At 38.6% G+C, this 262081-nt stretch overlaps 4 protein-coding genes across 12 annotated transcripts; 1 reads left to right on the top strand and 3 right to left on the bottom strand.

The window, feature by feature from the left end:
• Positions 1-26099: 26099 nt before the first annotated feature.
• On the bottom strand, positions 26100-81415 carry tbc1d1 (TBC1 domain family member 1). 6 transcript variants are annotated; one of them, XM_023333158.1, is made up of 23 exons: positions 81342-81415; positions 79280-79878; positions 60983-61570; positions 57703-57792; positions 57515-57619; positions 57001-57133; positions 56773-56864; positions 54209-54325; positions 53926-54051; positions 53348-53496; positions 52867-53130; positions 51229-51345; positions 50962-51075; positions 50660-50793; positions 45138-45338; positions 41520-41681; positions 39993-40151; positions 37470-37570; positions 37210-37353; positions 36056-36215; positions 33430-33599; positions 28523-28699; positions 26100-27505 (listed from the first exon to the last, which is right to left on the bottom strand). In XM_023333158.1, the coding sequence occupies exons 1-23, from the start codon at positions 81385-81387 to the stop codon at positions 27314-27316; spliced, it is 4140 nt and encodes a 1379-aa protein (XP_023188926.1). In that variant the 5' UTR covers positions 81388-81415; the 3' UTR covers positions 26100-27313. The 6 variants fall into 6 exon arrangements, with proteins under 6 accessions (XP_023188926.1, XP_023188927.1, XP_023188928.1 ...); XM_023333159.1 differs by lacking the exon at positions 81342-81415 and adding an exon at positions 80962-81122; XM_023333160.1 differs by lacking the exon at positions 81342-81415 and adding an exon at positions 80699-80925.
• A 1693-nt stretch (positions 81416-83108) lies between these two features.
• On the bottom strand, positions 83109-93337 carry pgm2 (phosphoglucomutase 2). The gene is made up of 13 exons (XM_005805030.2): positions 93150-93337; positions 91175-91342; positions 89943-90134; positions 89216-89299; positions 88840-89033; positions 88542-88731; positions 88347-88444; positions 87248-87428; positions 86501-86594; positions 85104-85233; positions 84816-85008; positions 83841-83974; positions 83109-83604 (listed from the first exon to the last, which is right to left on the bottom strand). Exons 1-13 carry the CDS (start codon positions 93222-93224, stop codon positions 83502-83504), a joined length of 1836 nt encoding a protein of 611 aa, XP_005805087.1. The 5' UTR covers positions 93225-93337; the 3' UTR covers positions 83109-83501.
• Positions 93338-93667: 330 nt separating this feature from the next.
• On the bottom strand, positions 93668-149210 carry zcchc7 (zinc finger CCHC-type containing 7). Of its 2 annotated transcripts, none has more exons than XM_023333069.1 (10): positions 149094-149169; positions 143996-144587; positions 142366-142576; positions 114285-114346; positions 113670-113807; positions 113396-113566; positions 110588-110623; positions 97062-97154; positions 96800-96917; positions 93668-95863 (listed from the first exon to the last, which is right to left on the bottom strand). In XM_023333069.1, the coding sequence occupies exons 2-10, from the start codon at positions 144497-144499 to the stop codon at positions 95259-95261; spliced, it is 1938 nt and encodes a 645-aa protein (XP_023188837.1). In that variant the 5' UTR covers positions 144500-144587; positions 149094-149169; the 3' UTR covers positions 93668-95258. The 2 variants fall into 2 exon arrangements, with proteins under 2 accessions (XP_023188837.1, XP_023188836.1); XM_023333068.1 differs by having other exon boundaries at positions 93669-95863; positions 143996-144590; positions 149094-149210.
• Positions 149211-158980: 9770 nt separating this feature from the next.
• Positions 158981-218545, top strand: pax5 (paired box 5). 3 transcript variants are annotated; one of them, XM_023334413.1, is made up of 11 exons: positions 158981-159286; positions 177226-177391; positions 181080-181277; positions 181870-181934; positions 184964-185089; positions 191859-191959; positions 201806-201938; positions 206117-206218; positions 209838-209924; positions 210516-210602; positions 213012-218545. In XM_023334413.1, exons 1-11 carry the CDS (start codon positions 159241-159243, stop codon positions 213092-213094), a joined length of 1194 nt encoding a protein of 397 aa, XP_023190181.1. In that variant the 5' UTR covers positions 158981-159240; the 3' UTR covers positions 213095-218545. The 3 variants fall into 3 exon arrangements, with proteins under 3 accessions (XP_023190181.1, XP_023190179.1, XP_023190180.1); XM_023334411.1 differs by having other exon boundaries at positions 191859-192043; XM_023334412.1 differs by lacking the exon at positions 158981-159286 and adding an exon at positions 164965-165471 and having other exon boundaries at positions 191859-192043.
• The last annotated feature ends 43536 nt before the right edge of the window (positions 218546-262081 follow it).

The following is a 262081-nucleotide window of genomic DNA, read 5'->3' as shown; positions in this document are numbered from 1 at the left end:
AACTACAGAGCTAAATTTGTTACGAAAAGTTTATAAAGGATCAATTACACCCTAATAGCTAACTGGTAATTAATTGGGTGATGTAGCTAATTGGGTGAGAGGCGTGATACCATCAGGCTACATGTACGCTTAAATAAAATACTTTTAACAGCACAGCAAAAATTGATGATCTGTAAAGTGAAAGTATTTCTGCGTCTCGTAAACTAGCTGAACCCAGAGTGTTGGCACGGACTTGTGCTGGAGGTGCTGTGTCACATCTCTGACAAGTTAGCACTTATTCAAGATATTTTTACCTGAAAAGCACAAGCAACCTTAACATATAAATCCTTCAGGGGGTACAAGGCGAAGAGGAAAGAAAATATCAAGAAGTACAGTATGACAAAACATTTAAAGCAAGATGATTTGATAAGATGCATGAGACTACCGAGAGCGTCTTGGTGTGTGATTGTTTTCCGAGTTAAGAGTTACAAGTTAAGTGAAGTAAAGAGACGATCATCAAATTCAAAAGGAACGGATATTAATTGTGTAATTCTTGTGCTTTTATTTGGTGAGTTGCAAAGATGGGAACCTGAGGGATATTACTGTCTTGATTTTAAAAAATACTTCAGAAATTTGAATTCAAAGAAGCAATAAAAATTTATACTTAGTATATTTTTTATGGGGTTCACCAAAGTTCAGTCCTGTGATCCTTGATGTTTTTACTGTTATTTACACATATTTGGAAACAAATTTCTACACTAAACAAAGAAATATTTTTTTGTGGAAAGCTAAATTTATTACAAACAGTGGAAGAAGAAGTAAATAACTTAAAGAGTATGCTTCATGTCAATTTAACTACATATCGAACTAAAACAAAATGCATATTTTGTTCATTTTTAAAATAACTCAACAGCTAAACTTTTACAAATTGATGCTGAAGCTGAGAGAATGTCTAAAATAAATTTTAAAAAACATCTCAGAATAAAATTAGACAGTAAATTAAGTTATATATGAACTAAATCTCACCTCAACTCAGGCTCCTTTAAACAGCTGAACCCAAAATCATTCAGAGCCCTTACAGATTTAAAATTATTTTATTTTATAATAAGGAGTTTGTAAAAAAAAATAAAAAAAAATAAAAAAGTATTAGTCTCAAGAAGGGAAAAAACAATTTTTTGATTAAACTAATTTGATTTAATTTAATGAAATCATTCTTTTGTAATTGGTAATTTATTTTTGATGCTGAACTCCAGGTTTCTGAGGTTGGAAAGCCTCTTTGCCATCACCTTAATCTTTAACTCCCCCCACAGTTTCTCCATCAGAATCAAGCCAGGCCTCAAAAATATTAACATTGAGGTGAAACTATGTAATTTGCATTGTTTAATTCATTTTCTGCAGAGTCTTTCTCTGAATATAATTGTTTAATAAGTTTGTTGATTTGTGAGACTGTCGGGCATTTAAAGGCTGATGAGCACACTTTTTGGATCTGTGTTTACAATGTATTTATCTTGTACTAATTAAATCGGTTTTTAATGGTTATTTTAAACTGTTAAAGCTTATTTTGTGTTTTGTTCTTTCCTATTTATTTCCATTTTGAAATAAGTAGAGAAAAGTAGCTGCAAAATTCCTGAAAAGGCCGAGTAAGAACTTAAAAAGATAGAGCCAGCATGAATAAATGAAATCTCTTTTTCATCACAAAACCTGAAAAATGTTTCCAATGAATTCCCTTTGTTGTTTGTTGTTTTTTTTGTTGGACAGCAGGCAAAAGAAAAGCTTATTCATACCGTTTATTCATTTGATTCAACTGTTTTAAGCTTTAAAGTCTCAGAAAATGGATCATTCCAGTTTCATTTATTTATCACAAACATAAATGTAAATGTTTCCCTTGTTTTCAGAAATGGCCAGACAGAATTTTGGGCAAAGAATTAGATCAGCATTTCTCGTTCGGTGACTTAAAGGCCTTTTACTATAAGCCCTGTGACATCATTACGTGCTCTCCCTTCATGCTCACCTGTTCTGTGCGATGAAGCATGTCAGTAAAGGTGGCAGCTGCTGTACACGCCAAGCTCATTGTTGAAACAGGCTGCTGTTATTTCTGGATGACTTCTTCAGAAGCAGACACATGTCTTTCAAAAAGACACTTACGCATCACCTCGGCCAACCTTTGTGTGGGTGAGGTACGGAGGACTGGGTGTGGTGATGTTTTCAGTGAGTTTGGCTTCACTGTCGTCCTGCAGTCTGCACAATGGACAAGCTTCCTTTCTTCCTTTACGTTTTCTTCTATTGTCTTTTATTATATGCTTTGAGAATGCGCTAAGATACAATCAAAATTCTTATTTGGTTTCTTAAATTTTCTCTTTGATCATAAAAATGTTGCAGTGCACTTCCTTGTTTGAGGAAGGAGGACAAGCAAAGCAAAATTTTAGCCCAATTATCTTTTCAGTCAGACACAAAAGGCGATGCTAAAAGCTCAATTTCTAATCAAAACTTTCTTCTAAACATAGTTTTCTTTGTCTGTGATCAAATATCAGATAAACAAACGTAGGAATTGGACTTCAGTTCTTACCATTTTACATTTTGTCACACTTTAACAACATGCATCAATATATTTAATTGCAATTTTATGTAATAAAATGTATATTTTTGGAGTGGGAGAAAAATTATATATTTATTATTATTATTTTACAAATAAAAAAGTGTACCTTTCTATTCACCTGCCTTACTCGGATGCCCCTAAATAAAATAAAGACCAGCCTCTTGCCTTTAGAAGCCACTTGATCAGTAAATAGATTGTATCTGTGTATAATTAAACCTCAGCTGTACAAAAGTCTAAAGCAGGATAAGGATATAAAACAATATTCTAAGCTTTGAAAATCTCAGCGCTCTGACCAGTCCAACATCAGAATGTGGAAAGATTGCAGCACAATTATTTTGGCTGTTATAACAGATTTTAAGGTACTAATCAGACATGCAGCCAAAGGTGTCAAAGGTAATCCTGAAAGAGCTGAAGCAATCCACAGCTCAGGGGGAAGAATCTGTTGACAAGAAAGAAACTAGATTTGCATTTCACAAATCTGCCTCATTGAAAGGCAGATTTCACCAAGAAGAAAGATGTAAGAAAACCAAAAGAGGTTGGGAACGTTGTTGGGACCAAAATTTAACTTTTGCTAAAAGTCTTTCTGGTCTGCACATGAAATGTCATGTGTGATAGCCACAGCTATCCCAGCTGTGTGTGGTGGCAATATTACTGAATACTCAGCAATATCATGCTGTCTGGACAGAGAAGAAGGTTCGAGTTGATGAAGACAAATCAAGCTAAATACAGGACAATCCTGGAAGAAACCCTGTTTAAAGACTTGAGACTTTGATGAGCTCCAGCTTTCAGCAGGACAACAACCCCGCACATGGAAGGGCTTGGATCAGAACCTATCCATATATTAGAATGGACCAGTCAGAGCCCAGACCCAAGTCTATTTAAGAATCTGTGTTAGATGACCAGTTATTATATTATGGCACAAAATAACTTCAAGAGACTGAAATTTGTTTGTTAAAAAAACGTTTTCTTCTTCTTCATGATCTATACTTTAAAAGTGCATAAGATCCATGTAATATCCTCTGAAAGTTGAAGTTTAAAAAAAAATAATAGAAAAAATGTTTTTCTTTTATGTCATCTATACTTAAAAGTGCATAAAATCTGAGTAATGTACTCTGAAAGTTGTAGTTCTAGCACGACAAAATTAATAGTTTTGCAGGGCTGCCTTTGTTTGGAAAAACTAGGTACCCAAACTGGTAACACTTTCTTTGATGGGGCTCACCTCAGACTGGTATGACACTGTCATAAACATGAAGGAGTGTTTGTGAATGGTTATGATAGTTGTCATTATGTCTCATTTGGTAAATACTTTTAATGCAAAGTTAATGTTTCTAAAGCAAAGCTGAATGAAAAGGTTCATTATTTACCAAATTACACTTGGCGACAACAGTCATAAAAATTCCTGAAGACTCAGGAATGTCAGCCTTATGCACACCCCTCCATTTAGTGTTACCCAACAACTTATCAATGACAAGAACTGCGTTTTCAGGTTTTTCGTGCCAGCAGTGATGCGGATATGAAAGTATAAAGAGTAACGTCCAGAGAGATGAGTGCGCACACAAAGCTTCCTGTAATTCAGGTTAATTGTTTTGCATGACTATCTCCAGATTGTTTTTAGCTGATCCGCAGAAACATCTATATTAGAAGTATTACTATAAAAACAGTACATAAAAATACAATGTGGCAGTTGGGAGATCAAAGTGTTTTCCTGTGAACTTTCCTTTTCAAGCTTTTACCTCACCTCTGTGGATACGCCCAGAAAACTTGACCTCAGTGACCAAAATGACGAACAAAATCTGCAGTCGTCCCCTTGGCAGCAGCGATCTGCAGCAGTGACAATCAGGATTACTATTGTGACAACTACAACCACATTACCTCTAAATAATACCTTACGGTGAAATAAATGCGACAAAAATGAAACAACCCCAGGTCCTGTAACTCTAGATTAAGCATTAAGTGATACTTCACATAATCCTCTCAGTTTATCTGCTCACTAAAGCTGATAATCTCTGTTAAAAACACATCCATGACTGGAAACCCATGTCATGTCTCTCAGCTTAATTTGCTCAAGCAAAACATGATTTCCTTCCAAGAGAAGTCATCTGATACAAAGAGATTTTTACAGTAAGGCAGTCCAGAAAACACTAATATGTTGTTGTACACCGCAAGTGTAATGTAATACCACTGCAGAGGTTTGGTGATACGGTTTAAGATTAGGCACAAAGACTTTGTCTCGTCAGTCCAGTGCTGCACATTAATAACTGCATTCATTAAACCAGAAGTTAAGGTAGAAATCAGCTCAACACGACACACCAGCCTGAATTCTCTCTCAAACAAACCTTAGCTGCACAGGTTCACAAAGTTTGACTGCAACAAACACATTTTTGGGGATTTGTCTGGTGCTCAAGGAATTATGATCCATCTCCTGCAGAGATCAGCTCATGTCAGTCTTACATAAGGAAGAAAAAACCCCAGATGAGTTCCACAGAATGTGATCCATCCATCATCAGCTTGTTTGTTGGTGTCAAATACCTTGCTGGAAATGAGGAGGATTCATTCCTCAGATTTTTTTTTAACTATACTTTATGCATGACAGTGAGGGATCTTATAACTATGCTGGGTGTGGTTGACTTTGCACTTACTTGCCGATACACCTTAGAAGGATAGTCAGACTTAACTGATTATCTTAGTAACTCTTCGTAACTATAATACATCAAAGAAATTAAATTAAGAACACGAACAGGTCCAAGTCTAAATAGTAAAATAATTAAAAATAAAATGTCTTAGTGGTTATTTTAAACACTTTATTTTCTTTTTAATAAGTAAAAAAAAATACTCCAAATGAAGATGATCAATATTTAAAGATAATTGATTGCAGCTGTCATAGTTTTTATTATTAACCTATTAATACAGACAAAAAAATAAGAAAAAATAAATGTTGTTAATGAAATGATCATATACAAACCTGCATGATAATATATTATTTCATAGCAATTTCTGAATTAATACATTTGTTACAAATTAAGTAATAACTACTACTAATAACAGTTAAGTACAGAGGTAAGGTATAAAACTTTACAAATGAAATCTAAAAGTTGAGTTACCAAGTGCTCAAAGCTAAATTGATAAGTCATTATAAATTTACACCTTATCTGCACCTGCCTGCATTTACCATCAAATCTGAAATATGAATTAATTTAAATGTACAAAATAAAACAAACAGCTAGGTATTTCCTGATTACCGAATATCCCTCATGTCTTTATTAAATTGTGTGTGACAGACACTTTTTAAGAACTTGGCCTTTGAAGTGGACTCTGTCCACAGATACTTTAGGCCTTTTAACTGATGATGCCATGACAGCATTTCTGAAATTCTGTTACCTACAGCATCCATGTTATTTGCCACTCCACCTTGTTCCAGAGAATCCGAAAAAGAAAGCGAAAGACGAACAGTTTCAGCCTTTGTGATATCATGTTACATTTACTAGTTAAACAGAGGCAGAAATTCGACTGAAAACAGCTCCGCTGTGAGGGTCTGTCTCTGTTGCGCTTAACTGTGGTGTAAATAAGGACAGAATGGATCATGGAGAAAGAAAATGTATGGCATCAAAGATTAAAGCACAAGATGTTTGCTTGCAGACCTGGTTTAGCACAGACTTAGGAATTTAGTCTCCAGTAATCTGCATCAATATTTTAAAAAGAAAAGCAAAGATGTTTCTATTTTCTTTAACCATCTTTGTCATGCACGAATTGTTATATGTCTCAATTCATAAAATCTACAGTCTGCAGTTTATTATTCAAATATTAGGCAAAAAAGAAAAAAAAACCACATTTTCTCCTTCTTTTACACAACACCAGATTTGTCCTACATGGGTTGTGTCCAACAAAGAGAGCAGTCTGTAACTAAATCCAGCTACAAACAGAAATGTGTTGCAAACACTGAAACAAGCTGCATCTGTGTCCTACATGCAGTCAGAGCTGGAGTGAGGCATAAGCAAACTTTGCATTTCTTTGCCCCTCAGGTTGAACTGCAGCAGCAGAGAGCTTCTGAGTTTAAACATAGGAGATTTTGTGTACATTGTTATCAGATCAATTAGGAGTAACCTTTTTTTTTCTCCACTGTTTAATTGTGAATAAACTTTAAATTACCAAAATCTCTCCAATCTTTCTCAGGGTCCCATGAAACCTGGGACCAGCCATTCAGAAAGAAAACAGGCCTCACAACCAAGCTATTATCGCATTTATGGTTAATACAAACTGTCATATCAAATTAAAAAAGCAAAAAGGAAAAAGAAAATGTACAATTTTAGTCTTACAACAACGTAGTGTCATGCAACACTGTGCAATTTCTGTTCTTCAAAAGCCCGGCCTGCAGCCAATAAAGGCTGGAACTCGAATTTCCAGGAAACGTCAAGGTAGATCACCCACACTAAAAGGAAGATAGATACAGTATGTCACAGGAATTTTTACAATAGATACAATAGCACTTCTTCCTCATACTGCTGTGTTTTGTTGGAAACAAATGCAATTGTATTGATATTTTAGCTGAAAGAAGCTGGCAGTTACATAGAGTTCAATGTGTAGAGTTTCTAAGCAGGTCATGCATGAAGATACACTTGTTATTACAGGTACCATGTCACTTGTTCTCAGAGTCTCTGGTCTCTGCTTTCAGTCATTGTTGCCTTATGATATATTAAGATGATGTTAATATTGAACTATTTCATTGAAATGTTGCAAGAACGGTTCCTTACTCTACTATATTTTTACCATGCAAGAAGGATCAGCTTCAGTCATAAATTTGATCATGTGTTTTGGATCTGTGTCCTGCTGAAAGACCCAATAATGACCCAGTTTCTCTGGTAGATTCCACCAGATTACTTTAAATCCCCTGACATTATGAGAGTTTGTGACGGCATGCAGTACAAGCGAGGTCTCCAAGTTATTCGGAAGAAAAATAGATAAACAGCATTCAAACAATCCAGGGAAAACCCAGGTTATGATGTCAGGGCTTTGCAAGCTTCTGATTGGAGCCACACTCAAGGATGCAACACCTAGATTACAGATTACTGCCTGGCGTGACATGTCACTCATGTCACATTTAAACCCCAGTGAACCCAGCTGGTCCTTTACTACCGGATAAACGTTTCTAGACAGAGTGATCAACGTTAAAAAGTAAACATGAAAATTAAGGCACTTTAGTTGTATTTCCAGATGTGGACATAATTTTTATTACCGGCCAGTTCATGACCAAATAACTTGAAACTAATAAACACAAATTAATTTGTCACCCATTAAGCAGGCAGATTGACTGATTACAAGCTTGAAGACACCTATGATGCTAATTTGAGAAGAGAACACACCTCAGTTTGACATTTCCCATTTTGTTTCATTAGCTTATTATTATTATTTATTTTTTATCTTTCTGTTGAACCACATTTCAAAAGCAATTCTGATTTTCACTGGTTAATTTTCAGTACATTTTTTTTATTGTTACTTTTGTCCGTTTCAAGTTCCATTGTGGGCGATTTGGCCATTAATTGTGCCAATAATTTTGTGTACGTGTGTATTTGGCAGGAGTGTGAAGCGGTAGTAGAGTCAAAATGTACCGACAGGGCAGTTCAGTTCAGTGCTGCACACAGTGTTAGTGAAATGAGTTCTTTTGGCAAGAGCTAATAATTGTTAGGTGGAGCCTGATTGTAGTTTATAGGTTGAGCTTGACTCCACATTGGCTCACATGTGAAGCGCTAGGTTCATGAAAGTGCAACTCTCATACAGGCATACCAACATTGGGCTGGGTCAAAGTCAAAGAAAGCTGCAGTCCCCAAGGTAAATCACACCCTATGTTGAAAGAAAAGTGTGCAATCTTCGAATCGGCTCTAAAGGTGTATCCTGTTGCACAGGGATTGTTTTCCTGAAAGAAACGCATCTCTACATATTGCTCCTAAATTTAATTAATTGACTCCCATGTCTTGTTTGTTTGTTTTTTTTTTTTTTGGGTTTTTTTGCATCTGGCAGTGAATTTACATTTTAATGTTGACTGCAGAGACAATCAGACAAAGGAATCACATCAGACCCGGTTATCTTCTGTCTGAGACGTCTGGATGATCCACACCACTGACAACAAGTTGGACCAGCAGAAAAACTCCTGGAGAAACCACGAAATTGAGATGAAAACTTGAACTCATTTATCCTATTAGAAAATGCAAATTTTCGAGTGAAATTCTTCGTCAGGTAGAGTTAGTCAGCAAAAACAGCCCAGGTATGAGGATGGCGCAGGCAGAGGAGAAAAAAAAAACAAAAAACAGGGAGGGGAGGAAAATCAGTTCTCTGGAAACCACTAAGGTGCGATGAGACATCGTGATAACCTCATTCCAAAACAGCACCAAGCACGACTTCCAGGTGCAGCTGCAAAAACAAATACGCAAATTATGCTTTTAAACACGACGATTGTTTATGCTTTTCATTAGTGTTTTGTTTTGTTTTTTTAACCCTTCATATTCTAATCTTAATGAAAAGTTTTGCAGATTTTCTCTAAAATAGACTCATTTTTAACATTTTTCCTCCGTTATCTTAACCAAACAGTAACTGGATGCTGATGCTTTGTTTTCTTTGGACGTGTATCTTTATAGATCAGCTCCTTCCTGATGATCATTGCACTCTGCATGCCGGTAATGATTGTCTGACTTGCTTTGACGTTGCCATAACATTGCCTTCTCTACTACCGCTTTTAAATAAAGAGACACAGAAAAGTTATCTCCTTATCTCCCTGTTGGCTGCACTGACACTGGCAGGTGCAGCAAACACACATATTAGTTTGTTTTCAGGAGTACAGTGCAAATGTTTATCACTTTTGTAAGGAGTGAAGTTCAGATCCAGCAAATAATAAAGCAAAAACTTTCAGAAGGTCTTCAAAGTGTTTGCTGGAGTAATCATGTGTGATGGTCCCTTATTTCAAAAACAGTTTTTTATGTTGGAAGGGTTTAACTGAACCCAGCAGGCGACTGTCACTCTGGATTTGAGACTGATGGGGTGTCAGGCTATTATTGTAACTTAAAGAAAAACATCATACCTACCGGTGTCTTGTTCAGAGATGAGATAGGAACTCAAGATTTTGCTTTGAGTGTTGAAAATTCAATAATTCAGAGTTTTAACATGACACACACGGAGCTGAACATTTCAAACATTTATGCTTGTCCTTTCCTTTGCAACCTTTTGCATGCAGAGTCAAAGTAGAAGAACCACACATTTGTGAGTATTTGGGGTGATTTTATAACAACACAAACCAGAACTGAAGTAGAACTGAATTCATTTCAGTTTACTTTTAGCCCAAATCACAATAAAGTCTCAAGGCAATTACATGCGTTCCTATTTGATCCTACTTGTCAAACAATGCAGTCAAGTTCAGTTTGTTATTGAAATGGGTAGAACTGTTTTCTGTATAAGGAAACTCAGGAGAATTCATCCAGTCACAGACTTGCAGCAGATGGACTCAATATAACATAGAAGCAGCTTTCACTGCCAGAGCTTTGGGGAATGTTCTTAAACATGAAGAAACTAAAACTTTCCATTCTTCTTTGCACAATGGTTCAAACTCAGTCAGATTGGATAGGAAATAGTTGTTCCAATGGACTCTCAATAAGGTAAACATTTGTACTTTGACTAGGCCATTCTAATGATAAATTTGCTACATGCAAATTACTTGGGAATATTACTGATTTTCTTTCAACTTTGACTTTTTCTCTCTCTGTACTTTGCACTGAAGGCCAGAATTGTGATCCTCTGGACCTCCAGATTCTTCCACCTGAGCTGTGAACCTCTGCAGTTCATCCAGAGCTATCAGGTGCTGCTTGACAGCTTCTCTGATCACTACTTTCTTTGCTTGATCCCTCAGATAGAGTGGATGCTCCTGTCTTGGTAGTCACGCAGCTTCCACTCTCCATGCGGGACTGAGCATTGCTCCTTGAGACGTTCAAAACTTGGTATTGTTTTATAATCCAACCTGGATTAAAACGTCTCCACGTTTATGCCTGACCTGCCCGCTGTGGTCTTTTGTCTTCATGATGTTCTCTAACAAACTTCTCAGATCTTTAAAATGCCTTGATTCAAACTTAAACATTTGTGTGTAAATTACACACATTTGACTGTATTTACTAATTAGGTGACTTTTAAAAAGAAGCTCTAGATTTAATTTAGAGGTGACAGAGTGACGCTGTAAAAGTATGTAAAATTAGGTTCTTTTACACACTTTTAGAATTCAATTTTGAAATGAATGTTTAAAATCCATGTGTCATTTTCATTTCCCTTTGCCACTACATGCAACTTCATGCTGCTCTTTCAAATAATATGCAAATAAAAGGAACTGATGTTTGTGATTGTAATCTGGAAAAATGCGACAAAGTTCAGGTGATATGAACACTTGTGCGACTTATAAATAAAATCGTTTGTTTTAGAGAAAGAACATAGGATTCCAGAAACTATTCCAGCCGTGTGTTTCACCTGAACATGCCATGCCATTATTAATCATACTGATGGGACCCATCCATCATTTAGAACGAGTTGAAAGATTTATGTTAATTGGCCTCATGCTTTTTGTTGCCATAAGATAGGTGGATCCCTGCTCTATGAGTAGGAAGAGATTTATGAGCTGTCAGGCAGTTTAATTAAAGGACAACATAAGGCGTTGCCTGTGGAGAGGACAGTTGTGTTCAGGCAGAAGCTGGACAGCAAAGATAAACCCCAGTTATCCCTTCATTGTGACCTGCAGTCACAGGTTGGGATGCTTTTACATGACCGTGTTTCACACTCTGCCTGCAGACTGTCACGTATGACAGAACTCCTTTTGTAGGAAGCAAAAATTATGCACCAAGACCAAGTAATGGCTGCCTTATTTTAAAAAATCTCTGTTGGAAATTAATCCACCCTTAAAGCAACAAATGAATGTCTCATTGAGGCCAGTCATGTTAAATCTTCCTTCTCAGAATAACATCATAAATTGTAACACTCAGACTATAGACACACCTTTCTCAGCCCTCCTTTTTTTAACTTATATTTGATCTCAGACTGATAACAATGATTGAAATTAATTCTGAACACTGGTTTGTGTTGATGCAACCTGTTTCCCAGCGACAGATGCATCAGGATGAAAGGCCTGGAGCACAGGTGAAGAAGCGCTGATGACATACCTATAAATGCTTGTATAAGCGTCACTGAACAGGCTGCAGGAACGAGAGAACACAAAGCCTTTTCTTCTCCGACAGCTGAGGTGCAGATGTGAGAAACATCAACGGCTGCTGAGGCGCATGTGAAGCCGTGATCGGTGACTGTTAAAATCTCCATCCTCCGAGATCATGTTACATAAACGTCGGGCACACGTTTGTTGCCGTGGCAGCACCTGATTGTTTCTGTACCCAGTAGTGTACGGAGCTTGCCTTGAGGTGATAATCAAACTAATGCAGCCATGAAGGCAGCCTGAAGGAAAGTCATTCAGTCCAGATTGAGCAAAGCAGCTCTGTGTCTGTGAATAAGAATGACTCACGCAGGTGTCTGTTCATACACGATCTGTTTACCTGTGGTTGTCAAACGACAGAAAAAGCGTGATCGATGTTTCTGTGCGATCTACTGTTTCTGGAAAACTTGTTTCTGAAAGTTGCATGGTGGTGGCAGCATCATGTCTTCAGCATGCATTGTCTGAGAGTGAAGGAAAATTGTTATAGCTAAAAACAAATGCAAACAAATAAAAACAATATAACCCTTTGAAAAAAACGACTATGAGCTACTCTTTGTTGGTCTATAGCACAAAATCTCATAAAATGTAAATTTGAGATTGCAACATGAACATGAACTTGGTGTTGCAACAGAGTGAAGTTTTACAAGGAATATTTCCTGCTAATCCAGAAATGGCCTATTTTCATATAATTGTGACAAAACTGTAGTACATTAGGAGTAGCCTTTGTAAATGTCCTTGTTCTTGACATGCAGTGCATATTTTGATTGTATTCCTGTATGTTATTTATCTGATGCTGAAACAGTTTTGGTCTGTTCACTGCGTGATATTAGGGGTGATTTTACACAATTCATGTATTCAAAAACTTCCTGAGACACAGGAGCAAATAGGAACATGATTTGTGTTTAGATTAAAGGGTTTCTCTACATGGTTAAGCATCACAATGCTTCAAAACTCAGAACTTCTTAATGCTGCTGCTAATTCTGAAAAGTCAGAAATGAAGAAGCCACCTAATAGTGACCAAAGCATATAGCATGATCTGATCTAATCTATTCCTAACAGAAACAAAACAATTTTTCCTGAAAATAATATATATTATCTGTGGTTCTTGACACAGATGGGGCCCTGGGCAATGCCTTCCTCCTGCCCCCATGAGTAAAATAATCTGCATAAAAGAATAAAGATTTCATCAATCTTTAATTTAAGGTATTTTCATTTAACAAGAAATGATCTAGTTCAAATATATTAGATTAGTAGTGTAGAGAATGTAATAGCAAGGAGATAGCTCTCGATTCACAAACTCCTAAAGAGATGCAGACATTGGCCTTCACAGCCAAGTTGCACCATAATGTGTACAATGTGCACAACATTATGGATCTTGCTTACTATTGACTGGATATGCAAATAAGCTCAGAATGAAAATTTGTTTTGAAAGCAACAAGTGCTGAGCTGGTCCCCTATGAGGCGTCACACTTGGCAGTGAGCCAAAAAATAAAACAACTAACAAAACAAAACATCATAGATTGTGAAAGTTAGAATCAAACGATCTGTAATTTTTATTTGATATCATTTTTATTTTCAAATATAGACTTTAGTAGAAACATCAAACAGCAAACTTAGCAGTATGATTGTGCAGCTGATATCAGCTGGACAAACAGTCAGGCTTCCTGCTTAACAGACAGGCTGATTATTGTCAACTTTAGCTTCAAAAACAGGCTTATCTTGCAAAACCGTGTTGTTTAAAACCTTAAGTATGGCTTCAAGTCTAATTTCTGACTCTAGACAGCATCAATTTGAGACAAGGCACTTTTGCCAAAGAGGTAAAGATTGTCAAAAGAATGTTAACATTTTATTATTCCAGTAAATAATATGTTGATACATAAACTTTATGTAATTATGTGTCTTTTTAAAATGAAATGGTCTTGAAAAGGCCTGTAAAGTGTTTTTTATTGCCTTAAGGAATTTTTGTTTCAGACCATATGTGTGGCAGACTGCTGCAATTTGGACTTGAATGATTTTGGATCAACGAGATGCTAAAATTAAAATCAGAGAGGCAAGGTCTGCACAGCTGGTCTGCATTCCCATTTCTTTTCTTTGTTGTTTTTCCCATTCAGTGACCAAAGAGATTATCTGGGCTTTATTTTGAACCCCAGCCCGATCCAGATCCGTAATAAAAGCGTAAATAAACTTGACTTCTGTGCTGCGCTGCAATATTACACCTGACTAAATGCGGATAAAGTGACTCAAGCACATAAACAAACAACAAAGATTTCAACAGCTAAACAGAACACTGAGAAAATAATCTATTTTTACTGGGCTCTTAAATATTCCTTGGCAAAGTAACAGAGCAGGAATCCAGCCAAGTGGCGTGTGCCCTGAAACCACTCCCAGCTCTCCAGTTTCTATTGTTCAAACAGCTTGCTTGTTTGATTGTATAACCTCCGATCGAGCTGTTGTTTCCACAAAATAAAACTCGTTTTCCTCTCGCTCTTTTCCATTCCTCCATCCCTCACACACACACACACACACGCACACACGCAAACGCACACCTGCTATTATTTCAACACAAGCTCCACCTCTTCTGCTTTGCATATAAGAAACGGTATTCTTTTCACTGTGCGTGCTCTGGGCGTCAGCCACAAATATGTCTGAATAGACTATATAAGCTGAAGCAATGCAAAAGAGCAAGTTGCAAACTGAACAACGCCGGTTCAGACAAGCCCAGTGATTGGGGCGACTTTAAGCATTCTATAAATTCACTTTTTCAACTTTAAAATGACAGACAAAGGTTCTAAACTTTTTGTTTATGCCTTGAAACTCTGCATTATTTGCATTAAAATCACCTGTATTGGTCTATAAACACGTAGCAGTAAAACTGATTTTTCCCAAGATTCCTCACAAATATTATTAACAACACACAAAGCATAACATCACCTCTACTTATTAATTTCTTGGCTCTAGTTGCCTTTATTCACATAATCAGACAGAAAAAGGCATAGAGGGGAAAAATGTAAAAGTTCTACATATAAATATAAGATATGTACACCTCTCTTGTATATCTCAAGAAATCAAGTAAAATTTTACATTTATTTTCATGTTTATACTAAAATATGAACAGAATCATAAAGATAGATGTTTAATAATTTTGGCTCTGTTTGTAAGTGTTTTCTAATGAACCACATTGTGCTTAACACCTGGAACCACCGGCCTTAGTACTTGACTTTCTGTGTGCTGAAAAAAATAACCCACATTTTCAAATGTGACTATAATTTTCTTTGGCTATGTACCAAAACCTACTCGCGACTCCTCCATTCGTTCTTGTTTTGGTTGTACTTGGTGGTTCTTGAATGTTTTAATTCCTACAAATTCCTGCCACGAGTTTTGTGGTGTTTGTTGTGCGAGTTTAGAAAACGGAATAAGTCGTGACTCTGAAATGTTTCAGGTAATGTTTGTGTGAAGATTCATCCTGAATAGTGTTCATATCTTCCATGCATGCATACGCTGCACTTCCTGCAGGTTTAGTTTTACAAAGCCCTTCAAAGGTTGAGTGAAGCACACACATCATCCATTTGGCAGCTTTCCAAACTGACTGATACAGTTCGTTGCAAACTTGCAGTAGAGTTTCATGTTTTCGGTAACATATCAGCTTACCATGTTTTTTAAAGATAGTGAACTCTGGAGAGGCCTGTTTGTTCACGCACAACTTCAGGAAGTGACGCTTAATTTGATCTTTCACACATGAAATGCAGGTTTGCCAGGTTTATAGATGTTTTACGCATGCAGCACTCTCCACGTTTACTGACATCCCTAAAAAAGGTTTGAAAAAATCTGTAAGATGAATTATTCTTTAATGTGAAAAACATAGAAAAAGTTAATTTGATTACCTGTAATTGCTGGTAATATTTTTTTAAATCTTCTCCTTCTCCTCTTCTCTTGATTCCTACTTAAGAAATGTGACTGAAGGTTTATATTGTATAAATGTTTTAAGTTAGAGTAGAAATAGGAAGCTATTTGTTTATATGATCCAGGTATATATCCTAGTACATATCTAAATATGCCAGAATATATACCCGGTTTATTCCAGTGTTTATCCTGGATATATACCAGGAATTCTTTGTTATGTGAACAGATAATTCATGTAATGTTGGACACTTTGGTGTCTTTAATGTATTGAGCAGCTGCTGGATTTTCTTGCAGACACGACTGTTGACAAGAACAATATCTGCAGTCTCCATCATGCTGGTATGGTGGTTGAAACCGCAGGAAACGTCATTATGTTATTTAGATTTAATATCTATGATATGTATATAATATATCATAGATATTATATCTATATAATATATCACTTATGATATATTATATATTTTGTAAATGATATATAGATACTTTATATGATATACCTTGATCACCTGGCTCAAAGTGCTCACCTTGAACCAACCTGAATCACCTCCCCAACCTGTAATTGCTCCCTGGTCCAGTCAGTAGCTTGACAGATCTTCCTGTTTAACACATGTTTCACATTTTCTGGCTGGTTAATAGGTCTCTTGCTCCTCTTCTGTTCCTCACTGATTTTTATAAATCCATTGTGTTTTTCCTTTCTCCATTTTATTTATAAATCACCATAAAGAGGAGGTTTTCTGAAAACCTCCACTGTCAAAAATGTCTTTCTTGCCTCCTCTGTAAAAAAAAAAAAGGCTTTTTTGAGCTTTATATCATGTTATAATGTTATTCCCTCATCAGAAGTACACCTGAAGTGTTGCTTTGATTCTTTCATTGATGTTTGGGAAATCCTTGAATCTCCCATGGCAACCATTTGGCGGTGCCTAAAAGCACCTATTTACACAAAGATCCTCCTGGAAGCTGCAGCCTCCAGCCCAGTTTCCACCTCACAGAGCGCCCCTTGCCTGCGCCTCGTCCACTCAGCTCCACCAGACTAGCGGCAGCAGCAATTAGAAAACACCTGGTGGAACCGCATGTCTGCCGAGTTTATCACTGCTTCACAGTCCAGCGCTCCTAAAAACGTCTGAAAACGGCATAACGGAGAAATGCTGTGATGAAGTGTTGAAAGTGGAGAGTCAGAAAGAGCAGGAGCATCTTAAAGAGATAAAGGTCTATTTTAAGGTGTCAAATTACAAAGTTACATTTTTTAAGACATTTGACATTCAGCTCTTGAAGAAATTAAGACAGCACTGCACTGAACCATATTGAAAACCTCATGGTTATTCCACCAAGTATTAATTTCTGAACTCTTCCTGAGTTATTTGAGGTCTGAAAGCGCCGCATCTTTTTCATTATTTTGTCCATTTGTCCTTTTCTGCAAATAAATACTAAATTTCTTGCTTGGGATTTCAGAGACATTTTGTCTCTGTAAAATGAATAAAAAAACATTCTTCATTTTACTCAGACATTTACCTATAAAAAGTAAAATCGGAGAAACTGATCATTTTAAGTGGTCTCTTAATTTTTTCCAGAGATGTATAAATAACTGAAGGTAACATAGTTTTGTTTGTATTGTGCTATAAAATGATTCTATGTGCCTGGAAAATACAAAATAACCACTTTGAAACCAGACTCTGTGTTTTCTATGAGTCCATCTACACAGTGGCTCAAAACTTGACCGTGTGATGATGTTTTTAACAACCTTAGTGACTCATAAGACCATCTGCTACTTAGAAGGGTTTTTTTTTAGAACATCTCATCTTTGATCAGGGAAAATTAACTAGTTCTTGTTTTTAAGGAGGTGAAATATAAACGATTCAGTTGGGATCCACTGAATTAGGTGTTGCTCTTTTTATGGGGTGAATTTGCAGACTTCAGGCAAGAACTCTGTCGCTTCTTTGCAAAGCAATACATGAAATTTGGAGCCGAAATCCATTCCGGAGGCTCAACCATGGATCAGTCTCTATGTGTGCACATTATTGAGCTTGTATCTTTGTGTGTGTGTTGAGTGTTGTGTGTTTTTGGGTGGGGGCCACATGAATCGTCTCCCCACCCTGAAGGGAGTAGTGCTTCCTCTCCACAGTTCAAAAATAACCAACAGCTTTATTGTTCAAGAAAACCTGCCTGCTGCTTGGCCTCACTTTCTCTCTCTCTCTCTCCTCTCTCACTTGCGCACACACAAACACTCTGCCCCCGTCTCCTTTAACAGATCTGAGAAACTGACAAATAGTCTTGGTTACGCCCTGGCTCTGAGGAAAGGAGAAAGAGAGAGAGAGAGAGAGAGAGAGAGAGAGTAGGGGGTAAAGGGAGGGGTTATGTGGACACTTGATGTGCTGACAGGACAGTGGTGGTCACACCCAAATTTTGGCGCCTGACCTTCTACAACAAACAGAAACACCCTTTCACACACGCATGCACACCCCCACAAATAGTGTAACATCATCCTTCCCAAGTTTTCCAGTGCGGATCTGTTTTCTTTGCTCATCCTGCTGGTCCATGGAAGCAATTAGTGACTCAGCAGGATGACTAGAATTGGCCTCATTCAAACTCCGGCCGGCCTTCTGCTCTGAGCTCAGACTCTGCAGGACTGTTTATACAACTCCAGCTATTGTTTGCCTTACTATTTCCATTTTTGAGCTTCATTCTCAACGGCGCCAGCGGGGATGGGGAGACGGCGGTGGATATCATAAACTCTACAGTGTGTTGAAAATTTCTCACATCCCCCGATCTTCTTCACTTTTGATCGAATTCGCTCCCAGCTTACGTTTCCGCCAGCTTTGCATTTCAAGAGACCAAAATGATCTCACTCTTAGTCCGACTGGATGGAGAGTGTAGTTAATTTTCAAGGTTTTCTATAGATTCTCAATTGGTTTGGACTTTCACTAGGCCACTCCAAAAATATCCCCACAGCATGATGCCTTCACCATCATGTTTCTTGATAGGGATGGTGTTTTTTAGTACCCAGTTTCAGTTCCCCACCATAGAGTGTTTTGCTCACTTTTCTTCTTCTATGATTTTTCTTTCCTGAACTGTGGATCTCTGCTCCTCCATCAGAATTACCACGGATGGCTGCTTCTCTGATTAATGCTCATATGAACCGCACAGCCATGTGTTGATAGGTATGCATACTATTTGGATGGCTTGAACAGAGCCCTGTGAGACGTTCAAAGTTCAGGAAATTGTTTTATGTGTTAAATTTTTCCACAACTCTCTCTCTCTGACCAGTCTCCTCGGTTTTCATGATTCTCTTTGTTCATTAATGTTCTCTAACAAACCTCTGAGACCTTCGCAGAAAAGATGCTTACTAACGTCTTCTACTTCCGAAGCCAAATTATTGCACTGGATTTTATCCACAGGTATCACAGTAAAGAGGTTTTAATACAAACACACACTGCAGCTTTTAGATTGATAGTCTAAAAGAAAAGAAAACAATTTTTATGCACTTCAAGGTTATGTTTTACTTTTTTGTTCACATAAAACCCCAACAAAAATGTGGTTGTAGTGTGAGAAAATGTACATTTAATGAGTTGCAACATGAGTTTCTTTCTTCATTAATGCTTGAGTAATTTATTTGTACTGTTTGGCATTCCTGAGCCAACCATCCATTACAGCTTCATAAAAACAACCACCTGAAATGTTTTGTTTATTGTTTGTTTGTTTTTTGGCTTCTGGTTTTACTGAACTCCTCAGAGACGATCAGCGTCCCTCACCTCTTACGTCTCTCTGGATGCAATCGTGTTCGTTTCTTAACAATGCTGTGCTTCACGCGAGAATGTTAGAATTTTGGCAAAATACAATTTATTCTGCAGCTATTTTATCAAATGTTGCAAATGCTGTTTTTAACATGGCTTTTATTTAAATCAAACTTCCCCATTGAGTAAAACAAGACTTCTATAAACAACACTGAGGCAGAAGTTTTGATCATACAGAGTTCTTTGTGTAGGTAATTGATATTATCCATTAGGTAAATACAGGAAAAGCTGACCTGTGGACTGAACTGTTAACTCATGTTTGTCACATGCAGTAAATGTTTTTGAGGCTGACTCTAAGCTATAAATCTTCCAATAAAAACAATCATTGTTTTCAATCAAGCTTGAAAACAATAAAGAAATTAAATCTCAAGCTTAAAACACAGGGGGGAAAAAACAACAAAAAGACAAAACATAATAACAGATCAATCAGTTGTGAAATGCAAAATAAACAAGACAGAAGCCTGAAAATTATTGTGCGTTTATTCTGTGGCTGCAGAATATTGGACTTTAAGGACCAGAATCAAATCAAACTGAGGTTTGGATTTGGAAACCCAAACTGTCAGATCATGCTACCACATAATTTAAATGTGGCAACATTTAAATATCACACAAAACTGAGGCAAATATTAATTTGGATAAAAGGAGAATTGCGTAAGAGGGCAATGGCCAAACTAGAAAACAATGTAATTGTGTAAAACAATAAGTGTGTAAACTGTGTGCTGTTTAATTAAGCAACATCCTTGCTGGAAAGTGTGCACAGCTGACACACTCTGCTTTTACTAAAACAAGAACCTAAATCACTCAATCTGCTTGCTGGTTATCTTTTACCCTGTATGTAGAGGGAACACAGGGACAAATGCAACAAATTGCACTTAATATCACAGGGAAAGTTTCTGCTAATAATTAAGAGAGTATTTTGTTTACTATTAGTATAATATTTTTTATTTTAAATGTATTCATTAGCAAAAGATCTTTGACACACAAAGCAGCTAGCAGTAGACAAATGCTTCAGATTATGAAGTATGAAGGCAAAAATACATAAACAGAGATGTGAAAAAATATTCAGATTTCATTAGCTTTGACTGTGTTTGTCACTTACATTTTTCAGATCATCAAACAAATATTAAAATTAAGAAAGATAAAGGAACAAATACAGAATGATGGTTAAGTAGGATAATTTTATTAAAAGAAAAAACTTATCCAAAACAACCAGGCCCAGTTTGTAAAAGGAATCACCTCCATTCTTATAAATGAACCTCATCAAGGTCTGATAACTGCGAGACCTGTACTAAAGTCTAGCAGCTAAAACCAATAACATGGTGGTGGTAGCATGATGATGTGGGGCTCTGCTTTGCAACCTGACATTTTATAATAATAATCAGAGACACACCAGCAAATCTAGCTCTAAATGACTTAAACAATTATGTAAAAAAAGATTCACTGACTTGATGTCAGTTGTTTCTGCCAAGAGTGGCACCTTGTGACAGTTAGCATGCAAATTGTTCATTTTCACATTTATTTTCTTATCGGGTCTCACAGCCAAAGTGTTAAAATGTGTTAGAGAGGTTACTTCTGAATTAACTGAGCACAGCATTGCACTGCGGCGACACGTTCACCAGTATCTTAGAGAGCGGAAGAGAGTGTGTGTGGTGTCATGCAACAAGCACACACACAGTGATGTTGAAAGACATGGGGATGGATTATTTATGCAACATCCTCACCCACACTTTGTAGAAACAACATGCTCTTTTTCTTTCTCAACAGGTTTTTGTTTGTGACTCGTTGAAATAAAGTTATTCGTCAAACAGCAACACAGGTTACAACTAGAAAATGAAAATGAAACTGCTTTACTCATTTGTGTCAAACCATTGGAAGAGATTTCAATACTGACGATGAAAAGTGATTCAAAGGAAAGAGTTTTCAAGTTGGGTAGTGTGGAGTCGTCACTAGAAGTCAGTATTTTTTGTGCAGCAGAGAAAGTGATCTCTGCTACAGAGATAGAGATTTTTTTTTTTTGCAAAAAATTTATACACTTACAAATTTATACATAAGAGATAAGGCAACAGCTAAAACTAGGCAAGTTTCATGGGAAAAGGCTAAAAGCTTAATCAGCTCTCGACACATAAGTGCTGATTCAGAGCAGGTTCCAGCTGCTCTGCATCAGCTGTAACCTGCAGCTCTAAATTCAAATCAAGACAGCTTCCTGTGGAGAAACAGAACATGAACAGAGAAGCTGTCAGAGATCTGAGCTCTTCTGGTCAACATCATATCAGCCAGACCTGCTCAGGAGCTGAAGGTGAGTTATCAGGATTTAGTGCTGCGTCAGCGCCTTAGGGTTTTTCAGTGAATCTGCCTTCTGTTGCTCTCCACCGATGACTGCAACTCAGAATAATCTTTCATTAATTAGCTGCAGGTAACTAGAGAAACTGATCTGAGGATACTTCTTAAGCTACAGTTTCAGATTAGTTACTTCGAGAATGTGTGAAGACATTGATCATCCCAAGAGAACTGATCCGACTTTTTCTGAGTTTTATCTTTATTGTTTTAATTCTCTGTCTGGTTTAACGAGACCCAAATAATAGCAGTGAAAAGAAACACCTTATCACAGATATGTTTCATTTATTTTAAGTTTGTACGCATGGAAGCCACATTAAATATTTATGTGTAATGTTTAATTTTTTGGGGAAAAAAATGTTGCATCTGGTTTGTAATCAGAGATTGAAATTTCTGAGTTAGGGAGAAATAAACTAAACCTGAAGTCGGGATCTTAAATTCAAAAGTTGGAGGATTTTTACCAACCCAAGCCTTGAACTTCAACACGGCTGCTTACACATGCAAAACATAGCAAAGACATCCAGTGGAAATAAAAACTCAACACATCCCCTTTAAATGATTATTTTTAACTTCTCCAGCGCTTTCAACACCAGTTCTGCAGGTCAAAGGTCACAGTAAAAATTTATTATCATCGCAAAAAACAAAGAGTTTTAGCAGAGGTGTGCAGATGGCTGCACACTTTTCAAGTATCCCCCTTTCAAGTATTGGATGTATGTCTGTGCTTTGACTAGACCATTATAGCACATGACTATGTCTGACTCTAAACTAGTCTATCATAGCTCTGACTGAGTTATAATTGACTAGTTATCTTGCAGAAAGGTCAAAATTAGTCTCAGTATTCAGTCTTTTGCTGCCTCTAACAGGGTTTTCTCCATGAATTGTTATCTATTTAGCTCCATCAACTCTAACTGGCTTCTGTGTCCCTTCTGAATAAGAGCTTACCCTCAGTATGATGCTGCCTGCACCATGTTTTGTTGTGATGACATCGTTATGATGTGAAGTTGTAGCTCTGAACCACACATTTGCATGTTTTACATGTTGGCCTACAGTGGCCAGAGCCTCATGGTTACTGCATAGTATCTGTTATCTGCTGAGCTGGAAACTGGACCGCTCAAATTGAAGAATCCACTTGTTTGCAGGTGAAACACGATGAAGGTGGACGTGACAGCACTGCCCTGTCTGGGTTCAGACATCCCTGGGCTTCAGCTGATATGCCAGACTGGGAACTGGGAAATTCCCACTACTGAGTGCATATGGAAAACAACCTTAAAGCCACACTAAACCAAAAGCAGGATATTAAACACAAACAATGTAAAAGACTTAATTACACTGTAATAGATAGGAAATAGTGCAATCCCTTCTCCTCAGAGTATTGGTTTCTGGATGGAGTCGTTCGGTGGAGCCGAGTGCAGCGGAGGGATGGGCTGAGCGACTGTGGATGGGTAAACTGAAGCCAAATCAAATACAGCTAAACTTGGAGCACCGGCTCAGGTCCTGGCAGTGTGCAGACACTCGCCCATACGCACACACACCGTTCAGAGTCAGCGCAGTGTTTACGCATAGCTGAGGCAGCACTCCGGACAGCAGGCGGTCCTGATCACTCAGCCAGAGAACAAAGAGCATCTGCCCACAGATGCTGAGACTCAAACACACCACCACCCTCCTGTGGCCTTTTCAACTTTTAACAGCACCGGCCGTGATACAGCGAGTGTTCAGAAACACACGCACACACACCCCCTGTTTGCTGTTACAACAGTGAGCAAATTGAAGATAAACCAAGGGATCCCTGCAGATTAGCTGCTTTGTGCATGATGGAGGCTGCCTCTGGTGGGCTGAAGGGAGGGACCCCAAACAGAGCAGCCATGCTATTCAGTCACACCCTCAGTGGAAGGTGTGCTCGGCTTCTGGATGTTGTGTCAAGAACTCGACTCTTCTTGTTGCAGCTTCATGGAAAACGCCGCTTGGCTCCAGTGTTTGGTTTGGATTAGGACATGAGGTGCCTGAAAAATACCTTCTTGGGTTCACTGGCAGTGTCAATTACAGCTTCATCTCAATTGTATGAGGCTTCTATCAGGTTTGACATAAAAGGTCAAAGGTCAGGAGCAACGAGGTCTACCCGGGTCCCAATCCTCATTCTCACGTTGAGCTGCAAATGTTGAACATGTCAGTGGAGAATTAAGAAATGTCAGGCAGCAGCAGAAGAAGAAAGTCGGAACTGTAAACCATAGAGCTATAAAAAAGTTTGTATCATGAAAAAGTTCAGCATTTTTTGTCACACCAAACCATCACTGACTGTGGAAATTTCACACTGAACTTAAAAAAACACAAACTGTTCCTCCAGACTCTGGGATGTTGATTTCCAAATGAAATTCAAGCCTCACTTTTAAATGAAAACCAGTTCAGTTCTTTTTCTCCTTATTCCAGGTAAGACACCTGGCTTGACACGGGGAACGCTACATGTGGAGCCCATGGTTAGTGTTGGAGTGTGCTGACTCTGGCTTCAGCCTGATGGGATTTTGTTTAACAATTTTCTCAAGGCTGAGGTTGTAACTTTTCCTTCCACTCAACTTTCTATGAATATGCTTGGCTGCAGCACTCTGAGCACAACCAGCTTCTTTAGCAATTACCTTTCATAATTCACCCTTTTTAAAAAAAATATGGTGAAGCAACATTCTTATTTTTGAGACACTGAATTTTGAGTTTTCATTTATAGGACTTAATAAAAATAAAGACAGACTTGAAATATTACATAGTAAATAAATCTACACTAGTTTATATCATATCAGCAAAGAAATGATTAAAGTTAAAAAATCTTATCAAATGCTGTCAAGAAACAAAAACAGTCACTTTTTTATCAACAAAATGTTTTGAGATTTATTTTGTTGCTAATTTTGGGGAGTGAAACAAATTCATTCATCTGCCTTTGTGTGGGCCGTATTGTTTTTGCTCATTTGCTCCACTAGATACGTAGTGTGTGTGTGGATGTGTGGGTGCGTGTATGTGAGCGTACAGTCAACTTTTATAGCATTTTCACAGGCAGCAGCTAATTACGACTAAATAGCAGAACTCAGTTTTACAGGAGCAGGACTATAAAACATTTACTCTTTTAGAATCAGAGATTTATAAGCACTGAATCATAATGACACCACTAATAAAAAATTTTTTTCTGGCAGTAGCCTAATGCCACGTTGAAAAATGTTGACAAAAAAAAAAAAAAAAGTCAACCTCTACATTGATTCATTTTGGAAAAGATGAACAAAATCACTGATGGGCCTTTTTATGCTGCTGGTGCTCATAGTTCCAGAAAAGGATCTTTACCAAAGTCTCAACCCACAAACTGTCTACAGAACAGTTTGTTCTGTAGACAGTTTTTTTGTCTGTCTGGTAAATAATTTCTGCGTTTTGCTACCTGATGATCTTTTGTCAGGTTTCTGGCAGACTCAAACCGTAACTTACCATAAAACCATGAGTTCTTCTTGTTTTTTAGAGGTCATAGAGTTCAACAGGTTCCCAGGAGCTGTGCAGGAGGAATGGCCCGGAGCCTCATAGATCCTCCGCCGTACTTGGCAGTGGTCATGAGATACCCTCCACCTACACATCTGGTATTTTCCACTACAGACACCTGGAGTGTTTACTAGTTGAACCTCCTTGGATCAAAACGCAGTGAACTTCCTTCACCATCAAGTGTGCATGGCGGCAAGATGAACACGGGATAACAGGAAGTTGTTCCTGAAAACCTAAAAAATTTTTGTTAGGTTTTCTCTAAAGAGAAAGTGTGGAGCATAATTGGATCGCTGCTGATTTCATTTTAAAAAACAGATCTGTTAATATATGATTATGTCCCACATAAAGTACTTAAAGGTCAGATTGTTCATCCAGACCAGATGGAAGATGTTGAATTTTAGTGGCATCCAGAGAAAATATTTTGTTGGAAACATCTGAGTTGACTTTGAGGAACGCTCATCCCACCCACAGACGCAGCGTTCCGGCTCACACGAGAACAGATTCTCATACGACATGACAAACTCAGAGGCTTGTTTTAACTGATCCAAGGTTACGCAGATGAAATTTACAGCAGATGCAAGCTAACAAGAGAGCCAACCTGCCTGAGCATGCTCTCTAACGCCTCTGCAGGAGCTCCTGAACTCCAGTGATGTATAAAGTGTGTGTGTGTGTGTGTGTGTGTTTCCATATGCAAAAAGCTTCAATCAGAGCCACGGCACTGAAAGTGACTGACGTGTTTAGACAGGAGGCAACCTACGACAATTGACATGTTACATCTGATCCATGATTCTTTATTGTAAGCAGACAACCTCAGGCACAAAAAGAAGGCAGACTCCATGTGTGCTGAAATAATAATGAGTTGTATTTTAAAGTACAGACTGACAATAGATCAATAAAACAGAAAATATGTGCAAAAGAGTAAAAGCAAAAAATATCTTCAAAGTGATAAACAGCTTTTCTTTTTGGATCAGTGAAGTGCACAAGAAACATTAACATTCAGACGTTCGCGTACAGACGCACCAAGCTGCAGCTCGGCTCCGAGGAGTTCAGTGTATCGGGAGAATACAGTAAAACATTTACACCCTACAGATTGTCTCAGCGGCGCGGGCGTCACACCCGAGTGTGGTTTTGGAAATAACTTAGAGGAGCCTGTTAGGGCTTCCCCCGTCCTGGACGGGGAGCGCTGCCGTTTCAAAATCCCCTCCATCCTCGCACACGATTCGAAGTGTATTCAGAGGTGAAAAACAGGATGCGAAATGGACTGGATATATTGTATCACTCTTCCTGTGAGCTGCTGTCGCTAAATGAAGTTAAAATGCACACGGTCAGGAAGCTAGGAACTACAAGTGCCGAGGAAGAATCAAAAATAGCTGAACCTAGCTCACCTCCCAACCTAAACATTTCAGCAGCACCCGGCGTCGTTTAGATAACGTCACATTCAGCCTTTGTAATAGATGAACTGAAAACAGCGCAATAGGAGGCTAATCACCAGCAGCACACTCTGTTCTGGTGTTTTCTTTGAGACCAACTTTGTGTAACAGTGATCATGTCTCGGAATACTGTGTAGTGGAGTCTTTGTTCTTCCAAATAAAGCATCAAGATGTTCTTTGGCCAGTTTACCCTGATCAGATCCAACACGGACAAATAAAGCCACGTGTGAAACGTGTTCTTTGTGAACAAACAGACAGGTGAGAATCTATCTGATGGTTTTCTGTTTGAACAGCAGAGGCTCAGTGCTAACTGGGAGTTTGTTAACATCTGTAAGAGGAAAGGAAAGCCCTCTCATCTTGCATCCTTTTCTCATTTAATGGAGGTGTGAAAGACCAAGTTGGGAGTCACTTTAACAAATTCTTCCTTTAGGGCTTTAACTCTAGCTCTTCCTGCATTCTGCCTGTGGATACATGCAGCTATTAACATTTAAACCAGACAGAGTCCACTGTGCTGCCGTTTGGCTGTGAAACTGTGGTCAAAGTCTCATCTTTCAGGAGCTTAGGGGAGCGTCTGCCCATCAAGGTCTGGGTTGATGCCCAGCTCGGTGAGGAGCCTGTGGAGGTGTGCGATGGTGTTGGCCAGCTGCTTCTTTTCCTCCTCGAGAGCAGAAACCTGCTCCTTCAGCTGTCCCTCCGACTGCGCCAGGGCCTCCACCCGACTCTCCAGATTGCAGACCCGTGCGTGGGACACCTGCGTTAAACGGGATCAGAGAACAGTAGCTTGAATGATCAGCGCACAGGAGAGCAAACTCTCTAGCAGAACCGTGCACGCCTCTTGGACATTTCACATTAGGTCATGTTACAAACCCAAACTTCACGGTTTTGTTGGGATTTTATATGAGATTAGCACAAAGTAGTGAACAGGTATGGAGAGGAAGGAAAAGCGTGGCCTCGTCTCTGACAGATGCTTTCCTTAGCCAGAGGTTGCATTAACAGAATATTCTCGGTATTTAACCCTTTGGAGTCTTGGGTCTAAATGGCCGTTTTGGTCTAATTTTGAATTTACCCTTATATTTTCACCATAAAAAGTATTTACCTTACCTTGTTTGGTATCATTATTTTCAGAACATCCTAAACTTTGTGATTTTACAGTGTTTGTTTCATTTTGACAAAATTTATTATCACATTGGAGCAAAAAACACACACAGAAACATGACGTCATGCCCGCCACAGGGCGGGCGTCGACCTTAAAAGGTTAACCATTATTTCAAATGGTGATGAAAAAATATGAAGGCTATTCGTCATTTTAATGTATTACAATTAACACACCACTTTTCAACTTACAATTTGAGTGTGACAAATTCAATCTATAGAAAGAAAATTGGAGTATCATCTCTGGACACTAAACTAAACGCATCACTGACGGAGTGTTGAAGCGTTATGAATGATTTGAAGTGCGTCTGGTGCAGAAAAGAGCTCATTCCTCCTGCTGCTCCTCGTTCAATTATTTTTTATGACGGGATTTTGTTGACACCGTCTGTTAAAATGAAGTACAACTAACTAACTCTTATGTGACCTCTGTCCCTTCCTGACCTGTCAGCTCAGGTCAGGGGTCTGCAACCTGTGATTCTGACAAAACCAAATAATTAGGTGACTTCTGAAAGCAATTTACCTGCACTAGGTTTCATTTAGACATATCAGAGTGAAGGGGTTTGAATACACATAGCTTTCGACCGTGGATCTTCACATATTCTGCATGTCCGCATACCTGCAGCTCCTCCAACAGGTCCAGGTTCTGCTGCCGGAGGCTCTGATTAGTCCTCTCCAGCTGCGCAGCTCTTTGCTGCTGGTTGAGGGTTGGGGGCGTGTCCAGCAGCTCATCCTGCAGCACATGGTACTCAACCTCATAGGCCTGTAGCTGCTTGGACACATCCATCTCACAAACCTGATTAAACGAAAACCACGACATAAAAAAATCTATTTACCAAAGACTCAAACCTTCTAAAACGTTAGACTTGAACGTTTTACTAAAAGCGGGCAATCGATTTTCTACCTAAATACATGGAATTGCTAAAGATTATTAACACAGGATACATTTATTTACACAAACTGTCTATGATATGCTACACTATGCGTTTCTTTTAGTTTATAACAGTAAAAATGGGTCAAATTGAAATATGGCATTGCTCAAACTCAAGGCGTCAGACTGAAATTAGGTCAACACTTCTTTCTGAAGAGAAAAGCAAATTGTTATTGGGAGAAAGCTTTCAGGAGGGAGGTAGCCGTCATCCCATGTTGCTCACAGGCTTTACTCTTCATTATGCTCAGGATTTAGGAACTGTTTGGATTATTAAAGTTGAAACGTAGATTTATTCCCATTCTGCTTTGCTTTGTTAGTCAATAGGGTTACGTAGAAGGCACAGTTTGAGTGAGAGGTGGGGCATGAGCAGCTCTGGATTACTGTCCTCAGAATAACGCTAAACACTTTGGCACTTTAGCACCAACATTATAATTTACCATTTATACAAAGTCCAGGTACTTTATTCAACATTTGAAAAAGAGCATCTAAAATAGCAATAAAAACTGCTGAACATTAAAGTTAACTGCATATCAAAATATAAAGGAAGCACATCTATGGACCTGATCAAACCTGCTATGAAAACCAGACCTTTAATGTGTTCATGCTGGTTTGGACAGAGCAATACAGGTTTTAAGGGCAACAAACAGAATAATTTCATTTTTTTTTAAACAAAATCTATACATATTCTATTGATAAAAGCAGCACCTTCAATAAACCTGGCCTGAAAAGCTTCCTGCTAAAAATGTGTTTTATTCTCACTCTAATAAGTCTTTGAACCTTTGCATTACTTTATTTCTCCTGTCCTGATTTTATGTGATTTCCATCACCCCAATTCAAATGCAAATTATGTGGATGCAAATAGAGACAAACTGTAAAAGTCATAAATAACTATATTTTCTCTTTGTAAAATTTATGAACAAGGACTTTACACTAACTTTTTGCACTGGTGTGTCTAATTATTTTTCATGACTTTTTAAATCACTGTCAAATGAAGGTAATATTGACCTGTTGATGACTAATAATGAAAATAGTTTCTTATTTGGAGCAGAATTACATCTCAAGATACATTAAATAAAAGAACATATTAGGAGATGCTCATTTCCTACCTGGCTTGAATGAGTTTAAATCTAGATCTGACAGAGGTACAAATAATCCCAAGTGTAACTTTATTCAGATTTTACTTTATCATATTGTTTATTATGATTCATTCATCTCGTCTATCTGGCTATGAAAATATTGTATAGAAATAGTCGACAGCCGTTCTCTAATGAACTCAACAACGTGTTTTTTTTTATTTTGTTTTGGTTCTTGTTTCCAGCAGATACAACTTCTCGCTCACAAAACGAACACAGCGCCGTTTATTTCTTATGTAAATATCTATAAACCGAGTTCACATTCACTATTAAGTCTCGTTTGTAGGAACTGAAATGCAAATGGACCCTCAATTCCTGCCCTGTGCGCGCAGGAGAAACTAATAATTACCTTGGAACAACACAGTAAATGAAGTGCTCTATATTTTCAGCTTTAGTGCATCTTGGCCAGTGAAACTGGCGAAGCTGCTGGCTTTAAAACACTCCACCCCCCTTTTAATCTCAGTGGCACTGGCTCGGAGTGGATTATTTGTGGCTCGTTATCTGAGACCGCTTCCGAACCAAACTTCACATAACATAGAGGCGTTGGTAGCTCCAAGTCAGAGTAATGGTAAAGACTTTTCGGATGGTTCAGACCTTAACTTTTCTACTTTTTCCCCCCTCAACCACACAAAATCCTCTCTTACTTGACTTTCCTAGCCTTTCAGCCTAGCCCACTCACCGCTGACTGCAGACGTAGTTACGTAGCTGGTCCACGGCCAATCAGAGAGGAGTTCCCGCCTTTCACTGTCTCTGATTGGTTTGGACTACAAAATCCCAAAGTGTGTCTGTTTTCAACGCGGATTTTTTATTTATCCTACCCCCCACCCCATCACTGGTAGCACCATTTTATTTCATGTGCAACATTTAGAAATCTGGTCGCATATACGACCAAACTGATCTCACTCCAGAGCCCTGTACAATGATCTGTTTATTACAACAGATCTGGATCATTAAAATGTACCTCTAGTTTCACAGATCATCACAACTTTAACCAACGTCCCAAACTAAAAGTTGCAAACATCATAGTTCTTGTAGCCGGGTGCTTTTTGTGCTGAAGTTGAAACTTGGTTACTTACAAACTTGGCTGCAATGTGAAATGAAGAACCAAGTCTAGAGGGAAATAACCAGTGAGAAACCAGTTTGTTACATTATGCAAATTTCAAAGGTAACCCTGAAGCTAGGTTAAGTTTGTAATACCCAACAGCTTTAAAGTAAAGCATCAACTCTGCTGCTTGACGAGTTGTAGATTAATATTCTAAAGCACAGAATGAGGGCTGTTAGTTATTGGAAACATTCAGCAGGTTCACCTGATCTTATGTATTTTCTAAAAACGGTGGAATGACATCGACTTAAAATGACTTGACACACACCCAACAACTGCACTACGTGCGGCTGGAAAAGCAGGGCGTGGCTCACACCGAGATGAGCCTCTGTCACTCAGAGCTGAGGTGGAACTGAGGCAAGTTTAAAAGGTTAACTGTATTAAATGACAAAAACAAACACAATAAGACGCTGCAGGAATTTTCACAGTGAAAATGACGTAAGCCAAGATACTAGAACTCACAGATCCATCTAATCCCTTCAGAACTGATGGAGGAGGCAATCAAGAGTGATTCAGAGTCAACACTGAAAGTCAGGTGATATTTACTGTCCTATTGTTCACAAATACTTGCTTTAAGACTTAAGCAAACTCCACAAAAAGTCTAAGACTGGCAATGTTTTTTGCAAAGTCTAACAAATAGCGTGTCTCTAACTTTTTAAAAAAGGTCGTAACTGTAAATCTGCTCTGATCTTAAGCGTAAACAAATTTGTGGTGAAGGATAATTGTACAAATTCAACCAATTCAAAACAATTGCTGAAAGTCATCATAAAATCAATGTGAGAGAGGTGAATATTTGGTGGATTTTGAGCAATGTAAGGAGTCATCAAAGTAAAGAATAAATGCTTTTCACTATGTGCTCCGCTGCAATTTCATGTTGCTGAGGTGATTTAGTTTATTTTCTAAATCACTCTTAAATCTTTACAATATTTTACCTTGCACTTCTAACTCCTAAATGCCGTTTCTTCTAAAGTTCTTTTTTTTTTCATTAAATTTGTATGTAATAATAAAAAAGACAAACCTGAACAGAAACCAGACAAATAGTTACACGTATAGATTCGGACAAACTGGTTGCCACCCCCATTAAAGTGGTGAATTTAAAAAACGAGAGTTTTATGAGCATTTTAAATAGAAGACTATAAGATTAATTAATTGTTGAAACTGTTTTGGCCATGGATGAATGTTGAAGGCAAATATTTATATTTCCAATCTATCTTTTTCAATATCGATATTTCTAGACCATGTAGAGCCCCATTTACTGCAGTTTTGTAATTTTACACTGAAAACAACAAAACCTAAACTTTATTCAGAGGAGAAAATAAAGTTAAGAATAATTGTTTTAAACAAACACACCAATGTCATGCTTACTGTACTTGAGCTCCTGCTATTAATACTTTGTACAACAAGAAAGTATTTAGTCTCATCCTATAAAATTTCACAACATTGGAGCGTACAGAGAAAGGAATCCTACCTCTAGGTATACTCTCAATTCCTAGAGGAAGGATTTCGATTGATATATATATCTATCTCTATATATAGATATATCTATCTCTATATATAGATATATCTATCTCTATATATAGATATTATATACATCACAGAGGGACTGTGATATATACTACTATATAATAATCTCATTTATTCTTTAGATCCATCACACAAGGAGAGAAATATTCCAGCCTTTATTTCTTGTAATTTTGATTATTATGGATTAGAGATAATGAACGCAAAAATTACGTGTCAGAAAATTAGAATATTGTGAAAAGTTCAACATTGGCATCTTATTGTGTCAAACTCTAATCAGCTAATTAACTTAAAACACAGAAAAGTTTCTTGAACCTCTAAATTTCACTTTATGTTTCTGTAGTTGTCTTTAAGTCGCTTTAAATCACTTGGTCCAACTGCAGTAGTTTCATACAGGTTCTGTAAAAACATCTGAATTTGACAATCTGTTCCAGTCTCATCCCAATCTAACTCAACTGTGATTGTTTCTATCCAGTCACAGCAAACATTCAACATTTTTCCGCTGAAATTTTATGTTGTGGAGGTGTGATGAGTGGTTGCATTTCTGCAGGACTGTGTGGGCAACAAGCTGCACACATGGATATGAACATGCAGATATTAACCTGCCCTGACTTGTTGCTGGTCTGATCTTTTCATGGGAGCTGTAAAAATTACTAAAGTAAAATGTTGTATTCTTCCGAACTAGTCTAGGCTACTAAGGTGTGTCCGTATCAGCTTTTATGGGAAGAATGAAAACAATATGAAGTGAAAATGTAAACTTTTAAAGTTGAAAGTAATTCAAGGATGAATGAGATGCAATTGCGTTTCAAACTGAGCCAGGTTAGTGTCTTTATTCCCACCTGGTTTATGGTTTTCTCCATCTGCACCAGGCCGAGGTTGGGTAGTGTAGTCTTTATGAACTCCACTATGGACTCCAGGCTGTCGTGCTGCAGGATCAGAGGCTTGTGGCTACCCAGCAGGCTCAAGGCTACTTTGAAGATAACCTCTGAACCCTGGAGGAACAACATATCTGGTAAAGAGAGGAAAAAAAAGCTGGTCAAATGTTGCTAAATAAAAGGAAAAGAAAGACATACAACTCAATAAATATGGTGAAAAAGCAAAGCTCTGACGTCAAAACTTTTTAGGATGCATTTGAATAAATACAAATCATGACAGGTGGTGACAGTGAAGCTTACCGTATTTATGCGTGACTTAAAGGCTTGTTTTTAAAAACAGAATAATGATCTGACGTCAATAGAATAAATACAAAAGCAAACATAAATATATGCTAGAGTGAATTTGCAGAGCTAAGCGAGGGTGTGCTTTTGTTTTTTTTTGTCTTTCTTTGAATACATCAGGGTGTGGTTCTGGGTTAGGCAGAAGTGCATGAGATCATAGATGAGAATAAGAAATGGGAGCAGAGGTGTGGAGCCCAGCATGCGATATTTAACACGTGATGGCCCTCATTCTCAGACACGCACGAACACACACTGATCGTTCTGCTCAGATGAGCTCAAGGAGACAGCAAGTCTGGTTCAGTTGCAGAGCCCGATATAAGAAATTAGGCAAGACAACAATACTAAGGATGGAATGAAGGAGAGAAAAGATACGGCTTGAAAAAGAGATAGAAACTAAGTGGGTGTTAAAATATTTAAAGATAAAAAGACTCAAAGAGAAACAAAAGGCAAAAAATGACGCTGAAAATCATCACTCTGCGTCACCGCTGTGACTCACTTTGAGGCTAAAATCTAAAGAGAGTAGATTCTTGAAGAGACAATTACTGAAAATATACTCTAATAATTTAGTGTATTATTTCATCAAGCATTCTTAACATTTTAGACCCATTTTCTGAGGGTGTAACAAGAGTCGAGTGTCAAGGTGACTCCTACTATCTGGGATGGACTGAGAGTAGAGCCGCTGCTCCTCCACGTCAAGAGGAGTCAGGTTGGGATGCCTGCTGGATGCAGGTGAGGTGTTCCGAACATGTCCCACCAGGAAAAGACCCAGAGGAAGACCCAGGACATGCTGGAGGGACTGTGATCTTGGAACGCCTTGGGATTCCTCCAGAGCAGCTGGGGAAAGTGGCTGGGTGCGGAAAGTCTTTGACTCTCTGCTTAGGCTGCTGCCCCGCGACCCAATCCCGGATACATGGAAGGAAATGGATGGATGGATCTAACAAGATCTTCTTGTAATATTAATCCCATAAATCAACTGTCAATGTAACATCAGTCTGGAAAAGAATGATCAAGTTCTTGTTAGGATGACACTATGTCTGATGATGTACAATCTGTTACCATCACCAGCCCCAGCTTCAGACGAGTTTAACAGGGGGGGGGGGGCATCAACTTATTTGGGGGGGCAAAAATCTACGTAGCTGTCTACAGGCTACTTGCTAACAAGCTTCAGGTGCTATATTATTAGCTAGTCATCTTGCAGGCAATTACCTGCATCCAACCGCATTACTCAACTCAAGTCGGTTACTGTGGGGGGAAAACTGTGCCAAGTTCTTTACGTTTTGCTGGTATGCTGCATGATCCTAACACACCCCTGACTAGCTCTGCACAGCAGCAGCAGGTCTCCGTCGCTGCCGCAGAGGTGTAAACCCAGCGCGAGTGTCGTAGTGCTCATGTTGCGTTTAAAGGCGCCTTGGAAAAACAGGTAACGACGCGTTAACAACGAATTAAACAGTTTTAACTGCTGAAAACAGTGACAGAGGACACAGATAAGGGAAGTGCGGAAGCCCCTACTGTATCAAATTGATATAGGAATAACAGAAAGTTGACCACTCTGAGGTAAAAACAACAAACAGCTTCCAGTCCAGGGGGGGCACGGCTGACTCTGTGGACAGGCAATGCCCCCAAATGCCTGCCCATGTCGCCAGGCCTGACCATCACAGAGGAACACAGAGAGACGGGACAAACAACCACACTGCTAGGTCAGATGTCGCATGTTGGGCTCCGTACCTCTGCTCCCATCCCATTCCACTCCTACATATTTATCGTGATAAAATGTATTTATTTTTATTGCATTTTCACAAATTCCCCAAAACTGCTAATTTTGATATTTTCCCCATTTTTGGATCAATGAGAGCATCAATAAATATGAATACATTTAAAAATATGATTAAATGGGTAGTCACACCTAGAATAAATATAATATTTTCTTTTATCTGTAGATAAAAAAAAAGCAAAAAAAAAAAGCTGATGGCTACTTTTCCCAAAAGTAAAATCACTTTTTTATGAACCCAATGTGATCTGGATCTATCATTACATCTCTATTATTTACACATTAGGCTCATCTCTGCCATCAAAAACTCTTATCCTGACAGGTAACAGAGGAGAGAAGTTAAATCCAAGTTCTCTGTTCCCTGACATGGTTTCTACTCTTCAGTAAATGTGGTTATCTTAGTCACAGCAAGAGGATTACCAGCAGTTAGAGTGCAGGCTGAATCTCTAAGTGCATAAGCATGAAGCTCTCAGATCTTACCGAAGACACGGGCCACAAAGCCGAGGGGGAAGTGTGATGCGAACAGCGTGAGGAACCAGGGGGTGGCGTATAAGCTGGGGCCGATCTCCTGCTGCTCCAGGTGGCCGTGCAGATCCCTGTGGTAGTCATGAAGCAGCCGAGACAGCTGGTACATCTGAATCTGATGGAGGAAAACCGATAGGCCCACAACAAGTTATACTTTTACCTTACATTTAATTAAAGGTGAATCAATTACAAGCCAAACATTGAGTTTTTAAACCTTCACCTAGGTCTAATATTTAATATAAATTGCAGGAAGAAGACAGTCTGAGAAAACAAGACTGTATAGAATTTGTTTAATGTAATTACTGTATATTAAATTGTTCCACAGGTGTTTTGTTGTATTATAATGCTAGTAGTTTGGTAGCTTTTTACTTGACTTTCCTTCCTTGACTATTATTAGTTAATAAATACATACAGTCACTCTTGTTAATGATTATTAACTGAAGATATTGCAAAAAGATGCACGTAATCACAAATATATAACATCACATGACCAATGTAGAAAATATCTAACAGATGCTGTCACAACTTCACCCGGGGAGGTAACACTTTAAGTACTGAGAAGCCAACTTTCTTAATAGATCTGGTGCTTTAATACAGGCCGGTTAATGACGGTGCTTATTCAGTGCTGCAGATGTCATTGGAATTTTGTCCTTCACAAAAACAAAATCTTACAACACATATTTTATTAATATACATGTGCAAATTGCCACCAGGTTGCAGTTAGTTTTCAGGTTTCATGTCTAAAACTCTGAGCTGCATCAGTTTGAAGTTCATCCCTGGTGGTTAACCTCATTCTTACACCACAATAAAATCAGCTGTAATATGAGAGTTGATATCTGCATTTAGCTTTGTCCAAGTGAAAGATCAAATAAAATGCTAATCTAACAATCTTACCAGTGCAGTCAGAGCGTCATTAATGGATAGACGCTCAAGGACAAGAAAAACCCAGCACACCAACAGTGTATTTAAAAGCTTAACTCTGGTCTTCACAGATGAGGAAATTCAAGTGCCAAAGATTCAATTCTAATAAATTTCTACCAAAGCCAACCATCATAAATAATAGTGATGTTTTTTACTATATTAAAGATGGGAAACAATCTGCATCTTACCTGCAGGATAATCATATCAGGCCTGTACTGCTTACGAAGCCCGACATCAAACATCAGAAATTTGAGCATGTTGAATGCATCCTCCTCCCCCATGTGTAAAAGCAGAACTCCAGCAATGAAGGACAGGCCCTGACAGTAGCCCACCTACAGCAATAAGATAAATTGTAAGCAAGAGATTTTATGCCTCTAAGAAAAATGAAACCTGACATTCACTTTTATTCCACCGAGGAATATGAAAGAAAAAAAAACAAAAAACTTACCTCGGGGTCAAGCAGAGAGTAAGCTTTCAGTATGTTGAACAGCGAGAGCTGCCCTGCTCCCAGCTGCGCTTGGAAGTATGGGTGAGTGGGAAAAGTACGACCTGGAGGAGAAAAAAAGACATTACCATCTTATTTATCATTAAAGGAACCTTTAAGAGCGCCCTAACTAGAGCTAAAATTAATGACAAAATATTAATAAGAGTAAATTAATAAGAGAAATCAATTTTGTACAACTGCACTGTGGCACACTTGCTGTACATATATTTACATATACATACTGTATCTGCATTTTTTGAATCTTTGCAAGGACTGCTCTAAGTTGCTTTTATATTAACAGCATGTTATATTTTATTTTATTTTTTATTTTGTCTACAACTGCTACTCAGTGGTGGTTGTGGTTGTGTCTTGTCTCTATGCTGTAACTGCGAAGTAATTTCCCTGCTGGGATGAATAAAGTAATTCTATTCTATTCTATAAATGGCTTAAAAAGCTACCACTTTAAAACCACCAACCTTTTCTTTCAAATTGTTATTAAAAAGATACCAGAGAAAGTTCTGGAGAGACCAGAACTGTTTCCTGCTGTATTGACTAAAGGGCAGTGACTGCCTGTCGCTGAGCACTGAAGGCCAGCAGACTGAAATGATTAATCCGATTATTTGTGATTAATTGATTATTGAAATAATCATCAACTAATTTAATAATCAATTAATCATTAACTGAATTATACAGACTCAAACAAAGGCCCCTTGCTGAAAAAGAAAACATATTCGGAAAAGTAAACAGACCAAACTGTAAACAAATTAATATTTTGCATTTAAGATGAAGACGTTCTTTGTCTGCAAATATGTTCTAACCGGTACTCCTTAAGTGGCATAAATTTAGCTTCACCTTGTTCAAATTCTGTAAAAAATAAAATCTCCTAATCACATCTCACTATCTGATTGTTAATCAATTAATCCAAATAATCAACAGATCAGCTCTACACTGTATTAATAAGTCCAGCAGAAAGGGCTGAACTTTTCACATGTTGATGTCAGAAGTATTTTTTAGATGCAGATGCATCATTTGCAACAAACGACCAAGCGTTCACTAAATGAATGCTGTTATTGCCAACTAAACAAGCGGCATCTCTCACTATGATTAACTCACCACTGTTTAAAAACTTTAACTGGGAAACTATGAGAGGGACGACAAGCTCAGTAACTGAGCAGATACATGAAAAAGTATTTGCTCCTTCACAGATTTCCTCTAATTTTCCTGACACATTTAAATGTTTCAGACAATCGTTCAAGTTTTAATAAAAAACAAAGAGAACCTGAGGAACTCCCAAAAGCATCTTTCAAATAATGATTTCATTAATTAGGGAAAGAAAGCTATTTAAACATGGACTTATGTAAAAAGAGACTATGAAATCAGAAGGCATGTCTACTTTAAGACTGAAGATCTAAACTTGTGATGTGAGAAGAAGAAAATTAGGAACCTGTGAGTTCGTATGTGAGGAATGCGCTCGGAGGGCTTTACGTTTCTGAACATACCGAACACGACTCTGCAGCCAGCTCAAACAAAAGCGTGTCTGCATCAGATGTCGAAGCACTCGAATTCACACACTTGCATTGTTTCCAAGAAAAATTAGCATTTTAGGTCAAGTGCTTTGACTGATATATCGCTCTGCTTCCTCAATATCGCAAACAATGAGCTTCACAACACATCACACCTCCTCAACAGGCCGCGTCAGTAAAGCGTCTCGCTCGTTATCACGGTCCTATCTGGTGCTCAGCCAGATGATTGACACAGGGTCAATAACAAAAACGCTGGAGGTTAAGTGCAGCAGGGATAGATGTGTGGGTGTTACCCATATATGTGGGTGTTATATGGGTGGGGTGTAGGTACTACATACACATGTGTGGGTTTTTGGGTGGTAGGTGTTAAATGTAGTTTTGCTGTTAGATTGAAGTTAAAGAAAAATACTGCCAACACTGTTTATATTGTACACATCAAATCTTTTGAAAAAGCACCAAACAGAAGAAAACACATACAATGCCTTGCAAAGGTTTTTATACACCTTCAAATTTTCCTCGTCTTCTGTTTATCGCTACAACTACAAACTTTAATGCAGCAGAAATCCTTCATGCAGAGGGTAATGAAATATGGAGGACGTGTTTAAACACGAGAATGTCATGTTTTAGACCTCATATGATCGTAAGATGAAAACAAAGGTGTCGGTTTATCGTGAAAGTTTTATTATAAATGGTGCTTCATGATGACAAATATCCTTTGTCATTTACGCCCCTAAAATTTATGAAGCAAAACTCTGAAAAACTATTAAAAGACATCAGTTTAAAAAGACAATTTTCAGGAGAGTAAAAAAAAAAAGGGACTTCTTGCCTCCAGCAGTAAAACTCCTCTTTTAAAAAAGGTAAAAGCAGGATTTAAGGCGCATTTTAAGACCTGTAAAAGTAAATAAATATAGTATTGAATATACGTGTGATTGTAAAAATGTTCTTTTTGGTGTGGTTATGTTACCGAGGTCTATGAGGATGGCGTGCTGCTGCGAGGTGAGTTGCTTCAGAAGCTCTTTGTATGGAGTGTGGTTGGAGGGGGGCCGCGAGGGAACCGTCTGCTGGAGTAAATACTGCTCAGAGAGGAACTTCCAGATCTCACCTCGATGCTGCCTTGGCACACCTGTCAGGAACAGGCAGAAAAGTGATGCTTGGATTTGGGACAAATATGCCTAAAAATTCTAATGAGACCAAGATTTGACATCAGACTGTAAAATATGGTTTATGGCCTGTACTTGCATAGCATGTATATAACACGACTGATAAGAGCAGAGCAAGATACAGTTTCCTATTTTGAACGTGCTGGATTTTTTCCCCCCCTGCCTTTCAGAAAGTATTTTGAAAAACTTGCCTTTATTTTAGTCATTCCTTTTGGGAGTTGACCTGAATTCAAAGTCCAACTAAATACAAGCTATAAAATATGCTTGTAAAACAAGACAGTGGGCCCTTGGTGCACTGACATCACTCTGAACTATGGAAACCCTTGGAGTTGATTAGTGAAAAAAAAAAAAATCCAGGTTTTCGAAAAAAGTAATCTTCATAAACAGAAGATTTGATTAATAAAATTGATTTATCACCCAGCACCACTAATATCAGATGTTATTGCATCTAAAGGCTTTTAGGGAATGATTGTCACATTTGCTGAAGTTTTGTGACTTCTTTAAAATCAAATTACTTGTTTGATTTTTATATTAACATTTATTGTATTTCTTCCTAAGGTTTTCACTCTGCAGCTGTCATGCATGAGTTTAACTCCACCACTGTTCAGATTAGTTTTAATATCAAGAGATAATCTTCCTAATGTTGATAGAAAATAAATAAATAAGTAAAAGAGATGATGGTTTTGCACAATGGACAAAACAGAGCACTGACCCCCAAGCAGCTAAAGGTGGTAAAAAAAAAAAAAGGAAAGAAAAGGAAATGGGTAAAATGAATGAAAGGCAATTGTCACATAAGTGACAACATGCAGCCAATCAAGGCTTTCAAGCAAAACAGAAACAAAGTTCCAAACAAAAAGAGTCAGAGGAGATCAGTACTTTAACCAAGTCTCTGACTCCGACTGCACACCTCACCACTGTCTCCCCGTCTTCATTCATATACTGTACAATCCCACATCATCTAGCGAAATATGCTATACAAAACATAAATCAATAATATTTAGAATTCAATTTACATAAATACTGTGGGGTTTTTCTTTTGCTAATGAAGAAAAAAATGTTTACCATGTGGACAGTTTTAAAAAAAGGTGCTGAAAGTATGAAGAATACAGATGACTAAATATCTAGAACTCTGCTGCGTCCTGGTATGTAGAAAACAGAAACTCTAAATCTAAAGTGACTCAGATGAGTTTCGAGGAGAAAAGAAACTTAATCAGCACAGCCCTTACATCACGTCTAGGTCAATATTTGCGAATGTTTGCTGATTTTAGGGCTGAACAAATAGTTCCATGCAGCACTGCTGTATGCATCTATCCGAGAAGTCAAATGAGTACCTTGTGCAACTGCAGCATGTATGGTCTCTGTGTCAAATTTGACTTTTGTTCTGCCAGGTGTACTCAGGAGTTTCTCCCACACCACAGTGACCTCCTTCAGACATGGAGTGATTTCTTCATAATCCAGCTTCAGGCGCTTGTTCTGCAGATCGCTCTCTGAGGCTGTTGAGCAGACACAAAAACAACACAGGTAAATCTCTGAATACACCAAACCAGTCACAGACCAATGCTTTAATTCAGTCATAGTTGTCTTTGTTGTCACATGATCACCTGATAGGAAATATTTGCTACCTTTATGTCATTGGAAGAGTTTATAATTGCCAGCTGGATAAGTGGTGCAAATATATTTTCTCTCCAGGTTTTTATTGTGAACGGGATTCTTATTTGCTATTATTAATGATTCAACGATCAGTATGAAAAAAAACAACAAATAAAAAACATCCAAGATGAAAACCACTGCTGATCAAGACTCAAGGGTCCAAAACCCATTTTGATGATCTCCAGCAAAATGTTTGATAAACTGACATGTAAAAAAGCATAAATATTTTGCATCTGGAATAAATTTATACAGTTTATCAGAATCATCATTTAAAACTGCATTTATATTACGGCAGTCTGATATATCAGTATATCTTGTTTTTCTTTCCAGCCTTCTCACACATTTCTTAATTTCTTTTTCTGACCTCATCCCTCTTTGGTTTCACACTCAGCATGACAATAACACAATGTTGTTTATTAGGAAGCTCTGGGCGGTGGCTGCAAAGCTGATACATGCCACATCACATCTTCATAATTAGAAGGTTAATTTCATGCATTCCTATGCAGAAACATTATTAAACAGCCATACAAATATTTTTTTTCTGCAAAAGTTAGATTCAGTAATATTATGCTTCGGATATCTGTAATTTCCAACAAGCAAAAAAAAAAAACCCTGAAAACTTAATTGCTGTATGTTATTGAACATTAGAGTCATTATAGGTAGATGGCTACAACCTCTTCCTGCTGAGGGAAATTCATTTGCATGGTGTAACCAAGCCCAGAAGTGTCAGATTGATGCAACAAAAAACACAAAACTGTGATTTCTGTTACCGTTTTCACAACCCTGATCAAAGAAGGTGAGGAAACACCCAACACCCCTCTGCTGTTCCTCTCTTTTTTGACCGCACCCTTCCTCTCTGCCTCCCCAGGCTCTTCACAATTCATCTTTGCTTCTATTTCTTTCTGCTTCGCTCTCCTGACTCAGATAGTTCCACATTTGTGTCAATCATGACCTGTGCTCTCCCTCTTTCCTCCTTTCCAGTCATGTGCGGCGTACACCCAGTGACCGCCTGTGACTTGGCCGGGAATCTGGAGGAGTGATATGAGCACTTTGGGACAGGATGGAGACAGAGTAGCGTGTTTCATTACAAACTGTTCCTTTATATCTTCCAGGAAATGGAAGGTATTATGGCATCATCATTGCATCACAAAATTGTAGCCAAAAACATCCAGAGACAACTGAAGTTACACCACAACCACTTTGGTAGGCTGCTTTTAACACAAGTAACCAAAAATATGTAATAAGTATATTAAATGCCAGATTCAGAGCATTAGAAAGTTAAAATTGTTTTTCTGAAATGCTTTCAAAAGTTCCTTCAAATTTTTCACATTCAAAGACCATAATTTCACAGACTGAAGTAAAAGGTATTTGGCCTTATAGATTCATGACACTAATGACCTTCATTGACAATCATCAGAAAGGATTATGTTCAGGAATCAAATCTCAAACACCTGCAACACAAACTAGGAGCCTCAGTATTTTTTCTCCCACTGATTTGTGATGTACAAAAACTAAAAATCAATAAAATACACATTAAAAATGCCATGCAGATCTATCTATTGAGTGAGTACAAGCTTAAAATATCTTGAACAAGCCTACAAAAGCATGTGAGAAAGCTTAAGAAAGTAAGAGGGACAGTAGATGGGAAAGAAGAGAGATATGTGACAGACAGATGGATATAACTTTTAAAACAGAAAATAGAAATATAGTATGAATATATAGGCATTTTCCCTGCTCTATTTTCTTTTCCTAAACTTATCAAGACTTGTAAAATATCTAAATCAAATTCCATATTTTTCAAAGCTGCAAAGGAATGCTGATTATAAAGTGAAAAATCAGCAGTCAAAGAGAGATACATAATGGAGACGACCTGGAAAGCAAAGAGGACAATAAAAAATAAAATAAAAAACTGGAAGGAGCTGGTGGTTGACACACCCAGAGCAAGAATAGAGGCTGTCTGTCTTATCTGCCTGGAGCAAGCAGAATCAAGTCCATCAAGACTCGCTCTTTGGCAGCAGCCCAGCTGGCATGCAGTGACTCCACCTTCCAGTCTCTCCTAGCCTCCTACTCTCTGGTTCGTTCCCTTTCTCTGCTGCCGGAACACTCCGCCTTTGATAACACAAAACAAGACAGGATACCCCACCCAGGAGCTGACAAAGATCCACACATAATGAAGGAGAAACGCACACATGCGCTTTCATAGCTGACCCATAAACAGGGCAGAGAGACAAACTGAGCTACACACAGACTAACGGGCAGAAATAGGACACAAAGGTGGAGCTCCAAAGTAAGAAAAGACAAACAAGCACTCTGCCGGGAAGATTCAACGTGGTAAAAATACAAACATGGGCGTACGACTGTAGAAAATTTGTTATCTTAGAGAGATTCAGCAGGGGTTTTTTTTTTGTTTTTTTTTAATAACACGCCAATATCTCCGACTCCACCCGACTGCGGAGGTGATCATTTCTATTTGCGTGATGGGTGTGTATCATTTAGGGGTTTACAAGTAATACAGATAGTTATGGCAATGACAAACAGCTACTTGAAGTGTAGCTCCATGCCAACTCGGTCATCAAAGAGGTGGAGCTCCTGGCACACCCTGAAGTTTTACTTCCCGGTAAACACATGCAAGGTCACAAACAAACCATAATATGCTCTATTAATTTGTGGTTGTGGTAGGTTTTATATGAGAAAAGGTGTGTCCTTAATTACAGAATCATATTTAATGCACATCTTAACAGGCAGTGTGTCACAAAGAATAACTTGTTTTGACTGAGAGTGATAGCTGTTTATAAATGAAGCACTGACAACTTTAAGACGCTGATAATGTAAAAAGATTTTGTTTAAATAGATTTTGGTATTTAAGATGAAATAATATTTTGGCACGTTTTGAGCTGCTGACTGGAGTTATGCATGATGTATTCACTGATTACAGTTTTGTCATTTCCAGCCAAGTCAGGGAGAACTGAGTAGAAAATCTGCTGATCCTGATCACCAGTCCATTTCTCTGTGTATCTTATTACATTTATGATGATTAATTCATAATTTCAAATCCATTAACGTTTGCAATGAGTTTATATTGTTAAATTTGGATATTAAGCTGGTGTTATTTCCAATAAAAAGGCCAGAATTGTCTCTACATATAGAGTCCCTCCTCCTCACCGTGTGCTGCTGTATTCATGCCACAGCCGTCTAGAATGTTTTGCAAATCTATGAGCAAATATCACGTAAGTTTGGTTTGTTAAGACACGTCCAGAATAAGCAGGTAACATTTACACTTGCCCATGCTTCCATCTCACCTTGCAGTTTCTGGTTCTCACTCTCCATTCGCTGCAGCAGGATCTGCTGTAGGATGGCCTTCCTCCACAGCTCCCTCAGCTCCACTTTGCTCCTCTTCGTCCCCTCCTCTGGCACGGCTCTCATGGCTGAGTCTCCATTTCCTACCCCTGACACCTGGCCCACACATATCAGGCCCCCATCTAGGCAGGGATCCACCCGCTCTGAAATGGAAAACAAAATATAGGTTTAAAAATTATAGCTTTAATTCTAGAATCAAAAATAATGTGTGATCTTAGTTTGTGATTTGAGCTGCAATCGTTATGCAGCTCATTATGCAAAAATCCCAGAAGTCTGGTAACTTTCATAGGGAAACTGTTTGGATTGTGCAAAGAAGTTGTTGTGCTGTCTTTAGATGCCGTGGCGGTATTCAGCAGGATGCACGACTTAACAGTTTTCACACTAGTGATGTTGGGAGAAATCAATCTTCTTTCTATCGTTCATTTAAAAAACATCTCTAATTTGTGAAACTTTGTGCTCTCGCATCGGACCTCTGCACTGCTACAGAAATAAAATCTTATACATTTCATAGCTGGAAAAATGGAGCAAACCAGAATGTTTATGTTGCACAATAAATGTAAGTGACTGCAACTTAAAGAAGTAGAAAACTGCACTGTTAACCATTTAATAGCTGATTGGCATCTATTTACTATAACCACCTGTGTGTGCTTTAGATCTGTCCTCTGGAGATTGGTGGGGTTGATTTACCTGTACATTTATTATTTAAAAAATCTATGTATTTTGAGGAAAGAAAAACTGATTCTGGGGTGAAATGTTTAAAATCAAAGAATCAAAAAACGAAAAAAATAAATAGAGTGATTTACAACTGATAGCACAAGTGAGTAAAATTTGAAGCACAGCGGAAGGACACTTAAAAAAAAAAAAGTCGACTCAAAGTACTGGCTGGACCCCAACTTTCAAAATAGCCTGTGTTGTTTAGAGGAAGGACATGCCAGTTATCTAGATGGTGCTGCTTCTGTTTTAGTTCTTAGGAAAATCATGATCAGTTTGATTACCTTGGCATCCACATGCACAAACAAGCATCCGCACACACACATATTTCCGTGCTAGACAGGTATGCATACTTGATCCTGATCTTTTTAAAAAGTTCTTCTGAGGAAATTTAAAAAAAATGCAAGACAGCTTTTTGAGAAAAAAAACAACTTATAAAACAGAGAAACCTTGATGCCAATACATAAATAGACAAACAGGATTACAACTGTGTACTCTGTGCCAATTTATGCACAGTTATCTCTTTATGTCCGAGTCAGAGAATTTCTCAGACATGCTGAAACCAGCCATCACTATAAAGAATTATAGCTCTGCAGGTAGAAGTAAACGCGCAGACTGATTCAGGGGTGATGCAGACGAACACACGAATTTAGATAAAAGCTATTTAGATCTTTTGAGAGATATAGAGGTATGCATTTGTTAGACAAACTCAGACAGTGACACTGTTGCAACAGAACCTCTGTGAGGCGTGGGGTGTGAAAAAAACCTTCATAGCTGGAGTCTCGCCTGCATAAAAAAAATAGATAAATCGCATAGTTTTTCTCATCCTAATTTACCCTTTATTGCTAAGGCTCTGTGTATGTCTGAATAAAACACAAAAACCCCTCACAACCATTCACTTCTGCAAAGCGGCACACAGGCCATTTCCTGGGCAAACAGCATTGCCAGAACTTTGTTGAACACACACAAAACATACAAAGTGGGTCAACAAGACTGGTGCTTTCCTCTGGCGCTGTCTGTGTGTGGACTGTCAACATGACCTTGAAGTACCACCATCCCATGCCAACACACACTCTCTAGACACACCCATGAGCTCACAAAAACACACCCAACTCAACCAAAACATAGCGCTGCGTTCAGCCAGGACAAAGTCCTTTGTAATGACCCGCTAAAAGCTCTGTTTTTCCTACTGCTGACTCAAAACTAAATGTTTGGTTCAGATCTTTTTATTTCTGCAGACAGATGTCTTCCCTGCTCCTTACTGGTTTCATTAGAGGAGGGAAGCGTAATGAACAGAAAACAGGCCCGCCCTCCCTACTCCCTAATGAACAGCAGTGGGATGGCAGATGAAAAGGACACAATAGTCCCACATTCCCCAACGTACTCACTAGATAAAGTTACCACCCCAGAAAAAATCCTGCGTGGGTGTGAATGGTGGTGAAGACATGGGGAGGACATTTAAAGTCACGACTAGCCCTGCAGAAAACAACCTTCATATTGGTATAAATGTTTTTATGGCTGCATTAGAGGAGGTGATCATTTCATAAACCACAACATTTATAGTTGTGATTAATGTTAAAGTCATCATGTGTAGAAATGAAAATTGCTGATGTATCCCAGTAGTAACATAAAGGCACTGCAGGAAGTGGTGGGATTTTTACACAGTGACTCATGCAATAAATAATGTTTTTTCCATCATGTAAGAATTAGAAGTGAACATTTTAATTATGCTTCATGGATATTTTAGGTAAATATCTGGTTGGGAAAAGGGAAAGCTGTCTAAAAAGTGTGAGGTAGCCATGTTAGCAGGGTTAGCTATAGGGAACAGCAGAGATTTACAAATATTTTGCTGGCTGTAAAGATATACTAATTCAAACAGGGGATATGAATTGTTTTTCTGTGTTCCCAGTACAAGGTGGAAGAATTGCACAAAATAATACATTCTGCTGGAGAATCAATGTGATAAATGAATGTCAATATTCTTACTATCCACTCTGTTCAAGTTTTCAGTCTCTCCATTGTAATGGCCTAATTCAAGCCAATGCATTTTTTTTCTATAACTACTATACCACCTGATGAGTTAGCGCACAGTACATAACTGCTACCAGATCGCCATGACAACAGTTTTGGAGCAGAAGTTGTTAGCACTGGAGGAAGGCTAAAATTTTATTATTTTCAGTCTCTGTGGTGATAGAAAACTGTGATTTCTACACCTCCGACATGATGAGACACATCGAAGCTTCATCAGAGCTGTGAGAAAGTGAAAGAGAGCAAGACTTGAAGCAGACAACAGGAAGGTTGTATATTTTACACCAAAGTTTCTGTTTTAGTCTTTTGATATTTTTTTGTAAGGGGACATGCTGTGTTTGGACAGTGGGATTGGACAATATCAGGAGCGCATGAAAATGTTACACTAATACATTGGAATCACAATATCAATTACAAAACCTTCTTTGGATTATCACAAAGCTCCCAAGACTCTCTCTGAGCATACGATACAATACTACCAAAAACATCTAGCGAGGAGATTCTCTAATAAATAACTCTTAAGCAAAACTGAAAAACAAAAATCTGGATTATTTAACCTCGGACAGTCATGGCTCCACCAGAATGTGCATGAAGCAGCAGAATCCCATCCCTTCTTGTTGTCATAATTACATGGTTGTGACTTACTTGTAGTTACCGTGTTTGTTTGGTAAACACACAACTAACGTGAAAAGATCAACACCACGGTCTTTGGCATCTCTAGCGGGCATAAAAAAGTGCTTAAATGGGCTATTTTTGTTGTAAAAACAATATTTTTGGCCATGTGCAAATTCAAGCAGTTAGAGATGACAAAACCTGTCACTGTCCAGCTACTTAAAAGGTGAAGGTAATTTTATTTATATAGCACATTTTCAGCAACAAGATAATACAAAGTGCTTATACCAAACTCAGCTTAACAACATCAACTCAACGGCTTGAGCTGCCAAAATCTATTTTTTTTAATAAAAACATAGGATTTAATATTATGCAAGCCAAAGAGTAATAAGTTTAGTGTTTATAAGGATGATCTGCATACATTTCATTGTGAACAAATTCTGCGACAGGTGATTGATATTGCATGATATTAAACAAATTACTTGCTTAAAATTAAGAGAAATACTTTAACAGAACAGTGCCGAAGTAGCCTGGGATTTGACAGTGCTGTCAAATGTTCTGCCTGACTGAAAAATACAAGACAGAATTGTTGACTTAACCGATCACAGCTTAGAAACACAAATCACCTGTCAGCATATTTGTTTACAAAAAAACGTATGCAAGTCATCCTTGGAGACACTAAACTTGTGTCATTTGTTGGGTTGCATGTTTGCAACTCTTTATTTTGATTATTTTAAGCATAAATTGTGCATAGAAAAATACATTTTCACAGCTCAAGTAGTCAAAAGATTAATGTTCTTGTAAGGAATACATACAGGGTTCTTTTGCAGTTTGGAAAAGTGGAGTTTGAGAATAAGGAAGGGATAAAAGAAATATGTATGGAAAACTGGAAATTTTTATACTTGATTCTTTATTTTATTTTCTGAAAGATAATTTCTTTCATCAAATTGAGATTTTTAATACTTTCAACATATGCTTTCAATTTTAACCCTCGTTAAAAAGAGAGAAAAGAGCAGAAGCTGATGAATAAATTTGATTATCTGGGATTTGAGATTTGAACATGTGTGCCCTGCAGGGTATCACGATAATCCTATAATTCATATAAACCTTTCAGATATTAAGTGTAAGCTGCTGGTTAGTCTCAGCTTTATCCACTCTAAGAAGAGCTTTGTTATTAAATGCGCTGGGTTTATTCAAGAGTACGAGTCTGATTAATGTTTCCTGTAATTTTCCAAATGGAAATTTTAACTGGTCAAAGAGTATGCAGTCCTTTACACCAGTAATGCAGGACAAAGTACCAAAATAGTAGAAACTGTGCTGCTTTATGAATTATATACTAGGAATGGGTATTAGAATATAATTTATTTTGATTGAGTAGGTAAAAATAATTAATACTGTTAAGAATTTTGATTTATTGTGCAAACTATCAAATATAATTGATGATGTTTGCTAACGTCAAAGTGACCAAAAACTGGGTCGGATTGTTATTTTTAACTTGCGAATTAATTTGTCCACTTTTGTTTTTTATTAAAAATTTATTTTTGCTTTAACAAACATAAAAAAATGGTACAATAAACTCTCAGAAGTGAAAAAGTTCCAGAAAACGTTGTGGAGGTACGATTCGTGCCTGTTTCTATAAGTGATGATTTAAATATATTTTCTATCATTTGCTTCTAGTCTACAGGGAACTTTGGTTCTGATACTTCAGCAGGTTAGGTCTATGTACGAGCAGAAAATTGCTCTGAGTTCTTTTGGTTCCATAAAGTCTCTTAACGTGTTACCTTACCTTACAATAGTGTAAAAAATATCATCTGTGCATTTAATATCTCATGAAGGATTTTGTGTAGTACGGAACAGTCTCCAGTAAAGATGGAAAAAAAAACCTTCATTAATTTGAACAAAAGGGTGACACAGAGTGGAAAAGTTTTGTCACTGCAGCCTGCATGTGCTGCTTCTTTCTCCTACCATTTTGGCTAACATTTTTAGACTGAAAACGAGTTGATTTTACAACTTGTACAATAAGAGAAATAAAAATACTGTCTACATCATGAAAATAAACAAATTACATTGGGGGAAAAAAAGAGGACATTTATTAAATATTATGAGTTCCTACCCGTGGGGTCTGCGCCTTTCTGAGGAGTAGCAACCCGCAGGAAGATCTGCTGCCTCCACGAGTGTCTGTGGTTTCGCAGTGGACTTTCACCGGCCACACAAGCTGCTCTTGATGTAGAGAGAGCAGCAACATCCCTGAAAGAACAAACACACAAGTGTGGTTACAGATGGAAACATAAGCTGTCATTATGTAAGACAGGACAAAACATTACGGTTTACACATGTATGAGTTATACAAGAGAAGGGATTCATGGAGCACTTGGCACACCCATATAGATATGATGACTCTGTGTATATGTGTACCTGCTTTTTGGCTCGGGACAATCGTTCTCTTGGACAGGAGCCAGAAATTGAAATTTCAGAAAGTTAGGGACAGAGGAGGAGGAGTGCAGACGGGCACGGAGACCACCCAGAGGACTGAGATGGAGGTGATGGAACAGGAGGCAAAACACAGATGAGAAAAGGAAAACATGGACCCACTTCACACAAAGATATGTTGCATGAAATCATTTAAAGAAACAGTTAATGAAATGATACTGCAGAGAGGTAAACTGAAAACCACACTCTCACCTTCTTTTATTGAAACGGGCTCCAGCATAAGGTGAGGAAGGATGATGGAGGAGAAGAGGAGAATGGCATGAAGGAAAGGGAGGAAGAGGAGGAAGGGTGGAGTCGGTTGGGAGATTTCTGAAAATTGGTGCAAATAAAGAAGGAATAAAACAGAAGAGAGTCATAGACTTTGGCCCTTTTAACTTTAGAAAAAAATTTAGAATTTGGAAAAAGGAAGATGATATGAAGAGTTTCAAACCTACTTTTGATAAACAGTTTGTTTTAATATTTATGTAAGTGAGAATAAGTAATCAAACATTTAGGGTAATCCCATTTCATAGAATACATAAAGATGATTTCCAATTTGTAAATGTGCTGTAATGCAAACAGACTGGACATCAAGTTCAAAGTTTATTAGGAAATAAAAATGTGATGCAAGATACTTAAAAAATGTAGATACTACAATTTATTTAAAATATATTTATACTCTACTGCCAATATAAACCTCAAACATATGATAGTTGAAGTATAATGATGATTAACTTTTACAGCAAATATATTTCAGTTTTAGAAATTAGCTTGTAATTCATAAAACATCAGAATACAATGAAGTGGACATGAAACAGTTTCTTCTGTTATTTTGGTAATTTATATTAAAAATTTGATTTTATTTTTTTTTTGTCAGAACTGAAAACATCTAAATATACCAAATATGCAATCTAATGACATTCTGATAGTAAAATATTATAAATTGAAAATTTCAGTTCTGCAATTTAGTATACTACATGTTACTAAATTGTAGTATACTAACTTCAAGCCAGGTTTTACACTAATTACTGTCCCAGTAAAGATATGTTAACTGAGAAAATTTGAACAGTTTTGAGATTGAGCCTAGAAACTTCCTGCTCTGAAGGACTAGAAAGTCGTGGCCCATTGACTCTACACCACAGAAAAAAAAGGAAGAGGTGAAATGTTGTGCAGTTGCTTTGTTAGTGTGATATATCTTCAAGCAGGTTTTACAAGTAAAAAAGAAAAGAGGAAATGGGTTAGCAGCAGTTTCAGGGGGAAAAAAGGTGCAGCTGATGACTAAAGTCAAGAGGTCGTGTTATGCCTGCCCTATACTCAGATACAGTGGAGAAAAGAAATATTTGATGCACCCTTTACAAATCATTCAATTTGATTTTCTGAAATTTTTTAGCTTTGTATCTCATAGTTGAGGAGTACCTTCAAAGAAAATTGCAGACGTCTTCATTCTTAGAAAGAGGAAACTTGGAGATGTATTAAACACTTAATTATCCCACTTAATAATAATATCAAAATGTAATTGTTGCTGTTAAACCTAAGGTCGTTAGGTTTAGTTTGACACAGTGTATAGATAAACCAAAACAATGCTGAAGAACAAGTCTAGTTGGCTGAACAAATTCCAAACAAATTCTAATCTCTGCTTATCGTGCTTCCAAAGAGCAGTAAAAGAAACCAAAACAAAACAAAATGGACAGATTGATGCATACTTAGCCAGCTGGTTTTGCAATGCTTACCTTAGTTGTTCAGGTTTTTCCTGGCTAATACCAATTTATGGTCATCTTTAAAGCTGGGCATGTTCTTTAAGTTTCTTTTACACATATTTATGGTTTCTATATAAAAATATGAACTTCTTACTTGCTTTGGTGAGGATTGTCTGTGCTCACAGAGTAGTGTCGCACGAGCTTGGGCTTCGTAGCTGCACTCAGTTCCTGTGGTGAATGAGTCTGCATGTATAGGGGGGAGTCCTCGAGCACTGACGACGGGGTGGGGGAATGACTGAAGGTGCTGGCCCGTCGGCGGAAGCCCTGCGGCTCGGGATCACCAGGTAGAGAGGAGGACGACGAAGTCAGAGGAATAGACGAGTCAAGAAGCTTCAAGTCTCCAGTGGAGTTATGGCCTCTGAGAAGATGACAAGGAAAGGCGGCAGAGATAAATAGATGGCATGGAGACTAAAGTTAGCTTTCATATGTTTTAGTAAGCATATGAAGCTAAAAAATTGTTTAAGATAATCACCAAGTAGCAAATAGAAGTTAGTTCACACATATGAGCAAAATGCATCAAACTACATGTAATAAACATTACAAATGACCAAACTTTAGCCTTCATGTGGGTTTACCTGAGTGGGCTGGTGGGTCGTAGATGAGGTGAGGGAGTTATGGGGTCCTCGAAGCACGGCTGACCTCTGCTACTGTTGACAGCACCAGAAGAAGAGCTGCTCTCACTTCCCTGACTGTTCTCCCTCTGAGGTTTGGCTTTGTTGCTCCCCTACAAAAACCATAAATGAGACGTTCTAGACATTACTTTAACTACGTTCATCAGTTCACACCTGCTATGAATCTCTAAAGGCATATGCACTCATTTATAAGAATAACACATATAAGACAGATCACAAGATCAAACATCACCTAAGCATTATTTCAAAACTCTGGCTTATATTCAGAAGACTAGAAGAAAAATTGTAGATGCACCAATCAGGCGTTTCCTGGTCAATGAAGATTTCCACGCTTCTCTGAGGTTGTTTCTAGTTTTGATTAATTTTATTTTAAAGTTTATTAAAATGGTAAAAGAGCATTTATATAGAAAAAAAGGGTCATGTTTATAGCTTAAAGTGTATTATCTGTTAGGAAAGAAAACATTATAAGTGCATACTTGTCCAAAACAGCTTTCTAAATGAGGCCGAATATAATTTAGTACCTTCCAGATGCCTTCTAAGGACTCGGTAAGAGAGCGCTTCGCTCTGGACTTGAACTGCTCCAGCCGCTGCCGACTGCTGCTCTGCTGTTGTGTCTCCTGAGGTGCAGGAGCTGCATCTTCAGAGACCTGCACACACAGCATGGATCAAACAAACATGGACCACGAAAAAACACAAACTCTCATCATGGTCAGTTAAAATAGGAAGGTCCAAATTAGGACTGTACCAATCCAAAATGCTGCTCATAACATCAGGAAAATGAATTTGGAGGTGTGCAGGTCATACCTGTTTGCTGTTGTCAAGAGAAGAGTGCTGATGAGCTTTCTGTTTTTCCTCATACATATTCCTTAGGGAAGCCATCACTAGTTCATTTTCTTCCTGATCGCTCTTAGGACGAGCCCGCTGAACACACAAGAGCAAAATACAGATTTAAAGTTACATAGAGTAATGTTTTATAAACCATAGGAAGTATTTAGTTTAGACATTTAAACAGAGTTTTTTGATCTGAGTAAAACAGCAGGAATAAAAAACACTGAACATTCAATGACATTGTTATGGGGAAAATATAAATCAAAACAGGATTCATTTCCTTTTTTCCTTCAGCTTGGTTTGCAAAAGATGATTAAAGCAATAGTCTGTTTTTTGTTACATATTTACATGATCACCATGTAATTGATACTAAGATAGAAGCACCATGCTAACCAAGAACATGTGGTTTATTTGGCAATTCTGACTGAAACCATTTCTGCTTGACAAGTAGAAATGAAAGATGGATGAGTGCTTTCTCTATTTTTGGTCCCCAGCACAACAACAATGTTTACAGATATTTAAACCTCACATTATCACATTACAAACACAAATTTCTGTATCTTATTGGAGACTTCATATGGCATACAGCACAAAATAATGCATAACTGAAAAGCACACAGAAAATGACACACAGTTCCAAAAGGTTAAAGCAGTGGTCCCCAACCCCCGGGCCGCGGACCGGTACCAGTCCGTGGACCAATTGGTACCGGGCCGCGCAAGAAATAATTAAATATTTCCATGTTATGTATTGAGTCTGGAGGATCTTTTATTTTGAAAATCCTTTAACCGGATTCGTCTTGCGCGGCAACATTGAGCCCACAAACCGCATCGGTTTCGGTCTCCTCCCTATGCGCGCGCACCCCCCGCCCCCTTCTGCAGCAAATTTGCGAAGTCGTAACCGGTCCGCGGTACTAAAAAGGTTAGAGACCACTGGGTTAAAGCATTCAGGAAGCCTTCAGGAAGCATTAGAACCATTTTCTCTCATATCTCAACAAAAAATCCAGGATAAAGACTTGACTTATTAACATCAGAATAAATCCAGCTTAGATGGTTGCTAGAGAACATTAGTGAACAAGCAGCATCACGAAGAGCAAGAAACACAGCAGACAGGTTAGGGATCCGTTTAAATTGGAGGAGTCTAAAACAGGATTATGTTATAAAATAATATCCCAAGCTTTACATCTCTTAAAAAGCATTGTTCAATCTACCAATGAAAAATGGAAAACACAACCACAAAAATACTAAGGCATGAGTTGCTGGGCAAGGCTATTGTCCTGAAGTTTTGGACTTTTGCTTTGGAGGCTGAACCAACACTCGGCTGCCAGACCGGAGACTGGAAATACAAGCGCCACTTCAGGCAAAGTTTTGAAATCAGGGAATATTTCTCTAAGTGAAATAATCAGAAGACGGCCAGATTCTTTGAACGAGGGGCTTGATCCCACAAGCACTCGCTTCAGAGGGAAGAAAATCCTGCTGCATGTTCTGCTTGTGCGTTCGTGGTCCAGCTGCACCAAACTGTGACCCTTAACTCTTCAACACGCCGTCAGCTCCTGGATATTGAGATGATTGAGTAAGGTATCCAGTTCGGAAATAATGGCCAAATGGGATTTTTCTTTTTTCCTGATTGATTTAGTTACCTACGTAGTGTACAATGTACAAAGTTGAAAATGTCCAAGTGGTCTGGCTTGTGAATTGCAATTTGTCAAAATGACAAATGACCTTCAGATTTTTTGGTCACCATTTTAAAAATACAATCAAAGACAGAAAATATTCGGTTAACCTCTAAGAGGTTACAAAAGGCTAGAGATGGAGGGCGGTGCTTCACCTTCCAGCAGCACACTGACACTAAGCAAACAGCCAGAGCTACAATGTTGCGTTGTACATCAAAGCATATTCACATTTTAAAATGATCAAGTCAATGTCTAGACCTAAATTAGAATCTAAAACGTCTTGATTCATTGTGGCTGATAACAAATCAGTGAAATATTTCACACATTTTTTTTTTAAAAACTTCTCTTCCATTTCACAATTATGCACCACTTTGTGTTGGTCCATAAACCTACATTGTGTGGTTTTATTGTGTAAACAGTCAAATTGGTATGAATACTTCTGCTCCCCTATAATGTATCAATCCCATTGAGCAGTTCTTGATGTAGTTCATCCAGATCACCAGCAGATGTCAGCTGTGCCACAGAGAAATGAGGATCCACATTCCTCTACAGTTGAACTCTTATAACCTGTCTTGCTGCTACTGTTAAACATGTGACATAATCACAGGAAAGACTAAAAATTGTGTTGAAACGGATGTTATCAAACAATTTCAATGATTTTTTAACCAAAAACAGTTCAAAGTTAAAAGCATAAATCAATTGAAGCTAGTAAGCATGCAGCACTGGTTGGCTGAAATATTCTAATAATGTATGATGTGTGTGTGTAACCCCACAGGAGGAAACACTTGATTGAGTCATGATAAACAACCTGCCGACTGACTGGTTTGTGTTCTCGCTACAACATGTCCTTCAGATTCACAGACACCTTACCATAGTGTTTTCAAAGACTGAAGCCTGCTCATCATTGTCTAAAGTGGCCAAGTGCTTCTGAAGCTCTAGCTTTGTTTTGGAAGGGTGCAAACCTGCAAAAGAATAAACAGACGGTATGAGAAAGCGTCTTTTTATTTCAGATTTGTTGTGCATTTAAAATGTTTGATTCTTCATGGTTTGTATCCATCAAATATAATTGAATACATTGCTTAAATACATATTTGCTACCTTCTATTCTCTCACACAGCCTATGGAGTTGCTGAACGGGGCAGCTGTCACACTGCTGGCTCTGGGTCTTTGCGTTCTGCTGTAGGGCAGCCACAGAGAACGCCTGCTTCAAAGTCAACATGATCTCATCCACCTACAACATCAACAAAGACAACCGTTATAACACTCTTCCATACGTTTGACAAATGATTAATTAAAATATAATTGTGTTCAATCAATTCATTTCTGAAAACAGAAGATCTGAGTTTTGTTGATATGAACAGAAAAACCCCCACCAGAAATTAGCCTAAAAAAGTGAAATTAAAATAAATACTGTACAGATAGCACAGTATTTACTACTGTACTATCAATATATTGATAGTACAATATATTGTAACAATATATTTTACAACTATATTTGAAACCCTGAATGATGTGTCACTGCATAACTAACTAAAAAAGATATATTATCAAAGGTGATTGATTATTTGTGTTAGAAAGCAGAAATGAAGGATCTAAATAAAGACTTCCTTACCAATGATTCATCAGTGCACTGGAAGACATAGCACACAAAATGGCAGCTTCCGCCTTCTGCCATTTCTCTGCAAATGAAGCCAAAGTGATCGACATGATGAATTCCCTGGAAAGAGATGGAAGCAAAAGTTATTTCAAATGAAACACAGACCCAATGTGGCACATTTGGGTAAAAACTCTGCTTCTTACCTGAGAGCAAAATGAGATTTCTCGGAAACTCTTTTCTATGGCAACTTTCTTAGTGTCTGGACTGACCAAGAAGATCTGGGACTTGCCCACCTAATAAGAAAAAACACAGAAAAATATTTTAGTGTGCATAAGTAGGGTATTGTGTAAATGCTAAAGAGTTAAAACCAGACATATACATATGTACACTGTACAGTGAACCCTCGCTATATCGCGGTTCACCTTTCACGGTCTCGCTGCTTCGCGGATTTGCATCGTGCATTGTGTTCTGCATTCTGATTGGCTAAACAGTCTCTCCGCTTCTTCTCTACCTGTGTGTCAACAACATTGCGGTTTAATATGTACACGTACGTAAAACAGCTTGCCATATTTAACATAATCGATGGTGGCATGTCAGTCTATAAGAATCTTTTTGCCCAGAAGAAAAAAGAGCGACAACAACTACCGATAACTATGTTCTTCTCTCGAAAAAAACACACCTGCGCCGCGGGCTTTAGAAGAAAAAAACGCTACAGAGCGGAGTCAGGATGCAGCGGCTCAGTCAGAAGAGCAGTGAAATACACGTGAGTCACTATTTGTCCTACTTACTTTGTCCTACAGTACTTTGTTTTGTTTTTTTTCATAATCATTTTTTATTTTCTCCCGTTCTAATCCAATGACTCAGGTCGCGGTGGGGTGGCGCTGATCTCCGCAATTCGGGCACGGGAATCCGCCTTCAGTTCATATTAAAATGATTATTTTACAGTACAGTAGTTATTTGTAATAAAAAAAAAGTTTATACAGTACTTTTTATTTGTTAAACAAATGTCTGGGCCTGTAAAAAGGTTTTGTTCTTTGGTTTCAATGTATTATGGAGTATTTTATTGTATAATAATTGCAAAAAAAAATAAAGGTTACTACTTCATGGATTTCGCCTATCACGGGTTCTTTTTGGAACGTAACCCCCGCGAAAAACGAGGGTTCACTGTATACACATTAAATTTGTCTCTTTTTCTGGTTTTTAGGAAAAGCCCTAAACTTTTCTATTAGCTAAATGCAAGAATAATGAGAGAAGAAGTGTAAATATATTTGTTAGGATAACCTTTAGACTTCAACACCTGGGCCAAATGTTTTTTAGTATCCTTCCATAAACATTTCACAACACCTAGCTGGAATTTTGGTCTATTCCTCTTCACAGTTCTGTCAAGTAAACTCCCTCACACACCCACACCTTTCTGTGCTCACACATTTCCAACTGTGCTGAAATCATGGCCTCTCCAAAACACTGACTTTTTTTTTTTTACTTTAAGCCACTTTGAGCACAAGCTTTATCTTTGTGACTCATTTCTGAAACTGTTGCTTCTATATTTCATACAACGTTCTTTCATCTAGGGTGGGAATTTATCGTATCACTTATCATGAGAAAAAAAAACCTTATCACCACAATGAGAATTTTGATTTATCAGGTCAACAACAAAGTTCTTTTCACTTTTGTCGGAAACCCATAAATTTGCCATTTTTAACATTTTTCCATTGAGCATCAAAAAATGTACAAATAAATCCTAAAATATGATTAAATGCACTTACTGTGCTGAGGTTATTTTTGTCTGATGCTAAAATGTATTTGATAATTTGAAACATGCAAATGTGAAAAAAAGTGAAAATATAAGAAATCTGTAACAAGCAAATAATTTTTCACAGTACTATAAAATGATCTTAACAGATATGGAAATTGAGCCTGCAGACTTGTGGAGCTCTGCAGTTCTCGCTCTGACATCTTGGCTGACATTTAATTTTCCATGATGTCACATAAGAAGGCAATTTGTCACACAATTCACATGAATCTAAAGAGCAGAAACCTCCCAACAGATCGTTCTATATGGACTCTAGAGCCTGACCTAAGTCAGTGACTTTGGGGCAAAAAATAAAAGCAAAAAATACATTTTTTGCTAAATTTTCTAATGACATTGTTTGTCCTCCTTCTCCAGTTTCCTTCTCTATTAAACTTTATTCCCATACTGAGACTGTTCCTAACTTAATAATTTGATCAGCTTGTTCAAACCTGGGCCAAAAAAGTGACGTCACACAATGAGATCAGGCTGTGGCAGCAGAAGGGTGAATCATGAATGTCAATAAGAAGAAGTCTGATATGTGCTGAACTGGGCAGTACTACGATGATTCCTCTGCCAGTGATGACCATTTCCTGTCTGGAATACAGTCTGGAAAATCCATGCTAGCATAATACCGGAGGAAGCAAGTAAAGGTCAGGCAGAGGAGTGTTACTTTGGCAGATTTGAGCACCAGTCAGCATTTGTTCCTGCTGAGTCGGTATTATTTTCTATCATGTTTTTGTTCTTTGCCACTTGTTTTCTATCAAGTTCACGTAAACTGAGTTCACAGAATCCAAACTCTTAAATGTTACAAAAATCCTCTCAGAAACGTGTTACAAGCATAAGACTTGTATGGAGTCAACTTGGAAAACTAGAAATATGTTGGGGGGTTTATCCATCAGCAACATTAAAACTGTGAGATATTTAAAGTCTTAAAATTTCACAATCAACAGTTTTGAACTACAACAGTAGCTTTTGTGTTATCTGTCCATAATCTGACACATTCAAAACAAATAATCCAAATTCAAACATTGATATAATCTATAGGAAAAATATGTTTCTTTTCCCTCTTTAATATTAAGTTGGCTCAATGAAAATTACCTTATTTAGTCAGTGAAGGGAATATGCTGCACTTCTTTTTAGTTTGGTTGTTTTTTATTACAGGCCATTTAAAATATATATTCGCATATTTATTCTACAAAAGACATTTTGTAATGACAACTACATTTTTAATTAACCTAGAAAATAGGCAGAAAACATATTTATATATTGTTAATGTTGGCAATTATAGTACCTAAAGACATGAATCAGCTGAATCTAACGGTGAAACAGATTCTCTGTTCCCATTTTTATAAAATTAAAACAGCCAATACAAGTGGCTGTTAGGATTACAGATCAACAAGAGGGGAGTGCATTATTTCCTCAGCTATATTATCCACTATTTATACCGAGGAACACATGAAATTCATTTTAGTCAGAATTTCTGACTTTTGTGGAGCATACAATAAAAAGCTTCTTCTTAATAATTGCAAGCTTTAAAAATAATTTTAAAATATTAGAAATAATCATTTTTCCTAATTTTATTTTACAGGTGGAAAAACAATAATTGATCTGTCGCAGTCACAAAGCATCCACCATGATCAACAATATTCAATGAGTGTGATTTTATGGGATTATTCATAGAATAAAATTACCGTAAACAGCATGGTCCGGTTCTCCTGCAGGCTGGTTGGCTGCACCGTCGTCGAGCAGGTGATCGAATCTGTAGTGTTGTTGTTAGAAATTTCTGGACAAAGGCCGTTTTCATCGAGGTGCAGGCTTGGGAAGCTGGAGTCTCTCTTAAACAGAGCAGAGCTCGTCCCAGTGGTGGCGCTTCCTGCTGTACCGTTCCGAACAGAACCATTTCCCAGTCCAGAGGATGGGAAGGTAAACGCCCTCCTGAGCCCATCCACCAAACCTCCACCTCCCTTATCTGTTGTCCCTGAGCCATGCAGCTGACTGAACTTCTCAATACACTCATCTATTAAAGCAGGTGGGGCTTTCTTGTGAGCAACACTCACTCTGCCGCAGAAAAGTACCTCAAACTTTTTAGCAAACGTTGTTGGAGACACAGCAGAGGTGGGAGCGGTGGAGTTTGATGTAGTAGAGGCTGAGGAGAGGCATGTTTCTGAAGAATCACTGCCTTCTGAACTTGTGGACGTCTTTATGGAGTCAGGGCAGATGTCATTGTTGCGTGCTGAGCTTTTGCCAGCCTGCCTCAACGTACTGATGATCTCAGGGACCTAAAACAGAGACACAAACAAAGAAAGCTAAAGTACCTTAATGACACACTCACCGAATACAATTCAGGTATATTGCATTTGAATGTAGGGACTATGGAAGAGCAGAACACATATTCATTCAGTTGAGGATAAGCAAAAGTTTCCTGAAATATCCGCAATAAACTTTCAACTTTAGACTGAATTATTAAACCTACACAAATTGTGAGTGGAGGTTTTACAAATGCAGCTGACTTTATGATGTGGCTGCTAAAAACAACAGACAAGTCAAAGTGGGGGGCTTTGCAATTTGAGCACAAAACTGACCTGCAGGGGGCAGTAATGTTGTTGCCTCACCTCACTGTGCACTAACCTGCCTACCACTGTAAAGGGTTATGATTTCCTGGAATCAATGGGCTTTTGCAAGATTGTCTTGTATTAAGAGAAGCCAAATTAGACGTTTCATCACAAAGCTGGCTTTGTTCTTTCTTGGGAGTGTGTTTGGTCCTCATCTGACAAAAGTTTCCCATGCTCATGTTAGTTTCCCCATGTTCTACATGTGATTTATACAGAATAAGAAATTGTAGAGCAGAATATTTAACACATCACCATCCAGACATTTTTGTATTTTAACCTTTAATAAGTTAATAGCAGTACTGTTTTTGCATGTGAAGAGAGCAGCAGACTTTGCTCAAAATAGAACCTGCTCTGTCTTTAAGATCTATAAACTTTATCTCACTCTACTACTGACTAACTGCATCACAAAGGAAATTTGAGGATGTAAAACACACACACAGAAAGTGGAACCAACAAGTCGCTGATAAGTGTGAACTTCCAGCTCACACTTATCTGCCCACATATAAACATTAGTTTGACGTGCTGAAACTTTTGGGTTTTATGAACAGCTGATGATTGAACTCTGTCTCCATGATCAGGAGTTCCTTCAGACAGCAATGCTGAATGGATTTCTTTGTTGTGGACCGAGACTGAACAATGAAGATAAATCTAGGTCGGATTGTGCAAGATGTGTTATGGCTATGTTGTTATTCAGAGAACATCAACATTGGCATGTTGTGTAGTATACTATGTGCAAATATCTTGCAGGCTGATAACTGTCTGGACAGGCTGATAACCGTCTATTTAGAAACAGATTGTTTTTGGTTTCAATATACTGTTTCTACTAAACACTCTCCATAGATATTTTTCTGTTCACAACAACAAAAATGTAGCTTATATCTCCCTACTTAAAACAAAGCTCATAAAGAAAAATATAAAACAATATTTCAGTAAATGGTTTGTTGGAGCTGTAAAGAGTGACACACATTGATGCAAAAGTAAACAATACTCATTGTAACACAAAGTTAAGGATTATTGGCCTGCTGGCATTTGAATTGGCATAACAAACAATGGAGTAACTGTTGAAAAGAAAAAGTCTGCAACAAAGATACACCAGCAAAAACATAAAAAACAGCATGTAAATTAGTTAGAACAGATGACTGACAGTGCCATCAGAAAATAACATCTGGCTGCCATTTCTGCTTTTCCTATTTTGGTCCAATTTAACACCACCACAGTGGCAGTGTACCAAACCGAGGAACAAAAGGGAGGAAGTAGATGAGCTAAGCAGAAGCAGTGGTTGAGTCACACCAGGAATGTCAGTCGGATGAAATGCCTGAGCAACAAATAAGTTTTACAGACTGAGAGCCAGGTCTTGCTGCATCTTGTCTCGGTATGAGGTGTGCTCAAGCCAGTTAATTTTTTTATGTAATCAAACCAACACCTCTCTAACTATGAGACGACAACATCTGAGAATGCTTAAGGTTTCTGTAATTGGAAATCCAACACATCAACTGAAGTTATATTAATACTTTCAAAATCAAGATGTCAAGGACAATTACAAATGGTTTTCAATTGTTTTTACAAATATAATCCTGAAGTCTGTGGCATTTATTTGTATGCACCTTTGTTGAATCAATACTATTTAAAACCACGACTGCAATTTTTAGAGATATGTCTCTACTAATCACGACTAGCCACTCTGGTCATGAAGGGATTTTTGGCAAGCGGTGTCTACACACACTCAAGAAAATCCAGATTCTTTGCATGTATTATTTATTGCGTGATGGTGAAAAGACTGAGCACTACAAGAAAAGTCTGTCAAGCTTCAAGAAACTCTTGAAAAGCCAGCTCTTAAGAGGACATCTCCTGTCCTAGTACCCATCTCTTTCTGCCTGTCACCTCCGACAGAGCCCAACTACTGGTCTTCCTTCTTTATGGATGTCTCAAAATAACTTTTTCACTACTTTTTTTCATGAGCTGTTGAAATTGCTGGACTATATTAGAGGCTGCACATACACATCAGACAGAGAAATGCATTTTTTATTTGAAGGGATTTTGTTCTGGGTGCTGGGGGCCTAACCATGTGGTACACACTAGGCATCACTGCCGGAAGGAATGACAAATTATCAAGCCTGTATGTTTTTATCCTTGTGACAGCCATGTCATTAGTCTAAATGTTTGCTTCATTAACAAAACTGTAGAGAAAACAACATGAGCTAAAATAAGGACCTTTCTGACAACCAGTCAGCCATTGTTATGAAGATAATAAAACTATCTGTTCTATGTTATTAAAAGGTTAAGAAACTACTGTATCTCAGTTACACACACAGAGACCTGAATTAGCAGACACGTACTCAACAAACAATCTTAGCATTGGACAAGTTTGACTGAACGTCTCTTCTAATGCTACGTTCTATAAACCAAAGCTTCATCTGCTCAATCTCAAAGATGGCTGGGCTCAACATGAACATCCAGACACCCTGTTTGTCAGCTCTTTGCCACAAGTGTCTACTTGAGAGTAGAGTGGTCTGTTTGTCCACTTACAGACTTTCTGTTTTGCCTTCCCCTCAACCGGCCTATTCCTCTTCCCTTAATTTTCACATTTATTTTCAACAACACCTTGACTCATTTCTCTCTCCTCTTTAAAAGAAACATGGAATATCAGTTAAAGTATGCACTGAGAAGCAGCTGTGGTTAGCATTTCGTATGTTCTCACAGTTTTATCAACAGTCAACAATGAAAATATTCATTTGTTGCAGCCTTGAGGCAATTCATGTCCTTTCCATTTGAGTATGTAATCAATTCCAGTGAGCAGGAGCTCTCAGAATATTCCTTGTATTGGAATTTGCTCTATTAAAGTTTTTTTTGTTCTTGTTGTTATTCTCACTTAAATGTTTCAGACCATTAACCTAACTCAGTACAAGACAAATACAGTCTAGGTTAATATAAAATATATAAATGATTTTCTAAAAGAGAAGCAGTCTAAACAAACATGGTCCTGTTGGACATTTGGCTGAAATGAAGGCCATCAATGATCAATTGTGACAAGACATACAGGCCCTGAAGCAATCCCAGATAATTATGTTATTCTGATTCTGAAATGTTAGTTTTAGAACAGATTTAACAGGGTGTACTTTTGTCTCACCAGTCCAGCAGATTTTATTCCATAAAATCTTGAAGGATAACCAAGACGTTTTTTTTTTTTTTTTTGCCAAATGTGTCATTTGTGTGTTATTTTTAGTCAGCAGTGGTTTTGGTCTTGAAACGCTTCCATGATGCATTTTTTGCCCTGTATCCCTGTCTTATTGTTGAATAGTGAGCACTGACTTGACTGAGGAAAGTGAGACGATGCTTATTATTAAAAGTTTTGTCATTTTCAATAAATTTAGAACTTGCTTTCCAAAGAGATTTGTTTATAATACTTAAAATATAGTTTAAAAACAAGAACCTTTAAGCAGGAATCAAACACCATTTTCATTAAGTTCACATTTCTGCATTAAAAATGTGTCATGTAATTCTAATTTTCAATTACATTTTCTGTAGGTGGAAAATCATCATAATTGACAGAAATAAAGGCTTGAAAAGATCCACGTTTCATTTAGTGAAATGAGTTGATTAAACGTTTTGATAATAATCTAATTTATTGAATGCATCTGTAGTTAATCAGTTAATCTATGATTTAACAAGGGGGACATTTGTTTTTCACAAAAAGCAGAAACTGAAATCTGTAAAAGGCAGATGCATTTTTTACAGCCCTGCGTATGGCCGGTCATCTGTGTCATTCCATGCTCCTTCTTACAGTTTTAAGGTCATACATTTGAGGAGTGAAGTGAAATGGATGGAAAAAGGGTTTGTCAGATGGCAGCTTCGGCTACAGTCAACTGTTTTTCTCACAGTGGAACATTTATAACAGGCTGATCTCACACAGGAAGGCATCTGGACTCAACCTCATGCAAAGACCCACAGATCGGTCCACTCACAGTGCAGTTATACTGAAAAAAGCTCAAACTCCCTTAGAGAGAATTAAGTACAACTAGCGTAGTGTTAATTTCAAGAGGAAGGAAGTTACACAAGCGCTGCCAAAAATAGAGAAGTTTCAGCTTAGTGCAATAAACAAAGTGAACTCTTTTGGGTTTACCAAAACAGGCGAGTCAGAGGTGACTGTGATATACGAGAAGATAGTAATGAGAACAAATGTAGAATAATTTTCCAAGTACAACAAAACTAACCCACACAATCACCTTTTGGCAGGAGGTCAATTATTCAACAAAATTTGGACAAGAAGCAGTACAGGTACCAGCCTTTGATTAGCCATGCCTGATAACTACTGACTTCTTAACTTTAATAGATGTTTATTTACCTGATTTTATTTTCACTGTTGCTTTTTTCCCCCAGAATGTTTTAGTTGTAACTTTGCCTCTGAATGGCTGCTCAAAAAGAAAGCTAAAATTATAGCAGTGGTGAATAGCATATTGACTCAGTTCTCCAGCCACTGTTGCTAATTTTACTAGCTTCAAGGGATTTTCAAATGTAGCCGTTCAGCTTTAACCAATTACTATCCAGGAAGCAGAAACGTAGACACAAAGCAGCTGTGCTGTAACAGCTTCATGTAATAGTCATGCTGCTCACTGTGCTGCTTACATGCAGCGTGACTGGCTAAGGTCCTGTACTTTTTACACCTGTCTTTTGAATCAGATTGTGAATACTTAACAAAAATGAAGTTGACATTTATTGTAAAACTCAAAAGGGAAGTAAATTTACTATTTGGGCATAGGTCAGTATGAGATGTTCACAGTATGATAACCTTTACTTAAACTACTGCAGTTTCATTGTTTTTAGTAAAATAATAATAACTGTAGATGCCAAGAGCTAATTGCTTTAAATTAAAATGGAAAAGCAGTACTTAAATGTCATACTGCCAAATCAAAAACACATATGGATTATTATAGTGAAAATAATCTTTTGCACAACTTTCTAGGTGTTTGATATTAACTTGATTAAAAAACTAAATTAAAATGGATACAACACACTGTAGGAGTTCCCAAGCAACCATATTACAGAGAATATTAAGCAACATTTAAACAGAGGATCTTGATATTCGATTCTGATTTTTTTGCTGAAATCTGATTTTTTTTTTTTTTTTTTGTTGTTGTTTTTTGCCATGGTCATTTATACTACTAGTTAAATGCAATCAGACTTCTGTGTGAACAATTTATGACTCCAACATAACCAGCCAAGGAAGAATATTGACATTACACAGCAGATTACTACTGTTTACAGAAGTAATAATATGACACCGTTTATGGATCACTTTTACAGTTTACTCAGAAATGGAAGTGGACAGTTTTTTCACAAAAAAACAAGACCAAGGAAGTTAATATAAATAAAGAACAGGTAATAAAAACTGCTTTTGTGGAGCATTGACTGCAATTTCTGGAGAGAAGTATGTTTGGATGTGTAGTCAGAGCCAAGAGAGGTGGGATTATGTGATGTGCTTCACTGACTCAGATTTCTTTCATAACTTTCATAATCTTAATTTTCAGCCATTGTTCCAGATTTACCGTGTTTAGCTTCTTCTGGTGCAGAATTATGATGCCTCTCTCACATCAATGACTGCAGACACATTGAAAACAATCAAATATGTACCTGATTCAGTACCGCACATGGAAGTGGAACAAATCAGATTTTAGGGGGGATGAAAAAATCAGAACTGGGTTGTTCAGACAGTCATGAAAAAGTCGGGGGGAAAAAAGGTGGATTGAGTCGCATTTTCCAGCTGTTAGAACATAGCCATAGTCATTCTGCTCTTCATAGAGTAACATATGTCCAACAAGGTGATGTAAACCGGTTGTAATCTGGCTTTCTAGTGGTTACCAGGTATGTTCTTCATAGTTTACCGGTTGTAGTCCTAAAACAATGTTAAATAGTTTTAATAGGTCTTTAATTAAAGTAATGAGTGTGCTTCTTTACCTTCACCACCACAAATGTATTTTCACATGGTAAAGATAAAGTGTAGTAGAGTTTGTTAAGCCAGTTGACCTGCAATGCAGCAACAGGTGGGGGAGGGTGGTATATTAATACCCCATTTTCCAAGCAGTCTAAGAAAATCATGGTCGCTCTGGCACATTCTCTAATAGTCGAGTCTTTAACAACTATGAAAGAACGTGCTAGAAAAGTTTGCACCAATGTTGAAACAATAGCTTTAAAAAAATGTAACCTCTGCATCCCCATAAACATCTATTGATATAGCACAATCTGTGTAATGGGTGTTACACACTGCATTTCTGAGAAATTGCATATTTTTTCCTAGATTTACACAAGAAGTGGGAATTCCAATGCAATAATTACATTTGAGGAACAGCATTTTTATGACAAGCAGGGGAATCCCACTAGTGGGAAAACAGAAGAGACAACCGTTTTAAACCTAAATGCATATTAATTATGATGTTTCACTTATGCCAACTAATGCTGAGGAGAACTTTAAGAACTGATTTTGTAAAAATGGACAAATGAAAAAGATAAAGAGAAGGGAAGCATTACTGATGATTTTATAGCTGGTGTGACTGAGCCTAATGGATAGACATCTGACTGGTGAGGTCAAGAGAAAGAAAAAACATAAAAATTACAGAAAAAAAAATCCCAACAACAAATCAGGTGGCCTAGAAAATCAGAATAAAAACAATGACGAAATGAAAAAAGTCCCGTTCTCTTCTTTCCACGATCATGTGGCTGAGTCTTGTGCCTTCTAGAACGAACCCAAGTTCAAAGTTCAATATATATTTAACAGAAGAGATGGATCACTAACAGAGAGTGAAAGGCAAAGAAGAAAAGGAAAACATTTAAAATGGTGCAGGGTAGGCAAATGACCCCATCATAAAACACAAAAAAATGATGTCGCTACATGAACATCAGAATAAAGGAAAGCCCCTTCCCCCCCAACTGGGGTGAAAGTACAGAGTATCAGATAGCAGGCAGAAATGACAAGACGATGGGAAACATAAATGGTTTGTCAAATAAGAAACAAGACATATGTTGGTCTTGTACAGTCATATGTCGGTCACAAGAGGTGACAAAGCAGGAGTGGGGAAAGGAAAGGAAAAAAGGCAGACTAAAACTTAACCCATCATTTTCTGGACAGTACTTGGTAAACACCATCTTCAATAAGCTTTCACAGTATTTCTGCCTCAATGACCAAAGTGTTGTCCATACTGGACTTTGCTCGACTTTTTTTTTTTTATGAAATCAGTTGTTCCAACTGGAAAGGTTTATAGGTGAATCCCTGAGAGAAGTCATTCTGATGAGCAATGAAGTCATAAAAGCCAACCTATTATTCATTCAGTGGCCTACAACAGTAAAACATGCATCACAGCTCCATACATTACAGCCTGTACTGCAGAAGGATTCCTGGAGCTGCTGGAGAGTTAAGATCCAAAAGTATGTCTTATCAGCACCAACAGACGGCTGAACTAAGAGCTTTACATAGACTGATTCACACGCTGAAGAAAGACACCTGTCTTCTGCTGCAGGATTAAAGTCCTGGCAGGAATACAGCTACCATGACTCACACACACACACACACACACACACACACACACACACACACACACACACACACACACACCTACAGTTGGCAGGAGAACCCAGGCATACTGGATCTTCATGCTCACAATAAGACAAGGAATCTGGGAACAAGTGAGCAACCAGCAGCTATAACACCTCAATAATCTGAAGAAAAATCTTGCGTAATTACTGTGTTTAAGGACTACACCACAAACCACATGGAGCAACACAATGAAGAAACAAGGAAACAAGCCACCCATCGCTACCCACCATTATAGCCCTTGAAGCATTAATTTCTTACAAGTCACTCTATATTAGTGATGCACTGATCAGGTTTTTGTCCTGCCTATTCCAATTTTGACCAATTTAGCTTTTTGTTTTTCTTAAGCCTGTAAGTGCCAAACTAGAAAAATGATGAGGGATTTCGTTTGAGCTAGTAGCTACCAAAAACTGAAAGAAATAGGCAACTATCCTCATTTACGCATGAAAACTTAGGTCACTTCTGGTTTTTGTTAAAAGTTTAGAAAAGTACGGGCTGTTTAATGATCCACTTACTGAGGCAAAGTTGTGGTAGTTTTTAGTTTTAATGTACTTAGTTGATAGAAGTGAAAAATAAGATCGACCCATCAAGAACTGTTCAGAGCCGATCAAAGCTAAACTGGCAGATTTTGATATATGACTATTTCATTGATGCCTTGCAATAATCAAGCCTGGTTTGGGTAATTTTCTCAAAAATGTGGTATGAGGCTGTTTTTTTTTATTAAACAAGTAGGACAAGTACTTTTTTTTTTACACAGGCTGAGGTTGATTTGCAAAGCTTCTCTGATTCAAAATCAAATCAGAATTTGTAACGAGCTTGTAGTATTTATTAAGGAATAGCTGACTGACGATCTCAAAAACTAAAGATGTAACAACCAAAAAAAAAAAACTAAATAAAAAGCTAAAACATAAGAAATTATGAGTGACAAAATTTTCAGAACTGTACTGACAGTTTTCATTGTTAACTTCTCTGTAACTAGTTACCTTTTCTCAGTCACATTGAGTAACATTTTGGGGGAAAAAAAACTTTCCGAGTAGCTGACTTGAATAACCTTTCTGGAGACGACCCACTGTGAGTTACTTCACTGAATGAAGAACAACGTTTTAGCCAGAAATGCATGAGACACAGATACACACACCTACAGTTTATGCTGAAGCGAATCTTCTTGTTTGTACACAAGTTTCATTGTTTTAATGCTGTTTTCTGTTTACTCAGCCTCCTGTGCCATTTGAAGGTTGAGAAGATACAGTAAACACTACCTATTGTAACTACTGTAGAAGAAGTTTAACCAGTTCTACATATACCACTTACTGTAAATATTGGTTTAATGTTGAAAAGGTTTAGCTTGAAAATATATTTTTTTTTCTGACTGAATTAGTTTTGCATCTATGCTGTGCAGTATTTGTTTTTCATCTTTAATCTTTAAAATAACAGAACGCATATATAATTGAATATATATTAAAATATTAAATCAGATCTTTTGATCAGCCATTCAGTAATCAAGCAGCTGTTTGTCAAATACCCTTTCCTCTTTAGTTAAGTAATATCCTGGAGGGCTACTTTGTACTTGCGTAAAAATATGTTGAAGTATTGCTACTCTTAATTTAATACATGTTTTGATATTCTACCCACCTGTTTATTTTGGAGAAGCAACAAAAGTTTAGAGAAAAGGTTCAGCGAATCATACACTGACAATCAGTAGTTTAGCCTTCTGGTACACACTGAAATGACAAAGTAAAGAATAATATGCTCTTGTAAATTTCCCCCACTGCTGCAGCAGATATCTCTGACAGGCCCTGTGGTCTCTCAAACATATCTGTAGATATTAAGCAGAGAAGGAAAATACCAAAGTTCAAACAAAACCTTCTAAGTTAAGATAAGTTTTGAGAAGCAGGCCAGTTTACAGTGTGACCTTTTCAAAACTGCTCCTGATTGTCCCGTCCTCAGTGGTCCAACAAATAACAACAATAAGCAACAAGTGAAAAGTGAACCACCCAAAAGTGTCAGCAGCGTGACTTGACCCACTTCATCATCCACAGACAGGAACAAAGACATTTCTGTCCTGAAAACTGCTCTGTATGCCAGGTTAGAGGCTAAATAAATATAGAAATATTTCTACTGTCTGTGGACTAAAGTTGGTTTGTGCCAGCAGACAATATCAGCGGGCTAATGTAACTGACACCTCATTGTATCCTTTTCCAAGTGGACCGTGGAGAGACTTTCTGGCTCAGGAAAGCTGACTAAGGCTGGCTAACAGGAGGACGAGCTCATTAAGCTGAGGTCCGCTCCTGTTAATGTTAGCTAACTGTCCACTTAGCATGCAGACAAACTTAACAGCGGCAATAACTTGACTCACATCTTTCTGCTCTTGTTTGTTGTTGAACAAGTTGAATCGCTGGAGTCGCGCTTTCATCCCATCCGCCATAAAAGTCCCAAAAACTGGACCTCGGCGCTAATATTGTGTCCGTTGCTCGTTTCTTGCCGTGTGTGGGACTTCAACACAAATTCTATGGAAAGTTCATTTTGCTCTCTAAAAACCAAGGAAGATCATGCGGTTAGTTCTCCAAGCGGCGAATCCAATCCAGCGTTCATATCCGGTTTCAATCCCTCAGAGTAATGAATACAATAATGAATGTGGCGTGCAAGCTTTTATTTTGATGTTTTACGAATTAACTTCCGGCTTTCTTCTAGCACAGCCTTGGATTCTTGACCTGGTTATGCCCTCCAATGTGTTTTGGGGATGGGCTGGACAGTTCCTGTCCGCAGTACTCAAAACTTTAGGCGGTAGATGTTTTTCCCTGGGTGGTTAACGCTGTTAACGTCACCTCAGGAAGATTATATCAGTTTTCCTCGCTGGTATGCGGGTATATAAACAGTGTTTCCTGCAGGCAGGCAGACCAATCCCAATCTGGCAAGAATGAATGAACTCCTTTCGGGGGTAATTACTGTGAAAGATCTTGCAAAAGAATTAATGTCAAAGTTGAGCGTCGTAGAATTATGGAGGTCCAAGAGTACCACGATTTAATGAATGGATAAGTGATTACTTGAAGTTCTGAATTAAAAATAGAAGTTAAATATACTTGTACATTCATATAGTTATTCCACCATTTATTTTTAAATTATTTGGTCTCATGCTGAATCATTCAGTGAATTTGTCTTATCTGTCAGCCTTCCATCTTAAAATAGGTGGACTGAGACTGCTGTATTCAAATATTGGTCTGGAGATTTGATGTGCAAGTTTACTACTTTGACAGGTATTGCTGCTAATTTTAATTATGTTATAATGCACAGCATAATTTTTTTCCTATGAGTCAAACAATTTCTCTTTAAAGCATTTAGTGATATGTTTCATACATTACTGAATTAAAATATTATCAATTTGTGTTTATTATATTTAATTATTTCAGTAGTTAATCATAACAAGATGTATGCAATAAGCATTGTTTTAATGCTTAACTTATTTCTGAGAGTATCTGTCAATTACATCTAGACACGTCTGGCACACAATACACACAGTTCAGGTATTATTAAACCATGCACATAAACTACATAAAACAGTATAATTTTGCATTCCCTGATTGCCTTTTGATTCAACAGAACGATAGAACCTGGGGATGTTTACTCATCTTGCAAATTTTCAAACCTTCACAAATGTCACCACCACTTTTAATTTTAAATAACTTGCGATATTTAATTATTCATTGCAGACTGCAAATAAATTTTGCAAAATAGAGAAAAAAAAATCTATAATTTCTCAAGGCATTTACTCTGAGAGACTTTGCACACTTCAGTGGTGACACCCAGTGGTTTAGTTTTAACTGTGCAGCAGCAGGGAAAACCCGTCTCTCCCCTGAGAGGTTTGCCATCTCTGGAGGCAGAGGAGGAAGTTGAAATTTACAGCTGTACTGCTTAAATTAGTACCTGATCGTTCATTTTCCCACAAATAAAAGCTGCTTATTCACAAGACACGCACAAGAAATGTCATGAATGAACAGCAGGACAGGTCTTTAATTTTGAAAAGAAAAAAAACAGTTCCAGGAACTGGTTAAGGTTTTATGTAGCTTTTATTGCTGTTTTGGATCAAAACGAGTGTGTCATGGCCATCATTGGAAAACCCACGCTAAGCAAATTCCAAAGCTTTATAAATACTCCTTAAATGTTGCCCTTATATGTAGCTGCCCTCTCTAAGCAGTCATGCTGCTCATGGAAAATTAAAGCGGTTAATAGCCGCAAGAGTGGGGCAGGCTATAAACAGAAAGCTAAACTTTCTGGTAGCATCTTGCTCAGTTTGTAATGTAATACAAACTTTCTGGTCATACTTTGTAGTGGTTCTCATGTTCAGTAAACAAAACATGTCCTCGTCATGGAGAACATTTTCTGCATGTTTGCTAAATACAAAGATAACCTCCAGAGCTTGAAACACTACATTTCAACTAATGTAGTTTAGACAACAAAATCTATATGCTGATAAAAATGAAAAACACAAGAATAGAACAAATAGTATGAAAAGAACATAACTCCATCTTTTAAACACAAAGACAGAGTGTTGATGATTTGGGCTTCTGTTGCAGTCAATAACCCAAGGAGTTTTTATCATTTCAAGTGGAAATGGATTAGATTTATACTGACGTGATCTTTGAGCCAGAATTACACCATGTCATTGCAAGTAAATAGAAACTAAAAGAGGATAATGTAGAGAATTGCCTCTTTTCAATTCTTGCAGTAAATTATATAATTCATACTCCTGGTTGCCTGACTAGAAGTGCCAAATAGGTTTTAGTGGCCTACCCTCAATCCTGATTAGAATATGACAGAATATCTGAAGATGGAGCTAATGATTAGGGTGATGACAACGAGGCCTTCCATTCTCAAAGACATGTGAAAGTCTTCATGTCTCTCTCAATAGAATTAAATAAGAATAAATAAAGAAAATGCTTTCTAAAATGTGATTTAGTGTATAATGTGTTTCTAGTTAAACATTCTACCAACAGCCTTGACACCAGTATAACCACTGAACAGGATTTTTGGGCAGCTTTGAGATTTATCTTTGTTGATGCAGAGATGCTAATTTAAGACACTTTCATCCAGACTTGATTATGTTCATCTAACCATGTGCTCATTAAAATGTTGCACAAATTCATAATCCTGAGACTAAAAGCAGAAAATGTATTCATCCTTTGTTTTTTGTTCCTTAAGTCTGCAACACCTCCCCATATCTCTCAGACTACTTAAACCCACTAATCCCTCATGTGGTTCTTTCTCCAAAGATCCTAAAATCGGTAGGTGCTATGCTACATTCCAAAGGGATTTCTGGGATGCAGTATTTGGTGGGATATTTTACTTCTGTGCTTTAGAACTCTGTTTTAGAACTATGGTATTATTTACCATAGGTGTCATTTTCTCTTTGACACCTATGGTAAATAAAATATATTTACCATAGGTGGGGCTTTGACTGGGATTCATACCTACACCAAATTCCGGTCTTACTTATTTACTTATTTATTTAAGTTTTCTCTGTATTTATTTTTAAGTATATGTCTCAAACTCAAAGTAGCACAGAAATGATCTAAAACATTTTTATATGGAATGGTTATTTATATGGTATACAGTTTCAGCAGCATCATAATTACTTTGACATTTTTCTGTTTTAATAATAGTAATTGACTCTTGTTATTTATTTTTGATTACATTATTGCATCAATGCCATTAAACTGCGGTATTTTTACCCAAGGACATCATATTGTGAGAATCTAACATTATCTACATTATATCTTCACTTGTTAAGTGAAAGCTATACTGACAATTTATCAACTGTGTTTGTGTTCTCTAGATGTGGCGCAAACCCACAGTAAATGTTTTAGTCTTATGGTGTGCAAATAGCCAGACTAGTTTCAAATTTAGGTCATTTGTGGGTTAGAAAACCTTTAAAATATGGTTTAATAATGCTGTTTTATAAAGTAAAAAACAAAGCTGTATGACGATCTCACATTGCCTCGTAATTACTGCCTTCATTAAAAGCAGATCTACGTGTGCGTGTGTGTGTATGTGTGTGTTAAAGCTCAGCTTGACAGAACCGGATCACAACAGGTGGTCAGTCTGACATCATCGCCACCATCGTCCTCACATTTCTAACAGGACTTGGAGCATAGCTAGAACAACAAGCACTCACGCGCTCATAAACTCCACAACAAACACACTATGACAGGAAGTGGTCTCCATGGTAACATGGTTTCATATCCTGGCTGGGCGACATGATGCACTCTCCTTTTCTCTCAGACAAGAAACCCCAGAAACACACTAAGACTTTTAAAGTCTGTGTTTATTTCTGCTACGGCGTGCACTCAGTAATATTTACAGTACACTCCACAGCACATGGAGGCTGTGCACACAGCCGAAGCATGCAAGTATTTGTTACATGACCCCCAGTCTCAGAACATGTGCGCATGTACGTATCATGTGAGCAGCAAGGGGGACGTAGGGGTTAAGGTCATGCTGACATTTTGCTTTGCATCTTCCTTTAGCTTCGCATCTAATATCCCTCATTGTCTTTGGTATGTTGAACTGTGGGATGCTATCTGATGTCTCTGACCCGACGCCCGCAGCAGCTGCAGCTCTGCTGCTCCTACAGAGGCTTTTGGAAACTCGCGCCATGTGGAGGAAAGTTGAAAGGATTAGAGGTCAGCAGAGTGTGTTAGTATACACACACAGTGTTATGTGTGGTGACGAATGGGATAAAAGCCCAGCGTAGGTGGGCTGCAGAAGGATGTCCGATTAAATACCAGTGCAGTCACACTGAACCTCCAGCCAGCTTTTTGTCATATAAATAAACACAAAGAACAAATATAGTCCCTGCCACACTGACCCTTGCTCTTAATTCCTATCTCCATCTGACATGCCATATATCTTTTAAACCGAATCAATATTTACAGCTTGAGCTTGTGTTGATGTGTTTATTACCTATTCTAGGAGTGCTCCCTTTGATTTATGGAAATGCATATGTACTCATTTGAGTCTGGCGAGTAGCTGGAACATCCTCTTAGATTTGGTTTAAAGGTCATAATCCATGTCTCCTTTAGAGTTATGCCTTATCGTGTCGCATGAGTTCTGTAAGTAGACTTCAACATGGTGCTCTGTGGAAACATAACTGGGACTCCAGTCAACCAGTATAAACCATTATCCATAAAAGGAGAAGAGTGTGGAACAGTGGTGAACCTTTCTAGCAGTGGCTGGCCTAACCAAAATGAGTCAACTGGGAGGTCACAGAAAATCCAGGAACAAACTCTAGAGCACTACAGGCCTCACTTGCTTCGCTTAAGGCTTATCAGAGGTTCATGTTGAGAAAAAAAAAAGAGATTGGAAAAAAAAAAGACATCCGGGGGAGAGTAACATCACTGCAAAGCAAAATCAAAACAATAAGGCCACTCTCATGTTTTTCAACACATATCTCCATGGGCTCATCATTATGATGCAAAATTGAAAACTGGCACTTCTGCCAGCCACCTCATTGTCAGCTCCCTCAACTACCAATACGGAAAAAATATTTTTTATGGACAGAGGGAACATAACAGTGTCTTATGTAAATGTGCACCAGGTTTTTTTTCCTTTCTCATTTTGTTGTTAATAAGCTTACCGAAAGAGTTTAGAGCTAGATTTACTTCAGAAACGGTCCCTGGGATGTTCATTTTAAGTGGAAACTGCTCTTTGCTGACATGGAAAGAGTTTGTTCATCAGATCACATACGCCAACAAATAGCAAAATACAAATCTGAGAAAGGATAGTTACAGTTTTACTCAATATGTTCATCTGTCTCCAAGCAGTTACAGGGTTGAAGTCCGCTGGATGAGCCGAAACTGGTCTGATCTCAACTTACGGCTCCTCCACCACCATGTGTACAATCCAGAGCTGTTATAATCTCTTTGGTATTACGGTGGTCTAGATTTACCTCGATTTGATTGGTCTGTGCTGTTATTCTCATGTTTATAATTTTTCTCAGTATTTCTTACACCAGTTGCCCATGTTTATCTACCATCCGGCCTCAGTCACTGATTGCAGTCATTCAGCTGCTGTTAGTTTGCCATTATCTCCCATCTGTATACATTCTGCCTGTTTGATGATTGCCATTGTCTCCACCTTGGGACATGTTCCTTAATCCACTCTGCTATTTCAGGTCTCTGTCATTTATGGTTTAGTCTGGTTTACTTTCTCCATCGAGACTTTGTGCTTTTAGTTTCAACAAGACAACAAAGCTGTGTTTGTCTTCCACCTGCTGCTTCCTGCGCCTGGGTCCTCGACTTTTCCATCACCTGTTTAACTTCAGTTCAGTCTCACCAAAACTTGCAGCAAACCTAAACCTAATTTCTGTCTTTATCATGTTGATTTAAGGAAACCTGAGAGAAATTAACACTTTGAGGACATTTATTCAAGGGAATAACAGAAAATGATCATCTAGTCATAAGGGCCAGTCGTAATGCATACATCTAAAGAACCTGGCAGAAATATTCAAACCTCTTTAACTTTTCCACATTTTGTCATGTAACAACCAAAGCTTCAGCATATTTTATTGGATTGGTGACAGACCAACACAAAGTGCAGTGTTTTTATAAATTGAAAGGAAAACAATAGTTTTATAGTTGTGTACAGTTGCAGCTTCAAGTCTTTATGTCTGCACCAGCATCGCACACTTTGACACTGAAATCTTTGCTCTTTCTTCTTTTGCAAATTAGCTGAAGATTGGAATTAGAGCACCTGTTAATGTCTATTTTTAAGTCTTGCCACAGATTTTTATCTGGATGTAGGGCTAGACGTTAACAGGACTTATCTAATATAGAACCATACTTTGATCTATTGTATCCCATTGTAGCTGTGATGGTATGTTTAGGGTCATGGTCCTGTGAACCTTCACCACAGTCTGACAGATTTTCTTCCAGGATTGCCCTGCATTTAGCTACAGCTCTCCATCAATAAAGAAAAAAAAAACTCATAGCAAGGATTCTGCTGCCAACATGTTTCACAATGAAGATGCTGCGTTCAGAGCGATGTGCAGTGATGGTTTTCCACTATAAACTGCAGTTATTATGCAGGACAAAAAGCCATAAGACCACAGCACCTTCTTCTACATATTTGTCGCATTCCAACATTGGCTGCATTTTGCCAAAGTCCCATAAAGGCCAAATCTGTGGAGTACAGCACTATACTGTAGTTGGCAGTTTCTTGGAATCATATCCTCTATTTCCACAGGTGAGGTGAGCAGCTGTACCAAAATCAGCTTGCAGTTGTACAATATTTTTTTCTGTTTCCAGATGATGAATTGAAAAGTGCTGAGTGACAAGTTTAATCTTGCTATATTTCATAACCTAACATTGATTTAAAGTACTCTTTGATCTGTCTGCTATGTGGCTTTGATCTTCATGCACTTGTACATCAATGTTCTCCAAGAAACCTCTGATGCCGTCACAGAACATATTTAGATACACTAAGATTAAATTGCATGCAGGTGAACTCTAACTTCTGAAGCAACTGGGTGCACTAGATTTTATTTAGGAGTGTCGAAGTAAAAGGTGACTCAGTCCAAGTGTCACACATTTAAGATTTTTATTTGTGACGATTCTGAATGTGAGTTACTCTGTGTTGATCAAATAAAGTTCAAATAAAGCAAACGAAAGTTTGTAGCTCAGGTGAATAAATAAGAAAAAGTTAAAGAAATGCTCTACATGCACTTACAATATGTATGTGTTCATGTTTCCCTGCACACATTTGCACATGTCAAGACACTCTTTATTCCCACAGGTGCCTACCTTGGTGCTGTCCAGGCCCTGGAAGACGTAGCAGGCACACTTCAGCGAGTCTTTCACCAGGCAGGCAAAGATACTGGGCTCCTGGCTGTTGTGAATTAACTTGGTCACTTGATGAGGACGACATTCAAACAGCACTGTGTGTGTCAGAGGGTCCCAGAGACGGCGCTCAGCCAGGACGGACACACACCGCACCCAGGATGCAGACACACATAGAAACACAGTCTTATTACTGCATGAAGGAGAACCTCCTGCAGCGTGACGTGGCCCAGCACCCGGATCCTTCTTGGAGGACCTGCAGATCTCTGCCACCACCCAGGGCAGCATGGCCATGGTGGTCAGGTAGTGAACTACCCTGAAACCAATCATTGTCAGTTGGTATCTTATCTCTTCCTCGTCCATCTGCCCCCTCCATGGTGCTACCCTCTCCCAAGCCCCGGCACATTTCTGGGGACTCTGAGCTGCAGAGTTGAGGCGTGAAAGGGAGGGACACGAGTGATGGTTCGGGGTTAGATTATGTCGAGTTTTCTCAGAGCTTTGTGGTCTCTGGTCTTTTGGTTTCACATCAAAGTAAAGTCCATCCATGGTTTTCTCCACTCTACCTGTAAAACATCAGTGAAAAGTCACAGAACATCAAATTTAGAGTTAATTTTAGTTATTTTTCCAGATCCTTATTCAGTTAAGTTCAATTTATTTTCATTGCTTTGCAAAACCTTTCCTAGACTTTGAGCTTTCGCACATTTTGTCATGGTACAGCTACCAAACTTCAGTGTATCAAGATCCTATGTGAGAAACCAACACAAAACAGTTCCTAATTGTGAAGTGAAATTAAAAAATGAAACTTAGATTTAGTCCCTCACCCCCAAAGAAATATTTCCATAAAGGGGGACAAATTTGAATATTTAAAGAGAATATCTTTGCAGGGCACTGCATATAGCAAAGATTTACAGCAAATGTCATCTAAACATGTACCTCCCAGTGCAAAACAAATTCAATTCGCATCCAGTTATGTAAAATCCACAATGGTGCAGATGCAATTTATGTCAGGCAAATTAATTTCAGCATAAACCAGTCTTCTAAATTCAGGTCCAGGTCTATCATAATTATAACACAATGCACAGTCAGCTCATCCTTTAAGCCCGACTGATAAAGTTTTAATTAGAAAAGCTAGCAGAGAACAAGTTGAGTGACTTTTACAGCTACAAGGACAAATAACATGTATACAGAGAAATTTATATAGGACCCTTTGTGCGTCAAAAGCAGGTATCCCAAGGTTTGCTTCAGAGAGAAACGGTATGATGAGTTGTCTAATTTTAAATGCAAAGACCGCTCGGAGATCATCAAATTACACCATCCATGTAAACAAAATGATCATGTGAATAAGAGTGGAAGAACACACACAAAGCGGCTCCTCATTCCCACCTCATCATGGTTGACCTTGTTTTATTTTAAATCCTTAACTTGAGTCAGCTCATTCTGAAGATCTCTCCGCTACACTGAGACACCAAGCGGAAGTAAAAACCTACACATTTCACATGTCATCTGCCACAAAAGAAAAACAAAATCTCCGTCTAAGCAAGAAGCGGTCCTCAACACAACCGGCACAATGATTTATATAAATCTCGTCCACAAAGAGCCCAATCTCATCATCTGAAGCCGTCTTCCTCTTGCTGGACCAACCTTACCTGTTATACTCCCTCCTTCACTGGCAGAAACGCGTTAAAAGGAGGGCTGTCGGACAGCGAGCAGCCCGCTCATACCCACGCCACAGAAGAAGGAGAGAGAGACCTTTCCACGTACGGCTCTCGCTGTTTGTAGCTCGAGTTAAATATAGAAGACAGGGCCGATCCGACCTCCCTCCTCTGCACAAGTGCACGGCGCCTGATGATGGTGTAAATTAATAAACATTCACGGCATGTCCGACCCAACATTTCATCGCTCAAGATTTTTGTGTTGTTAGAAACTGTTTTTATTGGTGGTGAAAGTAAAGCCAATGTGAGCAGCGTTTAGGAAACAATGAACATCTCACAAAAGTAGAGTACATTTCGACAGAGGTTTCACTTACTGGAAAGTAACAGGAAGGTGTGAAAAGTCCCCGTCAGTCGCAACATAGATTCATTTAACGGAATGAGCAGAGTGTAGAAGAAGGAATGCAAAATGTCTCCCCCTAGTGGCCGTCTAGGCACTCATAAAGTTGATTAAGGCAAGCCAACAGAGTATGGAAAGCCGTGTAGGATATAAATCTTCCAGCTCCACTTTAATGAATACAGTAAGTAGCGCCACCTATCAGTGAAATGCTAGCAGACATTCAATAAGTACCATTTCGTTTTGAAAGATAGAGCGCCCCCGGCTGGCGGCACACAGAATTTCTCCGACATACCTTTATATCGGAGAAAATCCTCACAGGGGGGAGTTACTAATTTATCTGCTCCAAGGTTTTAATTTACATACATCTGGTAGTGTCTAACGAAGGCACTAATGCGTTTATTAGATACTGTAATGGAAATAAATAAATTCAAGGTGGTGCTAGAATGCTCAAGTTTTAAGTACAAAATTGTTTTCTGTAGATTAACACCAAATTATGCAACCATCAGATTCCAGAGTGCCATAATGAACCTGGACTGAAATACAGAAAGGCTGTTTGACAGCTTTCATCACCCATATTACAATTTATAGCAAATTATTTAGAGAAAAGATTTCATAATTCTGGCAGTCTATCAAAAGATTTACAAAAATAAAAAATTACTGACAAAGGGAAGAGAGACTAAAATACAGGCAGTCACATATTTTGATAGCTGTTATGAGAAAATGTGTCCATACTTTAAAACTCAAACTGATATACTTCGCCAAAGTATATCAGTTTGAGTTTTCTGGTTTTTCTATTGTCTGCAAATCATTTTTCGCCACAGACTTAACAAGATGGACTGAACTTTTACTAGTGGGCTATCCACCGAGTTCCACTAGGGTCGCATTTTCTAAAAAAAAGCTGTCAGAATATGAAGCCACCTGAATTCTCATTCCCCCCTGCGAACACCGCCCTCTGGAGTCACAATATCTCATAGTGACAGTTTGTTGTAACGCCAGTAGATCTGCAAACTCTGCAACTAGTTTCCACATGTGCAGTGATTATAAAGGTCTGAACATTCAGTGGTAGATTTATCATCAACAACATGACATAATTTCAAAGCCTAAAACAGTCCCCAACATTTAGTTGTGTTGGAGGGCACCTTTTCACATCAGCAGCAGTGCACTGATACAAAGCACAGTGTTTTCAGAAGATATTATGTCAAATACAGGCAATGCACAGCATAATACAGTCTGGAAAAAAGGAATGATTGTGGCATTAAAAGGGAGCACAAGTTTCCCGTTATGATCAAAAGGAATGAGGTATACTTAAAGTTACAGAAGTATCTCTGTTCTGCTGACAAATATACACTCAGAATAAAAACACAGATGGATAAAACATAGGGAATAAGGTTTTTTAGAAAGAGCACCAAAGAAAAAAATCCCTGCTTTATTCTGCTAGGGTTGATGGCATCACAAAACATGAGCGGATCTGTTGACAATAAAAACCTATTGTGGAAAACCTCCTGACAATTTCAAAAATAAATTCATTAACAATCGAGTTGCAAGGGATTCAACTTTACGTATCTGAGCCAGAATTTGACTCCAGCTGTCCAGCTGTGATTGGCAAAGCAGAATGTTAAAGTGTGCACATCTGTTTATATTCCAGTTTGAATGTTTCCAAGTTACTGGTTTCTGTGGACAATCAACACACAGGGCAAGTAAATGCCACAAAATACAGATAGACATAATCGAAACATCTGATCAGTTCCATTGTGCCTTCTGTGACGTAACTAGAGGAATGTGTGCAATTTATTTAAAACAAAAGTAGCAAAACAAATAGAAAAACTGGCTACAACATGTTATCTCCACGGTGATTGATTGATTTTATAGAAAAGTTTGGCTAGTAGCTTTAGGCATAAACATCCAGAGGGACTCATTCTAATTCTACTAAAGTGGGGTGAGATTTTTGCTTTCCTGATGCAAATTATTTCAAAATGAACCAAACAATTTGTCATTATTACTAGTATAACATTAGGACAAACTTTAAAAATAGTTAATTTATCTGGAAAAAAATACCCAATCACATCAGGGACAATTAAGATGTGAAACGACGGTCAGAGAGACGTTTCCCAGCTTGGCCAGGAAGTTTCCATCAGAACTACTCTGGCTTGGGCTGCAGCTTATTCTTCACAGGCTCAAAGAAGTTCTCAACAATGGCATCAACCAAATCATCCAGTTCCTTCTTCAGATGTGTCACATCACTGAAAAACATCATCACATGATAATTAACTGAAGTCAGGTGTTGCACTCTACATATTGTTTTATTTAACAAAATGTTCGATTAATTGAAAGATATATATTTTTGCATATTTTTAAAATTTGCTTATTGTTTTGAAAAATGTTTTGCACACCATCACAAAAATCAATGACCACTAAATTATTTTAGTTGCCATATTCAGACAATATGCACTTGAGAGTGTGGTCTGAATTGCCTTACCTGTTGCCAGGTGCAGCACAGAGCTCAGTGTAGTATTTGATCTTGGGCTCGGTGCCGCTGGTCCTCATGGTGGCGACGCCACCGTTGGAGAAGGTAAAGGTGATCATCTGACTGGAGCTGGAGGTAGGAAGAATCTGGAAGGAAGGACAGGAAGGAGTGTGAGGGAGATCAAAAATGCAACATCATGTTAACACATTTAAAATATATTTTAATGTATTTAGACCAAGATTTGTGTCACTGTTTGCTCTTTGGACATTTAGAGAACCTAGAAAAATATACAAAATAGGTACATCCACTGTTATATGGCTAAGCCATTATCTACTTGCAAAATTCTTGCAAGAAAACGTTCCTTTCTTTCTATAGCATTCTCCATTAAAAAAAGTTGTAAAGGAACTTTAAAATAAATCGTTTTTACTGCAGGATAATCATCTTGCTAAATAAAATAAAAAAATCAAAGAAAGGGAAAAAACTGTTTCAGATAAATCACTCATTAAACAAGTGAAGAAACTTTATATTTGACATTGTAAATTGAAAAGGTCGTGGCATTTTTCATGAGCATTGCAAGATTTCCTGTTTCCGTGGGGTATAAAATGTGAAACAGAATCTCATTTCTTATAACCCATCTTCAAAACAGGAAACACAGAAGAGCATACTATTCAAGCAAGATTGAAGTACAGTATGCTCGTCATTTGTGGCTGCAACAACACTGTTACGCGTGTAAAAAAAAAAGTATTAAAAAAACTAAAGAAGTATAAGAACAGGAATTATCTCTGAAGAAAATTTGTGAAGAACTGCAGCACAAAGTGGCACCTTGGGGTCATCAAGCCTCCTTAACAATTGAGGCTTTTGTGCACATCTTTGTCAGAGGTGCCAATAATTGATTGTTGATGGTGTAGTATTTTCTACCTTCACAGTATGATGTCAGGATATATTCTGCTCTGAGTGGTGCTCTAATGTTGTGTTCAGGTTTCTTACAGCCTTCTTGTCGGGCTGATTGCTGTCGTAGCCGGTGGTCAGGTCTCTAACAGCAGAGATGGAGAAGCGGCCACATTCTGATGGGTATGAGTCCTTCTTGCCACCAAAGTTGCGCAGACGTTCAAACAGATTGCGGATTACTTCCTGGTCATGGCAGATGAAGTAGGAGTTCTTGCTGATGTGATAGCCATACCTGACAATTTCGCAGGGAGAAAGTGAGAGTTAGTCGGCAGTGACACCAAGTGGCACCAAGTTTAATGTTAGATCAGCATAACGTAAACATCTTACTCTTCAAAGATGGTAGTAAGTTGTTGGGAGAGGCTTTTGCTTTTGGTGGCCAGGTATGAAATCATCTCCCCTGCGATAGCTGCAGCGCTGACGCCATCCTTGTCCAACACGGAGTTACAACACATATAACCTGAAACACACGCAAACAGGCAGTCAATTTCCCATGTGTGCACGACAACCCGTCTGTGGTGGTCAGCTGTTGTTTCCTTTAATAACAGTGTGTGTACAATGGCATGCAATTCCAATTCCAACATCATAATAATGTTAGATGGAAATGCTCCTAACCATGCTGTGTTTGACAAACCATTTGTCAAACACAGCATGGATCTAAACTTGAGAAAAGTATTAAGGAGGATAAATGCCTTCAAGTAAACACAGCTACACTGAAGCTATAGATTTTTAGTTGTGGCTCTAGATACATCTATGTTTTGGTGTAGGTGAGATTTAAAGATAATTTTGGTTAACAGTGTAACTTTATAACATCTGATTCTCTATATATGCTTGGGGTGGTTCCAACATCAGGGTAGTTTGACCTACTTTCTGAATAATTTTGCTACTAACTGACCACTTGGGGGCTCTCAGACCGTTTATAGAGCACTGAACTTTAAGCCCAAGATGGTAAGTGAATTATTAAGGAAGTAAAATTAACCAAAAGATGATGGAATCAAGGTGAAAAGTAACTTACTTTATCTTGACAACAGCACACTGTTGTCAAGATGCAAATGCAGCACTCTGTATTTGCATCCCTCATGCAAATACAGATAAAAAAAAACATGAGCCCAGTTAAAAGAATAATACAAAACTCTGACCAGGTCTGTTGGTCTCCAATAAAAAAATAAAAGATATGGCTAATTAATTAAACAAACTGTGAGTGGTAAATGTCCACATCCACAACATTTTCCATTCTCAGATGATAGAAAGCACAGAAGACTCATAAATATAAATCCTGCCTGTGTCTGCGGATTTTCCCCAACAACTCTTCAGTCTTTTCGTTTTCTTTCACAAATCACACTATTTTTTTCTAAGACTAATTGAAAAAAATGTCAGATAAGAGTAAGCTAATTAATTTGGGCATACTATAGGATAATTTGCTTGAAAATTAACACATATGAATTATTCTGAAAGCTGTTTTCAATTTTCAATACATCTTTACAACAGGCTTTGACCAAAATGTCACTTTCAGGCACTAGTTTTCTTATTTCCCAACTCAGATAACGTAGTTTAATATAACTGCTGTGATGAAGCAGCCAACAAAACACTCAAAAGATATCTTCATGAATAGGAAAGAATCCTAACACTTCCTGCCAGGGCAAATAAAACACAAGCCTTCAGACATTTTAATCTAAGTCACTCTTTGATTTAACAGAGAGATAACATCAGTTTGTGTTTGTGCCTACCTATGGCCTCCTCAAAAGCAAACAAAACACTCTTTCCCTGGTCCAAGAGGTCTTTGGCTCTGTTCCCCATCCATTTAAAACCCGTTAGGGTTTCCTGTCCAAACATCATAAGAAAAATGTCTTTAGAAACAACAAAAATGTGGGCTAACACATATCACAGCATAGAATGCCTATAAAAAGTCACTTAACTAAAACCATGTTTAAATACATTATATGAAAACAAAAAAAATTTTTCACTGAAATTAAATCAGACTAAACTGTTAATGAAAATTATTTATTTTTGCTAAATGTCAAAATAACAGAGAACTCTGTAGTTTTCATTTTGTTTTGTAAACTACCATGTCATGGCTTTAATCACTCTGATAGATTACTTATAACCATCTGTGGTAAATCAAAGCACTACAGCAAAATGCTTGACCAAAGTAAAACAAATTTAAAGACTAAGAAAACGTATGTAAACTTCTGACTGTGAAGAAAGTTCCCTCTTTATCCTGACATTTAGCAAACAGAAATCGTCTTAGAGGATCTTTTGCAGTTTTAGTTAAATTAGAATTACTATGATACAATAATACAGGATAAAAAGTGAATACAGATTTCTTGCTTTAACTGTATATAAAATTAAAGTTAAAAAATTTACAAGAAAGTATTTTCATGCAATAGGCTCTGATATGCTTGGAGTCTACAAAGTTTTTCTAGAGATGCTTTACAAATGAGGAAAGAAACGTTTTGCAAGCTGTAATGTATTACCTCAAAGTGGAAGCCCTCCTTCAGAGCGATGGCTCTGAGTATTTTGGATGACACGGTGCTTGCCAGCATGTAGAGGTTTTTCACCGCGGCAGCGTCAGAGTTCTGCTCACTCCAGCAGTGGAACATCCACCAGCCGAGCAACGTTCCGAGCTCGTTGCCACTGAACACACGCCACTGTCCACTGAGCCACACGAGACAGGAAGGTTAAAGGTAAAGAACCATTTCAGTCTCCAACGCAGAATTACATCATTAAATTAAAATGGATCTTATTGCAGTAGCATAACCTTACATAGAAAACTCAGCAAAAATGAAAAATGCAAAAAAATATATATATAATTATATAGTGCATTTATTCAGTGACGAGAGATATCCGACATGGAGAAATACTCAAACAAACAAATTCAGACAAATCCAGCTACCCAAGAATTCCTCTGAGATATAAGTAAAAGCAAAATTTTTATTATTTATTCTTCACTTTTTACGTTAATCTGAGTTTCTGAGAACTCCTAATTAGGTCTGGCAACCTAACATGCAAGAAGGTTGATTTTAAGTCCAGTGAGCCAATTCAGTCTTGATTTTATTTTATTTTTTTACCTCCTTTACCATCCTGGTCAATGTGCAAAATGTTAAGATGTGTACTGGTACTCATCCAGGTTAGTGGCTAAAAAAAACAGCTCTCTATGGCATGTCCTCCAAAAAAACAAGAAGTTATCCATTAGTAATTGGAAGATCTTACAAATGCTGATCAACTCTAGAAATTTAGGTCTACATTTTAAAATGCTTCAGTTGTGTTTATCTAAAACAGGACGGTAAGAGCAATAATTGTCCAACTGGAGATTTTATTAAAAACAATTTCTTACTTTTTTCCTTCCACTAAATAAGTGCACTCAAGGTAAAAAGTGGATTTTTCCTAAAGTTTCCAGAGAGATTGTGCTATTTAAAAAAAATTAATGGAAACTATTTTAAGCCGTCCTATTTATCTTTACTAATGATAACACAAACGCGTCTGCATTCATAAAAATGTCATTGCAGAAATGTGTGATTTTTTCTTTTTCTTTTTTGGAGTGGTTTTCTAAAGTCATAAATATGAAACACAAACCTTTCCTGCTTCTCTGCTATAGCTAATCGATCAGCATCAGGGTCATTGGCCAAAACCACAGAGGCTCCTTCTCTTTCTGCAAGAGCAAACGACAACGTCTGCGAACCAAACCGAAAAATTACCAAATGAACACAAACACAGCAGTGGCTGAATGATTTACATGTGGAGAGCATTGGGTTAGTGTTCAGTGCGTACCAGAACTCCCTTCCCCTCCTCAGGATTTGGGTATTTGACGGTGGGAAATTCAGGGTCTGGATCTTTCTGTTCCTCTACGGGATACGGGGGGTGAAGATCAAAAGCCTTGAAAGCCGACTGGACAAATGTGTGACCAACGCCGTGCACAGAAGTGTGCACTATTTTCACCTCTGATTTCTTGTTTATCTCTCTGCAAAGAAACAAGTTAAATCATCTATACACTGTACCACATGAAACAGTACACAAAAGTGTTTTAAATGCCACATGCTGCTGAAAATGTGGGAAAATTATGGAGTACCTGTGATGACAGTGTTTCTGGATGGCTTGAAAGTATTGTGTCTTAATATCCTGGAAGGGGTCTTTCAGCAAGGTGGCCTTCAGGGCCTCCTCTGTGTTCCAGGATGCTGGCCAGGGCTCCAAGTTCTCCTCAATGGCTTTGGAGATTCCAGAATCATGAGGAGAGACAATCTGGGCGCCGTTTTCCCAGTAAACCTGGTAGGAAAAAGATTTTCCTTTAGATTATTTTTCCATCTGTTTCCCTGTGACAGATCTGTGAGAAAGATCAGAGAATGAACTACGATGGTCTATGACAGCGTTATGGCTGTGGATAAAAACTTACTAATGCGTACGTTCTGACGAAAACCAAAACGTAAAGTTGACAAAGTCAGTTGTACCTTGTAGCCGTTGTCCTGCTTGGGGTTATGAGAGGCGGTCACCATGATGCCAGCACACAGACCCAGGTGGGAAACTGTGAAAGGCTGCAAAAAGAGCAACATGAGAAAGATGGCAGTATGACATTTCAAAAACAGAAAAGTTGAGATATAGAAATAGTTTATTATAAAACTTAAGCACCTGCCTTATGACAGGCTTGCATTCTTTTTTTGCACTTTTTTAGATATCTATTTTATAGATCTTCATGTCCATGTTCATTTCTAAACATTTGACACTGAAATGTGAAAATGTTAGATTTGTTACATACAAGAACAGAAAAATGCTAAAAAATAAAGTCCAACACAGAGCTTAAAGTTTATAGATAAATCTTTTGATTGAAAGGTTGAGGTTTTGACTTTGGGTAAAGAATAATGTGTGCACTATACACTGCAGACGTGTTTGGACAGAAAATACAGAGAACATGACAATATCCTAAACACAACCTGTGAAATCTGTGTGTTATGTAACATGCTGTGCACCAGAACTGAGTGACTTTTTAAATGGAATTTGCCCTGGAGCTTATGTCCTCACAACCTCCGTCCCACTAAAATCCTGACAGCAGACAAATTTGACTTGACTTAAAAATGTGCTTTTAATGTGGCAAATCTCTTTTTAACCAGCTAGTGTGTTATTGTATTAAGACACAATTAATGCCCCCAAAGTAGAGAATACAGATGTTTAAGAGCGTACCACAAACGGTGTTGGGGTGATCTCAGAGAAGAGGTGGACCGGAACTCCTCGGCTGATGAAAACTGCTGCGGCCAGGCTGGCGAAGCGCTTGCTGCTGCCCCCGCTGGTAGGGTGGGCGCGTGCGTCGTACCCAATGACCACGCCTCGCTCCTTAAGGTTACCGAAACTCTGCTCTAGGTAGCGACAGAAACCCTGAAACATCAGAACAATTGACTGCATGATTGAGAGAAAGTAAGCTGGTTAGTTTATAGGTAGTCTGATATTCTAACACTGATAGAAACTCGTCTTCTGGCCTGTCAAAGAGTTCATATTCAAATAGTTTGAGCCTCCAAATGAAAGTTATTATTTCCAAACTGCTGATATATATGGCATCACATTCCTGCCAATAATAAGCAATCACAATAGAGCATATTAACTGAGAGAGCGTATAACTCCAATCATCATTTCTTTGCGGGTCCATGAATGCAGCATGGGGAGAAGTACTGTTGGTTAAGTATTTGTCAGTCAGAAGAAGATCTCTTTTAAATTATTTGACTGGCCAGACTTTCAGCTGAAATCAGGTGACAGGCAGCATAACACTTAGTCTAACAGGAGAAGAGAAGGAGAAGAAAAAAGTAAGAAAAAGGAAAAAATTTTACTTTCCATTTCCTCACCTCTTTATTCCTCTACTACACTATTAATCAATACAAGATTTGTGCTGAAAGTCCAACCGATCAAAAATAATCACAGGAATTATTGCCAAACTCACATAAACAGTCACTAACCGGAGAGCTAACGCAATTTTCTGGAGAGAGTGTACTGATGTGTGGAGTAAGGGTGTTTTATTGCTCACTATAAATGGAAATCAAGCTGTGATCAGAGCCACACACTCTCTCGATTATACACTCCTCAAGGTTTTGGGAGCAATGTAACACCATGAAGATCTAAAAAAAAAGTGAGGTGGGGGGTTATTTAACAAAGACTAATCCATAACTTTACTCTGGTCATCACCATTCTCTTCCTATTTGTATGTTTTTAAAAAATGTATATTTTACTACGAGAGGACTATTATCAACATTTCTTGCCTGCTGATAGTGTAATGCGAATCAAATGATAAAGGCCTGACTGTTTCTGGTAAACATACAGGAAGAACCTACTGGTGACATGCAGAAGCTTGTGAGCTTTAGGCTTTAACATGACACTCATGTGACTTGAATGCTTAACGTCTGGCAGTAGCTTATCAATTAACCAACCTGCGTGGTCTGGATAATTGTGAGGTCATTCATACAGGATATGCCGGGGCCCATGGCGGCTCTCAGTCCAGCCGTACCAAACTCCATCCTGGAGGAGAAACACTTCTTCAGAGCCTCCATCGATCCGTCCTTCACCATGTCCTGCACCAGGGATATCGTCTTGGGGTTCTAGGAAATATAAACCCAAAATATTTTTACTATAGTCAGAAATACAAATAGACTCATTTAATGAAAAACTTTAGGTTTTTATCTGGTAATGATGAGGTTTGCGTTACAAAATTTGCTCGTGGCATCTTGTATCAAATTTTAGCAATGCCATGTGACTTCCAAAATCTGACAAAAAGAAGTTGTACAATTTTTCTTTGCTTAATACTGACTAACCCCAAAAATTTGATAGCTTATAACAGACGAAAATAGTATGTAAGTCTAAAGGTGAAAGTCATAAACACGTTTCACCTAGCCGAATGCACTTAGTGTAATTTGACCTCAGACGTTCTAAAACAAAATAATAACAAAATACAATAGTATAAAAATATTCATTTTTCTCAGTTTTATACAAACAACTTAAAAAAAATAGAAAGGTGACAACATTTCAATCATTTGTGGCACACCAAAAAGGTGATGAAAATGTCTTTTCAGTAAGACTTGTCTTGTTCAGTGAGACCCTCTTAACACAATTATCCTAAGACTAATGAATCTGAGTCCCCTGAATGCTCTAATTGGTGGCATTGCATGTCTCTTTAGGACCAAGAAGGGCTCTTCCTGTGCTGGTCAGTGTGTGGTCATCCTTCTATAATTACTAACATGACTATGATAATTATATAAACAAATAATAAAAAATGAGCTACTTTCCTGCAAATGTTTTGATAGTTAACAGGATGAATACATTTTTGATGAAATGAATGAAAATAAGTTGGCTGTCTGTATTAACAGCAGACAATTTTGGTTTCCTCTGTTCAACATGTTGGCAGTAAATTAACTTCATAATCAACTTTTCAAAAGCTTACTTTATAAGTAAGTTTGTGGCTTACTAATATGGGAATACAAACAGCATTAACTACTACTATATTAGTTGGTTAAAGGTCTACTATAAGTACTTTTATTTAGTTGTTGGTAACTCTAAATTTAGTGTACAAAACACTGATGAACTTTGTGGTCAAAGTCATTAAATAAATATTGTTGAAGGAATCCCATCCTTTAAGTAGTTCCCAAAGTTGGGGTCGGACCCACTTGGATTTTGAGGTGCTCTTCAGAAATGAACCTTAATAAAAATATATTTGATAAAAACATAAAAAGGGTCTTGGAAATAACTAACCAACATACAGCACAACATATATATTTTGCTAATGCCACTTTTTAATCTGACTCAGTGAAAATGAGTCTTCACTGACTCACATTTTTTATTTTCTGGGTCAGAAGCTGAAAGTTTGAAAATCGCTGCTTTAGACAACCCATTTCCCACTTTAAAAGTAAACTCACATAATTGTTTAATCAATATCAGACCTTATCTGAACTGATCTGTCTGCTCTGCTCAGAGATTTTAAATTGAGATTTTGAGTTCGGTTTCTCTAATAAACATAGTTGGGCTCATGCTATTTTTCAGCTGTTCATTGTGACCGCTTTCTTTCTTAGTTTATTCAGTAATAACATCACACATAAATGTGTTTACCTACTCGGAAAATACTGAAAAACAGTATGCATAAAATAAAAATACTTGACAAGCTAATTTCTCACATTTTGATTCAGTTTAGCCAGCATCACAACGAAAATACCCGATTTTCTAAACAGTGGAAATCACAAATAGTTTTTGGTGGGTGAAAGCATAATCACTGAAATTAATTGCTCAACATTTACGTTTGAGCTGTCTAGTTTTTTAGGCTGTTCCCCTAAATGCAGTGGTTGGAAACAGCCATGCTACCAGTCAGGTAAACCCCAGAATCCTGAGTCAGCTAAGCGGCTAGCCCCGTGAGCTCACCCGGTCATACCGCAGCCACTGCCGGATAGCCTGGTCCAGCTTGGTGTCGCCGGTTGGTTTCAAGCCGTCCTCCATCTTTTCTTCCCGCCTGTATACGTCGTCCTGTCAGGTTCTTAGAGGATAAAGTACCGAGCCCGCAGCTCTCTCTGACAAATACAGATGCGGATGTCGGCACCTGACTGCGAACAAGGGGCGGAAACGACGTAACGCGTCACCAGCAACGTCTGTACTGAGACGTTCAGGCGCCGTTGGGAAAAGCTGTTAACATTTTGAGCGCTTCGAAACACTCCAGATTGGACCCAATTCAGTTCTTTTGAATTCTTTGCAAAATGGCTCAAGCTATGCAGAGATTAAAAACACAACGTTTCTTTATCAATTCGTTCACTTCTGATAAGAATCACGTCTACAAATTTTATTTGGGGGGTATCAGAAAAGGGAGTCTTACATGAATATGCATAAGAAATGTTTTACTTGTATTTGTAAAACATGACAGGTAATCTTTGTGCACAGATTTCTTTAATAATTTGACAAGGTTATAAGCTTAAAACACATACCTAGAGTAGAGGATCAACTAATGGATCAGGCATCTCAGTTTCTGTTGCGTTTTTTGTTTAGGAGACAGACACTGCTCATCTGTTAAAATATTATCTTTTCAAAAAACATCAGTTAAATCAATCAGAAGAAAGGGGGCACTGCATAAAATATCAAATTTTATTTTAGATTTTAATTTTTACACATTTTCTGCTAAAAATGTGTAAGACACTGTGCTGAAACTAAAAATTAGCAGCAAATTAGCTATACTACACAACATTCACTTGACCCCAGGAGTTTATTCCCAGTGTTAGAAAAAGCATCAATCATTGTGGCAAGCTCCTCTGTAAAGGACAATGGGCTCTGGTTTAGTCCACTCCTGCAATGTTTACCATCACAGTTAGCAGCTGTGATGCTAACTAGTATATTAAAAACATTAAAAGTTGGCTAAGCCTTTTTGTCCTAAAAAGCTAGAAACTGAGTAAAATATGTCATCTTCATAGACTAGTCACTTTTAGTGTCTTAATAGTGAAAATGTTTCATTTTTCTCATATTCAAAGATGCATGAACACTTTCAAGTGAGATTTTAACAAATGCACATGAACAACACCACCACCACCACAAAAAAAAAACTTTCCACAGCATAGTTTAAAGGGATGTTAGCGATTCATTTAATCCAAACCCCGTTTTGGGACTGTTTGCAGATCAGCATCAGAGCCAGAGAATTGTTCAGACCTAGATGTTATTATTTTCTGATCATTCATTTTGAATAAACTATTAAACTGACAGTAAAAGGTATGTTTAGAGTTCACAATGAAAGAACTCATTTCCAAGTTTAAAAAAAAACAACAAATTTTCCTTTCGTTTAAAGAGAAAAAACAAGGTAAAATGTTACAGCTGTGTTTAGAACAGAGGATCGTACTGTACTTCAGTTACAGAGTGTACCAGGGAATTAACTTTACAGTGTAGAAACAAGCAGGAAACATGAAAATGCTTCACTGTAACCCAAACCTTATCAACAAAACTAATTATCACTAACAAGTGATCATGTTTGACAAAGAAACTGAAAAACTGTCAAACTGGACTGATCATACAAAGCAACCATTTTATTAACAGTTTGAATATTTAGCAATATCTGCTGTTTGAGCACTTTGACTTAAATCACAGTGAAAACGAACACTTGAAGACGTTGTTAAAAACACAAAATAAGTAATTAGATTTGGATTGTAGAATTTATATTAGTGTGAGTTCTAAATGTATACAGTTACATAATATGAACTGTCACTACATTTTTTATGTGAACATTATTACTGTTGCAATGGCCATCCTGGATGCAACATTTGGTTATGTAAAATACTTGTGGCTCCCTGTGTTTACACACTGTTAAGTAGAATTAGTATTCAGTAATCTGACTTCTTGCAACTTTTGTTACTGGGATGAAAAATGGTTTTTGTAAAAACATCCAATAAAGGGTTTTAGAGAAATAATTCTGGCTTCAGTTCCAATGATTTAAAACTCAATAACAAAATATTCCTAAATAAATTGATACAACCTTTCACAACCTAACACACACTGCTACTATTTGCTGCGTTTCCGCTGTTTAATGAGAAACAGGTTATCTTCTTCTGAATACGTGGCTCCACGCAGTTGTTTTTTAGCAGTCTTATTGGAACGTCCCTTCTGTCTTTTCTTCTGTCCCGTCTGATTCTTTTTTGACGATTGTGAGTCCTGACTCCTCTCTCCTCCAGTCCTAAAAACATGGTCTGCTATAGATGAACTCACTTGTTTTGTTCTAAAGCCCTTCTTTTTCTTTCTCATCTTCTCCTCCTTGTTTCCTTGAGGCCCTCCTCCTCTGGGAAAGTCATCTGCTTCATCAACAACTAGCTTACTCAATGGCACTGGGTCTCTTGTGGTGGGAACAGCTCTTTTAGGCTTCCATGGTTTTGCACTGCCACCACTTTTGGGAAGCTTAGCCATCTTTGTTTTGGGTGTAGCATCATTAAAGTTGTCATCATTGAAGATGATGTGACTTGGACTTGGTCTGTAGCTGTTTGGGATTCGGTGAGGCGTATTTTTAAGGTGGGGGCTGGCGTTGTGATGGTTGATTTTTTGTTTCTTCCTTAGTGGTCCAGGGGCTGGAGGGGCTGGGGATGCAGAAGACAAATTGCCATTTCTTCCCAAATCTAAGAACAACAACAAAAAAAGGATTTAAACATTCAAATAATTTTTATCTTTGTTTGATATGGTACAGAGAAAATACTCATAGCATCCTCCACACTTACCGGCATAGCAGGTAAAGATGTGTAGAAAGTCTTAAAATAAATTCTGAATCTCACACTGAACATTTTTGAAGAATTCATCCTTTAACAATTTTATATTATATTTTAATAAAATTACTGCTCACATTTAGTGGTACTTCTAGCAATCCCTTTAACATAATGCAACTGAGGCATTACTAATCAGTCCACCATGACTTCCTGTTTATCTGGTGTATAAATATGCCGTGATAGAGAAACCCATTCTTCTTAGCCACTCTTCAAAACGGGAAAGACAACAGAGCATGTCATTATGTTCTGAAATGTGTGAATTGATCTTCCTAAGTTAGGACAGTGACTTTAAGCAGTAGTTAACTGTTAAGTTAGGTGGAGGATCTGTGATGCTGTGGGCCTGTTACATTCCAAAGACCAAGGGAATCTGGCTGGAATGAGAGAGCAGGAGATTTTAAACAAAAGTCTTTTGTCATGAAATGAAGATGCTTCCCCTTTAAGTGCTGCAGGAGTATAATAATCCAAAACATTTGGCCAAATCACAGAAATAAATGCCTAATCGACTTTATTTCAAGGCCATCTCAGCCTCCACACCCAAATCCTACATGAAACCTGTGGGGTCAGCTAAAAAGTAGAGAGAATTTGAAAAAACTCAAGATAGACATATTGTGCAAAGACGAACAGTCAAGGATTTCTCTTGTACGCTCCATCCTGGTGAAACATGAAAAGGTAAAATTGGGGAGTTTTTTAGGAAAAAATTGATTGGAGGGGAAATTTGACTTTAACCTTAACCTTAATTGTTTCTATTACTTTTTCCTTTTAAAAAAAGGAAACTGTCTCTGTGTGACTTACCTCTAGCCTTTATCTCCATCCTGTGTTGTCTGCGGTTTATGTCCTTCACAGTGTCATAGTGACTGATGAAAGGGTAGCTGGGAAAAACCCCACTGAACATCCTCTGTTTTGTACATTCCTGAGGAAAATGTGCACAAATGTACGTCGACAGAAATTATAGTTGTGTACCAGTTTTAGGTTGTTACATAAAAAAGGGTGTAAATACGTTTACAAGACAATGGAAATCCAAACTTGAAGGACAAAGACAGATTAAGATACTCACATAACCAAAGTGTCCCTTCTTGGAACAGTTGTAGCAGTAGGCAGCAGACGGAGCACCGTCGTCTCCCTGCTTCACAGGAGGACCTTTCTTAGTCTGAGGGAAAAAAGACAGAAATCAAACCTGCTTGTAATTATAAAATCAACATCTTTTACTAAATTCTCCATCTGTCTGTGTTTCGTCTACAAACGGGACAATAAAATGGAGGTTCAGCCCTCCGTTTGTCTGCCAGTCCCCCTCGCCTCTGCCATCATTCCCATGCTCTCCATTATTGAGGACGGCTGAATATGGTCGGTGATATGAGCCGCTGATTACCAAGGTATAGTTAGAGGCCTGTAATGACCCTGTACGATAAGTAACTGTGTGTGAAGGCGTGTGTGTGTGTGTGTGTGCGTGTGTGTGCGTTGGACACAGGGTCCCGTCCCCTATGGGCCAGTGTTCTCAAAGCCTTCCATGCTCCAGCGCCCACAGCAAATATACACTGATAAAGAGAGAGAAAGGAGACACAGGCAGAGTGCATTTACTGCTAATGTCTCACACACGCACACTCACACACCAACACACATCTAATGCTATTCTCTGAAACACACAAGCCCAGAGCTGCACACACCATCACGCTATCACCTATGGTCCCCCTCCTCTTTCCCTCACCCTGATTCTGAGATTACAAATGATTTGTGGCCCCCATCATTTCTTAAACATAGCTTAGCTCACCTCCCCTCCCACCTGCACCACTAACCCTCCCCACCCCCTGATCTGTACACACCCCTGCAAACCAACATCTACCCCTCACATTTGTTTTTTTTATTCTTGTCCTCCCCTCTCTCCCTCTCTTTTCCGCTTGAGTAGTTTTGCGGTAGAAGGGATGAATGCTATTAGAGCGTCGCGTCATTATCGGGTCGGGCCTGCCGGGTCCATCTCCATCACAAAGGCCAGGAGATCACAGACCTCTCGCAACCACACACACACACATATTAACACAGGCGTGTGCACCCTAAGGAGATCACAGTCCCGGTCTCGAGCCCCCCTCCCCGACCTCCACCCTTCCTGCCCTCTTCCCATTCATCTCTCATGTAAATTGGCTGCAGGTCTCTTCCTCCCTGACCTTGGGCTCGCGTTATCTCCACGTAGTCTGATCCAGCACACGGACTGAATGAAGCAAAGCACAGCAGAGGGAGAAAGAAGAAATTAAATCCCCTCCTATTCTCCCACCAACCTGTTATAGTTCTGAGAAATGCTGGTAAAAAGCTTTCTTCGAATGTGTGTGTGGGTCGCTGTCTGTCTCAACCAATATTAAATCAAGGACAGAACCATTTATCCCTGAAATATTTCCACATTTCTAGAGCCCATCATAAGTATTTAACTAAGGGGAAACCTAAGGAAATCACACCAGTTTGGTCTCTTTAGCACTGGAAACATTACAGCTCATGCATGATATTTGAACCAGACATTTATACACACTCAATAACTGTATGAACACAGTTCTGTCATCATATTGTTTAGGAATCAGGTGAATTTCATATTCCAAAGAGGAACACATTTTGGTCAGAATTTGGGCTGAACTGATTAATTAGCTTAATCGTGATGAATCGATTATTGAAATAATCATCAACTGATTATAGGTCCCTGGAGTATAAGGACTCTAAAAAAAACACCAGAAAAATCATGAAGAAACAATATTGAAGCAACATCTTGAGAAATCACCCAGGAAGTTCAAGCTTGGGCACAAATAGATCTTGTGTATAAAGCCAAATCTGCTAAACACTACAGGGCATTTGTGGACAGAACTAGAGGCGTGAGAGCGAGGCTGTCTACAAACTCAGGTACAACAGTTCTGTTGGGGAAATTTACCAAAATTACAGCAAACTGCTTAAAGAAGTTTGTAGAAACATATCTAAAGCACTTGACATAAACCATAAGGTTTAGATAATGCCACCTACACTAAGAAAACTTATATAATCCTCTGAGTTTGAAGGAGCTTTAAAAAAAATCTCCCTGTACTTTGGCATTTGGAAAATAAAAATATATCTGGTTAATTTTAGCAGACCTAAACCAGGAAAAGTTAAGTCTCATTTATTCCTTAGACAACAAGACAAAAAAGTAGCTACTATTCAAAAAGCCACATTAATCTCCCACCCAATTTCTACATCCTCAGAAATGAGAAGTACAAAAAAATATTTAAACCCAAACAAGAGTTTGTGCGTTTGAAACTCATGGATCTTCTTGAACTCTGTTGAAACCGAGATGCTGGTTGCCCTCAAAGTAGAGGGAATCCCAGAAAGACACTCATGGCTGGTTTTAGGACCTGTGTATGTGGGTGAGTGGTCCAAAGGCCACAGACAGCCAATCATCCCCATGTGAACACGCACAAACACACACCAGCGCACCCCTACTGACACACACACACAAATGTATTTTCCCACAGTTGTCCCTCCACATATGTCGCGTCTGACTAAGCCCTGCTCTACTCCTGCTCCTTGCCTTGGCTGCTGGTGGCAAAGCTGTGATAATCCTTCGGCCAACACAAAGCTCAGACTGTTACAAACTACAATCTGAAGGAACACACACACACACACACACACATTTATCAAACAAAATCCGAGGAGCAAACACGCTTGTGTGTATGAGGAGAGGGGGTGGGATCTGGTGGGAGCATGAGGGCCGGGGCCAGCAGCAGTATTTTGCATATGTTATTGCAGCAATGGGGAGAGGTTTGCATATGTGACTGGACCCACAGGGGACCAAATCTGCCTGTTTTATCATAGACAGCAGCTCCGCTCCCCAACATCGGACTACTGGGCTCATACCAAAGCAAACACGCCCCTGTGCTGTGTGGGAGAGAAGGATGCCAGTATATATATATTAGGTAAACAGGAGGATTAAACTCTGGGTGAGAAGAAATGCCTGGAAGGTAAGACACAACATAATAAATGCACTGGAAGCATCCATTTTAAACCCCTTTATTCTCATTGGCAAATTGGCAAAGTAACGTAAAGATTTTTTACTCAGGAAGAGAATAAAATGCAGTTAAGGTGGAGAAGAGGTGGAACATCTACAGCAGAATTTAACTTCCATGCACCACAAATCTGGAACAAACTTCCAGAAAACTACAAAACAGCTGAAACATTGAGTTCCTTTAAATCAATCTGTTTATAGTTGCCTTTGATTTGTAGTAAATGGAACATTGATCAACATGTTTGATGTGTATTAATGACTTTGATGATGACATTTGATAAAATCTAATGTTTAATGTTTGTTTCACAAATGGTGACTGTTTTTAATGATGTCAAGTACTTTGGACTGCCTTGTTGTTAAAATGTGCTACACAAATAAACTTGACTAAATATCAGGATCTGATTCTTGCTGCCTTTCAGAACCAAAATAAGATCCTCCTTAAATCCGACTCAAAGATACCACCAATCCTCTAAAAACGAATCTCCTCCAAAATCAGCAACTCTGAAGAAAATCAGATTTTCTGCTCACTGGTATAAAAAAAATAAAAGAGCGCTTCTGAACTGTGGTGATAATATGATGCAGGGGTGAAGCAGGGTGGGGTGCCACCTCTGGAGAAAAACCTTCTTTTAGGGCAGGAGCTGGCGATAATCTGGTCACACCGTGGAAAGTCGAACAGAGGAAACAAGCTAACCCATTCAAATGTAAGTTGTATGCTTTCTATTCTTAGCGCTCAAAGCTGAACCCACAAGCCTGACTCTGCTGTCGCCAGCGTGAGTCCATGCTTATATGGAGGTGCCCACTTATTCCCCACCAATTAGACAGAGACGGCATCTGTGGGCACCGGAGACAGGGATTTAGATGTGCTATGTACAGATGGACAGAGTCGCGTAGGCACCAGGCGGGACGTTAAACCCTAAATTCATATCTGAGCCAAGCAAACATACATCAAATCAACACCATCCTGCTAAGCACAAAGCCACAATGACCTGCAAAGCCTGCAAGACCTCTGATAACACTGCACCTGTGTGTGCGTGAGTGTGTGAGTGGGCATTGTGGGTGCATTCCTATGGTTCTCTATGTGCATGCAACAGCTTATTTAAGAAAATCTGAAAAAAAAAGACAAGTGGGATGCTGTCTTCCTCCAAAGTGATAGCAATCTGTTCATGTTTATTTATGTTTGTCCTTTTTATTTGAATTTAACTATTTCTATATTACTAAATTCATAGTTTTAGCTCAATCAAAGCCAGATCAAGAAATGAGGGAAATATGCAGCTTTTGCAGGTTAATACCGATTTCAGGTTCAGGTTTTCTTTTTTTAGAATAACACAAAATAGAAACATGAGCTTCAGGCTCTTTGATAAGACGTAGGCCTTTTTGTGTTGAATCAAACAGAAAAAATTAATTTCAAGATTAATCAAAAAACATGTACCTAATCGTGATAATATTCTTATTCCCCCCGCACAAAGTGCATTTAAATTCACACTAGTAGATTTTTTTTCTTGTTCAGGAGTTTTTCACTGCTATACTAAAATGGAAACTTGATGTTTCACTACTTGACTTGTCAAATACAGAAGATTCAGTGACATTGAAAATGTCTTATAGAAGACCATGAAGTTAGTCTGTAAACATAATTCTGAGTAAATATTTTGTCGTTCGATATGATAGTTCCTTAGTCATAGTTAAACTACTTAAAACTACATCAATATGCGGAAAAATTATTAATTCTGCGGGAAATTATCTGGACTACAATAGTTAATTATTCATTTATAGCGATATAACATATTGTGCTAATATTTTCCAGTTGTAAACTATAACAGTTATATTAACAGTATAATGCAAAAACCTTTATATATGAACACTAGTTTTACAAAATTACTTTTAATAACAACTTAGGGTCTCATGAACCTTAAACCAGATGTGGTTAAATCCATCATGGAAATTATTGATCACATTGCTTTGCTTCACTAATTAGATGAACATGCACAACTTCACCAAAATGCTCCTCCATGTCTGCAGCGTGTGAGGAAAACTCAGCAGAAGTTCTCTCTTTCAAGGCTGTTATCTGCTCTGCATGCACTGCTGTTAGTGCCTCAGTCTGAGGCGAATAAAGAGCTGAGAGGCTTTTGACAGGGCAGAGAGGAGCAGACAGGACAGTCTGTACTCTACAATGATGAGGCAGCAAAAACAGCTTTCTGCACAGAAACGGATTTAAGGGATTTCTACAGGAAATCCATTTGAATTGTGCACATTCTTAAGAGAAGAACGAATGAAAGCGGTCAGCCAGAGAGAGAAAGGAGGACCGGGGAAAAGTACAACGAAGGTCAAACCGTTGTACCTAGAAGAACAGGGGACCTGATGCCAGAATGGTTCAGGTCGAGGAAATGTGATTAAGCCATTTGAACACAGAGCCATGATTAGCGTTTTCTTTCATTTGTTTTCACATGGTGTTTGTTTTTTCTCTTCGATAATTTATTTTTGCATATATCCAAATAAAAAAAGATTACGGTAATATATGAACTAAAAAACAAATATTTAGAATTTCACAAAAAATAAAATGTTTGGATGCAGTGAGAAGTCCAACAATAATAAGAAAACGGATTTCCTTAAGACTGTGGAAACAGAGTTATTTCCCTGGCTGACCACCGAGTGGCGCTCCATCCCCAGAAAGCAAAATGAACTTCACAAGCCCCCGTTGGGTACAGACAGATGAATTCAGTGATTCAGTCTTACTTAGATAGAAGTAGGAGACGAGCACTTCTGCTGTTTACATCTGGACACTCCCAACAGTCTGGTTTGATGAAAACAAAATACAACTAAAGAATTACTGAATAATTTTACATAATCTAAAACTACAGATTACATGTTACATAAAGCATTATATTTTCTCTTAACTAAAAATAAATCAACTCAGTCTAATGTGAGGAAATATATTTATATGACTTATAAATAACATTTGCAATCAGGAAGTTAATAGGTATTATTTTGGTTTGATCAAGGGTTATAATCTGTCATGTTTTGTAGGAGTCCATCAGAATCGTAATAATGGAAACATGGTGCAGTGAAAATCTTCTGATAATTATATTCAATCAATTCAAATTAAACATGGGATTTTATTAACTTTATAAAAGTGTGTCACAACTTCCTCAGAAATACTTAAAAACATGATATTAAACCGCTTACTGGTTCATGGATATGAAATGGTTTATGCGTAAAAAGTGAATGAAGCTACACTTGAGAACAAGTTAATGAAGGTTGACTCTGGGTCAACCTGCCCTTTGTCAATTTACATTGAAAAAAATAAGTGTGTAACTTTGTGACTTTTTGAAAGTCCTACTGACCCCAATTTATTCTGTTCCACCAAAACCCCACAAAGACGAAGAAATGATCAACCTACCTTTGAATCAAGTGCTTTAATTTAACACTGACAACCTGAAGAGCCTTCTGTGTTACCATGAATTTCACCCTTATTAGAAATTTAACAGCACTTTCTTTGAGAGAATATAAGAGGATTTAAGGGACAAAATGTCCTAACCTTGGCCTAACAATGGGCATGTGTGAGTTGAGCATGTCTACTGAGACAGAAATGCATTAAAAAGGTAAAACGCTGTGAATGATGGGGTGAAGAAGGGCAGTCAGGTGGGACACAGGAGAGTTCAAACAGCTTTATTTCAAAGTCAGGCAGGAGAGTTTTTTTCCACAGGAGAAGGGCAATATTACACACATCCACACCTGTCCCTCAGGAAAAGATCAATGCACACCCATCCAGATAGGAGCATGATGAGAAAATCCGCTCAACAAACACACAGCACTGTCGGCAAAGCTGCTGATCGATAAACACCAGCGTACAGGTGTCACCACTGCTATCTCAAGAGTGGCCAATCAATGTTCACAAGCAGACATACCTGTACCTATCAGCAGCTGTGTGCTCACAGGCAGTCTCCATGTCTCTGTCCAACAGTTTAATAAACTCCGTCCACCAGCCCCTCCCTCGGCGTCCCACCTTCTCTCCTCTCTATACCTTACTCACATTCATGCAGCTCGTAAAACACACCAAACAGACGCATCTAATATCTGACGAATATTTGATGAAGCCACAATCAGATTTCAAGAAGTAGGGTCGAAAGAGGTTTCAATTCCCACTTCCTCCAGCTACCAGAAGGGGGCGCTTCAGTCTAAACTCTGCACAGGTTTATGGAAGCAGAGGACAGACCTGCTGAAACAGTTGATGTGTTTTGCATGTATGCATGCAGGCAGCGAATGTACAATCATGAGAGGCTTTCATGCAGTCAGTCCACAAACAGTCGGCCACTAAAATCCACACTCTGGGCTTTTTGTCCATCATCGACATTCATCGTCTTTCTGTTGGAAGCAATTAACTCGATTGATGCTTTGATTTGTCAGAAATGTGATTTCAAAAAACCTAGTTGATCATTTTTGATACTTATCTTCTGTTCAAATGGTCATTTAACGGTTTCTGGTGCTAATGATTATGAGAAACTTTTTTTAACAGTCTTGGAAATGTTTTACCGTGCCAACACAGAACTGCAGATTTTAAAGAGGTTGAAACAGTCGCACACACACATTGCTCCAACAGAATTTTCTTCTGAAAACACAATTCGGTTCCAGACTCTCCCTTCTGTTATTTATTTAATATTACGGACCTACAAAGTATTTAGCTGGAAACTGTACAGTAATCCGATTTTAAGATCTGCATGTTCCATTCGCAGAATAAAAGTTGGCTTTCAATTCGGCAGCTTGGTAAACGGCCAATTTTACAGCTTTTTTTTGCCTCTGGAGCAGCTGAAATCAACTCCGTTTTAAAATCTTCAACACTTGGACTTGCCAATTCTGGGCTGTATTATCCTACAATAAATTCTGACTCTCCAAAGCAAAGTTTATGAAGTCTGATGCCTTTATCTTGTTTATAAAAATGCAAAAAAAAATAGTTGAAATACAGTTTATCTGGGATTTTAATATAGAGAAATTTTCTTAGTTTTGAAATTCTGACAAAATCTACACAGTCATCTTCTCAATCAGTGTCTCAAACACAACATTACTTAAGATTAAAATGTTTAAATCAAGGTGTGATGTGGCAAATTGAAAACAAAAGGTGTCATTTGAATATCAAACTATTTTTAAAAACACAACATTTTATACATGTTTATTCATTTCTTTTAGAAAATGGGAGAAGGAATCAAGTTTGGAAAGGTGAACATTTTTCTATATGTAGTTTCCTTTTTCCAATATTATCCAGCCTTTGAAAGATCAATGTAAACATTTCAACAACGCATAGGAACCAAATGGATATCAAACTTTTAAAACATTACAGTTTCAAAAGCACTAAAATGTTGCCATCCAATTGCTATGTTTTACAATTCTTTTAATAAAATGCCAGAGAAGATTCTGGAGCGAGCAGAGTTGCTTCTGCTTTCTGGAGTTCAGTCACTCCTTGCTGGGGCTCTGCTGCTCACTCCCACACATTCTTTCTAATTTACAGGGAAGAAAGGTGGATGTTTGGAAAGCGATAGCATGGAAGCTAAAGGAGTGTTACCCATTAAGGTAACAAAAGTAAAAATTTTAGGATAAAGTACAAATGTCCTGCTAAAAGGCTTTATCTGGGTGTGCTAAGTGGCTGATTGCAGGTTCACCACATGAGCAGATAGCTTGAGTAATTAACCAGAAAACTCAGCAATAATCCGAAATTATAACATTTTTCACAATAAACAAGTTTACTTAAAAACTGCTAATAGAGTTGCTGTATCTGCATTTTTTATTATTGTGTATATTTGTAATAAACAAAGCTAAATCTCTGCGCGCAAATGACAACTTAAATTTGTCTCACTACTTGTTACCTAAGCAGAATTAAAGCTTGGGTTTTTAAACAAATAAGAACAGAAATCTATAAATATGTGCAAGACAATATGGCTATAATTGGGATTCACATTACCTTTGTAGTGGTAATATATAATTGATGCTTTTCAGTTTTGAATTAAAGCAAACAGACCATCCATTTTTGTTAAATATTTTTGCTAGTAGCATGAAACTTGAGGAACCACACACCCAATTGAAAGCAAACGTATTAATAAAAGTTGTTTCTTGGTACCATGTTTTTGGGTTTACTTAGGTCAAACTAATCATTGCATTATGTTTACATTTTAGCTATACTATCCATTCTCTGTGAAGTCATGTTTAAATATCCTTCAAAAAGCAATTCAATGTGCAGTTGAACTTCATTTTTGCTCGTTCTGCACATAACCTGCAAGCCCACTGCAAATGCAGAGGAAGCATAAACCGATTCAGCAACAGGAAATGACAGGCATTGTAGATGCAATCATACAGAAGGACCTGGACAGGTTAACATTTAGCCACTGTTGGCCCAAATGCATCAACTTCAAATCTTTTTGAATTTTGGAACATGAAGGCAAACCCAAAAGACGACTAGCTCAGCCTGAATAAAGCAGCAGAGTATTCTGGTGGCTTTTCTATCTGCAGTTAGTGTTTGCAGTATTCAGTGGGAATGAAAAGAGCAAGAGAGAAGGAGGCTGCAGCCGTCACAATGTAGAAGGTGCATGAAAAAGACAGAAGTAAAACCAGGCCATCTGCAGCCGTGTTTCTGTGTGTGGGTTCGTGAAAAAGAGGGACAGCCGAAAAGAGATATTGAAATCAACCTGTTCTTTAATAAGAAAACATCTTTTTGAATAAGTACAAGTAAAAAAACAGAGAAAAAAAGTGTTCAGATCCCTTTGACAGAGACATGATGAAAATGTTGCGGGTTTTCTTTTTACTCCATTTCCCGCTCTTTATATTTGGACGTGCGCGCACGCTTGTGTGTGTCCATGTGTGTCAGTATCGTAGTTTCTCAGTAAATGCCCCTGGGCTTTGTGGTCTATACTGAGGGGTTTGGAGGAGTTTGTTAGTTGAGAGCCAGGTGCAGGCAGACAACACATACACTCACAGAAGATAAATGGACCAAGCACACATGCACGCACACACATACACACATATACATGAACGAAGGACGGATAAATGGACCCGGTAGCAGGGAGGTCTGACAGAATGCCTTTTCACACCTGGCTGAGCCCAGCGGAAGGTGACAGAGCCACATCTCCCAAAGCGAACACACACACACACATTCAGACACACACCTTCTCACATTGGGGAGTTCAGGGTCATAAGCAGCATCATGAATAAAATGAGGCTGTCTTAAACAGAAGGAGCCCTTTGTATGCATGTGTGGAAGTGTGGTTGTGTCTGCGCGGGGCCCCTAACCCCCATGCCAGTTTGGATCTGTAACGACCTTCTGTTCCCAGTGCTTAAATGGCTTAAATACTTCAATTAGACCTGGGTCACAATCCTCCACCCGTTAAAGCATGGCATCTCTCACACACACACACACAGAAACACACACAGGAGAGGCTCCATCGTCAAGGAAGATGCAGGAGACCTTCGTGGGGCCTGTCCCCTCTGCTCTGTGGCTCTCGGTGAAACTAAAATCGGCTTTTTTCGGCAAAACACGAGCAACAATTAAAGTCGTCCTATCTGCCAGCATCTCCCCTGGAACGTCTCCGTCCCGCTCCCTCCGCCTTCCTCTTTTTCACTCCGTCTCTCCCGCCGAGCCGCCCCGGCGCTAACGATGCTGCCTTTTCATTAGACAGCCCCTGCTAATTAATCTCCATAGAGGAGAGTGACAGACCTCCCCAAACACACACACTGACACAAGTGCACAGCAAGATGTATGCAAACACACACTCTTCTTCCGTCTTCCCCGCTCCCCTCGTCCCGCGTGGTGTTGGCAGCCCATTTCATGCTTTATCACGTCTTTTAATTGACAAACAAGCTGCTCTTTTCTCTTAGGCTGAGGTCTATATCACCCCCTCGCTCAGATGCACACACACTGACAACAAGCCAGGAAAATTAGTTATCTTTTTAAATTTGGGAAACACACACACCGACACACAGAAAAGGGCTAATAACTTTCTGCTGACTTATGGCCCGTGTGTTTGTCGCACAGTTTTCAACTCTCTCACACACCCCTTCACGACAAACACACACACATGGTGCACCTGACGTCACATGTTAGTGCTTGTTTGGTCTTTGCCTTTTTTCCTCAATACTCTGGCCATCCAGGTCAACCTCTATAATCAGGATTTCTCCAGGTTTCACCAACTCAAACTTAATAAGTTTTTAAGACCTTTTTAAAACCATGATGAATGAGATTTAAGACCTGTATCACCACCGAAATGTACAAAAGAAAAGCAGATGTTTCAAATAGTAGTGCCAAGCTTTATTGTACCAAATGCACATAGCTTTGTATGAGTCAGCAACAGAGGTGAGCCAGCGGCAAAGATGAACGTCGTCCAGCCAGCTGGTGATAATTTACATTTACCAATGATAGATGCAAAAAGGCTAGCTAGTTCGCAAGGGTTTATTAGCAGGTAGTTAGTGTCTGTATGCGACTCAAACTTTTGCCTGACAGAAGAGGCCTGGGAGAAAAATAAACTACGTAGAATACACAAGATTAAATACAAGACCCGTGATTATCTTATTTAATGCCAACTTACACATTTTCTAATGAGTTTAAGACGTTTTAAAGACTTCATTTTTGACAGATCAATTTAAGACTTTTTAAAGATGTGCAGACACTTTGATAATGTATTGATTTGAATTGATCTTGAGAGATATTTTTGTGCCAACAGAGAATGGAAATTACACATTTTATGAAATCTTAAATCACCAACACTGCTTGGTTTCAAGCACTATATTGAGGAAAAGCAAAAAGATTTAAAAGAACTGGTTTGAACATCACCTTTGTTGTTTCCAGCAGGTTGAGGTGTTTAGATGCGACATGTTTCCGGTCTGATTAGACCCGGCGTCGAAGGCTCTATAAAGCTCTGGGTTCAGAAAGCTGCTGGCTTAGTCTGCCCATTCACCATCACCACCCTGTCCTCTGCTTTAATTGGAACCGTTGCAGTAACAACTACCGGGCCTCACAAAAGCATTCATACACCTAGACCTAGTATATCTCGTCACCTTACAGCCACAAGTCTCATCGTACTTTATTGGGATTTAATGTGACAGACCAAACCCAAAGCAATAAGTAATTGCCAAATAGAAGGAAAATGGAACATTGTTTCTAAATTTCTGACAAAATGTCTAACAAACATGGTGTGCATTTGTGTTGAGGTATCTCAAGAACCACGTTTTTTGAGATTGTGTGTTTACCAGATTTTCAAATCACTGATTTCTATTTGCATTCTTCGTGGCAAAATGGCTCAATCTCAGAAAGATGAAATGGAAATCATCTGTGTACAGTAATTTTCAAGATTATAGAATCCCTACAGGCTTTAGCCATGCTAATAAACAATTAACATTTCCATTACAGATCTGGCTGTATGTTTAGGCTTTGTGTCCTCCTGAAGGGTGAAACATTGCTTCATTAGCATCGTCCATCCTCACTTCAACCATGACCAGCTCCCCATGCTACCTTATGATCTTACAACCACCACGTTTCTCTATGGGGATTGTATATTGAGGGTGATCCAAAGTGAGTTTTCTACCAAGTGTATCATGTTGCAGGCATGCAAAATTTTTATATTTTAAAATTTTAAGCTTTATTCACACACGTTTGCTGTGTCAACAAAGTGGCTTGAAGCAAACTGGAAAATAGAAAATGGCTTTCTATTTTCAACTTTACTTACAAATCCACCAAACATAGTTCTATGAGATGTTCAAAGTTTGGATTACTGTTTTTAACCAAACCATGCATTATGCTTTTACAAAACTTTATCTCTGACTCCTCTGCTGTGTTCCTTGGCCTTCATGATTCTGCTTGTTCTCCAACATTTTCTTTAAAAACCTGACAGGTCTTCAGAAAACAGCTGGATTATCGGGTGACTTCTAAAGGCAATTTGACATCAGAATGAAGGAAGGTAAATTCATACCTGTTACATTTTCTTAGTAAAACCTTTAAATGTTGAACCTTTTTTATTCCACTGAATAATTAAGACCCAAATTTTGTTCATTTTGTTACTGGGTTCAGTAGTTTCTGAGAAAGGATGTTTGGCCACAGTGAATCACACCAGCACTGTTGCACAATCGCAATTAATCTAACTGAATGGATATTGCATTGTTTAATATTTGGTGGAGACATTTTTGTTTCCCCCAAGACTTATTTTACTGGTTTTAATTAAGTTTTTTTTTTGTTTGTTTGTTTTGTTTTCTTTTTGGAGACCTTATGTGAAAGTGTTTCTACAAAATAGCCAATAATTATTGGACTTATGAACAGAACAGTTGCTTTTATAAAATACATGCAGTGCTGTCTTATGCCTTGTTTCTAATTCTAAATAATAAACATTTGCTGCAAAGAAGGCCCCTTTTAAATTTGCTATATATTCCAGTGCTGGGAAGTGTAGAAATTGCTGCCAGAAAACACCTGTGCTTTGCAGCATATGGACAAAACCTGGCAGGTATACTGGGCTCAAAATGAAACAAGCAAAAGTGGATAAACATTTGACTTCAGTGTACTGTTCAATGTTTGCGTAGACAGAGCTGAATTATTTTAGAAAGTGACTCACTGTGATGTGGTACTGCCTCCAGATCTCTGGACAATCCTGGAAGGAGATAAAGAAACTTTTTAAAGACTTTCTACACAAAAACTGTTTGTTGAAGACAATCCTGTTTTTACACTTCATGTAAAAACAGAAGGCATACAGAAAGAGAAAACAAAAATCTGTTATTTTAACGGGTTAAAGGTGTGAGAGAGAACTGAAAGATCCTGACTAACAGACAGGAAAGTAATACCAGGGTTTGTTTTTCAGTTTCCACTCTGAATCTCTCAGTCCCTTCCCACATCTTTCCCTAAACCTACTCAGAAGTGCTCTCTGTATCGGTGTTGGTGTGCCGTCAGTCACTCAGAAACAGTCAGTCAGTGAGTCAGTTGGTTGTTTTGTTGCTGGTGTGGATAAAGCATTATCTCTGGGGCTTCTCCACGCTGTTCCCCAAGCACTCCGACATCCTGTACCCGCCACTGCCGCTTCCCACGGGGAAATTGAAAATGCCGCATTCGCCGCAGGCAATGGGATTTATCTACTTGCATACCTACTGAGTGAGGACATAATTCAGATTGAAGGCGAAACAGCCCAATTTTAACTTGCTCTTTGCACACTAGAGGTCCTCGATCAATTTTATATGAAATAAAATGCAATTAATAAGGATTTAAATTTATCCTGAAGCCTCTTTTGTTGGGGAATTGGATCTGTTTGGACTCAAACACAGAAGAGAACTTCGATGAGTTTTTACGGCTGCATCTTTCTCCACCTTTAATCCAGCTTTTTCCTTCAACAAACCCCTCTTGTCCCCGCCGCTTGTATCCCCCCCTCCTATTTGTTCCATCCCTCCAAACCGCCGGGGTAGTGTGCTGTTGTCGAGGGCGACAGGCGAGGCGAGCGACACACTCGCGCTCCATCAACCGTCTGTCTTTAATGAGAGACACAGAAAGGCCCAGGGGACTGAGACTTGACTCTTTTTCTCTCACAAACAGACACACTAATATGTTCAGCGTAATTTATGAGTGTAAGGGGAGATAAAGAAGAAAAAAGAAAAGTTGTGCATTGCAAGTGAGAAGTAATTATATCAGAGCACATCTTCGGACTTGTGCTGTTTGTGGTACGATGTGTAGAAGAGGTGAGAAGAGGTGAGAAGAGGGAGACACACAGAAGGATCTGATTCAGAAGATGAGCGAGATTGGAGAAGAGTTTGAGAGACAGAAAGAGAGGGGAAAAAAGAGAAATTGGCTTGTGTGTGTCCTGGTGTACCCTCTCCCTCTGGTGTTCACCTGGTTACTCATCCATCACTCAGAGCACAGTACATGACTGACTGACGAAGAGGGAGAGAGAGCGAGACAGAAAAAAGAAAAAGAGGGCAGCGGCAGACTGTTTCTTCCATTCAGTTACTCCTCCTCCAAGGCTGGTATTTGTGTACAAATACACAAATACTACAGCTAGTTCAGCTAGTGACGGAGCACTGTGATAATTGTCAATAATGGTCTTTAAATGCATCTTTCAGACACACAAACAGCTGGAATACCTAAGTTGTAATTCCTTAAGTACCTATTAATGTGAACAGCAATGTGAGTTGACCTCTGGTCACTGAGAAGTGGGGTGATTACAGAGACTGAGGTGTTAAATGTGATTGGTAATGAGCTCATCTAGTTGACAACACCTGCACGTGAATCATAATGTCTATTTTAACACAGCATTTTGCATGTGCAGTTAGGCTGGTAGATTTAGATGTAAAGTATTATTTTAGCTCTGGCCAATCTTTTTTTTCTGACTGCAAGCAATATTAATGATTTCAAGTGGACCAGCCAGAGTCCTGTGGAGGGAGATAACGATTACGGCGAAGGCAAAGAGGCCTTTCATCCTCAAAGATTCAGAAAATACCAGTGGAAACAGGAAACTACAGCAACTTTAATAAAGGCTCGACTGCTGCAATACCAAGGAAAGGCCTTTCCATTGATTATTAAGGAGAGTATAAATAATTTCTGCCTTCATTTGTATTAAATATCTTCAGGAACATACATGTGTTACTTCCAATTAGAAATCTTGGATTAATGAAAATAACTTTACATCTAAATTTGTAGAGATGACTCTGAGCCTAACTGTATGAATATGGAAGTCAAACAACAAAAAACTGCATAGACACAGCAGACGGTTTGAAATCAACAAAGGTAATTAGTTCAGTATTTAATTCAGCTTATTGACTAATGTATTAGTGTAATCCATATAAATATGCTGCATTAAGATGACATGCAAAAACTGGAAGAAGTATTTCAGAGAGATGCCTTTGAACATCACTAAATGGAGTGTCAATAATTTAGCTTGACAGCTGGATCATTTGTCTTATCAGCACAATGACACAGGAACCCTTTCTTGTAACTCAGGACATATTGTTTTTTTAACGGTTCCCGCGCCTGTGAATGTTGTGCGAACCATGAGATTTGTCCTAAATGCACCAGTTTCTGTATTTGGAATGGTCCATAAGACATCCATGTTACACATGGATCCATGTGCAATCCATGTGCAACATCAAAAAGCTGCATTTTTGTCCTCCAGCCTCACAACAATAACTTTGAAACATGCTTAGGGACACCAGACATGCTTATGGATCACTATCTGTATGACAGATAAATTCAACATATCAAAGCAGCTCAGTCAAAAACATAGCAATACCAGCAGGAACGGTCACTTTCCACTGGTTCTGATATTCTGGCCCACTCAGTGTCTTTAAATAAGGATATGTTGGTTTGGATAACAACATTTTGAAAATAAGTGTAACATCTCGAGAGAAAAGTAAAAAGACAATAATCATGGCCCTCTACTCACATCGAAGAAGTGTCCCCTCATGCTGCAGCGATGGCATTGTTTGTGCCAATAAGATTTCTCATTGCAGGACCTGATGAGGTGTCCAGGCTGCCCACAGTTGTTGCAGTGCTTATTGGGACAGTTAATGGCCTGGTGACCCATAGTGCCGCAAAGAAAGCAAGGCATCATTTTCTGCAGAAACACAATTAGCATAGTGCTGTTAGCAAGTTTGCTTGCATTTTTACATTCATCATTTACAAGATGGCCATGCTACAGCACATTAGCACAAACCTACTTTGGGGTGAGGACAGTTCTTTGACAGATGTCCTGTCTTGTTGCAGTTTCTGCAGTGAACGTTCTTCCCAGTGTAGTATCGGTTAGACATACGCTGCACTGCGATCCTGACACCCTGGCCTTTGTTAAAGATCTGAGCCTGAAATGACAGGAAAAGATTGATTATGAGTTGGACGTTTCATTTTTTACATTAAGACGTAAATGTTTAATTCACACAAAGAAAGGGAAGACATACACATCGGAAAAATTCAAATACGAATCTTCTCACGGCAAACTATTTTTATTTGTCAAAGGAAACTAAAAAATAATCTCAGGGGCGTGCCGTGGTGGCGTAGTGGTTAGCGCGACCCGTATTTGGAGGCCTTGAGTCCTCGACGCGGCCGTTGCGGGTTCGACTCCCGGACCCGACGACATTTGCCGCATGTCTTCCCCCCTCTCCTTCCCCGTTTCCTGTCAGCCCATTATCATATAAGGGACACTAGAGCCCACAAAAGACCCCCTGGAGGGGTAAAAAAAATAAATAAATAAAAAATAATCTCAGAAAACAAAAGGAGATTAATGTGACAGTAAACTATGAAAGTGAGCTAATTAATTCAATTTGGTAATCAGCACCAACCTCCTTATCTTTCTCTGAAACAATCCAACTTCCTTCTTCTTTTTCTTCTTCTTCGTCAGCATCTGATAAAAGGAAAAAATGTTAAATTAATTGTAGCACAAACATTTATGCAAAAAAAAAAAAACATTTTAAAGTGACAGAGGGTTGGATGTTTTTTCAACAAGTTTGGACTGTATTTAATTATTTTTGATATATACCACTGTTTGTCTGTATGGGCTCCAGATGAGCAGTGAGGAGTGTCACACTGGATGTCAAATACAGACAGGTTTTAGTGAACAGACCAACACAAAGTAATGCCTGGCTGGGAAGCAGAAAGAAAAGAATAAATGGTTTGCAAATATGTTTTTCACATGAGTCTGTACTTTAAAGAACAACCTTTCACTTCAAGAGAAAGTTGAACTATTTTTCCACCAGACCTTTCTTACATATGAATATGTTGTGACTTAAATCATTCCATTGTAGCTCTTTGTCTATATTTAGAGTCACTGGTGTGCAGGAGGGTGAATCTTTTTTCCAGTCTTAATCAGTCTATCTGTACCTAAATAAACAAGGCATGAAACAAAAGTTTCCTTCCTTTTTCTAGTCTTAGTCCAATGTAGGACTAAGACTCTCCAGGCTGAGCTGTGGAGCTCTGCAGCTCCTCCAGAGTTAGCACACTGTTGTCTAATGCTCTGATAGCTGGTTTGGAGAGTTTGCTGTTGTGTCACATACGTTTCAATATTCATTCTCCAACAGTCCTCTGAGGCCTTCGCAGAACAGCTGTAAAGTGACATTAGATTATTTATACTCTTAACTAATTAGGTGGCACTTGGTTATGCAGGATTTTATTGAGAGGCATTAGAGTAAAGAGGAGATGCACAAAAGAACCACAAACTTTTCAGGTTTTAGATGACTGGTGTATCTGAACGTGTGTCCTTTTCAGTTGTGCTTTATTTTTGTCCATTTTGTTCTTGGTACCAGTAAATAAATCTTTAAAAAATATGTTACTGCACATTTGAATCAGGATTCAATTCAAGCCACAACTTATAAACTCCACAAAACCAAACAACCCTGTTAGGAACTCTAAATCCTTTGGGATGACTTTTGCTTCCTGTGACAGAGGGGACACACACACACACACACACACACACACACACACACACACACACACACACACACACACACACACACACACACACACACACACACACACACACACACACACACACACACACACACACACACACACACACACACACACACACATAAACCCACAGTGAAACTGACACAATGGCAGCCCGGCACATCTGTATGAGAGTGGCACTAACAGCACCCTGAGGGAGAGCGTCGTATTCTCCTCAGGCCCACAGAACTGTAACCGACATCCAGAAATCCTAACGTTCACACAAGCACAAACACACAGACACGTGTAGCCGGCATAAAATTATGTGCTGATAGCGATGACCCACACATGCTTTCAGGAACACAGACACACCCACACACATCGACCTCTCGCGATTAGCTGGTTGGCAGTCTTTAGCCTTTGTATAAACACACAGCCTTGAGCCATAATCAAATATTACACTCTCCTTTCCACCCTTCTCTCCTCCAGTCCTCTTTCAGATTCTCTCTAACCAGCCCTCTTATCGCTATGCAGCTCAACCCTCCTTCCTTTTGCTTTTGCCTCCTCTCCTTGTTTTCTAACCCCTCCACCCCTTCCCCGGGTGAGCGGCTGCAGAGTGAGGTTATCACCTCTCTTCCCTGTCAAACAAATTAAAATGGCTGCTGTTTGGATGGGGTTTCTTTCTGCCTCGACCTTCACCTCTAAATACACACACAGACACCATCACAAAAACCAGCAACCCCATGCTGTCACCAACACTCAGTGAGTGCTTCAAATCCTGAAGTACAATTTTGCTTGATGAATTTGAGATAATGAAGAGTTTCTTAAAAATGAGTGTAAATCTGTGGAGTAGTGATGAACTCAGATCTGAGCCTTCAGTCACATAAAGACAATTAAAAAGTCAGCCTTTTATCACCTGAAGAACATTTCTAGAATTAAAGGAATAATGTCCCCAATGACATCTAGGGAAACTCATGCATGTGTTTGGCTTTAATCGCATTGATTACTGCAAGAGTGCCTTCGCAAATCCCCCTAAAAAACCAACCAATCAGCTGCAGGTGATCCAGAACGTTGCTGCTCATGTTCTCACTAAAAACAGTTGATAAATTACTGAATGACTTCGAACCAAAATAAATTAAAGACCTGTTGTTGTTGTTGTATCAATCTTTCAGACCACTCAGGCCTCCTGGATGAATTCTACACTGCATCCCCAGGACCAAACTTGGAGAAGCATCATTCAGTTTTCATCCTCCACTAATCTGAAACAAACTTCCAGAAAACTGCCAAAACACTGATTTCCTTTAAATTTAGGCTAAAATTAAATACATAAGAGTTATCTTTGATTAATTATAACTAGATTATCAACTACAGTTTGTTTTTTTATCATGTTATTGCTTTGCTTTATTTGTGTTTTGGTTGCTGTTTTATTTTGCTTTTAATCATGTGAAGAACTTTGCCTTGTTTCTGAAAATATGCAAACACCAATAAAAGTGCCTTACCTTTCCTAAATGGCTCAATTTAGGAAAGGCTCTAAGGGCTGTGAATGACGTACTATATCTTACATGCTCTTATGTGGACCTATTCTTATTCTTAGTCTTTAAAAATAAGCAAGCTGCAAAAGATGCATATCATAAATCAAGCCAAGATTTACGATTCAACAATATTCAATAAGCCAGACTGTAGTTTGCCAACGCACACAGCAACAAAAATCTTAATTTTTGGAGACTTTTCTGCGGTCTGATGAAAGTGAAGTGAAACTGTTTGACTATAACTACCATTGTTAAATATGGAGGAAAAACAGGGATGCTTGTACCATCCTAACTGTAAAGTATGGGGGTGGCAGTATTATGCTATGGGGGTGCTTTGTAGCAGAAGGACCTGGTCATTAATTAAATATATGGTGTCAAAAGGAAAGAACATTATGTAGAAATATTGAAGGAACAAATAAAAACAGCACGCAGGAAGTTGAAGCTTGGGCACAAATGGAACTTCCATGTGGATAATAATCCTAAGCATACAGCCAAAGTGGTTACAAAGTGGCTTCATGACGACAAAGTCAATGTTCTGGTGTGACCATCACAAAGCCCTGATGTCCTGAGGAATGAGCCAGATCTCAAGTAAACTATTATGATTAGCTTGAGGAAGAAAACTCAAAAGCGAAGTCATGCAGTTTACCAAATACTGAGGAAAGTAGTTTTATATAATTTCGACTCTGTATTAGCTGTAGGTCAACATCTTCAAATTGAACAGACGTAAAGGCTTAAAACACATTACTTTATAATAAAGCTTTCTGATATAGGAATTTCACTTTTTCAATTTAATTAGTCACAAATAAAGTACTGGATGAGGTTCCAATTTATTGAGATGCTCCTGTGGCTTAAGCTCTATTTTATATAGTAGAAATGTTCAGAACTCTATTGTTTAACCATTTCAGTTTCAAAAACTGACTTGACAGTTTTACGTCTTTATAGTTCCCCAATAAAATCCATAAATTTTCAACCAAGTGGGTTTGACGCAAAGTGTACCTCCCAGCATTTGCCCGCTCAATAAAGCTGCTTATGTGTAATTTCAGCAGAAGTTCACTTTAGTTTTTTAAATATCTACAAAAGTACATCTGTTTTTACTTTTATTGTCACAGCAAAGTAAGATATTTCCTTCCAGTTAGTGATTGTGAGTTTACATCGAGGAGAGAGCAAAGAGGTCTCCCAATGCTGGGTTACTATGAGCAGACTAGGGGGCCTCTGTGGGACATGTGTATGTCTCTTTGCACGCTTAGCTGGTGTTACACAACAACCAGTACCCGGTCAATGGGCAGCTGAAAAAAAAAGAGGGGTGAAAGGTGTGTGGGTGTGTGTGTGTGTGCTGAAGTGCAGGCGTGTATGTGTGAATGTAAGTAGGCGTTAGTGACTCAACGAAAGTTGTTCCCAAGGCGTCTCCCAGGGGGACTCCCCAAATAAAGAGCAGGAAGCTTTCCCTTAATCTAAAGGCCACCCCCATCTCACCGAGCCAACACACACACACGTAGATAAAGGGTGAAGCTCTTTGTCACGGCCGAGGAATCAAACACATGGGTGGAGGGGTGAAGGAGAGGAAAGGAAAGGAGAGGGTGGGTGGGTTGGTCTGTTGTCTGTACACAGGGTGAAAATATGCTAATCACCCCGGAGGCCCTGTTCAAAACCCAACCATCACAGCCTCGTTCCATCGTGGCCCGGCGGATATGAAGGAGTCTGGAGCTGAAAAAGCAGATGGCAGCAGCTTCTTCGAGCAGCTGAACAGACTCACGAGAGGCCTCCGCCGTGTCGACCGCAACTGCTCAATTTCAACAGATCTTATGGGGAGGCACTCCTTGCACCCAACTAAGAGGTGTACGCCCAACGATCTTTGATGTTAAGGTGGCTGCCATCACCATCTGACATCAGTGTGCCAAACAGCGCCTGAGTCACCCGGTAGAAATTTGAGAAAAAGTCCAATTCACTCCACTTTCTGGGACTTTGGCTGACTATTTCTGGAGGATAACTTGTTCATTATCTCATCACTCCATTGTCAAGGGTAATGCAACACAATGGCATGGAAGAGAGGGAGACTGAGAAACGGAGGGAGGGCCGGATCAGGGGAGAGAAGGCGACAGATGCTACCTGTCTGTCTCAGAGGTACCCTGATTACTAGAAGACGAGGAGGAGAGGGGAGGAAGCTGCGTGCCTGTTCATCAGAGCCGGCAGAACAAAACAAAACAGAGGAATTGAGTGTGTGCGCGCGTATGTGTGGGTGTGAATCTGTCCCTTTTACCAGCAAGAGCAGAACGGAAGTGTACGTGTGGCTAATGAACCATGAACACCCGGGTCTCCTGGGGTGATGCGCACACACAAATAGGATAAGGTTCAGACAGGATGGTTTAAGTCTGATAAACCAAGGACGAGGCAGAGACCGACCGTACGCTCAGGCTTGTCTATGTTCAGTTTGTTGTTGCCTAAAATCAGCCTCCATTTAAACCAAATCCGAGGCCTGGATTGGATTCCTACTCTCTTGTCCTAGCACTTAACCAGGCACAGCAAGCCAATCCGCCCAGGCTCATTAATCCACCAGTCAGTATGCATTCACACACACACACACACACACACCCACAGACACGAGAAGTAAAACAGCGGCCTTTCACCCCAAACATAGGTTATGTTTGATACTGAAGCGACAGGGCAGGATTAGCAACGGCATACATGACAATGGTGAGGGTGTGTGTGTCTGTGTGTGAGCACAAAAAAAAAAGCATTTCTGCTGGGACATCACCTCTTGCCATACAGGCTTCCCCTCAGTGAGATTGAAACACAGCAAAAGAGTGTAAAACAGAAGGAAGCAACTGAGCAAGTGAGATGAAAATAAACAATGAGAAGATGAGGAGGGGTCAGGAGGAGATGAAGAACATGAAAGCTGAGTAACAGAGAAAAAGGGGCAGAAGCATCTGAAAACATACAAGAGATAATGGGCAAAGCAGCTACAGTGCAGTAAAAAAAAAGTATGTGAATCCTTTCAGATTTCATCTGATTTTGACTTATTGTCACTGAAATGTTTAAGATCAAACACATTTAAATACTAAATTTAAAAAAATAACATGAGAAAATACCAAATAAAACTTCTCAATTTTGTTCATTAGGGAAAACACCATCTGAAATCAACTGGTCGTGTGTGAAAGACTAAAATCATCTTCTAACTGTGATGAACCACACTGTTTGGTTAATCATTTATCACAGCCAGGCCTGATTATTGCAAGACAAGTACAATCAAGAACGCTTTTAAATAGAAACTGTCTGACCACACAAAGTAGGCTAAAGAATGCCAGAAACCTAAACACACAGATAAAAAGAAATTAAATGCATAAGAGTCAAACTTATTGACATCTACTAGGATATAGACATGATTAAAAGGCTGTTCTAAGGCTCAGATGGGGAAAACAAGAAACAGTTGTAAACCTTTCCAAGAAGGACAGCTACAAAAATGCATTAATGACACATCCAGTAGATCACAAAGACATCCTAGCCAAGCAGATAAAGCACTACTGACGTCACATGCCTAAGATCAGATCATTGTTTCTTCTTTAAAACTGAGAAAGTAACTGGGCAAAATGGCCTCAATGGCAGAGTTCAAATGAGAAAACAATTGCTGACAAAGACCTGTCTCACATTTAGAAAAACATTCTGATGAGACAAAATAGGATTTTTTTTTTTTGTCCAATTACATACGGCACAAACCTAGCACTGTATTTTAAGTAAAGGATGTCACATCTAGAATCAAAACATGATGTGGGGCTGCTTTGCTTCTCAACCTGGACTACCTGTCATGTGTGATGGAACCATCGTTAGTAGTGGATCCTGAGGGAGAATGTCCAGCCACTAGTTGGTGCATTTTGGTAATGAAGTGTGTCCAAAGCACACTGGCAAAGCCAACTCAGAATGTCTCAAAATAAATGAATAAATAAAACATGAAGTGGTCTAGTCAAAGCCCAAACTTAAATCTGCCCAAGATGCTGCAAAAAAAGAGCGAGCCAAAATTTCACCACAGCGATGTAACGTTCTTGATGGCAATTGGTGCTGCTAAGGGTAGCAAAGTTTGAGAGGTATTTATTAATATTATATATAATACAATATAAATTGAGTTGAGTTTGAGTGAGTGAAATCGTTATTTGTAATCTCACAGAGGTCATCGTTTAATATTAAGATTAGTCTAACTATGCAAAACAAAGAAAAAAACAATGTAAGAACAACAAAAATTTGAAAAGTGTCAAGGTTCTGTTATGTTGTAGTTCTGTTATAGAATGAAGAAGTGTATTTGACATTTGTCCTTTTGACTCTTAACTTCTCTGCATGTTTGACACATAATTACAGTGTCTGTATAATATCGTTTTTTCATTCACACTTTTGTATGAGAACCTAGTAGAGCCACACAATCTCAGGTAAGAATGGGCTTATGATATTGCTAAACATTTTATTTACAACATCAATTCCAATTCTGCAACATTTCTCTCACTTTCGTATTGTATCAATATCTCTGTGAGATTTCACATCGCGGATACCTTGCAGACATCAAGGGCAGGGAGAGAGCATGTAGCTGGACAAATATATTATTAGGATGCAGAAAATGAATGCATGGCCCTTTGAAATAAAGTTAAATAATATTATCAGATATTGACACCCAGTCTGGAGTGAACCTGGTAAAGGAAAGGTTGCATCAGTGAGTCAAATTTATATCCAAGACAATTTGGTAAAAAAAAAAAAAAAAAAAAGAAAAGCTTAAAATTAACATTAGTTTCAAAAAAAATTTTTATAGTAGTGTTGGTGTGGCAACACTACTCAACACCGAAGCACTGACACATGTTTCCCATGTCTAACTTCTCTTTCAAGCAGATTTAAAATTGTAGGGCTTATGCATGAGATTGTCACTGTATGATAACCTGGAGTAAATACACCAACGCCTTCAATGTATCTCAATATTTTAAAAAAATCTGAAAGTGTCAAATGATCTAAGCAATTGACTTAAAAACAAAAGTGGTGTACATATTCCTAAAGTTCCTGAAGTAGATCATTTCACTTAAATTCTATGACACTTTAGTTTTGCCAGTTTGATCTTGATGCATGATTTACAATTTACTTAAAAATGAGCAAACAGCAGCTAAATTTAGTAGCTTCTAAGTACCTACTGCACAGCATATATTAACATTTTACAGTCAGGCTCTTTAAAGATTAACACAGAGATTTAGCAAGCTGATATTAGCTGATTAATTAGCTAGGCAATGCAGGTAGCAATCCTGCAGTCTGATTTACAGCCATTCTTGCATGTAGCTTGTTGTACCAACACTAGTTTCCACAATATACCAGTCCAACTACACTCATAATCAGAAACATCTCCAAAGCAGAGGCAAAATACAGAAAAGTTTAGTAGCCTACATTCAGCAAACTGACCAGCAGTGCACAACACTGGGTGGGGTAGATGAAGAAAAACCTGTCAATATGGCACCGTAAGAACAGTTTAAATAACTTTAGCAGTTTTTAAAGTAACTTTTCAAAACCTCGGTTAACTGTAATACCAGTAGCTGACCTGAAGGAACCAAACAAAAGAATATCTCTATTAATGTACATGCTTCAGTTTCAAAAACATAGAACTCTTTAAGTTTAAAACACACAACAAATCAGATTAAACCTATAAATTGACACGTAGTACTTAAAGGCCCACACCACATTCTCAAGTTTTTGGGGTTTCTTTCCCCTTTTTTTTTGGCCATAAACACGTGCAATAATAATAATAATTCTTACATAGTAATTGAAATAATTAAAAGTGGACATTTCCAAACTTAAACCTAAGTTGTTACATTTCTTTATACACCATCTGTTATGGTAACTGCCCTGCATTTCTTTCAGCTACCAATAAATTGTTTAATTTGACATAATCTAGTCATGATCATATCAAATATAATGTTGAAACAGATGCACATTTTGTTGATAAATTTAAATATTTCAAGAATTTCAGCCACTTTTTGTTTTTGGACAACTAATGTGAAAAGCAATGCCTTCACCCAGGTCAGTGGGCTTTTTGTGTATGGCTTTCCAATCTAATTTCCTCCTTGTGTACATCAAACAACATACTTCAGTGCACCTCATCTTTAATGATGTGATATGTAAGCACCCCCTCACCCCCCACCATGCTTCCCCCTGTGACATGTCAAGCGCTCACCCTCTGCTCGCCCGTGCCACCTCCTCCTTTTCCTCTTCACCCCCTTCCGCACCATGTTGGCAGCCAGGGCAGGGCAGGTGGCCAAAGCTGTCAGTCAAACCTCCGCCGCCACGCGGCAACACCACAGACACCAATTACCACACAGCAGGGGCGCGGCCTGGCAACCGCATGGCAACCACACGGTCCAATCAGGGTACACAACAACAGGGACCAAAGAATGCCAAGAAAAGTAAAAGTGGTGTCATGTGTGCACTTGTGTGTGCGCACATACACCAGATCTAATGTTACCCAGAGCCAGGCCAACACATATCTGCAGGTCTGATGGAAGACAGGAAGTCACTGTGTCGTTTTAATATCCGCTTACTGTGCGTTTAGCAATGATTATTAATCTGAAACACAAAAATGATCATCAGTCTGCTGATAATCAGTTTTTATTAACCCATTCAGGCCAGATTCAACAATGTGTTCTCTGAAACATGTAAAACACTTCATCATTTTCAAGACATTTTTAATGGCATACTCCCAGGTCTGACGTTAATTAAGACAGGCTTAGAACAAGTAGTTCACAGATGATCTGACTGACCATATAACTCATTTACATACCTTAAAGATGCTCAGATGTTCCCTGATATATTATGTGACAGTAAAAAATGCATGAAACAGTCAGTAGTTTAACAAAATTAGATCACACTGATCTAATACAACAGGAAGCAGGTTGTTGAAGAGCTCTGTTTTAGTCTGAACATGGTGTACCCACTGCTTCTGATGAGCTATGACATATTTATCACATTTAGCAAGGCTAACGTTTCTAAAGCAGATGTCTGTGTGTATTTCATAGTGAATTGTAGATCCTTACTAAAACTTTAGCTTTTCAAAAAGCCACCAAAATCTCCAAAAAAGAGAAACTTTCCTGTTCACCATTGAGCCTTCCTGTTATCTGCAAAAACTTTTGCTCTCTCAAGACATCTCACTCTTAGTATCACAGAGAAATTGCAGTGTTTTTATATTTGCTCTACACAAACCATCATGGAGATTATATGTTTTACACCTTGTAATAAAGCTCAGAAAACTTTACACATGATGCTAAATAGTATCAAAATACAGCAATTATTTTGATACTTTCTTCTGGATGAAAGAAGAAAACAGCATTGGTAAACAGTGGGGCTTGTAGCAGAACTAAGGATTTTCTGAATCTATGGGTCAGAAAAGGTGCGGTATTGAAGCACTAGTTTGAACTTAATATTTTATTAAAGTTAATTTTACTTTTTCAAATGACAAAACAATATAGCACAGGGTTTCACGCCAAGATCCTATTTGTAAAAGAAGGTCAGAGTGGAGCTTCATATCATTTGGTGAGAAGCCCAAACAGCCAACAATCAACAAGTGTGTACATTTTATAATTTAAGTAATTCTTTTTGTTGACAAAATACCTCCAATAAAAACAATGACCACATTTTTCTTGCTGTCCCTTTTGTCTTTGGCACCAAAACACAAATATGCAGTCTGTTGTCATCTGTAAGGGGGAAATATATTTTAATAAAACCACTGAGTTGCAACCTCAATTTCATTTTGATGAATTTCCTCCTGCGGGAGTGAGCCAGGCAGAGGGCGGGAGGGCAGAGAGGCGAGAGAGGGGAGCGGGCTGATGGGGGCTGGGAGGCAGATAGAATTTTCATGATTGTTATTTTTGTTATTATACAGAGGAGGAGGGGGTGGGGGGGATTGCAGGAGGCGAGATAAACGGAGCTGGTTAATCTAAACCATTTTGCAGAGCGCTCCATTATCGGGCAGGTTGGGCACGTCGAGAGGGTTATTTTTCCGAGGGATCTTTGGCCCCGGTAATTAAGCTCCATTCACCAGGCCCTGTTCCCCAAATTAAAAATTTGTCATTAAGTGGAATTTACCATAATGCCTTTTTATCTGGCGGCGCTTCAGCATGTGTGTCTGCATGTACGTGTGTGCAGGATGGAGGTGAAGGAGGGGGCAATGGGATTGGGCAACCAATAACCAATAACACAGGTTCCCCCCCGCACACACACACACCCACACACTTTGAGCAGAAAAGGCAAATTGAAAAAGTGAAATAATCCTGGATAGCAGCACATGTTTGTGTGAGCAAATACACACACACAAAGCCACCCTTCAATCCTTCAAATCCATAGCCTTTGGGGTAATTAAATAATGATGCTTTAAAGTTTTAATTTAGATTTACCCATTTCATTCCTCCTTTCCCTCGTCCCCCCTCAGACACACATACACAGCTGCAAAAACACACACCCAAAGAGTTATTCACAGCATGTTTTTAAGACTTCATCCAGAGAGATAGCCCTCCATGGCCAGGGTACATGGGAGGGAGAGAATGATTGAAGAGCAGAATCTCTGTCTCAATAGGCTTGAAAAAACAATACAATTATTAGTCTTTAATTAGAGCAGCCCCTCTGTGGGACGGGGGACAGACAACGAACAATAGAGGATTAGAAGAGGGGCACCCAATATGGCTCTTTTATCGCTTCGTTCAAATACAGTTTATGAATCATTCAGCTGTCCTTCGCACTTTGCAGGTACCAGTTTGAACTTTGTGCAACATTTAATCGTCAAAATGTAAGAAAATAACCAGGCGCAAAAATTTTAAATCATATTTTAATGCTAATCTTGCCACTACTCCACTTTGCTTTTTTTCTTAAATACACCTCTAAACTTTGAAGAAATAGAGTTTTGTCACTGATTACTGTTCATTGGAGGCTTTAAAGCTTTAAACTGTTGGTATTCATTTTAAGTGCCCTTAATTAAAATTAAAACAGATAAAACCAGCAAAAAATATATCTCATGTAGCCCTCCTGTTGTGAGTGGTCCTGAATTATTGATATTTGGAGCAAAGGAGGTGTCACTCCACATGTGTGAGAAGTCAGTCACGGTAAAACATGATTTTTCCATTTTTAAACAAAATGATTTGAAGTTGACATGTTAAACTTAATCTTATTTTGACACAGTTAACATTTATAACAAGCAGTGTCAGTGATCATGTTCTAGGGAGTGCTAATTCAAACCTTAACACTTCTAAAACCACTAGCAATAAAAATAGCTATTGACAGTCAGGAAAATTACACTGAAATCAGTCTTACATTTTTGGTAAAGAATTTTTAAAAAAGTCAATGTATCCAGACTGAATATTTTAATCAGCAAAGAGAACCAACTATTATTTAGCTGTAGTTTAGACTTTATACTCAGGATTACAAAGATGTGGGCCATGGGCTGCAGTCAGTTTTGGCGCAGTTTTACTAATATAAATTACAGTAGATTAATAAGTAGTCTAATACATCAGCAGGTGTAAATTGATGCCTGATAGGTTTAACATGTTCCCTCACCGGTAACTCCAGGGTGTTACCAAAGAATTTCAAATACTTAAATATTGTTTATATTCATAAAATCCTTGAATATTAACACAACTAACCTAAACCAAGCCTTTGAGTTTTATATAAAAATACAATGTCTTCAAAACACAAAATCATAAAACAAAAAAATATCCCTGAGAACCTTTTCTAAAAGTCTGACCCATTAGCCTTCAGCAGCCACTAGCATCTGATGCTAAGTAAGTTGACTTTCAGCTTCTGTTTGCACTCATAAGGATGTTCCAGTTTGTTTGCTTAGATTGTTGCTAGCTTTGGTAATATCATTGAAGCTGAAGATCTGCTTACATTCAGCAGGACAGAAAAAAACATTTTTACCAGTTTGTTAACTTTATGCTTTTTTATAGCATAAAGGTAAAAGACCCCAGGCAACTTCCTGTCAGACATTTACAATAAAGAGCTATGTGTGTGTGTGTGTTTGCATATAAAGTAAATTGCTAACAGCTTCTTGTCACCTTATGAAGCATAAGAGTGTGAATGCTCGGTCCACTGTTTGTTTGAGCTGAATACTGTAATTATTATCCGTGTGTTAGGATGATTATGGGCGATGAAACGATGACAAGTACTGAGATGATAGCAATGATAAACTTGCACACACTAATCATTTCAAATATGTTCTTTTCTCTATAAATTATTATGCATTTTGTGGTTAGGAACTATGCTTTTACATGAAGAATCATGATTAAAAACTATATTTTTGCTACATCTCCCACATCTGCATTAGATGCAATCTACAGTACAGTCCTTCGTTATTATTCACCCTCTAATATTGTAGAAAATTATAATGGAAAGAAAGTGGTAATCCATTTTGTAACACCTAGAAATTTTGCCAGCATCCTTCATCCTTCCATTTTGTGTCACAGCAACAGAAATCTCTAATAACAAGAGTTAATATTCCACTGAATGCAAGCAAAAAGGCCTTCATAAAGGTCCTAAATGAACAGAGGGAGGAGGGAGGTGTTGAGAGGTCCAGGGGGAGGAGGAGGAAAAAAAAGGGGAGACGGAAAACGGGAGGAAGATGGTAAGAGGAGGGGAGTGGGCAGATGGCAGAGGTTATGCCTGGCTGAAAAGGGTAGGAAGGGGGAGAGCCTTTGCTGGGTGGGGAAGTAATGGGAGGAAACACCAAGGTCTTCCCTCACTTCCTCAAATGATGCATAAATCATCTTTAAGAACATATTAATGCACATTTTCATGCTTTGATTTATTTATAGATGTCAAATCAGCATCAAATTCATTCAATAAAAACCTGAGACCTCTTTTCCCACCCAAGAGCCAGCGCCTGGCTCAGCTGATTCCATACCGGCTAAAGATGTGACTTGGTGACGAACAAAATAATTGCCGCATCTGACTGACAGATAAACCCCAGTTGAAGGTAGCCCACAGATAGAGCTGAACAACAGCGTGCTGTCAGAGTCTGCGTGTGTCAGCGGCGCTGGGAGGAATGGCATGAGAGCAGAGAGATAGGGGGTCTCATTTAGTGTCGTTTAATTTGCTCCCCTCTTTTGCATCCATCCACTGTTTTTTTTTTTTTCGCCCTCTGACAGGTAATAAAAACAGCAGCTTTCCTGACAAGCCCATCTGAACTTGGACTGCATAATATAAATGCAGGGTTTTCCCACAGTGCGCTCTGTCCAAGCGTGCAGAAGAGAACCACACTGCAGACGCTTGCAGTCCCATCATGAATGAAGATTTTGGACTGTGTGTGTGCGTGCGTGTGTGTTTGGGTGTGTGTGTGGGGGGTGCGTGTGCGGGCGTGTGTGTGTTTGTGTGGGGCTGGGCGTGGGCGTGGGCGTGGGCGTGTGCGTGCGTGGGGGTGAATGTGTGTGTGCTGTAGGCTTAGGTATCAAGATATACCACAGTGTTAAAGAGTTGTAGATTGTCATTTCAAAACCTCAAAAAAAATGGTGGTATAACTCCCACACTTTAAAGCCGCCTTTTTAATGACAGAAGGTGTCAACTTTTTTTTTTTTAAGCAGAACCAAGAGTGGTGCATAAATGTTAAGTAAAAAAAGGGATACATCCGCCTTATTTTACAAATAAAATTCAAAAAAGTCCTGTTTCCCAGCAAATAAAATTCAGTACAGCCAACTACCTTCAAAAGTCCCCTAATTAGTTAATAGAGTACACCTGGATGTAATTTATTCTCAGCCTGGAACCAGAGAGGTGGAGAGAGGCAGAAAACTATTTCTTTTGGATATCTTGCAAAGTGTTCATTTTCTTCCAAATGGGAAAAGTATTTGACACAACTCCCAAATAACCAAGACATTCCTGCCCACCTACACTAACGTAAATCCAAATGAGAAGAAACAACAAAGTTCTCCAAGTAACTCTGAAATAGCTGTAGAGATTCAAAGCACAATTGAACAATTGAATACAATGTTGACAAGTCTACTACTACAATTTAAAACTCTGGCATTTATGAATTGTTAAGAGAAATTCAAACAAATTTACCAATCAATAGTTTGCGAAAAGCCCTGTACAGCAAGCAGCAAATATAGAAGAGGCTTTGGTTAGATTAGAACAAAAACGAGTTTTTGTCCAAAATGCAAAGCAGTAGCAGAAAACTTACACTGCACATCACACTAAAAGCACAATCCCCATAGTGAAAAATGGTTGGTAGCAGCATCATGCCGTGGGAATGACTCAACAAATTCTGAGGGAAAATTTGTTAAGAAGCTGCATCTTGGAGAGAGGATCGCCTTCCAGCTAAAATGATTTTTTGTTTGTTTTTTATATATATAATTTATTTTTTTATAAAATTATTTTATAACATTTATCATTTTCCATCCACTTAATAATTATGTTTGTCTAACATGAAATCCAAATAACATTCTTCTATAATCAACAGTTAAAAAAGTTTCCAGGGATATTAGTACTTTTTCAAGGAGCTATATGAACACAACCATCCACAGTTGCTTACATTATGAGATTCAATGCAACAAAAATTATAAACCACAATGCTCCTCCAGTATGCTAATCTCTGCATTGCAGCCTTAACCTCTCTCCGTTTCCTCCCTCCTCCTCGTTTCCCTTTCTCCCCTTTCCTGCTTCTGCACTTCTCCGAGATCCCTTCATACCACATCTACTTGTCTTACCTCACCGCTGCCGCTCTCCCCCCTCCTCCCCCTGTTTCTGCTGCTGCTCTCGGATGCTGCTGAAATCCCATTCCCCGTGGGGCATGCCAAATTGAATTGGTGTGTTTATATGAACAACAGGGCCGTTGCTTTAATATACCTTTGAGTTTATGCCTAATGCCTTCCCGCTAATACCAGAGGAGCTTCAAACCTCGCTCAATACAAGCTGCTTTTGTGGAAGTCATAAAAGAGACGGAATAAAGAAGGATAGTGCTGGAGAAATACTCTGGGAGTGTTTGTGTTTGTAAACAAGAGGGAGCGAGGAGACAAGCCTGTTAATGCATCATAAAGACTTATGAAGGTACTATCACAGCCAATTTAAAAGATCAACTAACGGCATTCCTTCTTTTAGAAACTCACACACACACACACACACACCCACACAGAGAGACTCTCCTCTTCCCTCCAATATGACTGAAATAGAAAGAGGGGATACAAAAAGGCAGAAGGATTTTCTTTTTTTTTTTTTTAGATTAGTGAGTAATGCTGAATAAATATCCGGAGTTTTGGCTGAGGGAGTCAGTCATGCTCGTCGACTTGCAAACATCCTCCATTTTCTCCCCATCTCCCCCTTTTCTTTTCCCTCTTGTCCCCTTTTCTCTTCTGGCCCCGCGTCAGCCTACAAAAGGCCCGCGGTTCAAAGGCAAGAAGCAGGTCTGAGACACTCAACCCAATTACTATTGATCAGTCTGCACTCAAAGAGGGCAGAAAGGCACTCACCTGCACCCCCGCACACAACGGCGCAAACGCTAATCTGTTTACACAGAACTAGTCCTGTAAGATTACGGACGGCTGTTTGTTCTCGGGCGATTTTAACAGATTCCTACAAAACTGGAAAACAATACTCAGTGCTATTTTAGGTTGCACAACCAGATCGCACAAATTTATTTTTCATGATTCTGTTATAGACTGTGCTGCAAAATGCAAAGTATTTAAAAAATGGTTGATTTTTTTTATACTAATCCAGAAAAATACCCTCTCCTAAAATCTCACAAAACTCTTAAAAAGTATAATTTCAGTCAAAAGAGAGACTTCCGCACAGCAATTTAGATATATAAATTTAAATAATTATGTTCTAATTTAGTTTCAACTGACTAGCTTGCCATTTTCTCTAGAATTTGTTTTCATCATTTGGATTTTTACATGCAATGTTTATAGTTTTTTTTTTTTTAAACTAACTCCTTGGGGGGGGGGAATATATAAAAATTGCGGTGGGTTTCCAATGAATACAATCTGTGGAATCATGAAAAAGAAAAAGAAAAAAGACTTAAAATGCAGTTTTCGTAAGATCAGGGTCACATAAGCCACTGTGACCGTTGTTGAGGACCGGCTTGTTGGATGAACAAAATTATTCCAAATATGCAGCTCTGAACAAAAAAAGGAAATGCAAATTTTGCACCAAATTCAGCATTTTTACAAATAGATCTATGAGAGCAACTCAGTCCCAGTCTCTGAGTTCAAATCAAACAGCGCTCTGCTCATCAGGGCTTTGATGAGGCAATCACCTGAACCCAACAACAATGTGCAACAATGTGATCACTGATGTGATCGAAAAATTAGGGCTATTCCACCAAAAAGTGATTTCTGAACTCATCTCAGATTTTGCATTTTGTTAAAGCGATGAATACAAATGTTTTTTCTTTGTGTTATTTGAGGATTTCAAAGAGCATTTTCTTTAAAAAAAAAAAAACAAACAAAAAAACATTTATCTTTATGGCAAAAAAAAGGTGACAAAAATGGCTCATTAATTTAAATTTCAAAGAAATGTTGTTTATAGATTAAAATCGCTCACTTTACTCAAACATAACTATAAATAGTAAAATATAAAACTTGATAATTTTACAATGGTCTTCTTGATTTCCAGAGCTTCATACATTAAATTAAATATTTTTAACTTCTTCTAGCAACAGCAGGGATTGCATCTAAGAAATAAAATGTGCAGCACTGACAACCCAATTTTTACTGAACAAACAAGCATGGCCTCTTATTTTCCTGCATAATTAGTCCAATCATTAACAACCCTGTATTTTTTTAAACAGACTTAGCAAACGACTTTCATATTCCTAAGTAATTCTACGGCTTTCTCAGAACTCTAAAGGTCTTTTTATTAACACGACTTGATGTTTTTAGGGTAACTTGCATCTCTCCGGTCTGTGCTGCATAGCTGGTTTACAATTACATATTGCTGGGGAAGTACTGTATATGAGGGTGCTTACATAGGAAACAAAAGGCGTGGCCTTCAAAATAAAAGCAGTTTTTCCACAATAAGAGCGTATTCAGATTCAAGTGGATAATTTTTACTATATATTTATTTGATTTTAGACTCTTATTCAGAATACTTCAGGGCCAGATGGAGCTGGTAATATAAGTTTTATATTGTCAGAAACTTAAACACCCTTTTTAAAATCTAACTGTAGATAATTTGACTTATTTTAAGCAGGTGGATTTCAGGCAAGTTAGATCAAGAAAAATCACAAAAGATAAAATATAAGTATACATACACAAAAATATCTAATCAATACCACTAGTTGAAAAACTAGATGAGTCTTATGATAAATTTAAATCTGGTAGCATGTAAACTGGTTATAAAAAGCAGCAGTAAATATATACATCCTAGCATCATTATCTTAGAAGTGATTACATCAATCCAGCTTTTTATTTTTGTGGCTTATTTAAAAAAGCAGTATGTTAAGACTATGCATAAGCCAAATGAAGTTTGAGCTTTCACTAGAATCTTTTAAAGTTGGAAAGGCTCACGGTGCATGCACACGCTCCAACGCAGACACACAAAATCCGCCTCACATTAAGTGTGTGATGAACTCCGCGTGTTGTCTGGAAGGCTGTGCAGAAATATCAATGACTAAACTCCCCAACGACTCAGTAACTATCTCATTCGTTCTGATTTTATCCCCCAATAATTAAATTTCTTTCCCAACGCTGACTTTGGCTTTATCAGGGCACCTGCCGGCAGAATCTCAGCATTTCATTTAACCATAATCCCCCGGATAAAGGGGCGGCCAGGGTGTGCTAATGCACAGGCGTGCGCGCACACAGGATCGCAAGCATGAGCGAAGACTTCGGCTGAATTCATGAGTTAAACCTGTTAAACAGATCTGCAAGGAGAGTTCGTCTTTCTGATACAGAGAAAGGAATTCGGCTGAACCCCTTTCATCCCTCGTCTCTTCTCAACTCCAAACCCCATGTTTCAGTGAAACCCAATCCAGAGGTGGGAATTTACCAGTTAATATTTTCTCATTAAGTGCTCTAATAAATTACATTTGATGTCACTGTTAATCATTACAAAGTATACAAAAGCAATCTAAAGTTGAAATATGTTATTGAAACAATGAACAACATGTGGTTTGGTGCATATAATTAGAATTTTTTGATATATTTCTTCTATTTATGACTAGTTGTCACAAGACTGAAATTAGCAAAAACACAGAAATGTCTAGCTTGATATATTTTGATGCTTTTAGCTTAATTAATAACATTGGTTCAAAGTACAGTCAATTAAATTTTGTCATGCTTAGTCAGGCCTACTTAATCTACAGCTGAAAATTGTGTTCATCTAAAGGATTTCCGTTACATCTTTATCCCACATAGTAGATTTATTGCTAGTGTACTGTGTATAAATGATCACAAATATTTAATAAAATATAAAATAAAATAAACTATATGTAGTTTTTACAAGGATACAATGATTATGATACTACTGTATTGTTCTTCCTCAACATGTATAGAAAGTACAAGTAGTGCATTTTAAGGGCTGATATCCAGTTTTTTAGCACTTTGATGTACTAATACATATTTTGGACAATCCAGATTTCTCTTAGAAAATATAGGAAGACAAAAAAACCAGCAAACTAAAATTTTTTCCTCCCATTTGAGCCCTGAGAATGCATCACATATTTACATGGGAAGCAGAGGAACCATCACAACATTTGTGTGACAGAGAAAGAGGGAGAAACCAATGTAAAACTGGATTTTAACATTTTAAAACAAAGACAAAGTAATTACAGGGTTTGCATTTTAAACTGTTTCTTAGCACCTTATAATGTCAGACACAACTAGCGCTACCGAAACATCGGAATAGTCCCTCAGAGGATGCAGGTCTTTAACTTAACACAGATTCTAAATCCACCATGTACTCTGACAGAAAGCTCAAACGGACAACACAGAGCAAGTTTACTCATAGATGCCCTGCCTTCCTGTTATCAGCTGAAAGTCTCACTCTCACTCCTTACCAGCATGAATGAGCTGCAGACATTTTGCATCATTCTGTAAAAAACAAAATAAAAACCTTTTCCATTAAATAGCGTCTTAATTTTTTGTTTACCCTAGAAAATGGTATTCAGTATTAGAGACGTTAAGCCTCTGTCAAAAGACAAAACATACAGACAAAAATGGAACAGAAGTTTTTGGACGAAAATACTTTAAAGGCCACAAAATGGTAATAGAACAGATCCTGATCACTCCTTATTTCTGCACAGCAGCAGAAATAAAACCAGAGCCTAGTTCTGGTCAATGGATTATGTTCAGCAATGGCAGTAAGAGATGAGATGGATGAATGAATCAAAGAAGAATCAAACATTCAGATCCAGTTGGTCATCCAAGACTTAAAACCTTTTAATAAGGCAAAACTATACTGAATAAAATGCAGGAATATTTAAAAATAACCGTTTTATGATTTAAGAGGTTGCTAAACACCTGCATGCAGTTAATTAGAAATGTTACTTATTATTCTACCAGCTCCTAATAGAAAACCTAGTAATTGAAAATACATGAGTTGAAAAGAGCAAACCTCTCAGTATAGACGCCAGCACCAATAGACGACTACAAGATGCCATAAAACAGGCTAAAAAAAAACAAATTTAATCGATAAGACAAACAAATCCCCAACAGAAAAGAACAGGTGAATAGAAAGTAAGCATAAGAAGAAGATAAGGCAAGTACAAGACTGCCTAAAATTATAGTAAGTGCCAGTGAGGCCAGACCTGGCCCAGCTGGTCTCTGTCTGAGGAGTGCCTTAATTAAGAGACACAGGGAGAAGCCATGGAATGGCCACATACACACCGGCGAGAGTCTCTGGAGAGAAACAACTGCTACACTTGTGTAAATGTGTGCCAAGAATCTCTCTCACACCCACTCACATACACACACGCACAAACACCCATCCGCTGGGACTTTGTGAAAAACACTGGCCAGCTATTATTAGGCCACCCTTTGCATACCGAGGCAAAGACGAACCCCTAGCATGTTTGTGAGCTAGACGTTCTCCCTCTTATCCTGTTGACTGTTAAACTGGTCTCCTTTATGCACGCGACGGCACCGCCAGAGGAAGACGAGAGCAGAAAAGTGAGAGACTGGAGGAGGAGTGGAAGGACAGGCAGAGAGCAGGGGAGATTTTGTGGATCTATTACTGCCTTGCCCCCCCCCGTCACCCCTCCTCCGCTCACACCTCTTCCTCCTGCTTCTCATCCCAAAAACTTATTAATATTAATACACAACCCCTCTCTCCACCCCCCCAAAATACCACCACCCTAGGCTACCAGTTAATAAAGCCCTCTCGACAACCCCTCCCAGCCCAAAAAGGAAAAGAAAAAAAAAAATCAAAGAAAGACAATAAAGGCAAAGTTCTGCAGTCAAAGAAAAGAACAGAAATTAATACAGTCCCAAGGGACCATCCTCTGTCCTACTGTTACCCCCACTATAATTTGATTTCCTATTAAGTGACTGCTTAATTATAATGATTATTATTGGTAATTGTAATTGACATTTTGTCCCCCACCCTCTCTTCTCCTCGCTCTCCCTTCCCTCTCTTAGACTCGTTCCAAAGAAAATGACTGGTTAGGAAAATCCACCAGGGAGCGAAAAGATGCAGGGACAACTTCAGGTCAAAGACAAGCACATAAATATGAGATGCATTCATATCAATGAGGGGTTAAGGTGTTGAGGTTTAGAAGTTAGATTTAATCATGTGATGCTTTTATGTGTGTTTTAGGTTCTTTTATCCTGTAGCTCGAGGGCACGATGTTTAGTGCAGGTTTTCGTTCAGAGGAGTAAAAATAAACTCTAAAAATCTTATCCTCGTGGGATATTCTGCTTAAATAAAGGTTCAAGAAAAAGACAGGGATTTCCTTTTCTTCCCACCAGCCACCTCATCGCACACAGACACGTTTAACTACAGTAGAGGCCCAGTGGACCTCCATTTGTTACACCTACCTCCAGGCTACAGCGACTAAGAAACACACCGTCATCTGCTGTAGATGTGAAAGGGCCTGTTACGGACTCTGACACTTTGGACTTTAAATTTGACATTTAAAACAAAAAAAATACAACAGCAAAATATTACAGGAAAAAAAAGAAAGAAAAAAAAAGAAACCTCAGCCCATATTTCATTTGGAACGGTGTTCCCGCTCTGTTCAGAGCTAAAGACAGTGAAACGGCGTTCCTCTGGGCCAGGCCACGGTTATTGGGCTCACCTCAGGCGTGGTGAGGCTCACACCGGCTCACACACGTATCCACAGTTTTGTCTTAAGATGCACACACCTTCACACTCCAACACACACAACACATCCAACCTTTAGTTTCGCTAGAAAAATATCCTCTCCTCTCAGAAACACAAAACATTAAACCTAAAAACATAGAGGGGGGAAAAATGTGATATATCTAACATTTTATATTTAAAAAATAAAGCAAACATAAAAAACAAACTTGCATCTGATTTATATTAAAAATCAATATGACATCCACGCACTGAGCATTAGTGCTCTAAAAACTGATGTTGATTGCATGTATGTGTGTGCGGTAAGTATTTTCTGCTAGATTATATTTAAATGCGAGCCCTCACTCATGCTGAAGAACAAACAGCCGAGTTAAAACAAATGAGCACCTGCAGCCACAACCACAGATGTCTGTGGGTGTTTTTTAGTCAAAGTTTCCAAGAAAAAAATAAATTGAGAAATTTTCATAGATTATTTTGACAGAAATTACTTTCAGACAGGATGACTTGTCCCATCCAGATGTAGATAAATGTGGTATAAATAAACTATTCGTATATCAGCATGAGACACCCGAGACGTTCTGCAGCGGGTCAGACGCAGCTGCAGCCAAAACATCCACAACAGTTTAAAGCTGCAATAATTTAAGAATAACTCTGTTTTGAAAAATAGGAATTAGAAAATTACAATTTCAACCCCCGTACTATTAATAAACAATTCTTAGTTCATAATAAATATTTATAATTATTCAAATCCTCAAAATAAATGTTATCAAATCCAGTCAAGTTGAAAATCAGTCAAGTTTCAACTGCTGTGGCTTACAGCTTCACACAAACCACTTGAAATGTTACCGGCGCATTACAAATCTGAAACAGAAAAACACAACAAAGTGTCGTTTCACTGCATCAGAAAACACAGCTCTGCAACCAGATCTGTGGCTTTGTAAGGAGTCACAAAAGGTCAGTAGATACAAACAGAACCATCAGCCACAAACCGAGAGGAACAACAAGCAAAGCTGCACATCGCTTTGCACATCCAGAAGTACAGGCCTGTTGGAGACACTTAAGCACCTGGAGCCAAACTGTCTCACAGGACAAATCTATGGCTTTACTTTAGCTTTTCTGTTCTCAAATCACCTTCAAATAAATTTAAAATAAAACTAAGCCACATGATAAGAACAAGTGATAGTGCACTTTCTGTTTATTTATGCATCAATTACTTATGTTTCTCTGGAACATATTTTTACCCTTCAATCAACAAGGGATTTCTACAGCTATCCTTGTCCATTTCTTTTTAGATAAAATCTGAAGAATCAAGAAATGACCAGAACTGAACTCAACTTAATCAACATAACATGCAAAATAAAATTGACAATAAATCTGAGCACATCACTAATTTTTTAAAATAAATTATTGTCAGATTTTGAGTTACACTGAAAGAAAAATACAGCAAGTAGAGCAACTTGGTCAACATTTAGAAATTCATTAAAATTCACTAAATTCCTGCTGCCATTACACGTCATGATTGTTCAACCAAAAACGTAATATTTTTAAATTAAAATCTGAAAGCATCACACTTTCAATTAAATCTTTACAATTTATTTTAGCTCTAAAATTAGATGTTCACAGTAATCTCGTCGGATTTGCATTTCTTCTGTAAAAACTGGATAACACAAGTCAAACTATGGCACAGCGATTTCAACAGTGTATGTGTGTGTGAGCCTGTTCAAACACACTGTGTGGTGCTGTGGGTGTGGCGTTACACCTCGTGTGGCACTGGGCAGCCTAGATAAGAGCTGATCCTATCCATGTCTCCCTTCTGCAGCCTCTGCCCGCCCACCCACGCACCCACACAACACTAACGCACACTCAGGCACACTGACACCTAGCACAGTACCCAGCATGCCACTGTAATCGCATTTTACAATCCCAGTGCTCTGTGCATAGACACGCTCTTTCTCTCGCACACACACACACACATATATACATGCACAATCAGAGCCATAAACACAGAGCAGAGCCAGCTAAATCCATATTCACATTCTGTATACTGGCATGTGACCTCAACATGGACACATCCAGCATGGGTCTCAGGCTCACACAGGCCCACTGCTGCAGCAAACAGTGCAATCATTTAAATATACGACATGGGAAGAAATAGAGAAGAAGAGAAGAGAAAAGGAGAAAGAAGAGATGAAGAATAGGAGAGAAGAAGAAAGAAGAGAACACAAGAAGAAAGGAAATTTTAAAAAAAGACAGAAGAAGGAAGTAGAAAAAGAAGAAGGAACAGAAGAGAGCAGAGAGAACCTACCTTTTTCTTTCTGTTACAAACACTCCTCTCCAAGTTCAGCTAGACTTTCTGCGCAGCACTTACACACATACACACATATACACACACGTTCAGGAGCAGTCTGATGAGATCGGCCACCCTGATAGTGAGCCATAGCTGATTCTCTAAGCCTCAAACAAAGTTTGGTGTGCAATGACCAAGACAGAGGGGACAAAAAAAAGCAAAGAAAACTGTGGGAGGAAAAAAAACGTGTGACCACTGAGTGAAGTTTAACCACTTATGATTCAAGTTGAGCTGCAGCACAGCCCGCCTACCCCCCGGGTTCTTTCACGGGGACATAAGCGCACACCTTTTCCGGGCGGGAGAGGCACTGAACTGAATTTCAGGAAACCCTGTTTCCTATTTTTTTGTTCTGTCCGGTTGCTGCTGGACAGTCAGATGGCCCTAACTCGGCCCCTTTCACTGCATTTTTTTCATTTTTAATCAACCATGTTTTCACAGAACCACCTACCAACAGCTGCCCCGCTGACAGATAATCACACGAGTCACGAGTGCATGTATGTCAAGGCTTTTGACACAAACAGAACTGGCTTGAAGGAATAAATGCTTTGACTGTAAAAGTATCTTAAGTGTCACCATGTAGGAGACAGAGAGAGGATGAGAAAGAGGATGAACGGATTCAATCTCCGCAGGCGAGAGCGGGAGACTAAGTGTAGTGAATGCAATTTGATGGTAGCGCTGAGATGGGCTTTAGGCGTACAAACACCATTAGTCACTGTTGTGCGAACTTGTCACCAATACATGTAAGCAAAAGTCAACTCTCAGCATGGCATAAAAAATAATCATGGGTGCAAAGCCATATAGTCACACTGTAAATCAAACAAGCCATGTCAGAGAAGGAGAACTGTCTCTTCTCCTCTAAAATTATTTATTTTTGGACAAAGAAATCCTCAAAAGAAGAATCTAGCAACCTCAAAATCCTGTTCTGAAACAGGACAAAATCCAATAGTTTCAGTCACAAAATGTACTGTTATTTATTACAATAGCAACAAATGTGACAATACGAATTATTAAAATTGAACCCCATATTTTCCTCTATAAATCTATCACTGAGTAGGCTACTTTACAACAGAAATTATGTGAAGCAAATTTGATAATAACTGCAAAACTGGACAGTTTAGAATCAATTGTAGAAAAAAAAAAATCAATCATGTTTGGGGTTCGTTATTTAGAGTTTTGATATAATCTTACTAATTCATAATTACTTTCCCCCAGTTTGTTTGAATCACCAGTGTGGCAGAAACAATGCAACACATGTCCATGCCTGCTGCTGTATGTTAAAGGTTTTGCCGGTAATTCTTATTAATTGGTCTTTCACTAAATTAAAAACATTTTTTAACATGTAAAATGTTTTGTTGTAAAATATTTCAGACTGTCATATTTTTTAATATTTTGCTAAGCTCAAATGTCTATTTTTACTGGCTTTTACATTCAGGACATTTGAACCATTGGACCTCCTTGAAAACGTAGCCACTGTTGCCATCTTTATGAAGTTACCCAAAGCTAAACATATCTTACAATTGGAGTATGGTATAGAAACCATTTCACTTTCCCAGTCATCTCTACAGTACAGTGGAGATCATGAACTCCACATGAGTACATGTGGGTTATATTTTGTTGTATGTACAGTAAATGTAACCCCATTTACATACAACATAAATGGGGTTGTATGTAAATGGATCAGAAACTGATTAAATGACTGGATTGTATTGGAATGAAATGATTGTTTTGAACTGAATGTGAACCTAATTCGATTCCATAATATATCTGGATATGAATTGGACCAGTTTGTCCTGTAAAGAGTCTGAGAAGACACGTTTTTGATCTGAAGTGTTTTATTAGCACCAAATGACTGAGAAGTTATTTTAATCAACATTATAATCATGGAAAATGTTTAAAAAAAGAAGAAAAAAAGAGAGAGCTGTCATCAAAGATGGCATTTTTAACTCAAATCCCAATAATAACAATAAAAAAAAAACAGGTGGTTATGTTGTGCCCCTTCCACTGCCACTCAGCTGACTGAAAGATGGATTCTACACTTTTATCCTGTTTCCAATAAAGAAAAATGTGTTTGTTTGTAAATATTTCTGGTCACAAAAACTAAGAAAAATATAATGTAGACACAAAAATAGGGTCATTCGATACTCCTTTTGGTCCTTGGTGAGTCAAAATGGCCTGTGATAGAACGATTATGTTTTTATGCCAATTTTAATTATCTCCGTCATATTTTTGACCAAGCCTAATGATTTCATATTTTGTTTTCAGTTTGTTTACGTAGTGCCAATTCATACATATAATTTCAAGGCATTTTACAAGAACAGCAGATCCAATGAATATCCAGAAATATATAACTAAATTCATCCAAGTAAGTTCCAAAGATATTTAACCATCAGAAGAAAAAAATAATGGGCACCAGGTGAAAAACTGTGAAATTCATTGCTGTAAAACAATTTCTACAGTTGAGAGTGGAAAAAGGCCAAACAGCTTTTAGCAAATATTGCTGTATCGTTTCATAAACATCCTTAATAATCTTCTTTTAAAGGATCACTGCACACTTTAGACATCAGAGAGTATTTATTACAGCACAACTGGCTGGAAGTAAACAAGAGTGAGTGTGATTATGGTTATGAAAGACTGCAGCTTCCTAGAACACAAATATCATCAAAATCTTTGCCCAAGTAAAATCATTGTTAACAATAAGAAAACACACTTTTTTTAAGGCCGAAGATACAATATACCCCAGACTGACTTTGAATTAGTCAGCAGTGAAGAATTGGGGGCACAGTTCAGGACTACTGAGGCTCGTCCCTTAATTTCCTTCCCTTTATTTCGTTTTTTTTTTTTTTTTGACAAAGCCCTCCCCCATCTACTCACTTTAAGTCTCCTTCCACACCACACCCATGACCCCCAATGTGCAGACATGAGGTCAAGCTCCAAAGATCACAGAGAGAAGCCAGACGAGAGGCAGAAAGACAGAGACCTAAAATCCTCCTTTCCTTCCAAAATCCAGGCCAAAACCTGCAGCCTTCCCACCAGCTCCAGACCCCCTCCTTCAGCCCAGTTGTGTGTCGAGGAGGCAGTGAGCACTCTTGCAGAAACATCAGCCCAGGGAAATTCAAATGAGGACGAAATGGTGAGGGAGACACAGAGAAAAGGGAGAGCAGGAGCACAATAGTGAGAAAATAGGATAAAAGAATGAGATGGGAGAGCGTTAGGTAGGAGGAGGAGGGGGGGAGGATGAGGAGGGCGCAGAGGAAGAGCTGGAGAGGCTGCTGAGGCTGCAGGTTAAGATAATGTGTAGATCTAAGGAGATTTGCAGGGGAACATTTTTATTCAGTTTCTGATTACTCCCACCTCTCCTCCCTCTGCTCCCTTTCCTGCGTTGTGTTTTTCCGTTTGTTTGTTTTTGGCATTAGCGTTATGACTGTTGGTATCCACGTGGATGTACACATGCATGCTGATTAAAGCAGGAATATCTTACAAACACAAATATTTTCACACACACACGCAGACACATATTAACACCAGACGCGCACAGGCATACTTAAAGATGCATCGGAGAGGCGAGCGACGGCACAGTCGGCGCCAGGAATGCTAAGAGCTTACAAGTTTGTAAACATGCCGACACAGATGGTGCACATACAAACATGCATTCACACAGATTGTTCGCAGACAGGGTTTCTGCTGTGCCCGCGCCTTATCAACGTGCAGCAGGTAGACGAGGTAATTCTGGATTATTTGAGCCATACAAAATTACTCAGTGGTTTCATTTCCCTGGTCAAACATATTCAGGTGCACAGAAACGGATCAAAATGTCCAAACTTTGATCAAGAAACCCACTTTAGACAGTAGATGATAAAAAAGGCCCACCTATGCTGCCGCTGTAAGACCCTCCCTCCACATTGAGTGAGATGGACTGGTCTCCGTCCTGCCTCCCCTGACCCAGGATCATCCAGTTCTCCAGATCGTCCACATCAGATGAATCCAACGGTTCTGATTCAGACTCGGATTCAGAGGATTCAGAGCTGCTGGACAGAACAGCCACTGGAACAAAGAGACTCCCTTTTCTTTTCTGGGATTTCTAAATAACCAGAAAAATGACAAATAAATGGAATCAGGGCATTAGACATTATTCTGCAATCAGACATTAAATAAAACATGTCAATTCAACACAGTAATTTTCAAAAAGAGGAACACAATGTTAGTGGAAATGGATTACATAAAAAAAAAAATCAACTTTAACTCCTGGGCAAATTCCTTAATGCTGTTTTTTTAATTTTATTAAAGTTGCACGTTCCTTTCTACAACCTCCTACACATTTATTGTTCCCCCTGGATGTGTAAAAAAGCCCTAAAATATTTTTTTATTGCAGTAGTATAATTTTATTCTAAAACTGCTTAAGCAAAAAAGTCTAATCTACATTTATTAAGTGAGGAAAGAAAACTCACATTTAATAATTTATATTAACAAACTAGCAACTAGCAACAGCCAATTGTGTAATTTATATTTAACATTTTAAGCCGGTCAGAATATCTACAAAGTTTGAATTACAAATCCATGACTTCCTGTTTCAATGGGATGTAAATATTTGATACACAGGGCCATTTCTTTTAATGTATTAATGTTTCCTTCCTTTGACAGGAAGCAGAAAATATCCACGGTCGTTATTTACCTCAGAAAAAGCCCCAGTGGGGGGCGATACTGTTTTAATTTGCCAGGACTGTTTCAGTGAAGTTTCATGGAGATAAAGTCAAAAGTATGATGAGTTGGTTGAATTTTTCAATAGGTGACTTTACTAATATCAGTTTAAACTGTTTACAGCTCATGTTTTCTGGTAAATTTAAGTGTAATTATATTATGCAATTGATTAATACATTTAAGTGTCTGTTTACACTCATTTGAGAGTAAATCTTCATTCAAAGTAACAAATGTAGCTGGGAGAACACGTCTTCCAGATTTTATTAATTATCAGCCAATGCAACAATTTTTGTCTGATTTTGAAGTGTTTATAATACAGTTGTACACACATTCCTGTTTTTGCAGTCGAACACCCCTTTCGCTGTTCTTCGAAACGGGCAATAGGAGAAAGCTTCTTCACCTGGAAGCTAATTTCCAGCACTGCTTGATCAGACATTGTTTATATTTGCATTTACCATGTCTGGCTTTTCCTGGTGCAGATTTATGGCACATGTCACACATCAATGAGGTAAAACTCGGAAAAGATCCGACATGACAGTTCAGACAGCCATTAAAAACAAGGGAAGTGGGCTTAACATGAACAAATGTTAGGCACGACAACTAACATGTCGACAACTAACAACATGTTAGTTGTCGTTTTGCTGCATTCCCTTTTTTTTTCTTTTTTTAAACACATTTCACTTGAGCTACTAACCTGAACACAATTGAAAAGGAAAACCTCAAAAAATGATGAAATATGCCCTTCAAGTCTTAAATGTAATGTACGAATGCATGTTGCACTGTATCTTACTATTTCCTCTACCTGTAATGCAGGAGTGGAGGTCTGCAGGGTCTGTGAACCTTTAACCTTTAGAGCACAAACACTTGCATCATCCTCGTCATCACTGTCATCATCAGAGATAGAGATGACGCCCGGGCTGGAGTCAATCACAATGACCTCCTCAAAGCGTGATGACAACAACTTTGGAATTTTTGGCTCAATTTTGCTTTTTTTCTTTTTTGCATCCTTCTTTGTCTTTAAATGGTCATCAGTAGAGGATGTGGGGTTGCTCTGTTTTGTACATCTCAGTTTTGCGTCTTCGTCTGTAGTTTTTTCCAGCGCACCACCTTCCTGGCTTTCCTGCCTGTTGTTCTTTTCCTCTGCTCCAGGCTCCGGCTCGTCCAGCTCACCAGCATTTGAGGAGTAGTGGAGCTGGCTGTAGAGGTGGAACTCCAGCTCACTGTTGGCCTCTGACACGTCTGAGTCGCCATCCTCTTGATAGAGGTTGTCCTCCAACTCCTCACGGTCCTGATAGGCACTGTACATTACCCCAAAAGCCAACCAAAACAGACACGCACATGAACGCAGCACAACCCAAGGAGAACAGTCACACCTGGGGAGTCAGAGGCCGGAGCTGCTGTGAAAAGAAAAACCGAAGAAAATGTAGATATTAGTAAAGGCATGACAATAACAACATTCCTATTACTTCAAATGAGTCAGAGAAAATTGTTATAATTAAAATGTCTTCAGATTCCTGTTGTTCAAATGTATGATCTACACCATTCCACTGTAGCTCTGGTGATATGTTTGTTGTTGTTGGAATGTGAATCTCTGCTCCAATCTCAAGTCTTGCTGCTTCCTCCCAGGTTTACCTTGGATTTAGCTGCATCCATCTTCCCACCAACTCAAACCTCTTTCAAAAACATTTCTGTCATAAACCCAGAGCTCCCACCAACTGCGCTCTGACCAAGTAGAAATCATAAATACAGATGACATTACAAGAGCTGCAACGTTACAAAAAATATAGCCAATAGTGTTATATTGGTTATATAGCATATTAGCTGCACAGCCAATAAATTAAAACCGGTGTTTCACAGTGGCACAGTTGGTAGCACAATTCCAGCCTGGTGTCTTTCTGCAGGGAGTTTGTATGTTCTCCCTCCCACAGTCCAAAACATCACTTTCAGGTTAATTGGTCTCTAAATTATCCCTAAGTGTGTGTATGTGTGTGTGTAGGGGTGTGTGTGTGTGTTGACTTGCAATGGGAACCTATCCAGAATGTCCCTCGCCTCTCTCTCGTTGACCCCACAAGGATAAGCGTGTTAGATAATGGATGGGTTGATGGATGAATTAAAACCAGCTCAATAATTTCCATTTGCATGATTATTTTTCTCCCATCTCTCTCTCTTCCTGCCAGAGACTAGATGACAAAAGACTTCAATCTGGTTCTTTGGTCTCAACTAGCTCCTTTTTTTGAAGGGCAATTTTGTTTACAGAATCCATTTTATTTGTTGTTCTTTACTTAATTTGGATATTTAAAATGTATTTCAATTCCAGTGTTAAATGTTTGTCAGAAATGTAAGTTTATTTATTTTTGATAATGCATTATTGTGCCATTAGCAGGGTATTACTTGAAAATGGTCTCAAATACAACATTATTATTTATCGCAATAACTTCCAGGACAATTTATTGTCCAGCAAAATTTGTTACACAGCCATGCACACACACACCTAAGGAGAATTTAGGGGACACTAACTTCTGGTTCTGAAACCAGAAGACCTTGTTAGTCAGGCTGAGGCAGGGTGGATTAGCTGCACTAAGACTTTAACTTGTAGTCTTCCTCATCAGATCTGTTCTGATCGAAAGCAGTAATGGGTCCAAATCCATCGTCAGGCTGGTGCTGATTTCAGACACAACGAAGACAAAATCCTCACCTGGTTCTGAATGACTGTGTCAGAAACAGGTAATTCTTCTCAGTACACTCTGTAAAACACTGTGCTGTTAATTTTTTTAAATCTCTGTAGCTCTCTCTCTCACACACACACACGCTACAACACCGTCACACATACACAGAGTGGACATGGAAAGAGCACCGGCCCATTGCTTTCTCCAGTCCTGCGTGTCTGTGCCATGATGGCTGGAGATGATTGGCCCCCAGGCCGCGCACACTGCATAAACGCCACGGTACATGGTCACAAGCCGGCCACCAGGGATTAGAGGGTCAGAAAGAAAAGTCTTACCGCCTGGTAAGGGGCGACAGTTATGTGTTGAAAGTTCAGCAGCGCACAGGGACCGGAAAGTTACAAACTACCAACGATGTTTTTCAGACAAATGTAGTGTACTCAAAAGCTCTACAGCAGTAAGGGTGAATCAAAAGTGGTGATTTTACTCAATCTGCCTAATTAATGCACTTGTCAAGACTGTGCATAATCAACTTTAGGCATGGGCCCATTAACAGTATCAAGTATACTAAAAATAAAGATACAGAATCAAAATTGCTCGAATTTTTGTCGACTTAAACTCACTTTATTGAGATGCTAGAGAAAGTCCCAGAGTAACCAGAGTTTTCTCCAGGTGTATAGCACAAAATAAATCTGGTCTGCCCGTCCCTTCCCTGGTCAACTCAAAACTATAGAGCAACTAAACTTTTCCCTTGCTTACAAAGTAGGTAAGTTTTTCCCTTTATAAATATTTTGGGTGGTGAGGAAGGAATCTGAGCCAGTTGCCAAAAAAATAAAGAGGCGCCACAGAGGTTTTGCTAAGCAACGTGGTTTTAAAACTAGTTTGCAAAATACAAGCAGAATAGCCACAGAGGTTTTGCTAAGCAACGTGGTTTTAAAACTAGTTTGCAAAATACAAGCAGAATAGCTAAAACAGTCAACTGTAGGCTACTTGAGCAGATAACCTCACTAACTCCATGTTCACACCACAGGTATTAATGTTCAACTGAAACTGTTTAGGGGAGATCTGATTTTCACCCTTTTTCATTTTAAACTATTTAATTTTAATGTAACAATCATTGTCATGCCTAGTTCAAATGGGATCATGTTGACCCTCACCTTCTCTTGGGTCATACTTCAAGGACGACAGTCATACGTAGATGAAATGCTTTGAAAAACATTTGATATATATCCAAATTAAAACCACATAAGAAGGTGGTTTGGACTTGATATAGAGGATAAAGGATTTCCTACCATCCACATATAAAAAGTTGGATGTGAAAGAATTTTGGTCAAATTTCATGCTTTTCTCCTTCAGTGATATATAAAATAATTCTAGTTTAATCTTAGCTTTCAACACTGTTACTATTGGTAGCAGTAAAATATTCTATTCAAAGTAACAAACATAACAGTTTGGCCAAATAATGGGATTATTACAAGTCAATAAATTGATATTTAATCAGGAAAATGACAAAAAATGAAAAAACGATCACTTGTTTTATGTTTCATAAAAGTATCTAGAATTTGATTTTACAGCAAGACAATTTAAATCCAATTACTGCTTCATATTTTTCACATTTTTCCTCTGTAAACTGATGGCCAGAAAAAAACCACAGTGACTGTCATTGTTCCTAGTCTACACATATCAGCTGGGTAAATATTAAGAAATGTTTCCAGAGGTCATTAAAAGTTAACCAGTACCCCCACAAAGTCGTTTTGATTTTGTAAAAAGGGGGGGGGGGGGGGGGGGGGGGGGGGCAGGTTGACCTTAAAACTTTCATTACTATTTTCAAAGTCAAAGCCAAATAAACATTTTTGCTGCACAAACCAGCACAAATGTAGAGTTGATTGACACTAAATTTGTCTGATTGATAAGGTTGGAGGGGGACTGAATGGCCTTTAATGACTTCAGGAAACATTTCTTAATATCTTTATAATGACAGCCGCACAAACAAAAGATTTTGCTGCATAATCCAGCACAAGCATAGCGCAAATGTTTGACATCATTTTTGTCTGATTTGAAGAAGGGGGGTGGGCAACTTCACTCAGGTCACCGCAACTGATTCTTGTACTTTGTATCTAAGCATTAACAATAAATCACAGAAAATAAGCATAAACTAAACAGACCTTGTGAGTGGACATCCAGGAGGGGCTAAATAATCCTTATTGGTCTCATTCTTTTATCCTTTATCATTTCTCTTGTATATATTTCTTCCATTTATTTTCTATTTTATGTAAAAAGTTTTTACATTTCTTTCCTCTGTGTAAAGTTAATCATCAGTTGTGTCCCACAGATATGCATCTTACGGCTCCTATGGAACTTAAATATGAACAAATGAACATTTCTGAACAAATATATCTTCTAACTACCTTTATGAAACAAACTTAGTTTCTATTATTAATGAGTAGGTGGTGCAAAAGTTGGAATGTCCAGCTCAATGGAACATTAAATGTAAAAATACTGTAACAGTAGGTATGCATTATGAAGAAATTACACCACTTTAATTGGTTTCAAATTAAAGTTTACCTCTGATTTCAAATTGCTTTAAAGTATTATAAAACAGAATGTCACATTTTAGAATACTTATTTTTCAACTCCATGCATTAGTATCATTTGAAAGTTCCACTAATGCTTTTAATTAAGTAATTGGTTGTACAAGCCAAATAAAACATGAGAATAAACTTCAGAAAAGATTACTCTTTAGCCAACTGGCTTTCTAGAATGTGAGGGATAACCAAGTTATAACTTTTCATTGAAACCTAATCAACAAAGAGAGACACAATGAGCAAAAGGGGCATCGTACAGCTATTGGGATGAACTGTGACTGTTTTAGTAGCTATGAATGGAGCTAGCTTGAATGTGGCTTCCACTGGTTGACAACATGCTAGCAGGCTAAAGCACTGCCATAGTTATTCTTACTAACGTATTAGCCTGTTTGAAAACTGTCCTAAAAAATAAACACATAAATCATGCCATGTATATCTGATTATTTTCAGTTTTCTGCTTATTTCTGCCAGCTGTTAGCACGTGCCGTTGCGCTCTGTGCACGTGTACTCATGTAGCCGGTCGGATGTAAACAAAGGAGCACCTCAACTCAAACACTCAATAAAAGCAAGATAAGCGAAAAAGCTACAGCTTCACAACTCACATCAATCATACAGAATGTTTAATAACCAGAGTTTTGAATCAGCAGCTCACCTTTACAGACAGACTGGAGTCTTTACAGCAACTCATTTGCTCTCAGCCGGAAGGAGACAGGCACACAACTTCCGGCTTTCCGGACTGAAAATAAGTCGACTGAAAAACCGTCCGATGAAGAAACTACACACAAGTTCCTAGCATGAATCTACAGCACGGAAATGGTCAGATTTACAATTTAGCTTCTGAAGCACTCTGGGATAAAACTTAAAATAGAAATCAACTCTCAACCTAAACTTTCGTAAAAAGAGTAGTTAATTGTGCTAAGAAAATCAGCTAAATTGTAATGTTTATTACATTTTAAAAGTTTTTTTGGTCTTTTGTCATTTTCCACAGGCTGATGCCAGAGACTACTGACTACAACTAACTCCATGAAAACTTTTTGTGTTAAATATTTATTTTCAAAGGGTAAAACAAAATTGTTCAGTTATTTAACTGCAATAATGCTTATCAAGATTTTTTTTTTTGTGGAAAATTACACATTAACATATGAATTTTTTTTTTTAAAATTGTGGTGTTCTTGTTTTCTCAGAACACCACAATTATGTACGGTGAATTAAGTTGGGGAAAATCACATGACATGATTAAGGTGAAATCACACAGAGGTTACAGTCACAATGGAACATAAATGATTATTGAAATTCGGTGGTAAGAGAAAGGTTTATAAAATGTGTATGGATAATGTACTGTAGACATCAGTAATCTAAAACATGCAGTTTATCAGCTTTTTGCATGTTCCCACTGCTAGTTCAACACCCCTTGATGGCGATGAGCTCCAATTCTTTGAGGTTGCCATCACTCCCATCGTCATCTCCCTCTACAGATTCTTTATCTGATTCAACTGACCATTTTTCAGAATCTATAAATGATAACACCGAAAACTTTTTTTCACTCATGGTTGGAGTTTGGGTCAACCTATTATCAACTCATTCTTCCTTGCAGTTGTCACAGAGTTTTTGTTGGTCTTCCTGACTGTGACCTGGTTTCAACAAGATCCCTCATTTCCATTTCTTGACTAGAGTTGATTTGGATTCTTGATCCACTGGATAGCTTTTTAAATATTTTTCCTGTTTTATTCAAGCTTCCAAGTTGTGATCAGAATCATTATTATTTCAAAAGAATGAATATCATTGTTTAAAAATGACTTGTTTCACCAGACCATCATGCATAGTTTCACACATATGGCCTAAAAATCTAAAACTCTGCCAGGCTAATGTCAACTCATGAGCACAGCGTGTCCCAGCCACTATCAGGTGCCATAATGAAGAGACGATCAGTGTAAGTCACATCACCTTACACTAATCAGTGTAATTATTGGCATCAAAAATAAAATAGAATGAATAGTTGCATTGTACCTCTTTGCTGTCACTGTCCTTTAAAAGAGAATTTTTTTTTAATGCATGTATTTAGTTCTATTTTTTGCAAAGGAATTGTCACCAAATGTTAAACTTTTGTTCACAGAATTACAATAAATTACATTATTAGACAGATAAAACTCCCTTGCCAAAAAGGACAAGTTTCTTTTTGTGTCACATTTTTCTTCAGACAGAAACTTCTATGCTGTTTCTCATCCTTTTACCAGTAATTCTCTCTCTTTAATGCCCAAACCTTAGCCCAGAAACTGTGCATGCATTAGTGCTCACGTGAACCTCCAGGCTCATTATTTGTTGATGGGATTGTAAATCTATATGTAAATGTAATTCAACAGTGTGCCTACCGCTATCAGTCATATTTATGACACGCATACTACAGCAAAATTATGCAACCCATGTTCTCATGCAGACTGCATAACACTTACATCCATCTTTTTGCTCCCTTCTGCATCATGAGAACAAAGGTGAACTCTGTGTTTCCTGCTCCGTCTGCTGCCGTCGCAATAACAGGGAGGAAATGGCGTTAAGATAAGGAGCCAGAGGCTGAATGCCATCTGAATCTTGTGGTTTTTCCATGCGTGTCATCACAGGAAAGGCCATCACAAAGTTGGATTGTTGCCTTACAAAGGTTAGCTTGTACATTGTGAGAGAACACTATCACCTTTTTTAGTTTATGTATACATCTGACACACACACATAAACTAGTTGCCCTGCATCTGTTTGATCTTGGGGCTCTTCATGCTATCTCTCCAAATTGATGCAGGCTCGGGATGCCTCACTGCCTCAGTGAAATTGTGATGTGCCTGCCTGATTTGGGGTTCCATGCATTTGTTGGTATTTACTATTATTATTAAACAACAGGAAAATGGGGAAGTCTGGCTAGATGGAGGCACCTGGTTCAGCGGTTCAGCTCCACACCAGTGGTGCCCCAGACCAGTGGTGTGTTGACGATCAGTGGAGTGTCCGGGACGGGGATTTAAAGTCCCCCTATTTCCAATCACACATTCCAGAGGGGCTGGTTCTCCCTGATGAACGATTCTTATTGAGAGGAGGAAGTTAAAAGAAGCATGTCATTGCTGTCATTTGGCGTTGTTTGTATGTGCCATCGTGGCTCCATCTTCCATCTGGCGCCTGGTGCTGCCACAACACTCTCCTGGATACATTTGATCAAAGCAAGATTTTTCTGTCTGCCACTATTATGCATTGGTAATATCGTGCAGCTGAAGATCATTTGTGTGCAGACTAAGAATGAATAGCACAATTCTCTTCTATTTCTTGTGAATTTAGTCACTGTAATGAAACACCTGAGATGCTACAAAAAATACTCATAATTCAGTGCGACTTTGTAGTTGCTTTTAAAATTTAAATTGCTCTGTTTTACATAGCATAATGATTACACAGTATCTTCTAGAGATTAAAAAAGCTAAATCAGTTATCACAAACTGTAGTCAGCTGGTAAACTGATAATTAGATTAGCATTTGTTCCATATTCTAAGAAAATCTAAGATGGCTTTCTTCTGCTAGGTAGTAAACTGTAACGACATGTAGCACCTTACAGAAGTATATGTGTTCTTGAACTTTCCCACCTATGTGAAGTGCAAAAAAAATGATGCATGATTTAGGTTTTAAGAATGGTCTGTATCAAAGCAAGGACACGTGTTACAACAGTCTAGTCAAAGTCCAAGCATAAATCCAGCTGAAAATCTTTTGCAAGACCTGAAAATTGACCTTCAGATACATTCTCCTTGTAATTTGACTGAGCTTGAGCTATTTATGTATAGTAAAGTTGGGAGAAACAACTGGACTTGTAGCTGCAGAGATAGCAAGAAGTGGTTCTACTCAGAGCTCACTTAGATGGGTAATTTCATATCTCTACTACACTTTTCAGATTTTTATATTCCACTCCTACTAGGACACATTATTATTTTCTGTCACATTGTTTCCCAAACAGAACCACTGAAGTTTGTGGTTGTCATATGATGTGGAACGTGCATATTATCTATAAAAAATTGTCTCGATATCTTTTCTTTTGCATTGATCTTATAAATTTCATTGTATCAGTAAATTTAATTTCACAGATGAAGGTTTGTTTGAGTACAGGAAATAAAAGCAAATAGTTTGAAAGATTGGCCAACATGTACAGCTTACTTCAACTATGTTTTGCTCCTTTGTTTTCTGTCACTAGAAACCTTTGTCCACTCTGATGTGCACTTTAATGTAGTATGCTCATAAAAATGATGTTCTTTATCACAAAGAGAGTTATATTAACTAATAAACATACAAATCACAGAAACAGAAGGTAATCCATCTAAAACAAATTGCTCTGGATCAGTGCTCCTAAACAAAAATGGCTGCCCGGCATATGGAGCCCTCTGAGCTGGACTGCATTTTTGTTTAAACTCCTGTTTTATTTAACTGTAGCACACACACTTGGTCAAATTGTCCATCCCATTAATATATAGTCTGTAGTTGCATTTTCATTAATTCTATTGAAAATCAAAGCATCAAATCGCTTTACAGGATAATAAACTGGAGGTGAATTAAAGAATTTCAGTAGATTCTGGAGTTAATGTAGCATGTAGAGCATCTATTAATCAGGTGCAGGATCAGACAAAGGAAGTACAATCAGGAATGAGGATTTGTCAGGAAACTGAATTGCTTGCAATTTTATGCATTTTTAACACTTTTCTTTTGTTTCTCAGTTTTTATGAATTTTTCCCTCCAGATCTTATTCTAGACATGAACTACATGCATCATCTGATTACCAACTGAGAATAAAATATTAATTAGAACTAGTGACAACATTACACATCATACTGAGGCATATTGACATAACTATGATCATCAGAATTAACTGTTAATTAACATACAGTGCCTCAAACTATACAAAATCAGTCGTATGAATGTTTTTTCTGCTGCATGAGTCCTGCTCGTTGGTGTGTAACATGACTCTCAGTGGCTTGATACACCTACAGAGCGCACCAGCTGGGTGTGAAAAGATCCAAGGTCTACATGTCAGGAAAACCAAAGAAAATTGTCATAATATTACCAAAACAGGCCTTACAAGCAATTTGTAAGAATGACTGTTTTTGCCTCAGTTGCTGTCAGCTTCCATTTACATCATGTCTTTGGGCTTTGAAGCGATCATTCACTGAGGATAAGAGGCCACAAATCTTAATTGAGAAGGGGCAAAACCAAAACTTGTATGAAATTCTCACTGTATGATAACCTTTAGTAATACATCTAACGGCATTAACACCGATATTTAATAATAAAATGACAACAATGTGATTTTTAAAAATTTAAAATACAGCAGGAACAATTATACCAGCAATGTTTAACAATGCTATCAAACACGTTTCTTTATGTTGCTTATGATCATATTACTTTTAAAAGATATATAATAAATATCCACTAGTTTATGTAGTAATGCTTCCAGTGTTTCTTGTGTTGGATGTTATACCTTTTTGCTGATTGTGCTTTGTGTAAAGGGTGTGTAATAAGCTGATGTTGCCATTTTATTAATCAGTCTATCTGTTTTGCTAACTAGAAGATAGTTCTTTAAACCACAGAAATGGTTTGATGTAAAAATGTTGCTTGTGCCAAACATGGTACCTTTGTGACCACCTTATGCTTCTGAAAGCAATCTGTCCACAAGCCACCATTATGCCCCACTCTAAAAGTAATTCAGATCCGTGATCAACAGGTTTCCTAAGGTTTCAGCAGGATAAAAACAAGAGAACAAGCCTGGGGACGTTTTTTAGACCAAGCAACTTGTGTCTATGCGGATTACATCTGTGAACAAGAAGCTCTTTACGCACAGAAGCACAAAACGTCCACATACACACTTTGTCCCCAGACGATGTTACAGCACCCTTTTTTTTCAGCTGTGAGTAGAAAACCACATTGACAGCAGCCTTGTTCGCTCTTGTCCAATCGTCACGGTGAAATGTTTACCTTAACATACAAATGGCCCAGGGTCATGTTGTGTCACATAATGTTTCATGGGCAAATAATGTGTCCTATTCCTCAAGCCACCCTGCAGCCCTTAAGCCCCTCGCAGCCTTCATGGGGGCAACAGCACCCAGGCAGCAAGGCAGCAGCAGAAAGGGAAAAAAGGACAACCTTGTGTCGCCACTGTGAAGTGCCACTCTGAATCAAATCCTGCGGATATAGGAGTTAAGCCCAACTAGCTCTGAGTGTTTGCGGGGAGGCAAAAGCACAAGCGAAGACAAGTTTTTATCTAAGAGGTTGTTGAAGTTTCTCTAAGCATGAAGAAATCTGATGTGGAATAGGATGAGAGGTGAACTAAAGCCAGTGGAGTATTGTTGAGCAATGACATGCTTCATGTTACATATATTAAAACCTTCAGCTAAATCTCAGGGGGAGTAGGTCAGAAATTTAGTTTTTTATTGTTTATCACTTTTTAAGGTTGAAGGATTGCTTATTTTGAATGCTCTATAGTACAGAGGATGGGACGAAAAGGATTTTAAAAGTTTCCAATCAGACATTAATTAAACGATTTATAAATTCTTTATAAATAATCACTAAGCAGTTTCAGGGAACTTTTCATACAATGATGTAGAATCACTATTTAAACAGAAACTACTTATTTTAAACTTTAATGAATGTACTTTTGTCTGTTATTTGCTAGTAGTGTAATTTAATAAACTGTGGATTAATATGATTATTTATTGACTATTCATTAAACATTTGTAAGAACAAGCATGTGATGAGGTGGAGCCAAAATATTTATTTAGAGAATATGCAAGGTCCTGCATTTTATATAAACTATTTCCAAAATAGTTTCTGACACAGGTTTTCTTTGACGATGGAATTGCTGTAAAGCCAATCACTTGACGGAATTGTGAAAGTCATCATAAAACCATCTGAAATTATATGATTAGGTGACATTAATTTAGGATTAAATTTTACATTGCATTTTAATCTGACCAGAAGAATTTGGGCAGAATTTGGCTTCTATATAATTGCATAAGAGGGTGTGTCTATAGTGTGTCTTCAGATAATATTTTTGTAATTTGATAAACAGATCAAATTTGAGATCTGAACTGAATTAAAGACAAAAAAAGTCAAGCATTGAAGAAACGCTTTGCTGACGAAGTATATCGCCCAGAATGTTTGTAGAAATTGTGCTGAACGCAGACACAGGATAATAATTTACTATTAAGATGACTGCAAAATAAACATAGGAACATTTTTATAATTTTAGTAAAATTCTCAGCAAGAGAGACTGTAATCTAACTTTTCTTAAAGCTTTTTTTTTTTTACTATTTTTTGATGCCTTCTTCCTCTTTTCTGACACTTTCTGCAGGGTTCTAGGGCTTTGCAGGTCCATTATTTACTGTGAATGTTTTCAGCAAAAGTTGTACTGTTACAGATAAAACTCAGTGCCTTGATTTAATTTGAGCCATAGAACTGAATATTAGAAGCCAACAAAATAATTCAAAATACACAATAAAAAATATATATATTATTCTGCAAACTGATTAAACACATCCATCTACTCAGCCCTAAGTTAAAGTAGTCTAATTATGTGTCGTTAGTTATCCTTCAAAAGTATAAAATGTAATTCTTCACAGACAAACTAAAACCCCAGAATCATTAAAACCCCTGCAGGCCTGTATTTTCTTTGTGGTTTACAGTGAACAGTAACGGTCTGCTGAAAGCCAGAAGTCCCAGAGAGCCAGGCAACCTTTCCTCCTGTGTTTACGTGTTTACTTATTGTTCTAATCGTCCCCTTCACTTCTCGTGTCTCGCGAGTTAATGCGATTCTTTCCGGTTCCGCTCGGTCAGAGCTCGGGTCACCGATCCAACCGCTCCCTTCTCATATTAATTAGCCTAATTAGCACGGGGAGGTGGAAAACAAACAAGTGGTGATTAATATCTAAACTATGGTGAGTCCTTTCGAGGGATTCTTGCGGGCAGGCCGAAATGTGGAGAGGAGCATGAGAGGAGAGATGAAAGAAGAAAGTGTTCAGCGAAGAAAGAAATAAAAAAATAAAAACAGGTCAGGTAAAAATGAAGGACACCAGTAGGCCTGTTCGGTTTCTCAAAAAGCCATGTTTCAGCTAGCCTACACCCGGATAAACAATAAATAAATATGTGCTTTTAGCAATAATAATAATAATAATAATAATAATAATAATAATAATAATAAATTTTGAATTTGATCAAAAATAATAATAATGATTTAACCAGTAAATTGCATTAATGTTTCTTAACTACAAGTTCATAATGTGACTAATGATTTCTCACTGAATAGGCCTGAGTCTCTTTACACTGGGAAATATGTCAAACTAAACATTTCAGTGTGACAACAGGAAAAATACAAAATTACACACAAAAAATTCTCATTTTATTTTATTGAATGTCTAACTCCTACCCCCTCACACAAAAATAAAAACACGCAAAATAAAAAAGAAACACAAAAAGAACAACATAAAAAAAAACCCCGATTATAACAGAACCTCTTCCCAGCATTTCACAACACCTTGATGAACTGCTGGAAATAATCCGGATCCATAAGATCCAAATACCGTTTTGGGTTCCAAAAGGAGAAGGAGGTTGCACATCTATAGAGAATTTGAAATCTTTTTACCTGCAGACCACAAGCTGGATCCTGTATTTGGGCCTAATTCTAACCAACCAGCTAAATTGCGATGTCAGGCTGGAAATGCAGGCAAATATTTCACCTGCTTGCCTCATGCTAAAGCAGATAGCCTGTTCTGTTTCTCTTCCTTTCTGTCTTTATGTCGCGTCTTCTTTCGGAAACCTCGCGTGTTTATGTTTAGATGTTGTTGGCGCGAGCCGAAGGTCAGGGTCGGAGTGTAGCAGCGCGAGGCGACAAGCAGAGCAAAATGGGTCGCTGTCTCGCGCTTTGTTCCGCACTCAATTGTCTCGCGGCTAAGCGTGAACCCTGAGACCCACAGCTGTCTGGTGGACAGGGACGGAGAAGTCACTCAGCGGAGGAAGAAAGAAGAAAACTGTTGTGTCAATGTATTTTTTTTTCCACAGTGTAATTCCTGGTTCTGCTTTTAGAACCACTTTTACACTTAATGATTTAAATTATGGTTTGTTTGTGTTTTTGCTTTCCCCTTTCAAACACATTAAAGGCATAAGCTCGTGTTAGGCTTAACCTATGAACTTTCACCTTTCTCATGTTCATATTCTGTTTTTATTTCCATTTGCCTTTAATTTTTATAAATTAGATTCTCCACAACAGAAAAACAATAGGTATTTGGTTATCTGGCAAATACACTCCACACTTCCGGCTCAGGCTTCAGGCCATTTGTTTGATATCTGACTTTTACACATTCATTGCAAACAATTAATATTTTTTCCCCTAAAGATAAACTAATCTTCAGCTTTGGTCTTCGAAGCATACGCAAAAACTAACATGGGGTGAGTTTTAATTATTTTTGAAATTTGTAAATTAATGAGTGGGCTTAAATTGAAAATATGGAGGGGTTTTATTATGTTTTTTTTTCTTGTTTTACTTTCAGATCTGTTGGTGCTCACACAAAAAGACTCGAGGACTGAGGACTAAGCATAATGTTGCAATTTTGTCTCTAGGTCCAAACAAAATTTGACTCTCATAAAAGAATAACCTAAAAAAAAAAGTTACACACGTTCTAGAAATTTTCTAGATGGAGACGGAGAAGAAAATTCCGCGTACGAGCAGTGGTGGAAAGTTTCAGTTGGCAAATGAATTTTTAAATGAAATGTTGTTGTGCGCTCGCAGGTGCGTGTCGGCAAACAATCAGAGCTGAGGACCGGCACTATCCCTTTGGTAACTAATTCTTCACACACGCACCAGCAGAAGGCTGCATGCATTTCTGACTCTGTAGAGAGGTCGGTGTAGCTCAGCATGGTACACCGCTCCGTGCGTTTCCACTCCAACGTAACGCGTAAAGCGCGCGGTGCGTAACAGGTGTGCGCAGGCACACGGGGCAGCAGGAGAAATTTGTGCGAGTGCTCCGTCAGAGGAGGTTGAGTGCGCACAAAGCAAAATTTCACTCCAGGACTAACTTTCCTTAAATTATATGTGATGGAAAAAGACCGAGCACTGGTTTTTACGCATGTTCCCCTCTATGCCTCCCTTGCTGCAAACGCGATGTGCACCAGAGGAAATGAATCTAACATAAAAAAGAGGGAATGGCGGAGAGAGAAGGAGAGCAGGTCGGGGGCGGGAAAGTTTAGTAAAGTGGAACTTGGTAACAGATGCGAAAGAGGGGGGGCGGCCCTGCTGGGAAGGGTGCGGGTTGCGCGATACTGAGCAAGTTTGCGTGGTCTGGGTGCGCGCGCTGGTTAACACATGCAAGCGCAATTTCATTCGTGTGTGCGTGCTCGGAAAGAAAAAAGGGGAAAGGACATGAGCGCACATTGAGAGTGGCTCTTTTTTTTTTTTTTTTTTTTTTTTTTACTCGGCGTGATCATTTCACGCTTCCCCCCGAAGCCTTTTTTCCACCTAAAGCGTTTAGTTGCAGCTGACTGAGCACTTGCTGGGAGTGCAATAGGGAGCGGAAGGGTCGAATTATTTCAGCCTACAAGTCGCCCCCCCAAAAAAGTACTGTAGGACGAAAGAAGAAAAAAAAGGAAAGAAGGGGAGAAAGGAGTATCAGAGAGAAAGAGAGAGAGAGAGGGAGGGAGGACGGGAGAGGGAGAGGAAGAAAGGGAAACACTGGAAAAAAGTTTTTGTTCTTTTCCTTTTTTTTTCTTCCTCCGTCCCCTTCCCCCTTTTCTAACTGGGTAACATGGACCAGGGGCCCAAGAGTCCTGCGCTACGGCTCGGGAGAGCAGGTAGGGTCACACCAACTCAATCTATTACCCTTTCATATTCTGAAACATGCTTTATTATTGTTGATATGATTATTAATTGCTCGATTTTGTCAATCTCACGCAGAGCGTTGGACTGCTGCATTTTTTTGTAACAAATGTTTAGCTTTAGTTAAAGTTTGTTCAACTTCGTGAGTTGGCGCTCACAAAGTTTGCAAAACTTTTTTCTGCATTTCATCAATATGAAAAACTACATTTGTTACAAAACTTTTAAACGCCATTGCAAGTTCTGTCTTTAGTTCGCAAGTTTTGTATAGTTTTGTTTGGATTGTTGTCACGTTTGTTTAGAACTAAAATGATCATCCAGGGAACTAATTTTCAATGTTATGATCTTTTTTTTTTTTTTTAGGAAAAGCTAAACAACTGCAAATATTTTTCGACATTTTCGGTTTAGAGGTAATACTTGAAAATACTTTGTGATGCTGATCACAACTTTTCTATTTTTTTGAACGAGTGCAGAGAAGTTAAGCGGGCTGATGTTGAGAGGTTTGTGTTTCAGCTCCACGTGTTAATCCTCTCACAGAAACCAAACTTGCTTTTTTTTGGTTAACAACTCTCATTTCATGCCACGAACATATCGACTCTGTCTGTGCACTCCTGAGAAAGTGAGCTTTTATTTTAGCTTTTGAATGATGGTTTAATTCGCGGACCACATGTTTCTGAGTGTGGGCTACAGCGCTTTCATTCAACAGGTTAATGCTCCATAAAACAGCGGGGTCTGAAACAGCGATGGATGAAGCCATCGACCTCGTTATGGCACCCAATGGATCTCACATCATTTCATATTGCTGCCCGCTGCGTCCACATTGATAAAACGTCGTTTGTCATTAAGAAACCGCGGGCAGGTGATTGGCCACTTTAAACGCGGGCTGAGCGTCATGCAGCTTTTTTTTTTTTCTCCTCCTGCAAAGCAATGAAATCTGACTTAATGATGCGTTCATGTTTGCTTAATACTGGTTATAGTGAGCCAAGCATGATACACGTTTAAGACAGATGCAGTTTATTATGTTACGTACATCTCTGACGTGAGAGTTAGATCCCTTGTCTTCTGGAAATAAATAATTTTCGGCCTTTTAATAGAAAAATGCCCCCAAATGTGCCCTAACCGGGCACTATAGCCGCTGATAAACGCTGAAAGCGGAGGGATTTGTGGCAGTTGGTTAATAGCCTTTTTAACCACTGAGGAAATCAGAATTTAATAGAGGCCCTCCTCTGTTGATGTGTAGAGTATTGAGGGCCCAGGGCCTTTACCTAAAGCCTCTCGATTCACCTCTCACGTTGATACGTGCTTGGATTACAAAGGAGGATCAATAAGACTGAGCGTGTAGCCTGTCGGACTCCATCCCACCGTCCAGAAGGGTGGGGCCGCGCGTAAAAACGCTCAGATAAATTACATTTTCAACACTATCTGGATGCTGATTCAGTCACCGTGGGGTCCGTTATGCTTAAGTTACATTCCTGACACAGAGTTCATTCGCGTCTCTGTTTTGGTAAAAAAAAAAAAAAATGCTTGTTCACAGGAGCGTTTCCGGTTTAGTAAGGGGCGGCCAGATGGGCACCACAAACAATCTTTGAGAGGAAGCAAAAGTAAAAGCAACGACAGATTTTCAAGTTTTGTCATGTTTCTCTCCAGAATTTAAGATAAGCCAGTGTTTTGTACGAACGGTTATGTCAGAAATGAAACTTTCAAGATCCTGCAAAAGTTAGTAACCGCCATTTCAAAATACAGCAACTCTCCCAAATTGTGATCCAATATTTTTGTCCTGCAATTATTTTAGGGCGACAAAGAAAGCGAGAGGTATATTATATTGGTATTGGCATATGAACTGAATTTTAATAGATAGGAAGTGGTGCTGTTTGTCTTGTAAAGTTCCTTGACGTGTGGTAGTGTGGCTCATAATTAAGTACAACTGGTGTAAATGTGGCCTGTGTGCATTTAATCGCCCTTGGGAAAGTTTGAACCCTTAGGCAGTTGCAAGGTTTGCTACTTCCTTGAGTCGGCTCTGATTGCGCGTAAATGCGCTGCGAGGATGATCTCATGTTGGATTTCTGGCTTCAGTTTTTACTTTACGCGCATCACAGGGCGTCTGGTAGACACGTTTTCTGGCAGATGGAAAGCCAAGACTGTTATAAACATTTGCAAACATGTGTGTATGATGGGGCACACTGCTGGAGCAGTGGGTGTTTTACCTGTATGGTGCCTCACTCTCCAGTCCATATACAGTGTTTTTTATTTATTTATTAGTGAGGACTTTTATATATTTCATAAGCTAGTGAAAACCTAAGGAGAGATACGGAAGCTTTTCTCATTATGTTTACAGTCAGCGGGCGTGTAATAAACGAGCTGGCGGAGTTAACATGCGCTATTAATTTTTCATTGCTTTTTTTTCCCTTTCGTGGCTGCGATGGAAGTAAAAAGCAAAACGCTTTCATGGTGGATGGAAGAAGAAGAAGAAGAAGAAGAAGGAGGAGGAGGGGATCGGTGGGGAAAGGGGGGCATTTTAGCAACAACAACAATTGCCTTCAATTTGCATCCACCTGATTATCACAAGTCAACATTCTTACTAATGTCTAAAGAAAGTATCCAAAACAGCTGCAACCCCCCTCTATCCATCCCAACTCCCGTCTGTAGCTCTGCAGAGGTAATGAAATATGGTAATGGCTTTGGATTAAAACCGTCCTACCCTGATGGAAGTTTTTCTCCAAATTTACAACCCTAAAGCAACAACAATTTGTATACATGATTGATTGTGTTTGGATGGGTTTTTTTTTTTTTTTTTTTTTTTTAATTGCTTGTATATTTAATTTGCAATTCGGAGAGACACCAGCGATTGCTGCCGTTTATACGCGTGTGGGGAACGGGTGCGTAAATTTTTGCAAATAAAATAAACAGAGGCTAAAAAGAAAGATGGAAACGACACGTTGTGCTTTTTAAAATTTTCTGCTCCACCAGTGCAGTTGCCTCTGCTTTTGATCACTTATGAGAGAATAAAAAGGGAATCAGTACCAAGAAGAGAAAAGAAAACCCCAAAACAAACCCTCCTGTTTATTGTGAGTAATAGAGGTTTTGTACATTTCTCATACCACTGCCATTTTTTTCCTGCTTTGGTACACCAGAGGCCTGTGAGGAGGCACTCCATCTAAATAGTAAGGCTTAGGCATCTCGATTGATTTTGTCTTGTATATGTTAACAAAAATATGTATATAGAAGCTGGTTTGGTGTCTGTCAGGTTTGCAGGAAACCCAGTCCATTGATTGACTGGGTTTCTGAGAAATGATGTGAAATATGTAAAATATGAAGGAGGGTCCGTTTAAAATGTTGGAAATATTTACTCAGCAGAGGCGTAAAAAAATCAACTAGGATTCAAAAATCATATTTCCACATCAAGATCCCAATCAAAAAGTAGCGGTGCTGCATGATGACGTTTATAGTGATTGCTAATTATGTTTTCACTCCTCTGTCTTAGTCTGGCCTCCAACTGGACACACTGAAGGACTTTAAAGCAATATTGAGTGTAAATCCTTTCATTTTAATTATCTGTAAATAAATGACTGTGTGCGCGCGCCTGTGTGCACGCAGGCCTTTTTGTCCAAGGCTGAACGCCCCCTCGTGGCTGACACTGACATTCTTCTTCAAGAAATATTTTTTAAGCTCACAAAGAATGCAAAGCTTCCAGCTTAGCGGCGAGGTTAGAAACAGAATAAAGAGGGTTTCTCTTTTTTATATATATTTCTTCTGCATTTTCCATAATGAGCGCATCTAAGTACCTGGTGATTTGTTCGTTTTTGTGAATGAATTGGTTGTCTTAGATCGGTTCTTTCATAGAAGCCTGGGAATTCAAAGAAACATTTTAATTATGTGCAACAGAATGTATAAATATTAGATTCTAAGAAAGTCTAGTGCTTTCATAAATTACCCATCTGGACATCAGATCAGTTGGAGAATAAACTCCAAAAGATAATTTAAATAAGCTGCATTTTCTTATTTAGATTCCTTAAAATGCCACATGTATTATTATGATAAAATAGGTAAGATTCGTTTATTGATACCTCCATGAACAGGATGGGAAAGTGCGTAATTATATGTCATGGGCTCCTCTGAAATACACCTGCTCCGAAATGCAGCCGAAATGATTAAAGAGGAAAGGAATAAACTCTCCTGCTTTAGGCTATTTGTGTATTTTGACATCACAGATGCTTTGTGTGGGCCTCTGCGAGTCTTCTGGGACGAACATCGAACCTGACAGTTTTGGAGTGTGTGTTTGCTCTTCATTAAAAGCATACATACGTCTGGATCAATTAGGTAATGAGACGGGATGCATGTTTCACATGTTTTTCATTAGATCCCACCCCTTGAGATGGAGGAGGATGACGAAAGAAAATAAGAAAGAGGAATTATTCAGGAGTAATTGTTTGCTCTTGGTCGTTCTCGCCCCTGTAGGCCTAAATATGACAAAAAAATGATTTTTGCGTCCTACATTTTGTTAAATAGACATATAACATTTTAAAATAAAAGTCTCTCATTCGATTCACTTTGTTTTTATTCCTTCATCCAACACGGCATGCCTTCATTAAAACGCCTCAGTTTTAATACTCACTTAATTGGCAGTTACACAATACACCCAATAAGCTGAGAAGCAAATAGCTATAAAGGCAATGCGTTTCTATATAATTCATTAATTGAAATTAAAAATATAAAGTACTGCGTTGCCTCACCGAGCGACTTGACGATTGGTCAAAGGAGAAAGCAATGCGGGCTGCCATTGGCGCACGGGATTCGCTGTAGCCAATCACCGAGCCCCACCCCCCTCGCTGCCCACAGCGAGCTGAACCGGGGTTGGTGTTGACGTCAAGACAGCGCTCGAACCGTCATTGGCTGGTTTCGCGGTGAGTGACGGGCAGCGCGCAGGTTAGGGTTCCAGGGGGCTGGGAGCGCGGGCGCTGTCCGCAAGAGAGCAGGTCCTGAAACGCGCCGTGCGCCGCCGCCGGATGCTGCGCGCAGGCAGGCTGGTCATTTTGAGATCAACAGCAAAGCTCGCTTATGTGCAGTACGGTGGTTGTTTTTGGTCTCCTGAACAGGAGCGCGGAGTAAAACATCTTTTGAATTCCGATTTGACTTGAAGAGGTTCGCCTCTAAAACTCACTCAGTCACCGGGAGCCGGTTTGTGCGGCGCGTCCCGGTCCACTCAGGAGGTGACAGAAAGAAGATACATCTGAAGTCTAAGGCTTTTTACTTGAACCACAAAGTGCTTGTTTTTTTCTTTTTGTTTTTGACTGACTTTGCATAATTATTATTATTTTTTTTTTACATTATATTCTTAATTTTTTGGGCACGTGACATTTTTTGTTGGATATGACACCGCGTGACGTGATCGCTTGTCCGCACTCAGACGCTGAACTGAAGGGGGATCTTCACGTGAGAACGGCAGCCGAGGACAATTTATAAAAAAAAAGAAGAAATGTGCACAGGACAACCGGGATCACTGGATCTGTAAAGAGTTGTTCTACCTTTCGCGCCTAATTTTTAAATGTTATTTATTTATTGATTGTTTTCTAAAAGACTGACGGGAGAGTTGTGCCTCCATCGGTGAAAGTACGGGGGGGTGGGAGGGTGTTCACGGTCAGCAGACCGACAAGAAAAAAAGAACAAAATAGTCATACTTTCCTTGCTTTACGTATTTTGTTTATTTTTCGTGTTTTGGATGAATAATTGTTAAAAACTTAGACACATTTTTGCCGACCTGGGACTGGCGCTACTTGACCCACAGCAGAAGAAAGGAAGACAGAAGCTCCTCTGGTTCAGGAGACACCACAACTAATCCGCTGCTGTGATTCCAATTGTTCCTTCCTTCTAATTTTTTTTTTTTTTTAGTTTTTTGACGTTTGAACGCCTCATTTTAACTTTTTGATGAAATGTGTTGCTTTTACCTTTAAACACAGTCTTTTTTTAACAAGGAAAAAAAAAACTATCTTTTTGAAGGAAAGCCTTTTTAGTCACTGGAAGTCCCATCTGTCATCATAGCCCGCAAAGTGGAAGACCGAAGCGGGTGTTGTTTTTAAGATCCTCTGGTTGCTTGAAGGGCCCTGGAGCCCCCTCTCTGCACCGATGGAGATTCATTGTAAGCACGACCCGTTCGCGGCGATGCACAGTAAGTTCTTCTGGTTATCATTCCCTTCATCTGCATGATCCCAACTGGCCCTCAAACACCACCAGCCCTGCATGCGTCCACAGAAAAAACTGCACTGCTTTATTTGTTTCGTTTTAACTGAAGTTACGAGCATAACTGAAATGTAATTGCTTCGTGATTTATTGCATACTGAAGATGTAGATGTACCCGTCTGAAATCAGACAATTTACCGCTCAAGTCCAAATGTCCAAATTTCGCAGAACACTGAACGACCTCTTATTTTGGAAGGCATCCAATGTTTTGCATATGGGCAACTCAAAATCATTTAAATAATAATATCAAAAAAAACATAACAGTTTACTGAATACTCTTTCCAGTGTTGTTTCTTGATGTTTTATTAATCAATCACACGCCCCTGTGTTGCATTGTTTAAAGTGTGATGGGTTCTCTGTCCTGCGCTCTGCGAATACGATGCATGAGAATAATTTGGCATGAGTTTGGTGATGCTGTGAATAGAGAGATGAAGTGCGGTCTCTGCAGGCCCGCTTTGTGTTGTTTTCGCCGCCGTTTCTGCTTTGTAGGAGACGGTTTGTTGTGTTTCTATGGTTTGAAGAGAAGAGGAGGTGCAGAGGTCAAAAGGGGAGGGAGTGAAAGAGGGGTGATGGAGGAAAAGTGAGAGAATGAGAGAGAGAGAGAGAGAGAGAGAGAGAGAGAGAGAGAGAGAAGTGGAGAGAGAGAGAGAGAAAGAGAGAGAGTAAGAGAGAGAGAGAGAGGGGGTATCAAAGCATGACTAAAAGCTGAACTTGATCCACAAACCGTACCAGAAGAGTAGAGCTCTGGTTAGGTTCTGATGAAACGCTCTGTTTCAATTTCACGGGAAGCGGTGTAACAATTTGCATTTGTTTAATTTAGGCATAATCATTATTTCTGAGTAAAAACTGTACACGTTTAACAGTTAAAATCTGCTTGTGAAAAAAAATGTGTGAAACTCTCAACCTTTCTTTAAATTTACTACTCCAACTCAATGTGTTCATTTCTAACTGAGAAAGATGTACAATATAAGCAACAAAAAAAAAGTCTAATAAATTTGACATTAAATTGCAGAAATAGTGAGAGCCTTTGTATATCTGTTCTTTAAAAGTTGGAATGTGAACATTTTAACTTGGGAACCGTAGTACCTTAGTTTAGATGTGCCGTTTCGTGGCGATGACTCCCTTGGGGTTATTAAGAAGCTCCTCTTGTTACAACAATTTTGACTTTAGCAGCAATGTTGCCAAAGTTAACTTTGCTTAAATTTTATAGGCTTTTTCAATTCCAAACCGAATGCATTAACTTTTACTGAGTGAATGCATACGTACCATATGTGACACATAAAAGCGTCTTAGCCCTACTTTTTATGCTGGACTTTGAATACCAATATTTTAAACCCACAATGAAATAAAATTATTTATCGATAAAATATTTATTGACATTACATTCACAAACTAATGTGCTTTATTCAAATGTAAATATTATTAATGGCTAACATTTAATTCTTTCCAAAAGTCCTTTTTATAGTGCAGTCAGAGCCACAAGTTAAGGCACGTGCAGCTTCTGCTCACAGGTCACAGTCTGGCTCCACAAGACTTGAGGGAAACAGCTGCTGCACGCAGGGGGAACCTCATGTAGTGGGGGGCGCAACTTAGGCATTCAGTGATGACATGGCGGACGCTGCTTTGTGTGTTGGGCTCACTGGTTTCACCCCCCCCAAAGGTCTTTGAATCAGTTAGCCTTAGCAATAGCACAACATTCATTTTTATTTGCAGAGCTTTTATTTTTAAAGGCAAACTTAGAGATATTTAAAAAATGTCAGAGATCACTTTTAGGTGCAAATGTTTTTTCTTCCCTTTTTGTTCCATCCTCAAGATGCAATTTTCTATGTGGGCTGCACTATAAAAACGAATTTTGGTGGTTGTTTATTATTAGCCTTAGAAGTTGTTGAATTTCTATTTAAGCATATTAATTTCTAAATATTTGTAAAACAAAATTGTGCTAAAACATTTGATTAGAAAGAAACGGACGGTATATGTTAGTTCAGTTAGCCTGCTCTCATTGGTTATGTGCGTGACCAGCAGAGAGCGATATGGCTAATATGTGTATTATTAATTAATAAAGTAAAAATTAAGTACTACCACTACACTTATTACTAAGAAAGTTTCAAAGTTTAAAATTGTATCTGCCACTAAATGGATAAGCGACAGTGCTAATGCTAATGTCAGACTTGCTAGCAAGCCAAGCATCTTATACCTGAGATGCTTGGCTCAGGTATAACATACGTGGCCAATGAATGTTAGCTTCAGGGAAAGATTTACATACAACTTGCAGCAGATTTTAAAATAATTATGAATACTTTATGCCTCAATGACAAACCAATTGTGTGTTTTTTTTAAAATGGATGACAAATCAAATGAATTAAACTATTTTATACTTTTACCTGTAAAATAATTTCTACTGAAAAATGTGGATGTAAACATGCCAAAATAAAATATTTGCGTATTGTTAGGCCAGTTCATTAGTTCAACTTTAACACTTTTGTCAGTGTTGGGCAGGAGAGAAGGGCTTTATTTCATACTTTTTGTTTGTGTTTATACTCAAAATAGTTGGCATGTTTATGATATTGTCTTATCGGATAACTGAATAAAAAAAAACCCTAATTGTAATATTTTATATATTTTCACTCATAACCAGGGAACAGAAATTAATCCTTTTTATTTTTTCACACCAATACGAATAAATGCGCAGTTTGATTTTTGTGTTAATTTAATTTTTTTTTAAATTTCAAATGTTTACTTTGTTATTTTATCATTGAATTTTCCCTTTCTGTCTTTTGTCACTAGTCTCAAAACTGCCTGAGCGCATCCTTCATACATTTCGCATGTTATGTTTGGTTGTTCCTCTGTTCTCTGCTGTTATTTTCGTGTAGAATGTGTGACTGATGTAGAGGACTTCCCACGGTGTGTTATCCCGCCGGATTAAAAAGAAAAAAAGAAAAGAGATTAAAAAAAAAGAAAAAGAAAAAAAAATACACACACACGCAGCTCAGAGCTAGAACGAATCATGTTTCCTCTTCCGCGCCATTTCACCAGAAGCCAATGATCCGCAGGGCTGACGGTGAACCAGCGGAGCTAAAGTTATATATGTCAGAGCGCGGAGACGGTTTAAAACGATTACACCTTAAAAAATGTCAAAGGTAGGGAGAGAAAGAGGTCGTGGGGAATCGAGTGTGACGCGTGGAAATGTTGTTGCGCGACTCTGGATGTGCGCCTCTCTCCCCTCTGTGTGTGCTGCTGCTGCTGCTGCTGCTGCTTGTGCGTAAAAAGGCCCAAAGTTCAGCTCAGCAGGGAATATGCTGCACCTTGTTTGTGTCTCTGCGCCAAATAAAAGTTTCCCTTAAACATTCAACCATGTTCAGACATTTTTATTTTACTAAAAAGGTCGCTCTTAATGTCTTGGAGTTTTAAAAAAATATATTATGAGGGTTTATGGTTTGTTTGTTTGTTTGTTTGTTTTGTGTTTTTTTTTTTTTTTTTTTTTGCGTAGTTCAGGTGAATGAGCTCCCGATTATAGATTTAGGGGGGGAATTGTCTGCAGCGAGTAACATACATGTAAAGAAAAAATCTATTCCAGGTAATTGTGATGATAATGAGCTGAATTTCATAATCATGTATTGTAATGGTAATGAAGGTATGGTGAATATTAAACGCGCAAGGCTGTGGCCTATACGTTGGTGAGCAGATGTAGAAATCTGCTCACCAACTCATAAAAGAAAAACTCGTAAAAAAAAAAAAGGACAGATTTTAATCAGGCTGAGTCAAACTTTACAATCTGATGAAAATAATTGCAATCACGCAAACACTTGACATTTTAAACTGGTAATTGCTGCTGCTATTTTTTCCTTGCCCCATCGTAACATTTATTTATTTATTTATTTATTTATTTATTTATTTATTTATTTATTTATTTATTTATTTATTTATGCCTGTTAATACATGTAAAGTTTTCCACACAAAATAGTCTTAAATGGCTTTTGGAGTACCACTCTAAGATTATAAGAAGTATTTTATTTTATTTTTTAACATTTCTGGAGATGCTCTATGCTTCTACACCATTTCTATAGCAGTTTATGATCCTGTTTCTTTCCCAGACATAATTATTTTCCAAAATCAGGTTGGGAAAAAAAAAAGGAAATGCAGAATAACATCACAGGCCACCTTTAACACGCCAGCCACATCTATCTAGCCACTGTTTGTTCAAGTAAATTTGCTTCATCAGTATTCTTGGAGGCAACTATACCAAGCAGCTTTCAGTCAAAAGTAATTTACAGATCCACCCTTTTTATTTTCTTTCTGGCTTTTTTTTCTCTTGCACGATAGAAAATATTGAGAAAAGGCGAGAATCTGTGGTGTTTTGTTTGCCATTTCTCTGTGGCTGTATTTTTAAGTCGTCAGGCCGTGACGAGACAGATGAGAGATGAGAGAAGGACACTGAGGAATGTAGCAGGAAGAAAGAGACAGAGAGCCCTAATGGAGCTTATTTTCTGGATGGGGGAGTTCCAATATATTCTGCTTTATCTTAGTAATATTTTTTTCTTCTCCTTTTTCAGAAACAGTGAATCAATCAAACATTTAAGGAGGTGGTGGGCTCCTATAAGTCAGCTCCCATAAAGGGTAAATAAATAAAATACAACAGGGATGCATAATGACCCCCTGGGTCTCTCCTGGCTGGCTCTGCCTCTCTCTGATTCAGACGGATGAAAATGAAGCTGCTTCCTCTGCCAACACCTTCCTCTCTCCAGAGACAGCTTTGGGAGAAAGACTCCTAAAAACCCAAACCCCTAATTTGGCAAGATTTCGGTGTCTAATTTGCAACAATACCCACTGCAGGACACTGTTGATTGAATTCCTTCAAGAACATAATGTATTTGTTGGACTTGGACATAAACTCAAATATAGGAAAAAGTATAACAGGACATAGAGTAGAATAGAAATACTATAAAAATCTACAAAGTTGTCTTAGGTAATGGTTTATCTGTTGAGCGTTTAGCACCTTTATTTTCAGAAAGCCATTAACTAAACAGAGGATGTTACAAAATGTTTTTGGTTTGACGTCACAATATATATTGCGCACTGTTGACGACATAAATAGCAGTAAATACAGCATCTTTCAGTATTCATCTATATTTTTTTTCTACTTTTAATCAAGTTGCAGTCACAAACTTCGAAGGTTTTGTGGGAGCTTTTTAATGATAGACCAACTCAAAGAAATTCATAATTACAAAGTGAAAGGAAACTTATGATTTGTATATTTTTTTTAGAAATGTAAAATAATACTAGGCCTTGCAAAGAGTAAAGGGAGTATTCAACTCCATTTGCTCTGATTAACAATGTCTTACTAGGCATAAAGCTAACAGTTTGTTTAAATCACAAATACATTTAAATGTTAGCGTTTTTAATTAAAAATGCTATTTATGAGCATTTGAAATGTGCTTAAAACAAGTTTGCAAACAAATTTGATGTTTTGGAGGTGGGGGATATTATTTGTATTATGTAACTATATTACCATCAGTTGCTATAAAAATGCAGAATATGTGGAGCATAACTTAACAGAATTAATTTGACTTTGCAATTTGATGCCTTGAAATTGGGCCTCTGTCTCTGTAAGAAGAGAGACAGAGGCTCTTTCTGATACTGTGCCTCACAAAAGTGCTTCTCGTTATGCTGTTTCCAACCTTTCTTATATGGAAGTTGGGTCGAGAAGTAGTTTGTATGATAATCTTAGTAAACACACAGTTCCACTACTTATTTGCTAATTGCTGCTGCTAGTCTGGAGGAGCTGAGAGGGAGGTTGTTCTGTGAGGCGGAAACTCGACTTGAGATTGCAGCTCTCCTTTGAGTAAATAGGCAGAGCTTTGCGAGAACAAACATTTAGGCATTCCCCACGGTTGCCATGGGAGATTCAAGGATTTCTCAAACATGCATGAAAGAATGAAAGCAACACTCCAAGTATGTTTTTGATGAAGGAATAACATTCTACTATGATATGAAGCACACACACAAAAAAAGTTTATTTTGCATAATATCTCCCTTCCTTTAAGGTCTGTGTCTTATATGAGAAGTCAAGTGTTCTTGGGCTCCCCCTGTTGGCCTGAGAGCTATAAGCAGCTTCTTGGTTTGCTTATTCCTTAGGCCGGCGGTGATCATACAGCTCCTGATAAACAAATGCCTTTATAGGATGCGAATGCCTCTGCGTTTGGCCCTATCAGTATTTATAGGTTTGGAAAATAAATTTCAAACATATAATCCCCAATACCGTAACCCTCTAAAAAAATGTGAGAGTCTGAACGCCTAATACCAACAGTCAATACACAGATAAGTGAATAAATAGGTATCTGGAGGGTTTTTGTGGGTCACAAGTCATTCCTCTCCATCTCCTCACAAAGCAAGGCATATTTTTCATGCCCTGGCCCAGATAGAAGGGGTGAAAGGAACCATTTCATTTACTCTTATCTGAGAAAGAAGGAGAATGGTTGGGTAAGGGTGGGGGGGGGACTTCAGTGCAGATACCTGTGGTGAGGAGGACTTAGCACAGCAGGCTTCTATAAACGACCTGCAGAAAATCTGCTTTTATTCGCTGAGAGGTTTCGGGAAATAATAATGAGGGCAGGAGGGAAAAGGAATAATGTCCTTATACAGCCATAACGGATTCACACAGAGTGTTTGAGGGTGTAAAAAGATTTGTCCATGTAGGTCAGCAGACTCTTTACAGCACGCTCTCTATGCTGAATGGGACTGGCAGAGATTTTGTGATCATTTCCTTTAAACTCCCAGAAATCAGTCACAGTAAATAAGTGGATTTCTCCTTTATAATGAAACAGGGTCCAGAGGCGCCCTGTTGGCTCAAGGGTCAGAGAATTTGCTGGGGAGCTTTGTTGCATGATGTTTTTACTCCCTCCTAATTATTACCTATTAAAGGCATAATATCAGTTGTGGTTTTTGCATGAATGTTTCCAAAACTAGGTCTTATGCTTTATAAAAATGATGATGTTTTGTGAAAAAGATTCAAACTACGTATGTCCACAAACAACTCAGTGAGGTGATCTCTGTTGTCCATATTACTGCCACTGAACAAAATTCACCCGTCTTGGAAGAAGTAAATGCGCATTTTCATAGAACAGACTCATATCTTTGAACATTGTTTGTAAATTTTCATATAAAAATTGATAGTGATAAAACCCCAAAAGGCTTTGGAGAAATGTTAAATCTACAAAAGACAAAAGACAGAGCATTATTGGATGCTTACTGAAAACACTATTTATGTATGATGGTGACAATGCCTGCATCCCTAATTAAAATTAAACATCTGATAGTTAAACATTATATTCTGCTCAGAATATATGACAACAAGGATTTTTAATTAATGTCGTATGTCTACAGGCATTATTACCAATTGCAATGAATGTTTTGCAAGAATATTCTAAACAAAGATGTGAGGATTAAGATACATCCTGTTGTTTTTGATGCTCATAAATGCTTTTATTCACTTTGCCTTATAATCTTGAACAGTTTCTGTCCATCATCTATACGTCTATATGAGAATATCTTAACAGCCAGAGCAAACTTGATCAAGATTATTTTCTCCAGCTGAAAAAAGGTCAAGTTCTGAGACTAGTTCCCCTATTTTGCACCTGTGATTTTAACTGTGAGTTTCTGAAAAATTTTCACTACATGGTTTAAAGGCATGACTGTAAAATTGTCTCAAAGGATGCAGTTACATTTATTTAAAACAGAAAAGCAAAAATTATTTATACTGCTTCTAACATAACATGCAGACTGTTACAAATTTTTTTTATCACTAGTTTAATTTTGATTTACTTTTTATTGCTCTGCTCTACATAGATTAAAACAGGCATAACGAGTCAATATCAGCTGATTATCAATGTCAGCTGATTAGTCAGGCTGTCTGCTGTAGTCAGCTGCTTTACATGCATCTCACCCACACTGTAGTGCTGAAACAGAGTTATTAATAAATTCTTTTTATCCAGGTAACTAATGTCTCATTGGGTTAAAATCTGTTTTCCAAGAGAGACATTGCCACAAAGGTAACACATGAAACAAATAAAAGAAATAACCATTACAACATAAACACAGCTATGCAGTAAACAGTCAGGCCACGACAATAAGAATAAGAGTGGTTGGCGAGTCCATGACTGTCCTTATTTTTCATGACCGTAAAACATTTCCTCATAATACAGTTTGTAAGGGAAAATATTAGAGCCTTATTTCAGCCATCTTACTGGCAGTGCATAGCAGTGGGTGCAGGAAGAGCAGCGATGCGTTACTCCATGCTCTGTACAAAGTGAGAAAACTCGGTTCCCTAAAGCACTTTCTCTGAAGTCTTAAAGAAGGAGTTTAACTGTAGAGGAAGTAAAGATGGAAACTTCAGCAGTTTTGCAACAAGAACTAGGTAAAACTGTGGTATATCTTAATTAATCATCTCATGCTCACTGTATTTAATTATTATATTTACCAAACTGGTTATTTCTGATGAGAAAAATGGCTTTGTTTTGCCACATTGTCTCATATTTTCTTGAAAGATAACATTTGTTGTAGATGATAACGTTTCATCACTGAGCCTTGGTTGAGAGTAGCTCTGAGAGGAATGGCACAAGCAGATCAGTCTCACTTTCTCCAGATACATCACTGCCTTTTGTCGAGACTGATTGCTTTCCAAATTGTGCTGGTGTCTGCTTAATGAGCCCTCTTACATCTAAAAAGACGAAGCGGTAAGTTTAGAGCCAGACCGTCCTTATTAGAAGTGTGTGTTTCATATATTGACTTATTTATGTTAGAGCTGAAGAGAAACGATGTATCTTTACTTTTGTTTTTCCTCGTACTGATGATGAGAAGACGAAGGCAAGGCGGCTGGTTCACGAGACGGCCTGCTGTTTCAGGCGCTACCCCTGCTGGGGTTATGTGTTTAAAATCTATTACCCCCACAGCTAGGATTAGTGTCTGTATGTAAAGAAGAGAGTGCGTGTGTGTTTCCCCTAAAGACGTAATCACTATGGTAATACAAAAGCTAGTGGATTAAACGGTGGGGAAAGTTGATTTACACTTTGCCTTTGGTGGGATTCATGTATATATACAGTACAAACACAAACTCAGTGGCTGCGAAGAGAGGGAATGTGTTTTTCCCCCCAGGATTGGCAGAACAAAGTTAACATCTCAGATCATTATTTTTAAATCTAGTCCAGAGTAAAGAGCCTTTATATGTTTGTTATGAAGTTTGGAAATGTATTCATGGGCAACATGTGCTTCAGAGTTCACTCTGATTTATTGTTGAACTGTTTAGAAAGTTTGTTTTTTAAAAACTTAATAGAAAAAACATTATATGCATGATAGAAATTTATCTAATAAGCACATGTGATTGTTTTTTTTGTTTGTTTTTTTTTAGCTAATAGCTATAGTACATAAAATAAATCCTGCTTCCAGGAGGTTTTTCAATTACCTTAAGCTGCAGCTTGTCTTTTCTTCTACTCTAGTGTATTTCAGTCTTGCTTTTTGTTTTTATCTATTTCCTGCTTTACTTTCATCCCTGCCTCCCTAGAGGGGAATATTACCAGCATCTTTTACTGTGGGGCCGAGCCGAGGCCTTGGTCAATAATTAATTGAAATCCCTTCACCTAATTGCCATCTTTGCTTAGCTTGCCCCTTGGTGAAATTGGAAAAAGTTGCTTTTGTAGAGCAGTGCAACTGATATTCTTTTGCTTCACAGTATAAATGAGAGACATAGTGCAGATCAGAGGCACTAAAAAATGACTCCAGTTTGCAGGGCAATACCTGTGCTGTTGCCATCCAGAATTGATTACGTTTTTCTTCTTGGATCAAATTTGGACTATTGCTTTGGGTTTTAATAAACACATGCTAATAAAGTGAAGGTTACAAAAAATATTACACTTAATTTATACATTAGGATGATTTGCAAAAAAAGTTAAGAAAACAAAAAAGAGAGTTTATCAAAGTCAAACCCAAAGTGACCAGGCAGGTTTAAGTTGCTCCAGGATAATTTATGACCAATAATCTCAGTATCACAGTAACTGTTTTTTTCTTTTTTTTTAAAACATGTTAACAGGAGTAATAATTTATCTGATGATGCTGCAAATGTTAGAGGGGTGGGTGTAAAAATAAGTTCATACTTCTACCAACTCCTTTGAACGTGTAAATATACTTTACTTCTTTGTTTTGTGTGCTTTTGTTTAAAATTTATTTTGTTTACATATAACTTTGTTTATGCTTCTATTACACTACTTTTAATAAAGTCAAACCAAACCAAAGAATTACTTTAAGAGGTAAACAAATAAAATTCCTTTAAACAAATGATATAATTTTTTTTGACATGTAATTGAAATTACTTGTTGTAATTTTGGTACATTTAACAGGTATTTAGGATCAGATGTTTAATGAAATTAACAAAACTTCAGTCAATGCTTTACATTTTGTACTTTAATTCTAATTAGTTTAAATATAATTATATTCAAATAATTTATTTAATCACTTACACATCTAATGCTGAACTTTGGATGTAGTTTTTGTAGTTCATGCTGTCCTTAAACAACAAAGCAATAAAATACATTTAGATTTTCTCAATTAAGAGAATTTTTCCTGTTATCAACTCTTCCTTATAGTTGATTTGTCTTCCGCATTAAAAAGAACAAAAATCAAAATAATTGGTTGCTAATTAACACATGAAACATTATTGAACCAGTAAAGATATCTTCATCTTTTATTCAACAACCACAACTACGGCGTGACGTTCATTTCCAAAGTTTATGATGCTCAGTATCGTAGCAAGTTTGACTTCAACACTGTCACTGAACTAGATAAAGTATAAAATGTTCCCAAAATAACAATGTGTTTTTCAGTTCTGTTCTAGCAAGGTGCTTTTGTAATCCAGTGGTTGAGTTCGGACATAAACCACTTTATTTTGGTAACTACCTAAACATTTTGACTAGAATTGAACTGAAGTTACTGATTCAGTCAAGTGTTGATCTTGTTTACTTTGTGTGAAGTTCATGAACAGTAAGGCTATGTTTTATATGGATTGCATTGTGTTGTTGAGGAAGTTTCGAGAATTAAAGTTTTTATCCATTTTAGCTATGTAAGCAGTAGCACTTATGGCAAAGTCGGATTTGCTAGCAATCTGAACTTCTTAATCTTGATGCAGTTGCTGTCATGTAAGCTGTGGATGTCAGGAAAAATCTAAAAGTTTACCGTCATTTCATTTACACTTTATGTCTGTTACATGAGAGAACAAATTAGATCAACTAAATTATTATAAAAATAGTTAGAATTTAAATAATTTAGTTCAGTCAGAGCATTTTAAACATTGGCTTAACATCATTTAGCTCTTAAATGTAATCAATTTCACCTCAGATATACTTGTTTTAAATCTAACCAATTATACAAACTGTTTCAAGGATTTTATTGCTTGAATTAAAGAAGGTTGTTATTAAATGCACTCTACTGGAAATCTTTAAACAAATCACCATTCCATCCTCAATCCACATGCTGTCATTCACATTTGAAAACATTTCTCCTTTGTAAAAATCATATCTTTAACAATCCAGCACTTAAAGACCCCAGTGGCTTGAACCAAAACACTGACTTTCCTCTGCCTCTGTCACTCGTCTGCATCCTTGCTGTTAACCCTCTCAGACTCTTGCGGTCTCTTTTCCAGGACATGGCGGCGTGAACCAACTCGGAGGCGTGTTTGTAAACGGCAGACCTCTTCCAGACGTGGTCCGACAGCGAATAGTGGAGCTCGCCCATCAAGGGGTTCGACCCTGCGACATCTCGAGGCAGCTACGGGTCAGCCATGGATGCGTCAGCAAGATACTGGGCAGGTAAAAGACAAACATGCCAGCACAATACTGATGACATTCACTGCTGCCCTTTTTGTGACTAGAAACTGAGAGAAAATGTGTGCTTTTACAGAAGAGAAACAAAAAGTGTCTGCATTTAAGTATTGTCCCTTTACAGTACGAATGAACATGAACATGGCTGGTTATTATTTGCGCTGTAGTCATATCTTTTGTTGGCATTTTAGAGTTTGAGAAATCAACTTACAGACGCAATCACACTTTTTAGCTTTTGATAAAAAACCTTAAATTGAATTCATTTTTTATTCCAGTCCTGCAAAAACGGTTAACAAAATCTGAAACTTGTTAGTGCTCTAAACAATTTTAAATAAATTAAAGTTAAGCATTTCTACATTACAGTTTACTCTTGTAAGTAGTTGGCAGTGTTGTTAAGCTACCAATAAATAAAAACCGACTCTAAAATAAATTCTGCAGGTCCAGGGCTTTTAAAGACTTAAGCAGCACCATAATTTTTGCAAAAGGGACCAGAAATTCTTCATGTACCTGTTCCTGATAATCTTTGGTGAAACTGTTAGATCTTACACAATTGTAGTTTGTAACTTCTGCTTTACATTTGGGTTGATGTGAGCTTGTTGGTGGAGAAGCTGACTGGTCAATTTTCTAAAACTTCTTACTTCTTCAGCACACATAAGCTGTATTTTCAGCCATGTTGGCCTTCAGTTTCACTTGCCTCTGCCTTTTCACCTTCCCCCTCTCGCCTCTGTGTCCCGTAAGTCTTCCCCGACGCTTCTCAGTTTTGTGAATCTTCTCACCTCCCTTTTCTCTCCTTCTTCTGTGTGCCTGTCTGGCTTTTCAAAGCTAAATTCAGGAGCAAATCCCTGCTCGTTCCGTCCCCCAGAAGAGAAAAAAACAGCCAGACAATGGGAAAAAGATTCATCACTTTTTTCCTTTTTTTTTTTTTTTGAATTAGCATCAAAATGAAAGTGGTACAATATTTCTGAACCGCCACGAACCAAAAAAGTGGGTAAGGTGAAGAATGGAATAAATGGAAGAACAATCAGAAAGGAAAAAGGCGTGTTAAGAGAGTGGAGTGCTGCAAGAAGAAAAATGAATGAGAGACATAGAGACCATTTGTGGGGACAGAGGGGAAGGATTAGCAACAGCGACCCTCAGCTATATCAAAAAATGTGTTGCTCATTGTTCTCTCATGCCTCCCTTTCCCTTTTTCTGTCTTTCCCTCTCTATCTCTTTCTTTCTCTCCCTCTCCTGGCCATTCAACTCACTGAAGCGTTACTGTGAGGGGGAGGAGAAGGGACCGAGGGATGGATGGAAGGAGGGAGGGCTGTTTTATCCTCTCCTCTCTGTCTCTCTGGTGCCAGCAGAACAAAAACACCAACTCTACCACCCTGTGTGTGTCTCTGAGTGCGTGTGGGCGTGTGTGTGCGTGTGTGTGAGCTAGTGAGTGAGTGCGCCGGCTCATCGTTGAGCAGGATATCAATAACCGAGTTCGTTTATTCACCGATGATTCAGCTGTGAATAATTTAAATCGTTTTCCATTTGAAAATAGATTGTTTTTTTTCCTCCTTTAGTTGTGTTTATGCTCCAGCTGTGAGGAGTCAAAAAGTGCAACACACACAGGGGGAGAAAGACAAGGAGGCACACATTTACAGCAACTCGCATCTTCACGGAAAGGATTACTCCACCGTACAGTGCAGGGAGAGCAGCAGGTTTAAGACTGACTGACAGCTTGCAGCCACGCAAAGCACCCCTCACCTCCTCCACACACACGTAAACACACCCCAGCATTTTTTTTTCTTTCTGCAAGCTGAGCGCCACACTAGCTGTGCTTCCATCTCCTGCCCTCCTGCCTTTTCTGCATGCAAATACATTCATGAAATAGCCATGGTGGACACTAAACGCTTCAGTTTTTTTTCTATGTGGGAAAACAGCAGCCGTTCAGCAGATCAGCATCAGAATCATTGTGTCACGGCTGTTTGAGAGGGATACAGTCGCATTAAACAATTTAGCTGACACAGATATCTCAATGTAAATCAGACAGATGCAGCATTACGTAACAAGCTGAAAGTGTTTGATGTCATTCACAGAATACAACAGAAGAAAGGCTATAGGGTTAATAAATAATAGTTAAAACTTTACTCACTGTGTCAAATTAATTTAAAAACAATAAACATGATGATTTGATCATGATAGTGCTGCAGAGCCTCACAAAAATATGTATGCTTCTTCAACTTTCTCACTTTTCATTTACTAATTTCAATTTGGACCCCTTTTTACAAACTGGCTTTTTTATTTTTTCTTATAATTAAAGATAGCTGATTAAAAGGCATTGTTTCTATTTTTATTTTCAACATGGTCTTCATAATATCTGACAATGAAATATTTTTTGTCCATTTATCTAGTTCTGGTTGTTTTGTTCAAAATGACCAGTTTTAATCACATAGACAGATTCCATGCATATTCAGACTATTTAGCCAGTTGGTAAAGAGTTTTCTGTCTAAGGAAATCCAACCAACTGAATTGAGTTACTGACTTTGCAAACTGAGCAAACATTTGGTGACAGTCGAAATAAACAATGCCCCTGTAGCATTGTAGCAATGTGTCTGCTTTAATGGGGAAGGTAGCTAGTAGCAAGATGTAGCATCTCCAGCAGTCATGCCATATTCCATTTACAGTCAGAAGTCAGAATTTCCAAATTCAAAATGGTAAAACATCAACCGTTGAAGTCTTTCATTTTGACTGGGAAAATCAGAAGGTTTTCCATAACCCTGACCTAAAGATCCAATATGGCTGCAGCACCTGCAAAATTCAATTATAGCTCATTTAATGAATAAATAATGCCTGTTTGTGAAAGTTTAGCAGTACTGTTTAATCTTATAATATCCTAAATGATGTTGATGATGATATAATTAGCCTCAACACTGACCACAACATCTGAAACAGGGTTAAATTAAATATGACTAATGACTATGTAACACTACTATGTTTAGAATAAACCTCAAAATTAAGTCTATCTTTGCTATAATGGGTGCTAATTCAGAGCAAGTCTGAAAATATAAGACAAAACTATAATTTTTTTATTGTTTGGCAACCAGAATGTTGTATGCTCCCTTAATTGTTCTTCCATCATCAGCTGGTTGTTTGGTAAGTTTGTCTACTAACCAACTATTACACAGAGTGAATATATGCAAGACAGAAGACAGTTTTTAAAATCAACAATTTTAAAAAACTATTTCTTAAAATCTGTCATGTGCAGTGCCTTGTAGAAGTACCTTTACCTCTTGAACTTTTCCACATTTTTACCCTTTAGAAACACAAAGATCAGTGTGCATCATCCTCAACATAGTCCACATCCTAAAACATGGTGGTGGCGCCATGCCAACCGGGGTGTCTGATAGGAAAGCTGATCAGCACTAAAGAGAAGATGAATAAACTTAAATGGAGGAAAAACACTGAAGCGACCTATTGGAGGCTGCAAAGACTTTTAGTTGTACAACAAAAGGCGGTTCCACAAAGTAATGACTTGAGGGGCTGAATTATAATTTATGTTTAACATCTGTCTTTCAATCATGCAGCGCTTTCTGTTAATCTGTCATATAAAATTAACTAAGGGGTTTTGCTCTTCACATAAATTCTGCCAACATGTTTTATGTTCCTGTCTGTGCTTCAGGCAAACATGTGCTTTTCCTTACAGGTACTATGAAACGGGCAGCATCCGCCCTGGGGTAATCGGGGGATCCAAACCAAAGGTTGCTACACCCAAAGTGGTCGACAAGATTGCCGATTACAAACGCCAAAATCCCACCATGTTTGCCTGGGAGATCCGGGACAGGCTCCTGGCCGAGAGAGTTTGCGACAACGACAGCGTTCCCAGCGTCAGCTCCATCAACAGGTGCCACAGTCTGTGCGATGTGTGGGTTTGGGTATCAAACTGTAACAGCAGATTGTAGACGAAGCACGGAACAACATAAATGTGTGTGTTTTATCTGTGTATCCTTTTCGGTGTGGTAGTGGAAGAGGGGAATTGCAAAGAGGCCCCCAGCTTCCATATGTATGAAGTGGCCGCAGCTCAGTGGTTCTACACGATGCTACAATGACAACCCCTTTCCCCTGAGTGCACAGAGGGAATGACAGAGGGAGGGATGGGGAAATAAGAGAAAGAACGAGTGAGCCAAAAAGGCAGACAAAGAGAAAAGGAAGGTGAAACAGATACAAAAGGAAAGAAAAAGGAAAATGGAGGAAAGGAAATGAGAGGAGAGGAAAAGGGGAGGAAAGGATGAAAAAGAAAAGAGGAAGAAAAGGCTTGCATGATCAACCAAGCAGGAAGTGTGAGGCCCCTCTGCCATGTCAGCCTGCCTAAGCCACTTCACACACACACAAACACACACAGCTTTGCTCCCACGATGGTCATGTTCTCTCTGTCACTCAGGATCTCTCAAACAAGCCACTTCATACACACTAATATCTCCTCTCTTCTCCTGCAGGATCATACGGACTAAGGTTCAGCAGCAGCCGGGTCAAGCGGGCTCGGTGTCGGCTCACAGCTTAGGTACGTTCCTCCAGCAGATTCTGGCTCCTTTAGCAGTGAGATGTCGGCTGAGATGGTAGAAGCAGAGACTGCTGTAGACACTAAATATGTCAGTTTAGCAAAATGTCACTATTATTAGGGATGTAAAAATATATATATATTTTTATGACAGTAGGAATGGGTTTAATTTATTTGGTGTGAGACATCTGAGCAAGTCAAGATATTTTCCTCAGCAAAAAAGTCAACTGAGTCTTACTGGAGGAGTAAAGATAAAAGTTAGTCATGCTGTTAACACCTTTGTCTCCTTTTTTTTATGTAGTTCTAGAATATCATACTCTCAACATAAAGTAGAACAGAAATATCCTTTATTGTAAGGGAAAATGTCTAAAAAGAGTTTGTTGTAGTGTTATTCATAAGAAACAAATGAAATTTCAGAAACCTTTTCATGAACTGTAGTGAAATTTCCTAATTCTTGGATTCTTGCTTCAAACTTGCCTATTTTATTAAGATATTTTCTTATAAACACAAAGCATGATAATTAAGGAACACAAACCTGAAGATATTGCATACATTTGTATTCAACTTCCCAGAGTTGATACCCTGTGGATTTATTCTTTGACAGAAAGCTCAGACTCACTCAGATTGGATGGATGCCATCCATGAATATCAATTTGGGAAAAGTGCTGCAGTAGATTCTCAATTGGATTTATTTGCTCTGGGTGCAAGTATGAAGTTGTTGCCCATCTCAGGCTCAAGTCTTCTGCAGCCTCTAAGCGGTTTTCCTGGTCCTCACAGCATGAAGCACAACCACTATGTCTCACATTGGAGACGGTGTAATTTCTGTGTTTATTTTGCCCCAGAGCATCTTGCATGTCGGCCAGTGGATTTAACTATAGCACCTTCTTCCACATGTTCGCATAGTGGATGAATATATCTTGGTAGCTTTGTGCTTGTGTATTTCTGGAGGATGAATCAAACAGATCTCAGCGAGATGTTCAAAGTGTAGGAAGTTTTATAAACTAACATGAAAGTTTTTGGTTATTATGTAAAAAAAAATGTGGAAAAACTCAAGAGGCACTTACTTGTGCAAGGTTCTGCGTGTTCGAGTGTGTCACAATAACATACAAGTAACAGGTAGCCAAACAATTAGAATAACTTATATAAACAAGATGTTGACGTTCACTGCTTCTACCCTGAGTCTGTCACTTAGAGTCTACATTAGAATAAAATAGACTAAAACAGAATTGACTTTATTGTGCCACAGTGGGAAAATTTATGTGCACCCGCAATCAAAGCATGTAGATCCACCCAAAAATTAAATATATAACAACAGAATAAGGAATAAAAATACAGTACAGTGAGGGAAAATTTCAACATAAATAATGTGCAGTTATTAAAAAATAGCTACTCTGGTCCAAAGAAATGAAGAAGTGGGTAGGTTAATTTAAAAAATGTAAAACATGTGCAGGTCTATTTGAGCATTAAAAGACAAATTTTTTAAATGTTGTTGAACGTGATTAAAGACAGTGCAGGTAGCAGCATTTATAGGAACATTAATGAGTTTGTTTTGAGCAGCGATGGTTATAGAGTCTAACAGCTGTATATAGTCTAACAGCTGCTGGGAGGAAGGATCTACAATAGTACTCCTTTGTGCACCAAGGATGCAGCAGTTTGTCACTGGAGCAGTTCTCCATTCAGCAGCAGCTTCATGCATGGGGTGGGAGACATTGTCCATCAGTGATGCTATTCTAACTAGAGTCTTTCTGTCTCCCACCACCTGCACTGGGTTGACCATGGAGGAAAAAATGTCATGAAAAAACATTTTTATTCAGTAAGTTTCTTATTTGAGGATCCACATTACTTCTTATATTTGAATAATCTTTTATCTGTGAACCAAAGCCTTTTACTCCCACACAGGAAATATACTATAACTCCCTTTTACTCCATGAATATCTCAGAGGACAAATACTGTCCCTCACTTTTCCCTGCAGTGGATTGCGCCTCGCTGTCTTTTTGTATCTTCATGATCACACATTGTCTAGTAATCTAAATTAATTTTCGCACACTGCTCCCTGACTCCCGCCTTATACTCGCATTTATCAGATCCGCCCTCATACACACACACCTAGATATAACGCAGTGCACGCTCTCTTTTCCACACGCACGCTTACAGATTACACAGATAAATGGCTCCCACTCCCAGGCGGAAAATTGAACATTTGGATTTGCAGAATAAGAGCGTTACGTTCTGATAAAAAAAAAAGAAGAGTGAAAAGAAAGAGAAAGGAAAATCAGATAATTGAAGTGCTAAATCAAGTGATGGGAAAAGAGGGGATATGCATTCATTATACTCTCCTTGTCGTTAGCAAAAAGAGTAACGGCTTGAGAGGACTCTGATCCTGTGGTTCGTCTTGTTTTTTTTCCCCCCCTTACTCTCTTTTTGGTCTCGTCTGTCTGTGATTTGGTGGGTGAAGGAGTCTATTGGGAGAGAGGATTAGGATGTCTGTTGCCACACCTTTCTGTCCCTCCTGGGATACCATACTGTCACTCAGCCCGACATCCGCCTACAGATAAGGGACCTGAGAGTGACTGACTGCATGTTGCAGTTTGTGGATGTGTGTCAGGAGGTTACACAGTGTGTGTGTCACCGAAACGCCGACAACTGTGTCGCCCATCAAGAAACTTGTCTCCTCCAGGGGGAAGCTCAGAGGAGGAGACAACAAGGAGCAAGACTCCAGTACAGACATTTTGTTGCACATTTTTCTTCCTGGTGAAGTTTAGTTAATTTGTTTGAGTTTAACTCCAGGAGAACCGAGGTGCATTTGACTATCCAAAGAGAACAAATCTAATATATGTGTACACACAAAGTTTGGGCTCACTGTAACATACAGTGTTAATATTGAGACAGTTGAATAAAATTTAAATCAGTGGAAGAAATTCAGTGCAACTTTAGTTTGAGAACTTTTCTTCTGTGGAGAAAAATGACCACAAAAAGACTATTTTTCTGATTTATGACGCCTCCTTTAACCCGCCATGTGATCTGTCTGCAGCGACGTCTGTAGCTGCCACGCAGGTTTCAGCGGTCACCAGCGACTCTGCTGGCTCGTCATACTCAATCAGTGGCATCCTGGGAATCAGCTCTGCTGCTGATGTGGGCAAGAGGAAGAGGGATGAAGGTACGTAGTTATCCTGCATGTTTCTAAATCTTTGCATTTTTCCAATCAAATTGACATTTTGACATCAGAAATATCAGAGAAAGTGTTGGTGGAGTCTGGAAGATCTCCTCCACTGAAAACCATAAATATCAATGACAAATATGCATGCGAGTGTGTGCATATATGAAGTCTGGGAGCTGTAAACCAAACATCTCGAATGAGAATCCTGTGTTTGTTTACCAACTGCGCTCCACTGGAGGCCCACCTGAGAAGTAATATTAATGCATGCTCTATTGATCATATGTGCTGTCATACTGGATCAATGTTGCATGCTAATGTGAGTGTGAACCTTGGTGTGTGTGTGTGTGTAGTGGATGTAGGTGTGATTATGAGTGTGTATGTGGTAGAATCAGTGGCATTAAAAAGCCATCACACAGACAGTCTCCTGCGGTAAATGAGACAGCACCAGATGTTGGAGTGAAGTAGGGTGACAGAATGCCACCAGGGGCCATTTCTCTCTCTCACTCTTACTCATTTGGTGTCTCTTTCTCCTTACAAGCACAAACACACACACACACACACACACACACACACACACACGCACGCACACCCCGCACACACATCATATGGGTGCATTTTCCCACCCCTGATGAATTTTGAAATCGTTTCAGCCGGATTCAGGTGAATCCCTGATGAACCATAATGTGCTCGATACTGCTTGCTTACCCATCAGTGGATTAGAAAGTCCTAAACTCCAACACACACAGACCCACTGTGTGTGTTGGAGTATTTCCCCCAAATCTGAGTTTTTAATCCAAACACAAATCAGAATGAGAATTAAGCTACATTTTTGTTATCAAGTTTATCCACTTTCTACCAAGTTAACATATACATGCAAACGCCCAACATCTTACAAACTGAAACAGATAAGTCATGCAAGGACTCATGGTTGTAAATACTGGTTAGCTCAAAATTTTCTGATACATTTTTAAAAAAGATAGAACAACAAAAAAATTTAATTTTGGCACTATGATACTCAAATTATTGTCCAAATTTATGGATGTCTTTTCTCAGCTTTCATTAAACAATTTGGGGGCTTGTCCAGGATGTACCAGAAAAAACAAACGCGTCAATTCTGCAGCTGCACTCACATCATTTTATGGAACCAACATCAATTTGATATTTTTTTATCCAAAGTTTTTTTAAATAGCACAGCAAGCAACAAATCTAAACAAACTCAAGAACAGAATAGAACCTAAGTAATGAGCATCTGCAGCTGCAAAACTGTTTGGGTTTTTACTGGGAGAACTGGCAATGTGTCCTGGAGTAATTTCAGTAGATAGTGGCTCCCACTACGATTCTTGTGAGACCAAACAGGACATCTAAAGCATTATTGCCTTAAGGTCAATATTCATTATCCAGGAATAAAAGAGAGACACGGATAATATGGCTGAGGAGACAAAAGTGAGAGATTTGAAACATATATTCATCCTGTTACATTTGGCATAAAATGAACAGCATTTTCGATGAAGAACATTCAAACATGATGTTGGTACTGTGATGACCTGGAACTGCTTTGCTGCTTTAGGACATTGAAAACTTGCAGTAACGAATGAAATGTTTGACAGAAAAGAAGGCCGTGTCGGAACACAAATTTTGTGAATAAAAGGTTTTCTGTGTGAGTGAAAAACTTTGATATAATAATTTTTTGGCTACTTTTGACTTAATAACTGATAAACTTTTAACCAACTTGGACTGACCCGAATTTTTTTCAACGTCAAAATATTTAATGAATCAAAACAAAACATTGTATTATGTCATATTTCATTGAGGTGGTCAGAAAGCCTCATGTAGGCCTGATTCTGCCTACTGTCACGTTTTGGGGGAGCTTTTTATCTGCAGCGTTTCTATGGCAGAGGTCTGCGGGGTTGGCTCTGTGGTCTAATTAACAGCATTGCTAATCACAGCTTCCATTAGAGCAGCCCCCGCTGGATAATGACACACACACACAGCAAGGGGCGACAGCAGGAACAGCATGCGCTGACATGGACAGACAAACACGTACACACTGACAAACAATACAGCACGCTTCTCACATACACGCACGCCCATATGTTTGTCGGAGTTGACATTCGCGCACATATACTACAGGTCATGTAGACACGAAGCCAACAATCTCATTGTTTCTTTGTCGACTTTGTTAAAATGACTGTTTAATTAAAAAACGTGAATATTTTACACAGTGCAGTAGGAGTTAACGTGGAGAACAGTGACGCTTGTTGAGGTCAGAGAGAAAGGATGATAGAAATATATGAAGATGGATGGCACAAGTTTTGAGGAAATATAATTTGTGATGTGGGTGTGTGGAGCTGCGAAGGTTATGAAAATACATTTAAATGTAGGATTACACATTTATCTGCAACTAATTTATAACTGTTTACACATATTTTTAGACATTGGTTTCTATGGTTTTTGCTTAGCTCAATTTAAATGGCATATCATAAATGTATACAAGACAAATATGTCTAATTTATTTCCCAAAAATAACATTATTCATTTTATTTCAATTGTTTCGCTCCATTTGTGTATTGATATTGAGGTTTTTCTTGAAAATCCATATTTGCATAAAAGACACAGAGTCTCTGCTTTTTGTACAGGAGGTTTACCTCAAAAGTGTAAACCTTTTCTTGTTGCCATAATGATTTCCATTTTATATAGTTTTATATTTTAAGAGGGAAGATTTTCTCAAAACCTTGTCTTACTAAAACAATAGATTTGGGAAAACTGATAAAAGAGGTATTAAATAGCATTCATTAACAAAATGTTTTTGTCTATTATCCAAAAGTTTGACAATCCAGTTAGACTTTAAATGTATGTGAAATTTGTCAATTTTCTTGATCTCTCATTTATTCCAATAGTTTTTTGGCCAATAATGTCACTTTGACAACTCAAACTATTGCTAAAGGTAGTGACAAACATCCCAACCACAGGATCGGATACATATTGTGTGGTTTGGTTTCACCCCTCAGTTCAGATTACATATTTTCATTAAAGAATAACAAAACCAATTTAGAGGTGAAGAGTAATATAAACCTGCATTCATTACTATGACACTAATGGGAGGAACTGACATCATACCGTAGTATAAGGACTATTTTTATATCCAGAACAGTAACATTAGCATTCAAACAGCAGCTGTGCAAGTGGTGGGAACACATGAAGGTGGAATCAGCAGCATGTATGTGTGTGTGTGTGTGTGTGTGTTTGTGTTTTGGTGGGAGGAGTGTGTGGGGGTAAAACCCTGTGGTGACCTGTGCCCTCTAGCCAAAGCGAGGGGAAGTAGAGGGTGACTGAGAGCAGAATAGATTTGAATGGGAGTGAATGGAGGAACTTGACTTGTGGGGCCAAAAGGGGACCATTGTACCTTAACCTATTCTTGTTGCACGTTAAGGCTGCTTGCGTGCATGCACGCGTGTGAATGTGTCTCTGTGGATTCAACATGGACATGAGCTCCAGAACAGGTGGATTGATTACTGAAGGGCAGATGTTTTATTTTTATTTCAACCTATTTTTGTCCTATTTGAAGAAAAGTCATACGACGTACAGCAGTAGCTCCAAAGGCTGTCTTTTTTTTTTTTGTGAAGCAGAACTTGATTCATTGGCACTTACCCAGAATGCCACATTGACCTCTTACCCCCTTGTGCATCCACTGTGACATGCAGCAGCTTACCGAATAAAAGAAACTTGGAGTGAGAAAAAGATATGGAGGATGGCGGAAAGCAAGGAGGGGGAAGATCCGTACCCTTCAACCGTGGCTCCGCTCAGCACCTCCCAAAACTTTGATCTTTTGACACACACACACACGCACACACACACACACACACACACACACACACACACACACACACACACACACACACGCACGCACGCACGCACACACACACACGCACACACACACACACACACACACACACACACACACACACACACACACACACACACACACACACACACACACACACACACACACACACACCCTTACATACACAACCACACACAAGTTTAGCTACAAGCTTCAGTTGTGAGGTCAGACACTTCGCCTGCTGAGATAATCTACAGTATGTCAGCTTTAATAAGATTCACACAGGTAATATCCCACCCTCAGTAGGCACACACTGGCACACTGAATAGCTGACAACTTTAATTCTTCCATGTTTTAGGATTTAATCATCCAAACTGCTTGTGGGGTTGCTTTAAAAAAAAAAGTCAAAGGCAGGCTGAGCCGTCGTCAGAGAGGAAGACAGAAGAGGCGGAGGGGAGAGGGAAAAGGCAGAAAGAAGGGAACAATGAAGGTTCATTGTTTGTTTTGTTCTGCTCTGAAAAAGAGGGAAGAGAAACGCTTCCCTTCTGAGACCGAATCACAGAGATAGAGGCAGCTGTGGGTGTGTGTGTGGGTGTGTGTGCAGGGGTGGGCGTGCGTGTGTGTGTGTGTGTCTGACAGTGAATAGGATTTAACCCGTCACGGCAATGAGTTTCTTTACCCATCCATGGATACAATGAGGGCCGGATATCAAGCTACCCACCCACAAGCACACCTACATCAACGCCAAGAAGCATCCATACACATTCACACACATGAATGGACAATATTGATTATGACAAGTGAAAGCTTTGTTCTTTCTGCTCAACTACAGTAACTCCTCTTCATTCTGTCGTTCTGCGGTCGTTTGAGGGTATGCTACAGTGGCGAGCTTAGGTCCGCTCAGTCGGGGTGTACTTGGGTGTGTATGTGTGTGTGTTAGAGAGAAAGCAGAAAGCAATAAGCTGGCTGAAATGGTGCCATCAGAGCTACATGATTGATCAATTGAATTCCATCACAGTGACTGGCCAGTGGGATTAAATGGGTTGCTGTGGGTTACCAGGCTAAAGCATCATACCGCCTTTATCTGTCTCCTGATTGGTCTGCCATCGGAGACCTGGACCATGCACTCGCCGTGCTCCCAGCACCTGTGTATGAGTGCGAGTGTGACGAGAGTAAAAGAGAGATTAGGATCGAGGTGTTTGTTGGCGAGAGAACGGTTGAAAGAGGGTTTGTGTGCTGAAAAAAGTGTTTGTCAACTCTGTGAATGTGACATATAGATGCTGTCTGAAGATATGAGGTGTAGACGGAGTCTTTAAAATAAGCCCAAACCAGTGGTTGTGCCAGGACTACTACACAATTTTAACAAGGTTGAACATTAGTTTACAAAGGCAGATTGAACATTTATTAAGATCGCTGTTGCCCTTATGCTCTGTTCTGTATGTTTTTTCAAAGCTGGATTTTCCATGTTTCCATGCACAGGCTAAATGGCTAATGACAGCTTTACCAGCCAATATTAGTATGGAGAGAAAAGTCTTGATGTAATCCTCATGGGTTGTATAGCCCTTTCCTGTTTCATATTTTTTAAGGTATGTTTGTACAGAAATAATATGTTATGAATTATACGCAGTTTGACAAATTATGATTTTAACTCATTCATAATTTACGCATAGTTTATCATCAGGAAATGTGGGCTTGTTATTTCAATAAATAATATTCACCTGAGTAACTTCAATCAAGTGGTAGATCTGAGGGGAAAATTGTACTTTTCTCAACCTCAAAACTTGGCATGGCTGCATTTCACATTAAAAGCAGTGATAGTGACAAAAATAAACCATTTATTTGGTCCTACTTTTCTGTCTCAGTCATTCTGCCCTATGGACAATTTTGACTGTGACCTCCAAATAAGTGCAGAAAATATCATTTTGTGAAAGTGAAAAGGTCAGAAATCATCTGCATTTGAATTTTTAGAACAAAAACTGAAGATATTATATTCAGTTTATTAGAAAAATATATTTACTTTTGATTTTTGAGCCTATTTAGCAATCAAACAGCATTTCAGCATGAGCTCTTTAGCTTTCTCTCTACTTTATTTGTCCATTTTTCTTTCTTTGGTTTTTTATCTCTACATCTCTCTCTTCTTCTTTAAAACCAAAGCCTTTCCCCAAATGAATCCGTATTTTCTGTCCAAATGAAAAAAGAAAAAAAAATAGAAATTTGAAGTCCTGTACCTCTTTTCAACCTGTCTGTCATATCACTACCCAGGACACACATACACACTCTCTGACACACATCAAACACACTGTGACCCCCAGGACTAAAATAGGCTCTCAGGAGCAGTTTGGAGCAATGAATTGGCTCCATAGCAGGGGATTTTCACCCTCATCCCCTTTTTCTCTTTATCTTTTTCTCTCGTTCTCTCTTTTCTAATCATTTGTGGGCTGCGACTCCTCAGAGTTCTTATAATTGTCTCGTTCAGTCCCTCAGCCGAGCAATAACTGCAGGATACAAGAGCTCACAGTCTAATACTGATACCGAAGCCATATATATATTTGTGTGTACGTGTGTGTATGGGCGATACGACGAGCGGGAGGGAGGATTGTGTTTATAAGAGAGGAGAGGGTGTACTTCTGAGAGATCAAGAAGGAGAGACAGCGTATGCCAGGTAATGGATTGTATTTGTATGCGATTTTCTCGGAGTCTCCACAATCTATGAAGTCTTTCAATCCTGAATCAGTTCACTGGACTTTCTTTAAGACAGCCAACTTTCTTCCCCGTATCCATCTTAGAAATATATCCAGCAAGCCATTGCTTCTAGTCACCTTTTTCATTTTACCACCTTCTTTATCACACTTTTATTCTGCATCTTCTTAACATTTTCCTGCTGCAACCTTTCTAATGTCACTCCCACCTGGTGTCCCCTCTGTGCAGTTTTACAGGAGTCACCGCTGGCTAACGGGCATGGCCACAGTGGGCGGGACTTCCTCAGGAAGCAGATGAGAGGGGAGCTGTTCTCGCCGCAGCAGATTGAGGTATTGGACCGCCTCTTTGACAGACAGCCATCTTGTCCAATCCAAACCACCACTGAGCTCTATGTGAGCCCTGACTCTGGCAAGGTAAGGGCAAGGCATTGTGCAGGCTCTGGCTAAGGCCAAAAGGTGCAGGGGTTATATGTCATAGATTAACAGTCATCCCTTATAATGCAGAAAGTTTGAAACATTTATGTTTGGTTAATTATTTCTTTGTTGTAACAATGCGTCATGGTAACAAATCTTATACTGTGTAAAAGGATGTTTATTTCTCCTTAAAAGGTGCCACAACTGTAAGGAAAAAAAAAAACATTTGTGAGTTGAGCAGCAGAGTTAAAAGGGTGAATGACTGATTGCAGTCCTCTGGACTTGAGAAGGCACAATACAATTACAGTCCATTTACCATTTTACACATCACACCTTTTAGAACTTTATTGTAAAAAATGAAACGTGCATAATGTTCCTTCTACTTCATAATTATGCCCTATTTTGTGTCAATTTATACAACCCAAAAATATATTGATGTTTATGGTAATAACATGACAAAATGGGACAAGGATATGACAAAATATGAATCGTCTTGCAAGGAGTTGTTGATTTTCAAGATGTCCATCTTGAATTTATGATGCTGTCGCACTGAAACATGCTGACTAACATTTGAAGCTGCTGATGCAAACCTTGCAAGCTAACAGGGGGATCTCTGCTAACAGCTAAAAAAGCCTGCCTGCTCTGCCTTGCCATGCCATGCCAATGTTGACCAAATTGTTGCCCAGCAAAATTGCTCAATCTCTGCATATGCTTTTAATTTCTCATAGCTCAATCACTGGGTGTTTGGAGAATGTGTAAATGAACTTTTGTTTTCTGTTTCTGTGTGGATTCCTGTGGTCTGATAGACACTGCCGAGACGCAGTGAGGGTAGTTTATCGACATTCAGTTAATCTAGACGCACTGCAGGGGTTAATGAGCATATCGACCCAGCTTTCATTATGACCTCACTTCCTGCGGCTTCCAGGACGGTGATGGAAATGGGGCATCCGGCATGCTGATGCACACGGGGGATGAACTGCATATCCGCGTGCCTGGGAGAGACAAGAGACGAGAAAGGGTGTGTCTGTGTCTCTTAATGCTGCATCTAAATTGACCTCCCGCCCTTTTTCGGCAGTGAATTAATGTAAATCTGAGCGGAATAGACAGGTGTAAGTAGTACTTTGCATAACAAAATGTGAGCACACTAGCATTTGTATTCAGTCTGCCTTTTTCAGATGTCTTCTAATGTGCAGCCCTGCTCTCAGCATTAGGAAAATGTTTTGGACCGTGTCTCAAAATGACAATTTTCCTCTACAGTTTTTTTTGGGGGGGGGTTTTCAGAAAAACACTTTTCAAGTTTATTTGTACAGCCAGTGTCAAGTACATGAACCCAGACAGACCCCAGAGAAGTTTTAGTAAATCAGGTTATAGCCTTAGACCTACAGGGCAGAGTTGGACTTTTTAACCCATTCACTTCCATTTGACCAACATGAGGAGGGTGGCGGGTCGGGGCAAGAGGTCGACAGGTATTGGTTGGAGTAGCTCTATAGACTGAGATCTGACAACATAAATACCCATGATTCCTAGGTCAATGTCCTCTCTGAGCCCAGCAGAGCCACTGAGGTCAGGGTTTGGAATGAGTCCCTTTAAAATCTGTGTCACATTGGGGTCAAACTGGCTTTAGGTTGCACACCACAAAGAAATCCAGGCATCTACTCATGCCCATCCCCCGTTTTTCCTGGAGAGGGTGATTGACAGTCACACCCACTGACACACTGACGGCTACAGCTTAGCCTCTCTGGTATGTGAGCTAAGGTGTGTGTATTAATAAATATGTGTGTGTGAACCAGTGGCAGTGGGGTTTCGGTCAAGTAGGGTCAGACGGCGTTGAGACTGACAGCTTTAAATGCACTTTCCCCTAACGGTGATGACGTGTGCAGGGGATGTGCATGCAAGGAAGAAAGGAAACAGAGAACCAGTCGGAGAAATAAAAAAGGAACCACTTTTACAACATGGACATTTTGATTTCAGTTAATTTTTTTTCAATATTTCTGGCTCAAAAGAAGTAATTTGTCCACAGCTTAAGAGCCAAAAAGTATGTCAAATATAATTCGAACCATCAGCCTCAACTTGTTTATTTTTTTTTAAAACTTTTACTCCATTGTTTTATCTCATCTCCCTGTGCTGCTCTTGTTCCCTGCTGCCTGTAGTCTATTAAGCGGCGCCGATAATTTATGTGTGCATGTTTGTATGTGTCTGTCTGCAAGTGCGCCTGTCAGGGAGAGTTTATTTGAATTTCCCTTCAATCACTTCTTATTACTCAGCTGATAAATCAGAGGGGCTGACTGCGCCCTCACCCATTTTGGCAACCCCAGGTCCAAATGCCCTCCTCTGCACACAGCAGCACAGTTTGATCATTTTCCAGCCTGAAAATCATTGAAAGATAGAAAAGGTTTACACCTCTAATCTACGTTTGGGAGTAAACCAAAACCTGCTGCAATGTGAAAGAATAAACCAAGATAGCGTCACGTATAGTGATCATCTTTTGGTATGCATCTAGTTTATGAAGTATATTGTTTGATTCTGGTGGAGTTAACTAAATGTTGAGAATGTGAGGGTTTTTTTATGTTTTTGAAGCATCTTTAAAAATGTACATCCACTTGAAAACATGACTCTTTGTTTAAAAGTTGCACTGTTCATGCTCAGAAAACTCAAAAAACTTCTACTTGCTTCCAAATATGCTGCGCTCTCCCTTCAAACTATGTTTGCGATGCTAACTTTGTTCTTCTGTAATTGTTTCATCCAAAGCTTGAACCTGCTCAAAATTGCTAAAGCCAGAGGATCAAGAAAACATTTTCATAGAAGTTGAAACTATTTTAACAGGAAAGTGGATCTTTTTTCAGTTTGAACTCTTCATGGCCAGTGAAGCCATCAAAGGAGTTAATTCATTTTTTCATCCAATGTTGTTCTCACAACACCAAATGTGACAATAATACTTGACTAAACAAGTTGCAAATAGCATATCATATTGAGAGGTAAGAAAAGTAAGCCAGACGTTGTATTTGAAGCATTATATCTAGACCGCCTCCCCCTGGAGTTAAGGTCTGTGTGGGTTATCTGTCTGAAAATGAATATCCTCCCCACTGCTGCCACGCTCAGTTTGAGTTCAGATAAATTCTTTCCAGGACAATCTCTGTCTCTGTTTGTGGGCCATTCAGGGAATTGTGTTTGTTTATAGCCAAGCCTTTTCCATCAGGGGTGCGCAAGACAATGTGGCTAGGGAAAAGGGAGTCAGGAGGGAGAGGGGCACGGGGGGAGAGAAATCAGGATCTATTTGGAGAATGGAGAAAAAGAGAAATACTATTATGCAAATGGTTCAAGCCAGCACGGCTGGCGTCTGTGTGTGTTGTATGAGACGGTGTGTGTGTGTGTGTTTCAGAGGGACGATTAGGGCTCATCTGTCACTGATGTGGATTTGGACTCTGAAACTCCACCTTACCACATCTGAGGCAATCTGGTGTATAAAAGGAAGATGGCAAGAAACTCACTGAGAGTTCAGCTGGTTTGCTAACAGAGCCTCAGAGTAAAAGTCACCCACATTTTTAAATCAAAGATTTGTTTTTAATACATGCACATTTTATTTTATGTAATCCTAGTTTGTGCTGTAAAAGCAAGATCAGGGAAACTTTGAAAGAAAACCGAACTTGTCACTTGCTCTTTATATTAGGAGATAATTAAATTAAATGCAGCTTTATTTTCTGTCCTGTAATTAATTCAGTCAGGCAAATAATACCTCTACATACAGTATATAATAATTAAGCTGTCATCCTACAGAACTAAACTTACAAACCAAGACATGTAGTTTTAAACCTAATAGAATATTGTATTTCAAAGGGTAACAAACATATACATGGTTTTATTTCTAAATAAATCTAAATAAATCTTTTGTTGAGATTTAGAAGGACAGACTGTTTGCAGTTCTGACCAACCTATCCCAGAATCAAAAGACTAATGAAGGATATTTTATTTCAAAACCCATCACACCATTTTGTCTACTTTGCACTTGAATGTCATAGGAAGACATGCTGCGTTCATTAAAAAATGTTTCTGCATCACCTTTCCCTTCATTTGATATTTTGTGTATTAGATTATAGGAGTACTTAGCTTACATTCAAGTACTACAGATATTACCAGATGTCTCATATAAGATATTATTTATTCACTATATTTCCAGTTGTGTTTGTTTCAGTTTCCAGGGAGAAACATTTCCAAAGCTCTAGAAAATAAAATAAAAAAGCATCAGTCTAATTCAAGGTCTATATGCATACTGCATAGCATTTTAAGACTCAAACTAAAGAATTTATTCTGAGAATGCTCTCTATTAAAAATGAATAAATTAATTGGTTAATCATTAATAATTTCAAAAGAGTATAAAGTTTTAAACTAAGTTTTAAACCTCATTTAAATTTAAACAAATGTTTTACACGTGTTCGCAGACCTTCAAACAAACATCTTCAGTCTTATAGTTTTTACAGTCATAGGAAACTTATGTGGATGATAAACGATTGATAAACGATTACTCATTTAAAGTCATGATGACTCCTAATGTCTGTAAAAGGTCTGATTTCTGAGGACCATCATAGTTACTACCTGTGGCATGAACCGACTGCCTTCTGAGCAATAGCTACTTTTTTGGTCATGTCAAAAAATTTGGAACTGTTACAAAATGTACGAAAGTGGTAGTTAAATGTAGCAGAAATTAGCTGATAACAACAGAGTGTCATCTCATTCTAAACTATGCAAAGGCTCAGTCTGGACTGATGGAAACTAACTTATCGATGCATGCAGAACAGCTGAAGCAGCACCAACAGCAGCTGATCGGACATGGTCTTATATTAACATAGCCAATAATAACAGATCAATTTGATCAGATGTTCCACAAAATGCACTTTATTTTTGCATGTTTAAAGCAATGTAACACACTTTCTTAAATCTCTATTTTTAGTGCGTTTTACTTTTTCACATTGTGGTACCGTTTTGTCCAACATCCATTTCCAAACTTGCAACTGCAATTTTGACTATAAAGAATGAACAAGAATAAAGGGAGATTATTAAGTGTAGATTTCCCTATAAGACTCTATATGTAATCACCTATAATTGTTGAACCAGATCCAAATTTTCCTGCCATCCTCCCGTTCATCCTGCCTAGTTGTCCAATTCCTCCCCATCAGCGTTACCAACCCCCCAGCCCCCAAGTTCAGCCCCCTCCTCGGCCCCCCCAGCTGCGTCCCTTTTCCTTTGATGAGAGCTGATGGCGCTGTATGAGCGGTGGAATTGACAACATTTACGGGTGCGAATGAGAATGATCCATCTTGCTTAGCGGGCCTGTCACCCCACTGGCCAAACTTCATCATGACCAATTACCACAGCAGACCCTTTCTTCTCGGCTGGTGCTGCTGGCTGGCTCTACACATGGCTACATGGACACATTAGATGCTATTATAATGAGACCTAGCAGCCAAAATTTGGTTGTGTTGGTGCGTGGGGGGTATGCAGGGATAGCATCTTTGACTGGTTTAGAAAAAAAAACAAACTGCAGGACCTCTTTCTGAAAGGGAAAAAAAGGGGGGGGCTTAAAATGTGCCGGAAGTGTAAAAAGGACCAGAAAGAGAGAGGTGTGTAAGTGTACAGGGTAAGCTCTTATTTGGCAGGTCACAGTCCAGTGGTTGTGTTGTGTGTTGACGAGCACAGGGGTGTTTAAGAGGTCAGTGAGCACAAACAAACGCCTACACATACACACAGATGCAGACGTATTAAAAGGGTCAGTGCGACACTCTCACCTTATCACCCCCCGCACCCTCCTTCCCACTGCCTCTCTCTCTCACACACACACACGGAAAAGAGGAATGGAAGACATTTGATGAGTGAAAGTAAAATATCTGATAAATAATGGTTTAGTATGTGGCGAGTTTTGCTCCTAGCTTAACTCAGGGAACAGCACAAGCGGTGTTAACTTTTCTTATTGATGCGCTCTACATTCTGATGTTGACGTAAGAGGCAATCTAGTTAGTCAATAATTTTGGACAAAATGTGGGTTAACTTTAGAGTTATTCGGTGTTATTTCTCAAAACTGGACTAGATTTGGGTGCGGGAATGATCTAAGGACAATTTTGATGTATGATTCTGAAACTTTGTGTTTTCTAGCCAATTCCAACAATTAGTCAAATGGTGATACAGCCATCATCTGGAAACAATTGAGCTGTATTACCGACATCCATATTTATTTATAGTTTGGTGGCCTCATGCATGGAATTTGCAAACAAAATATTGCTAAAAAGGATACCTTTCAATAATAACTTCATTTCATATTATATTTTTTGCAGTTCTGACTTAGATCCTGTCTCCCTCTAAAAGTCCATATCATTTCATCACATTGCAGAGCATCAAATAAAAGCAAGCATCAAATATAATATTTTGCATAAATGTCGAGGCTGCCTTAGACTTTCTCTGTCATATGCAGCAGAGTCATCTCTCCTTCAGTGCACTTGAAAAGTAGGATTACACAGTGGCCTGAATCCAAATGTTTCCATTGTCCCCCCACTGAAAGAGCTCATTATTCAAAAGGTAGTTCTAGGCTACATGTTGTCCTCGCTTGGAAGACTAAATTAATTTAATAGCCACTGATAACACTGCATAAAAAATAACAACACCATCTACTATCCCAAAAATGTTGAAATTAGTCACTGCTGTCTAAATCACTCTTTACACATAGTTAACATTCACCTTAAATCTGGAGCAATGTTAATGAATTCAAAAAAGCCCCATTCATCCATTTTTCAAAAAATTTAATGTTTGACAGATTTTATGATCTAAAGTTGAAAATACATTTCATTGTTTGAGGGAAGGTCCCAACCTCCATGCATGCATGTCTTTTCTTCTAATGTATGTGGTGATTCAAGATGGCAGCGCCCAAAGTTATGCATGTATATTAAGTTAAGTTTTTTTCTCCTAAGAAAATAGAAACCAGTGATGAGATGTGAAATCTCAGCAAGTATGCATGCAAATTTGAGCAAAAAGTGCTCATCTAGCTTGTTTTTTTATGTTAAGTTTTGAAATAAAAAGGATCCTGAATCAATAGGACATGTTTTGTCCTTTTATTGAAGGTTTTAATTAAACAATAGCCCAACAGCTGTGACATTAACTATTCACATACCTGAAACAGAAGATATTCTCCACCACATTTTGTGATTTAGAGCCTCTAAACTTCAGTGTAACTCTGAAATCATTCAAATACCTTGTGGATAGTAATAAAAATCTAAGCCTAAATAAGGTTTCATGGATTTGGGCCCCTGTTTCACCAACTGATTCAATTCTGTGACGCTGCTTGAAGTTCCTTGTGGTACCGCAGCAACATAAAGCTTCTCATGCTGCCTCAGACTTCACAGCATATCTCACATTCAGATCCACAGTGATGGATTCCAAAATGAGGAAAAAATGGGAAAATAACCATAAACCCAATTTTTCACAGTTTGTTCTATTGATAAATAAAGACCAATGTCTTCTCCTTATTATGTGAAAATGGACGATTCTATAACAGAACATACTCAAGAGAGTCAAATGTTCATACACTCACACCTAAACCCAATAGGAGACAGGTCATCGCCCGGCCAGGAATGTTCCTGTCCAGACAGTCTCTGGTGTTTAATCTATATATTCTCGGCCATCGATGTCGCTATCATCTCTCTAAATTACCAGAACCGCCCACATATACTCACACACAATGAGAGACCTCTCAGAGAGACGAGGATGGATGGGTCATGGCTAAAAGCCGAGGTCAAACACAGGTGAGTGGACAGACTGCAGTCTGGCCTTTGGGAGGAGCTGGTATGCTGGTATGCAGGTTTCTGTGGAAAAATACAGTTTGTCGCCATCCTAACTATGTGGTTTTAACGATCCATCATCAAAAATTTGACATAAAATTTTGCACTAAGTTTATGTTTGTTCCGGTTTGCTATAAAATTTACAGCTACATTAGTGGCTACAACCTTAAAGGTTTTTGTACTTTAATAGAATTTTCTGTGATAGACCAACACAATGTAGCGCTAAATCTGGGGTGCCCGATTCCAGCCCCGGCCTGCAACTTCTAGATGCACTCCTGCTCCTACACACCTGAATTACATGAACCATTCATTACCAAGCCTCTGCAGAGCCGAATGACTCGTCGCTGATGAGAGAATTAAGCTAAACTGTCATTTGATAAATTGATAAACAGTTTCAAAATTGTATTTAAATAAAAATGTGCTTAATATGTCATCTTGATGCTCTTAATAGACTTTAGTGAAATCTAATGACTTTAGGAGTCGTCTTAATAATAGATAAAAACCTACCTGTGCCAAAAAGCCTGTAGTAACTCTATAGGAGATGCAGAAAAACAGATGTTACATGGGAGAATTGTTTGACAGAACAAATCACTGATTGTTAGCTCTACAAATTTGGTTATAAAGGAAGAGTGGTCAGAAAAACTAAGAAGTCCACTTTCAACTTTCCACAAGCCAAGTAGAGGATACAGAGGAGAAAGGTGCTCTGGTGAAACGAGACCAAAATTGACCTTTTGACCTCAATGCATTATAGTTATGTATACCCTGAAGATATGATGAGGCAACATCATTTGTTTATGATTATATGTTGATTTGAAGAGTATAAAAACCTGATAATCTTTGAAGAAAATATGCTAGAGGTTTTAAAAAACTGAAACTGTGGAAGAACTTCACTTTCCAGCAGAATATTGACCCCAAACACACAGCTAGAATTAGAAGGGAATGGTTTAGATCAAAGAATATTAGAATGGCCCAGTCAAAGTCAAACTTAATTCCAACTGAGGATCTGTAATAAGAGTTAAAACTTGAATTCAGACACAGATTCATTAGTAAAAAATCTTGAAAACTGCTCTTCTTCTTACTCTAACATTACAATCATTCACTACTTTTTCGTGAACTATTACATAAATAACAATAAAATACACTGAAGTTGGTAATTATAACGTGACAAAACCTGAAAAAAGCTCAAGAAGCATAAACAGATTTACTAACTTAGCAATTTTATAATTGTCAGTTAGAGTCAAAAGCTTTGACTTTGAAATTGAGAGTTTTGTGCTGAAAATATTCCCACTGCTACATCAAGCACATATTTTGTTTTGTCACTTAGATCTTTTCCTCCATGTGTGGTTTTGGGTTTTGTATCTTCCTGTAATGTTCAGAGCATTGGGAGTGTGTATGTGCATTGAGAAGATCACCATTCTTAGGTTGGTATCTGGGGAGACAAGAGGCTTTGTCTTATAGCCACAGTCTGTGTGTGTGTGTGTGTGTGTGTGTGTGTGTGTGTGTGTGTGTGTGTGTGTGTGTGTGTGTGTGTGTGTGTGTGTGTGTGTGTAAATATATGTTTGTTGTGTATGTACCGTGTGAGTGCTGGAATGAGAGGGATGAAGAGAAAGTGCGAGCTGATCCTGCGGTTACAGACTGTTGGACTTGGTTGTACAGTAAATCCCTGCCTTTGTAAACAGATCAATAAACTCTCAGCTGTAGGTGTGTTTCTGTACATTGGTGTGTGTGGGTGTGTGTGCTCCTAGGAAAAGCTGCTTTGCTCATCGCTGTGAGGAAGGTGTAACATGCAGGATGTACTGTGGACATAATAAACAGATTACTCACAGCTGTACTCCGCACGGGGCACAATCGTGCCTTGATATTATTTTCAGCACAGAGTATCATGATTTGGATTTGCTGTCTAATAAATCTATTTTTCCTTTTCCTTTCTGCTTCCTTCCAGACATCGGACTACTCGGCCATGGCCTCTCTAGCAGGCGGACTGGACGAGATGAAGAACAGTTTGGCCAATCCAGGCACAGGGACGGAGTTAGGATCCAATGTGTCTGGCCCACAATCCTACCCGCTAGTTCCAGGTAAAAATAAAGAAATAAAATAATTCCTTCAGTGTTCATAACTCTGAATATCAATAATCAAATTAGTCTCATTACTGATTTATTTTTATCAGAAACAGAAACCACACACTTCCATAGATTTAACAACTGCACACATAAAGAAGATAAAGTAAGTCAAACTCTGAAGTTTATTACAGAGCGCAGAGGAAAAATCCAATGAAACACTCAGTTAATCAACTCATTTACAAGACAAACAGTTCTCCTTATAAACTACATGATGCTCACTGACAGAGTTAGACAGTAACAAGAGCTTTTTTATGTTTACTGAATAAAGCTAGACGTCATCAAGTATCCACTTAACATACATCAAAACGGAAAACTGTTTAAAGTTGAGGTTTTGAAGAAATTCAAAGTTTCAGAAGCCAATGGACATCCAACGAATTGGGCCAGAACTTGAAGGATTAGAACAGTAAATAATGATTGTGTCGTGTGTCGGATAAGCCTGCTAGATTTCATGTATCAACCTGCTCTGTGATTTTGTTCCTCTCTAAGCTGAAGGGTTTGTCACTACAATAGTCTCTCCTGGTAACGGCTTGTTAGGATATCCAGAAGCTCCTCACAGTGGATTCAGATCCAGTGTCATCCACTCTTTGCAGAAACTTTGCATAAAATTTGGAAAAACTGTGTAGAGATACTTTAGTATAATGAGTAAACACAGCAACATGGTGCTTTAAGCAGTGCTATGAGCACTTAGTTTAAACTCAAGAAACTAAAAACCAATTTGTAAAAAAAAAAAATTTCTGAATCTACTGAGAATATTTTAAATATGAATCCATTTAATGTCATTTGCTTATTAATAAGTGTTTTTGTTTAAAGCAGCTTTTATTCTTGACTTTCACAAGAGCGTTCCTCTCATTCTCCAAACTAAGATCATTCTGACCCTTTCCTACTGCATGTGAAATACTGAATAAATTATTTCTTCTAAAGGAAGTAGTGCTTAACCAACCTCTGGCTGCACATTCATCCAATTCACAGGATAAACCAAAAACTTACCTTGAAACTTTGAAATAGGGGAAAGCCATAATTATAAACAAAAACACACTGGAGCTAATGCCTTTCTTCTTAGCAGTAGTTTAAACTGCATAATCTAAGTGCTCAAAGCACTGCTTAAAGAGCTCAGTGCTTTGAATGTCAATTAAGTGGAGGAAAGGGATTTAAGGAAAGGTGGAGGAAAAGTGAACACCTCGCTCCCTGCTCTTTCTCCATTTAGGGGCACAGGGAGAGGCACGATTAATTAAGAGCAGACCAGGGAGCACTTGGACAAGCCTTTACCACTCCCATCTGTAATGAAGGGAATCATTGATCTGGGAATATGGGATATCTGGGAATAGGTTCTTTCTTTTACTCTCTCTCTCTCTCTCTCTCTCTCTCTCTCTCTCAAACCACAGAGGAATATTACCTGCACACACCAGAGCAGGGGAAAAAAGACAGTGTGAGAAAAAGAGAGAGAGATGAAAAATTTCCATTTCTGCTTATGCATGCAAACACACACATTCATATTCACATGCGCACACACCTTCTGAATATTATGCATGCATTTCCTCGGCTGTCTTTTCCCTCAGAACAGAGCTCCCTCTAGGGGATCAGACGTCCGTGTGTTTGACGCAGTGTTTTTTGCATCCTTGAAGTGTTGATACTCTGGACACATGCTGGAGAGCAGCATCTACATGCTCGACCCTTCTTCGCAACCCCGCACGGCACTTTCCTTTACTCAGAGCGTCCGCCAGTACACCAGGGTGCGAAGATGCGAAGGGGGACACTTTGCGTGTCGTTGATCCTCCTGGGCTTGACAGGGTTGTTCTGATGGCTCTTTGATGTGGTGAATGAGACAGGCAGACCAGTAGGACAGAAAACGCGTGCTCATCTGTAGCTGCAAGTGAGCGCGGAGGAGACTTGTACTTGTTTGTTGACCTCTAAAGAAAAGCTGTGGAGAACAGATACATCAATACAACTGCCATACATATGCACAAATACAGTGCATGAGAACGTACGCCCCCACACACGAACACGCCAACACACATCTCTGAGGATCTGGCCCTGTCTGCCCCCTCTAACTTGGCTGTAGAGAGTCCATCTCTCCCCGCTTCCACCCTCTTCTCCCTCTCCTCCATGCCCTGTGCACTGACCCTGAGCGGATGAGCAGCCCGTCTGCGCTAATGCCTCGCTGTCGCGTCAAACACCAAGAAAAACTTTACTACACGAGACAGGAGAGAGGAGGCTTAGAGGGACAGAGGGATGCTGAAAAAGGGAGAAAATCAAAGAAGGGGGGAAAATTGCATTCAGAGAAGGAGCTGAGGAGGCTAACGTAAGTGGACAGAAATTTTGAAGAAAGAAAATTGGATTATTTATATCTCATGATAGTTGTTTTCATTGTGAGAAAATGATTATGCATAAAAACCCATCACTGAGGACCAGAGGCAAGATTAGGTGAGTGTCTCTTGTTCTGAGTGTCCAACAGGTATTGGTTAGTGTTACTTAGCTATTAGGAGAAAGAAAAAACATCCATGATATTCCTTTTTTTTTTTTTTTTTACTAATAAAGAACCCAAGTGTGGTGTGAATTCATGTGCAGCCATGTTGAGTCAATACTCAGGACGAGAGTAGAATCAGCTTTTGCTGCAATTTGGCAGCAGGTCTTTTGAATTTTGTGTGCACAGGGTTTGAAGGTTTAGACGTAGACATGTCTGTGAACATCACTTTTTAAGGATTGCTGCAAATTTAGGTGTAGATTTGATTGAGCCATTCTAATACATGAACATGTGTTTCCTTTAAATGAAGCTTGAGACTGTAGACCAGTCTCAAGCTATTTGCAACCTCTCAGGTTTCTTCTGGTTGCCCTGTGTTTAGCTCTATCCATCCTACCATCAGCTCTGACCAGCTTCCCTGTGTCTTCTGAGAAAAAGCATCTGCTCAGCATGATGCTGCCACCACCATGTTTTATCTTGAGGGTGGAGTGTTCAGGGTGATGTCCCATATTTGTTTACTACAATAAGTAGCACTTTGTACATAGATCAGAGATATGTCTTGGTCTCTGCTGAGACATATCTTGTACATGTCCACTGTTTCCCCTTCATGGCTTGTAACAAACTGCAAATGGGTTTTCTGGTTTCTAGGCTTCAGCAATGTCTTTTTTTTCCTGCCACCCAAGTGCTTTCGACAAGTGCTACAGCTAAATTTTACCATTTGAGCTGTGGATCTCTGCAGCTCTTTCAGAGTTAATATGAGCCTCTTGGCAACTTTGATGATTAATGGTTTTTGATGGGACGTTAAAAGCTTATTACCTAAAGTAGCCTGAATTATTTTTACGCTTTTCTAAGTTAACTTTTTAAAAAGCTTTGAAAACCCATGTACCATTCTTCTTCCAGTTACGTCTCAAGTCATCATCTTCTTTGTCTTTCACACAAAATCTCCCAAAAAATACACTAAAGATTGATGTTGTGATAATGTTTTCTTTATACCCTTAATTGTAATAGTTTTTTTTCATACCATTCTCTCTTTATAAAAGATTTTACAGCCGTTTTTTGCTTATTTCTCTTTTCCCTCTTCCTGCTTCCTCTCAGTTAGTGCTGGTTAAGTGGAGGGAAAGTGAATGGGATTGATGGTGTTAGTATTTGAGCTGCTTGTGATGATGATAAATGTGTGTGTGCAGACAGAAGGAGGAGGGTGCTGGTGTGTGTGTGTGTGTGTGTGTGTCTGTGATGATGATGAATGGAGGGTGCCCTCTCCTCACACTCCCAATGTCTACGGCACGCAAACATAGAGAAATGATTTGGGGCGACACACTGTCATGTAGTCTAATGCAGTTATATATCCCATCCACCTACTGACAGAAGGAGGAGGCGATGGAGGAAACAATAGAATAGAGAGTCACTAAATTAATAGATGCCAGAGGATGGGAAACAAGGAAGGAAGAAGCAAACGGGAGAGACACATCTAGAATGAGCTGCTGAAAGAGCAACATCCCAATGCTACTACAGACATTTTTGGGTCCTGTGAGTTTTAAATTAATAGAAATTTGTAGATCTCTGCACACAATTAACTGCTAGAGAGATAAGAATGTTGACGATGGCATATTGGTGACTGTAATGACACAGAGAGGAGTAAGATACTGATAAGAGGACATTTTCTGTGTCTTAACAGGTCGAGACCTGGCCAGCACAACTCTGCCAGGCTACCCTCCTCATGTGCCCCCAACTGGACAGGGCAGCTACTCCACTCCCTCGCTCACTGGCATGGTACCGGGTGGGTATGCACACAAACATGCAAAAAATATAACTTGTTTTACCTAGAGTCCACAAATTCATCCCAAAAGTTACCACATGGCAAGAAAAGGTCACAACAGCTATGCAGGGAAATAAAATGTCCATTTATTAAGGAGCATCTACAGGCTAGAGGTGATGACAGGGTGAGAGAATCAAACAGGATGACACTGAATAACAAACACAGCACAGTACTGGTTGGCCAAAGATTATCAATGCACTGAAAAAACCCTAAACTTGCCAAAAGCCTAACCTTAAGTCAATGTTTTACCATAAACAATACCATACCTCAATATCCACTTACGTGGGATCAGGTACATATCCTGTTGCAGTTGATGAGGCTGCCAAGAGGCACTTTACACCCTGAATGGGTCACCTGTCCAACCATGAGTGCACATACTGACAACAAGGACAATTTAGAGTGACGAGTCAACCTAATGCATAGGACAGAGGAGGCTCTGACCAGGATTTAAATCTGCAGGATCATTTGCAGAGAAAGCTTCCATGTAAGTTAACTCAAGGCACAGATACTGCTGTGGAAAAAAAACCCAAATTATTATCTCAAAACGTAATAAAATATACCCAGATTAGTGATTGACTTATTCTGAAGAGCTCCATCTATTAAACAAGAACTAACAACATCTGGTATGGTGGATTTTGAGATGGGACCTCACAACCAAGAGTTGTCAAATGTGACTGGTGTTCAGTCTGGAGGATGGGTGAATTTTTCAGACATTGCTTTTGAGCCGTAGCACACTTTCACACCACAGCTGCACAGTCGTCTTGAAATGGACCTGATTTTATTTCTTTAGATGGTCCACAACATTTAAGGAGAAGGGATACCTGGTGCAGACCAAACAAATGCCCTCTGGACCCTGAGAAATAATCAGTTTTCTTGAATCTTGCTGCTGTTTGCTTCTTGTTATTAAGCAAACAACCAATCCAGCAAGAGTGTGATCTGAATACTTCTCTTTTCATCTATGTGGCTACATCAAGATGTCATATTCTCCCTTTCCCAGCAGTCTTTTTCTGTACAGTATAAATAGTACCATACTGGATAGCTTGCTGCCTTGCAAGCTGCTCATACTGGGAAATTTCTTCTGATATTTTGCAGTTGTTGTAATCATATGATGCTTTAAAAAGTGCAAAAAACTAAACAAATGTGCAATATTTTTTGACATCCCCTGCCAAGTTTAACCGAGTCTGTCGCATCATCCCAGTGTGAAAACATTTGGTTTTTGCAGGGTTTGCGGTTCTCCTTTTGCAGAACAAGTTTCTACTGTACAGAAAGTACTGGTGTCATGTTGGGGATGTGCTTAGTCCAAAAGCTTGATGCAATAACAACCTGCTATGTGATCCATTACCTGGTTGTATTAAAGGCATGTTATACGTTTTAAGTTCTCAACAAAAACAAACTCAAATATTGTATCTGACTTCCCTTAAAGTGATTATTTTATCTTGCAGCAGATCCATAAACATGAGTTGAGTTTCTACAGCACATATATTGTAGAAACTCTATATATGCATTGTGTAGGTTGTGTGTGTGGGGGGGTGTCGGCGTGTGTGTTGGAAGAGCATACATGGCAGTGCCATTCCTCTTCCTTTTCTGTCTACCGTGGCTGACAGTGGTCCCGGAGGGTGGCATTTGTGTTCATATACCTGTGTAAGCTGTGTGTTGGAGGCTCTATATGTGTGTGTTTTTCTCTGTGTATCATTAGAAAGCAGCCACAGTAGCACAGCTGTCCCTCCTCAACATTAGTAATTTGTTTTTAATGAGAATCACCAGTGACCCACGACTAATTCATTCATTCCCTTCCACTCCGCCTTCCACTGCACTTTTGTGTTTCAATCCTGGAACGCTGTTCTTCTTCTCTCTTTTCTTGACACACCAGCAGAGGTGGTTGCGTTAAAGATTCTGCTGTGGAAAAATAGAAACACAAGGTCCAAAACAATGTTGTTTGCACTCTGGTGTCTCTGTGTATTCCCAGTCATTCACACACACACGCACACGCCCATGTCCATGAATTGATGTACACACTGAGTCTCAGTGGACATGTAGGAACAGCACGTCTAAAGATGGGTAACCCTGTCGCCCTGTCCCACTGCGCTGTCCTCGGCTTTGACAGGATATTTGAGTGTGTGTTTGGGCTGGTGCGTACCGTTGTTTGTGTGTTTGTTTTTGACAGTGTCTGTGTGTGCGACCTTGACACCGAGCTACACCAGGGAGACCCCTGAGCTTTCTTCCCTACTCCTCTCTACCCTCCGTCTCGCGTCTGCTAAACAACCTGACACATCGCCGTCACCGCGGTGATGACAAGGGAGAGGATGTTCGCGCCCGGGGGTGCCATGGAGACCACATCCTGAGACCCACACCTGACAGACGCAACTAAATGTACACTCGCAAAAACGAAAACTTGTGCGCACGAAAACACACAGCTAACGCTGCCGTTGAAATGTTTCTTCAGTGAATTTTTAAAGCCGACTCCATGAGCTGGCTAGAAGTATTGAAAGAGATAATCTAGAAACTTTGACTTGCCAACTTTGCTTTATCTCAGCACTCCTCTGCCAAATTATCCTCCTTTTTGTTCACTCTGTCTAATATCATACCTTCATTAAGCAAGCAACTCTCTTCTGCTGTTCCCCTTCCCACTCCGTCTCTCTGTCTCCTTCTCTCTGCAGCAGGGGTGCTGACACTCGGAGGGGGTGTAGGAAAGCACTGAGGCAGAACCGACAGAACGAGAGGCAGGGAAGAGGAATGGGTTGGAGGGGGGAGAGGGAGGCAGAACAGAGGGAGGGGGCATCAGGGTCTGTGACTGTCAGCTATGGGAGAGGGATCCCCTGGGAGGAGGGATGGTTCAGGAGGAAAAAAAATGAAAGAAAGAGCAAAAGACTGAGAAAAGGAGAGTAAGTCAGCAGAGAAATGGGGGGAAGAAGTAGAGGAGAATGTTGTTTTGATGTGAAGGGTGACGGGTGGTCTGTACTCAGGCGGACCAGAGGAGAAAGGAGAAAAATAAAGATAAAAGATTGGAGGGATGTGAGGGAGGAGAAGACATGAGGAAGAGTAGACCCCAGACAGTGAGTAGTAAATGAGGGAGAAAAGCTAACCTATCATCCACTGGGTGGAAGGACCGCTATAGTCTGACTGAGCTCTCCAACTCAGACACATTCAACTAGTCTGAGTGTGTTAGAAACACGGGATAGAGGTTAATGTTCAGTGTGTATGAAAAATAACTAAACTAAGCAAAAATTAATATAAAAAAGTCAGGATGAGCTATAAACCATAATAAATCTTGCTAAACTTAAGATAAAAATGATCTAAACATAACAAATGTGAAATTAAATAATCTAAGCTTAGCTAAAATAGTTTAAACTAAATTGGTTAAACTAACTTAAACTAATAAGACTAAGCTAAACTAAATACCTTAAACTACATGCTGTGTTAAACTAAACTAAAACAGGCTAAAACCAGTACCAAACCAATATAATATAAGAAAAAATAATTAAACCAAATTAAGTTAAATATGTGGAATACCATAGTTATTGTGTTCAGTTCCTTATTGTTTCTCAACATACTACGTTTTCTGCTTTGTGCTTTCTTTCAGGAGGAGATTTTTCTGGAAGTCCGTATTCCCACCCACAGTATTCCACGTACAATGAATCATGGAGATTTCCAAACCCTAGTCTATTAGGTTGGTACATACTAAATATTTATATGCAAATATGAATAAACGTGCTACTGTATGTCATTTAATTTTGCCAAAACCCTTGCTCCAATGGCTCTATGTCTTCCCTTTACTGTCTCTTACACTAAAGTGGATTGTAAAAATCTTTTGCAATATTTTTCATATAAAAGGATGAAAAGAGGAGAAGTGAGGAATTGAGGACAGCAGGTTATAGAAAGTGGGTTTTATGATAAAATTGTTAACTGAATTTGTAATCAAAAAAGCTGCCAAGAGGCCCTTGGTGATTCAAGAGTATCTGTAGAGATCTGGTCTCAGGTGGTAAAATCTATAAACAATTGTCAAAAGAAATCCAGAAGAAGTCCCCTTTGCAGTTTGCAACAAGTCATGTAGGTGACACAGCAAACATATGGAAGAAGTTGATCTGTTTGGGTGAGACCAAACTAGAGCAACGTGTTTTAGAAAACTTAAAATACACATCAGGCTGAGCAAACCATCCACACGGTTAGGACTATGATGACATGCAGAGTCCTTCCCGCCTTCTCCTTTCCTCTCATCAACTCTCAATTTTCCTGCTTCCCTCCATCCCTCTGTCTGCAGTGTTTCAGCAGGATTATGGGTCTCTCCTGGGGACGGAGATCGGATGCTCGTCCAGCCTCTTCACCAGTCAGGCAGGACAAATGCAAGGTAGGTTTAAAGAGAGGGAGAAAGAGAGGGAGTAAAAGAGAAAAGTTACCTCATAAGGGAACAGGTGGTAAGAAGCAAATTCAGTGGAGTAAACCAATGGAAGAATGTGAGGACGAGATTCAGATTTGGAGACACCAAAGCTGGAGAAAAGAATAAAATGTCAAATGAGTAAACCTCCTGTTTTAAAACCGGGTGAGAGGGTTTCTAAAATCTAGAGTGGGACTAAAGAGTTTGTCAGTTCGACTTAATGCTTCACTTCCCCAAAGAGGCTCCTAAGATTACCTGGACTGCGGACAGACACAACCTGTCGGCGTTCAGCTGCTCTGATTGATGGAAGGGACAGAGACAGGTGTGTGTATTAAGGTGAGAGGGAGAGGGTTTCTGTGTGTGCACTTGGGGTTATGGTATTGAATTGACCTCCTCCCTGGAGAGAGAATAGACTCAAGGGATCAGTGGTGGTAGAGCTGTACTTGGCGTGTCAACTTGGACTGTCACTTGGACGGTGCGAGGAGTATCTCTGTGAGGGGGGCGGGGGGGATCCGCTGAGAGAGAAAGAAAGTCAAGCCCAATCTATTGGTTGTACGTGAAAGAGAGACTATTTTTTCTGCCATTAGCCTCATCAGCTCATGTCATCTCATGCCTGCCTTTCACTGCTCCGCTCCGCGCTGAAATATAATCTTAGCAGAAAATTGAAGCCGCTCATTTCACATTTACACTGCATTCAAAAAGAGAATTCATATTTATTACAGACCGAGTCATATTTTTGTCATTTTAACCATCATTCCTATCTGTAATAGAAATGACTCTGTCCAACATAATTACTGAGATTCATGAGCATGATGACATTGTGACCGAAGTCCGGGGAGGGGGGGGGGAAGAAATGAGCTGGAGACGGTGAAAAAAGGTTTAAGGTATTATAATATTTATGTCTTCTTGTAAAATTCTTGATTTATGACTGTAATTACCGCTTTAAATCAGAATTATGGTAACAAACATCATAAAAGTATAAAACAATCCCATTATCTGCACTTAGTTTGGAGACATGTAGCACGCCTTCATTTTCTGTTTTGTTGCAGTGGATGTTAAAAAGCTCCTTTGGTTTTCTGCAGTCACTGTCATTTATGGTATAAGGAGGTAATTGTTCAGCATTGGCCACAATTAAAATGAAGATGAGTACAACAACTAAAAGTATATTAATCTTTCTGAAGAATTATGTCTTTATTCTAAATACATTCATACAGTTGGAGGAAAAATCCCACTTGAAGAGAAATTAATTTTAAAAGTTAAATGAAATAGGACAACATCTCTTCCAAAGGCCCTGGAAAGCTTGGCTAAGTTTGCAGCATTATGAATTCTTTGAAATACAAGGATCTATTAATAATAAGGATGTGTTAATAATAATATACTATACCTTTGCACTGAACAAGAGATGTTTCAGCAAGACAAGTTATTTAAAACACAGGGGCAAATTAAAAATGATTCTTTTTTTACATTTTTAGTTTTAGTTTTACATTTTAAGTTGCATGCAGTTTGAGGATTTTGTCAGTAGATGTCACTATATCACACAAACCGATTACTAAAAGATGAGAAAAAAAGATAAATTCTGAAAATAAATTACTCTTTTGCTTTTTGGTCGGCATAAATTCATAGTAAAAAAGTGAGTACACCCCATTTAAATTATATTATTTTGATTACTAAATAATGTCTTCGTAGAATCTGTTGTGAAAACCTGATCAGTTACCGGTATTCAAGAAAAATCTTGACATATAATTGAGGTTGTATTTTCTTTTTACTAGGATTAACTTCTTACACTGCCAAAGTACGAGCTTGTTTTCCTCTTTATTTGTGAATTGCTGCTGAGTCAAAAAGGAAATTTGTGCTTAATGTTGAATCCACACTTTGCCGCTTCATCACAGCCTCCATTCCTGTTATACCCAGAAACAACCATTTTGTACCAGTTCATTTCTATCGGTAGTCAAATGTTCTGACGTCTTGAGGAGATACATAATGGTAAAAATTCTTAAATTTCACTCTTATTCTTATTTTATTGTATATATCTTATATTTTAGTATCTGAAAAAGTATTGTGGCTCTCGTTCCTTTATATGCAAGACAGATCTTGTGTAAAGTGCACGAAAAATGCACTTTACACATTAGCCACAAAAATGGCTAAGAAGCAAATTGAGCAGCATTTGTTGTGAATATATACAAATTTAAAAAGAGAAAATCGGTTCATCTGCTTTGCAAAACAACACACTTTATCCTGACGAAGCATTTGATGTTAAGAAATTACAACCATGTCTGTATATTATATCAAACTTTGAATGAAATGTTATGTAGTTTCTTATAATTTGAGTTACTCATGTTTCAGACAGTTAAAAGAAATGTAACTGTCCGTGTTTCTGTGCAGGATCACCGTATTATTACAGTGCAACGTCAAGGGGAGCAGGCCCTGCTGCCACTGCAACAGCCTCTGCCTACGATCGCCACTGACCCCTCCAGAAAGAAGAGAAGGATGGAGAGCAGGAAGACCAGGGAGGAAATAAATGGATAGCACCAGCACCGTTCAGTAAAAACCTGCCTGTACGAGCAAGGACTGAGGCAAGAAGGAGTTTTTCAGATCTTTTGACATCAGTGATGTTTGCTTTTCATTTGATTCCAAACCAACAAACATTTGTTTTGGCTTCAAAACAATACTGCCTGGTTGTACATTACTGTACAAATACAGAAAACATTTTATTAAAAGTACCATTACAAATTTGGACCCTCCTACATTATGTTCAGACTTTTTTATTTCCATTCATGAAACCCAAGAAGTCAAGCTAGTTGTTTTGTTTAGAGACTGCTATATATTTGAACAAATCAGAGCAAATCCCTTCTTAGACAGTACTTTTTATGACTTGACATCAATCAATTTTCTATGCCATGCTGCAGTGGAGTGAAGACAATCCAATCCTCATAAATCTGAAAGACCAAAATCCTCCATGAATTTATTCTACTTTGTTTTCTGTGGCTTCAACACAACTAATCTAGAAACACAATGTTGAACAAGTAACAACTTTTTATGGCAGAAGTATACCATCCCTCTATCTTTACTTTTTGTTACTTTGTTTGAGCCTTTTATGCCAGCTGAGCACAAGGAAGAAAGTGTGTAGCAATGGTATTTATACCCTTTTCTGTTACAACCACAAACCGTGAAGGAAAAGAAAATGACACATTCTTTTAACTGAAAACCCTCCTCATAGCATGATGCTGCCACTAGTTTCCAGGATGATGTGCAGTGTTCCTCATTTCAGCTGCATACTACTTTGTGTTGGTATATCAAATAACAAACAGAAATTACAATGATATTTGTGGTTATAATGTAAAGGAAAAAAATCTGAGGGGCATGAATACTTTGCCCTGTAAAGTATTCAGGAGGCTGGAGTTAGTTTCCCAAAGTGGCATTTTTTAGCTTTCTGGTTGTAAGATTCAATAAAAACGTATCAAATGTGCAGCCTGATTAGCTCATCATCACTTATAATCACTGTTTAATGGTGGGGTTTGGCAAACATCAGCACTATTACCTAATAAAACCTGCATCCTCACAACATGGTTATATTTAGAGAACGGGCTGACCGATGCCAAAGATGGCAACCACCACTCACTTGCTTGGAAATTGTTTGACTGGTAAACCAGAAGCATTTCTTAGCTTTCCCACATCATGTGCAAAATAGCATTTTCATACACTGTACGTGCAGACAGGTTAGAATCAAACTTGCTTGTGAAGGCACTGCAGAGATCTTAACAGATTTAAAACCTAAAGTTTTAATAACACCTGACCTTTTTGTTTTCCTTACATAAATGGCAATGTTTTAACCAGTTTTGATCTGACCTAAAGAGAGAATACTGAGAGATATTTTAGTTGCAATATTTCAGATAACCAGGTGGAAATCAAATCAGTTTTAGAAGTTTCAGGTTGTCTCAATTTATCCATGCCTTCAGATCCATGCTTGCATTTAAGTGGCGCAAATGACATCAGACAACTAGAGTATTTACCCTTTACAGATGTCTTCTGCTTCTTTCTTTATGAGTGACACATTTATTTATTGAGAAGAAAGCCATTAAAACCAGCTTCACAATTTAATTGTACCCCTGCTTAATTTTACATTTACTGTGATTTAACAAATTGTTTTTGGTTCAATTTAATCAGCCAAATCTCTGGACCTGTAAAATCAGGTATTCTCCAATCACATCTCAATGCAAAGCAAAACTAACAAAGAGACAAAGCTATTGACCTATCTGTCTGACCAGAGTCACAAAATAATTGTATAAGTCTTTGGGACAGTTGACAAATTCAGAAAACATCCAACACTTGTGAACTTTTGCAGGAGTGGACAGCCTTCTAAAATTATTCACAAATTCATCCTTATCCATAAGGTCCCCCGAAAAAAACAGAACAACGTCTGCAGACCTGGCTTGCCTCAGTTAGAGTCAGTGGCGAAATTGTAATCAAAAAGAACCCAAAGGCCTGTAAGGCATCTTAATTTTTCCTGGGAATTTAGGGAAACATTTTCTGGACTAGTTTGAAGAAAAGTGGAAAGTGTGTCTGAGGATTTCTGTGTCTGTATTTAAATCAGGAGAGAAAATGTTTGATGATATGAAACATTAAAGTGTGACCATAGCAGAAGCACAAGACATCTGCAAAGTGGCAAATACTTTCTCATAGCACTATACATGCCTGTCAGTAAAGCACAACCTAAAATCTGAGCCCTCCACTATATGAACTGTTCAAATAAACCAAAAATCTTTCCCACCTATTGTTGTCACTGTACATTAAGGTGCTATCCTACCTCCCCAGCAAAGATTTTGTAGTCCTGTTCAAGAGCTATTTATCATGGAGGAGACACAGAGTAATATATTCAGAGGTTTTCCTGCGCTGCACTCCTGGGTGAGAGTAAACGCTTGTGATTTATGATAGTGTCATGTGCTAGAATAGTGATAATATGATGTGGATGACGATGCAGTTAATAATGAAATCTGAAAAACCTTCAGTACAATAAGAAGTCTTTGTTTATAAATGTGATCAAATTGAGATTTTCCTGTTTATAGTTTGTTGCCTGGTACCAATGGACAGAGGCGTCTCCTGCAAATGTTCAGATCAAGAACCAGGAATCAACCCTTGTTTTCTCGTTCTCTGGTTCTCCTGTGCTGTTGATTACTTTTTTTAAAACTCCCCAAAGATGGCTCCCCCTAGTGGATTGGCTGACAAAAGCACAAAGAGACTCAAATCACTGTTTTTATCGAGTTCTTCTCCTCTTCTTTCTGACTGCTTGTGTTGTTTGAGATACTGAAAGAATTCCTATAAAGCTTTGTTTTTATGAAAAATCTGTGAAAGGTTTCTCCTGTTCTTTCAAGTTGACTTTGGTTTATTCCCTACATCACTTCTGCGCTGCGACAATTGCTTGACACCAGGGTTGAGGCCTTACCCATCATGTTTAGAATAGGATAGACTTGCCTTCTGGCATTGATCTGAAATCAGTGTGTTGTTCTTCACACACATCAGAGTGTGCGGGCAACGTCTTCCTTGTTCGCAAGATTTAAAGAAATCAGTGAAACAGAAAACAATTTTATTTATTCCCGTTCAAATTTCAGAGTACAAGTTTTATTCATGAAAACAGCAAACAGTTTAAAGCCACTCGCTGTGGATTTAGCAGATATCTGCAAGTGTTTACAAAGTCTTTGGTTTCCTTTCTTTATCATGGTTGGCTCGCTATTGTTCATCATTGCTGCTGTGCAGTTTTAGTAAACACCAAATCTACAGTGGGGAACAAAACAGAGGTTTACAAACCTCTGCTAAGCAAGATCATTTTAAAACTTTACTCTTTGATCTTTTTATTTTAACTTGTAATAGATTTGATCATTTTACATTTGTAAAAGTTCTGCATCTACATCGCTAAAGAAGAGTTGTGTGACAGCGGACCTGCTGGTCCTCATCTCAGCTATAGACTTTCCTTTTTTCTGTCTTTTTCTCTCAGTCCTTCTGAGGCATTATTGAACCTGAACCACACCAGCTGAAAACAAGGACAGTGCCTTTGGTTTTATATATGTCGACATCCCCCTTACTGAATGTGAGACGCTAAAACTAAAATTGGCCTCACTGTCTCTTATGTCTATTAAAATACTCTGGACATCTGCATTTGTAAATTCAAACAAACCTCTTAACAGTAACATAAAGCTTCACCTTCCACACCTAAAACTGATCTACCACAGTCTGAGTCATAGATGAGGGAAATGAATGTGTTTTCAATCACAGACCTGCTAAACTTCATTCTCTTTTATCAGCTCTATACATGGCAGCATATTGCTCAGAATAATTAGACGATAAATTTGATTTCTTATTTAGTTGTCAGTATTTTAACCGCTTCTGACTTAAAGTTTAGTTAATGTTCCTTCCCCTGTTATGATAAAGTTGCCAAGATGTGCACTTTTGTAAACACCAGGCAGCTCTCTTGATGTAGACCTGAGAGCAGATCAATCGGTGAATCGATAGCTGTATCAGCTGCACTCCACTTACTTTTATACTAGAACATTCAGAAGCTGTCAATGTAGCCCATAAAGATAATGTTATCTCATATTAAATGTCTTTATTTTATATCTTAATAGCTTAAAGAGATATTTTGGTCAGCCAAAATCAGTAATAGCAAAACTCTAATTGGCGCATCTCTAGTTAATTTTATTTGAATGTCAATGACTTTTGTTGGACTCCCGACAGAAAACACACAGGCCTGTATGGATGCTTCCAAAAGCCAAGTGAAGATGATTAACTAAGGTTTAACTTCAAAGTACTGTAGTATGCTAGGTAGTTAAAATGTTGAAGTGTAGCAAGTCAGCGTCAAATCACTTTACAAAAAGTCTGTCATCTTGATGAAAACCAACAATCAGAAACTATGAATAAGCCTTTAATATTCAACTCAGACTGTTTCAAATGAAATATTTATGTATTGTATGTAAATTGAGGGCAGGTCACCCCAAATACTGTAGAATGCTGTTTTACAAGAGGAGAACAAATACTAATATTGTGCAGATTTGTACATTGGCACAGGAACACAATGTAAACTTATCAAGAGTTATAATATTTCTATGAATATTTCCTTATCGACAGAGCTTTTGGCCTGGATCTGTGATTGAAATGTTCACATTCAAGAAATGCTGAATAAAACAGTAAAAAGAGATGCCACACAGGCAAACACACCCGCTTCCTTTCAGATACAAATCTAACCAACACAAAAGATACAACCCAGCCAGCTAATGATCGAAAATATTTACATTCACACGTTTATGGGGCAGCAGCCTCAAACAGGCTAAACTTAGCGCCTGCTACCTTTTGCAGCTCAGAATCAGCTGGCGATGCATTAACAGGATTATTTGTTAACTCTGCGTCTCATAGAGAAACAGCCTCTCCTGCCACTGCTTTGACCCAACGGGTTCACATGGGGAGAGAAAGGATTGTCTCTGACCAGCAGTGGTTTCGATTTGCAGCTGTGACATTGACTGGGAGACTTGTCATTGCGGGTGGTAGTGACTGTAGAAAGCGTGCTGGGCAGAGGCCACACACATACAGACACACACCCACACACATTCTTATAGAAATATTAGTATAGACGCGCTCTCTCCCTCCCTTTGTCCTCTGCAAAGTGGTGATCGCCCCTCCTCTTGTTCCCCAGGGGAGCCCAAACCTGCTGTGCCATCACAAGCTCGTCCCGTTTCTCCTCTCCCCCCCAATTCCTCGGCCCTAATCTCATCATATCTCATGCACTCATCTTCCTCACTTCACTTCTCTGCTGTCCTCCTGTAGGACTGCCACACCACCAGGATAAGGTATAGCAGAACTGTGTGTTGATTTCAAGCATGTGACCTTTCTTGAAAAGTTCTCCTTGTTTCATCAGACAGCTCTGTTAAAAATCCAAACAATATTTTAGATCAGATCTTCCTCCTTGCAGTGCTATAAAAAATAATTTCCTCCTTTACAGATTTCCTGTTTCTGCTTTGTTTTTTTTTGACGTACTTATATTTCAGATCAGAAAAATTACATTAGTTAAAAGAAAAAAGTAGTTTCAAATTTTTTATTATTAATGGAAAAAAAGCTATCCAAAATGGCAAAACCCCAGAACTGTTTCGCCTTACCTTCAATCATTTGGGATATCTGTCACTGAGTTTTTTACATCTCTGTGGAGGAAGTATGGCCCACTGATCTTTGTTCTAATTCAGCCCCATTGGTGGGTTTTCCAACATAAAAACATTGTTAATGCACGCACCACCTCATACTAACTGGATACTAACTAGACTCTTTGACAAGTACAATTTGTTTGGATGGAAGTTTGCTTTTGGGATTCTTTTAGCCTACTTCCTGTTGGCTTTCAGGTTCTGTTTAAGCATCTGAGCTTGGCTAGTGAAAGGACAAAAACTGTGGCTGATATAATTAAATTGTGATTTAACAAAATTAACAAAAACTTCTCTTTGTTTTTATTCAAGTTATGTTTGAATGATATGAAAAATTCTTGAAGTATTTAAGTGTAACGAAAAAGCAAAAACAGTCTAAATCTGAAAGGGGTCTAATACTTTTTACAACTCTGTAAGAAGGTAAAAAAAAACCAAACAAAAACAACATTCAAAACCTGCTTAACATCAAACAAACAAAAATACTTCTCCACCCCTGGATTCAATCTTCTCTAAAATAGATAACATGCATTATTTTGAATCCAGCTCCAAGTCAAATCAGAGGCAGAAATAAATGCAAATCAGGTTGGTTTTTTTTGTTTTTTTAAATTATGATTTTCCACCAAGTGTGCGCTGCTCGACTGTATCTCAATATGAATCCCAAACCAGAGGGGAATTCAGCATCACATCTTGACAGCAATTAGTGGCACAATCTGTTCCATGCTTGCAGATATAACTAGGCTTCAGACAGATCTCACGCTGAAGCGTTACAGCGTTCCCTACATCTTTATATTATTCAACTGTGGAAGAGAACTAATGCGCACGAATCAGCCTACAAAAACCTGACTTAAGCAGCTGTTTCAATCAAAAAAAGAAATGGATACATGAGTTCTCACCTTACTGTGGCCTTTTGTGTAACAATCTGGAGTTGTTTTAATATTATGTTGATTTTGTGTGTATGCTTGCGTGCGTATGTGTGTGTCCATGGCTTCCTGTTTAGGCTGTTGAGGAGATATTTCTATTTGTGTTTTGGCTAAAAAATATGAACAAAAAAATATGAACAAAAACACAGGAATACAGAAATACATTGTGATGCAAAGACATACAAGGAATAAATTTGGTTTCAATATTTTCCTTTCTTTAAAATACAAACACAACTAAAAGAAAACATATCCGTTAACATTCACCAAAGCCTGTGATGCCTGTTTTAAATATTCGATTCTTGTACAAAAACATATAAAAGGGCAGAAAAGACTTACAGATACATAAAATGAAGTATTGCCTTTGAATATTCTGGAGGGGATAGTTTGAAAAAAGTGAAATGCTTCTTTATGAAAATGTGTATGTTTTTTATTCAATTTTCTAGTAGTTGCAAACAAATCTTGGTGTTTTTTCTCTCTGTGTGTTGTGTGTTGTCTTAATATTTGAATGTATTTTACTGCAGTGCGACTTTGCCAAAGATATCATATCACTTGATTTCTCTTCAACAACCCTCTGTTTTATTTTTTGCTCCTGACTGGTAATTGGTTTTAATCCCGAAAGCCGGAAATAAATGGTGAATTTGTTATAAGGCTTATGTTTTCTATTTTATGGTTATATTATGGTTATTTAATTTCCTGGCTTTGATTTTTACTGTGAAATTTTGAATTACAGTTTGCTTGATGCATCTCTTCATACTCAGTCTGTGTACCTGTCCATCTGTCCACCAGAGTGACTGTTTGTTGGTGAATTATTCCATTTATGTATCAGTAATGTGAAACTGAGAAGTAACTATTTGTAAATATTTGCCATAATTTTATTGGTCCTTCAGAATAAAAATAATTTTTTGGAAGTTAAATGCTCTGAGAGAGTTCTTTCATCAACATTTAAGCATTTACTTAAATGTTGGTTCTTTTCTTAGCAACACACAACAGTGAACAGTTGATCTCTTTCCCTGCTTTTTGTCGCCTCACAAATCAGAGCGAGTTTAGCCTCCCGGTGCTGCAGTCTTGGCTTTTGGCCGAGTCTTTGAGAGACGGTGTGTGTGTTTTAGTGTGTGTCTGTGCTTAGGAGAGAAGGAAGTGGGAGAGGGGTGATAATAGGACACAAGCCACGACATGGCAACAACACGCCGCACACACAGAAAACAGCACATCCCCAGCTTGAGACATAGGCTCTGCTGTCCGCAGATTGGGTGTCTGCCCAGATCACTGAAACAGAAACAGCTCCTGTGTGTGTATGTGACTTTATTTTGGTTCTTTGCCAACAAACGGATGCCCTGTAAGAGTGTGGAAGAATGCATCACAGGGTGGAGGATTAACACTGAACACGACCTTTTAACTTTATCCGTATTCCAACCTTCAAGGTTACACCAACCAGAAAAAAAAACAAAAAAAATGCTTAGGACTCGTTGTTGTCTCTGGCATATCTGTGGTTCGTTTTTGTCATCTTTTACAACAGCAATCAGGATTAGGGAAGCTCCAAACAAATAAAATGTTCTTAAGCTCATCTTAAGCTAAGTAATGATTTCATTTTGAATTTGTTTTTCTGTTGTTTTTTTTCATCAAGAGAAAAAAGCAAAAGTTGGAGGTTGTTTGTTTTGTTCTTTTAACCATATTTGGACAGAGAGAAATGTTACAGCAATATTGACAATATTACAGAATTCAACTATTGCAATTGAGCAATACAAACTGAAGAAACTATCTTCTTGGCTTTTACATAAAACTACATAAATAAATCCAATTCATGATGAAGATTAAAATAACTACAACCTTCAAGTTGTTGCTAGCTGAAATAGCTAATCTTATACACAGGCATGTCAGATCAGGAGCAAAGGATTCGAACATCTTCATTTCAAAGAAAGTTTAGTCTGTTTAACCCTCACACATTTAGTTCAGTGAAGCGGTAAAGAGTCAGCTCCTCTTATCCTCATGCTGATGACCAGAACAGGTACAACTTCAGGCTCGGCCCTCTGAAGCATCAGTTGCAGCTCCAGATCTCCGGCTTGCCCTCCAGTGGAGACCAGCAGCTCCTATACAGAGAGAAGAATGACCACACGTCAACAATGCAGATTCCTGACAAAGGAAAGACAGAGACTTCAGAGACAGGTACTGTAAATGGCAACAAGAAGATTCTCAATAAAATTATTTCATTCTAGCTACCAGTGGACAAGGTTTTGTAATTTTACTCCATCTGGAACATGATTTTTTTATGAATATGCTTTGAGTAGAACAAAGTTTAGAAATGTAAAACTAAGATTCAAAAGAATCATAATAAAAAAACGATGCTTTCTCTTTGTGAGTTGCTTGTTTGGCAGCAACAATCTAAAGTTGTCATTGTCTGGAGGACTTGATCACTTATATCATAGTGGAAGAATGTGATCCTGTTCTTATTGATTCCATTGCTTCAGTTCATGAAGGTTTTCCAACATTTGTTTATGTACAGCTCTCTTTACTTTCCACATAAACATTACAGTCAAACTGCAATCTGAGTCATGGCATCATTTTCTTTTTCAACCTTTCTGTTGCCCATGGTTTTAGAGAGAGGATCGTCCTCAATGGTTTGTCCAAATATTCTGACAAACAATGTCAGTGTGAGCTGGTGTATCATTTGTCATATAAATCGTCTCGCTAATTTGGAACTTGTTTAAAGCAGTAGGACACCCTCTGCTCTCTGTGCGTTCCTGCCGTAGGTTCAGATTACTTAACCTCTAACACCTTTTTACCTCTTCTCCTCCTTTCATCTCCCCCCTCATATGGCTTCCTCTGAAACAGCCAAAGACAGACAACAGCGGTACTTATGGAGGCCAAGAAGTCATGCAAATTAACGTCAGTCAGAGTCTGTATATTTTGGCCCTCCTGAGCCCCTGTAGGGAGGGGGTGTGGGTCCAACTCAGTATAATTGGACTTCAGATGATTAGCGAAGAGGACTTCATGCAGGAGAGAAAACGGGAAGAGATGCTGAAGATGTATTAAGAGCAAGAGAAAAAGAGATATAAATTAAGCAGGAAGCAAAGCAGAGAGAATCCGACAAATAATAGAGAAAGAGGAAGAAAGAGTGAAATGAGACGACATATTCATGACTTCCTTTGCATTTGCAGCTTTGCAAAATCTTTGCTTTCCTTTTCTGCTCAACACTTTGGATATTCACCCAAACTAAATAAATTAAAGGATTTTGGTAATCAGTTTTATGATGGGTGTAATTTTTATGTGTTTTCTTCATTCTATAATCATGGTGCTCATGATGTTTTTTGTATTTTATTTATTTGCAGATCTGTGAAATACAACAGAAACTCATAGAAACTGTGTTGAAATACACAGGAAAAACTACATCCTGAGCAGACAATGGGCACAGCAAATTGAACTAAAAAAATTATTAAAATCAGACATATGTTTCAAATATTATATACAGTTGCTTTCAAAAGTATTCACACACCTTGAAACTCCTAAGGAGATTTTAAGACGTGTTAGTTAAAACTAAATATTCATCAATAGACCTTCATTGTTATCTGCAAGTTGCATAAATCAAAAACATATACAAATTTGTGGTTGTAAAATGTATCAAAATCTGACAAAAGTAAGATGTATCCAAACATTTGACATTTTATTTAATTGATAGCTTCCTTCCCTCTACCCTGATCTGTCAACTTGACATGATATGGCACAATCTAATCTCCCTCGTCAAATGTAACCTGCTTTATCATTGACAGTTAACATGGCCATAAATTAAAAATGTGAACACTAGTAATTTGTATTGTACAAGAAGGAGGATTATCCAACCATGTAGCCAGTTTGCAATATACCGATTCTGTTAAAAATAAGCCAAGGAGGCAATCTTGGTTTACAGCATAAATTATAAAAATGTATTATGCCAATGAAACAACAGACTGATTTCTATTAAGTCACAGTGATGCGCAAATAAAAGATAAAAAATAAATCCCACAAACATTTGCAACCTGAGCAACTGGCCTAGCCAAGTTAACAACTTTGCAAATGGTTGAATGGAGCCGGTTGAAGTGGTTCAGGCATACGCTCAGGATGCTTTTGGGTGCCTCCCTGTGGAAGTTCTCTGGGCTTATCCCACTGAAATGAAACCCCAGGACAGACATATAAGACACTGGAGGGACTATAAATCCCTTCTGGAAACAACTGAATCTGTTATTTTAATAGATGAGTGATAAAGGAGGGCTGTACAGTGGCGCAGTTGGTAGAGCTGTTGTCTTGCAGCAAGAACGTCCTGGGTTCTTTCTGCATGGAGTTTGCATGTTCTCCCTGTGCATGCGTGGGTTCTCTCCGGGCACTCCGGCTTCCTCCCACAGTCCAAAAAACATGACTGTTAGATTTATTGGTCTATCTAAACTCTCCCTAGGTGTGTGTGTACATGGTTGTGTGTCCTGTCTGTTAGTGTGTTGCCCTGCGACGGACTGGCGACCTGTCCAGGGTGAACCCTGCCTCTTGCCCGAAACGTTAGCTGGAGATAGGCACCAGCACCCCTCCCGACCCCTCTAAGGGACAAGGGTGTACAGAAAATGGGTGGATGGATGGAGTGATGAAGGAACCTTTAATTTGTGAAAGTATCTCTATTTTTTTTTTACTATTTTGTCTTCCAATAGTGTGTTTTATGACTCTGCATGTGATGCAGGTATTTTGAAAATTCATTCACATGGCAAGCACACACACAGTCCAGTTGCCAGCAAATCTAATAAAGTGAAAATCTCTGACACACATAAAGCAAAATAAATCTGGTTTGACCTTTTCACAGAAGGCCTTTGAACCTCCCACAATTAACCTCTACATGCTATTCATTGTCCTTTCCATCACAGTCCGTGTTCATGATCACTCTGTCTTATACAATTCACAGAGATGCAAAGCAGCTGTACTAATGAGCAGGACATGATCAAAGTGCTTGTGTTGAGGTTCTCTGAGCAGTCTGAAGTGACAACACGGGTCTCCATGTTTTTGCTGCTCGGCCCATCACTCAAAGCTTTGCCCTCTCATAGATATTGCATGTTACATATGTCAGATCTTGGTTTGTGTGCATGTATGTGTGTGTGAATGGACGTCGGACCATTGACAGGCATGGAAGCAGCTTGTTGAACTAATAGCCTAACTAATGTGTCGACATTCCCCCTCCTCCTCCACCCTCAAAAACTGACATCTCTGCTGTACACTGAAAGGAGAGGGAGGGAGGAGAGGAGTGAAACGGGAGAAAAAAAGAGGATGGAAGTGGCTTGACAAGCGGCAGACCCCATCGCCCTCTGGTCTGACTCTGTCTATCTCCCCTTTGCTCCCAAAGGGTTTGTCTCTAAGGATAGTGCTATGATGAATAGGCCTGTCTAGGCTAACACAGAGGAGACCAATTAGAGAAAGAAAGAAGAAAAAGAGGAAGAACAAAAAAAAAACAAGGAGAAAAACTGAAGCAAGGCTAGGATACTGAACAGGAAAAAGAGGAAGTGGAGAACAGGAGCAGACACATGGAGGAGATAGGATTCAGGAGAGCTTAACATACTGTATGCTGGGAGAATTGCTATCCATGTGTCCATGGGCCTCGGTGGGAGAGCTGTCAGAGCTGAGGGAGTAGATGGGTGAGAGAGTCTGGTCTCCTAAGATTTTAACCTTCTTTGTCTCTGCATGAGAGTCTCTGACAGCACAGATGCACAAGAAGAACTGTTCACCGATGTTCTGAGTTTCTTCTCCCTCCCTCCTTCATTCTACCTTTTACTTAAACACTCAGAGAACAACTTCTATATCTCACAATTAACTAAGACCCCTAGCTCAACAAATAACTTTGTTTTCTTACTTCCATTGTCACGAGGAAAAGAAGAAATATTAAGAAACCTTCTGAAAAATTAGACAAAATATCTGCTGAAAACTCCTTATTCATTTGGGAGGACAGAGTTTGAATCGTTGCTCGTCTTGCGGGACGCAGGTGGTTGCCATGGTAACAGTTGTGCTTAAACTACAGAGAGAGAGAGAGTAAAAAGGTAGGAGTGATTTTGAGTTGATCACCTGTTTGGGTTATTTTACCTTTGTTTACCTTTGCTGTGGTGCTGTTAGTTCCTCTGTCCATTGTAGTAGCTGATATATTGTGAAAATCCGGTAGAAAAGATGCACTAATCGAGTCATGTTTACATAGAAACAACGCACTGCTGGGCTTTATTTGTGAGACCTGAGGTCACGTGGGTCGGTTGTGAGCGGAGCTTGGTAAGGTCCATTGAGTAGCAATCGCTCTTGTAAAAAATGTTTCAAATCCAAAATGTTTTAAGGTTTTAAACAGATTTAGGACTAATAGTGTCAAGTACTTTATAGAAATCAACAAAAAGTATGAAACTATTGTTGGGAATATATTCATAGTTGTCGATCATATCTAAAATCAAAAAAAAATATTCCTACTGCCATGAAACCAGATTGTTCCTCATCAATAATATTATTTAGCTCTGCTTTCAATCTTTTAGCAAAGATGAGTATAAAAATCTTAACATCATTGTTTAATAGACTAACGGGTCTATATTTTCTATATTAAGTATATCTTTTATTGGTTTTGGAGTTAATTTAATCAAGCCTTGGCGAATAGTAAGGAGAAGCTCTTCCTTTATTATTGCTTCCTCAAACATTACTTTCATGAATGGGGCAAATGAATCAGTAAAATACTTATTGAATTCGCTTGTTAAACCATCGTTCCCAAGCGATTTATTTTGTTTCATACCACAAATAGCTTCTTTGATTTCTTTTAGGCTAATTTCTTGATCACAAAATGTCATAAAGGAATGGTCAATAACATGGGGGTCCTCATTTTGGCCCATAAGGAATAAATTCAAGCTTGCATCATTTTCTGCTGAAAACTCCTTATTCATTTGGGGGGACAGAGTTTGAATCGTTCTTGGTTGACTCCACCCCTGAAGCCATCTTTGACATTAGAGACCATTAGGTCTCTAATTTTTGCCATTAGAGATCATAAGTTCTCTAATGGCAAAAATTTAAATAAAATAAAAATAATAATAGACAGCCATCAGGTTCACTGGAGTACTCAAACCCCTCCACCACGTTAAGGTGACGATTCCCCGGAGGGGTCTTCGGCGAACCCCATCAAATTGATCATGAAACCAATTTGATGACATCCCCCATCCTGAGCAAGCACATGGCGACAGTGGAGAGGAAATCTCAGTTTGAGCTGAGAGAAACCTCCAGCAGAACCAGACTCAGGACGGGCAGCCGTCTGCCTCGACTGGCCGAAGAAAAAGATGATAGAAAAGAGACACAAACACAATGCCTGGGACCTGCGAAACACAAAACACAAAGTTAGCAAGAATATTCATACATGATGCGTGTGTAAGTGACAAGATACAAAATTGAAGAGAAAACTCAACTGTGCGTGACAAGGATGGGAAGAAATCCAGCAGCAGAGCAGCACACTGTGGAGGCCAGGAGGCGTTGAGAGATTGATGGCAAAGAAAAAACAGCCAGCTCCAGATCCACAGCACCATAACCTGTACATAGACAATGCAAAAAAACACAAACACAGGTCTCAAACTCCAGTCCTCAAGGGCCAGCATCCTGAAGTTTTTAGATGTGGCACAGGTACAAAACACTGGAATGAAATGGCTTAATTACCTCCTCCTTGTGTAGATATGTTCTCCAAAGCCGTATTAATGACCTAATTATTCTATTCAGGTGTGGTGCAGCAGAGTCACATCTAAAAGTTGCAGGACACCGGCCCTTGAGGACTGGAGTTTGACACCCCTGCCATAGACAAACAAACAGAGACTGCCAGCACCACCGAGGTGCTCACATAGGACCAATTGGTACCGGGCTGCGAAAGAAATAATTAAATACTTCTGTTTTATGTGTTGAGTCTGGAGGATCTTATGTTTTGAAAATCCTTTTCCCGCATTCTGTCGGTTACGTCTTGTGCGCCATCATTGAGCCAAGCAACAGCATCGGTGTTTGTCGTCTCAAGCGTGCCCCCACCCTCGAAATTTCCGAAGTCTTGCGCGTACCCCCTCCCTCCCCCCTCCCGGTCCACAGCAAGTTGGGGACCACTGCTCTAAAGCTAACCCCTGTTTTTGTGGAAAACCAGATCACCTGGAGAAAACCCTGAATCCAAAACAATCCAATTATAGAAAAAATATTAACATTCTGTTACAAATGTTCAATTTAGTTGTATCCATCCATCCATCAATCCATTTTCTTTTGCTTATCCGGGTTTGCTTGCAGGGGTAGTAGCCTAAGTAGGGAGGTGCAGACTTCCCTCTCCCCAGCCACTTGCTAGCTCATCCGGGGAACCCCAAAGCAGTCCCAGGCCAGCCAAGCAATATAGTCTCTCCAACGTGTCCTGAGTCTTCCTCCGGGGCTCCTTCCCCACAATATTTAAACTTCTCTGACACCAGTTATACAGTGACCTAACGAGACACTGATCCTGATCCTAGCTGCCTCACACTCGGCTGCGAACTGCTCCAGCGAAGGCTGTAGGTCATGCCCTGATGAAGACAATAGGACCACATCGTCTGCAAAAAGCAGAGACACAATCCTAAGGCCACCAAAACGGATACCTCAACTCCACGGAAGGACCAAGAGATTCTGTCCATAAAAGTTATAGACAGAATTTGGGCAACCTTTGTGGAGGCCAACTCTCACCAGAAGCAAGCCCGACTTACTGCCGGCAATGAAGACCAAGCTCAGACACCGGTCATACAGTAATCTAACAGGTCACAGATCCTCATCCTAGCTGCTTCACACTCGGCTGCGAACTGCTCCAGCGAAGGCTGTAGGTCACGCCCTGATGAAGACAGTAGGACCACATCGTCTGCAAAAAGCAGAGACACAATCCTAAGGCCACCAAAACGGATACCTCAACTCCACGGAAGGACCTAGGGATTCTGTCCATAAATGTTATAAACAGAATCCAGGATCTGGGAAACCTTTGCAGAGGCCAACTCTCACCAGAAACAAGCCCGACTTACTGCCGGCAATGCAGACCAAGCTCCGACACCCACTGGGAGGGCCTAGCGAACCTCCCACAGGGTTCCCAGAGGAACACAGTCGAACGCCTTTTCCAAGTCCACAAAGCAGATGTAGACTGGCTGAGCGAACTTCCATGCACCCTCCAAGAGCCTGCTGTGGGTGTAGAGCTGGTCCAGTGTTCCACGACCAGGATGAAGACCTAACCAACTCAGTGACCTAAGCACCAGAGGTTGGAGAGCCTGACCAAAATCCCCAGACTTTGAAGACATGCACTAGGGGGATTGATAAGACCGTCAAAGTATTCTGCCCACCAACTCAAACTGTCCCAAGCTGAGGTCAGCAGCACAGCATCCCCACTGTAAGCAGTGTTGGTGCTGTACCTCTTCCTCCTCCTGAGATGCCAGGTGGTGTACCAGAATCGCCTTGAAGCCATAGGGAAGCTGTTCTCCATGAAATCTTCAAACTCCTCCATGCCCACGTTTCTGCCCCGGCGACCACGAGGCGCATGCCTACATAACTATAATTTAGTTGTAGTTATTATAAAATGCAGGCACATGTAGTCCAGATATGCAAAATATGTATGAATGAAATGGATGTCTACACCTTTGAAATTTTAAACCCCTGTTTTGTAGCCTAATTCTTTCTTCTGCTTCTACCCAGTAACAAATGATTGTTTTCTACTCACAAAGGCTTTTGTGAGTAGAAAAACTTGTCTGTCAATTAATTTAATTAATTGGCAGGCATTTTAAAAAATAAAAATTTTCCAAAAGAAATGTAAAAATTTAAGTCTGAAAACTTACCTCTGTCCATACTTACCCTTATATCCATCCTCTTTCTCCACCTCTTCATTATGCAATCTCTCCGTGGACTCTGATGTTGTAGAGGCAGGTGTACTCTGTATGGCCCCAGTTGCTGTTTATCTGTAGCTTTATCAAGCTAAAGGCCACTTTTTCATGGCTCTGTAATGATAAAACGATGTATTAGTTTAATATAGTACAGTAGAGCTAAGAGGGAGTTTATTAGAGGCAAAATATTTTGAGATTTCAAAGCCTTGTAAGAGCACCACCAACATTGCTTCAATGTTGTCCCAGTTTGTCATACAACCAAAAATGTCCATGTATTTAATTGGTATTTTATGTAATAGTTCAACTCAAAGAAGTATATAATTGTGAAGTGGAAGGTGATGAGGGTGGTCTTCATCAGCAGATGGAAATAGCTATAAATACAGATCAGTCCTGGAAGAAAACCTGCAGAAGACTTAAAGTGAAACTCACTCCCAAATCAACTTTTTTTTTGCTGACAAACTGTCTAAATATGTTATTTGGCATTCTATCTAAATAGATAGACTGTTCTGTGCAAAAGGACATTTTTTGTGCAAATCTTTCAGCTAGGCATTAATTTGCCTAAAACCATCTCATTACTGGTCTCATCGTCATCGGTCAATCGGTTCTTAGGGAATTTAATTTTTCTGTTGGTTGGTTGCAGCAGTAGGACTTGGTACAATTTTGTCATTAAGAAAACCAAAACACAGCGCCCCCTAAAACCGGTGGCACTCGGGAGTTGTTGCCAACGTTGCCATGGCGATCGGTAAGCATTGATCGATAGCATTATTCAGTTTTACAAATGTGTGATTTGTTTCCAATGTGGACACAGAATGGGATGGGTCTCCTCTGCTCTGAGTGTTGGTGAGGGTTTGGTGTTGAGGATGACTGTGTGAGACTAGCTGAGGAAGAGGGATTTTTTTCATGTATAATTTTCTTTCTTGTTCACAAATATGAGCTTCTTTCTGCTTGCATGTTTTTCTGACCAAGTCTCAATAGAATACGATGATGTTTATATTTTTAACATGAAAACACTGAAAAGTTCAATGGGTATAAATATGTTGCAGAATGATTAAGCAAAGTAGCTAAAAAAAAGCAAATGGGATAAACATACTGGTAGCTCAAAGGTCTGAAGAGGATCTCCATCCTCCTCATAGATAAAAGTTCCCAGGTGAGTCCACTCCTGTTCAGGTTCCCTCATTCCCTGCAAAACAAAATTAGACAAATATTCTTATAAATATGTCTGAAAGTTAGACTGAGTGCTGCTGTTTAATATTTAGATACTTGTGGCTTACATAGACAGAAAACCCCTTGGGAGCACTCAAGGTGTTACCAGTCGGGGACAACATTTTAGGCACGTGACCCAAGGTGACGTGACTGATAACGACTCTGTGGGACAAGGCGATGGCTAAATGTCCCTGGGAACCTTCAAAGGCCCAGCACTCTCCTGGATTTAGGTGAGTCCTCCCCTGAAGAGAAAAAGAGTTCAAAGTTTCAGTGGGATGTTAAAATAATAAACAAAAAACCTTCTAACTATTGCATCACATAGAAATACCATTCTGCTTTGTATTCATGTTACATTATGATTGCAGTTCAGTTCATACCTGAATGACAATGTCTGGGTGGATAAATGGCTCTTCTAGTGCAAACCCAAACCAACTGAATCTTTGTAGTTGGCCAGGATGTGCAGCTAATGGCCTCCACTCTAAAACCTTTGCTCCTGTTTTCAAACACACACAGAAAGTGAATTAAAACCATCTAAGCTTTAAATATTCAGTCAGATTTATGATAGTAATGACTTACCTTGTGATTTCAGAGCAAAGTTGGGCAACAAATCTGCCGATGGAAGAAGGTAGTCCATTTTATTCTGCAGGACAACCAGTACATCCTTCACTTCCTGTATTTGTCTCCCCTCATCTTCACATCTTGGTACCGAAACCTAAACACAATTGAAGTTAGATGTTTGGTCATATCTCTAAAGAGGACGTTCATATATGGGTTTTGATTAACAGAAAGCTTACTGTGTTTATGGTGGGGGGTGAAGAAACCAGAGGGTCCATGGAAAGAGGAGCAATAATGCAGGCAAATCCTGACAAATGAGGAGAAATGAGAAGAAGGTGGCAGGATTAGTGACACTGCTTTCAGACTAAAAACTCTCTACAAAACCTTTAAATATTGGTACTTGGCTGTTTGTAGAAGAAAATCATTTACCATAAAACAAGGCGAAAAATAAGACGCTGATAAAACAATGTTTCAGCGTGTACAACAATAGGTCCCCATTGCTGCTGCAGCTGATGTTGTTTCCTGAAGAGGTCTCTTTTGTTGCTGCGTGGTTATACCGACGGTATGTCCACTTCCTGTTCAGTCAAGGTAGAACAAATACAAATATGTAAACAGATTCATAGATCCTAAGATTATTGAGTTAAATATGCAAAGTCTTTTTTGCAAAAGCATTCACTTCCCTTGAACTTTTTCACATCTTGTTTTTAATTACCCTTTACTTAACCAGGAAGTCACCATTGAGAATAAGAATCTATTATTCAAGGGAGACTTGGGTTATTACTCAACGTTATCACATTACAAACACAGACTTTGTAAATTTTTTATCAGTAACACTTAGTTCAACATCTCTTGATCTGAGTTTGCAATTTTAATTTATGTACTGTATTATTTTCCTATGCTGTAAATTAACCCTTCCTGCACAGCCTCGTATTTTTATTTTTCCTATCGTATATTTTTAAGTTAGTTTGAATTTGCATTCAAATTAAGGTCCTTCAGGTCCTTTAACCTGTAATTTACTGTTGTAATGTGCATATAAAAAATACTCACTCCCCCTGTATGTTTTATCATTTTAAAGCTTTTTCACCAAAATTTGGTTATTTTTGACCTAAAAAATATACTAAAGACCTTATAATGTCAAAGTGAAAACTAACCTATATAAAAATAATAGCAACAAACAAAAAATATTTTACCTAAAATAAGTGGCTGCATAAATATTCATCCTTTTTAAAAGTGACTGACCTAATTCAACAAAGGTCCAGCCAACATTAAAGTTTTCTTAGTATTTTTTTTGTGTTAAAAGTCAAATTTTGTTGTACATTATTTATTTCAAAGTAATAAAACAGTAAAACATTCAAGAGGATAAATACTTTTTACAGTCACTGAACACTTGAATTTCTCTACTGTGTTTATTCCTAACTGAATCCTAATTAAGTGACATCAGAAGGCAGTTGTGATGTATGTATGGAACATACATCACAATCATAATTTAGAGGCATCAGAATTCGAAGGCTGAAAAATATACTGCTACAGACATTTATCAAAAAATAACAATTTCTTTCTTATTTGCTAAATAGTACACATGAGTTTGTGGTTTTTACATGAAAAGAAGTAAAAAGTTCAAAGGGGAAGAAATATTTTTGCCATGTCTTGAATTAAATACTTCTGTTGATTCAGCTTACCTGATCCTGGTCTCGTGATAAGAGATCGTTGGTTTTCCATCAGCTCCATAGTACCCATTTAGCACCAGTCGAACACTTCTTCTCAAAATTTCTAAACCAAAACAGAGGCATGGAAAGTTGGTCAGTGACTTTAACACAAAGCATATCAAATATATGACAAAATCACATAACTATTGATCAGTTTCAGCATCCTAAAACCATTCATGAAATTTAAAACTATCATTTATTTTAACTTTATTCCCATGCAAATCAAAGCATTATTTCTGGAAATTATTACAGTCATTGATCTTCAAATGAAATAACTTTGAACAGCTTTTAAATTTTTCCAGATTTGATTCTTGTCACCATTATCAAACGTGCAAAAAAAAAAAAATTATAAATATATTTTCTATCTTTGCATACGACTGAAAACAAACTGTTCCGTCTTAAATTTTAATTTAACTTTAAACAGCTTTTAAATCTACAGTTGGAGAAAATTTTTCTAGATTTGGACCTTCTAACTGTTTTGGTAATTTCAGACAAATTGTCAAATATACAAGACTAAAAACAATCTTTTTGATATGTTTGCATAAAATAGAAAACAAACTATTCAATTTTAAATTATCAAAACTTATTTATCATTTATTTAATGTTTAGAGCCAAACCAGTCACGGTGTTATTTCTGACAATTATCACTGTCAGTGATCTTCACATTTTCACATGAAATCACTTTGAACAAAAAAGCTTTAAGTCAACTGTTGGGGACAATTTTTCCAGATTTCTTCCTTCTCACCATTATCAAACATGCAAAAAAACTAAAAAACAACAGTCCTGATATCTTGAATCTTTACATAAAACAAGAAGCAAAACGTTTCCATCTTAAACTGAATTTTTTTTTTCTAACCGACAATCTTCATTAACAAATCACTAATAATTCTGTCAAACCAATAATAATATCTTTCCAAAATTGTGATCGAGTTTTCCTTGATAAATATTCAAAGAAAATACTTACGTTTCATTCTTGTATTTTTACTGTATTTCAGTTGAAATGTAGTAAAACTCTCTTGAACTCTTGAACGTGTCTCTTCTCTGAAATCCGCAAGCACAAATGAGAAAATTCAGTTAAAAATTTCTCCTTTGATGAAAAAATTCCAAGACGCTTGTGATGTATGTTTCATACACAAATACAAGTTCCATAGGTGTGATGTCAGCATCAGCAAACACAATGGAATTTCTGTGTTGATTTAACATAATGCAGCTTTACGTACATAAAATGACTAAAATCCTGCTTAGTTAATAAGTTTATTAATTTGTATGTACAAACATATGTGACAACTAGTAAATATTTAAATTACAGTAGTACTTTATATTTAGTGCAGTTCAAGCAGAACCCTGAACTTCTAATTATTGAAACTTAGGTCCGTTTAAAATGTTTTTTGTGCAGCTTTCCCTTATTAGACATTAAAAATTATTTTTTTTGGTCATTCAGAGTTCACCATCCCCCCCATGTTGCTCCAAAATAAATCAAAGTGGGCTACTAAGTTAGTGCTCCGTTTGTGCAGGTTTTGTTTTTGAGATATTAAATGTTATAACTTTGGTCGATGACGTCATGCTCCAAAACAAACCAAAGTGGGCTACTTCGTTAGTGCTCCGTTTGTGCCGTTTAAACTATCGTTTGTGCAGCTCTCCCTTATTAGACATTAAAAATTATTTTTGAGGTCATTCAGAGTTCACCAGCCCCCCATCTTGCTCCAAAACAAACCAAAGTGGGCTACTTCGTAAGTGCAGGATTGTGCCGTTAAAACTGTCATTTGTGCAGCTTTCCCTTATGAGATATTGAAAGTTATAATTTTGGGCTATGACGTCACCAGCCACCCCCATCTTGCTCCAAACATAAACATTTTTGCTTTACCGCTGTTACGTCGCCGCCACCAACTGGTATGTAGTGTGGACCACAATGTTACCCAAGGATTACATTATACAAATGATGATTTGTATAATATAAATATACCAACTAAATCTGATTTTACTTTATTTGGTGTTTTCAGAGTTTAAGATTCATGATGACATTCACCCAATTAGGGGACAATTAATTTCACCTGCTGCAGGCTGTACTTCCTGTTTTAGTTCTTCGTCAGTCGTCTTCCAGCACATTCCTGTCATGCAAGTCTTGTTTTCGGTGTCGTTTTAATGAAATTGAGGTTGCTGTATTTTTGTAAAAAAGGGACTATTCACAAGAAGTCATGGCATAATCACTACAGTTATAGTAGGACAATATCTGGTAATTTTTTTTTTTTTTGGCGATGTTGGTTCTTTTGCAGCGGATCTCCTACTATTTCCACGGGAAACTCTGGACTCTTTGTCATCATCTGTACCTTGTGAATACATCTTTGCAGAAGTATTAACTTACTTATGAAATACATAGGAGACAGGAGACATCATTATCAATTCAACTGGTAGCCACACTGCCCTGTTCTGGCCTAACACAGAGAAACAAGGAATATCCGCCTTTATTGCTTTTATAAGCACGTAACCTTCCGCTTCACAAAGTAATGCCAACAAAAATACAACAGTGGCAAGCATCGTACTCAACACCCCCACTCGATGGTAACACACATTCTAGCCATAGCACTATTTTCCAAACATACTGTATAAGAACAAAAGTTTTCAATTTTGGCTCTTGTGGCAGATTTTGTAAACACATCTGTGACCATGCTTTCTGTCGGAAAATAAACCAAAACAATTTTACTCTGCAAAACATTTGACCTTATGAAGAGGTATTTAATGTCCACATGCTTGCTCCTCTGGCGATTCACAGGGTTCTTTGCAGGCGTATTGGTGTTTGGTTATCTTCAAACACCTTTACTGTTTGCTCAAAACTGTGGTCCATGTCCTGTAGTAGTTGGGATAGATAGAGCGCTTCTTGGATAGTAGCTGCTAATGCTACATACTCAGCCTCACATGTTGACAATGAAACTGTTTGCTGTTTCTTTGTTTTCCATGAAACAACAGCTCCACTTGGACTTAGACTAAAGCAATAGCCTGTAGAACATCGTTGGCCCAGTCGGCATCAGAGTATCCTATCAGCTCTAGTTTAGTGTCACACTTGTTTAGTGTCACACAACTCAAAGTTCTTAGTCCCTTGTAAGTATCTGTACACATGTTAAAGCTGTCACATTTTTCTCTCTGGCATCAGACATATGTTGCGACAGTCTGCTCACAATCCAGCTTATATCAGGCCATGATGTAGATGAAGCTGCCCAGCATTTCTCTGTATTATCTTTGATCAGTTTGTTCTCCTTCTGGAACCAGATCACATTTGATTTCACTAGGAGTGGCTCTGGGTTTACACTCAGCCATACCAAACCTTTCCAGTATTTTCTCAATGTATTTGATAAGATACTCATTTTGATAGAGCCTTCTTTTTGTGTGAAATCAATTCCCAATAAAATGTGTCAGATGGCCAAGGTCTTTCATTTTAAACTTACTTTTCAGTTTCTCTTTGACCTCTCTTAGACACGTCTCATTGCTTGCAGCCACAACTACGTATATCATCAACCCACACTAACAAAATCACCTTTCCTTTGTCAGAAAAATTTGTGTAGATACAATGATCAGCTTGGCCCTGAACAAACTCATTCGACATCAGGAACTCGTGGAGCATCATATTCCAGTTCCTCCCAGATTGTTTGAGCCCGTAGGTAGACTTACACACAAGTCGCACATCATTCTTTAATTTAACCTGGAAACCTACTGGTTGAGCATGTATATTTCATGGTCAATGGGTGCATGTAAATATGCGGCTTTAACGTCCATCTGGTTCAGTGTAAGGTCATGTTGTGCAGCTAGTTGCATCAACACACGTAGTGACGTCAAGTTTGCAGTTGGAGAGAATGTCTCTGAATAGTCAAGTCCTTCTACCTAGCTGTATCCCTTCGTTACATACTATGTCTCATTCCCTTTATCATCCTCCTTGAGAGCATATACCCACCTTCCCCCCACTGTCTGCCTACCCTCTGGTAATGGTACAAGTGAGAAGGTATTGTTCTCTTTAAATGAAATCATTTCATCTTTCACTGCCTTTTTCCACATATCAGATTTTGGCAATGCTAAAGCCTCTTTATGGGTCTGTGGCAGCCCAACTGTAGCTCTGTAACAGTAGTCAATGGTTAAGTTACTGTTCTGCACTGTACACTCATAGTCCTCCAAGTATTTAGGTTTCTTTCTGACTCTACCTGTAGTACGTGGAGTCTGTGCGCCAGTAGTTGGATCTGTGTCCATTTCTGAGTCTTTTTCAATGTCTGTGACCATCTGTCCTGTTATTTCAGTCAGTGATTGACTATTTTGACTAGGTGTAATTACCCACTCTATGTAGTGGTCCTCTGGTTGGTCCCAGTCCGTCTGTGTATGCCTCTCAGTCACACTCTTTACAATAAAGTGGACCAGTCTGTTTCTGAACCTTGTTTGTCTCTGAAAAATAAACCAAATAAGCAGGTGAATGACGATCATTCACCTGCTTATTTGGTGAATGATCGTTCACCAAATAAGCCTTTACGATTATTTGCCTTTAGGATCACGTTTTGTTTTGTTCATACACCATACATTTGGAACCAAACTTTTTCATTTTTGACAGATCCAGCCTCTTTCCAGTGAAAAGGAAATAGGGTGTTTCCCCTGTTCTCTTACAGTGACACCTGTTCCTTATAACTGTGGCTGTCCTGACTGCATAAGGCCATAGCTCTTTGGGTAAACCTGACTCAATCAGCATGCATCGGACCATTTCAAATAATGTGCGCCAATTCCTCTCTGCAGTCCGATTTTGATGGGGAGAGTAGGGCACTGACCTCTCATGTTTTATAGCTTGACACTCACAACTTTCCCATCGCATCTCCTTTCCTCGGGAGACGGCCGGTGATCCGTGATCCATCCGCCAGCTGCATGATGTGGTTCTTGGGCTGGAAAGTCTCATCAAATTTGATGAAAGCACTCTCGTCAGTCATGATGTGGGCAGATGCACCGCTGTCCACCAGTAGACCTTGCTGCTCTGTGCTGTGGGGTTGCCATTCACTCAACCGAAGCACAAACGTCTCTTCTTCATTCATGGCTTTATGCCTGTCCTCAACACGAACAGTTCGTTGTCCAGTGTCTGTAATGGCGGCCACCTCGCTACTGTTTTGTGCATTGGTCCCCCTGCGCTGAGTTTTCTTCTCTTTGTTTCTGCAGTCTTTTGCTTTATGCCCTATTTTCTCACAAATAAAGCATTCTCCGTTGAAATATTTCTTCTCTTTAAACTTAGGTTTGGGCGCTTTGTAATTTGCATTCATTACTTCGTCTGCTGCGGTAGCGCAGTCTGCATTCAAAGCTCCTCAGCCTCGCCTTGAACTCGTTAGCGTTTATTTTGTCTGAGTGATATTCACAGAAAATGGGTTGTAATCATCCCTGAAACCTTTTAACACCATCGCCATCCGAAGTGCATCACTAAGGGTCTCTTTAGCTCTGTTTAACGCGCAACTATCTTTTCAACACGGGCTAGATAGTCCGCTAATTCTTCCCCTTCAGCCATTAGCACATTGGTTAGCTCTGCCTATAGCCCGACAATTCGCGGCTTTTCTTCTGACTCAAAATGGCGTCTCGATATTTCTAGGCTTTTCTTGCCGTCATCTGGCGCTTCATAGAGGATTAGCGTTAGCGTCTTATCATCCAAACAACCACGCAGTTCTGCATACGCCAGTTCGTTTTTCCTACCGATCTCCGTAGCTTCTTGTACATCAGCTCCCGTTGCTAGCTCACTTCCCATGATAGCGTCTTTGAGACCGATGGTTTTTAAGTATGCTAAAAACCTTGCTTCTCAGATGTGGTAGCGGGCTTCTTCTCCGTCAAACCGCGGCGGCAATCCCCTTCCGTGCACCGCCATACTCGGAACTTACCTTGGTCCATAACCTGTTGGTTCTTCTACAGCGGATCTCCTATTATTTCCACGGGAATCTCTGGACTCTTCGTCATCATCTGTACCTTGTGAATATATCTTTGCAGAAGTACTAACTTACTTATGAAATACATAGGAGACATCATTATCAATTCAACTGGTAGCCACACTGCCCTGCTCTGGCCGAACACACAGGAGGCTCCGCCTTTATTGCTTTTATAAGCACGTAACCTTCCGCTTCACAAAGTAGTGCCAACAAAAATACAACAGTGGCAAGCATCGTACTCAACAGATGCTTGAGTACGATGCTCAAGCATCAAACATATGGTTTGCTATTGACATACCCAAATATCTATATTGTGAGGCAAAAGGTTTCTATCCTATGAACCATGAAAGTGACTGTTTTTGAAAATCCAATATAATTTGACAGTCAAATAGGAAACTGTTGATTTGAACAATGAACTTTAACAATTGAAACAACAACAACAAACAGTGTCTTGATAATTGGAAATTAATTTCTTCTGTCTTGAATAGAAAACTCCTTTCATTTAAGATTTAGGCAGAAAGAAATATCAAAACATTTACCCAACTGAAAGTCAAAATATGGGATGCTTTGCCATATTATATCTTGCAAAAAGGAAAAACTAAATTCTGATCAGGGGTATGTAAACATGACATGAAGAAATTTGACTTTGGTCTGGTCTTCAAACTTTCCCCAATTTCTTTCCCTCACTGATTGATCTGCTGTGTATAGCACTGCATGTGGTAGTATTTTCAGACAGTGTCTACAAGACATTTGCCAGGTCATCATAAAGCTCCCACACAGATGGCATTTTCTGGCAGTATGCAGTATAATGTCCCAGGCCATCTTTGGTCAAGTTTTCCCTGAAAGCGACGATTGCTCTCAAAGTAAGTGTTTTTCCTCGGAGAACCATAATGGAGGGAAATTCACTCAAGGCAAATTCAGTTGAATTTGGAAGGTCAGTGTCAATCCATGTTATTTCTCCAATGCTGTAGCTGTGAGTAACGGTTCCTGTGCAGAGAACATTTCCTGAGGTATTGGCTCCTGTTTTGAATTCAGATGGACATTCTGATTAATTCTGCAGTGGTCAGAGGCAGGGAGACTGTGGAAGGAAGAGTCCTTTTTCTACTGAAGTGTCAAGCTGAGCCATGCCAGAATTCTTCAGGACAGAAGAAATGTTAGGTAAAACAAATGGTACTTCCCTGGTCATTCCTTTATTTAGGTGGCAGTATTGTGAAGAGCAGTGTTTTGAGAGGTTGATACATTTCTCATTGTCTTCCCAATAATAGTGGCAATATTGCACTGGGCATCGATTTGGTGGGTGCCAGACCTCAACTGTGTTTTTGCAAACATTGAACTAAGCAGATCTGCCCTCTGCAAGTATGTCTTTGGGGTCACACCATCTTTAGTTATGGATTTCACAGCTGGAAGAGTGGGTTATCACTGTCATTCATGACAACATTTTGAAATGCAGAGCTGTCACAGAAAGTACAGCATAAGCACTGACAAAAGGCATCAAAGGAGCAGGTGTTTAACACAGAGAGTGACAATTTCCCAACTTTAACAGGCTGATGCATGTTTCCATTTTTTAATAGTCCCACTCAGTGTTGTATAAAGTACTGAAATCTCAGAGTCAAGTAAAAGTATAAGTACCTCTCCAAAATACGACTTTGGTAAAAGTCCAAGTCACTGACTGAAATGTTACTTGAGTTAAAGTCTTAAAGTATCTGAAACTTCTTGTACTTACGTATGGAAATTACTGTAAAAATGGATGTACTCAAGTAATGTAATGAAAAGTACAAGTAAAAAGTAAAACAAGGCAAATGCAGTTTGAATGACATTTTTTATATTTTGGTAAACTTGTCAAATACACTTAAAATAATGTACACAACCAAGTGCAGGCAAAATTAAACCTGCTAATAAATTGTTCCAGTTTTAAAGAGTAGCACATGTTAATGGTTTGTGGTTTTGAACTTGCATGCCTTTTCTATATTCGTTAAATTTAGTCTAAATTGCTATCGCTATGGCTTCTGTCCCCCCTTGAGCAGAGGAGTCTAGGTAGCCTGCTACAGTCAACATTAGGCCTAAGCTAAATACACCACGTGTGGAACTGAAACAATGCCAAACAAAGTTCAGTTATACAGGTAACGTTATGCTCAAGATTTCACAATAGTGCCTAGTGACCAAGCTATAGTTACTGAAACAGGAGGATTATAACCATGTCATAAGACGTTACCTCGATGTGTTTCTTCAAGTTGGACGGGGAGTTTTTGTAAGATAGAATTTCCACATCTTCGGGCAGGAATAACATAAACTGCATGCGGTACGACGAATCTTTAACACCCACGAAAGAGTGTATTGTGTTTAAATAAGGCCATGGGCTCTCATCACCAGCTGGTGGTTCCCCTGGAGCCGTGTCTGACGTAGTTGCAGTCGTTGTGGTCTCCGTCTCCTCCTCCATGTGGCTGCTGCTGATTGCGAGACTTGCTTTGTGTTTAATGGGAGAAGCGAAACAGGTGTATCCTATTGGAGGTGATGAACAAGCCCAGGCAAGCAGGCTACGGACTTTGTTCGGTAGCCTGCTTGCTACTTGCTAATCAGTAGGTGGGGTCAAAACACTTGCGTTTCTCTCTCTCGCTTTTTTGTAACGAGTAACTAAACCACACATTGAAAATGTATCGGAGTAAAAGTATGCGATTAAGTTCGGAAATATAGTGAAGTAAAAGTGAAGGTCATCAAAAATGTTCATACTCGAGGAAAGTATGAAGTACTCCAAAATATACTTAAGTAAAGTAGTGAAGTATTTTTACTTCGTTACTATACAACACTGGTCCCACTTTCACTCTTTTGGCCCCAAATGATGAATCTGCATGGAGCCATTCAGTGCAGGAACTCAGGTATGAAGTCCTCTTCTTCGTTTTGGGTGGAAGAATTTGCCCTCTCCTGTTTTCAACCACGCCTTCATCTGCTGTGGCAAAGTTTTTGGTGGCATCAGATTCCATTAAATCAATAGAATCCATTTTTCTGTTACCTTCAGCATTGTGGGTAATTATGGATGCAGGATTAGCTTCTGTAACTTCTGCTGATGCAACTTGTTCCTCCTCTTTTTTTGCTTTTGCAGAGCAAATCCGCATATTTCCTTCGATGAAGGAAAGATGCTGAGAAATTAAGCGATCGATTCTCATGTTTGAACAGGGCATGTTTTACATTTTTGAATTCAGGTGCAACATTGGCTGAGCTTGCTGTGAGGCCAGTGCTTTTGAAGAGTGGAACCATTATTCCTGTCCACAGTGGTAAGTAACTTGCAAGTCCTATAATGTGTGGCACAATCTCAGGGAGGAAATGGATGTTATCCCTATCCCCATTAGCTGCAGTGTGTGTCCTGCTCTCCTTACAAATGTCTGACACCCAGTCTTGTAGGTCAGTCTGGATGTCATCACATGGATCTGTGGCATACAGGCCATTTTGATGGAATAGTCGAGGTAAATTAATACTGTTTTATGTTTATTAATACTGTTTTGTGTTTCGTTGTGTGTTATTTACTAGTGGTGTCGCAGGTTGACTGGTTGCGGAGGGGGTCAATATCACTCCGCCGTTGCTAGGTACAACGGTTGTGGAACGGTGGTGAATGTGCTTTTTTTTCTAACGGCTGTTAGGAACGAGACCGCTAACAGAGTTACTTTGTAACAGATCCACTTGATGCACTTCCTTTGTGTCTTCATCTGGAATGGTGATGGAGTCTTCTGCAATCTGGGCTTTCAGGTATTTTTTACACCTCTGATTAAAGAGGGGTTCCAGAACTATCATCACCTTCTGCCTCACTGAGAGCCACAACAGTGATGGCATGTATTAGCTGCTTTGCATGGTCCAAGCTGTGTGCTTGAAGAAGGTTTGCTATTTCCCTTGCTATTTCCCTGACAATTAAGTCTTTGACACGGTGTGGCTTGTTTTACAGCCAGTCCCACTGGCAGACCATCTTTATGCAGTGGGCAACATCAACCCTGATGTGACAGGGAGGAAGTTTTGCAGACTGGTTCCGAAGCAGCACACGGAAGCATTCATCAATGTATGACTTCAGGAGTGAAGGCCTTCAGCAGAGCACCAAGAATAGCCAGGGAAAAGTCACTCACAGCTTCCCTTGATACAGCTGCGCCTGCACGAAGCCATTCAGTCAGCCATGTTGCAATTGCATTAATGTCATGCTTTCTGATAGCATTTGTACCACTGGGACTGAGCAGTTGTCTCCCCTCAGAACACCTTGATATAAGATGTGGCCAGATGTACCATTTGATCGTGTCAGTTTTCTGACAACTGAACCAGTTGCATCAAAGCAAACTACTGAGGGACATTTTTTGGTCAGTGCCTTATAAACATGTATCTGACTTTGACTCCAACAGTGACAGAAAAATGTATCCAGACCAATATCTCTCATACTGTCACTGTTAGGTGTGCTATACTTTAATAACTGCAAAGATAGAATGGGGTCTTTGTCACCTAATTCCAAATCTTTTCTCTCCTGCTTGGCCTTTTGTAAGGTTGCCAGGTTTGGAAGGTGACTTGGCTCGGGATCTCCAATATCCATCAAATCTGATGCCTTTGCTGACCTCCATACAGCTGGTTCCATCCTACCCTCACACAACTCTTTTGAAATCTGTGCACAAAGGGTTCCTGACATGATTCTTTTGGACTGGCCAGTGTGCAGGGAGATGTCGGCGCCTTCGATAGAACACTGGAGCACCATTGGGCTGTTGACCGTCGGCTCTCTGTTACATGTCATTTTAACATGGCCTTGACACTCTTTACAGAAGTCGTTGATATCAATGTACTTACTAGTGACAGTTCGATGAACTTTTGCTCTTTGGAATACAAATGTACATGTGCTTTTATATGACTCCAAGTGCCAGATTTTAAAATTGGGTAGTCCCTTTTGCCATTTGATGAAAACTTGTCATTGTATTCAACTCTTTCTGGTATAAACTTTATCCATTCTTCAAATGTAACTTCAAGCTGAAAGTCTGACAATTGTCCAGGAGAAGTGGTGCCTGAGTCAAACTCTGTGTCCACGGGGCTTTCAGGATCACTTTCTTGATTATTTATTTCCAAGCATGACCAGATGTTTTGTCTGTTTAGCTTTACAAATGTGTACAGGCCTTTTGCAGACATTTTATTGCCCAACTGCTGCTCTGTCCAGACAGCGGCAGCTGGAGTGGCTAGATTGCCGTTTTCTAGGATAGCCTCTTTTGACTTGCTACACTACACTACAGTGTGGGTGGAGCCAATCCCAGTTGACGTGTGAGAACTATGTCAAAGTTGGCAAAACATTTTATGAGCTTTTAAAAATCATTGAAGCCAACGCACATACATTTATTGTCAGAAATTGGACGAAATGAAACTCGTTGCATTTAAAATATATTTACTAAATATTAAGTACATTACTTGGATGAACTTTGTTGAACCAATGACGCTGCCGTGCACTTCCGGTTTTACTCTGCAAAAACTTTATTTGCTCAAGCAACTAGCATGTTAGCTATGGATTTTTTTTGTCGTTTTTTACCCTTTTGTTGCATAGTCAGCAGAAAGTAAGTCAACAATGTGAATATAATTGTCCAGACCACCTCTGAAACCAAAGCACAGTTGAACAGTCGTACAAATGATACACATTACATTACGATCATGGCTGCATGTCCTCTATTGACAGGATTCAATTATTGTGGAGAGAGCTATATTGGTGAGAAAACATTACTATCTAAAAACATTTCTTGAAATGAGAGACATTTCTTCTTCTAAATCTTTATTGAAGTTCAAACCAAAAGAAGGTACACATTGTACATCTGAAAATCTGCAGAATTTAACTTACACAATAACATACAAAATTAATAACGGCTTGCTTTGTGGTTATGTCCAGCGCAGGCCACAGTAATCAATTTAGGTGAAGTCAGTTGTTGTCTGAAAGAAAATTATGTAATAGCTCATAAGGGATAGCGGCACAAACTGAGCAGTAGCCCACTTTGTTTTGTTTTGGAGCAAGAAAGGGGGTGGGAGAGGTGATGTAATCGGCCAAAATTATAACCTTTAATATCTCAAAAACGAAAGCTGCACAAACGAAAATTTTAACGGCACAAAACTGCACAAACAGAGGACTAACGAAGTAGCCCACTTTGGTTTGTTTTGAAGTAATATGGTGCATAGGGAACTCTGGTGAACTCTGAATGACCTAAAAAGTAATTGTTAATATCTAATAAAGGAAAGCTGTACATACGACAGTTTTAACGGCACAAACCTGCACTAATGGAGCACTAACAATGTAGCCCACTTTGGTTTATTTTGGAGCAAGATTGGGGGGTTGGTGACGTCATTGGCCAAAGTTATAACTTTTAATATTTCAGAAACCAAAGCTGCACAAACAAAAATTTTAACGGCACAAACGGAGCACTAACCACTCAGACTACTTAGTGGATTTTTTGACGTGGGTGGGGTGTCAGCTTCACTCGGGTAAGCTACCTTAGAAAAACTGTAACAGCAGGTGAGCAGGGGGGCCCAATTAAATTTTTTGTCATGGGGCCCATGATTCCTGGCAGCACCCCTGGCTCGGATTCTGCTCACTTACACATGGAACTGTCTTTTGGCACAGTCGCCTGGCAACCTCTCAGCCAATAGAATGAAAGTGTTGTACATGATGCGTTTGTTTCCTCCTAGCGTGGCCTGTGTGGCTACTATCGATTGTAGCAATCTGCGCCACCCATCTGCCGTAACAATGTTTTTTAAAATTACCATAAATAATTAAACATGATAAACATTTTTATTTAATATTGAATGGATCAAACTCAATGAGCTTGCTCTTTTGTGTTGCACCATCCATTAGTGTAGCTACTGTTTATGTTCTACAGTGTCCAGGTTTAAACTTTCCTGGCTGAACTTTACTACATATACCACTGAGCCTGTGTTTGGGTGTTTTAACCAGATTTAGTTTCAGTGTTGGGTTTAAAAGGACTGGAATATTGCACAAGGAAATATTTTCCAGGCACATAATGGATGACAATGTTTTTCCTTGACTCCGTTGTTTCTCCTTCACTGGACTGAGCAGAAAGTTTGTGTATTTACTCTTGAAATCCTGAATCCTTTTCTCTTTAGGAAACATTTTTGTATTGTGGCACAAGATTTATAATGTGGGATGTTACATCCATCTGTCCGTTCAATTAACTGACAACAAAATTAGCCATTGATTACTATTACCGTATTTTCAGAATATAAACCGCTACTTTTTTCCCACGCTTTGAACCATGCGGCACATAGCCCGGTGCCACCAGGGGGCTCTTTACCAGGAAGTGAATCATTGGAAGTCAAAATTGGAAATCAAAGAAGAAAGCGCTAATTTTCATTTAGGACAAGCATATGCTAGCAGCAGGCACGACAGAGAAATCTATTCAAACTCATATGATGCAGCTTTTAAGTTGAGGGCTATCAATCTGGCAGCACATAGAGCCGCTGTACGTAAACTCGACGTGAACGAATCCATGGTTCGGGGTTGGAGACGCTGTGTCCTTAATAGCAGATTTATTACGCTGCCCTGCGCTGTGTCGTTGAGAGCGACGGAGATATCAGCGGCTTATATATGTACGTTTATAGTTTTTTTTTTTATTATTGTAGGTGCGGCTTATATACTGTATGTACGTTTCCAGTTTTTTAAAAAATTTAGGTGCGCCTTATACTATGGTGCGCTCTATAGTCCGGAAAATACAGTAGGTCATTCTAGCTTACATCATTAGATAGAAGTGAGCCTGATTGGTTGGTGTTTGATGACATCATTTAATGTGGCAACTGTTTGCTGAAACAGTTTTCTGGAACTTGTGCAGTATGTTTGTTCACTTTGAATTACATTTTAATAACAGGACTTTATTGTGTTAGACTTGTCACGTTCAGTAGTTTTTATTTAGAGTTGTTGAAGTACAAATTAACTGCTACTGTATCTTTGGACCTAAGTTTCAATAATTAGAAGTTCAGGGTTCTGCTCGAACTGCACTAAATATAAAGTACTACTGTAATTTAAATATTTACTAGTTGTCACATATGTTTGTACATACAAATTAAACTTATTAACTAAGCAGGATTTTAGTCATTTTATGTACGTAAAGCTGCATTATGTTAAATCAACACAGAAATTCCATTGTGTTTGCTGATGCTGACATCACACCTATGGAACTTGTATTTATGTATGAAACATACATCACAAGCGTCTTGGAATTTTTTCATCAAAGGAGAAATTTTTAACAGAATTTTCTCATTTGTGCTTGCGAATTTCAGAGAAGAGACACGTTCAAGAGTTCAAGAGAGTTTTACTACATTTCAACTGAAATACAGTAAAAATACAAGAATGAAACGTAAGTATTTTCTTTGAATATTTATCAAGGAAAACTCGATCACAATTTTGGAAAGATATTATTATTGGTTTGACAGAATTATTAGTGATTTGTTAATGAAGATTGTCGGTTAGAAAAAAAAATTTCAGTTTAAGATGGAAACGTTTTGCTTCTTGTTTTATGTAAAGATTCAAGATATCAGGACTGTTGTTTTTTAGTTTTTTTGCATGTTTGATAATGGTGAGAAGGAAGAAATCTGGAAAAATTGTCCCCAACAGTTGACTTAAAGCTTTTTTGTTCAAAGTGATTTCATGTGAAAATGTGAAGATCACTGACAGTGATAATTGTCAGAAATAACACCGTGACTGGTTTGGCTCTAAACATTAAATAAATGAGAACTAAGTTTTGATAATTTAAAATTGAATAGTTTGTTTTCTATTTTATGCAAACATATCAAAAAGATTGTTTTTAGTCTTGTATATTTGACAATTTGTCTGAAATTACCAAAACAGTTAGAAGGTCCAAATTTTGAAAAATTTTCTCCAACTGTAGATTTAAAAGTTGTTTAAAATTAAATTAAAATTTAAGACGGAACAGTTTGTATTTAGTCGTATGCAAAGATAGAAAATATATTTATAATTTTTTTTCTTTTTGCACATTTGATAATGGTGACAAGAATCAAATCTGGAAAAATTTAAAAGGTGTTCAAAGTTATTTCATTTGAAGATCAATGACTGTAATAATTTCCAGAAATAATGCTTTGATTTGCATGGGAATAAAGTTAAAATAAATGATAGTTTTAAATTTCATGAATGGTTTTAGGATGCTGAAACTGATCAATAGTTATGTGATTTTGTCATATATTTGATATGCTTTGTGTTAAAGTCACTGACCGACTTTCCATGCCTCTGTTTTGGTTTAGAAATTTTGAGAAGAAGTGTTCGACTGGTGCTAAATGGGTACTATGGAGCTGATGGAAAACCAACGATCTCTTATCACGAGACCAGGATCAGGTAAGCCGAATCAACAGAAGTATTTAATTCAAGACATGGCAAAAATATTTCTTCCCCTTTGAACTTTTTACTTCTTTTCATGTAAAAACCACAAACTCATGTGTATTATTTAGCAATTTAGCAAATAAGAAAGAAATTGTTATTTTTTTGGCAAACGTCGGTAGCAGTATATTTTTCAGCCTTCGAATTCTGATGCCTCTAAATTATGATTGTGATGTATGTTCCATACATACATCACAACTGCCTTCTGATGTCACTTAATTAGGATTCAGTTAGGAATAAACACAGTAGAGAAATTCAAGTGTTCAGTGACAGCAGTAAATTACAGGTAAAAGGACCTGAAGGACCTCAGTTTGAATGCAAATTCAAACTAACTTAAAAATATACGATGGGAAAAATTAAAATAAGAGGCTGCGCAGGAAGGGTTAATTTACAGCATAGGAAAATAATACAGTACATAAATTAAAATTGCAAACTCAGATCAAAAGAGATGTAGAACTAAGTATGACTGATTAAAAATTACCAAAGTTTGTGTTTGTAATGTGATAACGTTGAATAATAACCCAAGTCTCCCTTGAATAATAGATTCTTGTTCTCAATGGTGACTTCCTGGTTAAGTACAGGGTAATTAAAAACAAGATGTGAAAAAGTTCAAGGGAAGTGAATACTTTTGCAAAAAATACTTTGCATATTTAACTCAATAATCTTAGGATCTATGAATCTGCTTACATATTTGTATTTGTTCTACCTTGACTGAACAGGAAGTGGACATACCGTCGGTATAACCACGCAGCAACAAAAGAGACCTCTTCAGGAAACAACATCAGCTGCAGCAGCAATGGGGACCTATTGTTGTACACGCTGAAACATTGTTTTATCAGCGTCTTATTTTTTGCCTTGTTTTATGGTAAATGATTTTCTTCTACAAACAGCCAAGTACCAATATTTAAAGGTTTTGTAGAGAGTTTTTAGTCTGAAAGCATTGTCACTAATCCTGCCACCTTCTTCTCATTTCTCCTCATTTGTCAGGATTTGCCTGCATTATTGCTCCTCTTTCCATGGACCCTCTGGTTTCTTCACCCCCCACCATAAACACAGTAAGCTTTCTTTTAATCAAAACCCATATATGAACGTCCTCGTTAGTGATATGACCAAACATCTAACTTCAATTGTGTTTAGGTTTTGGTACCAAGATGTGAAGATGAGGGAAGACAAATACAGGAAGTGAAGGATGTACTGATTGTCCTGCAGAATAAGATGGACTACCTTCTTCCATCGGCAGATTTGTTGCCCAACTTTGCTCTGAAATCACAAGGTAAGTCATTACTATCATAAATCTGACTGAATGTTTTAAGCTTAGATGGTTTTAATTAACTTTCTGTGTGTGTTTGAAAACAGGAGCAAAGGTTTTAGAGTGGAGGCCATTAGCCGCACATCCTGGCCAACTACAAAGATTCAGTTGGTTTGGGTTTGCACTAGAAGAGCCATTTATCCACCCAGACATTGTAATTCAGGTATGAACTGAACTGCAATCATAATGTAACATGAATACAAAGCAGAATGGTATTTCTATGTGATGCAATAGTTAGAAGGTTTTTTGTTTATTATTTTAACATCCCACTGAAACTTTGAACTCTTTTTCTCTTCAGGGGAGGACTCACCTGAATCCAGGAGAGTGCTGGGCCTTTGAAGGTTCCCAGGGACATTTAGCCATCGCCTTGTCCCACAGAGTCGTTATCAGTCACGTCACCTTGGGTCACGTGCCTAAAATGTTGTCCCCGACTGGTAACACCTTGAGTGCTCCCAAGGGGTTTTCTGTTTATGTAAGCCACAAGTATCTAAATATTAAACAGCAGCACTCAGTCTAACTTTCAGACATATTTATAAGAATATTTGTCTAATTTTGTTTTGCAGGGAATGAGGGAACCTGAACAGGAGTGGACTCACCTGGGAACTTTTATCTATGAGGAGGATGGAGATCCTCTTCAGACCTTTGAGCTACCAGTATGTTTATCCCATTTGCTTTTTTTTTAGCTACTTTGCTTAATCATTCTGCAACATATTTATACCCATTGAACTTTTCAGTGTTTTCATGTTAAAAAAATAAACATCATCGTATTCTATTGAGACTTGGTCAGAAAAACATGCAAGCAGAAAGAAGCTCATATTTGTGAACAAGAAAGAAAATTATACATGAAAAAAAATCCCTCTTCCTCAGCTAGTCTCACACAGTCATCCTCAACACCAAACCCTCACCAACACTCAGAGCAGAGGAGACCCATCCCATTCTGTGTCCACATTGGAAACAAATCACACATTTGTAAAACTGAATAATGCTATCGATCAATGCTTACCGATCGCCATGGCAACGTTGGCAACAACTCCCGAGTGCCACCGGTTTTAGGGGGCGCTGTGCTTTGGTTTTCTTAATGACAAAATTGTACCAAGTCCTACTGCTGCAACCAACCAACAGAAAAATTAAATTCCCTAAGAACCGATTGACCGATGACGATGAGACCAGTAATGAGATGGTTTTAGGCAAATTAATGCCTAGCTGAAAGATTTGCACAAAAAATGTCCTTTTGCACAGAACAGTCTATCTATTTAGATAGAATGCCAAATAACATATTTAGACAGTTTGTCAGCAAAAAAAAGTTGATTTGGGAGTGAGTTTCACTTTAAGTCTTCTGCAGGTTTTCTTCCAGGACTGATCTGTATTTATAGCTATTTCCATCTGCTGATGAAGACCACCCTCATCACCTTCCACTTCACAATTATATACTTCATTGTGTTGGACTATTACATAAAATGCCAATTAAATACATGGACATTTGTGGTTGTATGACAAACTGGGAAAACATTGAAGCAATGTTGGTGGTGCTCTTACAAGGCTTTGAAATCTCAAAATATTTTGCCTCTAATAAACTCCCTCTTAGCTCTACTGTACTATATTAAACTAATACATCGTTTTATCATTACAGAGCCATGAAAAAGTGGCCTTTAGCTTGATAAAGCTACAGATAAACAGCAACTGGGGCCATACAGAGTACACCTGCCTCTACAACATCAGAGTCCACGGAGAGATTGCATAATGAAGAGGTGGAGAAAGAGGATGGATATAAGGGTAAGTATGGACAGAGGTAAGTTTTCAGACTTAAATTTTTACATTTCATTCGGAAAATTTGTATTTTTCAAAATGCCTGCCAATTAATTAAATTAATTGACAGACATGTTTTTCTACCCACACACACATTTGTGAGTACCCACAAAAACACCTTTGTGGGTACTCACAAAAGCCTTTGTGAGTAGAAAACAATCATTTGTTACTGGGTAGAAGCAGAAGAAACAAATGGGCTACAAAACAGGGGTTTAAAATTTCAAAGGTGTAGACATCCATTTCATTCATCCATATTTTGCGTATCCGGACTACATGTGCCTGCATTTTATTATAACTACAACTAAATTATAGTTATGTAGGCATGCGCCTCGTGGTCGCTGGGGCAGAAACGCGGGCATGGAGGAGTTTGAAGATTTCATGGAGAACAGCTTCCCTATGGCTTCAAGGCGATTCTGGTACACCACCTGGCATCTCAGGAGGAGGAAGTGGTACAGCACCAACACTGCTTACAGTGGGGATGCTGTGCTGCTAACCTCAGCTTGGGACAGTTTGAGTTGGTGGGCAGAATACTTTGACGGTCTTATCAATCCCCCTAGTGCATGTCTTCAAAGTCTGGGGATTTTGGTCAGGCTCTCCAACCTCTGGTGCTTAGGTCACTGAGTTGGTTAGGTCTTCATCCTGGTCGTGGAACACTGGACCAGCTCTACACCCACAGCAGGCTCTTGGAGGGTGCATGGAAGTTCGCTCAGCCAGTCTACATCTGCTTTGCGGACTTGGAAAAGGCGTTCGACTGTGTTCCTCTGGGAACCCTGTGGGAGGTTCGCTAGGCCCTCCCAGTGGGTGTCAGAGCTTGGTCTGCATTGCCGGCAGTAAGTCGGGCTTGTTTCTGGTGAGAGTTGGCCTCCGCAAAGGTTTCCCAGATCCTGGATTCTGTTTATAACTTTTATGGACAGAATCCCTAGGTCCTTCCGTGGAGTTGAGGTATCCGTTTTGGTGGCCTTAGGATTGTGTCTCTGCTTTTTGCAGACGATGTGGTCCTATTGTCTTCATCAGGGCGTGACCTACAGCCTTCGCTGGAGCAGTTCGCAGCCGAGTGTGAAGCAGCTAGGATGAGGATCTGTGACCTGTTAGATTACTGTATGACCGGTGTCTGAGCTTGGTCTTCATTGCCGGCAGTAAGTCGGGCTTGCTTCTGGTGAGAGTTGGCCTCCACAAAGGTTGCCCAAATTCTGTCTATAACTTTTATGGACAGAATCTCTTGGTCCTTCCGTGGAGTTGAGGTATCCGTTTTGGTGGCCTTAGGATTGTGTCTCTGCTTTTTGCAGACGATGTGGTCCTATTGTCTTCATCAGGGCGTGACCTACAGCCTTCGCTGGAGCAGTTCGCAGCCGAGTGTGAGGCAGCTAGGATCAGGATCAGTGTCTCGTTAGGTCACTGTATAACTGGTGTCAGAGAAGTTTAAATATTGTGGGGAAGGAGCCCCGGAGGAAGACTCAGGACACGTTGGAGAGACTATATTGCTTGGCTGGCCTGGGACTGCTTTGGGGTTCCCCGGATGAGCTAGCAAGTGGCTGGGGAGAGGGAAGTCTGCACCTCCCTACTTAGGCTACTACCCCTGCAAGCAAACCCGGATAAGCAAAAGAAAATGGATTGATGGATGGATGGATACAACTAAATTGAACATTTGTAACAGAATGTTAATATTTTTTCTATAATTGGATTGTTTTGGATTCAGGGTTTTCTCCAGGTGATCTGGTTTTCCACAAAAACAAGGGTTAGCTTTAGAGCAGTGGTCCCCAACTTGCTGTGGACCGGGAGGGGGGAGGGAGGGGGTACGCGCAAGACTTCGGAAATTTGCGAGGGTGGGGGCGCGCTTGAGACGACAAACACCGATGCTGTTGCTTGGCTCAATGATGGCGCACAAGACGTAACCGACAGAATGCGGGAAAAGGATTTTCAAAACAAAAGATCCTCCAGACTCAACACATAAAACAGAAGTATTTAATTATTTCTTTCGCGGCCCGGTACCAATTGGTCCTATGTGAGCACCTCGGTGGTGCTGGCAGTCTCTGTTTGTTTGTCTATGGCAGGGGTGTCAAACTCCAGTCCTCAAGGGCCGGTGTCCTGCAACTTTTAGATGTGACTCTGCTGCACCACACCTGAATAGAATAATTAGGTCATTAGTACGGCTTTGGAGAACATATCTACACAAGGAGGAGGTAATTAAGCCATTTCATTCCAGTGTTTTGTACCTGTGCCACATCTAAAAACTTCAGGATGCTGGCCCTTGAGGACTGGAGTTTGAGACCTGTGTTTGTGTTTTTTTGCATTGTCTATGTACAGGTTATGGTGCTGTGGATCTGGAGCTGGCTGTTTTTTCTTTGCCATCAATCTCTCAACGCCTCCTGGCCTCCACAGTGTGCTGCTCTGCTGCTGGATTTCTTCCCATCCTTGTCACGCACAGTTGAGTTTTCTCTTCAATTTTGTATCTTGTCACTTACACACGCATCATGTATGAATATTCTTGCTAACTTTGTGTTTTGTGTTTCGCAGGTCCCAGGCATTGTGTTTGTGTCTCTTTTCTATCATCTTTTTCTTCGGCCAGTCGAGGCAGACGGCTGCCCGTCCTGAGTCTGGTTCTGCTGGAGGTTTCTCTCAGCTCAAACTGAGATTTCCTCTCCACTGTCGCCATGTGCTTGCTCAGGATGGGGGATGTCATCAAATTGGTTTCATGATCAATTTGATGGGGTTCGCCGAAGACCCCTCCGGGGAATCGTCACCTTAACGTGGTGGAGGGGTTTGAGTACTCCAGTGAACCTGATGGCTGTCTATTATTATTTTTATTTTATTTAAATTTTTGCCATTAGAGAACTTATGATCTCTAATGGCAAAAATTAGAGACCTAATGGTCTCTAATGTCAAAGATGGCTTCAGGGGTGGAGTCAACCAAGAACGATTCAAACTCTGTCCCCCCAAATGAATAAGGAGTTTTCAGCAGAAAATGATGCAAGCTTGAATTTATTCCTTATGGGCCAAAATGAGGATCCCCATGTTATTGACCATTCCTTTATGACATTTTGTGATCAAGAAATTAGCCTAAAAGAAATCAAAGAAGCTATTTGTGGTATGAAACAAAATAAATCGCTTGGGAACGATGGTTTAACAAGCGAATTCAATAAGTATTTTACTGATTCATTTGCCCCATTCATGAAAGACCGCAGGTCTCACAAATTAAGCCTAGCAGTGCGTTGTTTCTATGTAAGCATGACTCGATTAGTGCATCTTTTCTACCGGATTTTCACAATATATCAGCTACTAAATGGACAGAGGAACTAACAAGTTCAGGTCATCATCTGGGAGGAGGTTACTGGTTTCTCAGTCACAAGCTGGTTGCAAACCTGAGGCCAGCAGGTGTCAGTCAGTTATGGTAGATCTGAAATTTGGTTTGATGACCTCAATATGAGAAGCTACAGACTGATAGGAGGAACCAAAGAGCTCTGTAAAGGTAAAGGCAAATCTTCTGAAGTTGAGATATAATTAATTTAATTTCACATAATTATCGCGGTAGAAGCCATTTGTTTGTTAAAATTTAATGAAATATATTTGTTCTATTTGATGTTTGCTGTGAATGACCTAAACTCACAAACGAACGAGGTAATTAGTCCAACGTTTAGAAACTACAGCGGCTGTAATGCGCCACAGCAAAGGTAAACAAAGGTAAAATAATTAGAACAGGTGATCAACTCAAAATCACTCCTACCTTTTTACTCTCTCTCTCTCTGTAGTTTAAGCACAATTGTTACCATGGCAACCATCTGCGTCCCGCAAGACGAGCAAAGATTACGTGAAAAACATAACATTCAGTCCGTTACGATATTAAGTTTCCAGGATTGATATTTATTTCTCGATTATTAACCAGCGCTTCCCTGAACACAGCAATGGTTGACTGACTAGCTGTACTTGGTGTTAGCGTGGCTAACACGAGTAACAGTTTAGTCCAAAGCCTTTTCTGCTCAAATAAAATCTTTAGTGTATGTCAGATACAGACACATTGGATATTGATCTGTTTAGCTAACGTAAGACTGTGTAGCAGACAGGCTTCAAGGCGTAGAAGTTGTATCAGTTCTGCCATTATGCTGTACTTAGCTAACGGGAAGCGTGTGTTTGTGAGACTGCCACGCACGTGACCACGTAGAATGGGCATCAGCCAATGAAAAGCGGCCGCTGTGGTAAGGTCCATGGCAACAATAGTTCAGTTAAACTGGCACAGAAATAATGTGTAGTTTTTAAAATGAAACATTATTGAGACAGATTATTCTTTATTTCGGTTTTTATTTCGAGGTTCAATAAATTTACATTTAAATAATAATAAAGAAAAGAACAGCCATGTGACGTCACATCAGGTAGGCGGGACTTCTGGTGACAGCAGATGCTCTTCTGTTAGCATACGTGTGACGTCACATCCGGTAGGTGGGACTCCAGTCACGGCCTACATATGTTCTTTACGAGACCTGTGACGTCACATCCGGTGGGCGGAACTTCCTGTAGACAGCAGACGGGACCTTTATGGCAAGCCGTTTTAACATAAATTCGGTTTCATCTGACTTTCCGTATTTACATTTTAGATGTCTAAAAATGCATTTTGACTAGACAAAACTACATTTTTACCATCCCGAATGGTAATTTAAGATATCTATTCTAACTAGTAAGAATAATAATTCAAGATATCTTCAATTACATTTTGACGAGTCAAAATTTCTTTCAAGATATCTCAAATGATGTTACTGGATCGGTCTTTAATGGGATACCTATTCCTAATTACGATTTAAGATATCTTGAACATAATTATCGCTAGTCAAAATTACAATTTTATATATCTGAATTAAGAATGACGTGGAAGCACTTTGTTGGAAGTATTTTTATTTTATTATCTTTTATTATCATTTATTTGCTTTACCTTTATTTTATATTATCATCCATTTTATTTAACTTTGCATTTACATTTTAATGATGTGTTTTGAAGTGCTTTGAGTGTTTTGAAGTGTTTGCAAAAACTCTGGAAGCGGCCTGCTGAGGAGTGAAAATGGAGGATACCATGAACGAGACATTCCAGCGTTAATTGCCCAGAGGAACTGCAAACCTATAGTCTTATCTTATGAAATATGCTTTGAAGATTGTATGAATGAGTTGTGTTCATGTGAGTGTGCAGCTGTTTTCTGCTCCCCCTCCCTTCAGGGCTGCACACTGTCATGTAACTAGGGTGTTCCTAATTCTAATAAAAGCAGGGTAAGACTCAGTTGAAGCTTCAGAGCATAGGCAGAAATCTGTAACTGGGTTTCAACTGTGCTCTCCCTGCAGGTAAAACTAAATTCTGACTCTTGTCTCTTCTTTGTGTCTGTGTTTAGGTAATTTAGACCTAACACACTTTTGTGCTGTCCAAACAGTTGCCTGCAGAATTTTATGTTTCCTGCACAAAATTGTCAGTAAATCCCACAACGTCGAAAGAGCTCGGCAATGTTGGAAATGCGTAGATAGCAAAACTTCATAAACTATTAGACTGCTTCTGATATCTGCAAAAAATTTCCTATTATTTTCTGACAAACCGAATGCACTTAAAAACAGCTTTGAAAAGCTAAAATTGCTATTGTCAATCCATTTTCAACATGAAAGCGATGCATTTTCAAAAATCTTTTTTTGTTTTCTCTATTTTTCATTGTTTTATTAAACTTTCAAATTGCTACGCAAGTCAGGGACGTTTAGACTATACATAATACATATTCAAGATGTTAGTAATGTCATTCTGACTAGTCAGAATGCCAATTTAAGATATCTTTAATTTAGTTTTGTCTAGTCATTATTTCCTTTTAAGATATGAACAAAGCTACATATCTCTTATCCAAAAATAAATTTAAGGTATCTTGAATTATGGAGTCATTCGAGATATCTTTTATTAGAATTATGACTAGTCAAAACTACAATCAAGATATCATGAATTTATTTCATGACTAGTCATAATTTAATTGTAGATATCTGAAATGTGTATTTCAGATAGTCAGTAATTCATTGTAGATATCTTGAAGTCTCCATACAACTCAATGGTAAATCTGACGTCATTTCAACTAGTCAGAATGTAATTAGAGATACCTCAAATAGTTATTTTATCTAGTCAAAATATAATTAGAGATATCTTAAATTGCTAAAACGTCTAGTCATAAAACAATTTGAGATATCTGGAATGTAAGGGCGGTAAAACCCTGTTTATGTTAAAACAGCTTGCCAGAGGAGGCCCTCCGACGCAAACAAAACTGGGTAACACTTTATTTGACGGATTGTGAATAAGACTGTCATGACACCGTCATAAACATGACATAACACCTGTCATGAACATGAGTAAGTTTTCATGAATATTTATGACTGTTGTCATAAAGTGTCATTCGGTAAATCATGACACTTTTAATACAAATGTGACATTATTCAAAATGTCACATTTGTAAGGAGGACACAGCTAATGCTATGCCCCTTTTCCACCGGTTCTACTTCGGCAGCCCGGCTCGGCTCGATTTCGGAGTGACCGCTTTTCCACCGAACCGACTCGGCTCTGTAGCAGGGTGCCGCCTCCTAGCGGTGGGGGGGTATAGCGCCCCGCCTCCAGGCGCCATGTGCTGTTACTTCGTTACTATGTGACCTAATGCGAGCTGTTTTCTGATACAAAAGAAGAGAGAGCTGAGCTATTTTTTATAGCCTGATTGTGATTTTTCTGAGACTTTAAGAAAATGCGCGGTGGGAGGAAGACAGCTGACCTCCACCTTGCAGCAGGAGGAAAGCAGGTGGCTCAGACGGTGCAGGTGAGCTCACGATGATTTTTGTATTAAACTACTATAAAGCTTGTAATAGTGCCGAATATATATGAGCTAATGTTAGTCAGGATGTTGCAAATAACTTAAAAGTGTCAGAATTCATTCATAATATATTCCAACGTGTTTTCAGGTGTTGGTAAACTGTAGCCCCAGACCATCGTGGTTCTTCGTGCAGCCTCTGAGTTGTAGGATGTCTCCTCAGTGGCCGTCTTCCTGACTGCCAGTCGGTGTTTACCTTCGGGATGTCCAGAGACCTTCACCTTTCTGGAGCAGGGACCACATGAGCCCAATGTGCTGATGAAACATTTCTAATTTAAAAAATTGTGTTTGATGTTCTTACAGAGTTGAAGTGCATTAACAATCTGTTGTTTTTAACTCCTCAATACGTTTAATTATGATTCATCTGATGTTCAAGTTATACTGAGAACAAATAAAGCGGTGTTCCTTCTAATTTGACTAGTTCTAGTTTTAATCAAACCTTCCATGTTTTCACATTTTGGTCACTAAGAATTGATCGGCAGCTTAAAAGTTTAAACTCAGTCTTATTTATCACTAATTAAGGTTACAAGTTTTGGACACATTCTTACATTGAAGATTCTCCAGGAAGACAGCTGGATAGTGAGTGGATAGAATGATGTACTAAGTAGAAACTAACATGACATGTAAATCAATATTTTTCCTCAAATATTATCTTATTGATATAAAAACTCATACCCGCAGTTCATAGAACTACTCTGATTATGTAGAAAGAGTGAAATCCCTCTTAATTCTTTATTTCTTTATGTTAGCAGGGGGATGCGTTTTATGGCAAAGCCTATTATTATTCTGCCAATATTTGCATGCCCTCTCTATTTTCCTCAAATGTTATCCTGTTGATATGACACATGTACCAGCAGTTAAGGGAACAAATGTGATTATGTAGAAAAAGTTATTTAACTCGTAACTGTTTGTTTCTTCAAGTTTGGAGGGGATGTATTTTTTTGGCAAAGCAAATTATTAGCTTGCCGCTAATAACGTTTTCATTTGAGGAAAATAGAAAGTATTGCTCTACTTTTTACGGTGAGTTGTATGAATCACAATACAATAAATTTGAATCTGAAAATGTATTTACACATCTTACTGAAACTAAATCAATGATGACCAAAGAAATATATGTGATAGTCCCCCAGCTCCTGCTGAAGTCCTGTCTGCCATCAGGCACCTAAAACTCAATAAATCTCCAGGAGTTGATGGCCTAACTTCAGAGTTCTACATCACCTTTGCAGAACAACTGGCCCCGTTCCTCCACCGGCTGTTTGCAGAGTGCATCGATAACCAAACTCTTCCTCCCACTCTGTGTCAGGGCCTTCTGACTTTAATTCCCAAACCTAAAAAAGACCCCTTTCCGATTGATAATCTGCCTTCTTAACGACTATAAAATACTAGCTCGAATTTTTGCAATGAGGATGAAAAGTGATCTTAACCTTATAATTGATGAAACTCAAAATGGTTTCATGACACAAGGACATATAGCTAACAACATCAGGCTAGTGTTGGATCTGATTGACTATGCAGATTTGTGCCATGATGACAGCCTTATATTATTTTTAGATTTCCGTAAAGCTTTTAACACCATTGAACATAATTTTATTTTTCAAACATTAGAGACATTTGGTTTTGGCCCTTACTTTTGTGCAGCAATCAAAACCATGTATATATTGTTCAATGAAGCTTCATACTAGTACCTCTCCCAGATTTGATCTAAAGCGAGGAGTCAGACAAGGTTGCCCAGTGTCCCCGTACCTCTATTTGATCTGCTCTAAATTACTTTCAGATTTCATTAAACTCAACCATTTGAAATGTATCACCATTGCTGAAAAAGACACGTTATTCTTAAAAGACGTTTCTCAGGGTTCTTTAGCAATTAATACAGTTGAAAAATTTTCTAGAGCCTCTGGACTCTACCTTAACATTAGTAAATGTGAACTTTTAGCCCTTAAAAGTTGTAACACGTCCTCCATTTATAATATTCTTGTAAAAGACTCTGCCGCCTATCTCGGCATAAAGATCAATAAAGATCAAAACTCTAGAAGTGCTCTGAACGTTAACCCTATTGCAGAAAATGCACAAAAGAAACTAAATTCTTGGCTTCAAAGAGATTTATCAATTGAAGGAAGAATTTTGTTAGCAAATGCAGAAGGTATCTCCCGTTAAACTTATCCAGCTTTGTCTCTTTCTAAATAAACAAACAACTGACATCATTGATAAAATGCTTTACAGATTTGTATGGAAAAATATGATTCATTATATCAGAAAATCAGTCTTAATGAACTCATTTGAACTTGGTGGCCTCAATTTTCTTGATTTTTCAATCTTAAACAATACATTCAAAATAAATTAAACAGTTTCTTAAAAATTCAGCCTCAATCTGGAATTTTATACCTAACTATTTATTCTCAAAACTTGGTGGCCTTAATTTTATTCTCCTTTGCAACTACAACATTGGAAAAACTCCCCAAAAAGTGATCAAATTTCCACAAACAAATGCTTATTTCCTGGTCTCTAATTTACAAGCACAATTTTTCGGCCCATCGATATCATATTTGGAACAATGGAGACATTCTGTACAAACATAAATTTTTATTCTTGGAAAATTGGTTTGAACATGGAATCGTCTTAATTCAGCAGCTTTTTAGTCCTGATGGTGCCTTAATGTCTTATTCTGAACTTCTAGAAAAGTTTGGTCTCCCCATACCACCTAAGCAATATGCGCCCATACCGTCTGGTGTTATAATGCTTTTTAAATCTTCTGTAACTTCTGTTCTGACTCCGGTCTAGACCTAGCGGACTCCTGCTAACACTAATGTTGGTCAAATCTGTTTTTCCACTACAAGGCATAAGAACAACCATATTTTCGGATATGTGTCCTGTTTAAAGAACGATCCAGTGACGTCATTTGAGATATCTTGAAAGGAATTTTGACTCGTCAAAATGTAATTGAAGATATCTTGAATTATTATTCTTACTAGTTAGAATAGATATCTTAAATTACCATTCGGGATGGTAAAAATGTAGTTTTGTCTAGTCAAAATGCATTTTTAGACATCTAAAATGTAAATACGGAAAGTCAGATGAAACCGAATTTATGTTAAAACGGCTTGCCATAAAGGTCCCGTCTGCTGTCTACAGGAAGTTCCGCCCACCGGATGTGACGTCACAGGTCTCGTAAAGAACATATGTAGGCCGTGACTGGAGTCCCACCTACCGGATGTGACGTCACACGTATGCTCACAGAAGAGCGTCTGCTGTCACCAGAAGTCCCGCCTACCTGATGTGACGTCACATGGCTGTTCTTTTCTTTATTATTATTTAAATGTAAATTTATTGAACCTCGAAATAAAAACCGAAATAAAGAATAATCTGTCTCAATAATGTTTCATTTTAAAAACTACACATTATTTCTGTGCCAGTTTAACTGAACTATTGTTGCCATGGACCTTACCACAGCGGCCGCTTTCATTGGCTGATGCCCATTCTACGTGGTCACGTGCGTGGCCGTCTCACAAACACACGGTTCCCGTTAGCTAAGTACAGCATAATGGCAGAACTGATACAACTTCTACGCCTTGAAGCCTGTCTGCTACACAGTCTTACGTTAGCTAAACAGATCAATATGCAATGTGTCTGTATCTGACATACACTAAAGATTTTATTTGAGCAGAAAAGGCTTTGGACTAAACTGTTACTCGTGTTAGCCACGCTAGCACCAAGTACAGCTAGTCAGTCAACCATAGATAGATAGATAGATAG

Source organism: Xiphophorus maculatus, chromosome 5, assembly GCF_002775205.1.
Source record: "Xiphophorus maculatus strain JP 163 A chromosome 5, X_maculatus-5.0-male, whole genome shotgun sequence".
NCBI lineage: Eukaryota > Metazoa > Chordata > Actinopteri > Cyprinodontiformes > Poeciliidae > Xiphophorus > Xiphophorus maculatus.
The sequence above is the reverse complement of the archived record's forward strand: the minus strand, read 5'-3'. Positions and strand labels throughout refer to the sequence as shown.

Coding starts and splice junctions, on each gene's coding strand:
- tbc1d1 (XM_023333158.1), bottom strand. CDS start 81,387: ATGTTGCGACTGACGGGGACTTTTCACACCTTCCTGTTACTTTCCA. Junction 56,865..57,000: donor GCTGTGTGAGAGAATAGAAG/GTAGCAAATATG, acceptor ATTCTTTTGCAG/GTTTGCACCCTTCCAAAACA. Junction 33,600..36,055: donor CTTTGTGGCCCGTGTCTTCG/GTAAGATCTGAG, acceptor TCTCTTTACCAG/ATATGTTGTTCCTCCAGGGT.
- pgm2 (XM_005805030.2), bottom strand. CDS start 93,224: ATGGAGGACGGCTTGAAACCAACCGGCGACACCAAGCTGGACCAGGCT. Junction 89,034..89,215: donor AGCAGGACAACGGCTACAAG/GTACAACTGACT, acceptor TTTTCCTACCAG/GTTTACTGGGAAAACGGCGC. Junction 87,429..88,346: donor ATAGCAGAGAAGCAGGAAAG/GTTTGTGTTTCA, acceptor CGTGTGGCTCAG/TGGACAGTGGCGTGTGTTCA.
- zcchc7 (XM_023333068.1), bottom strand. CDS start 144,499: ATGTACAGTGCCTATCAGGACCGTGAGGAGTTGGAGGACAACCTCTAT. Junction 113,808..114,284: donor TTTCAGAGAAAGATAAGGAG/GTTGGTGCTGAT, acceptor CTGTCATTTCAG/GCTCAGATCTTTAACAAAGG. Junction 96,918..97,061: donor AGAAGGGACACTTTGGTTAT/GTGAGTATCTTA, acceptor CATTTTCCTCAG/GAATGTACAAAACAGAGGAT.
- pax5 (XM_023334411.1), top strand. CDS start 159,241: ATGGACCAGGGGCCCAAGAGTCCTGCGCTACGGCTCGGGAGAGCAG. Junction 181,278..181,869: donor AGCGTCAGCTCCATCAACAG/GTGCCACAGTCT, acceptor CTTCTCCTGCAG/GATCATACGGACTAAGGTTC. Junction 181,935..184,963: donor GGTGTCGGCTCACAGCTTAG/GTACGTTCCTCC, acceptor ATCTGTCTGCAG/CGACGTCTGTAGCTGCCACG.